Raw genomic sequence first — 288,358 nt, forward strand, 5'->3', positions numbered from 1 at the left:
AAGAATTGTTAACATTTCAATACTACCAAATGCCATCTATAGATTCAGTGCAATTCCTATCAAGCTTCCAATGGCATTTTTCACAGAAGTGGGGGAGGGGGAATCCTAAAAGTTATATGTAACCACAAAAGATCTTTTATTACTCAAAGAAATCCTGAGAAGAAAAACAAAGCAGGAGGCATTATACTTCCTGATATCAAACTGTACACTAACGCTAAAATCATCAAAACAGTGTGGTACTACCATAAAAACAGACACATGGACCAGTGGAACAGTATCAAGAGCCCAGAAATATAAACATGCATATACAGTCAACTAATAGTTGACAAGGAAGTCAAGAATACTCAATGGAGAAGAAAATTTTTTCAATAAATGGTGCTAATTGGATAATCACATGTAAAACAAACTGGGCCTGTATCTTACATCACCCATAAAAATTAACTCAAAATAGATGAATAACTTAAATGTAAGACCTGACATCATGTTTCTTGGTATGGGCCTTGGTAATGACTCTTTGGATGTGGCACATAAAGCCCAAGTACAAAAAATAAAAAATGAAAAATAAATAAAAAATTTTAAAAATGGTGCTACATCAAACTACAGTGCTTCTTCATAGCAAAAAAGACTGTGAACAAAGTGGTAAGAGGAGCTATTGAATGAGAAAAAATATTGCAAACTGTAACCTAATAAGGGCTTAACATCCAAAATATATATAGAATTCATAGAACTCAATTGAAAAAGATAAATAAATAAATAAAAGTTAAACAATTAAAAATTTTTAATATGGGCAAAGAACCTGAATAGACATTTTTCCAAAGAAGGTATATAAAAGGCCAATAGGCATATGAAAAGATGCTCAGCACATCTAGGCATTAAGGAAATGCAAATTAAAGCCACAATGAAATATCACATCACACCTGTTTTAATGTCCATAATCCAAAAGACAAGGGATAATAAGTGCTGCATGTGGGGAAAGGGAATCCTTGTGCACTGTTGGTGAGATTGTAAATTGGTATAACTAATATGGAAAACAGTATGGAACATCCTCAAAAACTTAAAAATAGAGCCGCTATATGATCCAGCAGTTTTACTTCTGGTAATATATCCAAAGGATACAGAATCACTAATGAGAAAAGATACCTGCACCCCCATGTTCATAGCAACATTATTTATAATAGCCAAGACATGGAAATAACTCGTGCCCATCAGTAAATGAATGAATAAATAATTTATGCTATATGTGTACAATGGAATATTATTCAACCATAAAAAAAATTCTACCATTTGCAACAGCATGAATGGACCTTGAAGACATTATGGTAAGTGACATAAGTCTGACAGGGAAAGACAGATATTGTATGATGTCACTTATATGTGGAAAAAAACACAAAACAAAACAAAAACAAAACAAAAACTTAGAAAAAGAGATCAGGGTTGTGATTACCAGATGCAGAGAGTTGGGGGTGAAGGGAGGGGGAATTGGAGGAACATGGTCAAAATGTACAAAGTCCAGTTATATGATAAGTAAACACCGGGCATAAAATGTACAACATGACTACAGCTAACACAGCTTTATGGTATATAGAAACCTTGAGAAAATATTTCCTAAGAGTTATCATTACAAGGAGAAAAATTTTTCCTTGTTTTGTTCTTTTTTCTTTTATATATATGAAGAGATGGCTGCTAGCTGACCTATTGTGGCAATCATTTCACAATATGTGTAATTTAAACCATCATACTGTACTCTTTAAACTCATACAGTGATATATGACAATTATTTCTCAATAAAACTGGAAAAAATATATGACTTACTTCTAGGTCAGAAGATACCAGAGAGGAGGAAGTAAATATTAATGTAAAACTCTAAAATATAAACACTGAAATGCAAACTATATGATATGATACTTTACATACCTTGATACGATACTTTACATAGCTTCTTTACCAACATAATAATTGACTTCCAATCTAGAGTTTAGTTCCCCTATTCCTTAACCAAAGAGGGGAAAGAAAACACCTTCCTCAACTCCTAACAGAATGGTTACATGATATTAGTTATCTGTACTAGGCTTTGTGAGTTTGGTGAAAGTTATATTCAGAAATAAGTGTGCAAATTCTTAAGCATTCGGATGAGTGCTTGTATGGTCTGGAACCTGTTCAGTAATTCTGGGAGCTTAAACAACTCTTGAGTGAGTCTTAGAATATAAATATTATTAATGGTTTCTACTTTGACACATTGAAGATTATAATGTTCAGTATCAAGGCTAATTCAGTAAGATAATTATGCATAGATAGTGTTGAGTAAGCATAGAAATCTCAAAATGTAGAATGAGTCTACTCAATTGTTGAAAGTATGGTTTCCTAGTAAAGACACAAACTATTCTGTCTCTTCAATCTAGACTTAGTTTGTGCAGCTGTTTTCGTTAGCTTTAATTTTCTGTTATCACTTCTCCAGCAAATTAACATCCTTCTTTTTTCTCTGTAATTGTTAGTGTTAGAGTTGACATTTATCATATTTAAAGTAGTTATTAATATAAACGTATCTTATTAAAGATGTCAGTTGAAAATTTTGAATTAATTTATGACATGCATGCATACTCCCTATATATGATAATCAAGACATAGGTTTTAGATGTATGACTCAGCTACTGTGCTCTCTTGTATATTTAGTTTAAAATAGTACCTGAGCAAATTTGGATGTGATTAAACCCAAGTGATTTTTTGGTTATATTTGTTTATATATGCTCTATCTTTTTAATGACTTTTGCTTATAAATTCCACAGTGTTACAGACTATATTCAGAATTTGATTCTCTCTTCATTGATGGATTGTCTGGCAAGTTCAAACATGGTAGCTAGCCACACAATTTTTCTACAACATACCCCAAACTCACTAATTTACTGTTAAGTTTGTCACACTTTTACTTCATAAATCATTATTAAATTATTATTACTGACTACACTTCCAGGCACAGTGGGATAATTGTGTTAGGCTTACCCTCTCATTGGAAGCAACTATAAAGCTGGGCCAAATATAAAATATGAGTTTCCAGGCAATGCACAATAGGTAGAACAGGTCTTAGAATCTTGAGACAAGAGAAGCATGTGAGCCTGGGCTTTCATCCTACATTTTTGACCACAGAGCAAGGGTGTGGAGGCCAAGTGGAGATGATTATCTTGCTGAGCTGAGCAGGTAGAAATATAAATTTAAGGGGCACCTAGGTGGCTCGGTGGGTTGAGCATCTGACCCTTGATTTTAGCTCAGGTCATGATCTCGGGTTCCTGTGATCGAGCCCTGGTGTTCGTGTTCTCTCTCTCTCTCTCTCTCTCTCTCTCTCTCTCTTTTTCAAAATAATAAATAAACATGTAGAAAAAGAAATAGAAATTTGAGGGTGCTGAATTTGTTTCAATTTGTGGATGATTATACTGGAAAAGAGGAAGTTGCACAGAAAGAGGTGTCTAAAGTCTGTATGATGCCTCTCTTAGATTTTCGGCTAAAAGCTTGGCTGTGTATAAACATGAGTTACTGTGAGTCTTAAAAATATAACAGTTGTTACAGGGATGAGTGCAAAGTAAATATGGTAGAGATTGCACAGTGCTTGAAATTCTGGACTTCCAACCTATTAGGAATAGAGAGATCTCTTTGAGATATCCGATATTCATTTGAAAAAACAAAGTCTGTACTTTAGGAGTAAAGACTTCTCTAAAGCAGGGTTGACAAAGCTTTTGTGTAAAGGACTAGGTAGTAAATATTTTAGGATTTCATGGCCATATGTTCTGGAAAACAACTACTCAACTTTGCCATCTTAGTGTAAAAAAAGCCACAGACAATACATCAAACAGATACGGGTCTTTTAAAAAAATCTTTTAAAATACCTAACAAAACATACAAAAGCAGATCATAGGATGAATTTGGCCTGTAGTTTGCCAACTTCTGCACTGGAGTATGTGTTGTATCCCAGGACTGAGGACAACTCCTAAATAGGCTTTCTTAACAAAGCCTAAAACCAAGCCTGGCATGATCGATTGCTTACTCACTCTCTGGGAGGTCACATATTTATCAAAGGAGAAAAAGTACAGTGCCACCCACCTTTTCTTTTTATTTCCCCTCCCCACACAATATCTGGAGGTGTCCCTATCTACATATAAGTTGCCTGACTGGACACACAGAGACTTACACACACACACACACACACACACACACACACACACATACACTCATGTGTGCATGAATGTACATACGTATTCACAGACTTTATTTACATGTGTGTCCATATATATGCATATGTGTCTTCATTTAGATGCATGTGGATATCCACAGACCATATGTGAGCATGTACACATACACATGTATTCATATGTACGTTCACAGATAATTGTGTTCAAGTGTACAAATTAGATGGTGTTTTATAAACCTCTGGACCTGGATTAACAGACTAATTTTGCCAGATGACCTAATATAGTCCCTTTAAACCCTTCCTCTCCAAGTAGTGTTGAGTATAGAATTGCTTGCTGACACAGTATGACTATGCTGTTTTATCTTTCTGTAATCTTGATTAAACTTTTCATTGACTTAACATATTTCTATATGTCACAGGATTTTTGTTTTGTTTTCCTATAGGCAAATTTTATGACTCTTAGATTTTTCTAAATAATTAGTCATTTTGCAGACATAGCCACAGGATGATTTCACAATTATTTACTGGAAGTATACAAACATCAAACTATGGTGTATTTTGTTAAGCATTTATATATTTTTTGTGCATAGGGTGAAATTTTTCTAGTATCTCATCAAAAAGATATCAGGAAGTTGTTTAACTGTTGGAGCATGTCAGAAGGTACTTAAGTCATTATTTGTCTGATTTCTCCTATGGAACTAGTACCATTTTTAGTACTAAAAATGTAAAAACAAGTCTCATATTCCTCAGCAGATGTACTTGAACATTCGAGATGTTTCCACATGAAATAGAGATCAATACAAGTTAATATGTACTGTAAAGAAAAAAGTTATTTTTTAAAAAAATGATAGGGGCGCCTGGGTGGCGCAGTCGGTTAAGCGTCCGACTTCAGCCAGGTCACGATCTCGCGGTCCGTGAGTTCGAGCCCCGCGTCAGGCTCTGGGCTGATGGCTCAGAGCCTGGAGCCTGTTTCCGATTCTGTGTCTCCCTCTCTCTCTGCCCCTCCCCCGTTCATGCTCTGTCTCTCTCTGTCCCAAAAATAAATAAACGTTGAAAAAAAAATTAAAAATAAAAAAATAAAAAATAAATAAATAAAAAAATGATGAGTTCCTTAGCAAGAGATGAGAGATAAGAATTACATGAAATGAAATCTATTTGAATCTGACCATTGCAAGCTGGAAATGAAGATAGTTTTCTTAATGTCTCCTTATAAATAAATAAGCCACACAATAAACTCTATGATCTTATTTTTTTAGAACTTATTAGAGAAAATTTTATTAGAGAATTTTATTTCAGAGTTTTTTTAGAGAATTTTATTAGAGAATTTAGTAGAGAAAATTATTTCATTTAATAATTGTAAATAAGAGTTAAAGCAACAGTATTCTTTGGGGTGCTTGGGCAGCTCAGTCGGTTAAGTGTCAGACTCTAGATTTCAGCACAGGTCATGATCTCACAGTTCGTGAGTTTGAGCTCCACATTGGGTTCTATGCCAGTAATGTGGAGCCTGCTTGGGGTCTCTCTCTCTGTCTCTCTCTTCCTTTCTCTCTTTCTCTCCCTCTCTCTCTCTTTCTCTCCCTCTCTCTCTCTCTCCCTGCCCCTCCCCAGTTCACTCTCTCTCTCTCTCTCTCTCTCTCTCTTTCTCTCTAAGTAAATAAATAAACTTAAAAACCAAACAAAATAAAAACAACAATAAAACCCCAACATTCTTTGGAGATGAAACACAGGGACATGTTCAAGCTAGAGTAAAAATGAGTGACCATTGATAATTTTTCTTGAGGCCAGATTTTGATAGCTGGGAAGGCTATAGGTACAAGCAGAGGGGACAGAAGAGAGGTAGGGGACCAAAAGCTGAATTACTTTTGTTTCATTTTATTGCTTAGGGCCAACATGAGAAGAGTCCTAATTTGACCTGTAGTTTTTGTTTCTCAGTGTCCTAGAGTTAGTGGGAGGATGCTAGTAAATATTAAACCATAAGAACATGGCTATCTTTTTATTCACAAAAGGGACACTAAAATATGTACGGGGAAAAATAACTCTGGGCTTGGTGTCCATGTGAAATGTGCCATCATTTGCCAGGTTCCCAAGGAGTAATTCCCACTTGGAAAATTTACACCTGGTAGCTAAATGTTACCTTAGATGGCTGTTGAATATTTAGACCGAGTTTCAGCAAAATGAATTGTAAAGAGAGTGGCCATAGAGTATTCCTTTGTGGGCTGAGTATGCATGGAAACCATATTTTGGAAGATAATATTAAAATATGCAGTAAAATCACAACGAATCCTAAATGGGAAAGGAAAAAAAATATTATAGCAAATTCTTAAAAAATGTGAATTCTCCATCATTTTCTCAATTTTTTCTGTGATTAATCTAACATCATATTTCTCTTGTGATGGACTAAATTGGATAAATTCCATAAAGTAGTAAAATGAAACTGAAAGGCATTTTATGTTGAATTATTTTATATTGATAACCTATAGAATATTACAGAGTTAGAATCACCAGAGCAACAGGGTCCCGGTGTTAAATGTTCATGTGTTCTAGTGACAAGGGGCAGAAAAATGAATTAGCAATGGACATATAGGTAGTCGCTTCTAATGACTATGCTCACAACTTTGAGCTTTTTTTTTTCTTTAGTCTAATGGAGCATGTCTATAGCCTTTTTGTCCCACTGAAATTTGGACTTTTTGTTGTTGTTCACTGAGCACCTTAGAACAATCAGAAACTAGGTTTACTGCTCTTTTCTAGTGCCAATAAACCTAGTATCTTAAGCTTTCTGTATCAATATTCTCATTTTCAAAACATTTCTTTCTTGTCACCCTTCTTCTCTTTATTGTCTCTATTCTGCTCCTTGATCTTTCTTAAAAGAGACACCAAATTAAACATAAATGTTAGTGATGAAACAACCGTGGCCACAAGTTTTGCAAAGATATGCAAATGTAGCCTGCTGTCTCCTAGTTAGCCACTTGTGAATTTATAACTGCACAGAAATTGGATTTAGTGGTCTTAGAGATCTGTTTCAAATTGAGTACACATGATGAGAGGGAGTGCTTTTCTAAAGAGAAGATGAAACTTTTGATGTAAATACCAATATAATCCAGGAAGAGATAAGGCACCCTGAAGAGCTGTCATAGGAAGTGAGTTTCCAGCTTAGAGCCTTATATACTTTTTTCTTACCTGGATGGGTCTGTGCCATTAGACAACATTCAGATTCTGACACCATACATTTGTTTAAATTATTTTAATGTTTATTTATTTTTGAGAGAGAGAGAGACAGAGCACGAGCAGGAGAGGGGCAGAGAGAGAGGGAGACACAGAATCGGAAGCAGACTCCAGGCTCTGAGCTGTCAGCACAGAGCCCCATATGGGGCTCGAACCCATGAACTCTGAGATCATGACCTGAGCCGAAGTCAGGCTTTCAACTGACTGAGCCACCCAGGCGCCCCTGACACCATGCATTTCTTAATCATAAATTGATTGCATATGGTTTTCAAAATTACTTTCTTTTTCTTCTTGACAAAATGTCAGCAATATTAAACTATTATGTGGCTTCCTGGAATAGATTTCAGTCCAGTTTAAAGAGTGCAATGCATTTCACAACCATAGTTAAATCGTCATTTGAGAACATAAATATTAAAGTTTTCTTTATAGATTATGGTGAGTGAGGAAAGGGTTAACATTAGGCACAGAAAGATAAGGGACCCTGGGAAGGCTGGCAGCAGCTGCAAGTGGGAGGCTGAAGTAGCAATGGGGTTTGTTTAAAAAAAAAAAAAAAAAAAAAAAGGAAAAACGTATTCCAGACCTGCCTAGGCTAGGTGCCAAGCGTGGAATCTCACAAACTTTACGATAAGGTCCCAATAAGAAGTCGGGGACAAAAATTCTCAGTAGCTATCGAGTCAGGACCAGGCTCACTCTTGAGAGCTTTGTACTTTACCTCAATAAACTCTATTGCTTTGCTGACACTTTGTTGGCCCTAAGATTCACTCTCTCACTCCTGACTCCTATGAGACAAGAACCAGTGTCTGTCTCACCCTCTGTAACAATGGAGTTTAAATTTCTGTAGAGAGAGGTCAATGCACTTGAGAACCTTACTGAGAAAATATGCTAAACATAATTTGGATGTTTCTTTTTGTTATAAATTTTCAGTTTTATTTTACTATTGATCATAAATTGTATCATGTGACAACTCCCATTTACTTTCTTATTCTTTCATATATTTTGAACTCAGAATTGTTTTCAAGTGGTATCCATATTATGTCTGTGGCTTAGCCTTTTCTTCGACATGCTGCTATATGTAAAAGCTGCATAGCACTCCATGGTAGTTTGCATCAGTGACACTAACTATGAAGTAGAAGCTAAAAAACTCAGGTTGTCTCCAAAGGGCACCACCCCCTGCCCCCAGCTCGAGTAATTGGTTTCTTTGCAGTATACCTGCAGGTAGAATCTCTGACCTCTAAGGAATAGGATTATGAATTTTGACTTTGTACGATTGGGTTGCTCTCCAAAGAGATTGTACAAATAGAAGCTTCTGTCAGCAATGCACAAGGATTCCCATACCTTCACCTTTTATGGATACTTGATAGTAAACAGCTGCCTAATAATTTTCATTATAGTCTGATGTAAAGAAATGTATTTGTTGGTTTGATTTGAATTCCTCTGACTGCTAATGGGTTTGAACTTCTCACTCTATGATGGTTAGCCTTTTGAATTTCGACTCTAATTTGCCTTACTGTGTCCTGTGCTCATCTGTGACAGTTTTTCTTATAGTTTTGTGTCTATAGTTAATCTATTCTAGAAACTAATGTAAATTTTGAAAATACCTTCTCTCATTTTCTCATCTTTCTGCTAATTTTTCTGTTTCCTTCATTGGATATTTTATTTCTAATTTTGAGGTAATCAAATTCACCATTTTATTTACCTTACACTCTTTGGTTTTGAAGTTTTGTTATAAAGTCCTTTATTTTCTCTACATTATAAAGATATTCTCGTATTTGTTTCTCCATAACTTCATAGTTTCAGTCTTTACATACAGGTCTTAATACACAAGTTATCTTTGGGTTCTGTTCTGATGGACGTGTCTGTCTTGCACCAATTCACACCCTTATTACCTCTCTTTTGTAGAATAATGCATTATTTTTTTAAACTTTTTATGTTTATTTTTTTTGAGAGAGAGAGAGACAGAGACAGAGAGTGAGCAGGGGAGGGGCAGAGAGAGAGGGAAATGCAAAATCTGAAGCAGGCTCCAGGCTCTGAGCTATCATCACAGAGCCCGATACAAGGGCTTGAATTCACAAACTGTGAAATCATGACCTGATCCAAAGTCAGGCATTCAACCAACTAAGCCACCCAGGTGCCCCTAGAATAATATACTATTTTAAATTTGATTTATCTCCCTCCTCAGTATTAATTCAAAAATCTTTGTTTTTTGAAAACATTAAATCAAGCAGTATGTTTAAATTTTATTAATTTCATTAATGTTTCCTGAGATTAAAAAAATCTCAACTCTGTGACTTCAGCATTTTCTCTTATAAAAAATAGATATTGTGAAGGTCTTTGGAGACAGAGGCTAAAATGTCTTGGTTGAAAACTTATTATCCATTTATGAACTGATATTAAAAAGAAGCAAACTGGTTTTTCACTTAAAACTATTCATAAATAATTACATAGTCTATTTGTCTGAATCTCTCAAACTCTCTCAAAATTGGATCATACTAAATTTATATCTGAGCACCATCACCAAAAGAACAACTGATTCGCTTTGTATTAATAATAATGAAAAAGTCCATTGTCCCCTAACAAAACTATTTCAGACAAATGTAATCAGTGTCTTCTATATGAACTTGGATGATTGGCTAATTTTTTTTCTTACTTTTTAAGTGGGTGGATTGGATTCAGTATTTAAAAAAGTAAATACTTAAATGAAAAGTCAGTATTTTTTTCTTAATTATCATGTCAGTCTTTGAATTAAATATTAATATCCCACTGACTGGCTATGACACAATAATACACTGTAATTTATTTTTACATTCTATTATTTTAAAAGTTATTTTTTGTGTAATATTAACATCTGGGTAGGATATATTTGTCATAAGCTATTCTTTTCCCTCTGGGTAATCTTACTTATAGTCGTACCTGACATTTAAACATTTCTGACAGTTGGGGCGCCTGGGTGGCTCAGTTGGTTAAGCGGCCGACTTCAGCTCAGGTCATGATCTCGCGGTCTGTGAGTTCAAGCCCCGCGTCGGGCTCTGGGCTGATGGCTCAGAGCCTGGAGCCTGTTTCAGATTCTGTGTCTCCCTCTCCCTGACCCTCCCCTGTTCATCCTCTGTCTCTCCCTGTCTCAAAAATAAATAAAATGTTAAAAAAATTAAAAAAAATAAAAATTTCTGACAGTTGAAAAGCCATGGTATAATAGAAGAATTCACAATGAAAATGAAGTACAGTGATTAAAGATGTAGAGACTGTGGCATCCTGGAAAGCAGGCAAAGAAAGTATATGATGGATGAGAGAATTGTCAGATATGTGCAGTGTTGCTGATTATCGTTCTATTATCGTCTTCATCATCATCATCATCATCATCATCATCACCATCATCACCACCATCATGATCCCACTACTATCTACCCTGTTATTCACATGATTGGTGAGTACTGGTCATTGACTTATATATTTCCTATTGCTGCTGTAACAAAGTATCACAAACTTCTGGTTCAAAACAACCTGAAGTTATTTCTTTACAGTTCTGGAGGTCAGCAGTCTGAAATCAGTTTCATTGGACTAAGATCAATGTGTCCAAACAGTGATGCTTCTAGAGACTTTAGGAAGAAATCTCTTTCTTTGCTTTTACCAGTTTCTAGAGGCCACTTGCATTACTTGTCTTATTACCCATCCTCCTATCTTCAAAACATACAATGTAACATCTTCTCTCTTCTTTGGCCACTACTTCATGCCTACATTTTCTCTGTCTGAGTCTGACACTCCTGTTTCCCTCTTATAAGGCTCTGTGTGGTTACATTGGACCCAAAAGGATATTTCAGGGCAATCTCCCTATTTTAAGACCCTTAACATAATCACATCTGCAAAGTCCTTTTTAACCATAGGAGGTAAAATATTCCCAGGTTAAAAGGATTAATGAATGAACATCTTTGGGAGCCCTTATTCAGCCTCTCACATGTTATGTGATCTGGAGATCATTGATGAGGTAGTGAAAGTTTGGGATATGGAGTAATAGAGAAACCTTCCTGGTTGGCAGTAGATTAAAAGAGAAAGCCATGAGAAAAATTATAGCCATTGAATATAGAAAACTCTTTTGAAGGATTTTGCTGGGAATGGGAGATTAATTGAGCACTCACTGGCAGTGGCATCAATATTTTTTTTTCTTTTTAAATTAAAGATGTGAGAAATAATAGCATGTTTTGTTGACAGGTATGGGCAATAGACAGTGAAAATATTGATGTATAGGAGAAGTGAATGGGTTTCTCGAATGACTCCCTTGAGGAATATTTCATTTATGGAAATACTCACTTATAGAATATTTTATTTATGGAAACAGGAAGGTATAATATAAGAGATAGGTGAGTAGGTATGAGGTGGACATTTGAGAATCATCTTTGATTGCTCAGTTCTCTCAGTAAAGTAGGATCTGAGTATTGTTGAGTGTTAAGGTTGCAGGGGCAATGTTTAAGGAGAAGGTATGAAACATTTTCTAGCAGACTGGGATAGTTAGGAAATTAGAAAACTATATAATAATTGATCAGCCACACTAAAGTTTTTCTTGAGTTTCACAGTTATAAATGTAAACTCTGTTCATTTAGAAGGGTGCTAAGTTTTTCTCCAGTCACATTTAACTGTACTGGGGTAGGAAGGAGAAACAGGGAGGTTTTGTTCTGTTTTGTTTTGTTTTGTTTTGTTTTTCTTTCTTACCATGCTATGACTTAGATGAATGAGAACTGTGACACTAGAAGGGGCAAGTGAGTTAAAGTAGTGTTCAGGTGGGTGATGGTAAGGATGGACTATGGCATTGTAACTAGGAAGGAGTGAAGGGTCAGGAGAGTATAAATCTTAGTCTCTTCACCCCTAAATATAGGTATGGAACCTAGAGAAGTTATGATCTCAGACCCAGTATTTGTAATCCCTCTTAACCCATATTAAGGGAGAGTGGTGTGAACTAATTTTATAAACTCTGATTTGAAATCTACTAATGTAATTTTGACTTCTGAGGAAAATATGTATTACTTGTGCAAATGCCTTCTTAACACTTATGATAGCATGTGCTAATTAATATTGCTGTATTAAGTGATCTGGGACCCTACTGTCTTATGCTACATTTCTAATGTGTGGGAGTTATAAGAAATGTATGGGAGGGTGGAGTTAAAACGGTAGAGACAAAAACATCCTGGTTGAAAGAATATGCGTTTCATTGTTTCTGTTTTTGGGAAATCACCCACTGTGGAGAACATCTATTTCTCATTTGTAAAATAATAATAATAATTAATAATAATTATATCTATCTTTTATAGTTTCTGTGATAACATGGTAACAACTATCATACGCTTCTATAGACCCTATTAAAAGTGACAAACTCATTAAATATTTAGCCCTTGTTACTATTTCTGCAGTTAAATTTATTTGTTTTCTATTACCTCTCTGCTGGTGGAAGAATTGGTTAGGAAAGCTTCCTACACTAATACTATATGAAAAAGTTCTCTTTCGTAGATTAAGCATAGCAGTTACATAACCAACTTCATGTAAATCCTTGATCAGAGCTGTAATACGACTTTTTCTACACATATGCCCTGGGAAGTTTTTGTTCATTAATGATTTAATCATCAGATTTATCCCACCTATGGTAGTAGTTTGGTTTATTTTCACCCAATTTCAAATCATTAATTAAAACAAATGTGAATTTTAAAATCTTAAACTCAAGTTGTAAAAACTAGAAAATTATTTTGCGGACCAAAGAAAATGATTTTCACAATAGAAAAATTATTTGTCAATAAAATATATAACATAATACATTTGGTATACAATAATAAATAAATATAAAATCAATCTAACAGAATATATTTCTTTTTAATAACTGAAAGATATTAATAGAATATTGCTACTGTGAAGAAAGTAATAAAATATGATATACCTATAAGTCTTGCCCACCTGCCAATGAACAAGAGATTAAAAATATATAACTTGCACATTTTAGAAGTATATGCAGGAGATCTATGTATTTAGATATGTATTTGTGTACATATTTGTTTCAACTCTTATATATGGGTAAGTGAAGCATAGCAGTTTTGAGGTAAGACATGTCCATGGCCATAAACATTCATGAAGTGGGCTATGTATTAGACTCAGAGGAAAGCTTATGAAGTCTTATTTTTGAGAATCTAATATGTAGGCTACATGATAAACTTTTACAGTCATGTATTGAGATATGTTTTTACTGTAATTTTCATCATATTTGCTTTATAAAGAAATGATTTATGATGGGAGTCAATTTTAAATGTAAATCTGTTTATTTGCAAAATAGCAAATAATTCCTTCTGTTAAAAAGTACATACTGGGTACAGCTTCCATAGCACAGCATGAGTCAAATGTATTTACTTTTATAGTTTTAGCCAAGGAAATTTCAAATTAAAATGAAAGTTTAAGGCAGCATGAGCAGTATGTGCATCTTCTGTCAGGAACATGTGCTACTCCACATAGTAAAAGTTAAAAATGGGGGCACCTGGGTGGCTCATTGGGTTAAGGATCTGACTTTGGCTTGGGTCATGATCTCAAGGTTTGTGGTTCCAGCCCTGCATGGGGCTCTGTGCTGACAGCTCAGACCCTAGAGTCTGCTTCAGATTCTGTGTCTCCCTCTCTCTTTCTCTGTCCCTTCCCGGCACACACTCTAACACTCTCTCTCTCTCTCTCTCTCTCTCTCTCTCTCTCTCAAAAATAAATAAACATTAAAAATAAAAATAAATAAAAGCTAGTGAACCATATTATTAATAAGAGTTCACAAATTATTCGTTTATCTACAGTAGCTTTTGAAAATAATTTTAATCAATAAATTATTTAATTTAGAATTTTCCATCATTATATAATCATTTGTGATGAGAGCATAAAGCGAGCCAACAGGCTGCCAATACCCTCCCCCCACCCCCAGGTGGGATATGTATGCTATTCCTTGGGCACTTCTGGCTGCCCAAGAACAAAGGAAAGGGGAAAAACAAAGGGTTAACTGATAGAGATCATAGTCCTGCAGGACCTGAGTCTCTATTTATTTATAAATACCTTAGTAAATCACAAGAAAAAGGCAATCTTATCAATAGCCTAATCTCCAGAAACCTATAGACTTCCTTTCCTGGAGACCCAACATCAACTCTCCATAGTGATGTGGGAAACAAAGGCAGAAGGAAATGGCAGGTAGAACTAAATTTCCTTATAACTTGCAGCCCATTGACAGATAAACTTGAGGCTGGCCAAGTAAAAAGTTTCTCCAGGAACTCCTTGCTGTCTTCATGCTAATGCTTTGCTAGAGGGAGAAACAACTAAGCCTCCAATATCCTGCGAGTCTTCTTTAGTATATGAAAATCTCATTGGAAACTTCCATTGGACTTGACCTTCTCCAACTCCCAAGTATATAAATAGTCTCTCCTCTTGGTCCCTGGGCAGCTCTTTCTGCCAACAGGTCCTGTTCCCGTGCTTTAATAAAAATCACCTTTTTGCACCAAAGACATCTTCAAGACTTCTTTCTTGGCCGTCAGCTCCAGACCCCACAAACCCCAACATCACCCCAAAAAAACTCATCAGTTTGGACCCCAGGTATTTAAACAAGTTCCACTGGTAATTGTTTAGAATGTTTTTCCCCCTAACAGTAGAGAAATATGTTAGTGGGGAAATGTTTATTTTTCTTTTTTTGGTGTATCCTTCCTTCATGTTTTAAAATAAATGATACATTTTTCTACAAAGAAGCAAATGGAACTGAACCAGAGTGGATGCTAACCAAATAGTTACAAAAGCTCCCTGATTTGTATCATTTTGTCTTATAAGAAAACAAGAAATAAAGATCCTAGACAAATTTTATTTTTACTTAAGTCATTTTTATGTTAAAAGGTGCTGTCATAAAAAATGATTTACCTAAAAATATTTTTTGTTAATTATACTGTTTTTGGAAGGACATAGGAAGTATTCTTTCTGGAAAGTCTGAACTTATCCTAAGGACAATATGAAGGCACACAGGTTTTTATTTGTTTGTTTTTTGTTTTGTTTGTTTTTTAACAATGGTGTAGGATGGACTGAGTTTTTAAAAGTTTAAAGTTTGTATGCTAGTTGAGAAATGGGAAGCGTAAATGATTACAATACCGTAAACTGATAGAATCCTTATGAAGTAATGAAACATGGGGTAGAGAGGATAATTTTTTGTGGGGTTTTTGTTTGATTTTATGCCAAAAAAAAATAAGAAGGAATTTTTCAGTGTAAAAATTCCCAGAGACCAGGAAACCAAAGATATGTCAAAATGAATGTGTTTAAGAAACCCTAATCAGAACGTTACTTGAAGATGCACAGCACTTTTTCTTTCAGGTTTTAATTTAAATTCCAGTTAGTTAACATACAGTGTAATACTAGTTTCAGGTGTAGAATTTAGTGGTTCATCCTTTACATACAACACCCAGTTGTCAATACCAATGCCCTCCTTAATACTCATCACTCATTTAACCCATCCCCCCACCCATCTCCCCTCCAGCAACCCTCAGTTTGTTTTCTGTTAAGAGTCTGTTTCCAGGTTTGCTTCCTTCCCCCACCCCAGCCCACGTTCATCTGTTTTGTTACTTAAATTCCACACATGAGTGAAATCATATGGTATTTGTCTTTCTCTGATAGACTTATTTCAAAGATGCATAGCACTTTTAGCACTGGAGTGTGGGCTACTGAGGAAGGGTGCTGTGTACACAGCCAGGCTCTGCCTCACATATGTTTCTATGTCTCAATTTATTAATGGGTAAAATGAGAATAATAATGATAACTAATCATTGTATTGTTTTGAGGATTAAATGACCCAATGTTTATGAAGCCCTAACAGCAGTACTTGGCACATTGAAACCCTTAAGCAAATGTAACCTTTTGAATACTCTGCGCCTAGATCCTTTCCTTGACAAATGTCCTCTTGTCTCGGAGTAAAGAAATAGATCATTGACAGGGAAAGTGCAAATACCATAGAACAAAAGAGCTAGAAGTTCAAAGTTCAAAGAAACAAGAAAGAACAGCAGTTCCAAAAGTGATAGATAATTAGCAGCTGCCACTTATAGAGCATATTGGCATATACTTCTTTAAAAATACTATTGGTCAAAACTTGTTGCTTCAAAGCACATTTTTAACCATTAACCAAATAGGTGTTGAGAGAATCCCAAACGTAAAAATAAGGACTCAGATCCATATCAGTAACAGGAAGAAATAATTGGATAAGCATGGATATATAAGAAAATATCAGGAGAACTTTGAGAGTACAAGGAAGAGCTAGTAATAGAACAGATACACAACATGCATATACAGGTGTATGTTTACATGTTTATGTGTGTATGTACATATATATATATGATATATATAATACTTATATACATATATAATTGATAATCTGTTTATTTTTAAAATTAAATTATTTGTTCCATTATGTAGAAGTGATTTGATATCCTTGATTCAGCTTTCTGCTACCTGCATACAATACTTAGCAAACAACTCTAATTAGTATCTCTTATGAAATAAAGTCTTAAGGGTCATATACATTCCACATGCAAACTGGCAGGTTATTATAACTAATTAATCATAAGTAAAATATTCAGAAAATTGAGAATATATTTTTAATAAAGTATAATTATCAGGTATTTAAAGACAGCATAGGGCACATCTGTTACTAACAAATCATGTTGTTTGGTCATTCTGATTCAGTGGGAATGTTAATTACTATTGTTTTATGCAGCAGATATCTGTAGATTTTAATTTTTTTTTCGTAATAGATGAAGTAATATTAGGATTTAGTGAAAAAATACTAGAGTTCCCAGATCTCAACAGTCTAAGATCATTATTTCTCAAATATGTTAAATAAGAACCTAAAAAAATATCAAGTACGTTTTTCAAGAGATCAAGAGATCATGGGGTGCCCGAGTGGCTCCGTTGGTTAAGGGTCTGACTTCAGCTAAGGTCATGATCTCACAGTTCATGACTTTGAGCTCTGGGATTGGGCTCTCTGCTGACAGTTCAGTGCCTGGAGCCTGCTTTGGATTCTGTGTCTCCCTCTGTGTCCCTCCCCCACTCATGCTGTCATTCTTTCTCTCTCTCTCTCTCTCTCTCTCTCTCAAAAATAAATAAGCATAAAAAATTTTTAAAAAGAGATCCGACTTAACTTCTAAGAATATATTAATTAGAAAACAGTACTAATGGACTCCCTGACTGACTGAACAACTGCTGGATATCCTATTGGACAGATGTCTTAGTCCCTGAGATTTGTATCTATGTCTTGTTAATTTACATTGAGTAATATCAAAGAGTTGCTGAACTCCTTTACCCATAGGTAATTAATTGCCCTCCTTACTCACATTCTATTCCCATATCTAGAAAGCCAGAACAAACTGGCCACACATGTGGTATTGCTAGGCTTTCTTTCTGCCTTATCATTATTCAAATGATGCCATGGCCTCACTGACCAGTTCCTCTGGTTTCCTTCCTTTCCATCTGTTCACCATTTGGTTTCCTGAATCTTTGAATATTTTGTACTATGACTTATTTGCCAGAATGCTTATTTGAATTCTCAAGGACTGTTTATATTACAGACAATGATAAAACAAATCAGTTGAGACTAGATAATTCTTTCTGAGTTTATAAAAGAGATTCAATTTCTTTAATAGGTACAGGGCTATTCTGTTATGATTTTCAGTGAATTTGCCTCTTCCAACTACTTTGTCAATTCTTTGAAGAAAATATATTTTTTTAATGTTTTGTAATGTGCTGTTGTTATATTCATGCTTGTAGGCTCTAGTTCTCTTCGTTCATTGTTGGGATTGATGTATGTTTTGTATCTTTTACTTGCTTTGTCTTGCTAGAGTTCTATCAAAGTTTGTAAAATTTTCAAAGAAAGAACATGTTTATACTGTCAATTTATTATATTTTAATGTTTGTTTTCTCTTTATCTTCTACTCTTCTCTATATCCCTTATTTTCCTCTTTTTTTTTTCTTTCTGGGATTGATCTGCTGTTCCTTCTAGTATATTTAGCTAGGAGCTTAGATCATTGATTTTTCTCTTTCTTCTTTCCAGTATATCCGTTAATATGTAAATTTATCCCTAGGCACAGCTTTTCCTTTTGTTGTGCCCAGAAATATTTATATGCAGAATTTCATTATCATCAGGGTATATATTTCTCCAATTTTTACTATTATTTCTTATTGTCAATGCATTTTTCTATTTACAAGTAATTGGGAGTTTTTCTCATCATGTTTGTTTTTTAATATTGACTTAAAGCCTAATTGCTCTCTAGTCTAAGAACATATTCTGATTGTTTAAAATAATATCTTTTGACATTCATTTAATTATGTCTTGCTATATAGCATACTGAATTTGTAAGTGGTCTAAATGCAAATAAAAATGATGTGTTTTCTATTTTTGCTAGCTTTCACATGTCACTCTCAAGTTGATCAGTTTTTCTGTGTGTAGCTTATTTTAATGATGCACACATTTATTAGATGAATTAATGCCCATTCTCCCTTTTACATTTTATTTCATTTAAAAAGATGATACCGGGGCACCTGGGTGGCTTGGTCGGTTAAGCGTCCGACTTTGGCTCAGGTCATGATCTTGCGGTTCGTGAGTTCTAGCCCCGTGTCAGGCTCTGCTGACAGCTCAGAGCCTGGAGCCTGCTTCGGATTCTGTGTCTCCCTCTCTCTCTGACCCTCCCCTATTCATGCTTTGTCTCTCTCTGCCTCAAAAATAAATAAACATTAAAAAAATTAAAAATAAAAAAATAATAATAATTATAAAAGATACCATTTTCAATTAGCCATACTGAAAAAATTTTTAAATATTCCTCCTCAACATCTATTTTCAAAACATTTGATTAAATTATCAAAAGACTATTAATATTTTACATGGGGATTACAGACAGGCTTTAAATTGATTTGAGATAGTGTTGATGTTTTTATAAATTTTGATATAATATCTACAGACTGTCCTGTTTCAGCTTAATCAAGTCATCATGTCATGCACATTGTTCACAAGTCTCTTTGGTAAACAAGGGAAGCTCTCAGTTTCTTACAGATTTCTGAGATGATGGAGAGGGATGAGAAGAATCTGACAGGTACAGACTCATGTTGCTATGGTCTTGAGTGAAGAAACATCTAATCAAGGTCGGATGGGGAATAAGAAAGGAAACATGAAATGGAGACCTTATTGTATCCTATATTATGTTTGTGATATAGGCACATCTCGAGGACAGTGATCTGCCCAGCAAAGGCTGAAAAATGCTAGATGAGAGATTGCTAATAAATGGGTGCTTCCTGCTGTTTTCTGTTCTTCTACTAAAGGTCACCTATCATGGTATCTATTTGTCTGCTTCTGTGCTCACAGTGGTTTAAATACCAGCCTTCAGCTGCAGCCAATATTATCAGAAAGAAGAGAAAAAGAAACAGAAACAGAAAAAGAAAAAGAAAAAAAAAGAAAGGAAAATTTGAGAAGTAAATCCTCTGACCCCTTGTCAGAGGACTACTTTGTTCAGTTGGTCAAGTTGTGAATATGTTTAGCTTCTTTCTATGTTAAGAGTGGCAGAGGAAGAGGTCTACTATTTGTAGAGGCTCTTAGAGACTAATTCTGTCATTTACAACCCTGACTTACTTAGATAAACTTCAGCTAACAAACTCTTCCCTGGGATTTGAAGGTTCATTCAAGTTAAGTGACTAGGTGTACAACATAGTAATTTGACAAGTTTATACATTATGCCGTGCTCATCACCAGGGTAGCTACCATCTGTCACCATACAGCATTATTACAGTATCATTGACTATATTCCTTACGCTCTTCCTTTTATTACCGTGACTTATTCTTTCCATAACTACATCTCCCACTCCCTTTACCTATTTGCCCGTCTCCCCACCTCCCTCTCCTCTGGCAATCATCAGTGCTCTGTATTTATAGGTCAGATTTTGCAAATGTAACATTGTATCAACTATATACTCAAATTAAAAAAAAAAAGACATAGTAGATTCCAGTAAATATTTGATATAAAATAGCTCTTCTTATGTAAATTACCTTTTCCTTTTGGTATTAATTATGGGATTAATGTTCTATGAATAAATGGACCAAAGCAAAAATGACTAGGCAGACTAATGAGAGGACAGTGGATGTGGGGAATAAAAAGTTTAAATTATGGAGATAACATTTTTTTCCCTCTTTTTCTTTTTTTTTTTTTAACATTTATTTATTTTTGAGACAGAGAGAGACAGAGCATGAACGGGGGAGGGTCAGAGAGAGGGAGACACAGAATCTGAAACAGGCTCCAGGCTCTGAGCTGTCAGCACAGAGCCCGACACGGGGCTCGAACCCACGGACCGTGAGATCATGACCTGAGCCGAAGTCGGCCGTTTAACCGACTGAGCCACCCAGGCGCCCCTTTTTCCCTCTTTTTCTATAAACCAGCATTTCTATGGCCCTGTGGCCCTATGGACTTTATTTTTGTTTTTGTTTTGACTGAGATTTTTCAGAGGACAAATTGGTAATTGGCTAACAATCTTTATTCTCTATGATCAGGCAACAAAGACAACCTGGAAAATTTCTTCATCTTCTGGAAGGAGAGGGAGGCTGAAAAATGCTAGTTATATTATATGACCACTCAGATTTTAAGAACAGAGTCCCTAGGAAAAAGTAGATATTAAATAACCGTAGAATGAAGAATGCACTTTTGATGAGAGAAATTAAATCTTTTGCAATAACACAAAAAAAATGAATAATGGAATGAATTGCATTTGTTCACCTCCCTTTGGAAGCCAGTTACCCTTGTCTCTTTCATGTCATGTGCCGGGTAGTTCTTTCAGATTCAGACTGAAGGTAACTTTTCCCCATGAATTAATTACCCTAATGTAGTGTGATATCATAATTGAAATTAATAGTTAGGTAATGGATAGGTGTTCCTACAGATCATAATACCACACTTTTACTATTTTCTCCACCTTTGTGCATATATCACTGCAGTATATTTTATGTTACAGTGATTATTTAATATTTTCCCAAATATACAGATACAGGATTCAAAATACAAAATACAAGTTTCAGACAATCTATAATGCTACTGGTTACATATATATGCAGTTTTTAAGGTAGAGCCTTTCACAATAATTTGGATTTATCATCAGTGCTTATAATTTAAATTCAACCCTCTTATTTCTATTGTTATTATGTATGTATTTATTATTGGGGGACTTTTACCATCAAGTTTTCTAATTTATTCAACTTAAACCTGGAAGCAAAGAAATTAGAGGCCTACCCTAGAGAGGGCAGTTCCTTTGTATAATAAGTGTTGTTTTATAATAGATGTTACTTTTAGAGCATATTTACTTTTAGAGCATATTCACATATGTGCATTAAGAAGGTATTTTCCATGTAGAAAGTTCCCATCTACACTAATATAGTTTCTCAAATTATTAACATTTTACATTAGGATGGTATACTTGTTACAATTAATTAACCAATACTGACTGACAGTGTTGTTATTAACTAAAGTCTATAGTTTATTCAGATTTCCTTAGTTTTTACTTGTTATGTTTTTATTCCAGGATTTTGCATTTCATTTATTTTAGCACTTCTTTACTTTCTATTACAGAAAGATGTTCTAATACAGCCTGCATATTTCTTCTCCAAGTCCTAGAACCAGTCTTTCTCCAATAGCCTTGGCTTCTTTTATTTAGAGAATCAATGATATTAAAAACTAAGATCTGGTACTAGATATGCTCACTGACACTCAGACCCTCCTACCTGGCAGAGTAATGCTATATTTGAGCATGCAAACTTACGTATTTACATATTTATATATATTTTTGTATGTTAACTACCTATATTAAGCTAAACATGAGTTCTTACTAATGTCTCAAAATATAATCTATTGATACATGAATCATTCTATCCTCCTCCCCTTGTTTATTCATAAAATTGCACTCTAGCAATGAGAAGCTGAGTTTCATCATCCTTTATCTATTTACTTAATTGCCCCTAATGGAGTTTTAAGTAAGTAGAACATTCTCTCATAATTTTAAATCTTCCTAACATCATATAACTCCTTTTTTCCTGGCCTATGTGTATCATTACATACTGTTTTTAGGCCTGTTTTCAGTCCTCATCTTCTGCCACTTTAAATTCCAGGATTCATCCTAATGCATATTCTTCAAGTCCCTCCTTTCCACGCAGTCTTCTAAAATGGTTGTGTATACATTGAGCATCAGATGATGTTTTACAGTGTATATTCCATTATTACACAACTTGGAGCAAAATGCTACAATTTAAAATGTAGCTCATGTTTGTTGTAGGTGTATATGTGAATACCTGTGTGTGTTTTATATTTGTGTCTGACGTTTGCGTATGCAAGTCTCCAAGTACTTATACTATAAACTTTATCAGATGTGTTAGCAGCCATTTGAGTTCAAAGAACAATTATAAAATACTTAATACAAGTCCCTTTAACGTACATTTACATGAAGTATGTTGAGAAGAGATAAGTAAGAGCACATTTTTCTTTGAGAAAATATTATTCTTTTTGTTGCCCACTCAATGATTTGATGTACTTTCAGGAATGCATTATATTGAAAATATTTCCAATTGATGAAGGAATGATTTAAAAGCATTGCAGATTTTATACTTGTCGGATGATTTCTTGTGTGAAGATGAAAAATCTGACCAATGTCAATAAAACATGTATTTTACTTCCTTTCCTAGTAGTATAGGAAGCATTTTATTTAGTTCCATTCACACTATGCTGACCAAGTGAGAGCAGTATGCAGTGAGTCTGAGAGCCCTGATTTTGTACCTGGCCCGTAATCTCTGGCCCCAGACTCGAGAAAAACTTACTACATCTTCAAATCATCAAATTTATTCACCTAACTCTAATACTGAACTACCTGTTTTAGTTGCAGCCTATTGTGGAGAGTTTTATGGGTACCAGTTTTATATATTTAAAATTTTAAGCCTTATTTATTTTTGATACTATTTTAAGATTTCAGAACAATTCTAACATTTGCAAGGTTAATGGAATAGAAAGATCCATGGGTGCTATTTTTTTTTCCACATTGGTGCTCATTAAAATTGTCATGGTTTCTCTAGCTGCTTATCACCAGATTGCCCTTTAATTTTTTGTATTCAGAACTGTACTTGGCCAGTTAGTTCAAAATGGAGGGTGTTTCCTTGAGGATGGGTCCATTTGTTGGTTATTCTATATGTTTTTGAATAGACTATATCTAAAGGTTATATGGAACTTATTATTTTCTCCGGTGCTAGTTTAACTATTATACGTATATTAACACATTGAATTTTCACAGGAACTCCAGGTTTTATCATTTTAATGGTGAAGACACTGAGACATACAAAATATTTGGTGACTATTTTAAGATCCCTTAAGCTAGGAAATAACAAACACAGGATTTGACCTTACTAAGCCCAGATATGAATTCTCTGCTTAATCATATTTGCTGCATAATATGACATCTATAGTCTTTCCTTTTCATTTTCTTTAAATGGTAACAGGAACTTAAAGAAACTGTGAAGTAATTAGGTATATCTAGGTTATGATTTTTTCTCTCTGGATAAAGTTGTAGTATCACTACTAAGTTACCAACAGAATTTAGGCAATTCATGTAGTTTGTGTCTTTATAAAATATTCAACTCAGTTTGCAGAACAATAGCTTTTCAAACTCAGCAGCTATACAGTAATTATTTAGATTATGCACATTAAAATATAAAATTATAGTAAAGTTTTGATGACAAACAGAACAAAACTGAGTTTTCAAACTTAACAGGTGGAAGAAGAAAGACACATCTTAGTTATGAGTTTTTCCATGTTGTAGGCTAAGCAAGTATATTTTGACAGGGTTAAACAATTTAATCAAAATAAAAAACTAACCAACATGTGCTTGAGAGAACTTCCACTGAAAATATGTGTTTGCAGTATTATGCCCCAAATACTGTTGTTTTATTTTGTTTTAAGTAAACTTTTTATTTGGAATTTATTCAGATTTCTAGAGAAGTTTGCAAAAACAGTACAGAAAGTTTCTGTATACCTTTCATCTGGTTTCTGTTTTTATTACCAACTAACATTATCATGGCGTAGTAATCAAAACTAAGAAAACTGTGTTATTATTAACTACTCCTGGGTTTACTTGGATTTTAACCACTTTCTATTACTGTCCTCTTTCTTTTCCAGGGTCCAGTCCGGGATAACACATCTGTTTAGTTGCCCAGTGTCCCAGTCTTCTTTGTTCTATGACAATTTCTTGTTCTTTTCCCTTTTTCTACTGCTTTGACTGCCTTGATGTAACCTGGCTAAATATTCTGTAAAAAATTAAAAAATATTTATAAACATAAAGATAAATAATAAAAATACTAGAAAAATAAAATTTTAGAAAATTAATAATTATGAATTTGTTTTTAAATTAGGATATTTCTCTAATTCTGGCATTTAAGTGAAATGACCCATTGATTCAAATTTCCGACTCAAAGAACTTAAACTAACATTTGACTTAAACTTACCATTTTTTTATGTAGGAAATGTACCTGGAAATGTTGTTAATTATTTTAGCTCACCTAAGCTTATCTCTTAAAATACAGTTTTGTTTAAAGGGTTTTAATTCTGTTTTAATTCCTAAATTTATTTCTGTGATGGTGTTCATTTTTCAGCCCTAATATGTGAAACATCTAGATAGGGTATAGATTGCACACACAATTTTACAGAGTAATTTATGTGATGAGTCATGGAGTTACTGAACCAGTCAGGAATCATAACACTCCTGCTAGGTTGAGAGAATCAATAAAAAAAAAGAAAAGAAGAAAGCAAAGCAATGTGAGATAAACAGAGCAGATTTGTATGACATTCTTAAAAGCATCTGTTTCAGGATACCCTGCTGGTAGAGGAAAAATTAAATTAGACTCAAATATAAGTGTGACATATTTTAGAATTCTGTCACTCTGTTGTCAGACTGGCCTATGTTACTTGTATTCACAGTAATTACATTGTTTTTTTTTTTTTTTTTTAAATTCAAGTGTAATCTAACAGAAGATTTTGTTATGGTAGATCTCTACCAATGGTAAATTTTTTAATACTGGCAAGAAAATCTTAATCTGTGGAAGATTTTTATTTTGTTGGGATGGAAAGTTTTTCTTCCGAGGGGGGAGGGGAAAGATTGTTTTACTCTAACTTTGGAGAAATTCCAGATTTAAAATGATTTTTATAATCATTTTTAACTTTGTTTACTTGCTAAGGAAAAAAATAGAAATAAACTTGGAGTTTGGAAATAAGTCTATAAAATAAAAGAAAATAACAAAGGACTGATGACTAATGAGGTACATCTGAAATGCTACATCACATTTATTTGGGAATCAAAGGATTCTAGCAGATCATCTGCAAGTTGCACATGCTATATGCAAGGTAAACTTGACCATTCGACTGTTGGCTGAATGAGAATAATTCTCTCATTCTAACATCAAATTCAAATAAATAGACTTCTAACATCATGTTCTATAATCTCACATCATTCAATTTCTGACTCAAAAGGATGTTAAAGTATATTTTGTCCCATCCTTCCTTTCACAGCTTAATGCATGTGAAAATATTGAATGACTTCATTTTAGCTTACCTAAGTATTTAGGGAGAGCAAAGTAGAAGAATGCATGAAACTATGGCACCCTACCATCATGTCTTTGGATAGACATAGATGCAGAGGTATAAATATATTTATGAACTTTACAATAGGAAAACATACTTGATTTCTAGCATAACTGCTATGTGATTGAATTAAGAATACTTCAGAGTTGGTGAATAATTTGGACTAATAAAATTTCCTTTTTACTATTTATATGGCTATATTTTCATATTTCAGGTGATATTTTCATATTTCAGGTGATAATTTTATTGGCTTGGCATTTTATAGTTGTTCAAGCTCCATAAAGGAAGAAATTAAAACAACAGAAACAACAACAAAAAGTAGTAGACTTCTACTACTATGTTTAGGTATATAATCATTAGAGCAGAAAATATGATTATAAAATAATTAGATCATATTAGACTGTATCATTGCAAGAACTGCTTCTGAACCAGCCTGGTTGACTTTGTTTCCTTCTTTTTTAACAACTCAACATATTTTCAAAACTATAGAAAATAACATGTAACATCTAATCTTCTCATTATTATGATTTTATTTAATATTTTGAGACTTCTCATTTATCCTATTAGAGTACTGAAATTTAAATACTCAGAGTGAACCTGTTCATGTCAGTAGCATTACTGCTGCTATGTAACCCTAATACCGGTAATTTTCCATCTGACTCTCATTTTTATTTTGGGAGTAATGCAGGTGTGGCACTATTGTTTTTAGAGCCTTTTACTTAGCATTTCTAATTTAATTTTGTCATTCCTCTGTACTAATGTATTTAATATAGTTTTGAAACTTTAATTTTGTAAAAGAGCCTGAAGGGCAAGTGTCTATTAAGGATGAGTTTTCAGTTGCTGATGATCATTACTAGTGCAAAGTATCCAACCGTGTCTTTGTTCACACAAGTGTGTGTGAGCACACACGCACACACTTTTAAATTGCCTCAGGAGTCAGTTATCCCTGATGTAGATGTTAATATTAATGAGTAAGTGGGTTTTTTGATATTTTAGACTTATTTATTTTTATTTTTATTTTTTTAGAGAGAGAGCGCGAGCAAGCACATGAGCTGTGCAGGGGCAGAGGGAAAAGGAGAGAGAGAAACTTAAACAGTCTTCATGCTCAGCCCAGTGCAGAGCATGCATCTCAGTTTCACCACCCTGAGATCATGACCTGAGATGAAATTAACAGTCTGACATAACCAACTAAGCCACCAGACGCCTCTGTAGACATACTTTTTTAAGGCAAAATGTTTCATTAAAACCTGTTTTAAATGAAAGTATATGATTATATTTTGAAAAGCTAGAAAGTTATAAAACATATGAAGCATATTTCTTACTGAGATATAGTTACACTTTTTTTTTAATTGGTAAGATACTCAGTGATAGATTTTTCTCATTTCCTTTCTTGGCATTAGGGCAAAATTGTACTTTTCGGTGAAACCCTGGCTTTGGCTGGACCCTGCGACCATATGTCAAATTAATTAATGTAAATTATATTGCTTTAAAAAGCCATATATTTCATTTTCTATCTTTTCAACATCTGAACACACACATTCGGAACACAGACACGGTTGGATACTTTGCACTAGTAATGATCATCAGCAACTGAAAACTCATCTTTAATAGAAAAATTCATCCTTAAACAAATTTTACTCTCATTTCTGAGATGCCTGAATGAACAGATGGAGTTGGCATCTTGCCTCAAAAGGTCAAGAAATTCAGACTGGGTAGAACTGATGAGGTGGAAGGGATGTGTATACCAGAGCTGGGAAGTGTCCTGAGAAAACACTTAGGTTATATCCTCGTCTTCAGTAATGATCTGAGATCATCAACAGAAAGTTTCCAACTAACGCCACCTTTCATGAAGATATATGATGAGAAGAAGAGCCAAAGCACACATTACAAAAGGGACTGCACTGTTGATTAAACACCTGCAACATTTATCTCCCTTAACTTTACAACTTTCTTCTTATAAAGCCAAAATAACAGATTAAAAACAGATTTGTGGAATAGTTGATAGAGTTATTTAGCAATTTTAGCTATCATGTACCATATATAAAATATTAGGTAGTTTAATTTTATCTTTGACCTGAGGAAACCATATATATATATATATATATATATATATATATATATATATATATGTATATAATTATATATATATGTGTGTATATATATGTATATATGTGTGTATACATATATATAATTAATACACACACACACACACACATACACACACACACACACACACATATATATGTTATCCATCTGGGGTTGTCTTTTCTGCCAGACATTCATGTTATTAGATATAGACATCAAGAGCAAGTAGGGAAGGAGGATTGGTTCTGAGAGTGTAAATTACAAATAAGCCTTTTCCTTCTGTTTGCTTTGTTGTCTATGATTTTTTTTCTTGTACAATTAAGAGTGAAGTTATTGGTAAGTGAAGCAGGGTTGTTTTCATGGAAAATAAAAACATTTTCCTGATAAAGCATATAGATAATGGGGATTTTTTAGAGCATTCTCATGTATTTGTTTTATTTTAGTTTTTAAGTTTTTATTTAAATTCCAGTTAGTTAACATACAGTATAATATTAGTTTCAAGCGTACCATACACTTACATACAACACCCGGTGCTCATCACAGCAAGTGCACTCCTTAATCTGCATCGCCTATTTTACCTGTCCCCCCACCTGCATTCCCTCTGATGACCATCAGTTTGTTTCCTATAGTTAAGAGTCTCATTTTAGTTTGCCTACCTCTCCCTTTTTCCCCTTTGTCTTTTGTTTTGTTTTTTAAATTTCACTTAAGAGTGAAATCATATGGTATTTGTCTTTCTCTGCCTGACTTATTTCACTTAGCATAAAACTCTCTACCTCCATCCATGTCGTAACAAATGGCAAGATTTCATTCTTTTTGATTGCCAAGTAATATTCCGTGTGTGTGTGTGTGTGTGTGTGTGTGTGTGTGTATACCACTTCTTATCTGTTCGTCAGTTAGTGGACACTTGGGCTGTTTCCATAATTTGGCTATAGTAGATAATGCTGCTATAAACATTGGGGTATGGGTATCCCCGATGGGTATGGAGTACAGGTCTTTCACCTCTTTGGTTAGGTTTATTCCTAGGTCTCTTATGGTTTTCAGTGCAGTTGTAAATGGGATTGATTCCTTGATTTTTCTTTCTGCTGCTTCATTATTGGTGTACAGAAATGCGACAGATTTCTGTATGTTGATTTTTTTATACTGTGACTTTACTGCATTTGTTTCTCGGTTGTAGCAGGGTTTTTTTTTTGGTGGAATCTTTTGGGTTTTCTATAGAGTATCATGTCATCTCTAAATAGTGAAAGTTTTACTTCATCCTTACCAATTTGCATCCCATTTATTTCTTTTTTGTTGTCTGAAGACTGAGGCTAGGACTCCCAGTATTATGTTAAATAACAGTAGTGACAGTCGACATCTCTGTATTGTTCCTGACTATTGAGGAAAGCTCTTAGCTTTTCCCCCTAGAAGATGATGCTAACTATGGGTTTTTCATTTATTTTATTTTTTTATTATTATTTTTTTTAATTTTTTTTAACATTTTTTATTTATTTTTGAGACAGGGAGAGACAAAGCATGAACAGGGGAGGGTCAGAGAGAGGGAGACACAGAATCGGAAACAGGCTCCGGGCTCTGAGCTGTCAGCACAGAGCCCGACGCGGGGCTTGAACTCACGGATCGCGAGATCATGACCTGAGCCGAAGTCGGCCGCTTAACCGACTGAGCCACCCAGGCGCCCCTCATTTATTTGTTTTAAAATAAGCTGTTGTCAAACCTCCTATCTTGCTCAAGTATCAGAATATGACTTGCATTAACACAAAAATACTCATGACTCTTTTCTTCAGTGTTTATGTCCACAACTAGTAATTGCCTTTTTAATAGGAGAAAATTGAAGAAACAATAAAACATATTTCAGAGCCTAAAATTTGTTTTGTTAATCTTTCCTAAATTGATGATTCACATCTGGTTCTATTATCTTAAACCCATAAAAAAGTTAAATAAATAAATAAATAAATGTATTTATGTATGTATGTATGTATGTATAGGCTCGTGTTTAGGAAAGTACAAACAATATTCTCAAATTCATGTTCTTTGTTATGGAGCCTGTTTCTTGAAATAAGGAAGGAATAAATCTTTCTTTTTCTTTTCTTTCCTTCTCTTCTCCTTTTCTTCTCTGTTCTTTTTTTCTTTTCTTCTTCTATTCTTCTCTTTTCTTCTCAAATTTCCATCTGGAAGTTCTCCCTTTTCCCCTAGCTTTGCTAATTACAGGATGCTATAGGAGGAGGTGGGAGAAGAAAATGGGAGTGCAATCTCAAAGGCCCTTCTTGAATAGTACCATCCTGAGGAGGTATTGGCATTCCAGCTTCAGCAGGTTTTCAAAACTGACACATTCTTTCATAAGGTGCTTTGGTTTGGTAAAGTCTGGTTTCCAGGGAGATAGCTTCTGAGATGATGATTTGAGTTCAGGGAATTTACTGAGGAGTGTTCTTGGGGCCATTACCTACAAGGGAGTGAAGGAAACAAGGTGGTGTAGAAATCAGTAAAACTGGGATATGGTCACAACAGAGGCCTCAGGTGATGCCGTAGGGGGAAACATAGAGCTGGCATGAGCTCTAAGAATTGTCCAGGATTGAGGTAGGGGGTGTTGTTCCCTCACATTTCCAGTATTGCCCAGTCATTGACAAATCCACACACGGCAATGGTGTGTAAACTTAGGTGAGGCAGCTCTGTTTTGCAGACAATAATTCCTAAGAGGCAGTCTCCTATGAACTGTCAACAGTCACACTTCTGGAAGCTGGGAAAAGAATATTCAGGTTATAAAAAGGAGATATTGGGAGGCGCAGGAAGATGGCGGCGTAGGAGGACGCTGGGCTCACCGCGCGTCCTGCTGATCACTTAGATTCCACCTACACCTGCCTAAATAACCCAGAAAACCGCCAGAGGATTAGCAGAATGGAGTCACCGACCCAAGTGCAGACGAGAGGCCCACGGAAGAGGGTAGGAAGGGCGGCGAGGCGGTGCGCGCTCCACGGACTGGCGGGAGGGAGCCGGGGCGGAGGGGCGGCTCGCCAGCCAAGCAGAGCCCTCGAGTCCGGCTTGCAAAAGCGGAGGGGCCTGACGGACTGTGTTCCAACAACAAGCGCGACTTAGCGTCTGGGAGGTCATAAGTTAACAGCTCTGCTCGGAAAGCGGGAAGGCTGGAGGACAAAGGGAGGGTGAGCTGCGGAGCCCCCGGACGACAGAGCTCAGTTTGGCGGGGAACAAAGGCGCTCGCCAGCGCCATCTCCCCTGCCCATCCCCCAGCCAAAATCCCAAAGGGAACCGGTTCCGGCCAGGGAAATTGCTCGCTCCGCGCAAACACCCAACTCTGTGCTTCTTCGGAGCCAAACCTCCGGCAGCGGATCTGACTCCCTCCAGCTGCCGCAGGGCCCCTCCTGAAGTGGATCACCTAAGGAGAAGCGAGCTAAGCCTGCCCCCCCTCCCGCCGTGCACCTTGCCTTCCCACCCCAGCTAATACGCCAGATCCCCAGCATCACAAGCCTGGCAGTGTGCAAGTAGCCCAGACGGGCCACGCCACCCCACAGTGAATCCCACCCCTAGGAGAGGGGAAGAGAAGGCACACACCAGTCTGACTGTGGCCCCAGCGGTGGGCTGGGGGCAGACATCAGGACTGACTGCGGCCCCGCCCACCAACTCCAGTTATACACCACAGCACAGGGGAAGTGCCCTGCAGGTCCTCACCACACCAGGGACTATCCAAAATGACCAAGCGGAAGAATTCCCCTCAGAAGAATCTCCAGGAAATAACAACAGCTAATGAGCTGATCAAAAAGGATTTAAATAATATAACAGAAAGTGAATTTAGAATAATAGTCATAAAATTAATCGCTGGGCTGGAAAACAGTATACAGGACAGCAGAGAATCTCTTGCTACAGAGATCAAGGGACTAAGGAACAGTCACGAGGAGCTGAAAAACGCTTTAAAGGAAATGCAAAACAAAATGCAAACCACCACAGCTCGGATGGAAGAGGCAGAGGAGAGAATAGGTGAACTAGAAGATAAAGTTATGGAAAAAGAGGAAGCTGAGAAAAAGAGAGATAAAAAAATCCAGGAGTATGAGGGGAAAATTAGAGAACTAAGTGATACACTAAGAAGAAATAATATACGCATAATTGGTATTCCAGAGGAGGAAGAGAGAGGGAAAGGTGCTGAAGGGGTACTTGAAGAAATAATAGCTGAGAACTTCCCTGAACTGGGGAAGGAAAAAGGCATTGAAATCCAAGAGGCACAGAGAACTCCCTTCAGACGTAACTTGAATCGATCTTCTGCACGACATATCATAGTGAAACTGGCAAAATACAAGGATAAAGAGAAAATTCTGAAAGCAGCAAGGGGTAAACGTGCCCTCACATATAAAGGGAGACCTATAAGACTCGTGACTGATCTCTCTTTTGAAACTTGGCAGGCCAGAAAGAATTGGCACGAGATTTTCAGGGTGCTAGACAGAAAAAATATGCAGCCGAGAATCCTTTATCCAGCAAGTCTGTCATTTAGAATAGAAGGAGAGATAAAGGTCTTCCCAAACAAACAAAAACTGAAGGAATTTGTCACCACTAAACCAGCCCTACAAGAGATCCTAAGGGGGACCCTGTGAGACAAAGTACCAGAGACATCACTACAAGCATAAAACATACAGACATCACAATGACTCTAAACCCGTATCTTTCTATAATAACACTGAATGTAAACGGATTAAATGCGCCAACCAAAAGACATAGGGTATCAGAATGGATAAAAAAACAAGACCCATCTATTTGCTGTCTACAAGAGACTCATTTTAGACCTGAGGACACCTTTAGATTCAGAGTGAGGGGATGGAGAACTATTTATCATGCTACTGGAAGCCAAAAGAAAGCTGGAGTAGCCATACTTATATCAGACAAACTAGACTTTAAATTAAAGGCTGTAACAAGAGATGAAGAAGGACATTATATAATAGTTACAGGGTCTATCCATCAGGAAGAGCTAACAATTATAAATGTCTATGCGCCGAATACCGGAGCCCCCAAGTATATAAAACAATTACTCATAAACAGAAGCAACCTTATTGATAAGAAAGTGGTAATTGCAGGGGACTTTAACACCCCACTTACAGAAATGGATAGATCATCTAGACACACGGTCAATAAAGAAACAAGGGCCCTGAATGAGACATTGGATCAGATGGACTTGACAGATATATTTAGAACTCTGCATCCCAAAGCAACAGAATATACTTTCTTCTCAAGTGCACATGGAACATTCTCCAAGATAGATCATATACTGGGTCACAAAACAGCCCTTCATAAGTTTACAAGAATTGAAATTATACCATGCATACTTTCAGACCACAATGCTATGAAGCTTGAAATCAACCACAGGAAAAAGTCTGGAAAACCTCCAAAAGCGTGGAGGTTAAAGAACACCCTACTAACGAATGAGTGGGTCAACCAGGCAATTAGAGAAGAAATCAAAAAATATATGGAAACAAACGAAAATGAAAATACAACAATCCAAACGCTTTGGGACGCAGCGAAGGCAGTCCTGAGAGGAAAATACATTGCAATCCAGGCCTATCTCCAGAAACAAGAAAAATCCCAAATACAAAATCTAACAGCACACCTAAAGGAAATAGAAGCAGAACAGCAAAGGCAGCCTAAACCCAGCAGAAGAAGAGAAATAATAAAGATCAGAGCAGAAATAAACAATATAGAATCTAAAAAAACTGTAGAGCAGATCAACGAAACCAAGAGTTGGTTTTTTGAAAAAATAAACAAAATTGACAAACCTCTAGCCAGGCTTCTCAAAAAGAAAAGGGAGATGACCCAAATAGATAAAATCATGAATGAAAATGGAATGATTACAACCAATCCCTCAGAGATACAAACAATTATCAGGGAATACTATGAAAAATTATATGCCAACAAATTGGACAACCTGGAAGAAATGGACACATTCCTGAACACCCACACTCTTCCAAAACTCAATCAGGAGGAAAGAGAAAGCTTGAACAGACCCATAACCAGCGAAGCAATTGAATCGGTTATCAAAAATCTCCCAACAAATAAGAGTCCAGGACCAGATGGCTTCCCAGGGGAGTTCTACCAGACGTTTAAAGCAGAGATAATACCTATCCTTCTCAAGCTATTCCAAGAAATAGAAAGGGAAGGAAAACTTCCAGACTCATTCTATGAACCCAGTATTACTTTGATTCCTAAACCAGACAGAGACCCAGTAAAAAAAGAGAACTACAGGCCAATATCCCTGATGAATATGGATGCAAAAATTCTCAATAAGATACTAGCAAATCGAATTCAACAGCATATAAAAAGAATGATTCACCATGATCAAGTGGGATTCATTCCTGGGATGCAGGGCTGGTTCAACATTCGCAAATCAATCAACGTGATACATCACATTAACAAAAAAAAAGAGAAGAACCATATGATCCTGTCAATCGATGCAGAAAAGGCCTTTGACAAAATCCAGCACCCTTTCTTAATAAAAACCCTTGAGAAAGTCGGGATAGAAGGAACATACTTAAAGATCATCAAAGCCATTTATGAAAAGCCCACAGCTAACATCATCCTCAACGGGGAAAAACTGAGAGCTTTTTCCCTGAGATCAGGAACACGACAGGGATGCCCACTCTCACCGCTGTTGTTTAACATAGTGCTGGAAGTTCTAGCATCAGCAATCAGACAACAAAAGGAAATCAAAGGCATCAAAATTGGCAAAGATGAAGTCAAGCTTTCGCTTTTTGCAGATGACATGATATTATACATGGAAAATCCGATAGACTCCACCAAAAGTCTGCTAGAACTGATACATGAATTCAGCAAAGTTGCAGGATACAAAATCAATGTCCAGAAATCAGTTGCATTCTTATACACTAACAATGAAGCAACAGAAAGACAAATAAAGAAAATGATCCCATTCACAATTGCACCAAGAAGCATAAAATACCTAGGAATAAATCTAACCAAAGATGTAAAGGATCTGTATGCTGAAAACTATAGAAAGCTTATGAAGGTAATTGAAGAAGACTTAAAGAAATGGAAAGACATTCCCTGCTCATGGATTGGAAAAATAAATATTGTCAAAATGTCAATACTACCCAAAGCTATCTACACATTCAATGCAATCCCAATCAAAATTGCACCAGCATTCTTCTCGAAATTAGAACAAGCAATCCTAAAATTCATATGGAACCACAAAAGGCCCCAAATAGCCAAAGGAATTTTGAAGAAGAAGACCAAAGCAGGAGGCATCACAATCCCAGACTTTAGCCTCTACTACAAAGCTGTCATCATCAAGACAGCATGGTATTGGCACAAAAACAGACACACAGACCAATGGAATAGAATAGAAACCCCAGAACTAGACCCACAAACGTATGGCCAACTCATCTTTGACAAAGCAGGAAAGAACATCCAATGGAAAAAAGACAGCCTCTTTAACAAATGGTGCTGGGAGAACTGGACAGCAACATGCAGAAGGTTGAAACTAGACCACTTTCTCACACCATTTACAAAAATAAACTCAAAATGGATAAAGGACCTAAATGTGAGACAGGAAACCATCAAAACCTTAGAGGAGAAAGCAGGAAAAGATCTCTCTGACCTCAGCCGTAGCAATCTCTTACTCGTCACATCCCCAAAGGCAAGGGAATTAAAAGCAAAAGTGAATTACTGGGACCTTATGAAGATAAAAAGCTTCTGCACAGCAAAGGAAACAACCAACAAAACTAAAAGGCAACCAACGGAATGGGAAAAGATATTTGCAAATGACATATCGGACAAAGGGCTAGTATCTAAAATCTATAAAGAGCTCACCAAACTTCACACCCGAAAAACAAATAACCCAGTGAAGAAATGGGCAGAAAACATGAATAGACACTTCTCTAAAGAAGACATCCAGATGGCCAACAGGCACATGAAAAGATGTTCAGCGTCGCTCCTTATCAGGGAAATACAAATCAAAACCACACTGAGATATCACCTCACGCCAGTCAGAGTGGCCAAAATGAACAAATCAGGAGACTATAGATGCTGGAGAGGATGTGGAGAAACAGGAACCCTCTTGCACTGTTGGTGGGAATGCAAATTGGTGCAGCCGCTCTGGAAAGCAGTGTGGAGGTTCCTCAGAAAATTAAAAATAGACCTACCCTATGACCCAGCAATAGCACTGCTAGGAATTTATCCAAGGGATACAGGAGTACTGATGCATAGGGGCACTTGTACCCCAATGTTCATAGCAGCACTCTCAACAATAGCCAAATTATGGAAAGAGCCTAAATGTCCATCAACTGATGAATGGATAAAGAAATTGTGGTTTATATACACAATGGAATACTATGTGGCAATGAGAAAAAATGAAATATGGCCCTTTGTAGCAACGTGGATGGAACTGGAGAGTGTAATGCTAAGTGAAATAAGCCATACAGAGAAAGACAGATACCATATGGTTTCACTCTTATGTGGATCCTGAGAAACTTAACAGGAACCCATGGGGGAGGGGAAGGAAAAAAAAAAAAAAGAGGTTAGAGTGGGAGAGAGCCAAAGCATAAGAGACTATTAAAAACTGAGAACAAACTGAGGGTTGATGGGGGGTGGGAGGGAGGAGAGGGTGGGTGATGGGTATTGAGGAGGGCACCTTTTGGGATGAGCACTGGGTGTTGTATGGAAACCAATTTGTCAATAAATTTCATAAAAAAAAAAAAAAGATATTTTTGACATAATGTAGCATCTGCAACAATTAATTCATTGTAGTCTTTAGCTACATTTGTTTTGTAAAGCAATGCATATGGAAAACCCTTATAAATTTTCTTTTAATACCTACTACTTTTAGTTATGTATTTATTTGATATACTAAATTTCTATTTCGTCTGCTCTCATTGTAGCTTCAGCACAGAAAAGACACAATCAAAAAATAGTTTACAGTGACAACATACAGTTTCTTAATTTGTGATAACAATCAGATGTTGATATATTATAATCAATGTATTTTATGTATTTTTGTGCCAGACATGGTCCTGTGAGAGATAGTAAAGCTGAGAGCAAAGAAATTAGGAATACTCAATGAGACAGCAGATACTCTTACTTGAAGGCAATGGGAAAATTATGATGGAGGAAGTGACTTTTGTGTTAACTAGAGAAGTGGAAAGGAATTCTAGGGAAAGGGCAGAGCACAGCTAAACACCAAAGCAGCAAAGAGAATGACTGCCTTTGGAGGATGGCAAGCAGTGTATCTTATTAATATCAGATGGTAAAGATTATAAGAAAAATTTAAAAGTTGAGAGAACACAAGTGTTTATGAAATTTAAAAAAGAGTTAAAAAGAACTAAGAACTGTTCAAATTTAAAAATGTGAAATCTCCCAGCTACTAAAAACTGTAAGAAAATATAGAGAAGAACATTCATCAGAGAAAACAGAGTGAAACGAGGTTCAAAAACTGAAAATTCAAACTGACTGTGGTTATAAGAAATTAATTATCAGTTTGTAAAATATGTTTATTTAAAAATTTATGTATTCATTATGTTTTTGTAGAGTGTGGATGGAGGGCCCACAGCTTCTCTGGTCCAGTCTCATCACCTTTCCTCCACCTCTCTTCTTATCACTGTGGAAAGAGTTTTGTTGAATGTGGTTCAGAAATCTCTTCCCCATCAAAAAAATTAAGTGTAAATATAATGTAGGTATCAGATCCTTCGCTAGGTTTGATTAAACATCTGTCTAAGATATAATATCTAACTTGCAAATAGGATTCAATCTGTTTCCAATGTTCAATAATCTTAATTAAAATAGATGAAATATGGTATTTTACCAAAGGAAAAATCATAATATTGATTGAAAATAACCTCATTATTTAGTATTATGTTTCAATTTCTGCTACTTTAAAATGAGGGTGTTTGACTAATGGATCAATATAGACTTATTCAGATTTATATAATAATTAATGCATTTTTGATATTATAAAAGTAAAACGGGTAGATTTGTAGGAGTACCAAAGTGATTTTTGAATGTTATAATTAAATTACATCTATTCACATCAATTATTTAACTTATTCTTCTTTCTTAATTAGCTAAATGTTACATGGCTCTAATTCAGTAAATTGTGGGCTAATGGAATGGCACAATGAATTACATTGTACATTCAGGTATCAGTCTGAATATTTTAATGGACAAGTCTACATTCTCCAAAGTGCTAAAATAGAAAAAAAAAAGATGTATTAAGCCTGATCTGAAAAGCTCAACATGATTCCTTTTGATATCCAAGACTATGGCATGATTTTATTGTCCAGTGAAAGCCTGAAACTTTTCTTGTTTTTTTTTTTTATTTTTTTTTTATTTTTGGAGAGTCTAAGCATAAATATATAGAATACGTCATTATCTGTCATGGAGAGACAATCAAGTATACTGGTTAAAAGCATTTTAATAATATTAAGACTCATCTGTACATCTCTCAAGTAAATATTGGCCTTTCTGACATTTCCTCTCCCTGACACACACATATTTTGATGAATCCATATTCTGTCTTCTGCACTAAAAGTAGGAAACAAATGTTCTTTTAAATCACTTCTGTATAATCTCATCAGAAGTTGTATCTCATCTTTCTGTATCCTCATTTGTGTCCTTCTCTGCTGTGACCCATGGCCCAATTTGCTCCAGTTGTCCCTGGGACAGAAGCATCTGTCTCACTTTCTGCAGAGGACAAAGAGAAAGTGATCTAAAGAAATCACATTTTCTCCACTTATCTCTACTTTTTTCTCCATCCACAATGTTACTATGCAATATCATGTGTGTGAGTCAGAAGGCTATTATAAGTCAACAGAATTAAAACTTAATCATGCAATAATTATGCCATAGTGCAAAAATATAAATACTATATCTGTTTGTTTCTTAAAACCCTGTTAAACTGCTTGATGCAACTATTCTCCAGGCTGGGATGAAATCCATGTTCAGTTGTAAAATTGGATGAAGTGTGAAAAACTTTCTAGAATCCGAGTTATAACCCCATAGGGGAGACTTTCCTTTAGTTTATCACATAAATCCCAAGTGATATGCTCATTGATCCAGGCTACCTTGAAGATGGCTTCTCTACTGCCTTTTTCCCAGCTTTAAATCCGGTAACCTTCTCAGGGCTGACTTTTAGAGCACCTTGAGCACAGCCAAGCATCAGGCAACACCGCATGGTCATCCCCAGGAACTCATGAGGGTGTGTGGTCCCCGAAAACTTCATCCTCTTCCCAGTGCCTAGTACACCCTTCCTCCTGCTTATACAAATTACCACCTAACTTTGCCTTTTATTAAGACATTAAAGTTTTTTTTAAGGACATTGCTAGGCCCTTGAGGAAAGCAGACTGAAAATCACATCTTACTCGTTACATACACCTATAGCATTAGGAACTAATCATAAATTAATTTCTCAGTAATTATCTCACTGCATATGACTTAGCTTTATTTATTGCCTTGAATGGAGGAAGAAGAAGGCAATATAGGTTGAAAGGGGATTGAATCTTACATATTATGCCATTTTCATTGAATAAAGACTTGCACGATAAGTATAAAATTGTAATAGTGATATTTATTATAAGAGAAGGAGATGAAGAAGGGTAGCAGTGCAGTATAATAAAATAAATACTGTCTTTGAAATCTCAGATGTGGATTGGAAGGCCAAATGAGACATTTTCTGAACACCTGCACTTGACAAGATGTTTTATATTTCTTATACTTGTTCATCTATAAACAAGGATATGTTAGTTTGCTATGGCTGCGACCATAAGAAAAATACCACATTACTGCAAAAAAAAAAAATACTGAAAAGAAGCAATCTCTCAATTCCTATTTTATGCACTAAAAATGTTATTTAATAATCTGAAAGGAGAAAATTAATAAATTTTGAGCATTTGAGTTTTTTTTCCATAAAAAAATACATCTAACTCCAACAGAATTTGAGAAAGCCTATTTTTTATTACAATAAATAAAAAATGTTATTTAGCCAGTAGATAATCAAAGGCACTAAAAATAAAAATATCAAATAAAAATCCTACAGCCTTTATTTGAGTTCCTTTCTCCTCATTGAATGTTTAAAAGTGATTCTTAACATTTTAAAGATAAAACTTGAGAATCTGTTTGTATAATCTTTTTATTGGAAACTTAATGAAAGATTCCAATCTGAGAAGAATTTAATTATGTGTTGCACTTGTTTAATGATAGAGTTGAAAGAGTAGGTAAAGTTGAACATCTAGGGCACTTAACTCACTCTGTGGTGTTACATTTAAACAAAGTGAAAAGGCTACTACATTCAAGATACTTTACGAAAATGGAAAACTGGATGTGCTAAGTATATAAATCTATTTTTTCTATATTTTCTGCTTTTAGGAATATATGGAAATATTAGTGTTTGTACATTTTCTGTTATATGGCCATTTATAATTAACATTATTCCTTTGATTATTTTACATAAATATAGTAACATGTCACCACTTGTTATTAGGTAACCATATGTGTTGAGTAGCAGTTTATTTCTCTGTGTTGCTTTAGTTGATTTTTCTCCTTAATGGAAGTTTTACAAATAGTAACATTTAATTTTCTCCCATCTGTTTTGTATATTCAGAACATACTAAAACCAAGTTGATTACTTCCTAAAATAATCACCACCAATCTTTGACAGTACAAGGGTTTATTAGTGTACAAAGTAATGATCTACTGGGGAATGTCAAATAAATCTTGTTACTAGTCAGATTTATGGGAGAAGAGTCAACAAGAAAATCAGTCAAGGAGTAGAAATAATGTTTTAAGTGGAGAAGAAAGATGTGAATCATTCCTTGTCTTTGGAGGTCAATAGTAAAACTGTTGGTTAACCCTGCATTCAATTTTGAGTGAAGTATAAAGCCTACCATTCACTGTGTCTCCAGTGATTCCAATTAATGGAATCTTGGAAAATGCTGTTTCAGTGATAAAAGGGGGGCGAGGGGAGCCTGGATGGCTCAGCCAGTTGAACATCCAGCTCCTGATATCTGCTCAGGCCGTGGTCTCACTGTCGTGGGATCAAGCCCTGTGTAGGGCTCTTCACTAAGCATTGAGACTGCTTGGGATTCTCTCTCTCCCTCTCTCTCTGCCCCTCTTTACTCTCCCTCTCAAAATAATAAACATAAAAAATAGGGCAAATAAAAAAACTACCAAATTTCTCTTTGAAAATAATCTCATTTATGTATGGTGATACATGAATGCACTGATTACGTGTATTTATTTTCTTACTGCTATAAGAAACACTTTTGTCCTTTAAAAAAAAACAAACATTTATTTGTTTTGAGGGAAGGATCACAAGCGGGGCAGGGGAAGAGGGAAGGGGAGGGAGAGATTCCCAAGTGAGCTCCACTCTCAGCACAAAGCCCGATATGGGGCTTGATCCCATGAACCAAATTGTGAGATCTTGATCTGAGCCAGAAGCAGGATTCAGATGCCTAACTGACTGAGCCACCCAAGTGCTCTCAGCCCTCAAAATTCTTAACGATTCTTCCATTGGTATATGTCTGTTGATGAAACCAACTAACTGATTAACTAAAACCAATAATACAGAGAATTCAATTCAGTAGAATCAGGTTAAATGCTAAAACATACAGCAGTGCAATTATTGTTAATCTGAATCTTTCCTCAAACTTATTACCCTGTTTCTCACATCTCTTATCAGAATTTTTCCAGCCATATTTATATGGCTCTGTGTATTAGGATGTTTCCTGTTTTAAACTATTCATCATCTTTTCAGCATAACTATAATACTAAAGAAAATATTTTAAATAGAAATCATTATTCAGAAAATACTACTGGATTGTCAAAACTAATTTTAACTTTAGTAATTTCATTAAAATATATCTTATTTTTATAATCCTAGTTTGCTTTTTTGCATTGTCTTTTCACTTAAGAGATCAAGAAATTTAGGGAAATTAAGACTCTCATTATAATTTACATTATATGGACACAAATATATATTTTAGTATAAAATATTTTATATTTAAAATTGGTTTCCCCATTAAGTTGTGTGATTGACTTTAAAATTTTGCAGCATGAGTAGTGCACTATGTGTGTGTGTGTGTACAAAATTGTAATATAAATGAGTAAATTTAAGGGTGACCAATTATCATTTTAAGTATCATGTTGTTATAATACCATGTTGTTGTCAAATTAGCTTAATGAATTTTCAAACAGTTTTGATTAGGATACTTGTGGTGTTTTTATACACATTTGTTTATCAGTGGTATGACAAAACCAGCTGTCTTTCCATGATGATATCTAAGAACTCAGCAAGACGGGAGTTTCTACCAAAGGTCATATCTCAAAGACCATAGTCTCTTGGTGTTGCATCTTTTCACTTCACAGAGAATCTATCACATATAATTGTCACCATGTGGCCTGTATGTTTTGATTCAAAGAACACTTTATTCATTTCTTACATGACAGAATTGTTTTATAATAATTGTGATTTCTTCTTTCAATTACATGTCTCTTAAAATACAGCTTCAGTGAATTTTTGTTGCAGAATGAATGAAAATGTTTCTATCATAAAATCACTGGGGATTATTCTAGCTTCTTCCCTATACCCCAAGGAATAACTTTTTCCAAGTCATTTAGTTGTACAGTCTAAGATTATAGCATTCACTTATTTATCAAATAATTCTTGAATTTCCACCATGTGCCAGGCATTGCTTTGAGTGCTTGAGATAAGGCAAAAAACAAAACTGACAAAAGGAAATTTTCCTATCCTAATAGAATTATATTCTAGAGGAGGAGAGATAAAATATAGAAGGTCTCTCTCTCTCTCTCTCTCTCTCTCTCTACCTATCAAATCATAATTGATTGGATATTATTAAGTTGTAAGAAGAGAAAAAGGAAATGTTATGTTCCTCAATGAGAATGTGATATTTAAGGGGGGGGGGGGAAGCTTGAGTCATGTACCTCTAAGGGAAGAGCCTTCCAGAACTGCAAATGTTAAGTCCTTTTGGATAAGTGTGGCTGGAATATTTGAAGAATGGCTAAAGCAGAGCAAGTAGTAGGACATAATGTCAGCTACAGCAGGGGTCAGGTCATGTAGGACCATATGTATATCATCATTAAAACCATGTTTTATGTTGAGGAGATTGGATGCCACTGGAGAATTCTAAGCAGAGGATAATCTAACCTGACACACATTTTTCAAAAAGATTGTTGGAAATCAAGAAAAAAATTAAGAATCTGCTCAAGAAATAAATGAACTTAATGATTATAGAGGAATAGGGACAGAAAAGAGTCGGCATTAAGCTATTAGTAAATTTACACTGCTTCCTTCTTAGTGTCAGAACTTTATACTAGCAGTTATACCTGGAATCATGGCTTTAGTGAGAAACAGAGAAGAGATTGGAACAGATGTCTGCAGATAAAATAGAGACTGTTAGTACTATTCAGGAAATTTAGAGCATAGATTTGTGATAGTTCTAATGTTTCACCTCAGGGGTGTTTATTATGGAAAAAAAAGAGAATACTTACCTTTATTTCAAATGCATGCAATTTTTCATAAGATTATCCTCTTTATATTTGAGCAGAATTGTAGCATGACTAGGCTAATGGCTTATTGTTACATTGTAATAGAGAAGCATAAAGCATTGTATCCAAATCCCTACATCTTCTTGGCCTATTTGTAGGAGAGGAGATGCTGTCAAATGGTGTACTAGAGTGATCATCTATTATACTCTCCAGTAAAGGACTACAAGAGGCTCTTGTTTCAGAAAAGATCCGGTTACCAGCTACTCTTAGAGCACTGTAGAAGGAACTACTCAATTTAAGCATTGATTCATTATTTCTCAAATAGTAGCAATTTTCTAGGAAAAATCAGTCATAGTCTTTCACTTTAGGAAGAGAGTTTTCTTAGGATTTTTTTCACCCTCCCTCCACTACGAACAGGGCCCTTAACTTCTGCATGGCCTATTTTTAGTTATCAAGCCCTAACCACATTTGGAGCCAGACCAATGTCTGAGTGGTCCTTGAAAAGGAATCTACCACACTGTCAAAATTTCTGATCCTGAAGAATCGTCTAGGAATCTTCTTAAATCCAGATTCCTATATTTCATCTTTAGAAATTTGATTTTGTAGATCTTGAGTGGTACCAAAGACTTCTATTCTAGAAAATTCTGATTAAAGAGAGCTATAAACCAGCCTTGGAAAAATGCAACCTTATAGCCTAGAATTTTGGTAAGATGAAGCCACTTCACTATAATCAAACTTCACCAATTTGATTTCTAAATTGGGCTTGTATTTTGTCATATATTGGGATAGTTCCTTCAACATTTTCTCACATCTCAGGATTAATAGTTTAAGTTTATATTTTTTCATGCCATAACTCCCCATAGTTGGCTTACAGTAGGAAGGAGTTTTAGGAGTAAGCCACTTTCTAGAAACTACAAGGCTCTAATTGGGACATTGTGTTAGAGGAAACTTGTTGAGTTCAATAAACAAGACCCTTTTTCATGGGAAGAGATAAAGTTTTCAAATTGTGAGGCTTTAAAAAGAGGATATTTATGGGGCATAGACATAAATTTATGGACAAGTGAGTCCGCTGAAGATATAGCTATGGTAAAGACATCCTAATTCCCTTTACAGAAGAGAGCCAAGAAACAGTAACACTAGAGCAGCCAAGACCACACTCTACTGTAACTCTGGTCACACACATTTCAAATCTCTTACTGTTATTTCCCCAATGACCAGTCCTCTCCTCTACCAGGTCTCTGATGTGGTCAATATTCCCCCACTCAAGGTATGACTCTATTTTGCACTGATTTTTTTTTCCCATAACCAATGCATTACTGCTACATTCTCCCTTTTTCCCTCATAATTTTCTTCTGTCACTTTCCTCTGGTGTGGTCTCTAAAGCTAGCCTGGCTGGTTTCAAAAGCTTATCATCAAATTTTAACATAAGTTTGCAAACAAATGGGCTAAATGTTTTCTAGTGATGAAAGCATAGAAAGCAATATCTTAAATATAGTAATTTTATAAATTAATTAAAAATTCTGAGAATAATCAGATTATTTATATTACTTTGTGGGCCTTTTATAGACAACATGACATATTTTAATTGATATCTAAGTTAGATCCTATAGAAATACACTATATCTCTACCCCTACCCTTAGCACTACTAATAAAAGGTAATTATAAATACAGATAATGCATTAGATACATTTTTAAGAAATTCTTAAAATTAAAATTTGCAAGTGAAGTATGCAGTATGCTAATCACATTTGGTTGATTACTAGCAAAGTAGAGATCTTTATTATAAATATAAATAATTTAGCTAGTCATATTTTGGTTATTGTGTTTTTTAGGTAATTAAAAGTGATACAATATATCTGAATCTTAAGATTTTTATGATGCAAGAAAAATTAAAATCCCATAATATTTTTTTTATTAATTTAGAAAGAGAGAAACAGAGAATGAGTAGGGGGAGAGGGGAAGAGGAAGAGTAGAGGGAGAATCCTAAGCAGGCTCCATGCTCAGCATGGAGCCCGACGTAGGGTTCCACCCCAGGACCCTGGGATCATGACTTAAATAAAAGCAAGAGTTGGCCACTTAACTGACTGAGCTACCCAGCCCCCTGCCCATTTTTAATTTAATTAATTAACTAATAAATTAACTTTTATTATTTTAATTCTACTTTTTGATTATTTGTTTAACATTTATTCTGATAGAGAGTATGCATGTGTATGAGTGGGACAGCGGCAGAGAGAGAAGGGGAGAGAATCTCAAGCTGCTCCACGCTGTCCATGCAGAGCCTGACACGGAGTTCAGTCCCACAAGCCTGAGATCATTACCTGAGCAGAAATCAAGAGTTGGACACTTACCGATGGAACCACTCAGGTGCCTTTTTTTTTTTTTTTAACTTAGAGAGAATGAGTGGAGGAGAGGGGCAGAAAAAGACATAGAATCCTGAGCAGGAAATTCCATAATAATGTAAATAGCACAATATGTAATTGTAGAAAACTGAAATCTTTAAGAGACCTAATATTTACAACATTTATGTTTTAATAGTTTTTACCCCACTGTGTAAAGTAACCTCAACATTTTTTCAAAAGTAAAGCAAGACTTCTAGTTTTAGGTCTGACATATAAAAAGCTTATCATTTGTCCTTCTTGCCTTACAAGAAAAAACTGGACAGACCAAAAAGAGAAAATATTTTACAGAAATTAGTTTACAGGGCAAATTGTCATGCTGTAATCTAGAAAGATGGACAAATTCAGAGTCCTAGCTGAGATTTGGAGCAGAGGATAGTGGAACCATAAACTGGTAGGGACACTTAAATGGTGATTTTGACAAATTACTGAAGGCTGAATGTGGACTACCATGAAATTGGAAATTTGAGTTTTAGGTAAAACCCTCTTCTGTGGGTTTTAACTCCAAGAACCCTACCAGGTTCTCAAGTAAAGTCTAAGAGAGGAGCCCTCAGAAGGACCTCCTGAGTAATCCTTATGAAAAACACACAAAACCCTTTTTATAATAAAAGTAGGAAGGGCATTCTCTAACTTCAACCCCCTCTAGCTTCCCAATATCGCTGATTTGGGAGAAAGCTATACAAGAGAAGTAACACTTGTGAAGCTCATAGGCCAGAGATACAAGCCCACCAAAGAACTGAGATTTAATTAAAACATTATAGAACACATATCCTTCCTCACACTTGACCATTATACCAACAGGGTTCCAGTATAGTGACAGTGAATTGCAGTGAATTGTGAAATACAATGGTGTATTTAACACTAAAAAAGCACTGTGCTGCCAAACAATGAAGGACACAGGTGAATCTTAAAGACAATGCTAATTGAAGGCAGTATGTATAAAGTATGTATACTTTGAAAGGCATTCTGGAGGAGGAAATCCGTAGAGATGTAAAATTATCAGTGGTGATCTTGGGTTTGATAATGGAAAAGTATTGAGTAGGTGAAACAAGAGATTTTATAGGCTGGTGAAACTATTCTGTATTATACTGTAATGGTGAATCCAAGCTATGAAACATTTGCCAAATTCCATAGAACTTTACAGCACAAAAATTAAACCTTCCCATTCGTAAATTTAAAAATTCATTGGGGAATCTCAGGGTGGAATGCAGTATGAGCAAAAAGACTCTAAATGTATTACAAACATGAGTGATTTGGGAAAAAAAAGATACTGGCCTAAGTAACCTTGGAAATGAGTGGAGATTATAAAACCAAAGGCAAAAATGATTGCACCTAGCACTGTATTCTAGTTGACAAAGTAGTTTCCCACGGGAGTTAAACAATTATGTCAGATGGCGAGAGCCAAATTTCTCACAGTTCCATTGTGAGGTTACAGACGTGCAAATGAAGAAGGCTACCATGATAGCTGTGGTAATGGATTAGGGCTGGAGATTTTGAAGGCTGATGTTCAGATTAATATAGATGGAGATGTTTACTTATAGGAATGCTTATACGTATATTTCTATACCTAGGCTATTATACATACATTCAGATTCTGTCAGTTTAGAGGGCCTAGAAGAAACGACCTTCTCTTCCATGCTTAAAGTTGTAATTAAAAGACTCTTTCTGAAATGTTTCTTATATTTAGCAATTTTTAAATTCAGCCTGGCCCCTTTTTCCAGGAATGGAGCTTCTTAATATATGATGTAATAACAGACATGCTTAACTATTTCCACATGGAATTATAGTCTATGTAGGATGATCAAATATGTTTGATAAATAATCAAATATAATTTCTAGAAATTAATAATAATAATAATAATAATAATAATAAAAGTATGCTCTCAAAATGAAGTGGGAATGGAGGTAGATAGGCAAAAAATACCCAATATTTTTTAAAGCACTGTCTACCTTGCCATTTAGAATCATGCTACTACGTTTACCTAACGAAGGGAGAATATATATTAATATTAAATACTTATTAAATATAATATAATAGTTGAAAACTGGAGTAATGTCCAGTTAGGTGCTGACATATTACCCCATCCTGAGTTTTCTTAAAGAAGAGATTCTCTCACTTCCTTCATGGGAGGTCTTTTAGAATAATATTACTATTACTGCTACTACTATAATTATTATTATTTCCTGTAAACATAATGTTCACCTCTTAGTAAGTAATAATGTTTCACTCAGAATTAGAATCTATAAATCTCATTGGGATGGTTTTTATAAGAATCTATATTCAATCTCTTGAATTAATCATGGGGATTCTAATTAAAATGACTAGTAGAGATAAGCACAATAGAATTTCTAAAAAGATTCCTAAAGGAACAAGTTCCCCTGGAGCTACAGGGTGCAATTTCAAATACTCTCTTTATATTAAAATACAAAAGAGATCATATACAATAGTGTTGCAAATTATCCACATTTTTTATCCCTTTTATTAAAGACTTAAAAAGCAAATCAGTTTTTAAAAAAAACCAAACAATAATTTTTACACTGTGTAACATAGGCTGTTTCTTGGAGATAATATTTTGATTCAATTATGTCTGCAAGCACCATAATTTCTATTGATGAACATGGATTGACATAGTTGTTTAAGCCTATAATGAACTAAATGTTATACAGAATACAATTTTCCTCTTCATTTACCTTAATTTATTCTAGTTGTAAATGTCATTGACTTCCATGATTACAGAATAAATCTCACTGTAGGATCAATTACTACAGTTTAGAATAAAACTTGAGTTGTTTTGTAATTATATCCACTGGGTATTCCATTTTAATTTAAAATAGCTTTCGCAAAAATACTGGAGCTTTAATGAATGAGGCACAGGATTAAATTTGAGCCATTTAACATGTAATTATCAAAATTATTATAAATGCTACTTTTCTTCATATTAGGTTAATTTCATCAGTGTCTAAAAGTATATACCTAAACAGATGTTTTCTTAATTTAATATATAATTTATTTATTTGAAGTTAGAAAATTTGTTTCTCAAAATTAAAATGTACATTTTTGTACTTCTGAATTTTTAATGACTTTTTCTTTTTGTGAGAAAGACTAAGAATGCCATTTAATAACTTTTATCATATTTAAATATAACTGAAATGATGGACTCTCCCAAATAAAGGTGAAGTAACATAAAAATCAAGTAAATTTTAAAGAAAGGGCATTAAATATCTCTTTTACTTAATATAAATGTGAAATTAAGAATGTGTGCTCTCTTAAATCAGTGGTTCTCAACTTTATGGTTTCCAAATACTTTTACCTTTTAGAAAAAATATTCTGGACCCAGAAAGAACTTTGGTTCATGAATTTTATATATGCGCACACACACACACACACACACACACACACACACACATATACTTCCCATGTTAGAAATTAAAACAGTTTTGAAATAAAGAAGAAAACATGCATGCATACATTTCAGTAGTTGGCAGACCAGGAACCTAATCACATTGTCGTGCAACTTGCAGAAAACTCTATTGTTCACTCATGAGAAAATCAAATTCAAAAGACTGAAGTATTCTTGCGGTTCCTATACCACAAGATGAAAACCTCTGCTTTACATTAATGTAAATAATCATGTCATTAGAATCTAATTTAATTTTAAATATGAATGCTATGTTTCTATTCATTTTGATAGATTATAATATACCTTATAATATATTTTATATTATTTAAAGTAACGCTTTTTTTATAACAGTTCTAAGAATGATCCATCACTTAAATTACTTGTTTTACTTGATTGCATGAATGTAATTGAATTAAGTTTATAGAAAACAGGTGATTAAGAAGGTGAGCAGCAGCTTTTGTGAAAAAAAGTATGGCTGTGTACTTCCTGGAAATTTTATACCTCAAGCCCATTTGCTAAACAGAGATTTTTTTTTTAATTTTTTTTTCAACATTTATTTATTTTTGGGACAGAGAGAGACAGAGCATGAATGGGGGAGGGGCAGAGAGAGAGGGAGACACAGAATCAGAAACAGGCTCCAGGCTCTGAGCCATCAGCCCAGAGCCTGACGCGGGGCTCGAACTCACGGACCGTGAGATCGTGACCTGGCTAAAGTCGGACGCTTAACCGACTGTGCCACCCAGGCGCCCCTAAACAGAGATTTTAAATGCTATCAAGATTATTGATTTCTCTTATATAGTTTCACAACTCCAGTTTTTGTCCGCAGGTATTTGTTGACAGATAATATCTATATTAATGTTTCTTTTTAGCAAATAAACAAAAAACTTCCTATTTTAAAATGTCATTAATTTTGTATTTAAAATGTATGAAATTCTGTTAATCATTACTTTACAAGATAAACTGCAAAATATCTTTGGGCTAGAGGAAAAGATAAAACAATTTAGTATAGATATAGTTTAAGATAGAAAAATTTGGAGATGTAGAAGAAGGTTGTCATATACTAACGAGGAAGAAGAAAAATTACCGTCTTCCTGCATATAACAAAAAATTTTTTTTTACCACTGATACCTTTAAATAATTGCTGCTAGTTAATACAATATACTAAGGGCTTGAGTGTTGAAAATTCAGAATTGCCACGCTTATTGATACTAAGGATTAAAAAGAAAATGCATTATAGAAAGGGAGTACAGGAATTATGACAACATTTAAAAGGGACCTAATGAATTAGTATCAGTGACAATTGGGCAGTCACAGGAAGTAATGTTTCCAATACAATCTGAGAAATGAGTAAACACTGGCCAGTACATAGGTGGAAGAGTCTGTCTGAAAGAGGAAAAAGCTGATGCCAGAGGGCATTCACCAAACCCAAGGGGTTTCATCCCTATCTCTATCTCTGTTTCTGTCTCTCTGTCTCTCTCTGCCTCCCTCTCTCTCTGTCTCTGTCTAACTCTGTGTCTTCTCTAACTGTAGCAGAACTATGTGATATTGTTCTCAAACAGGAAAAAATATGTTATATAAAAATATATATGTATATTTTTGTTTTGAATGTCAAGGAGGATATTAACAACTAATTAAAGCCATCATGGGCAAATTAGGACTACCTTATTCAACCCAACTCATAAGCCATATGACATAATATTGCTATTGTTGTTGTTATCATGATTATTATTTTTACTATGCCCATAGTCTTAATTCAACTGAAATTTACAGGGTTTTTTTTTGGGGGGGGAGGATATTTATTAGGAATTTAGGAAAGCTATAAAGAATACTAAATCTTGATAATTTCATCACTTTGCTATTTTTCCAGAAAATCCCCCCTTTCCCTTTTAAAGAGTGGACAAATTAATCTACTTTTTATTCATGAAATACCAAAATGGCATATTTTTAAAAGTTGCTTTTCCCTTTGCTTCCACTTTTGACATACACCTGTTATAAACCTGCTTAATACAATATTTATATTTGTAATTATTCAAGTTGATCTTTAAACAGAAATAGATAAAAATAAAACAGTATCCTTTCATTGGAAACACATCCTTTCATTGCCTTTGAATAAATGTCAAGTAGACCTAAACAACTACCAGGGCACTTTCCCCTTGTAAAAGTGATCATCATAGAGCTGTGACATTGTGATTCTCTTGTTCCTACTTTATATTTACTTCCTTTGTAATACATTATTGGCTGAAGTTATTTGTCAATCTTGAGCAGCCTTTCCACTAGGAAAGCAATAAAATACTTTATTCTTTCCATTAAAAAAGATGATGGAAATGTTTATCACATAAGTAAAAGAGATAAAATGAAGCAATTTAAAATATAATCCCCATGAAACATTAGTATAAGTGGTGAAGTGAGGACCCCTACAAGTTCTGTCCTTCATAAAAGCAATGATAAAACCAACAAAATAAAATGTCAAAACCAACTTATTCGGAACTCTGGAAATTAGCCAGAGGTTTACAGCAGTTAAGGGAGCATTTATTCAAATAAGGAGTGGTGGGAGGCTTAGTTTTCATAACAACAGAGAGCTTTGTGATGTCTTAATATACTTATTCCTATATAGGAATAGGCAGCCCTACAGTAGACTTAACAACCAATGGCCACAATCATGGTGAAGCCAATAGCTGGGTAGCCACCAGAGGAGACCAATTGGGATTAGAGTCCTTTCAAAGCCTCATTCCTAAAGAACTGTTATTTTTTTGACCATTCTGGTAGTTCTCTGTAAGATACCACTTCTAAGACTGTCTGTATTTTACCTGACTTGGAGTTCCTATGGAGGAATAACTTCTCCAGGGATGATTGTCAAAAATAGTTACAGGGTACTGATTAGCTTTGGTCCCTGAATTGAAAAATAAAAGTTGGTGCAAATGATAGGCAAACCAAAAAGTTTAAAAGGAAATGTTGAAAAATAAGATGTATGTAGAATATTGAAAAGCTCTAGCATATTTGTGGGAAGCTGTAAGGACAAACACGTGGATAGGCCTGTGCTTTTTCCCAGGAAAGGCTTGAGACAGCCTTAAATTCTCTTCTTGGCTTGACATTGAAGTTTTGGTCAAGCAAGAAATAAAGACAAAGGCACAATTGTTACCTGACTGGCTTAGTGTTGAAGGTGTGCCCCAACACACACACACACACACACACACACACACACACACACACAGCACCTTTCATAAGAGATTATAAAACCTACACATTTCAGGCAGTTAAGGAAATCTCTGTGCAATCATTACTGACCACTATGCTAGCTGAACAGAGACTCACGTGGCTAAACGTGGAAAGACTAGCTTTACAGAATTTACACTTTACAGAATTAACTCTGGAAAGATGTTAAACAAGCAAAGAATAACAATATGCCCTGGAGAGGATTCCGATTTTTTTCCCAGAATTGCTGCATTAAATTACTTAAAATTTTTAGGTCTCAACAATAGATTATGAGACATGCAAAGAAGTTGAAACCAGCAGTTTAGAGGAGATAATATTTATTTATTTTTAAGAGCAGTAGAATATTAAATTATATTCTGTGACCATGAGGAACTAATTTGTACTGTATTATTTTTTTCATTGTACACAACTAAAACAATAAAAGCATATATAATACAACTGTTTATAGATATTGAATTAATGGCATTACTGGATTGTTATTCATATAAGAAGGGAAGTAAATGATATATACTCCCTTATCACACTGGATTTCTGCCTGGAAGTATTATGGACAGAAGTTTAAGGAATGTTATCCTTAGGAGAACTCAGTTGTAGAGATAGTAATCAGGATAGAAGAAATTAAGGTGTCTGGAATCTGAGGAACAAAGAACTGGAGAGGAGGGTAAGAAGCACAGAAGTGTACATAAGGATTCTCATGATTCTGTGGGTGAATAATAAGCCTCACATGGAAAGAGTAAAACTCTCTACGAGTCTAGGCAAATGATGAGTCCTTAAGTGTCCACAAAATCACATCTAGGATAAGTGGATTCAACAAGGTTGCAGGATAAAAGATTAATATAGGAGCACCTGGGTGGCTCAGTTAGTGGAGCCTCTGACTGGCTCAGGTCACAATCTCGCAGCTCGTGAGTTTGAGCCCCACATTGGGCTTTCTGCTATCAGCACAGAGCCCGCTTCGGATCCTCTGTCCCTCTCTCTCTTTCTCTCCCCTGCTTGCACTGTCTCTCTCTCAAAAAGAAATAAACATTAAAAAATTAATGTAGGGGCGCCTGGGTGGCACAGTCGGTTAAGCGTCCGACTTCAGCCAGGTCACGATCTCACGGTCCGTGAGTTCAAGCCCCACGTCAGGCTCTGGGCTGATGGCTCAGAGCCTGGAGCCTGTTTCTGATTCTGTGTCTCCCTCTCTCTCTGCCCCTCCCCCATTCATGCTCTGTCTCTCTCTGTTCCAAAAATAAATAAACGTTGAAAAAAAAATTAAAAAAAAATAAAAAATTAATGTAAAAATTTATATTTATATATACTAGCAGTAAAATTGAAAAATGATATTTAAAAACATTTATAATAGAACAAAAATATGTACAATACTGGAACAATAAAAAACTATAAAATCTTGCTAAAAATATTAGGAACACCTAAGAAGTATAAAAATAGGGATGCCTGGGTGGCTTGGTGGCTTAAGTGTCTGATTCTTAATTTTGGTTCAGGTCATGATCTTATGGTTCATGAGATCAAGCCCCACGTTAGGCTCTGCACTGACAGTGGGCAGCCTGCTTGGGGTTCTCTCTCCCTCTCCCTCTGCCCTTCCCCACTCATGCACACTTGCTCTCTCAAAATAAATAAATAAAATTGAAAATAGGATAAAAAATATACTATGTTCATGGATTGGAATACTTACTAGTGATTAGTTAACTGTGCCCAAATGACTCTATAGATTGAACACACGCTTTAAAAAAATCCCCATTCACTAGTACTTTTTGTTGAAAATTGAAGGAAGAGCTGGAGCTAGAAATAAAGGTAGAGATAAATATATATGTATATACTTATAAATATACATATATATTCTATACATATAATAATACATACATTAGATACATGTGTGTAATTTAAGGATTTAGAAAAAGCCAAAAGAAAATGTTGGAAAATATCTCTATTTCATTTTAAGACCAGCTACAAAACTACTATAATCAAGATGGTGTGATATTGATATATTGATAAATGTATATATCAATGATATAGAATAGGTAATCAAGAAATAGACCCATTATTTGTCATTATACCACAATAAAGCTGAAAAAACAAAAAAGAAATAGACCCACACCTATATGGCCATTTTATTTTTAAAGCTGTGCCACAGAGGAAAATATTGAAAATTCAATATACTATGCTAGAACAGTGGATAGCCATAGGAAAAAAATAGGCCTCAATTATCATGTCATAATATACACAGAAATTAAATTATTACCTTGCTGGTTGTAATGGTACATGAGACAAAGATCATACAACACACATTTTTTTTAAACATTTTTTTAATGTTTATTTATTTTTGAGACAGAGACAGACAGAGCATGAAAAGGGGAGGGTCAGAGAGAGAAGGAGGCACAGAATCTGAAACAGGCCCCAGGCTCTGAGCTGTCAGCACAGAGCCCGACGCGGGGCTCGAACTCACAGAGTGTGAGATCGTGACCTGAGCTGAAGTTGGCCGCTTAACCGACTGAGCCACCCAGGCGCCCCACAACACACATTTTTATATGGCCAAACATATACTTGCCGTAAGACCCAACAGTTGTCCTAGGTATTTATGTTTGAGTAATGAAATATATGCCTACCAAAATATTTTTCACAAATATTACTAGTGAACTTAATAATACCCAATACTGGAAATAATATAGATATATATTTATAGATGACTTGTGATATATATACATTAGAAAACCACACAGAAATGAAAAAAAGAAAACAAAGATAACTAGAACAACTTGACTTAATCTCAAAGCATTATGCTGAGTGAAAGAAGTCAAAGATTCACATTAGTCACAACTCATTGAACCAAACCCTTAAAATGAATTAATTTTATTGTTTATAAGTTACACTTCAAAGAATGCAATAAAAGATATTTTAGGGAAAACAAATCCCATTATATTAAAGTTAAAGATAAAAGCTAAAGTTGAGGGGTGTCAGTTAAGCATCTGACTCTTAATTTCAGCTCAGGTCATGTTCTCAAGTTTGTGAGTGGAGCCCCACATTCGTGGAGCCTACTTAAGATTCTCTCTCTCCTTCTGCTCCTCTCTGCCCTCTTTCTCAAAAAACAAAATAAAACAACAACAACAAAAAAGCAAAACAAAAACCAAAAAACCTAAAGTTAAAAGTCTTTATAGTTTCACAGAAATGTTTTCACTGAAATATATTTAATTTGGTATTTTAATATTTAATATTTAATACTTAATACCAATGTATAAAGCAAAACATTATATGGGAAATTCCCAACAACCAATTTGATTGATTCAGATTTTTTTTCATGAAAAGTAAAATGTTTTTATTTCTTTCAACAAATGAAATATTTTTACCTAATAATGTAATTAGTGAAATCTGTTGTTTCCTTTATTTCCTTTACATACCAGAATGCAGTGACCATGAGATCATGACCTGAGCTGAAGTCGGACGCTTAACCGACCAAGCCACCCAGGCGCCCCGTAAAATTCAACTTTTAATTGAGGTGACATTTACTTCCCATCCCATATTACCTTTGCCTTTAACAAACACCTTAGCTGGTCATGGTTCTTTACCTGGTCAGGTAACCCAATCATTCATTCCTGAAGGGTCTGGGCCTTTAGCAGCCCTGCCTGAATTAGTGTGTTGTAGTTTTCCATTGACTTCAATCATATTATGGTATACCAAGAGCCATCCCAAGGAAATTTCTGTATCCCAGACATGGTTTTCTTGACTTCTTTTGTACAGTAGTGGCACAATTTCTCCTTAGAAATGATCATCAGTCACTCCAACCAGTACCTATTCTATGCCTATTAATTCAATCATGGAGAGCCCAAAGTGGCATAGTAATAGTCTTAACTTAAAAGAATTAATATTCTTCCTTTCTTTCTTTCTTTCTTTCTTTCTTTCTTTCTTTCTTTCTTTCTTTCTCTTTCTTTTCTAAATTCTTTAGAGTTTGTCTATTTAGAACAATGGTATATGCGAATAAGGAAATATATATGTATAGATTATCAGTTTTTATTCCTGTTTAGTACCTTTGTTTCAGTGTTGAATAGAAGTAGTGAAGACAAACTTTCACTTCTTTTCTAGACTTAATGTGAGAGTACTCAAAAATTTACCATTCAGCATTACATTGGCTCTGGGCTTTAGTACATTCCCTTTGAATTATGAATTTGACTCCTAGTTTGTAAAGAATTCTTGCTTTTAGAGACTATCAAATTTTGTCAAAATCTGTTTCTTTTTTTTTGTCAAATTCTGTTTTTAATCCATAAAGATGATTGTGCATTTTTTCTCCTGGAGTTTCTTAATGTGGTTATTTTTGCATACCTAATTTTGAACATTTTGATTACTTTTTGAATATTTAAAATAGCATTGGCTATCCTGCATTTTAATTTTTATAGTAAGAGATTTGGTTTTCCAGTTAGTTTTGAATATTTGTTTATATTTAAGAGGGATATTTGTTTATAATTATACTTTCTTGTAACATTCTTATCAAGGGTTGATAACTGGGTTATGTTGACCTCATGAAATGTGTTGAATAGTGTTTCCACCATCTCCACTTTTTGAAAAAAAATTGTGTACAACTATTATAAATTCTTAAATATTTTATTGAAATCCTATGTGAAATTATCTGGGTATGGCTGTTTCTTTTGGAGCAAGTTTTAAAGGACAAATACAATTGTTTTAACATACAGTAGGCTTTCGTATTTTCTATTTATTTTTCTGAGTTTTGATACATTGTGTGGTCAAAGATACTGTGCATTTTGTTGATTATACTCAGAGTTGTTTATAATATTCTCTCACAGTGTTAATGTCTGCAGGATATATGGAATTTCCCCTCTTTTATTCCTGGCATTGGAAATTATGTATTCTCTCTTTCTTAGGGACATTTACTAAGGGTTTATTGGTTTTACTAAATTTTTCATAGAAACATTTTTTGGTTCTAAAGATTTTCTCTATTCATGTGTAATTCTCTTTCAGAGAGTTTTTTTCTTTATTTTATATTTAGCTTATCCTTTTTTTTGTCAAGCTTGTGATAGAAAATAGATAACTTACTGTAAATCTTTCTTGTTTAATCATTGAAAGCTGTACGTTTCTTATTTACTGCTCTAGGTTTATTCCACATACTGAGTATGTTGTGCTTTATTATCCTTTCGTTCAAAGTATTTCCTAATGTTATTTGTGATTGACGGGTTCTTGACTTATGTAGTGAGTTGCCTAATTTTAAAACTCTAGGAGATTCTTGGGGAACCTGGGTGGCTCAGTCAGTTGAGCATCTGATGTTGGCTCACGTCATGATTTCACAGTCGGTGGGTTCGAATCCTACATCGGGCTTTATGCTTACATCTGGGAGCCTGGAGCCCGCTTCAGATTCTGTGTCTCCCTCTCTCTGCCCCTCCCCTGCTTGCACTCTGTCTCTCTCTGTCTCTCAAAAATAAATAAAAGTTAAAAAATTAAAAAAAAAACCTGCTTGTAGATTCTTTAGAGGTCTTATTCTCTTTTATTTATGATTTTATGCCATTTCTATTAGAAATGGACATATCTGTATCTTTTCTTCTCTTTGGTATTAATTGAGTTTTGTTGCATGGTCCAGAAACATGAGCATTCCATACACACAAAATATGGATATTCTGCAGTTTTTTGTTGCAGTGTTCTGTATGTGTCAGTTAGATTAATTTGGTGATAGTGCTATTTGAATTTTCTCGATTTAAATAATTTGTTCCTTTTTTTTTCATTACTGAGGTCAGCATTTTAAATTCTTCAAAGTCAAAGGAGCACTGTTTTACTTTTGTCTTTAGGCTTGTTATTTTTGCCTCATGTGTTTTTTAGTTACTTTATTAAATACATATACTTTTAGAACTATTATGTCTGGATGAATTTACACATTCATCATTATGAAATCCTCTTCATCTCTGGCAATATTCCTTACCTTGTAGTCTATTTTGTTTAATATTAATATAGCCATGCTATTAAATTTAGTATTCACATGGTACCTCCTTTACCAATGTATTTTGATTTGACGTATCTTTATGGTAAGTTGATGTTATCTGTTTCTTGATTTTAATCCATTCTGAGAACTTTTGCTTTCATTATCAGTGCTGGGTTATTTTACACTTAGTATAATTATTTATTAAATTGTGTTTAAATCCACATTTTGCTAATTGATTTTGATCAGATACAGTTGTGATGTGATTCATTGTTCTTTCATTCCTACAGAAGTTCATTTCCATCCTATACAAATTTGTTTCATCTTGAAGAATTTTTCTTGCTATTTCTAGTACTGTGAGGTTCTATTTTATCTTAAAATGGTTTTGTTAGATACAGAACTCTAATTAACATATTACATATTTTTAAACAACTTAAAGTTTATTTTGTCTTTTATTGTTATTAATGAGAAACCAGCCATCATTCATATCTTGCATTTATTTTAATAGTGTCCACTTTCTCTACCTGCTTTCATTATGGCATCTTAGTTTGATTTTTAATGGTTTCAGTGTGATTTGCCTATGGGGATATGTGTGTGGTACTAGTAGGCAGACAATTACAGGTGAATTGTCTTGATCTAGAGGTAGGGTTGGTTTTAGGTTTTATTTTGGTGAGTTTATTTCAGTTCTGTCTTTCGTCTTAAACTGTACCCCTTAATCCTATTATGCAACCCTTATCCTTAAGGCATGATTTCTGGATTTTCGCTGACACTAAGAGGTTTTTGCCAAGATCCTTTAACTCAGCAGGTTTTGTACTCCTAATCCTGTCTATACAGCTCTGGGTAGCTGCTTTCATCCCTTTTCAGCAATTCTAGCCTTCTTAATGTGGTTTCCTGCTGTGTTCCTGCAGGGTGCCTTCTCAGCCTCCTTTTCACAGAGAGTCAGCCATAGTTTTGAGATGAATTTGTATATTTGATGGTTCACCCTCCTGTTTCTTTTTGCTAAGGTTCTCCTGCTTCAGTGTGCAGCCACTCTGGCAAACCCAACTTCAAAATCTGATTCTGCAATCCAGTAAAATTTCTGTATGAATTGGAAAGTTTTCTCTGTTATGTTACTTGATAATATGTATATATATATATATTTTTTTTTTTTTCTCTTAGGCTTTGTTTCACTCTGGCTTTCTGCTTCCTTTTGTTTACTCATCAGTGTGTTCAAACTATTCTATTGTATTCTATTACACTCTATATAAAATGTAGCATATTGTATATAATCTGTATTACATATATGTCATAACATATATAATGTATAATGTATATTCATAGTTTACATAGCTTATTACTGTTATTTGGAGAAAGAGTAATTAGGCATAATTTATTTTCTTACTAAAGGAACTTAAATTCCTGAAAATCAATTTTTGTTTTAGATTTATTTTTTTAATACAAAATACTCAATTTTAAAATTAAAATTAAAAACTAATTAATTCCTAGCATTCTTAGTGGATTTTTAAAATACAAAATGAAAAAAACCAATAATATTAAATAAAAAGCGGTGGTTATGAAATAAATTGATTGTAACAATAACATACTGAATACTTTGTCAATATACTTATCATTTTATTTGGTCTAACTATAATCCTATAAACCAAGCACTCTAATCTCTTGTTTACAGATGACAAAAGGGATATCAAAAAAATAAAGTCAGTTACCCAAAGTTCTATTATTAGGAGGCAGAGCCTAGGCCTATGTTTGTTTTATAATAACAAATCCAATGGTGAGGTTCAAATACCACAGACTTTCTCTACAAAGATCTTTTGAAGTTCTTTAAAGAAAGGAAAGTTGATTACTCTGTTGTAATCAAAACAATGGAAGCACTAGAATGGGAAAAAAGAAAAGAGATATCATTTATGAAATCAGAATCTCCTACATTCTAGACCAGTATCAGGTAGTTTTTATAGTGTTAGTGAACAAATAAGAATTTTGCTTTTTGTGTTTTTTTTTTCAGTGTGGGAGAACAAAATTTGAAAGTGGAAATCCTGTTTTAAAACTTTTTTGTGTTTCCTATTCTTTTAAAAAATTTTTAATTCTAGTGAGTTAGTTAACATACAGTGTTATATTAGTTTCAGGTATTCAATATAGTGGTTGAATTCCATACATCACCCACTGTTCATCACAAGTGTACTCCTTAATCCCCATCACCTATTTCATGCATTCCCCCACCCACCTCTCCTCTGGTAACAATTAGTTATCTATAGTTAAGAGTCCTTTTTGGGGGGACATCTGGGTGACTCAGTTGGCTAAGCTTCCGACTTTTGATATGGGCTCATAGTTCATGAGATCCCTCTCCCACCATCAAGCCCCTCCCCCTTCATCAAACTCTGCATCGGGCTCTGCACTGATAGTGCAGAGCTTACTTGAGATTCTCTCTCTCTCTCTCTTTCAAAGAAATAAACTTTTTAAAAAAGTCTCTTTTTTGATTTGCCTCTTTCTCTTATTTTTTCCCTGTTGGTTTGTTTCTTAAGTTCCACACAAGAGTGAAATCATAGGGTATTTGTATTTCTCTGACTGATTTATTTTTACTTAGCATTTGTATTTTCTATTCATAAGCACTTGGAACTCTTGGAAAAGTTCTCACTTTTTTAAATCTAATTTTTAAAAATTCACATCCAAATTAGTTAACATAGAGTGCAATGATTTCAGGAATAGGTTCCTTAATGCCCCTCACCCATTTAGCCCATCCCCCCTCCCACAACCCCTCCAGTAACCCTCAGTTCTCTATATTTAAGAGTCTCTTAGGTTTTGTCCCCCTCCCTGTTTTTTATTACTTTTGCTTCCCTTCCCTTCTGTTCATCTCTTTTGTGTCTTAAAGCCCTTATATGAGTGAAGTCATATATTTGTCTTTCTCTGACTGACTAATCACTTTTACACCAGATGAAGTATTTCTTTTAGTGGTGGAATTTGGCACCCCTGATATTAAATCCTTCTCTTTCACCATTTTCAAGTGAAAACTAGATATCTGGGATAACCACCCTCTGTTACAATGCCTGCACAAACACACACAGTTACACACAACCTGTGTCTCCATGCAGCATCCTCAAACTTTAAATAAATGAGAATCTGTCCCTCATCTTTTTGCTTGTCAGAGAGCAAGGGTTGAAGGTAAGAGTGGGGAAAGGGAAAAGAAGTCTGAAAATCTGTCATGTCATGCCGTGCATGCTATGCTCAGAAACATACACACGTATGTACACACACACACACACACCCCACTACTTTTAGCTCTGAGAGGAATGTGCTTCAAAACAAAGCAAATTCATCAGTGTTAAAAATCTCTGTAGATAATGCTTCACCTGAATTACCTTCTTCAATAATTCAGATAATATCATGGTGAGATCTGCTGAGGTAGATTCTTCTGCAAGTTTTGTTATGCAAAGCTTTGTTCTTTTGGAGTTTTGGAAACTATCTTCACTGTCTTTTTTCCCCCCTTCCTTATTGTCTTTAAATCCAATGTGCTTTCTTCGTTGTTTCATTTTCATATAACTTGGTAAAAAGCCAAAATAACTAATTTTGGGAACTGTTCATTAATTATTTTGTAATATAAAAGCTTACATTTTGAATTTCCTCTCACATCCATATTCTGAAAATAAATCTTAATCTATAATCCTCTCATTATCTTATTTGTGTAGGATAGGATTATCTTTGTGCAGGGTTAATTTTGTTTCCCTGTTCTTGACTTATATGAAAAAAAATTAGACCAAATATTTAGGAAAAACTGTAAGTTTTAAATTTTATATGTAAATTAATATTATCATACAAAAATAGTGTCTAAAACGAGATTTGTATGCTATCTGGACTGTTTAACAAACATTTCTACAACCGTATCATTAACATGTTGAAGAGAATGGCATTTGTTGAGTCATTCAATGTTTTACTTTGCACAGGGTATAGAGATACATGTGATTAATTAATTTTATATTATATAGTAATTGGCGTGTTTTTAGGACACATGAGCTTATTGTAATAAGATATCAAAGACAGGTGTATGTTTTCAGTTTTGAGTTCTGTCATCACAGTACTCTGGATTCATTGTAGGACATGCACAAAAATTACATTAGATAGTCTCTGGATAAGGACATACTAACTAGACATGAAAACTAGACAGTAGCAACAACAATAAAGCATGAACTTGCCAAATGCTTGCATCCAGATGTCCCATATATCACTCATCTCAGCATGCTTAAAGCTTAGTTTATGACAGCTCCCCCCAAAAATGTATTATTTCTAATATATACCTGTCCATTTGCAACCTTGATGCCAAAACCAAAAATATGATTCCTATTCTTGATTCCTTCTTCTTTCTCAGATCTCATTTCAAATTGGCTAAAACCCTTGTCTTGTATTTCCTGATTATTTTTCTAAAGCAGGCTCTTCTCTCCTTCCCCACTGCTACCACCTGGGGCCAGATCCCCCTAACTGTTATGAAAACTTGTTAGTTGAGCTCTTAGACTTCAATTTTGTTAGTGTCTATTTCATTTCCACAACAACAGTAAGTTATTCTAAGGAACAGGATCTGTGGTTGTTCTAAAAGAATGCCAATATGAGACTGGTTTATATTTTCAAAACGTCTGATAACAAGAGGACTTGTATGTGAAACTGCATTTGTATTATGTTTGTAATAAAATTTCAAAAATATTAAATATTCCATCAAAGAATGGAGGAGACTATTTGAAATGGGTAAAAGAGTTTTAAATTCCCATCGGAAACCCCTTGGAGCCATAGCTGCTAAGAAACCTGTCTCACCATTTCTGCCTCTTGCTCAGATCCCTTTAGCAATGCCTCATGATTCTCATGTAGTGTGGTTTAGAAGACGCTTTGAGACCTGACATCTCCATCAACATCTCAGTTTCTTAGCACATCTCTTCCTCTACTTGCTCTGTCGGCATCAGACAAATAGAGCCACTTGCATTACTGCGAATAGGATACAACCTTTAACATTGTCTTCTGTCTAGAACACATTCCTGCACCTCCAACCTGGCTTATTCTGCAGTGATTAAAAATGACAGACTTCAGCTATACTATACTCTTTTTTTTTGAAGTTTATTTCTTTGAGACAGAGTGCAAGCAGGGAAAGGACAGAGAGAGGAGAGGGAGAATCTCAAGCAGGCTCTGCACTATCAGCACAGAGCCCAACATGGGACTCAAACTCATGAACCATGAGATGATGACCTGAGCTAGGCCAAAATCAAGAGTCGGACACTTAACCGACTGAGCCACCCAGGACCCCCTATATTATACACTCTTAACAGAACCCTAATACCTAGTAAATTGAAACTAAAAGGAATTTGTGTGTGTATACGCACATATATATTTAATATATTTTTATATTTATAATATAAACATAATATATATGTATTATCTATAATAAACATATATGTGGTGTATGTATATGTGTGTATAATGCCAACATCTATGCAACTAGTTATTTACCAAACTCTAGCTATATTTTCCAAAATTTTGTCAGAAAGAACAAAAGAAAGAAGAGTAAATTCATATGATCAATATAAGAAAATAGAACCAGAGAAAGAGACAAAAAATTTTGTTCCACTGTAGTCACAAAGCTCTGTTTGATGACCACCCTGAAGAAAAGTATTAAAGAAGGAAGCTGGGGGGCACCTGGGTGGCCGAGTTGGTTAAGCATCTGACTCTTGATATTGGCTCAGCTCATGATCTCACAGTTTGTGAGATTGAGCCCCATGTTGGGCTCTGCTCTGACAGTATGGAGCCTGCTTGGGATTCTGTCTCCCTCTCTCTCTCTGCCCCTCCCTTGTGCGAGCTTTTGCGTGATCTCTCTCTCTCTCTCTCTCTCTCTCTCTCTCTCTCTCTCTCTCAAAATAAATAAATATTTAGAAAAAGAAGGAAGATGTAGGTGCTTGGATGACTCAGTCAGTTAAGCTTCTGACTCTTGGTTTCTCCTATTCGTCTCTGTGCTGACAGGGTGGAGGTTGCTTGGGATTCTTGCTCTCCCTCTTTCTGCCCCTCTTCTTCTTGTACTCTTCCTCTCTTGCTCTCTCTCTCTCTCTCTCTCTCTCTCTCTCTCAAATAAATAAACATTAAAAAAAGAAGGAAGTGGCTCCTGGGTGGCTCAGTCGGTTGAGTGTCTGACTTTGGCTCGGGTCATGATCTCACAGTTCATGAGTTCGAGCCCCACCTTGGGCTCTCTGTTGACAGCTCAGAGCCTGGAGCCTACTGCAGATTTTGTATTTGTGTCTCTCTCTGTCCCTCCCCTGCTTGCTCTCATATTCTCTCTCTCTTTCTCTTTCTCTCAGAAATAAACATTTAAAAAATTAAAATAGATTTGGAAGGATATGTGGAGAAAAATGTCTGAGAAATTTGACTCTATCAACATTATCTAGGTGAAAGTAAGCAAGACTAAAGTTCAATAAGCTCCAAATAGCAGTTACAATGATTAACTGCACCAATGCCTAAGCAACTTGTCAAATTCTTTCTTCATAGTATTTTTCTCTGACTCTCCCTACCCCAAGGATCTCCTTTTAAACATAAAATGGATATTTCCACCTTTACCTCAGCCCATGACAACACTCTAGATATAACCACTTTAAATTATTTCATGTGAGTCCTTCTAATTATTTTTATGAATTTTTCTCATGGTTAATCTTTTGATTAGTTTATTTTTAGTGTCTTGCTTCAGTATCTAAATAAAAAGACATCATTTATGCTCACCTATCATGTGAGTCTCATGAAAACAACTAATTTTGAGAAGCAGAAAATTGTAATTCTTCTCATGCACAAAGAAGGATCACTAATGCTGGTGGGCAGTGGAATATCTTCCACAATTAGATCATTTTTTTGTTTTTTGCTAATTTTTCTTAGTTTATTCGATTACCATGGAATGATCTTCCTATCATTCTACTTTAACCATGCATACCCAGCCATTAATTAAAAACTTAATATTAAAAAATTAATATAAACTTTAAAAAAAGAAATAAAGATACATTAAACAATAATAGTACTCCAATATTCTGATATTGAAAACATAATTTTATTTTCCTAAAAATTAAATTCCAAATATGCTCTTAATCCCCTTCATGTATTTCTCCCATCTCTCCACCTACCTTCCTCTGGTAACCATCTATCTGTTCTCTATAGTTAGAAAATAAACTAACAAAAATTAGAATATTAAAACCTATTTTTGCTCAGTGTCATAAAAGCAACACATAGGACTAACCAAAATCTGTAAATAACAGACTTTTTCCCATTAGATATTTAAGAACTTTGAAAGTCATTCCATTACAGGCAATTAATTGAGGAGGCTTAAACATAATTTCATGAAAATGTGTTTAATTAATCTTGATCACTGTATTGGTTTCTTTTCAGATGATAGACAATATAGCAAAATCTTATAATGTCTTTTAGTCAGATTTCAGATTTCAAGTAGACAAAGAATAGGGATTCTGAGGTAAGCTGAAGAGTTACAAGGTTGGATTATGTTTTAGCAGCATCACTTTGGCTTCTTTCTGGAGAGCAAACTGAAGAATCACAATTTTGGGAGGGTAGAGATATGTAATGAGTTATTGTAGTAATAAAAGGGAGAAATGAAAATGAGTTGAACAAGAACGGTGTTTGCATTAGAAAATAACCAAATTCTAGGCAGACATTGAAGTTTGATTCATAAAGATTTTCAGACGGATTTGGATGAGATCAGAGAAGCCAATAATTTTCTAAGGTGTCTATTCCAATAAGAAGAATGGATTTCCATTTATTCTTATTGGTTAGAATGAAATATAATACATTTAGAAGAAGAGATTCAGGAGTAGGTGGCCATTACAGAGTTAGCTAGCAATGGAGTTCTGAGAGTAGTAAAGATAAAAAAGACACATTGAGAGGCACCAGCATAAAAACGACATTTTATCTAGAGGGTAATGAAGAAGAAGAAAATTCATAGGAAAATATCCTGAGAAGAAGATGCATTTGTAAGTCAGGAAGATGATGAGGAAACAAAAAAGAAATATTATCAAGAGAATGTTGTATACAACTTTAATCTTAATCCTTGAAGAATTGATACATGTGGAATGCTCCTACACCACTCTTTAATATTGATTTCTAATTGAACCAGTTCTTTAGTAAAAAAAAGAAATAATACTAAATTTTTTTGACATTTATTCATTTTTGAAAGACAGAGAGACACGGTGCGAGCAAGGGAGGGGCAGAGAGAGAGGGAGACACAGAATCCGACGCAGTTTCCAGGCTCTGAGCCGTCAGCACAGAGCCCAATGTGGGGCTCAAACCCACAAACTGTGAGATCATGACCTGAGCTGAAGTCAGACACTTAACTGACTGAGCCACCCAGGCGCCCCTAAATTAATATTTTACACATCTATGTCAGTTGTAGATTTGATCCCCAGTTCTCAGTGAGTGCATTAATCTCTGAACATATTTTGGATTTTAACTCCTCCTTTCACTTACCTTTCTCTGTTTTCTTTTTCCTTCCAACAACCAAAGTAGTATCTAGATGAAGAAAATTTTTAGGTTCTGAGACATTCATTGAGCAGAAAGAAACACCACCACAATACTCATAACTTGTATCTTGATTTTTGCACCAAAACTATGTCTTCTCTGACCTTAATAATAAGATACATGTTAAATAAACAATTATAAGCAAGCATTTCTCATGCATGTATTTCAATGTACATTAATAGGCATAATTCAGTGAGAATTTGTCTAAATATTCTGAATAATTTTAGTCAAATTCCAATATTTTATTGCAATATAGATAAGACCAAAATTACACAACTATTAAGATCATGACTTCAATTTTCAATGTAATTTTGAATGCATAAATACAGCTGTGATATAAAACAGATTTAATATCTGAGTGTAATGGATATGAAAATTATGTAATGTTCATTTTATACTCACAGATCAAATTTATGTCCATTTTGATGACAAAGGATTTTATTAATTTAATGATGACTTTAGATTCTACAACTTAATGGGCCTGTTTGAGAAAGTTCAAAAAGACCTATTTTTAAGGGGTTCTCTAAGAGAATATTGTCAAATTTTAACATTACAGTGAAGATTACTTTTTAGTCTAAAACATTTTAATCAGTTTTAAAAGCTTCTTTAAATCTTCAAAACATTCCATAAAATCTGAAGTTGTTGAAACGTTGAGATAAATTGCCTATCAGTTTGAAAGCAGGTGCCTGAATTACTGAGGACTAGAAAATACAAATTAAGTACAAATGTTAACTGCTCTATAAACCTGAATGTTTGGAGAAGTGGTTATACACACTCTTGTTATTGTCAAACCTGAAAAGTAAATCTAAAATGGAAATTTATACAGATTTTCTTTTAAGTCTTGGGGTGTGTGTGTGTGTGTGTGTGTGTGTGTGTACGCACGTGCGCTTACGAGTATAATTTAAATGGTAGAATTTATTCTAATTGACCTGATCCTTCAATTTTAAATTGTCTAATATCTTAGGCTCTGTATGTGACACAGAGGTCTATACAACTTTGTGCCTATGGTTAACACTGTATTATACACTTAGAAATTTGCTAAAAGGATAGATACCATATTAAGTGTTGTTATTCAAATAATAAAAATAATATTTGGAGTACTCTTGCCAACAATTATCAGATACTATCCAAAGAGAACTGGAGATGATTGGTTTCTTACTGAGTATCTTAGGTTATAGAATTCCCCGCTCACCTTGACCCAAGTCCATTGATTAGGGGAAAATATAAAACATAATTTAATTAAATGAAGTCATTGTTTTCTCCATTTTTTAAAATCTGAATATGTAAGCTTCTCTGAAAGAGATTGCAGATTTATTTTGGTAAAATTTTTCAGAATAAATATGTTATTTCGATATATACTTTCAGAAGTCACCTCTAACACTAATGTACATTATAATTTTATCTTCCCTCTCACCCTCTCAAGTCTCGGATGTCTGACTTAAACTTACCTCTATCTAAATTTTAACTACTAAGACTTCACTTGTATTTGTAATACCTATTGTATAATAAGATTTTAGTTGCATAGAATAGAATATATTCTAAGCAAATGTATTTTTCCTAAAGTGTACCAACCACATAGAACAAGTATAGCCCAATTATTTTTGAAACATATATGTGTGTGTGTGTGTACATATAATTATATAAATGTGTAAATATAGCTATGGCTTTGTGTATTCATATAATACACACACACACACACACACACACACACACACACACACACACACACTTTTTATTCCCAGGGCAGCAGTAACTCTATCTTTTTATGGGTGAAAAGAGATGAAACATTCAAAGTCTTAAAACAAAGCCTGAATATAGAAAATGCATGATTAATATGTATAGAATATCATTACAACATTTATATTAACACTTAGACATTACATCACATAGTAGTTCATAGGTAAGAAATTTTAAGCAAACATACTTGGAAAGCCAATTTAAAAAAAAAAAAAGGAGTTTTACATTTTTTTTAAGTTGAGAGAGAGAGAGAGAGAGAGAGAGAGAGAGAGAGCGAGCAGGGGAGGGGCAGAGAGAGAGGGAGAGGGAAAACCCTGAGCCGGCTTGGCACCTTTGGCACAGAGCCCAACAGGGGCTTGATCCCACGAACTGTGAGATCATGACCTGAGTCCAAATCAAGAGATGGTCACTTAACTGACTGAGCCACCCAGGTGCCCCAGTAGTTTCACTCTTTTAACTTTTCATCTAAAAGCTAGGACATTTAGCATTCTAGTTTAGTTCAGTAACAATTATTAGTGATTCTTAGAGATTCCTGAATATTCTGATGATTTTAAATCAATATGTTTACACCAACCAAAGATTACCAATGAGGATTACCTTAAAGTCATTTTCACAGAACTAAAGAATAACAAGTTTGATTAGAAAATCCGTACTTTATGGATATATAAATACAATGTAAGTATGAAGACTATGTACAAATGAATTTTTAACTGGATTATTGCTTAATTTAGAATAGAACAATTCAGTAAAATTTTTGTTTTATTTTGCTAAATGAGTTAGCTGATTATTAGAACCTTTTGAATTTCTATTGTTGGGAAACAAAATTTAACTTCTTGTCTATTCTGTGGGGAGTCTGGCACATAAACTGAAAAAAAAACACAAATAGCACCAAAGTTATTGAGATGTAACTTCTGAATACATATTTTGAAAATTAATAAATGCTTTTTACTTCATTCTTCCAATTTGGAATAACACTAGCTGTGAAACAAAGCATAACAAACTATTTAGTACTCAGAATAAATATTAATTAACCATTAACTATCCACTGGCAAATGAATTAATGACATACTAGTTTTTGAAAAGGAAAACACTAATGTTTTACAGTACCAGCTTTATAGGGGTCTTGCTACTATACTTGCTAGTGTAATATGAGAGTGTAAATCTAACCTCTGCATATTAAATGATTTGACATAAGTAAAGAGTAGATATTTTGAATTGAGAGAATTTGCGATATATTATTCATCATTGTCCTAAAATTCTGGAGACATGTCAACTAAATTGTCAAATAAAGAATAGAGTATTTGCAAAAGTAAATGTTCGTCATCTGCATGATGCAGTTGTTTCTGGACTTCAACGTCATGGCTTGTATAAAGTTTCTTGTTGAAATTTAACCTAAAAAAAAAAATATATATATATATATATATATATATATATATATATATATATATATATATATATATAGGTTGAATTCTTGCACTGACACTGTGGGTAATGTTGCTTCAATTCTGTATTTGCAAAGGGAGAGGGAGAGATGAAGGGTGAGAGAGGTAATAGCCAACAATGAGATTTAAAAGGATTGAGACATAATAAATAAAACCAACTTAATTACTGGTAGTTGGGATGATATTAATGTCTTGTTTCCTGATCTGGATGCTGGTATGTAATTGTGCTAAATTTGTGAAAATTCACGTTTATATTTCAGTTAAGAGTTTGAAAAAACTCTTGTAGGAAACAGTCTCAAACCTAAAGCAAAAATTGTGTAAATGATTTATAAAGACAAAGAATTGGATGCAGCTTCACATTTTCATATGTTTTGGAAATTGTAACAGTAATACAGGGACACTTAAATATTTTATTACCAAAGAATAGAAGGAAATCTACCACTGCTGGTGGTCATATAAACTGCAGCAATGTCTTCTCTATAGGCCTTTGTTGAAATTGCAGACTGGCCTACCAGATAGTATGTTTTTGTCACACCAGGTTTTCAAAAGTGGAGTCAATTTTAATGAAAGAATAAGGTAGGTGTTTTGACTAAAAACTTTAAGATCTCCACCAGACATAATTTTCTCTATTTTATTAATTTACATTAAAACACAATAACAAAATAACTAATTACCCAGACTTTTTTCTATTAAGGGTTTTCCTTATACACATGAGATGATGTAGAATACTAGGGTTAAGAGAACGATTTGTTGTTAGTGTTATTTGTTGCCTAACAGTTCCCATTTCACATGAATATATATGTATTCATATATACTAAATATGTATTAAAATATATAATGCATCTGAACTTGTCCCATAATATATATTCATTGAGTGCTAGTTTTATTATTATCACTATCATCATCATCATCATCATCATCATCATCATCATCCCACTTGGCATTTTGTTGACTCTTACTTATCAAAAAATGCGTAGAATATCTTAAATTGACCAGATTGGATTAAACGATTCTCTATGTTACACTAAATGAAAGAAGGAATCAGCTTTCTGCAGAGGCTACCTCCAGTTCAGATATCTTGTGACCAAGGAGGAACCAGCCTTGGGATCAAATATGTCATATCTGTCATAAGGTGGCCCAGTGAAGATAGGGAAGGTACGTCGATTGTTGATGACAACGTTGAACTGCTTAAGTAACCAACGCCGGATTATCTGCCCCCTTTTCTGATGATTTTGTTAGGTGGGATAATACCTTAACCTACTGTTTAAACTGTATAGTGTCAGAAATTATGATAATTACGTATAAAATCTTCCTGATACTGAGACTAAATTTAAATATTAGATTTTCTCTAATAAGCTGCATGACCTTGTGAAAATAACGATTTCTATTTGAGGCCTGGTTTACTCAACTGTAAAATTATTTGGTTTGACCATTCCAACACAAGATCATGTAATGTATTCTGTAGACACAATGATCAAATTTTGTTGATAAAAATCAGTATGCATAGTAGAGGCTTTTTGTGAACCACTTAAACAATTCATGATGCAAATTACAGATTTTACCTCTTCATTCCTCAGAGTCAAATATAGTATGCTCTTATAGTTCCCCAAATCTCTTATGGAGACTCCATCTGAAATGATTCAATTCTAGTTCTGTTAGCCATTTCTTTTTGGTTGAAATAACTGTAAATTAAGAAACCAGCAAACTCAAACACATGTTTCTCAGAATATCCCACCTCAATCTATAAAGCATTTGATGAGCCTACTGGATAAAAAAACTAAAGGAATCATGTTTTTCTTGATATCCAAGAACAGATGTGCATGATGGTTATCTAGGGTGAAATGTAACTATGGGTATCTATATATTACACCAGTCTTTTTTGTCCCCCCTCAAGCATTCTCAATTAGATTTTGGAGAGTGCTGTCCACAATCACAATGTCACCATCTGCTCTTTTACCCAGCTGTACCAAATTTTACTGAACTAAATGGAGCTTATATAATGGATTTTGCATTGTAATTTATTTAATTTTGTAGTTTAAATCAAAAGGAGCAAGGGTAATGAACCTGCTACTTTCATTTTTTTTTCTTATAAAGATAATTCCGCTTTTCCAGTTTTACCAGATTCCCTTATTAGCTTTGCTGTAGATTGTGAGACAATCTGTTTTAGCATTTGTTTCTCTCTTCAAGACTTACATCTGTTGACCTTTGAAGACTCCATATTCTTTGAAAAGAATCTGCTCAAGGAAAAAAAATTCATAATAAACTCACAAGATAGACACATTAGATATAAAACAACAAGCTCTATAAAATGTCAACTTCTCATAAGGACAACATACAGATAAAATGTGCTTTTGACTCTGAGATTTACTCAGAGGTGGGAAAACCAAAAGGTCATATTATAACTCACATAACTGTTATATTTACCTAAAAGCTGTATTTTTCCCTTGCTATGTAATTAATTTGGTAATAATGATGACGGTAATAACAAAACTTACATGTTCCCACGTTGCTGAGCAGAAAATATTTATAAAAAATCTTTTTAAGTAACAATTTTCCTTATAAAATTTTACTTAATCATGTGGAAAGGTAATCTATAAAGTTGAATATGAATTCCTAATATTTTGAGCCCTGCTTACATAACCTTCCATTCTTATTTTTCTTCTATATTTTGATAACCTTTTCCCCATTAAACCTCAGGCTTTTCATGATTTAGAGATAAGACAGTGCATTATCTCTTTGTTTCTCTTCTCTACCTGCCAATTTTTTTTCTTAAACTTTATCTATTTTTAGAAGACCTCTTAACTACTCAAGTTGAATTTCTGATTTTGAATCTTCAGAATTTTTTGTTGTGGCTTAAAGAGAGATTTTTAATTTAAAATTTATGTGTGTGTATGCACATCATATAAATACAATGGCCATTCAGATTAGAGGCTGTGTTATATGCATCTTTAAGTCACCTAAATCTTTGACTAATACCTGAATATATTTATAACACAACTTAATTATTTAGACTCTTATGCAAATCTAATTCATTTGAATTTTAATTTTTAAAGATGCTTGGAAATATCATTTTTCTACTCAAGTTCTGTTTCAGAAGAAACTCAGCTTATAGCGGAATTGACAGACTAGTCGGAGCTACCCAACATTCCAGAAAACAGGTTTTATTCTTGGATCTTTACCTTTGTGACCATGACTAAATCTATGTGCCATTAAATACACATCCATCAAAGTCAACCATTTGTCTTTTGGGGTATGAATGTTGGAATTTGTGTAACACATGACTGCCTTTACATACTGCTCAGAATAACCGTAAGAAAGGTTGTTGGCTATGCTGTGCACAGAATCCTGAACTTTATGACCCTGGATCTCTGCAAACTTGAATGAACTTTCCACACCTGGGCCAAGTTAACCTTCCTAAAGCATGTTGCTCTCCAACTGCCTTATTGCCCGCTATAGGATGGCAGCTTCTGAAAATCTTTAAAGAAAATAATAATAAATATTATTTTAGCACACATTTATCAAGTATGCCCTAGGTAACAGGCGTTGTTCTAAATGCTTGAGGTTGATTATCTGATAAAATACTCATAAAAAATTAAAAGATAATTGTCTCTGTACTATTATGCCCATTTTATAGAAGACAAAAATCATAGTTATGGAGGCTAAGAAACATGCAAGATCACACTGTTGTTAGGAAGAAGATAGAATTTGCACCAAGCTGTCTCAGTAGTATGCAGGAAAACTAGTTCTTAATTTTGGTGGGTGGAGAGGGAGACAGTGATTTGTAATGTTTGATCATTTCTGTAGTGTAAATAAATATCCCTGCCATTTTCAATTTCAGACTACAAAATGATATCCTTGAACAAGGACATGAGAAGAGATATATGCACTGGCTCTTGAGAGTCTTAAAGGACTTCAAAAATGAATTATGTTGATCTTTTTTTAGGTGTTAGTATTATTATTTTTAAAATGTATTTATTTAAATTAAAGTTAGTTAACATACAGTGTAGTATTGGTTTCAGGAGTAGAACCCAGTAATTCATCACTTACATATAACACCCAGTGTTCATCCCAACAAGTGCCCTCCTTGATGTCTATCACCCATTTAGCCCATCCCTTCACCCACCTTCCCTCCAGCAGCCTTCAATTTGTTCTCTATATTTAATAGTCTCATGTTTTGCTCCCTGTATTTTTATCTTATTTTTCTTATTTTATCTTATTTTTCCTTCTCTTCCCCTATTTCCATCTGTTGTGTTTCTTAAATTCCACATGAGTGAAATCATATGATACTTGTCTTTTTCTTCCTGACTTATTTCTTATTTCACTTAGCACAATACACTCTAGTTCTATCCACATTATTGCAAATGGCTAGATTTCATTCTTTTTGATCCCCAAGTAGTATTCCATTGTGGATGTGTGTGTGCATACACACACACACACACACACACACACACACCCATGCACGTACATACATATACATATATACATATATAAACATGCACACACGCACATATACATACACACACCACATCGTTTTTATCCATTTATCAATCGATGGACATTTGGGGTCTATTTTTGGCTATTGTTGATAGCAGTTCTATAAACATGTACTCCTTCAAATCAGCATTTTTGTATCCTTTGGAAAAATTGCTAGTAGTGCAATTGCTGGATCGTAGAGTAGTTCTATTTTTATATTTTTTTTTTCAACGTTTATTTATTTTTGGGACAGAGAGAGACAGAGCATGAACGGGGGAGGGGCAGAGAGAGAGGGAGACACAGAATCGGAAACAGGCTCCAGGCTCTGAGCCATCAGCCCAGAGCCCGACGCGGGGCTCGAACTCACGGACCGTGAGATCGTGACCTGGCTGAAGTCGGACGCTTAACCAACTGCACCCAGGCGCCCCCTATTTTTAATTTTTGAGGAACCTCCATACTATTTTCCAGAGTGGCTGCACTAGTTTGCATTCCCACCAACAGAGCAAAAGTTTCCCTTTCTCTTCAACCTTGCCAACATCTGTTGTTTCCTGAGTTGTTAATTTTAGCCATTCTGACACATGTGAGGTAGTAATCTCATTGTGGTTTTGATTTATATTTCCCTGATGAGGATTGATATTGAGCATTTTTTCACATGTCGGCCCATCTGGATGTCTTGTTTGGAAAAATGTCTACTCATGTCTTCTGCCCATTTCTTCACTGGATTATTTCTTTTCTGGGTGTTGAGTTTGATAAATTCGTTATAGATTTTGGATACTAACCATTTATTAAATATGTCATTTGCCAATATCTTCTTCCATTCCATAGGTTGCCTTTTAGTTTTGTTGATTGTTTCTTTTGCTCTGCAAAAGATTTTTATCTTGATGAGGTCCCAAGAGTTCAATTTTGATTTTGTTTCTCTTGCCTCCTGAGACATGCCTAGTAAAAAGTTGCTGTGGCCGAGGTCAAAGAGGTTGCTGCCTGTCTTCTTCTCTAGGATTTTGATGGTTTCCTGTCACATTTAGATCTTTCATCCATTTGAATTTATTTTTGTGTATGGTATAAGAAAGGCAGTCCAGTTTCATTCTTCTGTATGTTGTTTTCCAGTTCTCCCAGCACCATTTGCTGAAGAGACTGTATTTTTTCCATTGGATACTCTTTCCTGCTTTGTTGAAGATGAGTTACCCATACATTTATGTGTCCATTTGTGGGTTTCTATTCTGTTCCATTGCTGTATGTGTCTGTTTTTGTGACAGTACCACACTGTCTTGATGATTATAGCTTTTTAATACAGCTTAAAGTCAGGAATTGTGATACCTGCAGTTTTGGTTTTCTTTTTCAGAATTGCTTGGCTATTTGGGGTCTTTTCTCATTCCATACAAATTTTAGGATTGCTCTAGCTCTGTGAATTTGCCGGTGTTATTTTGATAGGGATTGCATTGAATGCGTAGATTGCTTTGGGTAGTATAGACATTTTAGCAGTATTTGTTCTTCCAGTCCATGTGCATGGAATGTTTTCCATTTCTTCATGTCTTTTTCAATTGCTTTCATAAGCTTTCTATAGTTTTCAGCACACAGATCTATTACCCCTTTAGTTGTGTTTATTCCTAGGTATCTCATGGTTTTTGGTGCAATTGTAAATGGGATCGATTTCTTGATTTCTCTGTATGCTGCTTAATTATTTTGATCTTCTAAGTAAATCTCATAACAACCCATCATGGAATCTTGCTCCTCTCCTTTTTTTTCAGTTTAAATATTACTATTTTTATTGCTGGGAAGCAAGGATGATTCAACATATGCAAATCAATAAATGTGATAATACCACATTAGTAGAATGAAAGGTAAAAATCATATGATAATTTTAATAGGTACAGAAAAATCATTTGACAGACATAATGGACTTTCATGATTAAAAAGTCCTCAATATATTGGGTATGGAAGGAACTTATAATAACATAATAAAAACTATACTATAATAACACAAGCACAGCTAACATCATACTCATTGGTAAAAGGTTGAAAGCTTTTTTTCTAGGATCTGGAATAAGGCAGTGTACCCACTCACCACACTTTTTCAAAAGGTACTGGATGGGGTGCCTGGGTGGCTCAGTTGGTTAAGCATCCAACTGTTAGTTTCAGCTCAAGTCATGATCCCACGGTTCATGGGTTCGAGCCCCACATGGGGCTCTGCACTGACAGTGGGGGGCCTGCTTGGTATTCTCTCTCCCTCTCCCTCTGCCCCTCCCCCACTGTCTCTCAAAATAAATAAATAAACTTTAAAAAGAAAAAAAATAGTACTGTAAATCTTAGCTAAAGCAGCCAAACAAGATGATGAAATAGAAGGAATCTAAATCAGAAACGAAGGAGTAAAATTGTCATTTTTTGCAGGTGATATGATCTTATGTACAGAGAATACTAAAGACTAAACCAAAAAATTTATTGGAACTAGTGAAGAGATTAAGTAAAGTTGTGGGATAGAAAATCAACATACAGGTATCAGTTGTATTTCTACATACTAAAAATAAATCATCTGAAAAAGAAATAAAACTATCTAATTTCACAATAGCATCAAAACACAAATATCAATACATTTATCCAAGGAAGTGAAAGATCTGTTCAATGAAAGGTACAAGGTTTTTATAAAAGAAATTGAAGAAGACACAAGTGAAAGGACACCTACATTCACAGATTGGAAGAATTAATATTGTTAGCATGGATTCCCATACTATCCAAATCCATTTACATATTCAATTCAATCACTATCAAAATTGCAATGGCATTTTTTCAAAGAAATAAAAAACAAAAAAATTTGTATGAAAACAAAAAATGCTGAATAGTAGTCAAAGCAACTCTGAAAAAGGACAAAACCAGAGGAATCACACTTCCTAATCTGAAACCATACTACAAGCTGTAGTTATCAAGCAGTATGGTTTTGGCATAAAAATAGGAGCATAAAACAAAGAAACAGGGTTGAGAGCCCAGAAATAAACTCATGTATATACAGTCAACTACTATTTGATAAGGGAGCCAAGAATACTCAATGAAGAAAAGGTAGTCTTGAGAAGTGGTGCTGGGAAAATTGGATATTTACATGTGAAAGAATACTGAAAGTAATGATTCAGATTGCATTAAACTTTGTGGGCAGCAAAGAGAAACATGTGGCAAAGTTTGAAACCATGCAGGACCATTCATATCTTAATTGTTGTGAAGAAAGAAAAGAAACTATATTGGGATTTTTGAATTATGATTTAATCTGGTCTTGGCCATTTAAAAAAAAAGCCTTCTTATCAATAAAATACTTTTTGAAAAGTTACTGTTTAATACTCACTAGTAGCATTTCTTATTTCCAATTATTTTAAGAATTATTTTTAGGGGCTCCTGGGTGGCTCAGTTGGTTAGGCGTCTGACTTCGGCTCGGGTCATGATCTCGTGGTCCGTGAGTTCGAGCCCCGCGTTGGGCTCTGTGCTGACAGCTCAGAGCTGGGAGCCTGTTTCAGATTCTGTGTCTCCCTCTCCCTCTGACCCTCCCCCGCTCATGGTCTGTCGCTCTCTGTCTCAAAAATAAATAAACGTTAAAAAAAATTTAAAAAAATTATTTTTAATTTATATTAATGCTCTAATATAATGTTTCCTTTAATGTTTTAAATAACTGTGAAGAATTAATTTTCTTTTCATGCTTCATTGAACAGCAAAGATATTTATAGGTTGTTCTTCACATATTATATGTTTGTTAGAAAATAATACAATTCACTGTGTCCAAGCTATTAAAGAGTGGATGCCTTAAGGTATTCAAATATAGACTCATCCTTCTGTGAAAGGTAAACAAGGGAGGTCGTTTAGGTGAAATTCTATTTGTAATCACTGTGAGAACATAATTAATTTCTTGATTCTGTCCCTTAAGAAGATAAATAGCCTCAATCATAAATATTGTGTTTTTCAAATTAAAATCTTTTTATTCATGTACATATATAAATATAAATTCTTTCACTGTCATTTGCAAATGCATTAATCAAAATCTTTATGTGCTACAGGGCACTGCAAAGTAATAAGTCTGATGTATTTCTTATCAAGGTAAAGTTTTGCTAATGCACCTTTGAGTGAAAAGCCTGCTTACTGCTTAGGTTCCTTTTATTTTATTTTATTTTATTTTATTTTATTTTATTTTATTTTATTTTATTTTACTTTACTTTTCTTTCCTTTTCTATTATTTTTTTTAAATAATTTACTGTCAAATTGGCTAACATACAGTGTGTACACTGTGCTCTTGGTTTTGGGGGTAGATTCCCGTGTTTCATCGCTTACATACAACACCCAGTTCTCATCCCAAGAAGTTTCCTCCTTTAATGCCCATCGCCCATTTTTCCCTCTCCCCCACTCCCCTTCAACCCTCAGTTTGTTCTCCGTATAAGAGTCTCTTAAGGTTTGCCTCCTTCCTTCTCTGTTGTAGGTTCCTTTTGCTTTAAATATGGTTTAGTGGAGTAAGTTTTAGACTACTTGGTTTAAACAAAATAAAATTTCTTACAAAGGTTATTGCATTTTGGAATTACATTTTGTTATATCTGGCTTTCTACTCCAACCACATAGTATTTGCATAGTTTCTAAATGCCTATCAATATGATATTGTCTTACTACAGTAAGATGTTACAAAGTTAAACAAAATAATCTAGGGATGGCAAATAATCTGTCATGTGAGTCACTACTTCTCCTTCTCGTCCTGGTAGTGAATATTGTTAATCAATTAGCATACTCCCTGAATGAACTGATGTGCCAGCTCTCATTCGTCATGTATACTGAAATCATTACAGTCCTACCAGTTGAAACTGTCTTTTGGGATGAAACCTACCTGCTATCTTTGAGGTGGTCTACAGGAAAACATGTCTTTAAAAGTTAATTATAAGTGTATTGCAGATATATGTTACTTGTACTATGTGGTGACATGAATATAAGAATGAATCACTTAAACACTTGTATGAGTTTCAGTATTATGTCTGTAACAATGTCAGTTATATTCCAATATAATATCTTTAGTGATAGGGTATCCTTATAGGTCATATGCATACACATGAACATCATTCATATTATGTGTGAAGATTTGGAAATACTGGACTAAAGAAGACACTTGGAGTAAGGTTCTCCATTCAGAGGCAGGAACACCCCCTCCAGATGTGCACTGATTTGACAATAGAACATTTTAGCATTTATTGAACGGATGTCATATATCACACACTCTGGCAGGTGATGTCTCACAGAAATATTTTATTCAATACTTAGAAAATCTGAGGAGGTGAAATTGGTATCCTTATTTTATACATAAAAATATGCTTAAAGGGTAGACAAAATTATCAAACATTGCAAAGCTAAGAAAGCAGATACAAGTTAAAAATTAGGCACTTTTGTTCTGTTTCTATATGTCCGTGTGTCATATATATATATAAAACATCCAGAAACACGACATTGTTTGTGCTTTCAATCAACGTGCACATATTGATGGATAAGTAACATGGAACTACTATGAAGGATTATTAATTTAACTTATGTTTTTTGGCACTATTCCATTTGGGTCCTGGTTATCCAAGGTTGTGGGGGAATGCAGAGAGAATGGTTTATTCTAGTCTATCTTATGTAAATTAGTGTCTTAAATGACACTTACCCCACATCCACACCCATACACCCACACACCCACACACCCACACACCCTACCACACACATCCCCTTACCTTTATGCCTAGCCAACCTTCCAGCTCTGATCTTGTTTAGAGAATCACGTTGCTTACACGGTAAATAACAGATAAAGCAGTATGTCTCCTCAGATCACGGCTCTTTTGATATTGGGCTTTGAAACTACAGTAGCAATATAGGGTGGAAAACAAGGAGCTGAATGAACCAGTTGGAAAACGTTGTCTAAGGAAGAGTCAAACTGCAGCTGTCTTAAGTAGGGGTGAGGATGTACACTGACAGCCCTTTTCAGTGTGTGTAAAAATGAAATAAAAAAATAAAAAAGGGACACCTGGATGGCTCAGTTGGTTAACCATCTGACTCTTGGTTTTGACTCAGGTCATGATCTCACAGTTAGTGAGTGTGAGCTCCACATCTTGCTCCATGCTGACAATGCAGAGCCTGCTTAGGATTCTCTCTCTCTCTCTGTCTCTGTCTCTGTCTGTCTCTGTCTGTCTCTCTCTCTCTCTCTCTCTCTCTCTCTCTGCCCCTCCCAGGATCATGTGCTCTGTCTGTGTCTCTCTCAAAATAAATAAATAAACTTAAAAAAATTAAATTAATAAAATCAATTAAAATTAAAAACTTCCTGAAATTTTTGTTCCACATATGTGATCTTGGTTTCTCCATTAGCCTCTATTTTAACTCCACCTGTAATAAATAAGACCAGAATCATTTCATGTTCCCATTCCACGATCTCTGTGGTTCACAAAGTGTCAGGGAATGGTACCAACCCCGGGAATTCCCTATTAACGCTTTATTCTGCTATTCGGTCTTAACATAATACTACTGTTTTCTCTTTGCTTGATCACATTTTCTTTAAATATATATTTATTCTTTATAACAACATAAAAATATTTTATTGTTCCATATTCCATAAGTGCCATAATTTGCAAGGTCTATCTCAGGCTTCAGAGTCTAGATACCTTACATAGTCACATAGATGGTAATTCATCTGTCTATTCTTCTTGCTCAACTCCCATTTGCATGGGCAGTCACTACCCTACAATGTATCTCAGTGTCTCTAGCTCAAAGGAATCAATCTATGACCCACTCCTCTTCAACTTTGTGTTATGGTCTCTCACACAGTGGTGTTCCCTACATTAAATAACTCTAGTTTTTTTGGTGTTCACCTTTTTTGGTGATAATTTGGTGATTAATATCTGTGTCTGACACATAATAGGTACTCATTAATGTTTGATGAATGGATTTTTTCTTAATGAAGTGTAATCTTAGTAATTCCAGAATGAAGAAATTGATCCTTAACTATTTCAAAGTATATTTATTTGGTTCAAAATTACATATGCCATACATAAATACTTATAATATTCTCATGATCCATAACAACCCTTTCCCCAAACTTGTATTGAACAAATCATAACAACAATCTTTAAGAAATCTCTCCTGTATAGACAGTTACTTCTGTGCACCATTGAAAGCTGCTTAGTTTAAATAAGCCTCCATTTAATGTAATTCCTTCTTCCTTGAGTTTATATTCTGCTTGAAATGGAAGGGGTAAGACACGAATGTGAAGGGATTTACAATACAACATGGTATCTGGTGAGCAATGCAGTTCTATTAAAAAAACATACACTTATTTTCTGTCATGTGCTGAGAACTATAATATGCCTTAACATATGTCTTGTCCTGGAGAACCTCACAGATATTGTAGTTTATAGGTTATTACAGAAGCTGTACATAAGAGGCTCAGGTTTTACTACAGAAAATCATAGCATGATATTATATATATATTATAATAGAGGGATAGAGAAAGTGTTATGGGAACACAAATAAGGGGGGAAATGAGAGAAAGATTAAATACTCTGAGTTCATTCACAGGCAAGAGTAATGTGGTAAATTTTTATGGAGCACAAGTAGGGGTTAGACCTCACATGGTATATAGAATTTGAATAGAAAGTGAACATTTTTCAACAGAAAGGAATATAATCTAAAAAATAGTAAGTATTAAACCATATTTCAGAGAATAGAGGAAAATGAATTTGTTGATTACAAAGGTATGAATGAAATATAGGAAGTGATATGAGAATATTAAATGGTGGTTGCCTTAATACCAGATTAAAGAGATTAAAGCTATTGTGTGCCACAAGGAGCAGTGCAGGAGATAAGCTACAGTTACCTGAGAAAGAGACAATTTTCCTATAACATTCTCTAGTCACATTTTATTATGTCATATGTTTTATATAAAATGAAAATAACTATCTTGTTATAGTCAGAGTAGTATCTGTAAATACTATATGTTTAATTAATAAACGAATATGCCATTCTGCAATGTATAAATAATCTAATACAAATTTTGAGTCATATAAGAAAACGAAAGTTAAGAACAAATTCTCAACGCCACCTCAAAGTATTTAGTGTTTAGAATGTCAAAATGCTTTTTATCACTTATCCTGAATGAAAGAAATAATATTAAAATAAATTTTTCATAAATGTTAAACTCACTTCAGTAAGTCCTTAACTCCTAGGACTTTCTGAAGATAGCTTGGAAAAACCCTTCAGGCAGAATCTGAGTTATTTTTCTATCAGCAAAATTAATATACTGTTCCTAGTAAAATCATTTTTTTGTGTTGAATTTCTTTTGCATATTTGCATAGAAATATAAAACAATCACAACTTTTTGCCATAACGAAAACTGGTATGCAGCCACAAATCCTTAATTGAGGCCAGGAGGAGGCAGCTAGGCAGGTGTGTGGGTTTGGGTGCAGATTTGGCTACAGAAAGTGCAGAAGCAGTGATGTACAACCAGGGCAGCAGTGACCTAGGAAGAAGAAAATGCAGACACATAATTTCTAGAGTTTAAATCAGAAAGAAATGATAACTAAAATGCAATTACAATAAAGTAGGTGTATGATAATATACAATTTATCAAACTTGATGGGAAGGAAACTTGTGAGTCTTCAGAATTTAAATAGCAAGCCACAGACCTGTTATCAACATCTAGAATTATGACAACATTCTTATAAGGAAATAAAACCTAGGAAATTAGATATCTAGGGACAGATACTTAGAGATCATTTATTAAAGACGAAGGTTCAAGGTCAGAGAGATGCCTGCAATACTACCGACTCAAAAGATGGGTTAGAGAATCATTGAGGTAGAACATTTTTTATTACTCATATCTGAGGTTAAACTAGTAGCTTTACTATAATGTTAATACAAAAACACCACCTTATTAATGTACCTTCTCAAAGAGAGTCACTGTTATAAACATGAGTTAATGTGCTCTGCAGTATATGGTCCTCAGGAAATATGACTGTGGGTTATAATCTGGGAAACAATGCCTCTGTTATATTGTAAAGTGTAAAGAATTTAAATCTGGGGGCTAATTTTTGAAAGAGATAGGAAAAAGTAAGAAATACAAGGCAACCCACAGATTAGCTACTGTGAAATGCCATTCTCTCCCTTGGACTAGAGGGATTATAGAAAAGGTGGTGGCAGTGGGGCACCTGGGTGGCTCAGTTGGTTAAGTGGCCGACTTCAGCTCAGGTCATGATCTCATGGTTCCTGAGCTCAAGCCTCGCATCGGACATATCTATGCTGACAGCTTGGAGCCTGGACCCTGCTTCGGATTCTGTGTCTCCCTCTCTCTCTTCCCCTCCCCAACTTGCACTCTGTCTCTCTCTCAAAAATAAATAAAGCTTTTTTAAAAAATTAAAAAAAAAAAAGAAAAGGTAATGGCCAGATAAGAAGGGGATGTTAACTGGAGCCACAAAAAAGACAAAGCTGATTCTGGAGATAGCACTCCTTGCCACCTCTTCCCACACTTCTGGCAAGAGGGACGGTTAGTGAGCGGGGTTTGGACAATAACACACAACATTTAAAATTTTCAACTTATATCCAAAATGATGTAATAGGTATGAATTTAAAGGATATAAATTAATTATTTCATTATGAAAATAATACGCAAATACTCAAAAATATAGCACAGATTAGAAGAATACCCATTTTAAATATTTTATTGAGCAAATATATTAGTCAGTTTTATTTATCTGGGTCAGAGTTAATGCATCAGCTAAGCATTAGGTTTAATAAAATTCATTTAAAAAGCAATAATTAATTAAAAATTTCAGTCTGACATTGCTTACAGCAGTATCATCAAAGTTACACTAAATTCAGCATAGAAAATAAATCCATAGAATCTATAGAAAAAAACATGAAATATAAATCTTGCCGTTACCCTACAATCTCCAACTTGCCCAAGATCTGCACATTTTATTTGATAGTATATGTGTTTGCTGGTTTTTTTTTTTATTTTTTTTTCAACGATTATTTATTTTTGGGACAGAGAGAGACAGAGCATGAACGGGGGAGGGGCAGAGAGAGAGGCAGACACAGAATCGGAAACAGGCTCCAGGCTCTGAGCCATCAGCCCAGAGCCCGACGCGGGGCTCGAACTCACGGACCGCGAGATCGTGACCTGGCTGAAGTCGGACGCTTAACCGACTGCGCCACCCAGGCGCCCCGAGTTTGCTTTTAATTTTGTTTTGCTTTTAAGAACTAAAAATAAATGTTGAATTCTAGATGAGTAATAATAGCATTCTTTTCCATTCCTTTTCCTAGGTTACATTGGGGCTTTTTGAAATCAGTCATTTAGAGATCTATAGCTTCAATTGTCATTAAATTTGTTTGCTATTTTGAATTTTGCCATAAAGGAAAGAAACTTTGTTTAGAGGTATAGGGCTTTTTATGTTGTGAATCAGATACTGTCCTGTTTTCTGGGTTTCAGTTAAGACTGTGCTGGCAAGGACAATTAACTCATTTCAGGTTTAGGGGCGCCTGAGCAGCTCAGTCCGCTGAGCGTTGAGCATCCGACTTCGGCTCAGGTCATGATCTCATGGCTCATGAGTTTGAGCTCCAGGGCTCTGTGCTGACAGCTCAGAGCCTGGAGCCTGCTTCATATTCTGGGTCTCCCTCTCTCTCTCTCTGCCCTCTCCTGCTCATGCTATCTCTCTCTGTCTCTCAAAAATAAATAAACATTTAAAAAAATTAAAAAAAATATTTCAGGTTTAGTTTGATGGAAGTTACTACTTTTTCCTTTAAAAGGACAGATGCAGAATACTTCATTTTCCCTTGCTTTATCAGATCTTTATCAGAGGAACTGCCCATTTCAGAGTTCAAAGAGCTTCAAAGGTTTCCCTACTTTAGATAATTACTTTTTCAAATACATTTTGCCCACTAATTTCCTTTGGGAATGAACCTCCTCACTTGTCATTCAGTATATACCTGGAGAGTAAGTTTGTTGTGTCTTCTGACATCCATTTCATTTGTTAACTCTGATAGGAAATGAAGATAACCTTTCCCTAGCTACTGACTTGTTCACATTTCTCCTAGAAATTTCACTTTTTAATACAATAGTATGTGGTTTTATTTATTCGGTTTTTAGCATTTACTTGTCTCATAATGACTACATTAACCTTTGCTATCCATTGAAGTTTCTGATCCATTATTTTACAACAGAAGTGAATCATTTTTACTCCAGGCAGAATCTTCTACCTTGTTTTCCTGTCCAGTAAGTTTTCCCTGTCCCTTCTTTCTCTGTGGCTTCATTTCTAGTATATCTCAGAGTTTGGGCTGTTTCTCTGCATATAGGCAAAAAATAATTACTATTTGTGTTGATAAAAATAAACCTAGAAATAATATTAGTCCCTGTACTAAAAGTAAATGATATATCAGTGATTACGCTAAAAATGTTTTTTTTTTTTCTGCTTTTTGAACTCTTCACCTTGAGAAGAGGGAATACCTTTAGGTTTGGTAATCATGTGTATATCCCACAATTGTATTTTCTCGCTTTGTCACATTAAGCTGGTGAAAGTGTGATAGATAAAATGGTGAAGGTCCTTCCGAAGGACTTTATCAGAAAAATACACTGCAATAGTAAACAGTATCAAGGATTTGGTTCACTGTTGCAAAGCAGCAGAGTCACTGCAGACTACATTTAACATTTTCCCTTCTTTCTTTCTTTTCCTTTCGTGTTTTTACTTTTGCTGTTGTTCATTTATTGCATAAGAGTCATGCAAATTCAGGTCATTTCAAATTGGAATCTCTTTCTTGATTTTTTTTTAATTCTAGAAAAATGAGTTTTTCTCACCTTAACATAAAGAAAAAAACACTAGTATCCTTTATAAATTTAAGGCATAGAATTTTTGTTTTTCCCACCAAGATTCAGTTTTAGTAACAAACACATTCATTGCCCCTATTCACTATAGAATTTTTTAAGGAATTTGTTTTTATCAGCTAAATCTTATTATTCAAACAAAACCTTATTTGAAAGTTTTGCACAGAGCATGAGGATTTTCTGCTTGAATCATGAGTATGAATTCAAAGTTCCATCAGTTTTGTGCTCCCCATGGCAGACAGAGGTCTCCTACAGCACACGGTGTTCCATGAAACAAAGATACAGGATACAGAAGTGTCTTACAGGAACTTATTCTTTTTGGCATTTGTTTTGGTTTGCAGCAGAAATAAAAGAAAGAGAGAGAGAGAGAGAGAGAGAGAGAGAGAGAGAGAGAGAGAATGAATGAGATTCTATAGTACAAGCAGCACAAACATTTTCTGCAGTTTAGCCTTCTCCTATGACAGGAAGTGGACAGTAAACATACAACCAGACAAGCTTCAATGAAACAGCCATTTGTTGTTAAGTGAACATTAGTATTCCTAGTTCTTATAACTGGAAAGATATTTGTAAATGAATTGTAAAATTTATTCAAACATAAAAGGGTTTTTAAAGCAATGCTTAACTGTTAGCAGGAACAAACACACTCTTTCTCTCTCTCTCTCCCCACTCCCCTCCCCTCTTTTTCCATTGGCATACTACTTTCCAGACACAGCTTCTGACTGGAGTGCAATATTCCAAAATACTGGCAACACCAAATACTGGCAAAGAGAATGTACAGCAACAGGTACTCTTGTTCATTGCTGGCAGGAATGCAAAATGGTACAGCCACTTTAGAAAATAGTTTCATAGTTTCTCATGAAATCACACAGACTCTTAGCAAATGATTCAGCAATTCCCCTCCTTGATATTCACCCAAATTAAAAACTTAATACACACACACACACACACACACACACACACACAACCTGCACATAGATGTTTATAGCAGCTTTATTCATAATTTACCAATTTGCAAGCAATCAAAATGCTCTTCAGTAGGTGAATGGACAAACTGTGGTAAATCTTGAGAATGAGTATTAATCAGATATAAGAAGAAATGAGCTATTAAGCCATGAGAAGACTGGAAGACACTTACATCCATATTGCTAAGTGAAAAAAGCCAGTCTGAGAAAGCTGCATATGTTTGGTTCCAACTATATGACATTCTGGAAAAATCACAACTATGGAGACAGGAAAGAGATCAGCGGTTGCCACAGGTAGGAGGGAAGAGAAAGAGAAACAGTGGATTTTTAGGATAGTGTAACTACTCTGTATCACACTACATGGCAGATCCATAGTTTTATACATTTGTCAAAACCCATAGAATGTACAATACCAAGAGTGAACCTTAATGTAAACCTATGGACTTTAGGTGATAATGATGTGTCAATGTAGTTTCACTGATTGTAAAAATATATTGCTATGGTGAGGGACATTGATAGTGGGGGAGATTGTGCATATGGGGATGCAGACAGTATATGGCAGCTTTATACATTTTGCTTAATTTTGCTGTGAACCTAAAATTTCTTTAATATGAAGTTTATTAAATAAAAAATATATATAATCCATGCTAGAGCATAGTGCTAGTTCTTGGTCAGTGGTTCTTCTTTTAATAGGGTCAGATTAAAAGAGAATGTTCAGATTTTGTACAAACATGTTGGATGTAACCGACAATTGCAGTCATACCCAGTTTTATATTCTCTTAGATTAGATAAAATATACTCATTAATAACTGATAACTAGAGAGTATTAGGCCTGCTACTTTGAGCCTATATTTACCATTGTTGTGAGACACTTCCTCCTAGTGTTTCTACATGACTTATGATAAATTTTATCTCAGACTGTCTTTTCAAGTTGAGACATATTTTCTCTTGTCTTGAGGCATATCCCTTGAGAGGGATCATTTGTTTCCTGAGTGGTATCATAACAATAATGGATCCTTCTGAGATAAAGTTTGGGTAGATTTGCTACTATCCTTATACAGTTGGGGGTTTCTTAAGCTCAGGTTTCCTTAGGTGTGGCATAGACTTCAATGTGCACAGCATTCACATGGGCTCATTCTGCATTGCCTTCATGGGCCGTGAGGGCAAGGGGGAGCTGTTGCAAAACTGAAGGTCATGCATCCTGCTGTTACATGTATACTAATCTGTCTGTTTTCATTTGGGTTTACTGTTACCTGGCCAAATCTATCAGTGTGGAGAGGGAGCAGATCTAGCAATCGCCTGCTGATCAAGAACTACCTGGCTACTTGTCAATCGTAACTTGAAACATCCATCTTTCTTCTCATTTGCCAACACACACACACACACACACACACACACACACACACACACACACTATTCAACTATAAAGCTGAATGTTCTATAAAATGCTGTCATTTTAAAAAACTAAATGACATGTTTGTATAATATTATAGTAGAAGCCTATTATACTTTGTAAAATGAAACCTCTTCCTTTTTTTTATTCTCTTTTTGAGGTTGTAGGGGGTGGCAGTTAGTATCCCAATTTTATGATGGAGAACCCTGAAAATAATTTTTATGACAATTTATTCAAATTCTGTAGATATTTAGCAAACAATTATTGAGTTACATAATTACACTGGTGATATAAAGATGAGAAACACATACCTCCAGCTCTGAACTGGCAGATAGAGCATATGACTTAAAAACAAAGTAGGGAAGACAGCTACTCTGTTGCACATTATACAAGATCAATAAATGTTAGTGACGCTGTACTGAATGTGAAGATAATAATGATTACAGTTTCTGGGGCTACAATGTAGGGAACCAGAGTTAAGTGCCACAGCAGCATAGTGCCTGGATCTAATGGAAATAGGAAAATTAACTTATTTGGAACAAATGACTGTCACTTGAATGTCAAAGCCTAAAAAATCACAGTATCCATGATGGCTACTTTATGTGCCAACTTGACTGGGCTAAGGGATGCCCAAATAACTGGTAAAATATTATTTCTAGGTGTGTCTAGGAAGGTGTTTCTAAGAGAGACTATCATTCAAATTGGTAGACTGGGGAAGGATCACCTTCAAAATAAATTAATTTGTCTATTTTAATTTTCCTGATTTTCATTATTTGGGTTAGTTGGTTAAATTTTGTCTTCTATTATTATTAACTGAGAAATAGTTTTTTTTCCCCACAGGAAAAACTGTCATCCCGAGGAAGACATCATGTGCCATAATCACTTTCAGCATCATAGAAGTATTTCCAAAGTTTGGTTCAGCTTTCTTGCTTATGTTAGTCATGGTAAGATCCATATGTTATCTCTTACTTAATGTTTCCACATTGGTACCTCAGTGCTGACAAATAATGATTCCCTTACTAGATGCTTTCATACTGAAATATAAGAAGATTGCATCAGTGATAAATCTTAAATATAGGTGAATGTGACCAAACTTCAAGGCATCCCCACGCTGACAAGTGTTCAACATTGAAGAGGGATGCTTGGTTTATTTTCTTCATATGCTAAGTATCTAAAATAATATGTTTCATGCACAGAAATCTATTCTTAATTTTTAATGCAACCATATTGACATTAGTTGACAGACATGTCAGGTATAATTATTTGAAGTCATCCCTAAAAATGTACTCTCATTCTCTTTAATTGGTGACTGTTGAACATCTTCTCAGTATGCTTTGCACAATGAATTGGTAAGAGCTATTTTCCATTACATTGCATACTGATAGATATTGAGGTTAATGGAATCAATTATCTCAATTTCAACAATATAAAGTGTCCATTAAAAGGAGGAATTACAAACCTAGTCACAATAGAGCCCTGTACACTTGTATTTGCATTGGAGTTGCACTTTGGGGGATGTATTAGTGTACTGAAAACAGTGAAAAACAATTTACCACAGTGATTTGAGCCTATAGCTTATTCAGAATTGTTCAGGAAGAAATTTGAGCATACATATGATAATAGTGACTATTACTGTATCTACCTATGATTTATTGAATATTTATAATAGTCATATTGTTTAATTATTTCATATTTTTCTCTGATCAAAGGCACTGACTCTGCAATAACTGTGGGATAAAATCCACACCCTGTGTATACAGGCATCTTTTGCTTTCCAGAGTCAAGCATGTATAACCAATTTTGTCTTTGTATAGTTAGTATAAGAGACCTGTGTCCCACAATGATTTGTTCCTGAACAAGCCAGTAATATTCTCATACTCTTTACATTTTTCTAAACAGCCACCCACTCCAGGCTGCTTAGAATGTTCTCTTTCTCTTCTTCAATGTGAATCCTATCAATCATTCATCAATATGTCAAGATCATCTTTGGAGTTAATAGAAAAGATTCTTAACCCTTTTGAGAATCAGCATGATAAGATTCAAGGTCTTGATGCCAGGACTTAAACTCTTAATATTTTATTCTTCTCACCTCCTAATCCCTTGTTGCCTTTGTAGAAGCAAGTCACCATGTTGTGTGCTGGTGTATAGGGAGGGTCACATATTAAGGAACTGAGGGCAACCTACAGTTGATTTCCAGCAAGAAACTGCGACCTTCAGTCTGAACACCTGCTGGAACTGAATGTTGTTAGCAATGGTGTGAGCCTGGGATCTTTGTCCAGTAGAGCTGAGAAAAACCCAGTTCTGGATGACATCTTGATCACAGTAGTTTAGATAATGCAGTTAAGCCATGCATAGACTCCAGATTCTAAGGAGCTATGAGTTAGAAGCTATGAAATAGTTTTAAGCCACTAAATTTATGGTAATACTGCTACTCAGCAATGCATAACTAATGTAGATATTTGCTGATTCTGCTAGATACTAAGTATGTCTACTCTAATTGTGTATTCTAGAATGGGAAAAATAAGTACAAGGTAGGTTTGGGGACTTGCTGAGCCCTCTATGAAGTAGACTTGAACTAAAAATGGACTTGATTTCCTGACCTCTTTGCTCTGAATGTTGCACCAAAGTGGCATTTTGGTTGTCCAAAAATTTGTGTCAATTGGGAGTTTAGTAATATAATAAAACCTAATGCACAGTGATCCTGGTAAATTTTCTCCAGAAGGTTATGAGAAAGATTGAAACTATAATTTTTGATATTATAGCAGAGACCTTACTCAAGGGGACCGAGCTTACATTTTATTCAGCGGGATCTAGATATGTAAACTGACTCAAGCCTGGAAATTGGTTGAGGGACTAGGACTTCCCGTTGTAGGGGCTCAAGTCAGACTTTTGTTCACTGGACCTAGAGCGTTTCTATTTGTGCAGATCCAATAAGAAGTTAGTAATCTGCTTATCTACTTTATAGCTAGGAACACTGTGACCAAACACCCAGTACCGTAGGTCAGAATATTCTGGCTCTTGTAGTAAACTTGTCTTGCCTTGGTGACTTAGGTTCCTTTACTTAGTTCCTGCCACTCCCTGGTCCCATAACCCCCTTTATGTTTGTTTCTTTACCTTTTTTTAATGTTTCTTTATTTATTTTTGAGAGAGAGAGAGAGACAGAGCACAACCAGGGAGGGGCAGAGAGAGAGGGGACAGAGGATCCAAAGTGTGCTCTGCACTGACAGCAGAGAGCCCTATGCAGCGCTCAAACCCATGAACCATGGGATCATGACCTGTGCCAAAGTTGGATGCTTAACCAACTGAGCCACTCCAGTTCACTAGTAGTATTTCCCTCTATAATTTCTGACCTAAATTGAAGAAGTACAATATAGTCCTTCAAGAGTCCTGGGGCTCCCATCACAGCTGTGATGAAAGGTGTGTCCTCTGGCACCTGTCTGGTAGGTGAGCAAGTCTTACAGGATAATTTCTTTCTAATATTTCAGTTTCCCTAAGCCTTAAAATACTACATATATTCTATTATAAACATAGAAGTTATCTATTGCTGTATAATAACATTACCACGGTTTTAGTAGATCAAAACAACACATATTTGTTATCTTATAATTTTTGCAGGTCAGGAGCTTGGTCTTTGGCAAGGCTATAAGCAAGATGTTGAGTATGGTTGTGGTCTTAACTGAGGCTCACCTGGAAAAAGATCCACTTCCTTACTCTGTCATTCTTTATAAAATAGTGACCATTATCTTTATTCATCTCATCTTATTGGTTCTTTGACCTGACAACCTGGAGCTCTTCCCCCTATAGTTCAGATTTTTCCCCTTGATATTTAGATTTGCCCTGTTGTATGCAGTACTTTATTTCTGTGTTCTTCATAGAATTTATTTCTGGAAGTCTTCTCTTAAATACCACTCTTAGCTTATAAAATTCTGATATCATATGTACAACCACTGTAAAAGTAGGACTATGGGGTGCCTCAGTGGCTCAGTCGGTTAAGTGTCTGACTTTGGCTCAGGTCATTATCCCACGGTTCATGGCTTTGAACCCTGCGTCAGCTCTGTACAGACAGCTCAGAGCCTGGAACCTGCTTTCAGATTCTGTGTCTCCCTTTCTCCCTGCCCCTTCCCCACTCGTGCTCTCTCTCTGTCTCTCAGACATAAATTTTAAAAAATGAAAAAAAAAAAGTAGGACTCTTTCATGTCAAGTGACAAAAACACAAATCAAAGTAGATGAGCCAAAATAGAGACTAATTGGCTAACAAAACTGGAAATACTGGGAAGGGACTGGTTTAAGGCAAGGCAAAATTTGGAGACATAAATATCATTGACTGTTTGTATGTGTGTGTGTTGGGGGGTGGGAATGGGTGTGTCACAGCTGGAAGAGAGATACGGGTATCTAGTGAGTAGAGTCCAGGACTGCTGCTAAATCTACAACATATAGGACAGGTCTTCACAACAAAGAATTATCTAGCAAAGAATAGTGCTGAGACTGAGAAAGAAATTACACAAAGGGATTACACACTTTACACTTTCCGTGCAGCTTCCATTAAGTCCAATACATTATAAACTCCCAAGCAAAGTCATGACCATCCATACACTCTGCAAAGATATAAAACAAAGTGTTCAGTAGAATCCTACTTGTAGCTATTACAGATGACATTAAATCAATATCTGATATTTGACTCCTCCTCCTCCATTAGTTATTTCAGATCTTTCTCACCTTTACCTACCTCTATTTCAGCTGTTACAAGTTGCTTAGGTGGTGGAGTAACCAGAAATCTTTGAGAGTTTCTGCATCTTAGTTGTCTTCCCCATGTCATACTAGTGATTGTGAAGGTACAAATTAAGAAAACTTGATTTTGAATACCCTACATATCTTACTTTGTATATTAGAAATAAAATTGCTACTGCAGTGACCCAGGCTATACTTGTACAAGTATCACTTAAAGCCTATGATTAACACTGACATCAAGTACAGTAGATGGCACTTGGTCAAAACAATCAATGGCAATACTAAAACATGACAGATTGGTATTTTATTTGCAATAAGTCTGAGAGAACTTTTCTTCTTAACATTTAAGTTCAGTTGTGGTGAGACATTAAAAAAAAAGGTTCTTTGGTCAATTTAGGAATATTACCCTTGCATAATGTTAGAAATAAGGAAAAATTTCAAGGTCAATACAAAAGACAATCATCCCTCAGGAAACAATTGTAAACTTCACCCACCGGAGATTATTAGTGTGATCAAACCCATTTATGTTTTGTAACATGACTTAAAATCTTTCCCAAAGATTTGAGTTTATGCTAAAACATTGTAACACCTTACTGACAAATACAGTAATAACTCTTAATTTTTTTTACTTTAAATCAGCTGGTATCTGTCTTATAAATTAAATGAGAAGTTATATTATGGGTAATGAATTATGAGTGTAACCTCACTTATCCTGTGAGTTTTGCGTATACAGTATATTGAGGATATGTTGCCTCTCTTCTGCCTAAGTGAGAAGATATTAAAAAACAAACAAACAAACAAACAAAAAACAAAACAAAAAAAAAAAACCCTGCCTGGGAATATGACCTGGCCTAACCTAGAGAAAAATATATGCACGCATTGGGCTAATTTAGGTACTAAAAACATCCAACTGCAGGCAGTCTGTGTCCTTCAGAAAGTTATACTGTTGAAGAACATAATGTCTTTCAATACATCGAATATCACATTTTTTTCTTCATTGTTGGGACAGATTGTTACTCTGTGGCTGAGCACCAGAAAGGCAGTTGGCTTCATTTTAGAACCCATGTCCTAAGAACAACTTATTTAAATATTAATCTAAATATTTGCTCTCCATGTTCTGACAAGCCCCCACTTAGGAGAAGGTTGTGGGAACTGAAACCTGCTGAAGGAACAGTACATTCATTTCTTCCATCTCACATGCACTCTGGAGCATATGCTCATTTATTGAAATAATAGGAAGGGTAGCATTTGGTATATAAAAATGTTCTCTCTCTTTCTTCTCCCTCTGGCATATTAATCAATTGTACTTATGATGTTTTCCAATGTTACATAAATGTTCCTCGTTGGTTTTGTGTATTTTTTATTTAAAACTTTTTTCTGTAAGTTTCTGGAAGCTAAATTTAGACCAGTAGTTCTCAATCCTGTTGATACACGAGAATATACATGGGAAGCTGAAAGAGATTTCTGATGCTTAGGTCCCCCCTCAGATATTCTTTTCATGTAGTAAGCCTACCCCATATGTCGTGGAGAGTGTCTCTATTCTCAGTCCTTTTTCCAGTTTTGCATTTTGTTCATTCTAATGAGCAGGCAATATCAAGAACCACTGGTGCAGTTAAAGCTGTATGCAGTGTGGGCGGGAAGCATATTTTGAATTGACCCTGCTCAACATAATATTGTAAACCTAGATCTGTTGTAGACAGCAGGCTATCCAGTTCTGTTCATTTCAAGGGTCATTTTTCTATATTCAACACTAGAATATCTAGGTTCAATTTTCTCTCAAAATGAATACCCTCTCCTCTTAGGGAAGTGATCTCATTTAGTATTTATGTACTGGGTTACCAGAGGAATGCTTCATTCTGATTCTCACACTAGTGGGGAGATTTCAGAAGGGACTGTCATTGTTTTTTCATTTAAGTTTTCCTATTGTGTCAGTCTCAGCTTAATGACTCAAGACTCTAAGGAGTAATGCATCATATGGATCATTTGTTAGGCTGAGAGATGAACCGAAGGTTAAGACCAAATCCAGGGGGAGGGAAATAGTTTCCTTAAAGAGCTAAAGAGATTTGCACTTTGTGGTTTTAAAGCAAGAAACTACTTCTCTTTGGCAAATGGTCCTGAGCAGATACAAGTAAGAGCAGGTACTTTATTATCTTTGAGATTTGCTTCTGTTGAAAGCTTAACATCTCTTGTTATTTTTACATTGGATTAAAAGGACCCTCAAAAATAAAGTAGTTTTCAACTGTTCTTCCTTCTCTAAAAGAGAAAAAAAAAGAATTTCTTTTGGTAACTCCTATTCCTTTATTAAGAGTGTAATATTACCTTTCAAACACAGAATGGCAATGTTGTAAACAAAGGAATCATAAAAGAAGTATGTCCTGTACCACTTTATTTTCACTGACAGTGTTCTTGTCATGTAAATGGCATCCTATCAAGGGAAGAAAGTTTGTAGCTGTGATGAGAAAAAATTGAGAAAAGTAAGAGTGTGTTCATCAGAGTTCTTCAGAAAAGCAGAATAAGACATGTATCTATATTTATCTATAGATATATAAAGAGAAAAAGAGAGAATTTTATTATAAGGAATTGGCTGAAATGATTATGGAGGCTGACCAATTCATAGATCCTTATACAAACTGCAGCTTCAGCAGAACTAATGGTGTAGTTCCAGTGTGGAGGCTGGCAGGCTTGAGACCCAGGAAGAGGAGGTATTTCTGTTCAAGTCAGAAGACAAGAAAAAACTGATATCCTAGCTCTAGAAAGTCAGGTAGGAGTTGCCTACTACTCATGGGAAGGTCAGCCTTTTTTTCTACTTTGGCCTTCCACTGATTGAATCAGGTCCATCCACATTAGGAAGAGTAATGGGCTGTATTCAGTCTTCTGATTTAAATGTTAATCTCATCCAAAAACGTCCTTACAGATATATCCAGAATAACGTTTGACCAAATGTTTGGGCATCTCATGGCTCAGTCAAGTTAACATATAAAGTTAGCCATACTAGGGAATATCAGAAAGAAATAATCTATAGAAGAGTAACTGCCAAGTTGTAAATGTGAGAGAAATACTATGTTCTAGAGGTACACATGCATAGTGACACGTGGGTCATAGAAATTGAGAATTGTTACATATTTTACAGGAAAATATCCTTCTCAAGGTAGGGGGTATGTAGTATTTTTTGAAAGAACCACATTTCTATTTCATCAAGTTTGAAAGGCACTAACAAACACTCTCATCAAAGATAAATGCAAATGAATATTTTCCTTGGAGATGCTTGTTTTCTATTGCCTTAATATTTAAATAAGAAAAAAATCAGAAGTCAGGTAATCATAATCTTCCATTTTGACCCTTTTTGAATCTTGAATTATTTAAATTATTTGATTTAATTCTACTTCACTCTTTTTTTGAATGTTTATTTATTTTTGAGACAGAGAGAGACAGAGAATGAACAGGGGAGGAGCAGAGAGAGAGAGGAAAACACAGAATCCAAAGCAGGCTCCAGGCTCTGAGCTGTCAGCACAGAGCCCGACGTGGGGCTCGAACTCACGGGCCATGAGATCGTGACCTGAGCCGAAGTCGGACGCTCAACCGACTGAGCCACCCAGGGGCCCCAATTCTACTTCACTCTTAAGTAATACTGCTACATGCAAGAGCAGATGACCAACTTATTTCAGCTAGCTATAAATGTGAACAAGAGGAAAGAACAAAATGTCTAGAGAGGAACTGAAGAGATGGTGTGTGTGTACAACCACTTCATCATTACTAATCCGACTAGTTCTATTTATCCAAAGTAATCTGTTAAGATGATTAATTATCAGTGCTGTTTGATTCTGGTGTAAATCACTGCCGTGTACTTGCATATAATTTCTAACCCCAATTTAGTTTTCCTTCATATTGAGATTTTTGTCTAATTAGAGTTCTCTTGAGCTGCTATGGTGCAATCTCTAAGAAATACCTGAGGTACATAATATATAATGAAATCATCATTACTTTTTAATAATAAAAATTTAAGTGATTTTAAAAAATTCAAAGTGTTTCAGGCTTCTGGGTGGATCAGTCAGTTAAGCATCTGACCTCGGCTCAGGTCATGATCTCACGGTTTGTGAGTTCGAGCCCCACATCAGGCTCTGCACTCTGAATGTAGATCCTGATTAGATCCTGGTCTCCCTCTCTCTCTGATCCTCCCTTGCTCATTCTCTCTCTCTCTCTCTCTCTCTCTCTCTCAAAAATAAATGAACTTAAAAATAAAAAATTCCAAATAATTCAAAAAATGTAGAAACTATTTCTAGTTCAGTGATAAACCTGGAAACAAATTCTCGATTTCTCTCAATTGGGAGATGCATTTTGTGTCATTTATAGACATGTTGGCCCCTAATGGATGTTTCTCCCTTGCTCTTTGACTGATAGTGATCAATACTGAAGAGTGATGGCAGAGAAGATGGATAGGCTGCAGTGTCAGAATTAGTTTCCACTTACAACTAGACTCATCAGATTTTGCTGCTGGTTATCTAATTTACATCTCACTCTATTTTTTGGCTTCACTTCTACTCACTGCTTGGCTTTAATGCAATATTCAACCTGCATTCTCAGATCTGAATTTTCTTATTTCATGTGCCTGATTTCAGCCAACTTAATCCCTACTGGCACAGTATCTCTAAGCGCTGTTTCAGACCCCACATGACAATGTCTCATTCCCCACATCTTAAAGTTTATGCCACTATTGTGGCAATCAGTATGACTTGTAAAGTTCTGGGTTGAGAAAAGCCAGCTAGGTTGTACTCATTTTTAAAGAAAACAATTTCTGTTTCCCCTTCAGGTAACCCCACATATTTTGCAGTCTTCAAGACTGAGCTGGCATAGTGATTGCATGACCCTGTGTCTGACAGGAAGAATTGACCTAGCAATGGGAAAGATACACCTGCACAGAGACTGTAACCTTCACCTAGAACTCCCCCCCCCAAAAAAAAAGAAAGCATCTAAAGAGAATAATGGTGATTTTCCCTTCAGAAATTGTGAATAATCCCAACTCTTAAGGACATGTGTATCTGGAAGTATGGTGAGATTTTTCTTGAACAATATAAAGCACTTAGAATTTGGCACAGTGGCATTCAATAAAATATCATTATTCTTTTATTATTTTCCCAGAACTGCACATACAACTAGAATGAAAGAGATGTGCCAATTTATGTTGTATATTAATTAGTATACATTAATTGGTTCAGAGTTGGACTTCATAGGTACACCATATGAATACCTCTGTTAGAAGATAGAGCAAAAGACTGAATAGAACAAAGAATCACATTCTTGGCACGTGGCTCTGAAAATGTGCTCATTCATCCATTTATCTGTTCCTTTGTGCCCTACTCCATCAACTCAGTAGATACTTAATGAGCACTTTTATTTTAGAAATACTTAAGTGAAGAAGAAAGATGTGACCTCTTTTCTCTTCATTTTATACTACAGGAGAAAACATACTACTTTCAGTTGACTATTGAAGAAGGTGATTTTTGTCTTAAAAATGGAAACAACCATTAACAATTTTTTCTCATTATCCAGTCTATCTGAATAAGTAGGAATCAACTAGCAACTAAGTAAGAGAGGTATAAAAAGCATTCCAGGAAGAAAAAAACTACGTGTTTAAAGGCCTTGAGCTGAAAAAGAGTATGATATTGTTGAGAAATGGAAAAAAAGAAGGGTGAGAGAGGAGGAGGAGGGGAAGGCACACAAAGAAGAAAGGGTAGAGCAGCATGAAATGAAGTGAGTTGAAGAGGCAGGTGCCACATCCTGCGTGTTCCGATAGGCCATACTTGGGACTAGAAGATAGATCATTGAAAAATGAAAACACGAGATTGATATCACCATATTTCTTTCAAATAATTCCATCTTTTCCATTTCATTCTGTCTCTCACACACAAACTCAGCCTTTCACTGTTTTGCTCAAAAATTTCCATTAAGACTCAGACCTACAGGTGGCAGTGCACCAGTGGCAATGAACATTTGTAATGCTGAATAGGTGCTGGAAGTTTCCAGTGAACCATTGACAAGAGAAGGGAAGTGAGGAAACTGGTATAGATAAGAGAGAAGTGGATAGCTGGCTTATGTGGCAAGAAACAGGAGCGAGAGATTGGTTGATTACATAGCCTCAGTGAGAAAGGAAGTGTAACATATCAGTTCCTACTCCTCTTTGCACAACATAGGACTTGGCCACATTCATTTATTGACATTTAATTTGTTTTATTGTTGAGACCTATTTTACTTCATCTTCCTCTTTTTATATGTCAATTTAGTTGAAGTTCTTTTCTTGCAACCAAAAGATCTCTCACTTAAAAAAAATCAAATGGATTTATTTTTATCACCAGAATTTTTCATTTTTAAAGTCAAATGTTGTATTTCCAATTTTTCCATTATTTCTGTAAGATTTTTGCTAATATTCTTTACTCTTCATTTTCAGGACAATATAGAGGGGATATTAGAGACCAGGTCTTGTATATAATTCTCCTTTAAGACAGGAATATTTTTCTATTTGTAAATGAAAATGGTGGGATTGAAAAAATTGGATATGGTCTGATAACATAGCAGAATACTATTTCTGATTTTATAGTAACCTTTAAATCACGTGAAGATGTTATTTAAATGGGAAAAAAAGAGGCAAATATGGTGAAAGATCCAAGTTTTCATACAGAATAAAAATAAGATTGAATATTAAATGCATTTATTTTAAGAGCTACTTAGAGACACACATGTTAGATAATTTTAAATAGTACAGTGCAGCCATTCTAAACCTGGTGAGCATGCCAAAATTGTCAATTTTTTTTTCTAGTCTGTATGAAAAGCACATATTTGAATTTGATCCCGAAAGTACTTAGACTCTTTGGGGATTTGATACAGTAGTGATATTGCATGCAGCCATTGAGAATAGAGCAGAAAGAGTAACAGATGAATGATTTAAAAATCTCAAAATTCACAGTGAATAATTATGTGACCACAGGAATATTCCCAATCACACAGGACCACAATTCCCACAACTGTGCAATAAGGAGAGCAGTTTGTGACAGGGAAAGATCTTTAGCCTTCTTCCTCAACCTTCCCTGCATCTTTAAAACCTATCTTACTGAATTGTATCATTTCCCAGGTATTTAAGAAAAATACAAAATCAAAACCTTAGATGTCATCTTTAATTCTTCCTTCTCTTACATTTTTGTTGCACATATTTGTGTTATATAATACATACTATGAGATATAAGGAGATGTGGTATTAAAATGTCAATATTGTGCAATTAAAAAAAGTTTCTCTAACATTTTTATTCATTTTTGAGAGACAGAGAGAGACAGAGTACTAGCAGGGAAGGGGCAGAGAGAGAGGGAGACACAGAATCTGAAGCAGGCTCCAAGCTCAGAGCTGTCAGCACAGAGCCTGATGTGGGGCTCAAACCCATGAACTGTGAGATCATGACATGAGCTAAAGTCAGGTGCTTAACTGACTGAGCCACCCAGGTACAGCAATATTGTGCAATTTTAAATTGCCTACTAAAAACAACAGCAACAACAACAACGATAACAACAAATAATCCTGGAAATTGATGCTTATTGATTTAACCTCAGAAGACCAAATTTCTAGGCTCAGAAAACCCTTACAGGGGAGCCTGGGTTGCTCAGTCGGTTGTGTCTGACTTGGGCTCAGGTCATGATCTCACTGTCTGTGAGTTAGAACCCTGAGTCGGGTTTTGTGCTGACAGCTCAGAGCCTGGAGCCTGCTTCAGATTCTGTGTCTCCCTCTCTCTCTGTCCCTCCTACGGTGTGCTCTCTCTCTCTCAAAAACAAATAAACATTTAAAACAATTAAAAGAAAGAAACTCTCAGGGTATAAGGAGAAACAGACTTAGGTGATCAATTAGAGATTTTCAATAGGTATACATTTATTTGATTAAGGGATAGAAATTACCTAAGTCTCCAAGTACATTCCCTACGATGGCCAAACATGACAAACATGAACTCAAGTCAGGATTACAAAGGGAAGATTAGAAGGAAATTTAATTTTAATCCATTTTGTGGCTGTTCATAAAACGAAATATAATACATTGTTTTGACCGAAAACTGTGTCATTTAATGATCATTTATACAGTCTCTCATCCTATGTACTGCCATGTTCATAATACATCAAACAGAGGTTTTAGTATGTTTTTATTCTTCTACATGATGTTTTAGGTGTAGGTAGATAGATCTGCTATGAAAATTTGGTATGCAAAAGAAACAAATGGTCACTTGAATAAATTTGAAGGAATATCAATATATCATTGTAATCGAAAGAAACAAATATTCTATAAAAATTGTAGAATGAAAGTAATACTAAAAGATACCAAAATGTAAGAGAGTCAGGAAATTGTATTGTTTTTACACCACACCTTCCATTTTTTAAACTGAACTTGATTGTGAAATGATTTTCTTAAAATTCACACATTTTAAGTGAATAAGTCAATGACTCTGATGAATGTACACACCCATATAACTGTCACCCCGATCAATATTAAGAATATTTTTAGCTCTTTAGTCCCCTTGGGGCCCTGTTAAGTCAATAGCTTTAACCTACCCACAACCAACCCCAGGCAACAGATAAACTTATTTTTATCATTGTAAAAGACTTCTGCCATTTCTAGAATTTCAAATAAATAGAAGCATACAGAATATATCATTCTGGGACCATTTTGTTATTTCTCTCTGCAAAAGTTTGTAGCATTCATTTGTGCTATGACCTGTATCAGTAGTTTGTTTCTTTTTATTTTTCAGTAGTGTTTTTTTTAATGAATATAATACAATTAGATTTGTTTATTCTTCTTGTTCATAGAAATGCCCATCATTCCCAAGTTAGGGCCATTATGAACTTTAAAGAAGCCCAAAACAATTTGCAAGGATTTTTATGATAGTACTTTCTCTCTTCGATAAACACTTAGGAATAAATCATGTAGGTGAATTTTTAGTTTTATAAGATTGCCAAACTTGGCTTCCAAGTTTGACCAACAATGTGTTCCACATACTCGCCTAGCACTTGGTATTGTGAGGCTCTTAAATTTTAGCAATTCTAAAGGCTTTAATTTTCATTTCTTAGTATTCTAATGATGTTGAATACATTTTTTAGTAAACACTTAATTTTAGAACAATTTTACATTTATAAAAAAATTGTGAAGATTCGTGTAGGGTTGTCTCATATACTGCACACTGTTTCTCCCATTATCCAGCATTAATGTGATAGTTGGTATAGTACACAAATGGATATTGACACATCACTAAAGTCCATATGTCATTCATATTTTCTTAGTTTTTTCCTAACATCCTTTTTCTTTTCCAGGATCCCTATTAGGATATCACATTTTATTTAGTTGTCATGTCTCATTAGACTCCTCTTGACTGTGACAGTTTCTCAGACTTACTTTGTTTTCGATGACCTTATCCATTTTGAGGAGCAGTGGTCTGGCATGCTGTAGGATGCCCATTACTGGAATTTATCTGATATTATGGTGAGACTGGGAATATGAGTTATTGGAATAAAGATCACAGAGGCAGTGCCATTTTCATTACATCATATGAAAGGCAAGATCTATCAACATAATTTATGACTTGATTTTGACGTCGAGCACCTGGTTTAGATAGTACATCTCAGATTTCTCCACTGTAAAGATATTCTTCCCTCTCCCTCTCCTTTGCTCTCCTCTTTGGATACAAATTGATAAATTCAGCCAACCCAGAAGGAATGGGGAGTTAAGCTGTCAGTCCTTCAGGAGGTAATCTGTGCCTAAATTATTTAAAATCTCAGCCTGGGAGATTTGCATTTTCATCCCATTTATTAATTTATTCAGTCAATTATTCATGTCAGTATAAACTCATGGACATTTATTTTAGACTTTAGGTTACAATCTTATACTAATTTTTTTTTTGCCCTAATTGTTTCAGCTTTAGTTACTGGGAGTTCTTTCAGTTGGTTCTTATGTACTTATGGTATCTTTGATGGATTTGTTTTTTTTTATATAGTTGACACATAATGTTACATTATTTTCAGGTATACAAACACACCTTTGTATTGTATACAATACAACACCTTTTATTCCCATGACTGATTCATTCCATAACTGGAAGCCTGTGTCTCCCACTCCCCTTTGCCCATTTTGCCTTTACCTCCTCATCATTCCCCTTACCTTTCCTAAAGCCATAGTGCACAACTTGTTATTTTTGCTTCAAATATTTGAATGGAAAACCTCATATCATGATTTTTTTCTTTTGCAAAACACCTGTTTTCACCTTGTTCAAATGTAAATGTTCCCTTATGCTTTTGAAATAAATTTCCTTTTGTAATTAAAAAGAATATGGCTTGATAGCTCATATCTTTTTATCATTGAGTAATATTCCTTTGTATAGGTAGAGCACAGTTTTTTAATTCACCTATTGGAAAAACATATTTGTTATTTTCAGTTTTGGCAATTGTGAATAAATCTTTTATAAATATTCATGTTCAGGTATTTTGCATAAACATAAATTTTCAAGTAAATTGGAATATACCTAGAAGTGTAATTGTTTGGATTGTATGCTAAAACTGTGGCTTCATAAGAAGCTGCCAAATTAGGTTCTAATTTGGCTGCTGTGTATATTTGCATTTTCATCAGCAGTGAATGAGAGTCCTGGTACTCAGCCTTTTTGGCAGTATTTTGAATTTCCGGGTTTTCATTTTTTTTTTTTTTAATTTTAGCCATGCTAGTAGGAATGTAGTATTATCTCATTATTTTGATTTCCAGTTACCTGATGACATGATGTTGGTCATCATTTCATGTGGTTATTTGCTATCTTTATATCTTCCTTCATGAGTTGTTCACATATTTTCCCCATTTTTTAATTGGGCTATTGAGTTTTAAGAATTCTCTCGATAGTTTGGATATGCTTCCATTCAGATGAGTGTTTTACATATATTTTCTCCCACTCTGTGCCTTGGTTTTCATTCTGTTAAATGTGTCTTTCATACATTAGGTAGATTATTAAACTTTTACTGAAGTCTAATTTATCAGTTATTTCTTTCATGGATCGTATTTTTGTTATTTTATCCAAACACTTATCCCTTAACCCAAATTTACATAGATTCCCCTTCCTTTTTTTCACTGGACATTTTATACACTAAATTTATATTTAATTTAATGATTCCTTTGAGCTACTTTTTATGAAATATATATATATATATATATATATATTTGCATTTAGATAACTAATTATTCTACTTCTGCTTATTTAAAAAAAATATATCCTTTGTTCATTAAATGGTTCTTGCGCCTTTTCCAAAGATTAGTTGTGTGGGTCTATTTCTGGCCTTAGTATTCTTTTGAGCAAATTAAGCTACATGTCTCTATTTTTGCCAATACTATTCTGTCTTGATATGTTATATTTTTGTAGTAAGTCTTACAGTAGGGTAAAATCTGTCCTCAGCTTTGTTGTTGTTGTTTCTCTTCTTTTCCTTCCCCCTTCCTTTTCTTCCTCCTCTTCTCCTTCTGCTCCTTCCCTTTCTCCTTCTTTTTCTTCTCCTCCTCTCCCCATAGTGCCTGACAATTACCATTCTATTCTGTGCTTCAATGAGCTGGTCTACTTTAGATACCTATGTAAATGGAATCATGCAGTGTTTGTCTTTCTAGAACTGACTTATTTCATTTAGCATAATGTCCTCCATGTTCACCCATGTTATTGCAGGTGGCAGGATTTCCTTCTTTTTTCCAGCTGAATGATATCTCCTTGTTTGCATATACCATATTTTCTTTACTCATTCATCTGCTGATGAACTATAATAATGGATTTAATTATGTCTCTTTGTAAGTCTGTAAGTTTTGCCTCACATTTTGATGTATTGTCATTGAGTGGAAACACCTTATGGATCTTTACGTATTTGAGAAATGACCCCTTTATTGATATGTATATCACTCTTTAACACTGATAGTCTTCCTTGTTCTAAAGGCTGCTTTGTCTGAAATTACTATACCTACTCCAGCTTTCTTTCCATAGTCTTAGCGTGATATGTCTTTCTCTGTCCCATCTTTAAATTGTGTTTAGTATTGTCTTTTAGCATGGCACAATTCTTTTTTGAAAGTCAGATATGATGTATGAAGAAATGGGAGCTTATCAAAGTAAATAAGGTATTTTAATATGAAGCTTTTTGTTAACCTGGCTAGGAAAAATCCTCCTTATATATAATTTGGGCTTTGGATATCTTTCCACAGTGAGCCACTGCTCGTATTCTGGAGCTCTATTAATGTGGTGGTAATGTGTAGGTGGAGGCACAATGTTCCATGATCCTCTGATTAAGTCTCAAATCTTTTAATGAACTGTGTCCCTGATCTATGACATGTAATAAGTGTTTCTCGGCTTCCTCCTCACCCCTTTAGATGCGGCAGGAAGACTAGAGGTGGTAGAGTTTAGTAATTTTCATTCTATGAGGTTGGATGAGACTCTGCCTAAGCCTGTCTTTTCCACCCCTAAGGAAGCAATCACTATAGAGTGCACCCTAGGCATATTTAAAAATGGTTAATTTCCCTCTCCCTCTGACAGAAATAAGAGTTTTTCCCTTTGCTTCTTCACAGGAGAACCTGGTGTTGTTCTTGAAGTTGTGCTTTCCTAAGAATAGGACCCTAAGAGTTTCTCAGTCTTCAACAGTCAACACTGCCTCCAGTAATTCATCAAAGTTACCATTTACTGTATGGCTCTAGTGGTTGGCTCCAGGTAAGATCTTAGGTGGGACTTTCTTTTTGTACTCATCCGTCTTTCCAAATTTGTTGTAATCATGAAAGTGACAGTCTCCAATTCTTTATATTTCAAAGCTGAATCTGGAACTCCTTACTGAACACACTTGCATGGACTAATTGAACATTCATATGTTTACTTTTGTCAGTGTGCAAGTATTTTGCATATTCTAGTAGTTTTTATCTTTCTCATTTTCAGTTGCGTTTTTACATAATCTGTATGCACTTTCTTTGCAGATATGTGTGCTGTGAATAATGTCTCCAAGCATATGGCTTATGTGTTCATTTTCTGAACAGTGTCTTTTACTGAAAGTTCTAATTTTATGTAGTCCATATTATTAAACTTTTTTATTTGTTTTTATTATTTTTTTAGCTTAAGAAATCTTGCCTATTCGCAGTTGATACAATTCTCTCCTATATTTTATTCTAGAATTATGACAGTGTTATGTTTTACACTTAAGTCTATGATATACTTCAAATCAGTTTTATGTAAAATGTGATGGTGAGGAAAGCATTGGGGTTCATTTTGTTTCCATAATATACCCCGTACTTTAAGCACAGCTTCTGTCAAAAGTCAGTTGATCATATAAGTATTAAAAACATATTAGTAATTTTTTCACTGTTTTTGTCAAGAATGAAAACAAAATCAGTAAAAATTTTACTTATTACTACTCATTTTCACATAACAAATTTCACAACCTATTATATATCATCTTACAGGGTTAGATCTCCTTGCTTAAAACATTTGGAATCTGGCTTTTGCCACCTACATTTTACTGAACTTGGATTTAAAATGCTTATCATCTAACAGTAGGAAATTCTGGTTTTCTCATGAGTGTTTAATCTTTGTACCTGTTTTTAGCCTGTTGTTTATCTGTCTTTTAAAGACTTGTTCTTCCTTAATTTTGGTTACCATGCTCTTCTTTCTTATTTCTTTATCTGTGAATTTTCTCTGGTTCCAGTTATTGCAGATCTCAGAATACAAACCTTCTTCAACAGTGTGTGGGCAGTTCTCTAGCCTTCTATTCCTATGCAATCAATCCTTATTTTTGTGTTGTCTTATCTCTGCAGTTCTTATTGCTAATATGCACTTTTATGAAGACATTTTCAAACCTGTGACACTAATTTTCTCAAATCCAGGTCTTCACCTAAAATGAATTCCTGGATATTTATACTTGATCCTTCCATACCCAAAATTAGAATAAGGATTCACACCAAATGATACATAATATTTCAAACTCTTTAATGCAATTAATTTCAGTTATAGTTCTACATTTTTTACTCTCCTTTTTTTATGTTTATTTATTTTTGAGAGAGAGAAAGAGAGAGAGAGAGGAGAATGGTGGGGGAGGGGCAGAGAGAGAGGTGGACAGAGGATCTGAAATGAGCTTTGCACTGACAGCAGAGAGCCTGATGTGGGGCTTGAACTCAGGAACTGTGAGATCACTACCTGAGCTGAAGTTGGATGCTCAACCCACTGAGCGACCCAGGTGCCCCTTTGCTCTCCTTTTCTAAGAATATGAAATGTAGTACAAATCTGCTAACTATATCAATAGATATTGTTTTACTTTTTTATGAAAAATTTAAATTCACAGTTACGAAGATAGTATAATAATCTTCTCTATATCTATTATTACAGTTTCATCATTTATCAACATTCTTTCATTATTTACAATCTGTACCTTCACACCTCCACTCTTATTATTATTAATAATATAATTATTAATCTACATACCTGAAATACATGAATTGTATATATATTTGACAAATGTATGATTCTAGAAAACTACCCCTATCATGACCTAGAATATTTACATCTCTCCAAAGTTTCTCATTTGTCACTTCTTATCCTTCAAATCCACTATTCTGGTTTTCTTTTTAATGTTACATTGCTGTTGCTATTCCATAAATTGAATACAAATTGAATCAAATGTATGTACTCTATTGTGCTTTTTTTCCAACAAAATGTCCGTGAGATTTATCCATGTTGTGTGTATCAGTGGCTTTTTCTATTTCATTGCCATCATATTCTGTTATATGAATATATCACAACTTATGTATCTATTATCCTGATAGTAGACAATCGATTTTTTGTCTGTTTGGGGATATCCTGAATAAAGCTGCCATGAAAATTCTTACAGACCTCCTCTTTTGAACATACTTTCAAAAAACTTTCTCTTGGATAAAGAATAAATAAGGAAATCACCGGATCAAAGAGTAGTTCCCTGCTTAACTGTGTAAGAAACTGACATGTATTTTTTATCAAAAAGACTGAATCAGGATTACATGAAAGTTGTATTTATTCCACATCTTTACAGTGTTGTTGTTAGCATTTTTACATTTTTATTTTAGCCATTCCAGAGGTTATGTAATGGTATCTCATTGTCAATATACTTTATACTCCCTGATGACTAATGATTTGTAGCACTGTTTATGAGCGTATTGACCATTGGCATATCTTCCCTTCTAATGTATATTTTCACGTGATTTCTCCCATTTTCAATTAGTTTGCATCTTTATATTATTGAGTTTTATACCATATAATTCCCTCTTTAAAGATATTGTTTGGAGAGTACTTTCTCCCAGTGTGTGACTATCCTATTAACTTTGTTAAAGGTGTCTTCTGATGGACAGACCTTTCAAATTTTAATGAAATCTAATTTCCCTTTTTTTTCTTTTGTGAATGTTTTAAATTTAGTTATTGTGAGAAAGAGAGAGAGAGAGAGTATGAGCAGGGGAGGGGCAGAGAGAGAGGGAGGGAGAGTATTTCAAACAGGCTCCAGGCTGCCAGCATAGAGCCTGACATGGGGTTTGAACTCAACAAACCATGAAATCATGACCTGAGTCAAAACCAAGAAACAGATGCTTAACAGACTGAGCCACCTAGGCACCCCTCTTTTGTGAAATTTTTAATGCATTCTACTAAAGAAATCCTCACCTATCTCTTGGTCATGATGATATTCTTTAATGTTTTTTTTAAATTTATAATTTTAGATTTACTTTTATGCCCCGATTAATTTTGGATTTCCTTTTGGAAGGCTGAGGCTTTTTGCTGTCAGAGTCTTATGCAAATTGAGAGGTTCCAAAGACATAAAGTGTTACACTTGTACTTTAAGAGTAGATTCCCCTCTCCTTTCTATCTGCTTTTAGTTACTCTCTAATGCCTTTGAATGATTAAAATTTAATATTTTTCATATTATGTACTGGTTTTAGGTGAGTAGGCTAGTGCAAGCAAGTGACTTCATTATTACTGGCAGCCAGATTCTATAACATTTTGATATGTATTATTTTCAAACTTTTATAACAAACATTGGATATGTAGACTTCATGTAGACATGGAAAAAACCTGGATTACAATGTTCTATACAAGCCTTATTCTCTCCTTGATGATAGTTAGCAGAAGAGTGTAATGAACCACGTATCCATAGCCCAGCTTCGGAAGTTATCAACCGATTTGGTCACTTCCATACTAACAAGTGTACACTTGATTCTGCATTTGTATTTCTAGTATCTTTGTCCAGATTCTTTTGCATGCAGAAAATCATGTCAGAAATGTTCTTCCAGCCTGTACCGATGTCAAGATCTTGCAATCCTGGTACCTCTGCTTCTGCCTAGGACTATTGTTTCATTGCTATCTGCATTTTTTAGCATATTATTCCACTCCTTTTCCATTATTTTTGTGTCTTATTTATAAGACTTTCTGAGGTAAACAGACATTTTTACATTTCCCAATCTTTTCACCAGGTTGGTCTTGCCTAGAATCTTGCTTTCTATCTCAAATGGAAGTTTGTAATTATTGCATTTTTCATTGATATCAATGGCCCAGTCTGTTACGATAATAGCTTTTAGTATTTGGGCCACTTCTATCTCTTCTCTTTCATTTATTGATGGTTTGGGCACTGGCTTATAGTCTTCCTCTTTTCATTCAAATATTTTAATTTAATTATCCTACATACATTCGGAGTCCATACCTGTGATTTATCCAGTAACCCAGGCTCTTAGATTGTTGACCTCTTTGGTGTCCAAGACCTCAGATATTGAGTTGTTTATTGCTATTATGTCTAATTCATATTAACACTGAAATTATTACTCCCCTGAAATTATAAATTTATTTCAAAATGTAACCATACCTATTTTTTAGAGTGCTTACAACTCACTTATTCACAATAGAAACCTTAACACAACTTTGGTAGTCCCATTGGGTGCTTCTTCTTCCTACTACTCTGCTTACTTTACGTGATACATCATTTAAACCATTATTTCCTCAAAAACTTTAAATCCCTAATCTCAAACCTAGGTTAATCCACATGTCTTCCTTACTTTGTTAATACCCAGGTTGCTAAGCATTAGAAAAACACTTAACAATTTTTATTAGTGTCACTAAAGATTCATGATCTCCATACAGACCTAGCTTTTTCTTGTGACTATTAAGCAAGTCTTCTTCACTGTCCTCATTTACAACTTTTTTCCAGTGTCTTCAACTTCTACTTTACCAGTGCTCCTTTGAAGCTTAGCATTGGATCTTGTTTTATTTTTTTAATTTATTTATTTTTAAATTTTTTAACGTTTATTTATTTTTGAGACAGAGAGAGACAGAGCATGAACGGGGGAGGGTCAGAGAGAGAGGGAGACACAGACTCTGAAACAGGCTCCAGGCTCTGAGCGGTCAGCACAGAGCCCGACGCAGGGCTCGAACTCACGGACTATGAGATCGTGACCTGAGCCGAAGTCGGCCGTTTAACCGACTGAGCCACCCAGGCGCCCCTGGATCTTGTTTTAAAATGGAGGCCTTCACATAGGAAATTTCCTTCTTTACACTAGGACTTTCAAAATACCTGCATCTATACCTTTCTGGGTCAGAGATCAAGTGTGTTATTACTTACTATCTTTTTTTCCTACTATGTATGCTTTACTGATAGATCCTTGATTTTGAAGATGTGGAGGAAGGGGCGCCTGGGTGGCTCAGTCGGTTAAGCATCCGACTTCAGCTCAGGTCACGATCTCGCGGTCTGTGAGTTTGAGCCCCGCGTCGGGTTCTGGGCTGATGGCTCAGAGCCTGGAGCCTGCTTCCGATTCTGTGTCTCCCTTTCTCTCTGCCCCTCCCCCGTTCATGCTCTGTCTCTCTCTGTCTCAAAAATAAATAAACATTAAAAAAAATTAAAAAAAGAAAAAAAGAAGATGTGGAGGAAGATATAACAGTGTGCCAGCTAACAGTTGTCAGTGTACCTTACAGTCAGGAGTGATAATGTGTCACAGATTTTTTTCCAAATGGATGTAAGAGTGACTTATTGTATGGTTATTCAAATGTCAGTATCTACTCATATGCTTTATTGGTCTTCTTTCATCAGTCTGGTATACAGATGTGGTGTTGAAGGCCCAGATATCTTGTCATCTCAAGACAATATGCTCAAGCCAAAGGATGGTGGAGTCAAAAACTAGATGTTTAGTTATTTAAATCTACAGGTTTTTCAGCCAATCCATTTTTCTCTTTCTCTTCCCATTTCTTCATTCATTCTGTTTTCATTGGTCATCTTAATTCCTCTATTAATTATTTCCTATATGACCTTTTCTCTCTATCCCCCATAATCTCTTCTTCTCTTCACCTAACCAGTACCCTATCCTTTCTTCTTCTTCTCTTCTCCTCTTCCCATTTTCCTCCACATAACCTAGTACATTAGGCAGATACCAAGCTCTAAAAATACATTTATTGAAAAAAAATGAATGAATTTATTTAGGATTCTAGATTAAGTCCAAAGCCCCAAATTGAATATAAACCTCAAAAACATGGGTTATAATTCAAACATATGTATGCAAGATTTATGCTTTATTTTATATACAACTCCTTTTATTGCTCAAGTATTTTAATTATTGATCAATTATTGATCAAAGTATCTCAATGTGTACTACTAAATAACTTTCAAGATGATATCCAAATATTTGGGGCGCCTGGGTGGCTCAGTCAGTTGAGCTTCTGACTTTGGCTCAGGTCATGATCTCGTGGTCTGTGAGTTCGAGCTCCACGTCAGGCTCTGTCTGACAGCTCAGAGCCTGGAGCCTGTTTCAGATTCTGTGTCTCCCTGGAGCCTGTTTCAGATTCTGTGTCTCCCTCTCTGTCTGCCCCTCCCCCACTCATGCTCTGTCTCTCTCTCTCTCTCTCTCTATCAAAAATAAATTTAAAAAAGATGATATCCAAATATTAGCAATCATGAAACTCTCAATTATACTTATATTTATGAACTTATTTGTATTTTTTAACTCTAAATAGAATATGAACATTATTATATTGATTTTGAGTAAGTTTAGCACTAATGTCAAGCATTTCTAGTTATGGTATTTTAAGCTTTACATTATTTATAACAAGAGAAGGTAATTTAGACCTTTTACTTAACATTTAGAGTTAAATAAAACATGAAACTGATTTATGATTCTTAGATTCAATTCCTTCTGTGTCCACTAATCTAATTAGTGGCATCGAGTAAGTTTATGTATTTTTTTAACAACTCTTCATTTCAGATTGTTAAGTATTTCTTTGTAACTTTAATGTAAAAGATACACATAATGATACTTGATTATAACTTGGACTTTGAATTCCAAATTACACCTGAATGAAATAAAATTACATAAAAATGATAGCTTTTCAAAAGCAAGAATGTATCCCTTTCTATATATTAGGTAATAAAAAGATTATGAATAAAACACAAGAAACAAATTCATTACTATCTTGATCCATAACCACACTGTGGTAGCACAGATAAGTTTCACTTTATTTTTTTTGAATTTAAGATAAATAAAACTTTTTTTTTATTATGAAAATTCCCCATACGATATTTGTGATACTTACACTACTTTTTTGTTGTTGTTTTTCTGTTTTTGTTTGTTTGTTTCAATTTTTTAAATTTAAGTTATAGTTAACATGTAGTGTAATATTGGTTTCAGGAGTAGAGTTCAGTGATTCATCACTTATATATAACACCCAGTGCTCATCACAAGTGCCCTCCTTAATGCCCATCAGCCATTTATCCCATCCTCCTGCCCACCTCCCCTCCAGCAACCCTGAGTTTGTTTTCTACAGTTAATAGTATCTTAATTGTTTGCTTCCTTCTCTTTTTTTTTCTGCCTTCCCTTATGTTCATCTGTTTTGTTTCTTAAATTACACATATGAGTGAAATCATAGGGTAATTTTCTTTCTATGATTGACTTATTCTGCTTAGCATAATACACTCTAGCTCCATTCATGTCATTGCCAATGGAAAGTTTTCATTCTTTTTGATGGCTGAGTAATATTCCATTTTATATATATACACCACATCTTCTTAGTCCATTCACCAGTCGAAGGACATTTGGTCTCTTTCCATAACTTGGTTTTGTTGATAATGCTGCTACTTTATAACATAATTAAAGATACTGAGAGTGGGAAGAATTCTAAGCTAAACCCAAGATTCCTGCTCCTGTATATATACACCCTGTATAATCCTTGATAATTGTGATAGCCTAGTCACTCAGTAACTATATCACATTATATGGCACAGGTGACTTTTAAAAAACAGATTACCCTTTGTGGATCTTACCTGACCAGGTTAATCCTTAAAAATGGTGAAGATATTCACAATGAAAGATATTCTAAGTTGCAAGAGGAATTCAGCATAAAGATTTTCCATTGTTGTCTTTAAAAATGAAAAAGTCTTGTGGCAAGGAATGTGGGTGGCCTTTCAGAGTTAAGAGGATCCCCTCCCTACTGCCAACAAGAAAATGGGGACCTTAGTCTAATAACCATAAGAAAATGAATTTGGCCCAAATCAATAAACGTGGAAGACCTTGAACTCTTATTAAGTGTGTAGCCTGGTTGATGCCTTGATGTTAGCCTTTTGAGATCCTGAAAAGAGAGAATCTAGTGATGTTGTGCCCAGACTTGTTTTGACTTACACAACTGTGAACTCTAATATATGTAAGCTGTTTAAACTCTAATATATGTAAGTTAATTTTGTGGCAATTTGTTACACAGCAGAAATCAAATACAGACATAGACTATTTATATTATCTAGAATAATCTTTGAAAGTGTATATGAATAATAAAACCATATAAATATTTAGGGATAGAGCTCCACACCTGGAGCTGTGTTATGGACCCTGTGCTATATAACACTTGTATTGGCCAACAAATGATATAATTTTCACAAAAAACTATTATCATGAAATCATGCCAAATTAAATATTCAAACTATATAGATATAGATAGATATAAATATATATATGTGTGTATATATATGAGAAACAATAGATATTTTATTTACACATTTTTTTTTGTATGTTGATATGTATAAAGGCCATAGTTAGCTAATGCTTGGAGGAAATTCAGATGATCTCTAAAGGGATGATGCATAATTAGAAACCAAACACCATTTCCAGGGGAACGAAAGAAATCTGCATTATTAAGCAATATTCAGAATTTCTAAGGTTTTTTATCCAGGGAAAATATCCGCTATTTAAAAGAAAATGGTAGCTGAAAAATTGCCCCTATATATCCATTCTCTTACTTTGTCTATTTCAATGATTATCACTGTACTCTCCCTTCCAAATGTGGAGAGAACAATATATAAATAAGTAAGTAAGTTAAATACAACAACAACAACAAACCTACCCTTTTAATCCAACTAGCCCAATTAGAAGAGTTTGGAAAAATTTAGAATATAGTAATAGCTGGAAACAATCCACTAAAGCAAAGAATTATGTCTATTTTGTTTATTGATGCATTTACATTTTCTACAATAGAATCTTGCATATAAGAGAACTGAGTATTTGCTTCATAATTGAATCACTAAATGCAGAAGAAAATAGAACTCTAATATAAAGAATGTTAAAAATGCAGATATTATATCACATCTAATTGTTTCCTGGGTTTGTAATGTCTGTCTCTCCCATGTGTTGCCCAAGATATCTTCAGCCAGTTTTTCAGCATGTTAGCACAACCATGCAAATACATTTCATATGCGTATTTTCCCTATAGCTTGGCTTTTCTTCTTTTTTTTAATCTTTATTTATATTTGAGAGAGAGAGAAAGAGAGTGAGCATGAGCTGGGAGGGGCAGAGAGAGAGGAAGACAGAATCTGGAGCAGGCTCTAGGCTCTGAGCTGTCAACAGAGCCTGACACAGGGCTCGAACTCATGAGCAGTGAGATCATGAACTGAGCCATAGTCGGATGCTTAAAGGAGTGAGGCACCCAGGTGCTCCTCTTGGCTTTTCTTCTAATGTAAATTACCATTCTAGCATCTAGACTGTATTACATACCTTCTACACTGCGTTGACATTTTCAGTCAAGAAGAAAGGAGAATGATTTTCTCTGAGCATCACATCTAGACCTTCTCATCCAGATACCTTTCTGGTCTGAAGAACATGACTTCTCTTGAGATGAATTGCAAATACAAGAACCAGTATTTTATGTTTATTTGTTAGCTTACTTCTTACATATTCATTAGTAAAATATTATTTTAATACAGTATAAAAATTATAGCATTCATGTAGTTAAATAACATATAGCAAAATGAAGTCATTGAGAAAATCATTGGAAGTGAATGGAAGATATCTTTCTTATGAAGATAGAAAGTCAGGAACTATTTCTTCTTCCAGAAATATTGGGTCTCTTCCTATGATTCCTCAATTAACCTGAAACCTCAAAATTATTTCCTAGTAAAAATGATGTTCAGAAAAATCAACAACCTCCAAGTACCACAGATTGCTTTAGGATGTTTTTAGTACCTACAGAGAACTCTGACGATAAAATTAAACAACAATGATAAGATCCTTTTTAAATATTGAAAGCATCACAGAAACATAAGTGACTGGTATTTAATTTGCTTTGTATGACAGACCTGAACCCACATATCCTGTCAGTAACAGCAAACAAGCCAGACTGTGAATTCTTGCAGTGGTAATTTCAACACTAAGCGATCATGCACATGACTCATAAATCATTTCCAAACTCCACTGCATGCAGAAACACGGAAAGCATGATGAGAAATCCTAACCTTAAACTAACCATACTGTCAATATCTCTCCCCACATGCTGTTCCTATACATATGCATGCAAGTATGTGCCTCAGGAAATACAACAAGAGCATTAAGTACTCTAATGAACACAGCAAGCTATCATTTCTACTCAGTCTTAGTTGGGCTTAAGTTTCAGGGATAACTGCAACATTTATATTAGCTTGGAAAATGAACTTAATAGAAATTCCACTGAGTAAATACAAATTAACATTTATTTTTTCCAAGAAAGAGAATTTTATTTTAATATAATTAGATAATATTTAAATTAAGAATTGAGAAGTATTATGCTATTTTTTATTATAACAGCTTTATTTAGAATATGAAATTTTTCCTGCCTGATAATGTTGAATAAAGTTTGTCCATCGTTTTTCATCATTGTGTTTTAATCTCTGAAAGTTGTCACAGTTATAACAGATAATCACCTTCGAGCAACATAGTTTTTCTATAGCCCTGGGTAGTTTCAGTGTAACTGTTGTGTTTGTCTTTTCTCCTCCCACTTGTCTCCTGTAACCATCTGACATTATAATGTCAGTTATGAAAATCTGTTATCATATGAAAAGCACAGTATTGACATGGAGGGTAAAGCATAAGTATAATGAGAAATCTCACTGTAGCAATCCAAACACTGTTTAATTTTTGCTTACTCCGTTGGGATGCTTCAGAATAATCTCATGAGTCTAAATATCCAGGACTACAGTCTGACAGACATGATTTTTGCCTTTTCATTTAATATTCATCTCATGTGAAATGTGGAGAACCATCTGGATAATCAGAGAATTTGCTTTTGCCAGGCAGAAAGAACATGAAAAATGAAAATGGTGTTCTAAATCTAGAATCATTTCTCTGCTATATGGAGGATTCATGTCTCTACTATATTTTATTGACAGAAATATATTCTCTAAGAGATATTTCTAATATATAATACTGTCTTTACAGTTTGATTTCTACTAGTGTTAATATGTGCATTCAATAAACAATATCTTGGTATTGGTAATGAAATAACTAACTCTGATTCTTACTATATGCCAGTTTTAAGTGCTTATGCCTTATTTCCAGCCATGAAAAATCAAATTACACCAATCATATTTCTAGTGTCAGTCAAGTGAAGACATTTTGAATTGCCGTTTAATTAGAGATCAGCCTGTCTGGTCACTTGAGGACTTGCCATTAGTGGACTTATGTCTATAATATAGATCTTTACAACTTAGCCCACAAAAAGATATAATAATATAATTAATACCAACATGAAACCATTTACATTGTGATATTTTTCATGGATTAAGGATAAAGACAAAGAAGGCAGTTAAACAGAAATGTTCAAAATAATTAGAGGGACAAGTAATTCATAAACTAGTGAAAGGAAGAAAAACTAGGCAATATGAACATGGATTGGGGGGAAGAGGCAAAGGCTAGGTTTTTGCACATACACAAATGTATGACGATTGATTTGGGAGAGGATGGTGATGATCAGAGGAGATTTGATATAAACTACTGGATTTTGTGAAACCAGCAGTTGTTTGAATGTAAGTGGTCCTTTTGAATCAAGCCACTGGTTAAATATATTTAATAGTTATAATAATGAATTTGTCTTTTAAATGACACCAATTCCCAATTAATATATTAATTTTGTGTTCTAATTTATTTTGTGAATTATGTCAGAATTAAAGACTGCCCAGTGGGTAGCCTTTTTGAGCAATCTCAGTCAAACCTTTAGTTAGCTTCTCCTTCTAGAGAAAACAAAAACAAAAAACAAAACAAAATACTTGTTTCTTGAGTCTCTGCCAGACCTGATTAAAAGTGAGGATGGTAACATACTATGAACACATTTTTGTTCTATCAAAGAACTGTGTTTTTCTGTATGGACCTGCCCTCACCCATGTTTATATCTTTTGCCTTAGTCACTGGGCTGTGAGTTTCTCAAATGCACAAGCCATTTATCTTTGATTCTAAAGTCAAGTACAGTGATCGGCATAGGTAGGTATATTAAAATTTATTTTTTAATTAAACTGAATTTCAAGAGATAATAATAAGTTACAGTTAGGGGCACTTGGGTGGCTCAGTCGGTTAAGCGTCTGACTTCGGCTCAGGTCATGATCTCGCAGTCCATGAGTACAATCCCACACATAGGGCTCTGTGCTGACAGGTCGGAGCCTGGAACCTGCTTTGGATTCTGTGTCCCCATCTCTCTCTGCTCCTCCCATGTTTACCTTCTGTCTTGCTCTCTCTCTCTCTCTCTCTCTCTCTCTCAAACATAAATAAACATCAAAAAAAGAAATAAGTTACAGTTAGAGGAAATAATAGGTAAGAATAATAAACAGAAACTATCCATGCCCAAGATTTTCAAATCATGAACTTACTTTTTTCTGTGCATTAACTGTAATCTAGAGCATTTCCTAAACATTTCTTGATGAAGGGTTAAATAAAATGGTACATTTTAATATTTTATCATTTTATTGGCACAAATTTTTTATAACAAAGTTCACTGTTTTGATTATTTGACAATGGATTGAACTCAGTGTGTTTTAGTATACTGATAATGCTTTACAGTGATTACCACTATCTATATCAGAATACTTCCATTACCCCAAAAAGAAACCCCATACCCTTATTTCCTCCTGCCGCAACCTTGAGTGACAACTAGTCTACATTCTGTCTCAGTGTATTACCTATTCTTGACATTTCATATAAATGTCATTATATGGTATATGGCCTTTTGAGTCTGGCTTCTGTCTTTTTTTTTAACATGTATTTATTTTTGAGACAGAGAGAGACAGAGCATGAACGGGGAGGGTCGAGAGAGGGAAACACAGAATCCGAAACAGGCTCCAGGCTCTGAGCAGTCAGCACAGAGCCTGACACGGGGCCCGAACTCACGGACCGCGAGATCATGACCTGGTCCGCCGCTTAACCGACTGAACCACCCAGGCGCCCAGAGTCTGGCTTCTTTCATTTATCATAATGCTTTCAAGATTCATCTGTGTTGTAGCTTGTATCAGTACTCATTCATTTTTTTGTGGCTGAATAATTAATCAGTTATATGACTATTCCACATTGTTGATCCATTCATCAAATGATAGACATTTGGATTTTTCAACTTTTGGCAAATATGAATAATACTGCTATGAATATTTGTGTACAAGCTCTTTTGTGTGAATGTGTAGTTTCAATTAGCTTATGCATTTACTAGGGGTAGAAATGCTGTGTCACAAGGTAATTCAACATTTACGTCTTTGAGGAACAAACTATTTTCCAAAATTTCACCAGTTTGCCTTCCCACCAGTAATGTTTGAGGATTCCAACTTCTACAAATTTTTACCAACACTGTTTCCATTTTGCTTTTCATTATAACTCTCCTAGTGGATATAAAGTAGTATCTGATTGTGGTTTTGATTTGCATTTCCTTAATGACTAATGATATTGAGGTTCTTTCCATGTGTTTATTGACTTTTTGTCTATTAGCTAATAAACCTTTGCCATTATTTGAACTGAGTTGTTTGCAATTTTGTTTTTGAGTTAAATTTTAATATTTTATTAAAAAAATTTTAGACCTCTTGGTACTAATTGATAAAGTATAATAGGATGAATGATTATAGGAATAAGATACACACTGAGTATTCTTTATAATCTTCCTCATAGTCTACCATTGACTGTAAGACTTCGTGTGAGAAAATGTCCTGGAGAGCTTATAAAACTCTTAAATTAATCAATCTCTTGGGTCATCAGGGAATTTTTTTAACCCTAAGAACAGGACAGCAAAATTCTTTAGAGCTCGCTGCTGTAAGGAAGCAAAAATCTTTTAAAATAATGTATGATTTGTTAACAGTCTCTCTCCAAATGGGAGCTCTTTCTCTCTGATGCTAGGCTTCATGTACCTAAAGCCATATTGCATTCCACATTTAGTTCTAGATCAAGGAATGATTGTAGAACACTTCAGAACAGTGCATTATACCTATTAGGATGTCTATGACCATTAGTTCCCTTCATCATCACTATTTCATTATAGTATAGAGTGTTCTCTTTTTATAATAATATTTTTGTGAGTTGCTCTATTAAATATTCAAACAGAATTTGGATCTTGGCCTTCATAGTAAATACTCTGGATTTCAGACTCATGCCCTGCATACACAGTTTCACTCTTTTTTTTTTTTTAATTTTTTAACGTTTTATTTATTTTTTTTAAATGATTTTTTTTTCAACGTTTATTTATTTTTGGGACAGAGAGAGACAGAGCATGAACGGGGGAGGGGCAGAGAGAGGGAGACACAGAATCGGAAACAGGCTCCAGGCTCCGAGCCATCAGCCCAGAGCCCGACGCGGGGCTCGAACTCCCGGACCGCGAGATCGTGACCTGGCCGAAGTCGGACGCTTAACCGACTGCGCCACCCAGGCGCCCCACACAGTTTCACTCTTTAATCCCTCAGTTTCTTCATAAGTTTCTTCATTTCTGCTGAGCACCCCCACCAACATTCAAAGAGCGTTAATATTGTTTATCTTCAAAATGAGGTTCTTTTAATCCCATGTTCTGCTCAATACTGTTTTCTTTCTCTGCTTCTCATCAGAGTAACATATCTGTGAAGAGTTACCTAAGGATGTTATCTCTACTTTCTAGCCTCATGCTTTCCACTTACCCACTCTACTTGGGCTCTTATTCCCTTCATTCAAAAATTATTTCCCAAAGTCACTAACGGTCTCCCCCTTTTTAAGTCCTATAGCCAATTACATGTTTACCTGGTGTATGAAACATGTTACATAGTTGACCATTCCCCTAAGAGATTCTTTTTTATGTGTCTGTAAAAACTCACCGTCCTAACTTTTTATCCTTCCTCCCAGGCCAGTCAGTCCTTGTAAGCAAGCATTCTCCATCGATTCCTCCTTTAAACTAATGTCTTGCTTCTTCATAGCACTTGAATATATATATTATATATATATATATATAATATATCTATATATAAAAATCAATATTATATATATATTAATACAATATAATAATATATATATACTATCTTATATCTTTACTAATATATTCTCTACCACCTACTATATATTATCTTATCTCTCTATCTATATTATCTCTCCTTCCTTTCATATATCTTACTTTAATTTCTATTTAATATATCTGTCTATATAGAGAGAGATATATAATTCAAGTGTGGGTAACATATGGTGTTATATTCATTTCAGGTATACAATATAGTGATCCAGCAATTGTATATATTACTCAGTGTTCCTCATAGTATACTTTTCATCCTCTTCACGTGTTTCACTCATCCTCCTACTCACCTCTCCTCTTCATAGCACTTTTATTGGAAATTATTTTCTCTATATTAATTGTTCATTATGTCTCCATGTTGGCTTTCACTAATGATTTAGGAGGATATATACACATTTTCTGTACAGTTTGTTTATATTCTTCAATGACAGCACTGTGGATGTCATCACTCAGTAATCCTTTCCATAATCAGCACAAAATCACTAGACTTAGATAAAGTCTCAAAATGACACTGAATCTAAATTTCTAAGAATTAGATCAGAAACTGTCAAGTGACTGAATTTAACCTACTTGCAAGCTAATGAGCTAGCCTGCTATCATTTTATATAATCATACTGACAGAAGACACCATTCTCTGGGTCAGAGACACAGACCATTTCTTACTCATGGCACAGACAGCAGTCAAAGTAGTATGTTAGTGCTGTTTCCCTCCATACTTAGTCCCTACAGGGCAACTCAAATAAATACAATAGGTTGCCTCACCATGTGATTCCAAATGTTAGGAGAATCCAAGCTTTTATAGACTGCTGACACATATGCTTATTCTCCCTACTAGTGACTAAGACAGATGACTCACTAAGCACATTTCCTCTGGAAGAGAGCAGAAATGGATCTCTTGGTTTACTACCTTGGCATGCACACACAAGTCTCCAGGAAGGGGAAGAAGAGAATTTTTTGTTTTCAAATCTTTTCAGAGGTGTCTAACTTTACAGAAACACTCTTTCAGTCTTCTAAGGCATGTTTACTGTTCACATATGCCTTTCTTCAAAGATCTGAACCAGGCAGAAAACTGCAAATATTCAAAGTAAATTGTCTCTCAAAAGATTCATTCATGTTTTCCACACCGTTCAAATCTTTGGTAAATTTTCCATGCAAATACTATTCAATCAGATTCTCAGAAATATCTAATATTGGTTAGTATAAAATTCATTTGTTTGTTTGTATAGTAATTAAAGCTACAGTCATCAGGAGTCCTGGTATCTGAATGAAGCCAAGTTCCAGTGATGACCTAGGCCATGACCCACAGGGTCCTGGAGGTAGCCAGCTGAAAAAATTCTATAAAACATTAAAAAGTCAGGTGTCTTTTTACTTAATTTTCTATGTTAACTCTTCCATTTTTTTTCATGCATTATTTCAGATACAACATCATGTAATAGTACAGATTCTGTCTTAGCCTGCAAGAAGGAAGTCTGTTGGAATTCTGTCTGTGGAAGTCTATGGAAATTCTGAAGCTAACTTGAATGCCTTCTGGTGCCTATATAATGTTATTAATCACTTCAGGTAAAGTTACATATATACTTTATACCACTTTTTTTTAAATTAAATAACTAAAATGGTAGTAGAGATGCCCATATAGTATGCCTAAATAGTGAGTTAGTCACCTGTCTGGGAAGGTCATCTGAGTAGCTGAAGGAAACCTCATTTTGGAGAAAGCTCTGCAGTCATCTGAGTGACATATGAATTACCAGTGGTGTTTCTTTAAGTATTCATAACCATCACTAAGGTGCAAGTCCTCATGTTTTTAAGAGGAAGGAAAGATAATGCCTGGCATTGAAATGAGGTGTAATCCTAAGGGTCATATATGTTGTCTCTAAAAACAAGTGTTGTTTATAATGTTTAGACCCCTATTTGGGACATATATCAATAAGGGATATAGTTTGACAGTGCCTCCATTGTATCATCTCATGGGGTTTCTCATGGGGCCTCCCATCCAGTTAATAAGTCTTAGGGTTCCTAGTTCCTAGTTCAGTGTGAGTCATGAGTCCAGTGCTTGTTTTGAGGAACTTCCTGATTGAAGTCAGTCCAGTTGGTTCCGTTTGTCTACATTATCACTGAGGTGACATTCTTCATCTTTACGAAATCAATATGGGGAAGCATCTAGAAGTGTTCTACTGAGGACTTTCAGGAGCTGGGGTCATCCACGGTGGTCTCAGGGTCATAGCTGACTCAGCAGTCAGTAACACTCAAAGGCATTTATGATAGTTTGAGAAAGCTGCACTAAGACTTGGTCAGAGAAGATTTTAATACTGGTCAATATGATTCCTGTAATCTCCTAACTTTTCATTTTGGTCATTATTCTGTAAGAAGCTTAGATGAGGTAATCCCTTTCAGGGAACATCTGCATTTAATAACAGAACTCCCTTATTTAGGTGTGTGTCCCTGGAAAAGGTAAGTGAAGTAGAGTCAGATTATTAGTCTATTATTGAGGAGCTTTTGCCATATAAAACAGATGGTTTCAAAAGCTGAACATATAACAAGGAATTGTCTCAGGAGCCTCAATGGTATGGCCAGTGTGAGCTGATCAATAATCTGAAGAAGTCAAAAGTAAATACTGATGAAGCATCATAGATAGATAGCCTCAAAATGGGGGTAAAGGTCTGATGTAGTCAATATGTCAGAGTAAGCAAGGGACCACACTCAGTATGATATAGACTGTCTCACCAAGGGTTAAACAGTTTTTTTTCCCAAGAGTCACAAGTTCAGGATCTAGTCGTATCCTTTGTATCAGAAATACAGAGTCCTTTACCTTGTTCCCAGTCAATAATGGTGAAAGTGCATTGCCATGTCCAGTACAGAGATGGGTCCATACAACCATTGTGGCAATTTGGATACTGCAAGCTTGATTCCTTTCAGTCTCATCGGAGAGGAGGCCTTACTATGAGCATCTGAACAAATAATCCAAATAGTTTGACCAGTAACTGCAATCTGTTAACACAGTTCTTGGTCCTAAACTGTATTTCCTCTTTAATATGGAAGTCTAAAATTTTGGGTTTTCTCCACTGAGTATAGCAGCCTATCAAATTTTGTTTTTGCACAGCTGCTTATGTTCAGGCTGAACAGTCACAGCAGACATCATCAGTTTTCAGCATAGCTGAACTGTCTGTAAAAAAGCCTAGGGATTTAGGGGAGACTCTGAACCTGGGACCCTAAAAAATCAGTGGCTCTAATTTGATTTAGGCAGCACAATGGGAGATTATATTTTCCTCTTTAGGGACAGCTGTCACCTTTTCATTTAAAGTCAGCATCCTGCTGGAGCCAGGCTGGCTGCATTCTTCAAAATAATATATTCATTTTATGAGGAAGACATTTAAGGCTCATCTCACTGTGTCAAACAGTGCAAGTTGGCCAACCTCAAAAATGGGCTTATCAGGCTGAAAAATCCCTAGACTTCTATGAATCAGGCATTCAGTTTCAATAAAAATTCAGGGGCACCTGGGTGGCTCAGTCTGTTAAGTGCCCAACCCAGCTCAGGTCATGATCTCACAGCTCGAGAGTTCGACTCCTGTGTCAGGCTCTGTGCTGACAGCTCAAAGCCTGGATCCTGCTTCGGATTCTGTGTCTCCCCTTCTCTCTCTACCCATCATCTACTCATACTCTGTCTCTCTCTGTCTCAAAAATAAATAACCATTAAAAAATTAAAATAAATCAGTATGAAGCTGAGCTGGATAAATCAAAAGTGATATATCTAGAGGCCATGCCCAAACCCCAAGTCCTAAACTCCCAAGTGGTGCATCCAGGTGAAAAATGCCTTACTTTGCTGCCTTCTTTTCCTAAAGACTTTAAGAGGAAAATAATACTATCTTCAGAGTCTTGCTCTGTGTCCGGTTACCAAAAATTCAGTATAGTGAGAAGCACTCATGCTAAGTCATGACTCATTCACTGGGAAAAAGCAGCAGGGGGATTTTTCTTAGTGACATACTTCTGTATTTGTGGTCTTCCCCCAGTCAGGATGGTCATTCCCTATGGCACTTATGAAATGGAAAGTACAACATATAGCACATTTCAATTCTTAAATACATTCAGATGTAGAAACAATAAAAAATAAGAAATAGATTCAAAGGCTTCCAAAGGCCCATATAGGCTCAAAGTCATTCTAGCTTTTTTTTTCTTTTTCGGTATAAATTTTTAGGGTCCACTTACTCCAATGTACACTCCCTAGCATCTAATAAGTATCTGGATTGGACTATTCTTTGTTTCTTTATGTCCTTTTATATACTACTGTGGCTCCAGTCTGTATTCCTGGATTCCTTCTTAATGACAGGGTCCTCATCTGTATGTATTTGAATGCCTACCTTAGTGATAGAGGGGGCTCAGTATGCACAAGTTGGATATCAGTGTTTAAATGAATTGATATTAGATAAACTTATGTTAAATAATAAATATAGAAACACATAATATTATAAATAATAGTATCTAAAAAATGAAATATAACCCCACATAAAATTTTAGACCCATCAAACTCTATACGCTAAGCAATTAGCCAGGAACAAATAGTCATTGCAAAGCAATTTATTCATTATTAATATAACAAATGCTATCTAATGTATGGTGTTTGGAATTAAGATTGATAGTGTTTATAAGTTGTAATTCATAAAGAAATTTGTGTTATAGTTATTTCAATGGCAGTCTTCCAAATGAAATGATCTTTCTTTAGGCATTATCACTGTGTAAAACCTTTATACTGTGTATAAAATTTGCCAACTTCAGTATATGCTGATGTATCCTTTACACACACACAATCTAGCCAAATGAGAAAAATCTGTTTAAATTTATGAAATAATTAACATTATTTTTTAATTCAATAATTGAATTAATATGAGTTAATTTAAAGAGGGATCCCATTGTGGGATGAATATATTATTACAGATTCCATAGGGCATTATATACTGCAATGCTGCAAATGACCTGTCTCAACCTTCACTCTGAGCTTCTCATAACATTTACTTAAGAGCCTGTGTTTAGTATGATGACTTTTTAAAAACATGTGACAAACTCTACATTCTCAGATGTCCCTAACTGAAATTGCTGTCTTTGCAGACAAATAATGAAATTTCTACCATGTTGGGAAAGACTTTCATAGTTTTTAACAGGCACTTTTTTCAGACATTTGGCACGTAGTAGGTAGGCTCACTCAAACACAAATGAGCTTGCTCCATAAGTACTTGCCATGTAAAATGAAAACCTCAGGGTGATGGTTGAGCTCTGCAATGAGCTAGCCAATGACCTACAGACCAAGTATCTACTGTCATCTGCCAAGATCATCTCTCCAGATATTGACTGTTTAAACTCACGCTGAACTCAAATCTTGTGGGTGACATTATCATGAACACATAGTGAAGGTGGATTATTGTATGCCACATACAGTTAACAGAACAAAAGACGAAGAGCAAAGGGAAAAGCACATTATCTGCAGTTAAACTTTAGAGAGAGATGGGAATTACTTGTTTGTATCATAATAAGTGTCTGTTTTAAAATGGGTATATATTACTTGATCAGGATCATATTTATACAAATGTTAGTACTTAGCAAAGAACTGAGAAAGATAAAACATAATTTTGTCTAGATTTTGTTTTTCATTATACACAATGGAGAATACCTAATACTTCCAGAATGGAATTGATCTAATAATATTTTTAATGAAGTGTACTGTCTTAGACCTCAACTGCTATATGAATTACCTAAAGTCCATGGAAGATATACTACTTTGCTGATATTTTCATGTCCTATGATTTCTTCTTTGAAAAGTTCCATTTCTCCCATTTAAAACTTAGAAACAGATTATATGCATTGTTCTACCATGTTATTTCAGTTTTTATGCATATATGACTTAAATTTTCTGTTCAGTAAGGTAGACTGTTCTTCAACAAAACACTAATATTTAAAATCCTAAGAAATAATGTCATGTACTGAAACCACTCATCTGAAATATAAATGAAAATGATATGTTACAAGATAATGGGCCTAATGGAATACACCACAGCATGTAAGTTAACATGAAAAGAAGTACTACATCTAGAAAAATTTATTACGAATTGTCAAAACAAGACTATAAATAGAATTCTATTGCATGAAATACATTTCAGTTTAGTTAGTAGAAACTATACTGTAAGAAGTGGATCTGCAAATATCACCACAGAAATTCAAACACTTGCAATGAAATTCTAATTTCTAAACAGCCAAAGGTTTTAGGCTTTGAAGTGACTTTTTTTTTTTCATTATAAGAACATAGGATGTTCATTATAAGAACATACATTAGGGTGCCTGAGTGGCTCAGTCGGTTGAGCGGTTGAGTGTCTGACTTTGGCCCAGGTCATGATCTCAAAGTCTGTGGGTTTGAGACCCGCTTAAGGCTGTCCACACTCAGTGAGGAGCCTACTTCAGATCCTCTGTTTCCCTCTTTCTCTGCCCCTCCCCCACTTGCATGTGCTCTCTCTCTCTCTCTCTCTCACTCTTTCAAAAAATAAACATTAAAAAAATATACAATATTTAAGAAAATGGAATGACCGTTTTAAAGTATGTATATGTTTTTAAAATATAGTATACAAATCTGGCAAATATAATTTCACTTGGTAAAATTTTTGGATAAACATCTCTTACGATTTTAAATGTTACATGATACTAGGAATAAACTTTTACTTATATGAATAAGTGAAATCCTTTCTTCTATTTATTTTTAAATTCTTCATATTTAATTTGTATGATTATATAAATGTGTTAAATCTCCAATACCTTGACATATAGTTTGAGATTTTGATTTCAAAAACGTGTTGCTGGGGAGGTTGTGAGAACTGACTCTTTAGTGCCTACTAGTCTATGAATCCAAACAAGTTCAGTAGGGTTTCAGAGCATCATTTGTTAGGTCCCATTCAACTGCCCTTTCTCCAGTGCAATTTCAGAAATATTTGATTTGGATGTAAAAATGTTCCTAATAAAATTCATTTTGCTCAGTTATCATTTACATTCAATTTCTATTCAGATATTCATTTTTATGATCTTCAGCTAAGATGCCATTGTTATGTGAATATGGCAATTTAATCTAATTTTAATAGTAATGCATCATAATTTAGTATATGGTAGTTTTATGAAGCACCCAAAAATAGGGAATGAGAGTGAATGTTTGCATTGATTATGAATGTTAATGTTATAAGAGTATTATTATTCAAAATTAATTTTACCTGGACCCTTTAACTAATTTTTAAAAAGCTCCTGTTAAACTTCTTGGAAATTGTTATCTACCAATATAATTCATGGTATATTAGGTGCTTTAGAACTAAGAATTCACATAAAAGCTTCTGAACCATTTGAATAGCTGAATTGAGTAAAATAACTGTTTTTTTCCATATGCATGATGAGAAAAATATTTTAAGTGCATTTGAGATTTTCAGCAAGCAGTTTGTGCATAATATAGATACATTAAAAATAGCAACCCAAAGATTATAACATGATCTTGGCTAAACACAATGTTAAGCGTTATTCAATAAAGCATAAATATGAAAAACAACAACACAGTAATATTTTCGTATGTATCTAATTTTTCATTTATTTTTCTCATGGTCTCTGCAGTTGATTAGTAGTAATTACAGATGACTTTTTGGATATTTTCAATTCACTAGAATTTTTCTCTTTGAAATATACCTTTTTGTTGTTGGCGGTGATCTTTAGTCACTGTTCTCACCTTGTGATACTTTTCAAGGAGGCTTTAAATTTGTGGCTTATTTTGTGGCTTAAGGCATTCAGATTGAATAATAACTTCATGTCAAGAATGGAAGGAAGCACACGTACACAATGTAAAAATCAGTACTTCCTCAGATCTCACTTTCAGAGCTTATCACCATGTCATATTTGCTTTCTGCCTCTAAGAAAGAATAGTATTTCCGTTTTCAACTCAGCCACTCATTTCTCATTTTCTACACTGCAGCTCAGCCAACCAACTTGTGACCCTGTTTGTTGTTGACGGCTGAGTTACATCGCCAGAGAATTTATTTCACTGTGTTTGAAACTTTACTTTTATCTAACCTGCTGATTTTAGTTAAACATGAAAAATTGTAAATGGAAATCTGATGCCAAATGCTCAGATGTCAGCATTTAAGAATTCACTTCTAATTCTTTTCCATTTGACACACAGATTTATCACCATCTCCTTTTTTTTTGTTTTTTTGTTTTTTGTTTTGTAGAAATTGAAAGAAATATCAAAAGCATTTTGTATCATGGAACCTGTAGTCTTTTGATTCAGACCTCATAAGATTATGAACTTAAGTGAAAAATAAAGCTAAAATGCATGATTTGAAATTTTAAAGAAAGTCAAATGTGAGGCAAAATAATCCTTAAATCATGCAGTTGTTAATAATCATTATTAAGAATAAAAATGTTTGTATAAAACATTTTAAAATATATGGAAGAATTTGGTGCTCATAACTGGCTATTTTTACTCAACTTTTTAGTTCATATATTTCTCCTATATTCTGTTTTACTGGTCAATAATTCAGTTCTGACAATTAGATTGATATAGAAAAGGAAATGTTATAATGTTGCCAATATCATAATTTCAGATAAATTAAGCTGGGATTAGGTGAAAAAGTGTCACCACCACAGTGACACAAAAGTTCATGAAATGAAACCATTCTCCATGTTCATGACTTTCTCCCAGTGACCAAAGCCAGAACATGGTCAATCACTCATTCCAGTCACTTATGCCTACTGTTTCTTTTTGCCAACTGTGTATTTTTTTTAGCTATTCTATCTATAATTCTTTTGACTAGAAATTTGTTGGGTAATCATACTGATTGTATCACTTAAGGTATTTCTATTCTAGGGACTAGAAGTTCATCTTCTCTCCACTGATGAGCTAGAACTTTATCTTCAGTTAGTTTGTAATTACTTTAAAAGGAGATGCTTTTTGAAATGTTTTTGTCTTTTTAGTTACAAAGCATACTATCATATATTCATAATTTTTAAAACCAATGATAGGTACTATTTGGATATATAGACATTTTTCAAAAGGGGGAATCTATGCTCCATTTTTCTGGGTAGGAAACACAACAAGAAGTGAGATTCTAATTTTACCTACACAAAACAAGAAATTATGATGAAATAGAATCTGTCCATCTGTGTACATGGTTTCTGATCATATTCCCTATGAGACTAAGAATGTTCCAAAAGTCTTCTCTGTACTGCACCAAAAAATTACTGATTATATATATACATATATATATGTGTGTGTATATATATTAATTTTATTAATATTAATATATATTAATATATATATTAATTTTACTAAGTGTCAGTCACTGATAGTGAATAAAATAATCACAATCTCATCACCACTCTCAAGGAGCTGATGAAATAGTAGTAGATGGGAAACTGTAGTGGCACAAAACTGTCGTTTTATATAAATGTGAATGTGACATCCTTGGACTTGAATGGCGGAATGTATATACTAACAAAACTGGCTACAGGAAGGGGAGGTCTGTAAAACTCAATTGAGGGGTTGATCTTTTAGTTGTATATTGATGAATAATGAAAGGTGCATTCATCATGAATGGCCATTTAGAAGAGAAAATGTTAGGCATTCTTGTCAGATTTGTTTCTGAGATGTACGTGGTGAGATGAGCAAGATTCAGATTATAGGGACTTATATACTATGCTAAGAAGTTTGAAAAAGCGCCTATAATGAAGCGAACCATTGAACAATTCTAAGTAAATAGTGTCATTATCAAATCTTAATTTTTTGAAGTTGTACATAATGGCAGGTAAAAATCAATGTGTGTCTGTCAACTTCTGCACTAAAGACAGGGAAGACCATTGCTAGAGTCCAGAATATAACAGTAATGATGACATCTAGTTTTTTGGTTCGGGCATCTGGGTGAGTAGTGATTTTTACTGAGATAATGAAACTTTGAGATGAATAAGTATGCAAGAAAAGTAATGAATTTGAGGTAAATGTGAAATACCCCCATATAGTCAATGCATAATTATGATGTGTTAATGTTGAATTTAGGGAAGAATACAGGGCTAGAGATAAAGAATTAGGCATCATAATGACAAAGTCACATTTGAATTGACGGAAGTTGATATATATATCATATACACGGAATATATATATATATATATATATACACACACACATACATACATACATACATACATGGATGTATAAATATATATATATCATATACAATGGAAATTTATATATATGTGTATATATATATGTATATATATATACACAGACACACACATATATACACACATATGCATATATACATATATGTATGTATGCATATATGTATTATTTAAGATAATATAAAATGATAAGACTCTATGAGAGACACCAGAACTTAAGTTATGATCAAAGGATAAAATATCTCAAGGAAATTAGGAAAAAATGCTCAGGAAAATAAAAGTAGAATCACAAACTAGGAGAAAAATATCATGGTAGTTATTTAAAGAAAGCTGTAATCATTTATTTGAAAATTTGCAGAAAAGGTAGTTAATGTGACCACTGAACTTGTTAATTATTTTTAACAGGAGACTGCTAATATATTTTGTGTTTGTGATCCCAGTGTTCTGAGAAGCAACCTTTGGTACAGTTATATAAATAATTGTGGGGAGTAATTGAAAATACAAGTGTAGACTGTTCTATCAATTTACTTGTTTGTGCATGGAGACAAAAGTCATAGCTAAGTGGAAATATAATGTAAGGAAATGAAAGAATATTTTTACCACAAAAATATGTGAATATATTTTATGGATGTAGAAAAGAGTCTTTTGAAAGACAGATTTTTTTCATTAGAGGGAAAATAGGTAATGGGCAAATTGAATTTTTGATGAAATGACAGGGGCAACAGTGCAGTAGTAGGCATTACTTGGTTTGCCTTAAATGATGAAGAAAAATGCCTTTCTCTGAGATTGTGGTAAAGAAATAGGATGGATAGTGATATTGTAGGGAAGGGGGAGGAAGATGATGAAGGAATTCATCACCAACTTCGTCCTAAATTCACTGGCAAATTTTACTACCTGTTCCACTTACAGAAAGGATAATGGAGTAAAATAAAATACTTGAGAGTAGTGGTCAAAGTTTAAAAGAGCTACTGTGAAAAATTGGAAAGCGTTTTGAACAAAACATGGTAAATATTTCCTATATGAATCTGAAGATCTCTCTGTGTATACGGATCTCAATTTTTTAGAAGCAACTATTCTTATATTTGTGTCATTTTCTCCTACAATTATCAGCAGACATTAGTGCTAGAGTGGGGACAGCATATGATCACTGCTTTTGTGAATAGGAAAGGGGAGAAAATAATGAAATCAGAATGTTATCAATACCTTTAAATGGGTAACTGAGAAGATGTGTTATGTGATGTACTCTGGATAAATAAGAAAAAAGTCAGGGAAACGTGGTGATATACTAGGAGTAGACAAAAACTTAGAAATTGGGGTATTATTAAAATGAAAATAAGATAAATGAGAACAAGAAGCATGTTAGAGGCAAATAGTAGAGTGTTGGGATTTATAATTTTGAGGTTGGTATACTTTCAACTATGGGCCAAGTTTCAACATTTAATATTGGAATTGAATAGCAGAAATGGAATAGAAATGAAAAACAGTGGGAGATAAAATTGGTGTAAGTACCAAACAATCACAGTTTTTAATACTTTAATTTATAATTAGCATGGCTCTTGAAATTGCCTCGGATGGTGGTGGAGGGAGAAGTGTAGATACTAGCTATGAGACACATACAAAAGTTTTCAATTAAAGATGTAACATGCATGGACAGATATTAGATAATAGCTACATGGCAAAAACAAAAGAAAAAACACACAATAAGGGATTAATTAGGTCACAGAAATCATGAGAATCAGATTGTCTTGACTGTAACATTACTTTCACCACAAGGTCGTATAAAATCTTAGATGACAAAATCTTGGAAAAATGGCAATCTCTGCATTATCAAAGTATCTTCATCCATCTGCAAACTCAAGATAATTGCTAAACAAACAAAATTTCTTTTGTTGTTGTTGTTGTTTTCTTATATAAAGGATGAAAAATGATGACAGAGAAACTCAGATTATAAAATTTCAGTTTCCGATATCCTTTTTAAATGTAGTCCCACGGATATGTATAAAATCTGGAAAAAAAAAACAGTATCACTGAATTGTGTGCAGTGGCAATTCACATTTCTGGAATGACCAATAATAAAATTGGAACAACTAAAACATTTTTGTTAGGATATTCTCATTAGGACAATTTGGCCTTAAAATTTAAGTCATCCTGTTAATTTAAGGTTTATTGATTGCCTCAAATTTGAAATACAAAGTTCAAGAGGCTTTCCACTTATAATAGTGAAACAGTTCTTTGTAGTAAAACTAACATCCTCACTGAAAATAAATCCAAAGAAAGTAGAAGGAAAGTAAGAAAGAAACAAGATAGTACCAGAAAGTAAGAAATAAAATAATAGTAATTGTGTATCAGAGAAAATAAAAGCACAAGTTTGTTCATTAAGCTGATTCATCCTATATAAATGATAGTTAAAATTCCATGTTAAAAAAGTTGAAAAATTTGGGGCGCCTGGGTGGTGCAGTCGGTTAAGCGTCCAACTTCAGCCAGGTCACGATCTCGCAGTCCGTGAGTTCGAGCCCCGCGTCGGGCTCTGGGCTGATGGCTCAGAGCCTGGAGCCTGTTTCCGATTCTGTGTCTCCCTCTCTCTCTCTGCCCCTCCCCCGTTCATGCTCTGTCTCTCTCTGTTCCAAAAATAAATAAACGTTGAAAAAAAAAATTTTTTTTTTAAAAAAGTTGAAAAATTAAATGTGTGCCTAATTTGGTACAGAAGAAGCCTTTTGTATAATTTAGTGTAGAGTAATAATAATAATTCCACAAAATAATAATAGAATAGAGCTTCCTTAAGCTGATGAAAAACATCTGCAATATTTAAGAATTTCAGCAAATACAACAGTTGATTTGAAATATTGCAGTATTTGTTCTTATGATTGGGCATAATGTAAATTGCAAAATCATCACCTCTGCTATTCATCAATATTTCAGCTATCCTAGTGCATACATAATAAATGAAAATGGTAATTATTGGAAATGGAGAAATACAGATATTTATTATTTTCAGACCACATTATCATGAATTTATAATATCACAGTAATCTAGAAAATGAATTATTAGTACTAATAATATAGTATAATATTACTACTAATAATATAAAATATTACTGTTAACATAGAAAGTTTATTGGGCAGAAGGCAATATACAAAGTAGCTTTCTACATATACACACCAGATTATTAGAATACTAGCACACACATTTTGGCAAGGATCTGTCAGGAGCATCCATCTACCTTTGCCAACATAGAGTGTGACTTCACATCACTAAAATTTAAATGCCTAATAAATACCTAGAGTTGGCTTCTTCCTAAGGAAACATTTGCTCTTACTGCTATTTACCTTGCTTGTGTAACTATAAAGGACTTCACTCAAATAGCATTTTTGTTGTGAACTTTTGTGAAGATAGGTTATTAGGTGCATAGATGAGAACACGGAAATTTTCTGATAATGAATCTTACCAGGAGCATTAGAAAAAAAAAACAAACAGCAACAAATAAACAAGCTGCTTACACTACAAATGATTCTTCTGTTCTATACCCGATACCTGGACATCTTCTGAGAGGCAGACGAGCATACTTAATAGGGGCCAATGTATAATGCTCATTGCTTGCATTTTTATGTGTCGTAGGGAATGAGTGAAGGGCTATAATAATATCCTCACTACCTCCTGAAATTTTTGTATTGATATTCAATTACAGTAATGTTTTAAAAGTTAAATGCATAAAATATAAAGCTCAAAAAAGTCTGAGAGCAGAAATCTTTTTTAAGCTTAAATTCTGTTTCTGCTTTGTTTTTGTGATATCTTTTGTTTGCGTCCCGCTTCTTTCATCTGGTAAGTGGAGGAAAAATAATAAAACCAGTGCACAGGGTCACTGGCTGAATTTTTATGTTCATAAAAAGTGCCTTGTGAAGTAACTGGTATTTAAGGTGGTTTCAAAAGAAAAAAAATAGTCTTTGTAGTACTAGTAGTAAATGTAGAAGTAGTAGTCATTATTATTATGAAGACCCTTAATTTCCATATACCATTGCATGACATGGAGAATTAAGATCGCTCTGTCTGACTCAAAACTGGATTCAGTAAATTAAGGAGTAACAAATAGAAACAGTGTGCTTACAGACTTACTTGTTTGCTAGGATATTTTTGTGCTGCATTGTTTTATGTTTCTATTTTAGTTTTATTTTCTACTAGCTGTTTTGGCATTTTAAAGTAGAAACCAAATGTCAGTGAAGTTGTATATAAAAAAAACCAACTCACTTTAATATGGGTTTAATCCTTTTTAAAAAATTGCTTAGCTGTCTACATGTTATCATTGCAAATAGAGATGGCCTATATTCTGTGGTCTCACAAAGCACTATTCTCCCCAAAACTGTAGTTTTCAATTTGCTCATTTTAGATGAAGGATTTTTTTGAAAAGTAATTTTCAAGATTCATTTCTAAAATTATGTCTGTATGTGATAGACAATCTTTAAACTGTGACAATTGATTAGAGATGAAAAATATATTTTAAAAAGAATATAGAAAAAAAGTGAAAAGGAATTCAGGAAAAGTAATAAGTATTACTTTCATTAAATAATATTGTTATAGTGAGCTTCTATCCAAAATAGTTGTAGAAATCCTAGCCAGAACAATTAAACACAAATAAATAAATAAAGTATTCCAAATCAGAAAGGAAAAAGTAAAATTATCTCTTTTGCATATGACATAACAGCATATGCAGAAAACCGTCAAGATAACCCCCCAAAAAGCTGTTAGAAATAATCAATGAACTCAGTAAAGTTGCAGAATACAAAATCACCATAACAAAAATCAATTTCATTTGTTTTTTAATGTTTTTATTTACTTTTGAGAGAGAGAGAGAGAAGGAGAGAGTACATGAGTGGGGGAGGGCAGAGAGAGAGATGGGGACAGAGGAGCCAAAGCCGGCTCCAAAGTCAGATGTTTAACTGACTGAGACAGCCAGGTGCCCAACAATTGCATTTCTATACACTAAAAACAAACTATACAAAAAGGAGATTAAGAAAGAAATCCCAGAATGAATAAGTGACATGGATAAAAGGTACAACATAGGGAATATAACAATGGTAATATAATAGTGTTATATGGTGACAGATGGTAACTACACTTGTGGTGAGCATAGCTGAAAATATAAACTCATCAAATCACTATATTGTACACCTGAAACTAATGTAACATTGTATGTCAACTATACTTCAATAAAAAAGAATAATATCTATATAAAATATTTTTAAAAAGCAAATAATCCCATTTATAATAATTTCAAAAAGAATGAAATATTAGGAATTAACTTAGCCAAAGAAATGAAAGACTTGTATACTGAAATTATAAAACAAAACATTCTGAAAAAAGAAAATTTAAAATGACACAGATAAAGGGAAAGACATTCTGTGCTCATGATTTGGAAGAGTTAATATTGTTAAAATGCCCATAATGCCCAAAGTGATCTACAGATTCAATGCAATTCCTCTTGAAATCTCAAAGTGTTCTTTACAAAGATAGAAAATCATTCCTAAAGCTCATATAGAAATATGAAAGACCCTGAATAGCCAAAACAATCTTGGGTGAAAAGAACAAAACTGGAAATATCTACATCCTGATTTCAAAATATATTACAGAGCTGAAGTAGTCTAAACAATATAGTACTGGCAGAAATACAAACATAGAGACAGGTGGAACAGCCTAGAGAGCCGAGAAATCCACACATTTATGATCTGACAAGTGTGCCAAGAACACAGAATTGGGAAAGGGTCAACAAACGATGTTGGGAAAACTAGAAATCCACATACAAAAGAACGAGATTGGACCTTTATCTCACTTCATATACAAAAATCTATTCAAGGGGCGCCTGGGTGGCTCAGTCGGTTAAGTGGCCGACTTCGGCTCAGGTCATGATCTCACAGCTGGTGAGTTCGAGCCCCGCGCTGGGCTCTGTGCTGACAGCTCAGAGCCTGGAGCCTGTTTCAGATTCTGTGTCTCCCTCTCTCTGACCCTACCCCGTTCATGCTCTGTCTCAAAAATAAACAAACGTTAAAAAAAAATTAAAAAAAAAACTACTCAAAATGGATTAAAGACTTAAAGCTAAGACCTGAAAACATAAAACTAAAAGAAAACAAAGGAAAAATTTTTATCATGTTGATCTTGACAATGTGTTTTTGGATATGACATCAAAAGCACAGGCAACAAAAGCAAAATTAGGTAAGTGATATATCAAATTAAAAGGAATCTGTATAACAAGAGAAGCAATCAATAGAGTGAAAGGCAACCTATAAGATGGGAGAAAATATTTGCAAACTACATATCTGATAAGGAGTTAATAACCAACAAAATATACAAGGAACTAGAATACAGTGATTTAAAAAATGAGTATTGGACCTGAAGAGACATTTCTTAAAAGAAGATAAACAAGTATATTATATATCAACAGGTATATGAAAATATTCTCAACTTCACTAATTATAAAATTGGAAATTAAAATCAAAATGATATATCACTTCAGACTTACTGGAATGGCTATTACCAAAAAGACAAAAATAAGTGTTGGCAAGAATGTAGAATAAAGGGAAAACTTGTTCCGTATTGGTGGGAATGTAGATTGCTATAGTAATTATGGAAAAGAGTTTGGAGCTTCCCCCAAAATTAAAAATAGAACTACAGTATGATCTAGCCATCTCACTTCTGGATATGTATTTCAAAGAAATGAAATCATTATCTTAAAGAGATGTCTGCATTCCCTTGTTCACTGCAACATTGTTCATAATAGCCAAGATATGGAAACAACTTAAATGTTTGTTGATGAATGAAAAGAAAATGTGAGATACAGACACACACACACACACACACAGAGGAATACTGTTCAGCCTTAGAGAGGAAATCCTTCCATTTGCAACAAAATGGATGTATTTGGAGAACATGCTAAATGAAGTAAGCTCAACACAAAAAGAGAAATATTGCATAATTTCCCTTATATGTTGGATCTAAAATAGTCAAATTTATAAAAGCAGGGAGGAGAATGGTAGTTGCCATGAGCTAGGGTCGAGGGAAGTGGAGAGATATTGGTCAAAGTGTACAAAGTTTCAGTTATACAGATGTATGAATTTTAGAGATCTAATGTACAGTATGGTAGCAGTAGCTAACAATACTATATTGTATACTTGAACTTTGCTAAGAGGGTAGGTCTTATTAAGTGTTTTCAGCAGAAAGAAAAAGAGGGAGAAAAGGAAGTTGGATAGGGAGGGACAAGGAGAGTAAAAGAAAAAGGAAGTAAGTAAGAAAGAAAATGGTAACTATGTGAGGTTGTAGATATGTTAATTCACTTGATTGTGGCAATCATCTCCAATGTGTGTGTGTGTGTGTGTGTGTGTGTGTGTGTGTATCAAGATGTCATTTTAAATATGTACTTTTTTATCTTTTAATTATTCCTGAATAAAGCTGGAAAAGAATGCAATAGAGTATAGACTCTTACAAAAGAAATTATAAAGTCTTTACTTTTTAATTAATTAATTTTCAAATTTATATCCAAGTTAGTTAGCATATAGTGCAATAATTATTTCAGGAGTAGAATTCAGAGATTTATCACCTACATATAACACCCAGTGCTCATAGCAACAAGTGTCTTACTTAATAATGCCCCTTGCCCATTCCCCCACCCACAACCCCTTCAGCAACCCTCAGTTTGTTCCTATATTTGAGTGTCTTATGTTTTGTCTCTGTTTTTACTGTTTACTCCCTGTTTTTATATTATTTTTGCTTCCCTTCTCTTATGTTCATCTGTTTTGTATGTTAAATTCCATATATGAGTGAAGTCATATGATATTTGTCCTTCTCTGCCTAATTTCATTTATCATAATATACTCTAGTTCCATCCACATTGTTGCAAATGGCAGGATCTCATTCTTTTTTGTTACTGAGTAATGCTCCATTGTGTGTGTGTGTGTGTGTGTGTGTGTGTGTGTGTATGTGTGTACGTGTGTGTGTATATACATGTATATACACACACACGTACACACTGCATCTTCTTTATTCATCTGTCAGTGGATATTTGTCATCTGTTGATGGATATTGGGCTCTTTCCATACTTTGGCTATTGTTGATACCACTGCTATAAACATTGGGGTACATGTGCCACTTCAAAACAGCACACCTGTATCCTTTGGATTAAAAACCTAGTAGGGCAATTGCTGGGTCATAGGGTAGTTCTATTTTTAACTTTTTGAGGAACCTTCATACTGTTTTCCAGAGTGGCTGCACTAGTTTGCATTACCACCAGCAGTACAAAAGGGTTTCTCTTTCTCCGCATGCTTGCCAACATCTGTTATTGCCTGAGTTGTTAATTTTAGCCATTCTGACTGGGGTGAGGTGATATCTCATTGTGGTTTTGATTTGTATGTCCCTGATGATGAGTGATGTTGAGCATTTTTTCATGTGTCTGTTAGCCATCAGGATGTCTTCTTTGGAAAAGTGTTTATTCATGGCTTTTGCCCATTTCTTCATTGGATTATTTGTTTTTTGGGTGTTGAGTTTGATAAGTTCTCTATAGATTTTGTATACTAACCCTTTATCTAATATGTCATTTGCAAATATCTTCTCCCATTCTGTCTGTTGCCTTTTAGTTTTACCAGTTGTTTCTTTTGCAGTGCAAAAGCTTTTTATCTTGATGAGGTCCCAATAGTTCCTTTCTTCCTTCTGTTTCCTTTGCCTCCAGAGACATGTTGAGTAAGAAGTTGCTGTGGCAGAGGTCAAAGAGGTTTTTACCTGCTTTCTCCTCTGGATTTTGATGGCCTCTGTCATAGACTCTGAGTCTAAAGTTTTCTCTTGGCCAGCAAGAGAGCAGGATGCAGGATCAAAAGCAAGAGATGTCCACAAGCTAATGTCAAAAGCTAATGTCCACAAAAAGACAAGAGCCCCAAATAAGGGTCCTTGCCCCTTTTTTATTAGGATCAGAAGACTTACAAACATGGTGACGGGTGTGCACAAAGAGACAATGAAACTGTGAACATTAATTTGGGGACGTGAGGGAAGGGGGTCTTGAAGATATTCAGAGTTAGGGGTTTGGGTTAATACAAAACACAATCCTGGTGCTGGGCAGTTGGGAGGAAGGTTGTTTACAGTGGACATGAGGCACCACCTCTGTTTATCTTAGGTAGCCTAGGGGATGAGACAGATAGGACACGTGACCTCAGGGTTAATAAGGCACCTTTTCTTTTGTAAATCAGCTCTACTCTGGGCAGCATCACCCGCAGTGCAGTGGTCTATAGCCCTATTTACCTGTTTACCTACCTTGGTCCTTCCCTCCTGAGAAAGCAACTTTCTGCTATAGTACAAAATTGACATGCATTTTCACTCTGAATGTCTCATCTTGCTTACCTCATATACCTTTGTATTGGGAGATTTTGCCCCCTCCCTATTCTGGGTGCCTTTGCACCACCTGACTATTCTGGGTGACTTTACTCCCCCACCCCATCCTGGGTGTCTTTGCACCTCCCTGCTCTATCTTAGGGTACTGATCTTGTATACCCAAACTTGGGTATAAGCATCCTATGGCTTTGTACTTCTTTATGCCTTGTTAACCCATTGGTGTTAGCCCAGGGGATTCCTAAGCTTATTCCCCACAGGCTTGCTGTCTTACGTTTAGGTCTTTCATCCATTTTGAGTTTATTTTTATATATGGTGTAAGAAAGTGGTCCAGGTTCTTTCTTCTGAACGTTGCTGTCCAATTTTTCCATCATCATTTGCTGAAGAGATTCTCTTTGTTCCATTGGTATTATTTTCTGTTTTATCAAAGATTAGTTGGCCATACATTTATGGGCCCATTTCTGGGTTCTCTATTCTGTTTTGTTGACCTAAGTGTCTGTTTTTGTGCCAGTACCATACTGTCTTGATGATTATAGCTTTGTAATGCATCTTGAAGTCTGGAATTGTGATGCTTCCAGCTTTGGTGTTCTTTTTCAGGATTGCTTTGGCTATTCGGCATCTTTTCTGGTTCCATACAAATTTTAGGATTGTTTGTTTTAGCTCGGTGATGAATGCTGGTGTTACTTATAGGGATTGCATTGAACATGTAGATCGCTTTGGGTAGTATCAACATTTTAACAATATTTGTTCTTCCAATCCATAAGTATGGAATATTTTTCCATTTTTTTTGTGTCTTCTCCAATTTCTTTCATAAGTTTTCTATAGTCTTTCAGTGTATAGATTTTTCACCTCTTTGGTTAGGCTTATTCCTAGACATTTTATGTTTTTTGGTGCAGTTGTAAATGAGATCAAAGACATTTAACAAAATACAGCATCCTTTCTTGATTAAAACCCCTTGAGAAAGTAGGGACAGAAGGATCATACCTCAGGATCATAAAGCTATTTATGAAAGACCCACCACTAATATCATCCTCAATGGAAAAAAACTGAGAGCTTTCCCCCTAAGGTCAAGAACACAACAAGGATGTCCACTATCACCACTGTTATTCAGCCTGATATTGGGGGACCTAACCTCAGCAATCAGACAACACAAAGAACTAATGGCATCCAAATCAACAAGAAGGAAGTAAAACTTTCATTCTTCACAGACGACATGATAGTATCTATGGAAAACCCAAAATATTCCACCAAAAAATGCTAGAGCTGATCCATGAATTCAAAGTTGCAGGATATAAAATCAATGCATGGAAACTGGTTGTATTTCCATACACCAATAAAGAAGCAGCAGAGAGAGAAGTCTCTACTTTTTGATAACCTGTTTCCTTTAAGTAGTATAAATATAATTAGCCAATTAAGTTCTCAAATAAAACCGTTACTACATAAGTTTTCCATATCCGCTTAAATTCATGGCTGCAAAACTCTCATCAAATAGTAACTTTCTCAATAGAACTGTTCACTTGGGAGAAAGGTTTTACTTATCCTTTTAGAGTTATACTGTGATTTGTGCTTGAGAAGAGTATGTTCTATAAATATTCAATCTCAGATTTTCTCCTAATCATTTATATACAAGCAGAGAAAATTCAACTCCTTCAATTCATTTTATTTAATGATGTAAATATATATTCTCTGGCGGCAGCAATTTTTTTTGGATTTTTACAACATGATTTTTTTTCTGTAGAATTTTACTTGATCCCTCATCCAAACATTTTCCTTTCTCTGAATGAGAACTGACAAGTAGGAGAAAACAGATGAGCTTAACAAGTTACTTTTGCTTTTAAGTTTTTTGTTAACAAAGGACTTTAAATAAAACCATAAAGGAAGTTTCTATAGTTTTCTTTGCAGAAAGGAATTTACTCTATTCTGAGTAAATAGGCTAATGGTTAATTTGCCTTACATGTAATAACATGAATGAGATGTTATACTACTTCTCTGTATTATCTGAAATGCCACAGTGAATTGGGGATGGAAAATAAATATAACTTATGAAATCTTCACTTTTCTATTGGGTTGGACACACAAGTTGCTTTGAACAATGGAAATATCAGACATGACACAGGAGAAGACTTGAACAGAGTTTGCTCCTTGGGACTTGAATTCTCTTGCTGTGCTTGGAGCCCTAAGACTGTGCTGTGACTAACCTAAACAAGACCTCTGGAAGACTTAGAGTCAAATAGAGGAGAACCAAGCAATTCCTGCTAGGGAATATGTAACTACCTGCTAGTTAGGCTGTCCTATATCACATAGTCACTTGCCCATCTTTCAGTTGACAGCAAACACAAGGGAGAATCCTACATTAGCTCATCTTGCAAGACGAAACCCACCTATAGACTTATGGACTGGTTTAAAAAGGTTATATTGCTTAAAATTACATTGTATTGCACAATAAAAAGTGAGTGATACATTCACTAATGTAAGTTAGGTGAAAAAAAAATGATTTTTAAAGAAGACGAGCCAAATAATCTACAACTATGAAATACGTAATTTGCAAGGGGGCACTTCTGCCCATGGGTTAAAAAATCTAGACAGTTTCTGTATCAGGGAAAAAAAATCTACTTAGTCCTATAGAAAGTTTTTTTTTTTTTTAATGTTCATTTATTTTTGAGAGAGACAGAGACAGAGCACAAGCAGGGGAGGGAAAGAGAGAGAGGGAGACACAGATCCAAAGCAGGCTCCAGGATCTGAGAGAGATGTCAGCACAGAGCCCAACATGGGGCTCAAACTCACAAACCATGAGATCATCATGATCTCATGATCTCATGACATCACCTCAGCCTAAATCAAATACTTAACCAACTGAGCCACCCAGGTGCCCCATAGAAAGTTTAAACCAAAATAGCAAGTTTAATGTCTTGTCCAAAATAACTTCATTATATTATGTAACCAGGAAATTTAACTTAAATCAAGCTAACTAGCAAATTCAGTTTTTTTGTCACTGTTGAAATCATGAGGGATGATGCTAAGAATCACTGCAATCTATTACAAAATAGAAACATTTTAGAATATTTGTGTTTACTAAATGCTTACATTTTTTCCAGCTTTATTGCATTATAATTGATATAAAACATTGTATAAACTTTAGGTGTACAGTGCATTGATTTGATACATATATATATATTGCAATATGAATACCACCATATGTTACCTAATAGTATCATCACATCATGTAATTACCTTTGTGTGTGTTGTGAGAACATTCACGTTTTTTAAAAAAAATTAATGTTTTTATTTCTGAGAGAGAGAGAGAGGACACAGAGCGAGTGGGGGAGGGGCAGAGAGAGAGGGAGACACAGAATTCGAAGGAGGCTGCAGCCCCCGAGCTGTCAGTACAGACCCCAACGTGGTGTCCGAACTCACCAGCAGTGAGATCATGACCTGAGTTGAAGTCGGACCCTTAACCGGCTGAGCCACACAGACACCCCTGAACATTCACATTTTAAATATACCTCAGAGTGGCTCTACTTTATACAGTAAATTATATACAATATACTGTATCTTTTCTCATCTGCATTTTCTTTCATTGTTTTTAAAAAAAATCACCTTATTTCTAACCTTATACTAGTAATTATGATTTAGGAACAAAAACAACAAAAATTACAAGAATTATTAAATTGTAATTGACTTGTTAAAATAATTTTATTTAACATAATGTTTCCTTCACAATGTTGTATCATTGTTTCTTGGATGACCTTATACTTTTTGCCTCAACAAAAGGGAGAAAACTGACAGAAAATTCTAGATGTCTATAAATTTTTGTACAAGCTAAGGGAATAAACTTTTGTATCCAATTTAGCATCTGTTAAAAGATCCATTTTTTATTTTTCTTTTAACTTCTTGTCTTAGAATAAAATAGGTTAGGTGAGTAGAACATTTATTGATAATAACATGCAATTAATGATTTTTTTGCCCCATACTTTAACTAAATTCTACTTAAGTCTCTTCTTTAGGCAAGGAAATCATGAAGAGATTTTTACCATATCTTCAAATTTATATTTCATAGAATGGACTTAACGTTATTTTCATTCCCTGTGAAAATGAAAGAAACAGTGATTTTTGAATTCTTGCAACACTCACTGTTCTTGACCATATTCTATAACCTTAGGTGCCCTTCCTCCATCAGCCAACCAACTTGAGCCTGACTACCTTCTTTATTTTACATGTGGCTCACCCAAAAAATCAAAACCTGGAAGAACAAGCTATATTCACCCATATATTCATTCTCTTCCATGCCACTGAAAGCTGATTAAGCCAACCCACCTTTTCTGAATTTTCTAGCAGACAATTAGACATTTAAGCTTCCTAAATTCCAAGGACGTGTGCTACTTTATATTAATAATTCTCTTGTGCCCCACTCAAGAAGCAGCCTGGAGTTAATATAAGAGTTTCTGAAGCTTATCAATCATTGACCCAGGGTCAGTATTCAGATCTTCTGTCTTGGAGATTACTACTCCTGCTATCTCAAAGAGTTCTTTTGGGGCTATCTGAGTTGGATTGGAGGTAGAGTTGAGTGCAGGAATGGAGAGAGAAAGAAAAATGCTTAGCATTCTCAATTCATATAAATCAATGGATAGAACTCTTGTTAGATCTTTAGCTTTTTCTGGGCTACATGTGGGTGATTATTGCTTAGCCAATTTACATACCTTTTAATAAATCTTGGATAAGTGTGAATTGCAAATTCCTGTTGGTTAAACTACAAAAATTTCCACTTAGTATTTTTTAGTGAAATTGCTAGCTCGCATTAAATGTTCAATAAATGTAGATGCAATGATCATATTATTAGCAGTTGGAACTAAAAAAGTAAATATGTGTATTGGAAAGAAGACATAATTTAAATTAGAATTACTGATTTCTGCTTATGGATCTAGATTCTTGATCTTGGTCAAGTCAACAAACTTCTTGTCTCATTTGATAGATATAAATATATACATATCATATATTAACTCTGTTTCCTTCCACTTATAATTACCTATAATTCTACATACTATTTAGTCAATATAAAATAACTTTTGAATTTAATTAACTATATGCTCAAACAGAAATGTAAAAATAGCTTTATTTTGACTTTCGTCATCAAAAATGGGGATATAATCACCACAGATGAATGCAGATTTAAATCTCATGAAGACAGTAATATACTCTCAAGGGAATTTCAAGCATATCCATTCATCTTCTTTAGGTCTGAGTTTGTTGGGCATAGAAAACCCACTTGGATACATACCAAAGAACAATTTACTTAACCCTGATTACATATCAAGCCTTAAATGTTTTATTCTACAGCTGGGTATTGATATTTGAGGTACCACAGTTAGAATGCCATGTTAGGAATTGAGACCAAGAAAAATAAATAAATACATGAGATAAGCCACATTTCCATCTTTGTCTCATTTAAATTAAAGGGATTTCATATATCTTCTAACAATATTTCATATTCAATAAACCTTGACAATAGTTGTGCTTCTGCAGCCTTTGAAGTCAGAGGTAAAGCTGAAAGCAGAAATCCATTAAGTTAAGCCTATTGCATTTCCGAAAATTGACACAATTAGAATTTTCCTAGGGTGGCTGATCAAATGGAACCATTGTTGAATCTGTCAGACAGACCTGAACAGGTCAGATGCTATGTTTATAGATATTGACTTTCAATATAACCTGAAGGGAAATGTCCATATCTTCTTCACATGACTCAGTATCACTTCTGAAAAAGTCATCAGTCTTCCTATTTTTTTAATGTTTATTTATTTTTGAGAGAGAGAGAGGGAATGAGAGAGAGAGAGAGAGAGAGAGAGCAAGAGCGGAGGAGGGACAGGGAGAGAGGGAGACACAGAATCCGAAGCAGGCTCCAGTTTCCAAGCTGTCAGCACAGAGCCCAATGTGGGGCTTGAACCCACAAGCCGTGAGATCATGACCTGAGCCAAAGTCGGATGCTCAACCCACTGAGCCACCCAGGTGCCCCTCATTTGTCCTCTTATTGTGCATATAAATTTAGAGCATTATCAAGAAATATCAGATTTTCTTTAATTAATATGGAATACTTTCCAAAAGTAAGATAGTGACTAAAATAGATTTTAAGAAATGCATCTGGGGGTGCCTGGTGGCTCAGTCAGTTAAGCGTCTGACTCTAGATTTTGGCTCAGGTCATGATCTCATGGTTTGTAGGTTTGAGCCTGACATTGGACTCCTCACTGACAGTATGGAGCCTACTTGGGATTGTCTCTCTCCTTCTCTCTGTACCACTCCCCTGCTCTCTCTCTCTCTTAAAGTAAATAAACTTAAAAAAAAAAAAAAGAAGTTGGCCCCTTAAAAGAAAAAAAAAAAGAAAGAATGCATCTGTGTAAGAAATGTAAAGACCCACATTCTATTAAAACAAAAAACATCTCTGGTCCATTTCAGTGATCTGTTCAAAAGGAAAAAGAGAGAGAGAGAGGGAAACCAAGAAACAGACTCTTAACTATAGAGAACAAACTGATGGTTTGTGAAGAGAATATGTGAAGGGAATTAAGAATATACTTACCAGGGGAGCCTGGATGGCTTGGTCAGTTAAGTGTTCAACTTCAACTCAGGTCTTGATTTCATGGTTTGTGAGTTTGAGCCATGCATTAAAGCTCAGTGTTGAAGGCTCAGAGCCTGGAGCCTGCTTTGGATTCTGTGTCTCCCTCTCTCTCTCTGCCCTGCCCTGCTCACACTCTGTCTCTGTCTCTCAAAAAGTGAATAAACATTAAAATATGTTAAAATAAAGTATATTTATCATGATGAGCACTGAGTAATATATAGAATTGTGAAATTACTGTACGGTACACCTGAAACTAATATAACACTGTTCATTAATGACACTGGAGTTAACATAAACAACTTAATAAAATTTTAAAAATAAAAGTAAAAAAAATTAAAAAAATTATTGTTAAAAAGTAATAGGGGCGCCTGGGTGGCGCAGTCGGTTGAGCGTCCGACTTCAGCCAGGTCACGATCTCGCGGTCCGTGAGTTCGAGCCCCGCATCGGGCTCTGGGCTGATGGCTCGGAGCCTGGAGCCTGTTTCCGATTCTGTGTCTCCCTCTCTCTCTGCCCCTCCCCCGTTCATGCTCTGTCTCTCTCTGTCACAAAAATAAATAAACGTTGAAAAAAAAAAAGTAATAAACTGTGGTACAGCTACACAACGGTATTCCAACAAACACAGAATAACAAACTATGGTATATACAATAACTCGGATAAGTCTCAAAAGTATTATACTAAGTACAAAGTTCCAGCCTTACAAGGTTACATACTTTATAATTCCATGTATGTAATGTTCTCCAATAAAAAAACAAAACTTACCTGAGGGAGAACAGATTGATAGTTGCCAGGGTTAGATGGGCAGGTGCCAGTATAAAGGGATAACATGAGGTAATTTGGGGGATGTTGGAACTTACACTGTATCATGACTGCTGGTGGTCACTTGAATCTATACATATTTTAATATTCACGGACCTGTATGCAAAAAAGAGCTAATTTTGCCATATGAGAATTTAAAAATAAACAGCATTTCTAAGAAAAAATATTGAGCAGTGTATCCAAGTAAAAGTCAGACTTCTTACACTGTTTTATAAAAATTCTCTCCAAACAAAAATCAAAATACCATGAAATACACTTCTTATTAAAATTTAATATAAAATTCCAGACAAGCCATTCTTATTTTTATTCAGGGTGTCATAATGTCATCATAGGAATTGAATTTGAGACACAGTTTGAACATTAAAAAAAGTCTTAGCTTTCAAAAGTCCTAGGAGAAGAAGGCCGTGTGGGTGACCTCATTATTCAGTTTTAAATTTAGCAAAGGAGATACTGACAGAGGAACAAGGACTATGGGCAGAAGTGGCAGCAGGTGGAAGGCAGAAGCTTTTGGAAAGAATAGACTGTCATCACAGTGAAGAGCTCAAAATTAGAGGGCCATAGTGAACATTTGAGTACTCTAGAGGTTTTTGTGTATTTTTTCTGAATAACAGTGTCTACAGTCTTTCTCCTGCGTTCCATAGAAAGCATTTAAAAAAAAATATCCAACTTATACTTCCCAATTACAGTGAAACTAGAGCGATTTGTTAAAAGAATTAAAAGACACATTTTAAAAACAAAATCTAGCTTTGATTTATGTCATTACTATACTTGCAAAATTTTATTCATGTATTAAAATTTTAAAAATACAATATATGAAACATCCAGATGATATGAAAAATAATAAATAAAATGACTTTGATCTTTTTGTAACAACCCAAATTGATATACTATCATCTTGTTTAAATACTTTATTTTTTTTTATTTTATTCCCCACCTCCAAATTGCTTTTGGAAGAGTATAATGCATACTATTCCATTTTGCCAATGTAAAGCCTAACACTAAGAATTTAAATGATTTCAGAAAAAAAAAGAAATTCTGGACAAAGACCACACAACTAGACTGTTCTTACAGATCTTATTCATTCTAATAGACATCATCATCTTCTCATATGGATTTATTCAATATGGCATTAAAGTTAAATATTTATAGTTATATGTCTGAACACAAATGGCTTCTTGGGCTGCATTAAAATTTAGACTCTCCTTTCACAGTTTGCATTAAAATTGAAACTGATCTCCAATTATATGTAAGAACTTTAGGTAGAAAATGGATATACATTAGAACTTCATAACATACAATGTGATATGTATATTTAATGCAAACTATTACAGTTTTCTGGAAGTTAGGTGTTTGTGCACCACATTTTGTTTTGACTGTAGACATACATCCAGGGGAAGTGGTTATTTGTGAGTATGCCCCCTGAGCATAGCACTGTGTTGGTACACAGTATATATCTAATAATACTGCTGGATGAAATAAACATGTGAATAGAAGAAAGAAATGATTTGCCAGTTAACAGGCATTTTAGTGTTTTCTGCACACACAATCAGGAGGAATAAAAGGAGAAATGTTTCAAAATAAGACTGTAACCATCCAAATGAGTGGCAACCAACATCTGGAACTGAGTTCATATGAAAGTGTTCATGAAGTGGTTAAATAGAAATATCAGAAGTTTAGTAACCAATAGGAACATTGCATCCTGTGAAATGTAATGAAAAAATTTACATCAATGTGATGAAGAAATTTAGATTCTTTATATCAGTGAAATGAAGAAATTTACATTCTTGTAAACAGGCAAGGCTTTTTCAGGTTTCAGATAATCTAGAAGCAGCTTGTTTCCTGATAACATCACCGACCCACCCCAAAACAAATCAGAAAGATAATATGAAAAGTAAGAGATTTAAAAAGGGGGGGGGGGGCGAGTGAGCATATTGTATTATAGCAGCAGCTCTTATTAAGTCGATGTAGCTCTTGCCATTTTGCCAAAAAGTTTTTTTTTTTTTGAAAACAAGATTCTTTAAATTTAGCATTTCATAGATCTGTGCAAATTGAAATAGCAATATATAGATAAAAAAAGAATTACAGGGGTGCCGGGTGGCTCAGTCAGTTAAACGTCAGACTCTTGACTTCCCGTCAGGTCATGATCTCACAGTTCGTGGGTTCGAGCCCCGTGTCGGGCTCTGTGCTGATGGCTCAGAGCCTGGAGCCTGCTTTGGATTCTGTCTCCCCCTCTCTCTACCCCTGCCCCACTCATGCTCTGTCTCTGTCTCTGTGTCTCTCAAAAATGAATACATGTTAAATTTTTTTTAATTACAGAGTATTCTGTAGACATGGAAATTAAAAATTCCTTGAAAGTGGTATTATAAGTCTAGATATGAAAATAGATCATCACAACATAGTTTCTTACAACATCTTCAGAAAGAATAAGTGAAAACCAGGAAAAATAAATTTATCTGGCTAAGACACTTACAAGTTCCAAACCTGAGGAGTAATGGTAAATTACCACCACCACCATGAGAGACGCTGGGATTACTGAAATCAAAAGAGCGTAAGTGACTTCCAGAATGATTGATTTAGCAAATCCTGTCCCAAAAGAACAATGGCAACTGGACAGAATCATTCAAACAACCATTTAAAGACTTGGGAAATTGAAAAAGGTCATAAGACAGATGACTTACTTAAGAAAATGTACTGATCAACAGGAAGAAAAGTGGAAGTGTATGGTGTTTTTATCTGGCCTACTCCCAATACTTCTATCCCTGGATCTTCAATACAGACGTTTTAGTAGGGTGGGGCAGTCAGAGAGGACTGGTAGCATAAGGAAATGGCTTTAATGGGATCAAAGTGTGAAAAATTTTATTTCCAGAAGTATTATCAAAAAGGATAACAACTCCAATGGCAAATAATCAGGGTACATTAACATAATAACTATACCAATATTTCTTTACCAATTGGGGCAAAAAATAGAATCACAAATCATGAATCTGGGAGGGAAATCAGGATAAAGAGAGCCAAATACTGTCTGAAGATTCAACCTATCCCTGTTTGTATGGAAAGCTAGTGCATGCATAAAGTTAAACTCATGCCCAAGAGGGACCATTAAGCAATATATCTGTGGGTAATTGTATATCCTTGGTGAACAAAGTAAATAGTGCTTGCAAAACATTTCTAAAGTCCCTTTTAATTTTTCACACATTCCCTAACTTATACACAGCTCTGCTGGCCAATGGTGAAACACTGGCTCAAGATGTTAAAACAAGATTCCTGTTGAATCATTGGCTGACAGCTGAGAAACACTGATCAAGCAACAACCCTAAGGAAGACTGGTTAGAATATAATATGATTGAGGGGCGCCTGGGTGGCGCAGTCGGTTAAGCGTCCGACTTCAGCCAGGTCACGATCTCGCGGTCCGTGAGTTCGAGCCCCGCGTCAGGCTCTGGGCTGATGGCTCAGAGCCTGGAGCCTGTTTCCGATTCTGTGTCTCCCTCTCTCTCTGCCCCTCCCCCGTTCATGCTCTGTCTCTCTCTGTCCCAAAAATAAATAAACGTTGAAAAAAAAATTTTTTTAAAAGAATATAATATGATTGAAAGGACAAAACATTAACAGAGGCAAACTGTGAGGGTAGTAGACTATACACAATTGGGCAAGGCAAGTCACTAAGGAAACAAACAACTATAAAAAGACCAACAACAAGCACCACCCTGGAATGGAAAATCAGAGTCAATATTTGTTTTGATATGTTCTCTCAAATGCCCAGTTTTCAATAATAACAATAACAAAGATTAGATGTACAAAAGGAGAAACAGGAAATTTTAACCCATGGACAGGAAAAAAAAAAAGAAATCAATGAAAAATTGTCTGAGGGGGTCTCATATGTTGAACTTAGGAGGGAGTTATAAATATCTTCAAAGAACTAAAATAAACCATGATTAAATAAAGAAGCATGTACAACAATGATTACTCAATCAAATAGAAAATAATCAATACAGATAAACATTTTAAAAACAAAGCCAAATGGATACTCTGGGTTAAACAATTACAATGACTGAAAATATAAATTTACTAGAGAAGATTTGAGATGGCAGAAGAATGACTCAATGAGCTTGAGTATAGAGACTATCCTATATGAAGAAAAGAAAGGAAAAAAGAATGGAGGATAGTGAGTGGGAAATCATAGACCTAAAAGATATCAATGAATACACCAGCATACACCTAATGAAGAGAAAGATGGAAGAAGAAGTGGAAGCAGAAAATTCCCAAATTTGATGAAAATAATTTATCTGTACTTCCAATAAGCCCAACAAACTTCAGGTAGTGTAAAAAGATTTCCAAGTAGACTCATCACAGTCATGTGGTAAGGCAAAAAATAGGAGCAAAAGAAAATTAAAATCCTTACAAGCAAGAAGAACACAAGATTAATAGCTGCTCAGAAATAACAATGGAAACCAGGAGACAGTGACATGGAATATTCCAAGTGATGAAAAAAGGGAAAACATACCAACCAATATTTCCATAACTAGTGTAACTATCCTTCAAACGTGAAATAAAGGCATCCCTAGATAAGCAGAGTGAGAGAATTCTTTCATGATGGACTATTCTGGAAGAAATGCTATCAGAAATTTTTCCAGATAAAATAAAATGACACTGGATGGCAAATCAAATCCTCTCAAAGAAAGAAAGATCACTTATAAATGTAATTATGTAGACAATTATGAGGCAATATATTATTTTCTTTTAACAATTTAAAAGAAAATTGCATAAAGGAAAATTGCATAAAAATAATTATAAAATTATATTTTGGGCTTATAAAGAAAATACTGCCCGACAGCAGTAACTCATAACCACAAGAAGAAAAGAAGACTACTGGAAATAGTAATTATGTACAGTTCTATAAATGATGATAAGTGTATTTTCTCCTTTCTGAAATCATTTCATATCTGAACTAATAGAGTCATAAAAACATATGTGTGTGTATATATATATGTGTGTATACATATATACACACACACATACACACACACACACACACACACACACAAACATATGTAGTGACCACCCTCCTAGGACTATCATTTTCAAATACATTACTTCCATACGTATTATAGACATTATAGTCATGTACATGCATAGTTTATATTTATAGAACATATTTTATAGGGCCCTAAAGCAAACACCAAAGAAAGCAATTCAAAACTAGAGTAAAAAAAAAAAAAAACTGAAACATAAAAACCATTAATGATACACTAAAAATACCCACTTAGTGTAAAAAAACTGGGAATCTGGCATAAAAGAGAAGACATGAGATTATGTTATGTATGATATGTACGTAATGTAACTTATATATGCATAATGTATATATATTTCTTAATATGTAATGTATATATTTTTATTAATAAAATAGCAGGCATTATCCAACCATATCAGTCACAACATTAAATGTAAATAGAATAATATGGGGCACCTGGGTGACACAGTAGGTTAAGCATCTGACTTCATTCAGCTCAGGTCATGATCTCACAGTTTGTGAGTTTGAGCCCCACGTGGAACTCTGTGCTGACAGTTCAGACCCTGGAGCCTGCTTCAGATTCTGTGTCTCCCTCTCTCTCTGTCCCTCCCCTCCTTGCGCTCTGTCTCTCTCTGCCTTTCAAAAATAAATAAACATTATAAAAATAAATAAATGTGAATGGAGTAACACTCCAAATTAAATGCATAGTTGCCTGACTGAATAGAAGGCAAGATATAACTGCATACTGTTTAAAAGAAGCACACAGTTCACATATTTGATGACAAATAAATTGACAGTGAAAATATAGGAAAAATATAAAACAGTAACCATAAAAGACCTTCAGTGACTGCATTAATATCTGAAAAAAATAACTATACTTTAGACAAAAAACAATTACTGAAAATCAAAGACATTTTATAATGTCTGTATCAAGTTTAAACATATATATATATCAAGTTTATATATATACTTGTTTATATATATATCAAGTTTATACCAAATGTTTAAACATTTTATAATGTTTATAATGTCAGTTTATATCAAGCAGATATAAAAGTTATAAATATGTGTGCACCTAACAAAAGAGACCCCAAATACATGAAGCAAAACCTGATAGAATAGATTAGATATATAGGCAATTTAACAATAATACAAAAACATAAATGACTCTCTACTAAAGAGTAAAACAAGTAGAAAAAAACGGTATTATATAGAAGACTTGAAAACATTATGAACTAAACAGACCTATAGAGCACTCTACCCAACAGTAGGAGAAAGCATACTCTTCTAAAGCTGATAAAGAACAGTCCCAATATAGAACATATGGTAAGCTGTAAAACAAGCCTCAATAAGTGTAAAATCATTGAAATCATATGAAGTATGCTCTCTGAGCAAATCAGAGTTAAATTAGAAAGCCACAAAATAAGGAAGTTAGGGAATCCACATGTAAAAAATGGAAATTAACCAACACACATAAAAGTAATTTGGGGTTAAGGAGGAAACCACAGGGAATTTAGAAAATGTTGTGAGCTAAATGAAAACAAAGCCACAACATATCACAACAAATGGGGTGCAGCTAAAGGGATGCTATAGGAAAAATATGTAGCTCAGTATCAGTGTGTAAGGCTGCTACACAAAATACCACAGGATGGTGGTTTAAATGCCAGAAGCTTATTTCCTCACAATTCTGGAGGCTGGAGATCCAGGATCACCAAATGTTGGCAGATATGGTTTCTCCTGTGCCCTCTCTCATTGGCTTGCATATGCTTGTTTATTTGCTATTGTCATAGGGCCTTTCCTCTGTGTGTGCACATCTTCGGTGCACAGCCTTTTCTTAAAGGGACACAGTCCTTTTGGATTAGATCTCCCTCCTTATAATCTCATTTACTTTTAATGACCTCTTTAAAGATATCTCCAAATACAGACACACTAAGTATTAGGTCTTCAACATATGAATTTTGGGGGAGATATAATTCAGTTCATAACAAGTTTTAAATACCTATAGTAAAAGAAAAGAAGTAACTCAAATAAAAAAATCTCAATTGCAATCTTGAGAAATTAGTAAAAGAAGAGCTAAACCTAGTATAAGCAGGAAACCAAATATTGCAGATAAATGTGAAAATCAATAAAATCAAAGAGTGAAAACCAATTAAGAAGAGTTACTACTTTTTAAAGATCAGCAAAGTTGAAAAACCTTAGACTGACAAAGTGAAAAGGAGAGAAGAAAAAAATACTAAAATCAAAATTTAAAAAGTAGGTATTACAATGAATGATAAAGGAATTAAAAAGCATTATAACAGAATACTGTGAACCACTCTGTCAACAAATAAGACAACTTAGATGAATTGAACATATTTCTAAAAAAAGATACAAATTACTGAAACTTTTTTTCAAGAAAGAATATTGTAATACAGTCATAGAAGAAAAGATTCAATTCAATAACATCAAAAGGAATAAAAGGTTCTGGAATAAACTTAAAAGGAATGTACACTGAAAACTACAAAACAATGATGGCAGAAATTGATTCTAAGTTAATGAAGTTCTAAGTTAAAAATTAAAATCACTGCACAACCTATTAATTTCCACTCCTGGGATTCTACCTAAGTTAAATGAAAATGCATTTCCATAAGAAGATGTGTATATCTCCAGAATCCGAATAGGAACTGAGATTTTCATTAAGTATGAGACCCAGGACCAGGCAATGCTGTTGAATTATAGCTCTGTTGTATAGTGTTAGGTTTTTGGTCTTGTCAGATTCATTAACTTTATCCATGTATGGTCACTGGAACCCAGAAAATCTTTCAGAACAACCATATTATCTTAAATATCTGTCATTGCCTTAATGAAATTATCCTAAAACTCTATATGCTAAATAATTCTTTTATGTGAACATATTTTAATCCTTTAATACTTTGTCAGTAGCCATCTCTAAAATTTACATTTTTGATTAGTGTGTTTCAAATACTAACATCTGTTAAATAAATCAGGGAGGTCATTAGACTGAGGTGGCTCTAATACCATGGTGACCTACCTAAGTAAACCAAAATCTAAGGATGTAAATGCTTCAAGGTTACAAAGTTAAAGCTGAGGAACAACCAATCTCAAATAGCCAACTAGGATTTAAGCTTAATACCCGATAAAATACTTTCCTTTCTTTGCATCCACACCTTCTATAATTATATAAGCCATTCCCCTATCTTCTGTGGGTAAAGTGCTTCTATCCACTTCTGGTTTGGCATTGCCGAATTCAAGTTGATTTTTGCTGAAATCAGCTCTTCAAATTGTTAATATGCTTCAGCTTATTTTTAACACTTATTTTATAAGTTAATATTATACACACATACATCATACTCCTTACCTGAAACTTTTCAGAGTCGATTATCATATAGGAAAATTTAAGAGCATGCACTATTAAAGGATCTCATATTTATAAACGAGTTTTTAAAGATATTTAATTTGATAATTCAGAAACCAAAACAAAACATCCTCTGCCTCCTGATTCTCTTTACCAGGACAAATTCCATTATCAATCTTGTGCTTGACTTTGATGAAAGTGTGGCCTTGAAGACTCTTCAAAATGTATCATAAGGTGTATCAGATATGAAAGACTGAGGCAGAAAACATTTCAAATTCAGAACCACAATCAATAATTCATATTCTTACTCTTTTTCTTTCTCACATTCTCTCTCTCTCTCTCTCTGCCTCTGTCTGTTTGACCTGCACACCCACACACACAGTATATCATTACTAGGTCAGTGGCTCACTAAAATGAGCTTCTACTTAATCCTCACAATATTAAATGTTGTTAGATTGTATCCTTAGAATTATATCCCTTCTCAAAGCCACCAGTAAAGGTTTCTAAAATGCCTTTTTTTCAATGCCAAAGAAATTACTACCACAGTAAGTTGTATTTCTAAGCATGAAAGGAAATTTCATTTAAAAGTCCAAGAAATATTGTTATAGCTGATATTCTAGGTAGGAACATTTCTATGACTAAACATAGTAATGGCATGCAACAATTTAAAATAGAAGACTATCACGTAATAAAATTAAATATATAATATACACACTGAATATATATATACACTGAATATATATATACACTGAATATATATATACACTGAATATATATATATGTATATATATACATATATGTATATATTCAGTATAAAAACCTAACAAAAAAATGCTGTCACAGAACTCCCAGTAATTTTTCCTGGCCTATGTTATAACTAAAAATTGGAAATCATGATAATAGTTGTATAAATCCTTGATTACATAAAATGTATATTTATCCTATAAAAAAGATTTAAAACCATGAACGGTGTTTGAAATAAGTCCAATTATGTTTAATTATTCATTATTTAGTTCAGTCAACATTAGTCTTCAACAAGACTCACAAGTGATATTGAATAGTAGCAGAGGAGCTATTTTGAGACAAACTTTGCTCTTTGAAGATCATGCCCTTGTACATAACCCACTTCCTGAGGGAAAAGGTGATAGTAGCAAATAAGCAGAAATGGAAATGACAATGATGTGACACAGCAAATGATGAAGTGCTTTCAGGAAAGACTGAAAATCTACTCAAAAAACTATGAAGAGAGAAAATAGTAGAATGTTTATGTGACATTGATTTGCAAAACATTGTGAAATTCCAGTAGATTTTCAGTGATACAAAACCATAAAGTTTTACTTTAAAATTTTTTTTCAATGTTTATTTATTTTTGGGACAGAGAGAGACAGAGCATGAACGGGGGAGGGGCAGAGAGAGAGGGAGACACAGAATCGGAAGCAGGCTCCAGGCTCTGAGCTATCAGCCCAGAGCCTGACGCAGGGCTCGAACTCACGGACCGCGAGATCGTGACCTGGCTGAAGTCGGACGCTTAACCGACTGCGCCACCCAGGCGCCCCCATAAAGTTTTACTTTAAAAGAAGTATAAATTTGGTTGAAAAAACTGCTATTAAAAATAGATAAATTAGAAACCATAAAGGAACCTAGTCAAAAATCGGTGCTTTAAAAGACACGTAATATAAAGGAGTGTTTTTACCCATTAGATTTTTAAAACTTGCTATTTTAAGGTACAAAAGAATTTCATAAAAAGTTACTGCAATACAATCCCTGTTTGTATTTAAATATACTTTGCATTATATTTGTATTTAGGTTGGGATGGTATTTGTGAGGGACTGAGAAAGATAATGACAGTGAAATAAATTAAGAAAGTAGATAAAAATCTTGAAAAGAATATATAATTTGTCAAACATTGGGATTACACAAGGAAATTAAATGTTGGGTGCTGAGGCAAAAGACAGAGAGTCAAAGATGGAATGGCCTCATCATTTCCATGAGAATTTTGAGGTTATCTAATAATAAATTGGGCACTTAGATCATTTGTTTTTTGTTTGTTCTTTCTTGATATAAATATATTCTTAAGTGTATTACCTTTCCTCTAAATATTAATTACACTTAATTGCAAAATTTTGTATTAATTTTAATTATTTTAGTTGTGAGTATATTGTAATTGCCATTATAATTTCTTCATTGACCCCAAAATTAGAGATTTCATCTTAGTTACATATTTTTGTTATCTCTTTGTTGTGGATATTAACATTTTGTCAATGTAATTAGAGATTAGTTCTCTAATATGTTATTGTCCATATTTTTTGAAATTATCAAGAACTCGGTCATGTTCATAAATATTTTATAATTCAGGTATTTGAATTAAATCTAATGGGCACTGTACTCAAAACTGGATAATGCACTTGACATTTTGATCAAGTTATATTTTTGTCATTAAAGCATTCCATGTAAGGTTAACTCTTTTTTTTTAACGTTAATTATTTCTGAGAGAGAGAGACCGAGACAGAGACAGAGACAGAGAGAGAGTGGGACAGGGACAGAGAGAGAGGGAGACACAGAATCCGAAGCAGGCTCCAGGCTCTGAGCTGTCAACACAGAGCCCAAAGCGGGGCTCAAGATCATGACCTGAGCTGAAGTCAGACACTTAACTGACTGAGCCGCCCGGGGACCCCTAAGGTTGACTCCTGAACAATGCAGGAATTAGGGGCACCAGCATTTGTGCTGTTAAAAAACCTACATGTAACTTTCGACTGCCCAAAAAGTTAACTACTAATAGACTACTGTTGACCTAAAGCCTCACTGTTAGCATAAGCAGTCAATTATACATATTGTGTATGTTATATGTATTATATACTGTATTCTTACAATAAAGTAAGCTAGAAAAAAGAAAATTATTAAGAAAATCATAAGGAAAAGAACATACATTTAACAGTATTTTACTGTATTTATTGAAAAAAACCCTCGTTAAGGTGGACCTGTGCAGTTCAAACTCATGTTGTTCAAGGATGAACTATACTTTTTTTGTTGTTGAAGTATAATTGATGTACAATATTGTATTAGGTCAGGTGTACAACATAGTGATCCAACATTTATATACATTGCAAAATGATTACCATGCTAAATCTAGTTATCATCTATAGTCATACAAAGTTTTTACACTATTATTGACTATATTCCCTTACTGTACATTGCATCCCCTTCCATGTCTCATTTATTTTATAGTTATAAGATTGTACCTCCTAATTCCTTTCACCTATTTTGTGTTCTTTATGTTCTTATACTATTAATTACTGATGTTTTGATTTAGATACATAGCATGTTTAAAAATCTTTTGTCTTCCCAATTTAATCACTTCTCAAATATATGCAATCATTACCCTTTACTTTCAATCCTGAGTTCTTATGTCAACTCTGTTTTGTCCAATAGTAATATATTGACTTCATATTCTTGATTTTGCCTCATTGATCTTCTTCCTATTAATTTACTTTGACTTTTCTGAACTTTATGTTTTAGGTGCACTGGCACATTTTAAAATAATGCATCTGATTTTCAATATTTATCTTCAATTTTTCTACACAAGTTATTATTTATGGTATTTATGGATTTATATCTTAAATGTGTTTTTAATTGTTTTCTTTTATTTTCATTTTAATTTGATTGAGTTGCTTTTACAGATTTATATGCTATTGTTTAGGATTTATTTTTATTGTACTTCTTGATTTTGACATATAAACCTACCAAAAGAGAAAATTGTTTTTGAAATTATACTACATTCTTTATGCTGTCTGAAAATATCCTAGTTTTACCTTCATTTATAAAAACAATTTCACTTATATAAAAAACTAATAAAGAGGATGGGAAGAAACTTAAGGAGGTGATGGATGTATTTGTGGCATAGATTGTGATGATGGTTTCGCAGATGTGTACTTATCTCCAAACTTACCAAGTTGTATACATTAAGTACGTACAGATTTTTGCAGATCAGTTGTAGCTCAATAAAGTGGTTTAAGAAGTAAATTCAAATTTAAGAATGCTATCCTTGATTAATAACTTTTTTCTAGAAAATTTTACTTACATTTTTATTTTAATACATTGGTTTTATTACCATTAATGTGAGTGTGGAGATCTTTTTATTATTAAGAATTGGGAGTAATATGGCTTTTTAAAACTGAAAGCAAATACCTTTTATTTCTAAAATAAAACCAAACTCTTATCTCACCAATATTTTTTCTAACCAATTATCTCTCATCACTTCAAAAAATTAGGTATGTATAATGTCTTCTCACTCAGTCTTCCATGACTCACAATCTGTTTTATGAATTCTTCTCTTTGTGCTACATTTTTGAATCTTATTTGATTTGTGACTTTACTTATTTTCTCCTCAGTTATATCTAACCTGTCATATGTATATACACGTACACACATCAAACACATCTATACACATACATATATATGTTGTGGTATGTGTATGTGTATGCTTGTGTTTTACATTGTTCATTTGCAAATCTTCCTGAGAAACTTTTAGTATTCCATTTTGGAAATAAAATCCTGTAACAATGTAAGGATCTGCACTTTTGAGCAATCTACACAGAAACTTTCCATATTGCATATTTTGTTTTAATTTCTTATATCTTCAAATCTATAGCACCATTTTGTTGAAACTCCAGCAATATTTGGTAACAAAGGAATTTATTTTTATCTGTCTCCATACTCTGTATGTGTGCACACGTGTGTGCACGTGTGCGTGTATGTGATTGTGGTTGTTTTTTACTCTGACAGAAATACAACTGCTTCTCAAGAAATATCTCACCTCTTCATGATTACATTGAATATCTGAAAAGGAGTAGGCTTAACAAAATTTTGTAACATATGAAATTGTAAATCATGAGTCTTAAAATCCTGGAAAAAATGCTGGGGGATTCTACATATTTTCTGAATGTTTATATATAAATGGCTTTCACTTTTTAATTGCTTAATATTATATAAATGTAAGATTAGTTTCCTCATAAATAATAGTGGATATGAAACCATATTTCTAATTATCTTGAAAACATTGCAAGTTCATTGTCTCTTTGCCATATGTAATTAGATCCAAATTTGCCTGGATATTGGTTCATATTAGTTTCTTATTGGTACTGCAGCAAATTACCCCAAATTTGGTGACTTGAAACAAGAAGTTAATTCTCCCACAGTTTTTGAAACCAGAGTCCAAAATTGGTGTCATAGGGTTGAAATCAAAGTGTTAGCATGCCTCCCATCTTTTGAGAGACTAAAGGGAGGATTCATTTCATGCCTTTTTCAGTTGCAGGTGGTTGCCAGCATTCCTTGGCTTCACTCCAGTCTTCAAAGTCAGCACCTTCAAATCTCTCTGCTCCATTTTCACATTGTCTTCTACTCTGTGTGTTGTCAAATCTTCTTATCCCTGCAAGGAAGCATGTGATAGTAATTAGAGGCCACTCTGATAATCAAAGATTATCTCTCGACCATAAACTATTTAATTTAATCATTTCTACAAAGACTTTATTATGTAAAGTAATATTCACTGTTTCCAAGTATTAGGATGTAGATGTTTTTAGGAGGACCCTGTTTTAACCTACCTACCACACGGACCATATGGAAATAAGTTTTTACACCCAAAGTGAAGCTTCTCCTTCCTGGGCTGCCACATCAGCAAAGAGCAACTTTTGTGTCTCTGTAAATGCTCCACGTGACCAGAAACATAGCATATCCAGTCAGCCACCTCTGGGTTCTGTGATTATTTCCTTGTTCCTCCTCACAGTTGGCTATGTGGGCCCAGCAAATCAGATATTTTCTATTTTTCTCTTCCTTGGTTTTTATTCTTTATCCTACAAAACCTTCTTGCCTTACAGTTCTCCAAAAGGAGCCTACCCACTTCATGAAGTGTTCAAGTTTGTATCACAATAATTGTTTTCTTTAACCATTTTTAACAGCGTTTGGTGATGAGTATGGAATCTGAAGGTGACTGCTCAAGGTCTGCAGGAAGGAGGTGCACGCAGAAAGCATCCACTGACCTTTCTGAGTTCACTGTTCCTCTCATCATCACCAATGGTCATGGGTAAGTCAGTCTCGGATTTGAGCTCCCTTGTGTGCAGCTCTCCGATCCAAACAAACTTCATTGAAAAGTTGTTGTTCCCATCCAAGTACTAATCAGGCCCGTCCCTGCTTAGCTTCCGAGATCAGATAAGATTGGGTGCATTCAGGGTGGTATGTTCCCAGAAAGGTTCTGAGGTAGTTTACATGGGGAGTCTGAAATGGTACCAAACATTAGGGTACATACAGAATCTCAAGGTAAGTCCACAGCATAAACACCTGGGGAACTTGAGAAAATAAAGACAAGAAATCTGAAGTGTTTTGATCATCATATTCAAAATCAAAGTAGGTGCAAATTGGACTAGTAAAAGCCATTGAGGCATCAGCCACTATATAGAAATCTCTAGTGATTAAGTATACTATATGTATGACTAATGAGAATCTCAGAAGCCAGAGTTGCAAAATTTCTGTGCATGGGTTGAGCACATAAATGCTATTAGAATGCTTGCCACCTACTGTAAGACTCCGATTCTGTCATAAGTTGGCCACAGAATGGGATATATTGACACTAGCTTAACTACCAAACTCAAGAAAATTTCTATGCAATGAGGTAATACCGTAAATACCACAAACTTCCCAGCCCAGTGACACATCCATCTTAGATATTAATATGGCTCTGAAATACCCCAGTTCAGCTGAAAACATGGGATCCTCAGTTTCAAAGAAATGACAGTGTCACCTTTTGGAATACGTGTTTATTTTGTGTCCAAGAACTGTCATCCTAGAAGCAGTGGACACTTACAAAAATGGTAAAATCTTACTAAGACTACCTAGAATTAACAGTGGTCATTGTGGGGATCATTCGTGTTAGATAACATTGTTCCCTTGTGAAGTCCTCTTGAAAACAGGGTCCCCGAAATTAAACAAACAGAATAGCATACTGATTTTATTTGGCATGCAGAAAGCTCCAAAAGACTTCAGTATTCCAAAATACTTTCATTGAAAGATTTATTTGAAAATTGTTTGAAAAATTAAAGACACAAGAGGTACTTCAAACAAACTGTATGACTGATGTGATTCTTACTATTCCCCTCTATACTCCTTTACTTGAGTACTCAGTCTACTAATCTCAAAGAGTCTACTAATCTCAAAGAGATATTGAAGAGACCACAAGACTGTAAATTAATATGCTCCCAAGTTAGTGGCCTAACAAATGCAACAGCTCCTAGGTCAGAAACTTAAAGCAAAACCAGAGTCTTCCCTGTTACACCCTCCTGGGGAGTTCATCATCAAAACACTGGCCCAAAACTTGTGGTCTTATTCCCAGTCAATTAAGACACTGGAAAAGAGATTGTCTCCCAAGGTTTTGTACAAATCCTTTGACACTGACTCAGATGCCCCCATATCTATTCTCAAAGGAGGACCTTCATATGGCGCCCCCCCCCCAGGGTAGATGGAACCCCAAGGGATTCTCCAGTAAACTCCCAACAATTATTCCCTTAAATAGCCAAGAGAAAACAAAAATTTAAATTAATGGAAAACCTTGCCAAATTCTGGTAGATACGCTGGGACTACACTCTACTTTAAACCCTACTCACTTGGAAGCCTGTGGTTTGTCTCACTTTGTGTTTTGAGAACTTTGGCTTTCTGCCTGAATGAGGCTTTCAGGTTTTCTGTTGTGTCATATATGCAGACAGCTCAACTGTCAGGTTGGAGGTATGGAAGTATGGCTGGACAAAAATGTATGTTGCACTTCATTTGTGTCTCGGGCTCTATGGACTTGCCAGCTCTCAGGAGAATTGTCTAGGTCTTTTTTTCTCCCCCTTTTGGGCTCTTTTTAGCAGTGGCACTGGATATTGGTAAGATAGCTATCTTTGTATCTTTTGTGATTTCTGTTACACAATTTGTCAGCAAGAAGGATAACTTAAGAATGTAATTAGCTATTTGATTTCTCATGAAACTTTCTAATGGCAGCATAAGTGTTAACAACAAGTAAATAGGTATTAGTAAGAGAAAAGTTTATAAATGAACTTATTAATAAGAATTATACTCCATGGTATGTCTAGTTAAAAATAGTTTCCAGGGATGCCTGGGTGGCACAGTGGGTTAAACGCCCAGCTCTTGATTCTGGCTCAGGTCATGATCCTAGCTAGGGTTGTGGGTCGGAACCCTGCATCCAGCTCCATGCTGCGGGTGGAGCCTGCTTGAGATTCTCATTCTTTCTCCCTCTGCCCCTCTCCCCACCCCACTCATGTGGGCTCTCTCTCTCTTTGTCTCTCTCTAAATAAAAATAAAATAAAGAAAACAAAATAACCATATTAAAAATAGTCTCCAGTATCATTTTGGTAACTTGAAACTTTAATTTCAAAATTACAAGATTAAGGTAAATTGAATGATGGATAGTCATTGAATATCCAGATTATTTCCAAATAAGATAAAATACTGAAATATCAATACTGAACATAGATTTAGCCACTGTTGACTTCCTTTTACAGAAGGATTAAAGATATGTGGGTCTGTTACTAAATATGTATTGTGCCACATTGATAAAAATTACTGTGAGGAAAAATATACTTCTAGAAATTATGAAATTTATTTATAATTTTGCCAATTCACAGAATGCTAGTGTAACCATCAATCTACAATTGCTTACTGCTCAGTTTCACTAGGAATAATGGATCTAAACATTAAGAATTCTAATCAATATGTGATTAAAACTATTTTGAAATACTAATGGTGAAAAGAAGAACTGTGTATGAAAATAAAATGAGTGCTTGTTCAAAAATGAGAAAAACAAGACAAAATTTGAATGGATACAAAACATTTGTAATTGGCTTGTAGAAAAAGAATCTAGGAAGCAAATTTTATGTGTCATCAACCTGGCTGAGATTGGAATGGAGTTAAGGAGTTTTTTAAAAATAAGTTTTAATATCAAAAGTACAGTGGTGCAAAATTAGAATTTGTTTTTTTTCTCTGTAAAAAAGGACAGTTTTCTTAGGTTATTGCTCTTCTCTAAATAAGAAATTTTAATCAAAGGTTTTTCTTTACCTTTTTAGTAATCTGCCTGGGAAGCAAAGATTTTATGTTTTACCAAAATAATCAAAATAATTTACTATGTTTCATGTCTTTCTCAGGTCTTTGATTACTTAAAAAAAAAGGAAGTAAGAAAGAAACATAGTGTCAGTCTTCTCAGTATTAAAATAGCTAAGTTTTGGGGCACTTGGGTGGCTCAGTCAGTTAAGCAACCGACTTCAGCTCAGGTTATGATCTCACAGTCTGTGAGTTCAAGCCCAAGTCGGGCTCTGTGCTGACAGCTCAGAGCCTAGAGCCTGCTTCACATTCTGTGTCTCCCTCTCTGCCCCTCTCCAGCTCGTGCTCAGTCTTTCTCTCTCTCAAAAATAAAATAATAATAATAATAATAATAATAATGGTGATGATGATGGTGATAAATTTAAAAGGTAAAATAAAAGAGCTAAGTTTTGTTCACAACTATGTAACTTTCTGTGTTTGCCTTCAAAATTTTTGTCACTTTGGTTATATGGATATTTTTGACAAACTTTAAACAAATTCTAAATGACATCTTTTGAACCTTGAACTAACTTTGTGATATGTTCTGGAGGTCCCTGGAATATCTCAAAGGATTTGTCTCTCACTTTGTTGGTGTTTATCTGGTATGTTACGTTATGTGGGAAGCACTGTCAAATCAGAAATGATGATAAACATTCTTAAGTTATATGCATATGGATATGTGTTTCTAATACAGGTATTCCAGAAATTGTTTAAAGGTTTTAGGAATTTGTCAATACTCCCATTGTTTAAATATTATCCTAAATTATTGCCTGCCACAGAAATAGCTATATTTCCTTATTAAATGAACTCTCATCCATGGACATTTTTAAGTCTTTTGTCACTCATAAGCAGTTATTGTTTCACTCGGATGGTTTTTAAAAGTGAGATTCATGGAAAGAATCCTGTCGAACTTTTGACCACTGACTCCACTGCCAAATTACAAGGTGCTGAACATTGAGTACACATTTCACAACTGAAGAAGACTCCACCTGTTGTTTTGTATCTCCACCTTATAAATGCAGGAGACCTCAAAATCAAATGGAATAGGAAGAGAGGTAGCCAACATTGGGGTAGACTGCTTCTTCCCAAGATGGCAGATCAAGAATGTTTCTTCCTTTCTACTGCACCTTCCCTCTTTGACCATTATTTTCCTAATTCTTACATTATGAAGATCCTTATCATTCTTTTGTTTCACCTTTTGCCTTTCCCTACCCTGGAAAGATAATGCATTGTTTGCATATCTCAGGGCATTGCAAAGAGGGTAATCCGCTTCCAAATGACTATTGGATTTGATACGATGCTGATGATCCTGTAGTTCTTTCTGCCCATCACAAACTTCTCCTTGATTTGTACTCCTCAGTTTCTCTGGAACAAATTTTCTAAATGAATACTTATTGAGAAGTGGAGACACAGTTACATGAAGTACATAAAAAGGCCAAATGGGTTAAAGAAATATTCTCTTCTTTGGGTTTTTTTTTTTTCTTGATTTATTTGATTCTAGATGGTTTGTGCCATGGGGACCCTGATTTGAGAGTCCTCTCCAAACCATGAGCATTATTTTGTTGCTAGTAACTATTGTCTCCCTAATACTCTGTGTTCTCTCAAAAGTGTTAAATGCATATGGGCAGCCATGGATCAGCCAAGGGGTGGTCTGTCTTTAACTAGAATGACAAAAACAAACAAACAAACAAACAAACAACAACAATAACAACAAAACTAGAAGACTGTAACCAGCTCTAAGAGTAGGCACCTGAGATCATCTTTTGTGAATGCTACACTGGGACCTGAAAGAAACAATGGTAACTAAAAGTCATGCTAAGACTGATATTTTTTATCATTGTCTTGAATGGTCAAGAGGATGATCAAAAGGAGTGCTGTATAAATAACTCTCTAGTCCAAGATGGAGCCACTCTTTTCTAGGATGCCACATTAGCAAACAGAAACTTAAATAACTTTCATGCCCCTGTAAATTTTCTACGTAACCAAAAAGACATATATCACGTCAGCTAGTCCCCAAATACCAAGCCAACTCTGGACTCTATACTTATTTCTTTGTCCATTCTTACCCAAAACAAAGATGACTGTCTGCCCTTAGCCAATCAGAAATTTTCTACTTTCCTCTTCCTTGTTCTTTAGTCTTTATCCTATTAAAGCATCGTGCTTTCCACCCCATTTTACAGTTTTCTGAAAGGAGACTGTCCATTTCATGAAGTGATAAAGTCTGTTTGTATCACCTAAATTATTTTCTTCAATTGTTTTTTAACAGTCAGTATACAGAGTAGAGTTAACTTTCCTATTAGTGGTAATTCAAATTTTCAAATATTTATTTTTATTGTTAGAAAATTATTCTCTAAATGCAATGAAAATTGCAATATTGTGATTTATGAGAAAATTATGTTTGATTAAGATGACCAAATATAATTTTCATATATGTTTGGTCTTTATCCATGATTCCTGGCTCACATTTCCCAAAACCCTGAAGAGATAAGAGCATTGGGAAAATCTTTTGGCTTCATGTTTGGTCTCCTGCCCTCAGTTCTGAAATCTCTTCAGAGCCACAAAGTGAAATGGGTATCTTGTTATTCATAACAAACCCCTTTCCACCACAGCTGGGTGACTTTTGAAAAGCATGTAAGGATGTGAGCTGGTTGCTAGGGGAACCAAATGTGAACAAAGGGTTGGAACATTTGGTCAAATCCCTAATTTCTTGGGGTGAGAGGGGGGGATAGAAGTGGAATCAATCAGCACTAGTCAATGATTTGATCAACGATGCCTATGAAATGAAGCCTCCATAAAACAACAGGGTACAGATTTCTTCCAGGTTGGTGAACACATAGAGATTCAGAAAGAGTGGTAAACTAGAACTGGGTATGGAACTTTTCATTATTTTCCTTGACCTATTGAAGTCTCTTCCATCTGGCTATTTCTGAGTCATATTCCTTTATAATAAATTGGTAATCTAGTAAGTAAAATGCTTCTCTGAGTTCTATGAGCCACTTTAGCAAATTAATTGAATCCAAGCAGGGAGTGGTGGGAACTTCTGATTTGGGAATCCAAGCAGGGAGTGGTGGGAACCAACTTCAGTTGGTCAGAAATACATATAACGACCTATGCTAGTGGCTGGAGTCTGAAGTGGAGAGCAGTCTTGTGGGGCTCAGCCCTTACCCTGTGCTATCTGGTATTATCTCTGCATAGACAGTGTCAGAGTTTAGTTGAATTGCAGGACACTCAGCTAGTGTCAGATTTGCTAGTTGTTGGGGAAATCCCTGCTATCTCACACGGGAAGTTGGTGCTAGACCCTGTTACAAATATATTATTCTTGCATCCTTGTTGATCACCTTGCATGCACTGAGGAATTTTGCTAAAATGGTTTCTATTTAAGTGAAGGGAGAGTACACAGTTAAAAAGCGTAATATATTAGTGATATTTCTTAATAGGTTCTTTTTAAATTGCATGTGGTAACAATAAAGATAATAAATATGCAAATAGCATTTCCAGAATTAGAAATATACAGAAATAGCATTTCCAGAAATAGCATATACAGAATTTTGTAAAATAAGTTTCTAAAATCTTGAGAATCAATATGTTATTTATCAATTCTGCATTGAACTTTTACTTCTTTAATCTCCCTGTCAGGTAAAATATAATAGTATTTATATTTTACTCAAATCTGGATTTTAATATCTAGCTCTTATAATGATCAATCTTTATTCTACCTAACTGCTATAGTTGATCTTTTAAAGATACATTTGAAAATATTTCAGTAACTTTTGAAGTTAGCATAATAAAGAATAAGAAGCCAATAAAAATAGCATTTTCTCTTTGGTTTTACAGTAGCACTTTCAGTTAATTCTTTTCACTTTTGATCTTTGTAAGGTTCAATTCAGGATATTTATGGGAGAAAAACTATTGTGTTTTATTTCTCTTTTCAAACTCAGTTAAGCCTTATCTGTGGTTGAGTAAACACTGCAAACTAGGTTCTGGGCTGAAATAGCCCCAGAGCTCTATTCTTGGCTGCATGTTTGGTCATTGAAATGAGAAAAAATGCCCTTGGGAGTGCTAATGGAGTATATTTAGCTTAGATTTTTTTTTTTTACTTTTTATTTTTATGATTTGTCTAGGCCCAAAATCTTTATGATCACAAAATATATAAATGACTGGGTCTCATTTTGCTAAGCAGGTTTGCTTTAGAGATCAGTTCATTAATAGGTGATTGAAGCAGATTTAATACAGAAGGTAAACTGTAATCATATCCCCCCAAAAAGAAACTTTTACGGTATAAGGCTGCACCACCAACATTGGGTCATGATACTGATGTATAAAAGTCTGAAGAATACAAATGCACACTCATTACTCTCACTTGGAAAACAAAACCCAGAGTGATGTACCGTCTTCACCTTCAAATATGAAACAAAATCAAAACAACAGTATTATTCAAACATTCCTCAATGTGGTGTTACTGTGGAAGACAAAATGACTTCTATATTGAATATCATACTGAAAGTATTGAAAACAGTATAAAGTTTTTAGCATACAACTCATTCACCTTCTTGGTTGAATTTATTCTTAGGTATTTTGTTCTTTTAGATGCTATTATTGATGGAATTGCTTTCTTAATTGTTTTTGAATTATTCACTGCATTTTCATAGAAACATAATTTCTTTTTGTGCGTTGATCTCATGCCCATCTATTATGCTGTATTTGTTTATTAATTCTAGTGGCTTTCTTTTGCATTCTTTGGAACTATGTGTGTGTGTGTGTGTGTGTGTGTATACACATATATATATATATATATATATATATGTATATATATATATGGAAATATATATACACATATACACACACACATATATATATGTGTGTGTGTGTATATATATATGTGTACACACATACACACACACACACACACATATATATATTTATATATTTATTCACATCTTCTGTGAATAAAGGTGACTTTACTTCTTCCTTTCCAGTTTTGATGCTTTCTACTTTTTTTTCTTCTTTTTCTCATGTTCTGGCTGGAACATTATACACACATATATATGTATATGTGTGTGTGTGTGTATATATATGTGTACACACACACATATACACACACACACGCACATATATATATTTATATATTTATTCACATCTTCTGTGAATAAAGGTGACTTTACTTCTTCCTTTCCAGTTTTGATGCTTTCTACTTTTTTTTTTCTTCTTCTAATGTTCTGGCTGGAAGTTCCTATACAACTTTGAATAGCAGTCGTTCAAGAGGCATCTTTGTGTAGTTTCTTTGTGTAGTTTCTAACTCCCTTATTATACCTAAGAATAGAGGTCACTTACAAAATTATATAAATATGGTCAATTAAATTGAAAAATGCAAATATGTGATTGGTGTAGGGGAAAATACATAAGATAGAAAATATCAGTAATAAGAGCAGGATGTTGATATGGACATTACAAGTATTCTAAAATATGGTTGCCAATCTGGTTCTGTACTTTTCTGGTATCCAAAGGGAAATGGGGAAAATCTCAGTTCCATTACTTGAAAAAAAAAAAAAAAAAGCAGGAAAGATATTTAGACAAAAAAAAAAAAAAAGAAAAGAAAGAAAAGACAAGACTTTCCTGATATCTCAGTCTATAAGCCTTTTTATTATATGAATTATTATAAAGGGGGCTCTAAATAATGTGGTGGGTCATATTCTCAAACAATATGCTTTAAAATAATTCAGTAGCAAAGTTGTAGTAGCTTTTTATAGGAAATTTTAATGTAGGATAAAGACACAAACCATTAAAAGAAGTAGGAGGAATAGATACAGAACAAGGTAAAGTAGCTTTAACAAACAGAGCATATCTTTGTGAGGATACTCTGATGAGAAAGAGAAAGGAGTGAGCAGGCATAGAACTGGACTACAGCTAGATCAGGTCATCTGCTTTCAACTGAGAACAGCCGGTTATTGTCTAACTACCAATACAGTCCAGTGAGGAGGGAGATGAAGGAGAGGCATAAAGGCTTCCATTTGTAAAACATGCTCTACTTTGGTAATCAAAACTTGGCGAGTGTAAAAACTTGGTAAGATGTATCAATTTTTAAAAATGGATTAGTCATTACATGTTGCTGATTTTGAGATGACAAACCATTATTCACTTTTATATGCAATTTTGGTTGTTTTATGTTTTGCTTGGTTTTAGCAATGACATTTGCCATTGTGCCTGAAAACCCAAATATGCAGACTGTTACCACTTCAAATTCTCAGTAAAGAAGCATGTTTTTAGGATACTGTATCATCACCTCTAAGGCAAAATTATGTGAATAAATGAAAACATCAGTTAAACATTTCAGTTTTCTCTGAAGCATGGACTGAAATATCAATAGTAAATATTAACTTCAGTAGTGTGTAGATTATTAACAGTTTTTATTTTTAAAAGTAGTTACAATGATAATTCTGATGCTTATCTACTGTTTCCTGTTTGGCTTTTGCTGCTGACTTAGGACATTTATGTAATAACTTCTAGACAAATCAAGATAGAGTCACATGTTCTTGTCTAAATGCAGGGCCTAAAGATAATTAAAGAAGAACAAATAGAAATTATGTGACAAGGTTAACAAAATGTGGTATTTTATCTTCACATTTATTTAGCTACATTTTTATAGGAATCTAGATGGTGGGAGGAGGACAGTGTGTACAATTTTATGACAAATCTATGTGTTCTTTAAGCAAATGAAAAGCTCTGGAATGAGGTAGAGATGACTGGGATGGGAGATGATAGTTTTAGCAGACATCTTTTGTTGACTAAAGAGATTTAAAGTATTGGTTAATATTGGCTCTGTTTATTTATGTTTTAGTTACATACTCAGTTAAAGTATTTAATGATTCTTACATATCAAAGATCTCAGGTATTATTAACTCTGTGGTTTATTTCACTACTTACTTCACAAAAGCAAAACTAATGTATCAGTCATTTTTGTCTGTGTGTATCTTGATATATTTCAATACATTGCAACTTATTGAATATTCTCAGCCCAAAGCCTCTAGAGAGTATGCAGATAATTTGGGGGAGCAAAGCAAGAACATATCAAGGGATGATAAACTATTGTCCTATAAGCAGGTTTCTTCTCCATTCAGTCTTAGGTATATTGTACTACAACCTTTGGTATAGCATCCTCTCCAACCTCTTTCTGTCAACAAGGTTACAACTGGAATCCTGAGATATTTCTATTTATGCTCCTACCACAGGAAACTTGGTTCCTAAAATTCAAGGGTAAGGTATACTGCCATAGCCACAGTCATTTTTTTACCATTTTGACTGAATCAGTGTCAGCAATATAGACAGCATTGGATAGGATACACATGACTAAGGCACACACTAGACCTACCCAATTAAATCTCTTGGAGCAAAGTTATAGCATGTGCATGTTGAAAAGAAGTTCTTCAGATAATTTGAAATGATTAAGAAACCCCTAAAGCTGGTAATATTCCCAGGAAAGGAAATAGGACCGGAAGGTGCAATAATACATAGAAGTGGGGATAGTTAATTAAACAAAGCAAGTACGTAAAAAAGAATATATGTTATAGAATATATAAAGGTAGAAAAATATCAGGCTGCCTGGGTGGCTCAGTCAGTTAAGTGTCTGACTTAGCTCAGGTCATGATCTCACAGTTCAATGCTATGAGCCCCATGTTGAGCTCCGTGCTGATGGTGTGTAGCCTGCTTGGGACTCTGTCTCTCTCTCTCTCCTTGCCTCTCTCTCTGTGCCTCCCCACTCACACTTTCTCTCTCTCAAACAAAATAATTAAAAAAAAAATAGAAGAATGTAAAAAATAAAGGAAGAATCACCACATGAAAATGAAAGTAATATGCAATCCAAAAGTGACTGGATTGACCAGAAGTAAAACTGGTGAGAAAAACATGGAACTAGATTTAAATCTAAAGGTGGGCAAAGGATTTATCTTAGTGAAACTTCTTGAGGTCAGGATTCATGTCTGTAGTTAATTTTTAACCAGCACAGTTCTCCACGTATTTACTGCTCAATACGTATTTCCAGGATGGACAAACGCTGTCTAACTAGTAAAGCACAAGTAAATTCAGGCAGAAGTGGCAAAAGCACTGATTGTCCTGGCACCACTGTTCCAGGTATACATGGGGCCCATCTGCTGTACCAGATGCCTGGTGGTTGATTGGACAACAAGCCTGTGGGAGGCAAAAGGCATCTCTTTCCAAAAAAGACACCAGGAAAGAGGCCAATGCAACTGTGCCAGGGCTACCCCTCACCTCTGTCAATAGCTCAGTCAGATTGAGTTCCCTAATTTAACCACAGTGCTTCTGCAAATGTGTGGAGTGATAATTGGACTGCATCTTACAGTTTAAAACTAACAACCCTTGGACATTTTTGAATAAAAATTAATTTACATGATGCCCTTTAATCAAACACTCTATGTTTACTATGCCTTTCTTTAAACATATTTAGTATCAGTAGTTTCTGTAAATACATCCATATGCAATATGTCTAAATTAACCCTCAATGTTCAAGTACTTAATATGAGTAATATATACATTCTCGAGTTTAAAAAAATTCAGTTAGCTATAGTTATCAAAACCTAGGGATTAGAGAATAAAAATATAATGAATTAATTTTCTGTTTCAGATTGTCAGTCTCTCACCTGTAGGAACAAGCTTCTGGAGGGGAAAAAATACAGACAATCAAATTAATTTTAGTCTTATTTTCTCCAGATTGTCCATCATAAACCAATGACATCATTGTATAATTTTTTCTTTGATAAACACTTGTCTGTTATCTAACCCCCATTTATAAATAAGACTTTTAGGATTTTCCTTCCTTGGACTTTCTTTGACCTTCCTTGTTCTTTCCCTTCTGTATTTCCAGTCTCCTTTCTCCGCTCTTCCTTCTTCTCTCATTTCTCCTTCTCCTCTTCCTCCCCCTCCTCTCCTTCCTTCTCCTCCTTCTCCTCCCTGTCTCAGGCATGCAAGTATGCACACCTACTCACACATATATATACACAGTCACACATTCATAAGCACACAAAATCATTGTGTCACTAATACAGTAAAGAGAACATGTGTGAGGATACTGGATTTTATAAGGTAGTGAAGCAAGATAAAGGAAACCCTAAACATCCTCACAATCTAATTGATAGTACCAGTAATACTAAGGATATGGTATCTGGAAGGTATCATATTAGCATATCAGCTTACTTGATCTACCTCAGGTCTGCCAAAAACAAAACAAACAAAACAAAACAAAACAAAACCCTCCTGGTGTCTGTGTGCACTGGGGAAGGGGGTTGGCAGGCATTTTGTTGTATAGATAAAAACAAGAACATTTTAACCCAATGAAGTTCAAAGCCGTTACACTTAGAGCTATAAATGACCCAGACTGACATTGAATTCAAAATCTTTCAGACTTGAAAGCCCATGCTCATTCCCATGACCTGACTCCCTTTTCTTTCGATAGAGTGAATTTTTATAAGGCAAGAGGAGGAGTGGCTGGTTTTGTCTAGATCTGGCATTTTTCAAATGTGCCTCTCCATTGTGGACCCTATCCAACCCTACCTAAAACACAACAGCATATTAAAATTGACTTACAGAAGTTGACAGATACATTTATAAGAAAATAAAATACTATAAATGTTTTTCTGTGTCCTATTATTATAAATCAAATGTACAAATTGGAGCCTACTTAAGATTAACACTGATTTTTCATAAAAGAAAATAAATCAGGTCCTTGAAGCTAATAATATTACTATATCTAATGTTTATTCAAATATAAACACTTTTAGCCCATAGGATATCATTATATTGTAGTTTTCTTAGTATAACACATTTAATCAGCTAGGTATTAAATCACCTTGTTGTTAAAATGATGTAAATAAAGGGTAAATAGCTTAGTGATGAAGCATTATTTCTGAATGAGAGAGAGGGAATATGTAAACTCTCCAGGGTTGGATAGATGTAGATTTGTATATCCAACTCCTTGTTCTCTGACTAAAAATTTCCGAGGAAGTTGGCTTATCTGTAAATATGGAGAGAATTTCAATAATCTTAATTAATTTTAACATGAATCAAATAGGATGACACTTGAATTTATTTAGCACTCTTCCAGCCACAGATATCATTCACTGGCATGCAGTATTTACAGAACTTATAGTAAATTATTACAGTTATGTTTTACCTTAGTTATTCTGTTTCGAAGAAGGTCTTTATTTGTTTCTTAGTTATATGGTTTTAGCTCTACAAATATTCAAGATAATAAAAATGATGCAGTTTAAAAATTCTGAATAGTCAAGCCCCATCTTGGTATCTAAAGGATTGAACATCTTTAATATCTCATACCTGGTTCAACAGCTAGTCTCTCTTCCTTACCCTCTACTCCACTTGATGCTTTGCCTTGCAGCACAGGCTCCAACATCCAGATGGCTCAGTGACTTTCTTTGAAGTGTCTTCCACAGTTTGGGGAAGTGGAATTTTTTGCTGTCAATTGGCAGCTTTCTAATGAGGTGTAATGTTGGGAAGAATTTGAAGATTTTAACTTGAATAGGTATTTTAATTTGTCAGGCAAACATTTTCATAGGGACTGATTGTTTACAGTAAAGGATCGTATCATATATAGATAGATATAGTTATATATATATATATATATATATAGATATACAGATATACAGATACATAGATACATAGATATATAGATACAGATATAGAAAGGGGATTAGTTCCAAATGTCTCTCAGGTCACAGTGTATTGTCTCTTCCTCATGCAGTTGTGAATGTGAATGTCGCAATATTGATAAAGTAGGAAAAACCATCTATATTCTAAATGGACGCTTAGTTTATAGAGTATGCTAGGCAGCACTATCCCTAGAAACTTGCTGTACAATGAGGATATTTAGGTTTTCTTCTTTTCATTTTACTCCAGTAAAAACCTAGTATTCCATCTGTTTTCTAGTAGTAAGCCAGAGGCAGGATAAAATTTAGTTTTTAAGAGGTATTTGATTTTTATGGGTATTTTATTAAGTATTTCAGAAGTTATCCTACACAGTATTGAGGTTTTAAGAAAGTTAAGGAGTGGTTGGAAACTAAATGAGGCATATCAATCAACAATCTTGCTTTTCCATAAAGTACTGGCTTACAAGGGGCAGTTACAGAAATATGCTATTTGAAGTTCTTGTTCTGGAGAATACTGACCTATTGTTTCTCACAATAAGAAAGAAAAGCAGTTAAATTGCATTTTAACTGAAACAGTATCAGAATAATTTTCTAAAAACAGTTATTAAGTGTCTAGAGATATTTTAAAAAGATAGTATTTTACTGTGAATGGTTTAGAGATAACTAACTAAAGGTTTTTGAAAGATGTAACTGAACTTTGTGACATTTTTTAGTATTAGTTTTTTAAATAAATGTTTTCTTTTTACTACTAAAATTAACATATAGCATTATATTACATAAAACTTTAAAAAATAAATCTAGGGGCCCCTGGGTGGCTTAGTCAGTTAACCATCAGACTCTTAATTTCAGCCTGAGCCATGATCCTGGCGTTGTGAGATGGAGCCTCACATCGGCCTACATGCTAAGATTCTTAGCATAAGAACTCTTTCTCTCCCTCTCCTTCTGCTCCACCCCTACTTACAGGTTCTCTCGTGCTCTCTCTCTCTCAAAAAATAAAAAAAATAAATCTAGAAAAAATAGCAATAGTAGCTATATATATATATGTATATATATGTGTATATATATATATATATATATGTATATATGTGTATATATATATATATATATATATATATATACATATATATATTTTCTTGAATTCTTTTTGCTTGATTCCATTTATCTTGGGGAAAGTGTGTGTAGGGTACTGGTAGAGGCGCCATTGTTAGGTCAGTCACATGGACATTGAAGTACATAGATCTCAGTTCAAATCTTGTCTCCTCCTAATGTATGACCTTCATTACCACACCTCATGCATTAAAGGCTCAGTCTCCTCACCAGTGACTCAGAGTTGATATAACCAAAGTTGTTTTGATGATGATGATGATGATGATGATGATGATGATGATAATAATAATAATAATAAAGCTACAAAGTACATTAACCCATCTGGAGCTAAATAATTGTTATTCTGGGTGCAAATCTGTTTATATCTATTTTTTTCTTCAACTTTACTGAGATATAATTCACATAATATTGTGGAAGTTTAAGGTGTACAATGTGATGGTTTGATACACATGTATGTTATAAAATGATATCCATACAGATTACACAGCCTTCACCTCATGTAATTACCACTTTGTTTTGTTATGGTGAAAACATTAAAGCTCTATGCTCATAGAGTCTTTCAAATAGACAATACAATATTGTTAACTATAGCCACCATTATGTGCATTAGATCTTGGAACTTATTCATCTTATAACTGAAAGTGTATATACTTTGATCAGTAGCTCTCATTTCCTCCATGCCCAGCCCCTGGGAACCACCATTATACTCTCTGTTTCTGTGAGTTTAATGTTTTTAGATTCCACATATAAGTGAGATTATACAGTATTTATTTTACTCTATCTGACTAATTTACTTAACATAATGTCCTCAATCTATGTTGTTATACATGGTAGGATTTCCTACCTTTTTTATGAATGTAGTATATATATTATAATACATATATAATACATACATATAAAACATGTGTCACATTAATATGTATTATATATTTTTCTATATATAATATAGATATATATAATGAATTTAGATAGATAGATAGATAGATAGATAGATAGATATAATGTATATCTATATGTATATTGTATTCCAAGTGGTAAGAATCTTAGGGCCCATCTTAGAATTCTGCCAACAATAGAGACATTTAAATTCACTTGTTGGTAAATGGGACATTTCAATTCAGAAAAGAATCTATTATTTCCAAAACTCATTTATTTGTGGTGATAAATATGATTATAAACTTGTGGCCTTTGAGATTAATATTTATCCTTACATTGATAGGCTGTTTATATCATCCAGCTCTAAAACTAGCTCTAGAGGTGAAATTGCATGTAAATAAATATAGCTATCTGGTATCATTAGAAACAACTATTTTGAAGTTGGGAAGAATCATTATTTTTTATCTGTAGATATTTTGATGGATCACATAATACCTCATATTTTGACATAGTAATATCACTACACCATTTATAAAATAGTAAATGTTCTTTTTTCTTAATGTTTATTTTGAGAGAGAGAGAGAGAGCGCGCAACCATAAGCCAGGGACAGGCAGAGAGAGGGAGAGAGAGAGAATCCCAAGCAGGCTGCACACTTAGCACAGAGCCCAATGTGGAGTTCGATCTACAAACTGTGAGATCATGACCTGAGCTGAAATCAGCAGTCAGAAGTTTAGTAGACTGAGCCACCCAGGTGCCCATAAAATAGTAAATGTTCTTGAGTAAGAAGATATTATATACTCTTTGTACTATAATACACCTCTATGGCAGGAACAGAAGTGAGAATCCAAAATTATGACAGAGAGATAAGGATTTTGAACTAAACAGCATTATTAAATTCTATTTTGCATGCTAAAAGAAAATCAAAGTCACACCTACATGTCAGTATATGGAATCTAATGCAACAGAGGACAAACTTTAACTTCATAGTGTATATCCCTTCCCAAATTTCTGAAAATTAGAATTGAATGGAATTTAATATTTAACTTTAAAACTTCATAAGAACCCAAGAAACGACTTTTGAAATTTAAGTTTACCCATTTTAATACTGGGTTTCTGATAGCATCACTGTTATGTGGAAAACAAGGTAATTTCCCTCAAGAAGCTAAACAAAGTTTAAACATACTCTCCCAAGTATTTCTTGTTTATTTTTTATGTAACATTTTTAGCACTTTCCCTATTCGAGGCACTGGGCCAAGCACTTTAAATGAATTAACTCATCTAATCCTCATGACAAGCCTATGAAGCTATCCACATTTTCCTATGTTAAACTGAATGGTTACCTACAAGTGATTTTTCTTCTTACTATTAAATAAAATAAGTGACATTTTAAAATTTTTTGCTTGAAAATAATTGTAATATGCTAAAAGTCTTTCCTTATTAAAAGTTCTGATTAGATTTTATGGAAGTTAAGTAACCTGCTGGTGCTTACGTAGTAACTAACACTATGTGAGCAATTGGAATTTTCTTCACATCCTTCTCATTTATTTCCTCTTCTTCTTTCACTTCTTCACTGCAAGGTCAATTTCCCCAAAACAGAAGGTAGAAATAGAGAGTGGAAAACCCAGCCTAAATAATATGTAGCTTTTTGTGCATTACACAAGCTGCTTTTCTATGTCTTTGACTGTGTCCACTTTACGGGTTTATAATCCTGTTTGGGCTCCTGCCCCCAAAATAAACAAAACGTTTCTCTATGTGACAGTATTCCACTCATGTACCCTTTAAAATAACTTTGACAGTGTAATTTCCCTTTTACATTGCAGTTGACTTCTATAATTTCCCATTATTAATTTAAAGTTAAAAGGTTATAAATTAGGCATATTGTAATTAATGATATGTTAAATATAAAAATCACCACATTTCTTTTTAAAATTACATAATGGGGGGCTCAGTCAGTTAGGCATCCGACTCTGGATTTTGGCTCAAGTCATTATCTCACGTTTCATGGGATTGAGCCCCGCATCAGGCTCTGTGCTGACAATGAAGAACCAGCTTGGGATTCTCTCTCTCCCTCTCTCTCTGCCCCTCCCCTGCTCGTGTGTGCACGCTCTCTCTCTCTCTCTCTCTCTCTCTCTCTCTCTCAAAATAAATATTTTTGAAAATTAAAAAGTAAATAATAAAATTACATAATGGTATTAGTAGACCTGGGGACAATTATATGGTGTTAAGTATTTTATTTTGGAAAGCTTTAGGGAAGCATGGTAAAGGACAGGGAAAGTGAGGCAGGGGAGCGAGGGAAACAATAGAGTTTACTAGTGAGTGTGTTACTGTTGTGGGCAACAGTAGCAGTAACTTTCACATTCTACTGAAACATTTGGGGAAACTAATATATGTACTATAATTATCTCATTGAAAGGCAAGAAATATTGCTTACTTATCTACCTCCTTGCCTTATTGGTGTAGGTTTTCTCCTGGAGACCTTAGTCCAAGGGACTTCCTTGCCTTCCCAGATTTGGGTCAAGAAAGGCTTTATAACCACAGGAAGTTCTAAGGCAGAGAGAAGGACGTCCTAATGCAAGAAGCTGTCACTGTGTGGGAGGCATGTCCCCCAAACTACAAAAGACCTTGAGGTGGGCCACGGGCCAAAGGCCAGACACTGATAGTGTTAGCAGCTAATTCCCACTAAATTTTGATTAAATAAGTTATTTTCTCTGATTATAAAAATCTAAATTTTATAGTAAAATTTTAGAATTCAACTAAAACCATATTTTATCAGTATAGAAATAACAAAAACTTTAAAATCATTATTAATTATAGGAAAGGTAAGAAATTTTATTGCAAATGCATCTCCCTCTCTGTCTGTCTCTCTTTCTCCTCTCTCTCTTTTCTTTTAAAAGTAACTTTATTTGATAGTGAAGCCAAAAGGGTACATACAAAAGGAAATCCATGGCTAACCTTCGGGGTTTAGTCTAAATCGACACCCATGGCCACACGCTCAGATTTCACAAATGCATCTCTTAATCAAATAAATGTAATTCTTTTTCAATAAATTATAAACCATGCCTAAATATGGCATTCTTGCCAAAAAGAACCATGTTTCAACATTATTCTTATTCTTACTTTTCAATTTCATAGATGTAAATCTATGATCTGTATAGAGGAGAATCTGTTGTAACAATGCCATTCAATTATTAAAACTTCTTTTGAGTTATAGAACAAAACACACCTATTGCTATTACCAAAAGTTATTTTAATGAGCTATCATCTGATTGCTTTATTGCATCCCTTCAATTTTATTGACATCAAATAATTGAAAATTATTCAACCTACAAAATATTACATTGTTCCTACAGTCATTCACTGTCTTAATTTCTTATTAAGTATTATACAAAATGTTTTTGTAAAAGTTGAGTGTGGAATAGTAATGTTGTTACTCTCATTGATGCCACTCTTCTAACTCAATATAGTCTTAAATGCCTTCTTTTTTTTTTTTTTAATTTTTTTTTCAACGTTTATTTATTTTTGGGACAGAGAGAGACAGAGCATGAACGGGGGAGGGGCAGAGAGAGAGGGAGACACAGAATCGGAAACAGGCTCCAGGCTCCGGGCCATCAGCCCGGAGCCTGACGCGGGGCTCGAACTCACGGACTGTGAGATCGTGACCTGGCTGAAGTCGGACGCTTAACCGACTGCGCCACCCAGGCGCCCCTTAAATGCCTTCTTAACAAATACTGAAAAAGTGAAAATATTTTACCAGGGAAAAGTCAAAAGACCCAGGGAAATTATTCAGATTATTTATATCAACTTAAATCAACATCACTAAACTATATCTCCTTGCCTTTCAAATCTTTTTTTTTTCAGCTAATGACATGGTCTAGAAATGAGTATTGCAAATTGCAGAAAAGTATTGCTTGCTTTTAAAACTGTGAACACGCATGTGTGCATCTGTGTGTGCATGTGTGTATGTGTGTGTCTGTACATTAGCATGTTTTATTGATGTTCTCTCTGCTTTGTCTCACAGGCTTCCCTCTTAAGAGGTTTGTTTTTGTATCCCCAAATGGAAGGTGTGAAGTTGTTAAAAGAAAATTACCCTTGCTTGCACACTCCTCTGCTGCCTCATGTCTGAGCTCAGAGCAAGATCATTTCTGTCTTCAGGCTTTGCCCTTAACAGACATTGGTAAACTGATGGAAAAAATAGATGTATGTTAATTATTCATTAAAAGTAGTATCTTTTATTTAATTCCCTGTAGGTCTTTACACCTTAGGGAAATATATCTTGTTCTGTTTGGGGTAGGGACGTTTAATAAAAAGAGTACTCTCTGGGTGTTTGACTGCTAATGGATTTCAAGCCCCACCACTCACTCTTCCCTCCATACAGCATCTGGACGAACTGATATCAGGTGTGTGTGCTCCCTCTTTTGTCCCGGTAGGAAGTTCAAACCACACACATTCTGGCTCCCATACATATGAGCCTCTAACCACAATAAAAGCTAAGTTAGTCTCTTTCCTTAGTCTCTCCAGTGATTCCGGATCTGCTTGGGAGCCTGCCCGTCTCTCTGCAGAAAGCCTCATAATGTGAATAATTAACTTTTTCATATACTCTTTGCTTAACAGTCAAATGTCTTTTGAGCTCTGCGTGCCCAAAACATAGTTGTTATCAGCATTGATAAACTTTTACAAAGACGTGGAGATGAAATGACTGTAATGAGGCAGATGTAGATTCATTTAACATATGAGGAGAAATGCTATTTGGCATCAAGATACTTAGGTTTTTCTTTGATGCTTGGGAGGGGTAATTCACAACATTGTACCTACAGCCGTTGAAGGACTACTGGCTGAGGACAGTTAAGTCATCATGTTGCTATTTGAAAAGCAGAAACGTTCCACCAGTGTGATATTCCCTAAATTGAATGGAATGTAATACAGATTTCTCCCACTATCTGAAAGTAGCATGTTTACGTGAAAACCCTAATAAGCCAAAATGGGGTGAAGTGAAGAAGCAATTACCATGAATTCATATAGAAAAAAATTAGCATTCCCAGACCCCAGGAAATAACCTCTTTTAGGCTTTTCTGGTCTTAGGGCATATCTAACTGCACAAAATAAATGAAGATAAAATGCTGACAGACGTAATTCAGAGCTATGGCAGTTTAGATGCTTGAGTGTAGTTCCTGGGGAAAGACCCTGGCTGTTCCACTTTCACTGCTTGTGGGGACCTGCTGTTTCTGTGACAGCTCACTGCAAAACAGTGAATGCTGTTTTTGCTTTAACCTTTTTGTGTAAAAATAAAAATCCTCTTTAGATTTCTTCTGGTGATCAAAAACAGGTACTAATATATGTCTTTCTTAAAGGCAAAGTGGTGTAACACGAATGTTTGAAAAGTGGGTGACACAGGTCTCTAAAACTGTATCTTGGATTTCTGTTAGTCAAAACACAGATGGTTTAAATAGCTCATTTAAATACTATGGGTTAACTATTTATAAGAATGAAAAAAAATAGAAAATGATCTGAAGAGATTCAGTAATGACATGTTTTGCCTCTTTTTTAATATCCTTAGTCAAAATGAACAGAGATAAAAAATGAGATGGAACTCATTTTTAATTCTGTTACAGAATGGAAGTAATATAGATAACATTGCTCATATGAATACCAAAAATTTATACCTATACCAGGATTTTGTATCTGATAGAGAAAAAAATACGTCAGTAAATAATATCTGAAGTCATTGCCTTCACTGGATCTTTGGAGATTTTGCCTAAAGTCCCTTACCTCTTGGGACTTCAGTTGTCTCATCTATAAGATAGTGAAAATAATTTATTTGTTAAAATAATACTTCACTGTTCCTTCCCTACCTAAAATGTAAGATTCTGTGATATGTTTTATACATGAAAGTTTAATGAACTTCTTTGACCTAAGCCATTACCTAGGGCGTGTGTGTGTGTGTGTGTGTGTGTGTGCATGTGCGTTTACAAATTATAAACTTACAAAGTACTAGGCTAATGTTAGCATGCTGAATGCTATCCAATGACCCAAGGAGTCCTAGAATTTCTAATGCTTTTTGCTAGACTCTTTTTTAATGATAATAATACCTGTATTGGCTTTGGTGAATTGGTCTTTGGAACAAACTTACAGATGTCCTCTTTAATTGACATCTTCATCTAGTTTCCTCTCAAAGATATAGGAGCCACCTGTCATTTTTTGTTCTATAGGGAATGTGAACTAACCTCTAACTCTGATTCCTTTATAACACAGAAGCAAAGAAAAGGTCCTGTTCATGTGAGCTCTGATTGACTCATTGGTTAGCTCCTTCATTACTCAGACAGCAGCAGCTTCATTAAATGAACAGAGAGACCCAGAGATTTGCATTGACTGGGGAAATTCACTGGACTCATCAATTGAGTCCTCAGGAATGATTTTTTGATCATCATTGTTTCATGCTTTCTCTGTCAGAGTTCAGATGTTGTTTCAGAATCTTTACTTGTAAGACCTAAAAGCTATCTTAAATACTCATCTGAAGGTGGAATTAAGCAAAATCTCATATTCTGTAGCTTTTGATGTGATCATATTTTTCTTTTGTGCCATTTTTCAATGATTATTTTCTGCCCTACGCATATTTCAGCTTTTAAGTCAGGGATGTTTCTGCTATAACTAATCCCAAATGCATTCCCTTTCTTTTTGACAGAAGCACCTATACTCCATAAATGAATGGTCAGGATGAGATATGTTCTGGTTATTGAGGATCAGCTGAGTACACGATACTAGACACATGATATGACATTTCCTTTTAGTACATCTTCTATTTATTATATAGAATATTAAATGGAACACATTATTCTTAGAAGACTGGTCAGAGCAAAAAGTCACTATGATGTGAAGACTTATAAAACCCTGTTCAGCCTATAGTTAGTTTTTTGTTTTTTGTTTTTTTTTTTTTCTCAGCAGTTTTGGTGATATAGCTCTGCTCTCCTATTTTGCCTTTGGATTTTCATCAGTCATTCCTTTGGAACAAAAATACAAAAGAAAATGTAAAGTAGCAATAAAAATAATAATTCTTCTATTTGTGGCAATGTGTGGCCTATCAGGCAAGGTCTAATCATTTTGCATGTATTCTGATTTTTTTTGGTTTGTTTTGAGAAATAAAAAAAAATCTGCACATTAGATTGAATTCACTGTTAGGTTGATTTTGCAAATGAAGAGAAATAAGCTGAGGCTAGATCCTCTCCTGGCCACAGTGTGGTGGCTGCCCCTGTGCACGTTGCACCTGCCTGCATCCAAATATCACTGTGTGTTTGCTGCTTCCTTGTATGTAAGTTCCCTCATAGCCATTAATATTCCTGGTGTTGGTGGCATGTGTATTTGGGTCCAATTTGCATGACATCATCAGAATGTAAATAGATTGATAGAAAGACCAATAGGCTGGCAGAAAGATAGAAGAAGAAACTGTCTTTGGAACTCCTTCTTTCTTTCCCCAAATTCCTTTCTGATTTGGTCATCCTTGCAATTTCTCTTCAGTAATGAAAGTCACCCTAAAATAACTGCAGAAAAGTGAGGACCATGGGAGCAGATTTTGACACGTGGTCCGTCACCAAATAGATAATTATGAAGCAGCTCTAGAAGATGTCTTCATTTTTCCTTCCAACTAATCAAATTTAGAAACCTTGATTCTTTATCTTAGAATAAGGTGTCCTTATTTTCGTTTAGCATCTGTCTGTAATAAAACAGCTGGACTCATCCATAGGTTAAAGCCAAAACATTTATTTTCATGTAAGACAAAGAAGACACAAATTTACGTCTTTTTGTGGTAATGAAAGTCATAAGGGTGTTGTTTTATGGCAAAATTTTCTTTGAGAATACTGAAGTCTCATTGACATGAAGAAGAGTGGATGATATGGGGAACAATTTAGGAGTTAGACTGAGTGAGCTTAATTCTTGTTCCATCACACCCCAGCTGTGTGCTCTTTGACAAGTTATCATCAGTGTTTCATCTTATCCTAGAAATGGGGGAGACAGCAGTGCCCAGCTTATAATGACCGCATGTAGATTATAAGAAATAATATATGTTAAGTTCTTCAAAGAGAGCCTGGCACATGGTAAACATCTAAGAAATGTTAACTATCATTTTTATTTTCTGAATGACTTAAAATGTTAAGCATAATGGGATTATGATTACTCAAGATATTTTTTAGCCTTTGGGGTAAAAACAAATCTGTGATTTTATAAATCAAGCATTGTAATAAGACATTTTTTCCTTACACATGAATAAAAGCATTTTTGAATGCTGTCAATTTTTCTATGAAACACACACAGACACACTATATATATAATTGTTGTACAGTGAATCTTTCTCCACCTAATTTAATTATGCCTTATTAGAGTTGTTCACTTACTGCGTTTTGCCTTTGCCCTTAAATGATAAAGCCCTTTCTGAAATAACTGATTAAAAGAAACAAGACAAAAACAGAATGAATAAATGAAAGGAGGGATGTTACACCTTGGCCTGACCCGGAGACTGTCTGGGAAAGAGCCATCACCTGGATTGGTGCCAGAATGCTGATTGCGAAGAGCAAACAGAGCTGCACAGGGAACTTCTCTGAGCTCTGCAGTGTGGTTAGGCTATGGACTGTGGTGGCTGCTGTTTGCCATTTGCAGCTCAGTTGTCACTTGTGACTATGGAGCTAGCTTACTCTGGGATTTGCTTCAAACACATGAGGTTCACAGGACTGCTGTTACTACCATTGGTTTGGGCACAGAGAGTCTCAAATTCTATTTTTCATTATTCATGTAATAAAACCCTTGAGCCTCAGGCAGCATCCAGAAACCTTGTCCTCAGCAACATGTATAAACAATTACAGCTGTTTTTTTTTTTTTTTCAGGGATATGGAACACTGAATATAAAGGGGGAAGGTGCCATGAGTATTAAATATGGATTGCCTCCTTTTTATGTTCTGGTTTTGTTTTGTTTCTTCCTGTTTTATGTTTTTAACTTAACCTGAAAATATCAAATCCATTATTCAATAACAGTTCTTATTTTTCTTATTTGAAGCAATTTTAGTTTCTGAAGAGTTGAAAGATAATTAAAAAATCTAATTTTACCCTTCATCTGTTTTCCCTCAGATTGATATCTCACACATCGATAGTACAATTACCATAACTAAAAAATTAGTATTATACCAGTAACTAAACTGCACATTTTACTTGAATTTGACAATTTTACCCACTAATTTCCTTTTTCTGTTACAGGATTCGATGGCTAAATTTTTTGTTTTATGTTCTTTTTTGTTTTGTTTTTTTTTTATCAGGTGTACATGATTACATGTAACTCAGCATCTTCATATACTACAAAGTGATTACCCCCCAAATTTACCACTAATTATTATAAAATTGACCCCCTTCATCCTTTTCTCTCATCCCCCCAAAATCTTCCCCTCTGGTAACCACTGATGTCTTCTCTATATCTATGAGTTAGTTTTCGTTTGTATTGTTTTGTTTACATTTTACATATGACAAGGAAATCAAGGTAATATTTTTTGCTGTCAGTTATGCCTTATCCATTCTGCTGACAGCTGAGTATTCCATTTATGGGCACACTATGATTTATTTTAGAAGGGGAAAATTGATAGCCAGTTTTTTGTTATTTTAATTTTTGTCAAAGCCATAAATTTTATGATGACAGATTAGGCAAGGGATTTTGGAAAATCTGTGAAGTGAATTCCTAGTATAGAAACAGTTGGGAAAATGGTAAGTACATTTAATTTTAATAGCTTCCAGCTAATTGTCCTTCAAAAGTGATTCCAGGAAAATTATACTATGACCAAAGACATTTGGAAGTACCTGTCTCCCACAGTCTTTCCAACAATGTGTACTAATAATCTTCAAAAAATTATATTTACCAATTAGGTTGTTGAAAAAAGGACCATGATTTTGTTTTGATTTACATTATTTTGATTATGAGGTGGAATGTCTAGTCAGAGCTTACTGACCATTTGCATTCCTTGTCATAAAAACTATGTTTGTGATTTCTCTCTACCAAGTTTTGATACTCTATTTCTTATTGATTGTTAAATTGAAGATATCAGCCCATTGTCTCATAAGTGCTCCAAATCTCTCCTCAATTTTTTTAAAGCTTATCTATTTATTTTGAGGGATAGAGCAAGAGAGAGACAGAGAGAGAGAGAGAGAGAGAGAGAAAGAGAGAGAGAGAGAGAGAGAGAGAATCCCAAGCAGGCTTCTCACTGTCAGGGCAGAGCCTGATATGGGGCTCTAAATCACCAACCATGAGATCATGACCTGAGCCAAAATCAAGAGTAGGACCCTTAACCAACTAAGTCACCCAGATGCTCCTCCCCAATTTTTTATTTCAATTTAACTTTATATGTGGAATAGTTTTCATTTAGAAGAATTTGTTTTTATTTTGGTTATTATTTTTGGCTGTTAAAATTATTAGTCATTTTGATTCTACTTTCTGGACTTTTGGTCAGGCTTAAAGAAATTTTTCTCCAAGATTTCATAAAGTAAATTTAACAAGCGTTGCATGCATGTGTGTGAGTATCCGGATATTTAGCAGCTTTACTGCAGTATATTGAAGTATTGTTCACATGCTATAAAAATCACTCATTTCAATGTGTACAATTCAATACCGCAATCCAATAAAAGATCATATTTAGCACCAGTAAAAGATGCCTTGAGTTCTTTGCAGTCAGTTCTAATTCCCATCCTACTGTCTGAATAGATTTGTTTTCTTCTGGATATTTCATATTAATAGAACCACACAATATGAGTCTTTGGTGTCAGGTTTCTTCCGCATAGTGTAACGTTTTGGGGATTCATCTATGTGCCAGAATGTATTAAGTCTTCCAATCCATGAATATATATGCATATATATTTATTTAGATTTACATTTTTTCTCAGCAATATTTTGTAGTTCTTCTCAGTGTACAAGTTTTGCACTCCTTTTATTAAATTTAATCTTAAGTATTTTATTTTTTATGATATCATGAATGAAAAGTATTTTATTTTCCAATTTGCATTGCTATGTAGAAATGTAGTTTTTAAAATATATTCTGACCCTGTTGTTATCTATTTAAAATGTTCTACTAGATGAAGATGGTTCTGTATTGGAAAGTGCACTGAGCTGTCAGTCGCGATAATATATATGTATACACACACACACACGCACATGCACACACACACCCTTTTTGCAATAAAATGTGTGGTTTAGGTTTAGATAATTCTGATAGGTTTTTGATGTTTATAAATGTTAGCTGTGTTATTCAAAGCTCTATAGGTTACATAGCATTCCATGGCTGGGCTTTGTAGGATATCTGGTGTCACTGTTCTGACAAACCAAATTTTAATAGCATCCTTTCACCAGTCATTATGACAACCACAAAAGACTCTATTTGCACATAAAGGGCCTGTTGACTTTATTTTACAGTTTGACTTAAAATATCTTTTATGGGGTGCCTGGGTGGTTCTGTTGGGTTAAGCATCCAACTTTGGCTCAGGTCATGATTGCACTCTTCGTGTTGACAGCTCAGAGCCTGGAGCCTGTTTCGGATTCTGTGTCTCCTTTCTCTCTCTCTCTCTCTCTCTCTCTCTCTCCCTCCCTCCCTCCCTCCCTCTCTCAAAAATGAATAAATGTTAAAAATTGTGTAAATATCTTTTATTTGGTGGAGATCAAGGATATTATTTAGTTTAATTGGCCAGTGAGAAAACAAATCCCTTCCGTGGTGTCACATGGCTAGTTTGACTGCTTAAAAACCTCCACTGATGTAATTAATTTACTTACTAGATATGAATACTTGAGAAAACATTTTTTGTTTTGTTGGGAGCCTGTAAATATTAAATAGTGAATTTAAATATGTCTTTCTAAACCTAATTGTATTTAGTCATATGTTTGCCCTCTGGAAGAGTATAATTTGCTCCCGATATTGAAATAATAGCTTGTTACATATTCAAACTCAGCTGTAATGTTTCCCTTTGGCATTCTCTGCTCCAGGAACAATAAAACATATATCTTAAACTTCCTTGATTTAGTTTTATTTTCAGTCCCCAATCAGTCTGGTTATCTTCTAAACTGTTTGATTCCTCAATAGTTTCTTAAAATGTGGTTCTCAAAATTAAATGTAATATTTTAAATGTTTTTCTAGTGAAACTCATGGAGTCCTTTTTCAAAGCAGTAATGATGTTATTTTGTAGATGTTTATTTATTTATATTTCCTTGTGATTAGGAACTCCTTGTTAATGAATATTTTATCTTATTCTCTGCGCGATGAGTTGAACTAAAAATATTGAACTGTGTTATCTTTACATACTAAGATTATGGTTATGTATATAAGTATGGTTACATATTTCCCTATTTATTATAATGTTAAGATTACTGGGGCACCTGGGTGGCTCAGTCGGTTGAGTGTCCGACTTGGGCTTAGGTCATGATCTCGTGGTTTGTGAGTTCAAGCCCCGCGACAGACTCTGTGGTCACAGCTCAGAGCCTGGAGCCTGCTTCAGATTCTTCAGAATCTGCTCCTCCCCTTTCTCTGCTCCTCCCCTGCTCATGTTCTGTTTCTCAATTAATAAATAAATATTAAAAATTAAAAAAAAAGATTACTGAAGATGAGATATTGATACCCTTTTTAAGAAGTCTGGCTGAAATTACTTCTGCCATATCTTTTATAATTTTGAATGTGCATATCTTTATAATACAATTTGGTATGGAATCACCTAATTCTGGATATAACGAATATTGTTCTGTTAAGCCTTCCTTAAGTGGAAAGCATAAGTAGAGAAGATAACTTTTCCTAGAAGACTCAATCTTTGCAAACTTAAGATAACTTTTTTAAATCATAGTTTTCTCTTTTCTGAACATCCCTTGAAAACACTATTTGTTGAAATTCTCCAGAACATTTGGTTTTGCAGAAAAAACATTAAAAAAAATAAGTGAAAATATCAGTATATATTAGATACCATCAAATTTTGTGTTGTCCATATTTTATTTATTGCCATTGATTGGCTTTCATTCCTTGTAGGTCCAGAGGCCTTCTTCTTTGGAAACGTAAGAGACTTTCCTCTTTGTGCCCACTGTGCAAACTGTTTCCTTAAAAATATGTCCATTATTTTTATTTTTATTTTTTTTTTAAATTTTTTTTCAACGTTTTTTATTTATTTTGGGACAGAGAGAGACAGAGCATGAACGGGGAGGGGCAGAGAGAAGGGGAGACACAGAATCGGAAACAGGCTCCAGGCTCCGAGCCATCAGCCCAGAGCCTGACGCGGGGCTCGAACTCACGGACCGCGAGATCGCGACCTGGCTGAAGTTGGACGCTCAACCAACTGCGCCACCCAGGCGCCCCTGTCCATTATTTTTAAAGTTTTACTATTTTTCCTTAAGTAACTGCCTTTTTGTATTTTTTACCTCTAGCAATGGTACTTACTCCAGAATTTAGTATTTTGTTACTCTAGGGTTTTTGGCATGTTTTTTTTTTTCTTTTTTTCTTTTCATTTTTCTTTCTCCCCCCCCACCCCCATTGCCTTCTCTTTACTTAGTGTTTCATATTGCTTTCCCAGAGCACCAGTTAACTCATCCAGCATAAGTAAATGTTATCTCCGTTAGTCAACACTAGTTGTCACGATCAGGGCAAAGCTACTACATTTGTGTGCAGGGCCTGGGGATCCTAACACCTTATAAAGCCCAAGACGGTCTCAACCCAAAGGAGAGCTGTTCTGTAACAAGCTGATGATTTCATTTAATTGTTTACATGACTTGGTAAGCTCATTTTTTTAAAACTAATGAGGTAATGACATCTTTATTTTGAGGAGTTTTGAATGTTAAAAAAAATGAGAAAAAGGACTTTCACTGTTGGTGGGAGTGCAAAATAGTACAGCTATTTTGGAAGACAAGTTTGGTGTTTTTTTTGCCAAATTGAACATACACTTGCCATACGATGCAGCAATTGCAGTCCTTGGTATTTACCCAAAGAAGTTAAAAGTTTATGTTCACATAAAAACTTGCACACAGATGTATACAACTTTATTTACAATTGCTAGAAGTTGGAAGGAATTAGGATATCTTTCAGTCTTTCTTTCTTTCAGAATAAACTGTGGTACATCCAGGCAACAGAATATTATTCAATGCTAAACAAGATGAGCTATCAAACTATGAAGAAACATTGAGGAGATTTAAATACATGTTACTAAGTGAAGGAAGCCATCTGAAAAGCCCACCTACTGCATGATTACAATGATACGACATTCTGAAAAAGACAAAACTATAGAGTCAGTAAAAAGAGATCAGTGGTCACGATGGGTTTGAGTTAGAGGAGACTTAAACAGGCAGAGCATAGAAAAATTTTAGTGTGGTGAAAATACTCTATGTGGTACTGTAATTATGAGTGCTTGTCATTATAAATTTGTCCAAAAACCAAGAGTGAACTGTAAGGTAAACTATGAAAGTAGGGTGATTATGGAATGTCAGTATGGGTTCATCGGTTGTGACAAATACAGTACTCTGGTGTGAGATGTTGATAATGGATGAGGCTATGCCTATGTGTCAGCAGACGATATATGAGGAAGAAATTTCTATGGTTTCTTCACAGTTTTGCTGTGAAACAAAAACTGCTCTAAAAATACTCTTAAAAGTAAAAACACAATGAAATATCACTTCACATCCACTCAAATGGCTATGCTTAAACCCATAGGTGATCAAAAAGTGTTGGTGAGGATGTAGAGAAATTATAACATTGATGATTGGGATTATTAAATGGTGGAATTATAAAATGGTGCAGTCTGGCAGTTCTTACAAGTTAAACATAGAGTTTATATATGTATGTATTCAGCTCCTAGGTATGTACCTATGAGAAATGAAAACTCATGAAAAGCTTCCATATAAATGTTCAGAGTTCCTGTTAGGAATCATTTTTACTAAGAGCCAAAAGGTGGAAACAACCCCAATATCCATCTCTTTGTGTATGAATACTTATGATGTGATAAATAAAGTATGTTATATCCAGACAACAAAAAAAGGTATTCAGGATAGAAAGGAATGAATTATCGATAACATGCTAGAAACATGGATGCACCTTGAAAACATTATGCTACATAAAGAAGTCAGTCACATATGACTGAATATTAAGGATTCCATTTATATGAAGCGTTCAGTATAGGCAAATCCATAGAAATTGAAAGTAGATTAGTGTTATATGCAGCTGGGCTGACAAAGGCTAATGGGGGAATGACTGCTAATGGACCACAGGACTTCCTTTGGGGATGATGAAAATGTTCTAAAATGTGGTCATGGTTTCACAATTCTTGAACATCGTAAATTTATTTAACTCCACATTTTAGATGGGTGGATTATATGGCATATGAATTATATGTCAATAAAACTTTTTTTAAAGTAGATAATACATAAGGTCTATAAAAAAATTTTGTAGCTGGTAAGTAATATCCAAATAGCACCTTATTTTTTTTTTCCTTGTTGGAAGCAAATTTTGTGCACTTGTGAAAAGTTACTTTTTGAACACCCCTAGTAGTCTACATTTAACCTGCCATCACATCATTTCCTGGTCACATCTTTTACTCCTATTCTTGCTGCTACCATTCCTCCATGGGAATGGGAAATTAATGCTATTTTCTCTCATTCTCTTTCCCTATATTTTTTTCTTTTCTTTTTATTTTTTAGAACTGTGAAAAGTTTATTAGGGAACAATAGGAAGGACCAAGTGAAGGGGACAGGGGGGCAGGGGAACCATTCAAACCGATAGGCAGAACAGACACCTTAATGCTGTACTCTTTAATTCCTCCAAGTCACTTACCCATAAAAATCATTTAATAACAGAACCAAATATTTTAAGGTGTTTTTTTTTTGAGAGTTTATTTTTCTGACTAAAACATTTTGATTTTCTTTTAAAAAAATAATTACAATGATAGTAATAAAAATAAATAATTTATAAATTGTAGAAAACTAATTTGAATCGCAAATTACAAACACTAAACACTAGCTTAATATATATAGATTTTTACTACATTAAGTCCCAGTTAATATAATAGGAAATAGTGCTTAGGGAATAACCATAAAGAGTGTCATTTATTTGGCATTTTCCCCAGTGATCTAGAAGACAAGTATCCCAGGAACTAAATATTAAGTTGATAATCAGTAAATTAAATATATCCATTAACATAGAAAAAAACATAATACCAAGGGTCAACATAAACTAAATATTTTTAAAATGGTATAATTATGAAATTAAATTATATAACCATTTATATAAACATTTTAGGAAAATCAAATCTAAATTTGAGAAATTTAGAAGGTAGGGATGGGACACTTAGGGAACCTTTTTGCAAAATACCTTGCATTTAGAAGACCATGAAACTTAACAATATAAGCCTCAGGCACTCTCAGTGTTGACTTTCTGATGGAGTAGATGAGAAATTTATGAATTAAATAAACCATTTGTTTTCACCTGGAATAGGTTTCTTTGGAAAAGGCACTATTTTAATTTCAGAGAAATTCTGCTACAATCTTTTTTGTCTTCTCTGTCTCTTTTCCTTTGTGGACCATATGGTTTCTATGTATAGGCATAGGCATTCTTGTTTGAGTTAGTTTGGTTTGTATTTCCTCTTTTCTGTCAGTAAATGCATGGGTCCCTGTTACAGTCTTTTCCTGAAAAAAAAAAAAAAAAAGACCAATGATGAAAAGTCAGGGGAAAATGTACAAATTGATCCAATAAATGGGATTATGTGGCAAAGTACAAAGTAAGAGGGCAAGTGAAATTTATCAGGTTAAACTTTATATCTATTTTAAAGCCAAGAAAATATAGTGACAGTTTAAGTAGTTCCTGAGGCAATGTTTTGATTATATGAACTTTATTCATATTAATATCAGTATAATTTATAGCAGTTGAAGTCAGCATGAATGAGGATGAGTATGGGTCCCTGATGTTCAAGGAGTCATTCATCTAGGATTAAAATTTATGTGACAAAAAAATCATCTCAGCTTTCCATAGTCATGCTACTAATAAGAAATAAGCTTGCTTTTCCTTAACACATGTTTGCCTATCTTATTATTAGCATTAATGACCAGTTATAACTGAGAAAAATAAAAATCTAGCATTAAGAAATGGCAAAGACTTTTGTTTTTTTCTTTGTTATTGCTATTGTTGTTTTGTTTTTGTGTTGTTTTGTTTTTTGGGTTTTTGTTTTTTTTTTTTTTTTGCCAAACTCTGACATTGGCTCATTTTTTTTTAATGGCAAAGTTCACAAGAAAGAGAACAAATAGAGAGTTAATAATCTTTTTAAAGAGATGGTAACTATGTCATCAAAGAGATAATTAAATATGATGAACACCAAAAAGTATACTGTACACTGTGGATTGATCTAATCTTACCAGGGGGAGTTTGACAACCTCCATCAGATGACCGTAATTTTTAGTATTTTCTTTAGATTGCGGTTTACTCTTAAATTTATTCCCAGGTCTATGTAAGATACCAATATATATAACAATTTTAGTTGTTAATTGAGATTGTTAACATAGTGGTAGGGAATACTATAATGGGTCTAATCTTATTTTCTTTCAAGTCATTTCTTACTTTTATCATATTTGATTGGGAACATCTTTTCAAACATTTATACTTCTTATTTGTGTACATTATTATTAGCAACTGTGGTGTGATTTATGCATTTGGAAAAATCTTTAATTTAGAAATACATATAAAATGGGGTGCATGGGTGGCTCAGTCAATTAAGCGTTTGACTCTTGATTTCACCTCAGGTCATGATCTCACAGTTCATGAGTTTGATCCCCACATCAGGCTCCATGCTGTCAGTGCTGAGCCTGCTTGGGATTCTCTCTCCCTCTCTCTGCCCCTCCCCTGTTCTATCTCTCAAAATAAATAAACTGAGAGAAATTAAAAAAAGCAATACATATAAAGTTGTTTAAATGCAACTTGAAAATACTACATATTTCTTAAGTAGGCCTATCTTGTAAAAATACAAACAAATTTTGGAGAACATACCTGTCTATTGCTCTGTTTTGTACTGCTTTTCAGAGAAGTTGTTCTTTGAGATATTAGTATTTTTTAATCCCCATGGGTAAATCTCTGAGGGTATTCCTGCAGCTACAAAACCCAAATATGGTTTTCATCAAAGAATGGAATCCAAACCTCTGAGAGGAAAATTTCATCTAGTCAATTTCTCGCATGATTTGTATTTAGCTTACTCAGGAGGTTTTAAGTGGCACAAGAAACCACTGAAACAGTAATTCCTCGGAGAAAAAATGCATTATGCATTATTTGTTCTGCCCTCAATAAGTGACTTTATTCAGTACAATATTTGGGAAGCCAGTTTTATTTTTTTAGTGGTTCTTCTTACTTTATAATACCTTAGGGAAAAGAAAAGATAGTAGACTTTTAAAAGTGAAGAAACAAATATAAAGTCCAACCATATAAAAATGGAGAAACTATGTTTATACATTCAAGGAGCAATGGAACTACAAACTCATTTTAGCTCTATCATTTACCAAAATTAAGCAAAGTGGAAAGTTGTGGGGTTTTTTTGTTTGTTGTTTTGTTTTTGTTTCTGTTTTTTAAGATATTTCAATGTTTATTTTTTTTTGAGAGAGAGAGAGTGTGTGAGCAGGAGAGGGGCAGAGAGAGAGGGAGACACAGAATCTGAAGCACGTTCCAGGCTCCAAGTATCATCACAGAGCCCTAGGGTTAGAACTCACGAACTACGAGATCATGACCTGAGCCGAAGTCAGATGCTCAACCAACTGAGCCACCCAGGTGCCCCAGTTTTGTTTTTTGTTTTTTTTTTTTGTTTTGTTTTTAGATTCTATTCAAGTGAGTTTAATTACAATATCACAAGTAGACCATGAAGAGACATTTCAAATAAGACTTTCATTGGGTTACAACAGAAATAAGAATATAATGTAGGCCACATGTGTAGTTCTAAATTTTATAGTAGCTATATTTAAAAAGGTAACAAGAAAAAGATGGTTTAAAAGTGTAAACCAATGTATCTAATATAATGCCATTCAATATGTAATTGATATTTTAATTTATTTTGATGAAATTATTTTTAATTAGATCTTCACCATCCATTGAGCAGTGGAGGATTAGAATTTAGAAGATGGTAGATTCAAATCCTATGTTCACCATGTCCAATGGATACAACCAGAAAATCCACATCAGTGTAAATAATACAGAACACAACCTGGAAACTGGCATAACAGACTCTTTACAGCTAATGTAGAGAACAGGCCACATTGAAGTGGGTAGGAATGATGGAGACACAGTTGGGAGCCAAAAGGAACTGTGGGACTGTCTCTGGGAGGGAGGGACACCACAGGTGATGAGAAGGAAGAGTACCAGACTTCCATATCAGGTACCCCAGGCACAAGGATCCACATGGGGAACATGAATCTCCATAACATTTGGCTTTGAAAACCAGAGGGGCATAACAATCAGTAGGGCTTAACGTCTAGAACTTTAAAAGTCGGTGGGCTCAGCTCTGGGAGAGCCAAGAGGGCAATAGGAAACTGAGTCCTTGCCCTTAAAGATACAGCACAAGAAACAGCCCCAAAGAGATACAGCATGGAGGAAGCAGTTTGAAAAACACCTGGGGTATATGGGAAAATTTATTTACTAACCTCAGAGTGATTGCTTGAGGGGCAAGTATCTTTGGGAAGCTTCACCAAGAAAAGAAGAGCTGGCAGTCTTTATTTCCCTCCCATGCTCTTTAGCGTAAATACACAGACATTTACAAGGAACCAACGTATTGCCAAAACACTCCACCTAGTTTGCTAACAGTGTATCTCATCCTTGTGTTCTCCTGTGGACCTGTCCTTTCCAGCCCCCTCAGGACTCCACAATTCTTCCAGGAGGCTACAAGTCCATTATTGCCATGGACCAGTGCAGAACTTATTGGTACCATGAGCCTCACCCAACATTCTGTGGACCTATCCCCTCTAATATGCCCTTGGCCAGACCCCATCCAAAATGGTTCCCAAGCCAGGCAGTATGCAAGTAGCCCCAACAGGGGCCATAACCACTCCAAAATGACTCTTGTCCCAGAGAGAGGAAGAGATAAACACACAGTCACAACAGTCCACCTGCAGCCCTAGGAGGGGGCTGGGGACAGACATTGGGTATGGCTACAAGGCCTGCCCACCAATGAAAGCCTCTCAAGAGACAATGTAGAGAAAGCACTCTGAAATTCAGTGATACCACATTTCTGGCAAATGACTTATCTAACCCAACTGAAGTCCAACCAAGACAGCTTTAGACTGGTCCACTAACAACACAGACACCAAACCTGCCCATAACAAGCAAAGGGAGTCATTGTAGATGATTGGATTGAAGACAGTCACAACTCAGCCATAAAAGGAGAGCACACAATACACATAGGAGACACCCTGAAGCCCCACATTCTGGTGAATATGGGACATTACACTGCAGGATGCTACAAGACTTCTTCTTCATAAGACTATTTCTCTAATTTTTTTTAAAAAATGTTAACGTTTTATTTATTTTTGAGAGAGAGAGAGACAGAGTATGAGTAGGGGAGGGGCAGAGAGAGAGGGAGACACAGAATCTGAAGCAGGCTCCAGGCTCTGAGCTGTCAGCATAGAGCCTGACGCAGGGGCTCAAACTTGTGAACCATGAGATCATGACCTGAGCTGAAGCCAGATGCTTAACCAACTGAGTCACCCAGGCACCCCCTTTATTTATTTATTTTTTAATTCAAGTTACTTAGCATATAGCATAGTATTGTTTTCAGGAGTAGAATTTAGTGATACATCGGTTAAATATAATACCCAGTGCTCATCCCAACAAGTGCCCTCCTTAATGCCCATCCCCCATTTAGCCCATCCCCTACCCACCTCCCCTCCAGCAACCCTGTTTGTTCTCTGTATTTAAGAGTCTCTTATGGTTTGCCTCCATCTCTGTTTTTATCTTATTTTACTTTTTTCTTCCCTTACCCTATATTCATCTGTTTTGTTTCTTAAATTCCACATATGAGTGAAGTCATATGATATTTGATAAGACCATTACTTTAAAGATCAGAATATTTAGCTGACTTTACAAACACATAGAAACAGACACAGAGCCACAAAAAATGAGGAGACAGAGGAATGTGTCCCAGATGAAAGAGTAGAGCAAAATCACAGTAAGAGAGCTAATCGAAATGAAGATAAGTAATACACTGCCTGATAGAGAATTTAATGTAATGGTCATAAAGATACTCACTGAACTTTAAAAAAGAGTGGGGGACTTCAGTGAAAGCCTCAATAATGACATACAAAATATAAGAAATAACCAATCAGAGATGAAGAACTCAATAACTGAAATTAAAATACACTAATCTTGATAAAAAAGTAGACAAGAGGAAGCAGAAGAATGGATAAGTGACCTGGAAGACAAAGTAATGGAAAGCACTCAAGCTGAACAGGAGAGAGAAAAATAATAATAAAATGAAAATAGACTTAGGGAGTGCAGTGACAGCATCAAGTGTAAAAACATCCACATTATGGGGAGCCCGGAAGGAGAAGAGAGAGAAGAGTGAGCAGGATATTTATTTGGAGACTAATAGCTGAAAAAGTCCCAGGTCTGGGGAAGGAAACAGAAATCCAGATCCAGGATACACAGCCCCCAAGAAAATCAACCCAAAGAGGTCCACACCAAGACACATAGTATTAAAATGACACACACAAAAAAAGTACTAATAAATAAAGAACTTTGAAAGTGGCAAGAAAAAAGAAAATAATTACCTTCTACAGAAACCTCTGTAGGTTTCTGGAGCCTATTAGCTGATTTTTCAGCAGAAACTTTGCAGGCCAGAATAGAATGGCATGGTATATTCAAAGTGCCAAAAGGAAAGGAAATTAAAAAAGTAAATAAAAAAAAGGACATCCAACCAAGAATACTGTATTCAGCAAGGCTATGATTCAGAATAGAAGGAGAAATAAAGAATTTCCCAGTTAAATAGAAGTTAGAGGAATCCATGACTACTAAACCAGCGCTACAAGAAATGTTAAGGGGGAATAAATAGGAGTAAGAAAAGTAGGAAGCACAAAGGCAGGGTGGTAAAATTAACTATGTCTATAAAAGTCTGTTAAGTGATTCACAAAATAAAAGTATGTATCATATGACATGATATACATAAATGTGGCAGGGAGAGGAGTAAAGAGTGGATTCAAACTTTAGTGACTACTGACTTAATGTAGACTGCTATATGCATAAGATGTTATATATAAACCTAATGGTAACCACAAATCAAAAACTGGTAATAAATATGCAAAAAATAAAGAGAAAGGAATCCAAGTATATCACTACAGAAAGTCAACAAACCATGAGAGAAGAGAGCAATGAAGAAAAGGACAAAGAACTAAAAAGACAATCAACCATAAGTAACAAAATGGCAATTAGTACACACCTGTCAATAATTACTTTATGGGATAAACACTCTGAAAAAAGATATAGGATGATGGAATGGATTAAAAAAAAAGCAAGACCTATCTATATGATGCCTATAAAACACACACTTCAAACCTAAAGACTCATGCAGATTTAAAATGAAGGGATGGAGAAACATTTATCATGCCCTGGAAGTGAAAAGAAAGCTGGGTTAACAATACTTACATTGGACAAAAGATTTTAAAATAAAGACTGTAACAAGAGACAAAGAAGGACACTATATAATCATAAAGGGAACAATCTAATAAGAAGATATAGCAGTTGTAAATACTTATGCACCCAACATGAAAGCACCCAAATATTTTTTTTAACATTTTATTTATTTTTGAGACAGAGAGAGACAGAGCATGAACGGGGCAGGGGCAGAGAGAGAGGGAGACACAGAACCGGAAGCAGGCCCCAGGCTCCGAGCCATCAGCCCAGAGCCCGACGCGGGGCTCGAACTCACGGACCGCGAGATTGTGACCTGAGCTGAAGTTGGACGCTCAACCGACTGAGCCACCCAGGCGCCCCTGAAAGCACCCAAATAGATAAAGCAGCTCATAACAAACATAAAAGAAATGATAGTAATATCGTAATAGTAGGGGACTTAACCTCCCCCCACTTACATAAGTGGACAGACACATCATTCTAACAAGGAAACTGTGGCTTTGAATGATTCATTGGACCAGATGGATCTAAAAGATATATTCAGAACACTCCATGCTAAAAGAATACACATTTTTTTCCAAGTGCACATTGAACAATCTCCAGAATAGATCATATATTAGGCCACAAAACAAGTCACAACAAATTCAAAAAGATTGAAGTCCTACCATACATCTTTTCTAACCACAACACTATGAAAATAGAAATCAACCACAAGAAAACATCTGGAAAGAACACAAATTTATGGAAGTAAAATAGCATGCTACTAAACAATGAAGAGGTCAACTGAGAAATAAAAGACGGAATAAAAAAATACCAGGAGGCAAATGAAAATGAAACCACCACAGTCCAAAATCTTTGGGATGCAGCAAAAGCTGTTCTAAGAGGGAAGTTTACAGTGAAGACAGGTCTACCTCAAGAAGCAAGAAAAATTTCAAACAAACACCCTAACCTTACACCTAAAGGAGCTAGAAAAAGAACAAACAAAACACCAAACCAACAGAAGGAAGGAAATAATAAAAATTAGAGCAGAAATAAACAAAATAGAAACCAAAAAAAAAAAAAAAAAAAAAAGTAGAACAGATCAATGAAGCCAGGAGCTGGTACTTTGAAAAGATCAGCAAAATTGGTAGAACTTTTGGCCAGACTCATAGTAAAAGAAGAGAGAGGACTCAAATAAACAAAATCAAAAATGAAAGAGGGGAAATACAACTGAAACCACAGAAATACAAAGGATTATAAGAGAATATTATGAAAAGCTATAGGCTAACAAATTAGACAACCTGGAGGAAATAGATAAATTCCTAGAAACATACAACTTCCCAAAACTGACTCAAGGAGAAATATAAAATTTGAACAAACTGATTACTAGCAGTAAATTTGAATCAATGATAAAAAACTCCCAACAAACAAAAGTCAGGACCAGATAGCTTCATAGGTGAATGAAGGAGGAGGAAGAAGTGGAGGAGGAGGAGGGAGGAGGGAGGAGAGCTTCCAAATTTATTCTATGAAGCCAGTATCACCCCAAAACAAGATAAAGGCACTACAAAAAAAGATAATTGTAAGACAATGTCTCTGATGAACAGAGATGTAAAAATATTCAAGAAAATATTAGCAAACTGAATCCAACAATATATTTTAAAGAAAATTATTCACCATGATCAAGTGGGATTTATTCTGAGATAAAAGGGTAGCTACGTATTTGCAAATCAATCAACATGATGTCACATCAACAAGAGAAAGGAAAAACACCATATGATCATTTCAATAGATGCAGAAAAAGCATTTGACAAACTACACTATTCATGATAAAAACTTTCAACAAAGCAAGTTTAGAGGAAATATACCTCAACATAATAAAAGTCATAGATAAAAAACAAAAAATGAAAAACACAGCTAACATTATAATCAATGGTGAAAAACGGAACTTTTTCCTAAGATCAGGAGCAAGACAAAGATTTCCATTCTCACTACTGTAATTAAACCTGGTATTGGAAGTCCTAACCACAGGAATCAGATTAAATAAATAAATAAATAAATAAATAAATAAATATCTAGCATCCAAACTGGTAAGGAAAAAATAAAACTTTTTGCAGTAGACATGACACCATGTATAGAAAACCCTAAAGACTACACCAAAAACAAAAACAAAAGAAAAAGGAAAAGAAAAAGAAAAAAAAAACCACACTTCTGGATCTGATAAATGAATTTAGTAAGGTCACATGATACAAAATCAATATACATAAATCCACTGCATTTCTATATACTAATAATTAAGTAGCAGAAAGAGAAATTAAGAAAACAATCCCATTATAATTACACCAAAACCAATAAAATATCTAAGAATAAACTGAACCAAGGAGGTGAAATACCAATACTCTGAAAACTAAAACATTGATGATGAAAGAAATTGAAGAGGATACAAACAAATGGAAAGATATCCCATGCGGGTTGGAAGTACGAATATTGTTGAAATGTCTATACTATCCAAAGCAATCTACAGATTTAGTATAATCCCTACCAAAATAACATCTGCATTTACCACAGAACTAGAACAAATAATCTTAAAATTTGTATGGAACCACAAGACCCCAAATAGACAAAGCAACCTTGAAAAAGAAAAACAAGGCTGAAGGTATCACAATCCCAGATACCAAGATATACTACAAAGCTATAATGATCAAAAGAGTATGATAGTGGCAGAAAATAGGCATGTAGTTCATTGGAGTAGAATAAAGTTCACTGCGGTGCCTGGGTGGCTCAGTTGGTTAAGTGTCTGACTTCAGCTCAGGTCATGATCTCACAATTTATGGGTTCGAGCCCCGTGTCAGGCTCTGTGCTGACAGCTCAGGCCTGGACCCTGTTTCAGGTTCTGTGTCTCCCTCTCTCTCTGCCCCTCCCTTGTTCACGCTCTGTCGCTGTCTCAAGAAAAAATAAACATTAAAAAAAAATTTAGAATAAAGTTCAGGAATAAGTCCACAATTATATGGTCACAATTAATCTTCAACAAAGGCGAAAAGAAAATGATTTTTTAGTTGACCCATTCATTATTTAGTAGCCTGTTACTTAACGTGCGTATATTTGTGTTTTTTTCTTTATGTTTTCTTGTGGTTGATTTCTGGTTTCATAGTGTTGTGGTTGGAAAAGATACATGTTATGAGTTCAGTCTTCTTAAAAATTTTTTGTGGCCTAATATATAATCTATTTGGAGACTTTTTTCCTGTGAATTTGAAAAGAATGTGTATTCTACTGTTTTAGGATGGAACATTCTGACTATATCTGTTAGATCCATCTGATCCAATGTGTCATCCAACGCCACTGTTTCCTTGTGGATTTTCTGTTTGGATGTTGTTTCTGTTTATGTAAGTGAGTGTTAAAATTTCCTACTGTGACTATTATTACTGTCAATTCCATTATGCTTGTTATTAGCTGGTTTATGTATTTCTCTTCAACAAATGGTGCTGGGAAAACTGGACAGCAATAGGTAAAAGAATGAAACCAGACCACTTTCTCACACCATACACAAAAACAAACTTAAAATGGATTAAAAACCTAAATGTGAGACCTGAAACCATAAAAATCCTAGAAGAGAGTACAAGCAGTAATCTCTCTGACATCAGCTCTAGCAACATTTTTCTAGAGGTCTCTTGAGGCAAGTAAAAGTAAACTATTGTAGAATAAATCAAAATAAAAAAGCTTCTGCACAGCAAACAACCAACAATTGAAAAATAACCTAGTGAATTGCAAATGACCCATCTGATAAAGGGTTAGTATTTAAACTATATAAAATAAGTTACACAATTCAACACCCCCCCAAAAAAATAATCCAATTAAAAATGGGCAGACACATGAACAGACATATCTCCAAAGACAACATACAGATGACCAACAGAAATATGGAAAGATGGCCAACATCATTAATCATCAGGAGGATGCAAACCAAAACCACAATGAGATGTCGCCTCACACATGTCAGAATGGCTAAATCAAAAACACAGAAAACAAGTGTTGGTGAGCATGTGGAGAAAAAGGAAACTTTGTGCTCTGTTGGTGTGAATACAAACTGGTGCAGCCACTGCAGAAACCAGTATGGAGGTTTCACAATAAATTAGAAATAGAATTACCATACAGTCTAGTAATTCCACTGCTAGGTATTTACCCAAAGGATACAAAACACTGATTCAAAAGATATTTGCACCCCTGTGTTTACTACAGCATTATTTAAAATAGCCAAATTCTGAAAGCAACTCAAGTGTCCACCGATAGAGGAATGGATAAAGAAGATGTGGTACACACACACACACACACACACACACACACACACACACACACATTGGACTATTACTCAGCCATAAAAAAGAATGAAATCTTGCCATTTGCAACAACATGGATACATATAAAGGGTGTATTGTTAAGTAAAATAAGTTCAGTCATAGAAAGACAAATACCATATGATTTCACACATATGTGGAATTTAAGAAACTGAACCAATGAACAGAGTAAAAAGACAAACCAAGAAAAAAAGCTCTTAACTGTGGATAACACACTGATGCTTACCAGAGGGGATATGAGTGTGGGATGGGTGAAGTAGATGAAGATATTAAGAATACACTTATTATGATGAGCAGTGAGTAATGTACAGACTTGTGGAACCACTCTGTTTTACACCTAAAACTAATGTATCACTGTATGTTAACTATTCTGAACTCAAGCAAATAAGTAGAAAAAAGTAAAATAAAATATAAGTGGAATAGGAAAGTTTGAAAATATATAAATAATTTAAATTTTTAAGAGTTATGGTTTTCTATTTTTTTAAGTATTTTTTTTTGAGAGAAACAGAAAGTGAAAGAGAGAGAGCACGAGTTGGGGAGAGGAAGACAGAGAGGGAGAGAGTGAGAATCCCAAGCAGGCTCCGCACTGTCAGCACAGAGCCTTATGCAGGGCTTGATCTCACAAACCGTGAGATCATGACCTGAGCTGAATCAAGAGTCATGCACTTAACCAACTGAGCCAGGCACCCAGATAATTCTAGATTTCTAATAAGGTAATTACTTGCCATAACAATACTGGAAAGAATTTTTCCCTGTGGATGGAAGCAAAGAGTTTGCCCTTCTAATAAAATCTTTCAGAACTGCACAGAGATTTTTGAATGGATATATTATCATGCACTCCCAAATTTTTAGGAAGAACCATTTGAGGGGCAGAAGTTATTTAGGAGTAACGTCACTAACTTTCACCGTGTCCAAGTTCTAATTTTTTGGAAATTACTGACATACAGAATTGAGTTTATTGATGGAAGGACACAGTATACTTTAGGTAATTATTGTGCAAAATTCATGAGAACAAATAATCTAGTAGAAAAACTGAACTGACATTGTGTAAAGTACATGAACAAAGAAACTCATGGTATTTAGTTGGGGAGCACTACAATTAAGAAAGCATAGTGAGAAAAAAGAATTTAGATAGAATCCAGAAATTTTATTTGCATTTCTTGATAGGACAAAAATACATAGTGTATACAAAATCTTAATAACATTTATTTTGCTCTTTCCTAACTGTCTAGCTCCCCAAATTCCCTCTTCTCCCAGAGATTCCCACTACCCAAATATGGAAATATCAGGATTTGGACTTACGTAGGAGTTCACAAACCCATGGTTTCTTTCCTTTTTTTTTTTTTTTTTTTTTTTTTTTTTTTTTGTCTATATATCTTCCTGATCAGTCTTGGTATACCTGTATGAGATAACTGATACCTGTTGTTCCCAATTCTCTTCTTCTCTTTCATTTCTTTAACTTCACTTTTAGTTCTAAACTTTCTCTGTCTATTTCATTGAGCACGTAAGTAATTCATTTTTTTTTCCCTGAAGGCATTTCCTTGGTGGAGGGGGCCTTTCTGGAAATCTTGGGTCTAGGACATGGGAAATTCTTGGAGGAAAAGACAGTTCACAGTGACATTTAATTCCCTCTTCCTACTGTAAATGGAGCCATCCCCCTCCCCATTATAATATATGAACATTTAAGAGAATAATGTCTTAAGAACCAAAATGCCCTCTTTTATGGACCATGCTGTTACACTGAAGGTATGTTAAGGACTCCCATCTCCAACTTTCCCTGGATCTGGGGTCTCCTGACCAAATTCATGCCTCTTTTTCCCTCCACTTACTTGACCTCTTTAACTGCAAGGCTCTGTCAGGGAAGGAGCTATGATGCAGCATTCGTGTGAGTGACAGTTTCTTGGGTGTCTTAGTACAGTACTAGCTGATTTGGTTCCTAATGGCAAATCATCCTTTCTCTCTTCAATCCAAATAATGTCCAGAAACATCAAGAATTATTCATTTCTGAATTTATGTTAACCTTATGGCCGGTGTAGTTCCTGGTCTCCCAACTGTGCCCTCCAACCCTGGTGGCACATTGTGATTGTCTTCTTTCATTAAAATACAAAGGCCCAACTCTCTTCACTATGTCAATAATGCTCTTTATAAATTGTGGTCACATAACTCTCAGTTTTCTTTGTGAAGACAAAAAAACATGTAGAAGCCATTTATGAAAAAAAGAGGAAAGCAAACAAATGAAAGCTCATTTTTCTCTCCTTTTTTTGTTTCTGTTTCTGGTTTGTTTGTTTTTTTTGTTTTGTTTTGTTTTTTTTGTTTTTTTTGTTTTTTTTTTGAGAAAGAGCGAGAGACTGAGTGAGGGAAGTGCAGAGATAAAGGGAGAGAGAATCCCAAGCAGATCCCACACTCACTGCAGAGCCTGACAGGGCGGCTCAAACTCATGAACCATGAGTTCATGACTGAGCTGAAATCAAGATTCTGACCTTAACCAACTGAGCCACCCAGGCACCTCTCTCTCTCTGCTCTTCTTGAAACATTTTTCTTCCTTCTTCCTTGACAATCTTCAGGTACAACATAATCCCTTCCCTGAGAAACCCTTAGAAAATATAATGTAAACTTTCCCTTTTCCACATTTTTCTCATATGAAACACTCCATGGGGATCTTATCTTTTCCATATTTCCTCCTTCCTCTTCTGGCCCCAGGATAGTGGTGATGAGGTAAAGCATGTGGGGACTGTACTCAGTCTTGTTGCTCCCACCATTATGTATAAACCTTTCTTCTGGATCTAAAGCCAGAGGTGCTGATTTGAGAAATTTCCCAACTCTTAAAGGAAGTCTTCCACTAAGAAGCATGGCCTGGATGGGTTTGAAGTCCTAATACTTCTTTAGGTGTGTTCCTATTATGATTTGGATATTATGTGTCATTCCAAAACTCATAGGTTGAAGTCCTAATGCCCAGTACCTCAGGAGATGACTTTATTTGGAAATAGGGTAGCTGAAGATGCAGTTAGCTAGTTAAGATTAGTTCATACAGAAGTAAGATATTTGCTTCAGATTTTATTGTTTTTTTTTTTTTTTTAAGAAAGGAAATATTACAAATACAAATAATACCAGTTGGTCTCCCAACTGTGCCCTCCAACCCTGGTAGCACATTGTGGTTGTCTTCTTTATTTTATTTTATTTTTTTTTAATGCTTATTTATTTTTTTTTTCAACGTTTTTATTTATTTTTGGGACAGAGACAGAGCATGAACGGGGGAGGGGCAGAGAGAGAGGGAGACACAGAATCGGAAACAGGCTCCAGGCTCCGAGCCATCAGCCCAGAGCCTGACACGGGGCTCGAACTCACAGACCGTGAGATCGTGACCTGGCTGAAGTCGGACGCTTAACCGACTGCGCCACCCAGGCGCCCCAATGCTTATTTATTTTTGAGACAGAGACAGACAGAGCATGAACAGGGGAGGGTTAGAGAGAAGGAGGCACAGAATCTGAAACAGGCTCCAGGCTCCGAGCTGTCAGCACAGAGACCAACGCGGGGCTCGAACTCACGGACTGTGAGATCATGACCTGAGCTGAAGTCGGCCGCTCAACCGACTGAGCCACCCAGGCGCCCCTGTGGTTGTCTTCTTTAATTAAAATACAAAGGCCCAACTCTTTTCACTATGTCATTAATGCTCTTTATAAGTTGTGGTCACATAACTCAGTTTTCTTTGTGAAGACAAAAAAAAATGTAGAAACAATTTATGAAAAAAAGAGGAAAACAAATAAATGAAAGAGCAAGAGAGTGAGTGGGGGAGGTGCAGAGAGAGAGAGGGAGAACCCCAAGCAGGCCCCACACTCAGTCCAGTGTAATAGCAGATACAAATAAAACTTTGTTGCTATTAATTTTTTCTATTTTATTCTGGAAAAGTAGCCACAATCTTAAAGTTGGCATATATTGTTTATGTTCATATTTTTTTTAATATAACAACCATCAAATCAGTATCTATTGAGTTGTACCACATGCCAGAAATTGCTGTAATTATCTTGTATTATCTACATGCCAGAAATGTTTTAAATATCTTACATTATCATGTAAATTCAATAAACTGGCAAATATAGTATCCCCATCTTACAATAGGAGTGAACAACATTCTTAAGAGAGCAAGCAGCTATCTGAAGTCACATAGACAGTAAGGACTGGAGTAGAATTTGATCCTAGGCATTTTGCCTCCAAAAATCATGTATTTTAAACACTGTCTTACATAGTCTGACACATAGGATATATGTATATACCTGTAAACCACTCATGATGCTTTTTTAAGTTTTAAACACTTATATGTGATAATATTTTGCAACCATTTTCTTCAACCTGCTTTTCAGTCAACATTATGATTTAGAGATTTATGCATATTCATACAAATAGCTCTATTTTATCTGCTTCTTAACATAGACACCAATGTTTCTCAGTGTTTTGGGAGTTTTCTGCACCCTGGAAAAATGCCTCATATGACTTAGAATGGGTAAGTTAAGGATAAATATGAAAAGATAAATAAAAAGAGGTGGGAACAGAGACCCTGTAGGACATCAGATTCATTTTCAGAATAGTAAGAGAAGACTACATACAGGGTGCCTGGGTGGCTCAGTCGGTTAAGCATCTAACTTCGGCTCAGGTCATGATCTCGCGGTTTGTGAGTTCTAGCCCCACATTGAGCTCTGTGCTGACAGCTCAGAGCCTGGAGCCTGCTTCACATTCTCTGTCTCCCTCTCTCTCTGTCCCTCCCCTGCACTCTCTCTCTCTCTCTCTCAAAAATAAATAAACATTAAAAAAATAGTACACGTAACAGTTGAGGATCTAGACATTGTGCCATTAAAAATGACTATGTCTGCATACATATCTCTTGGAAAGTCTTTGCACATCATCAGATGCCTGAATCATATTTTGAAGAAAACTGCTATAGATGATTGATAATCTTCAGCATTATCCAAGATTTTTGTTCTTTTTTAAATAGATTTTTTTAATGCTTATTTTTGAGAGAAAGAGAGAGACAGAGACAGACAGAGTATGGGTGGAGGAGGGGCAGAGAGAGAGGGAGACACAGATACCAAAGCAGGCTCCAGGCTCTGAGCTATCAGCACAGAGCCCAACGTGAGGCTCAAACCCACAAACTGCGAGATCATGACCTGAGCCGATATCAGACGCTTAACCAACTAAGCCACTCAAGTGCCCCCAAGATATTTTTTTTCAACAAAAATCTATCTATAAAACTTCAACTAGATATGTGAAGATATTTATAGGAATGGCTTGTATGAAAAATCCGTATGTAGTTCTAATGAATTTGGATTTAGTTATCTAGCCAGTGAGTAAGCAAAATTCAATGTTATCTCTATTTTCTTACATTTGTTTTGATTCATTATTTTTCAACCATATTTGTGGTATATGTCAGTAATACATGCAAAATCTTATTTTAGATGGAGGATGCTTTTGTCGAGAAAAGAAACCAGAGGGAAAAAGAACCAATGTGAATGCTAGGATGTAACTCAGGCAAAGTAATATTAGGTATACACACCTGGGTAGTAGTGTTTGAAACTGGAAGGTTTGAAAAATGTTTAAAAATACACAAAGAGTTTGACCAGTTTTTTATGGTGTGAGTGCAGGAAGGAATCATTAATGATTCTTAACCTTACTGAAGAATTGCATGTGTGAATCAAGTTTATAATGCTTTAAAGATGAGTCGTAGGAGTCCAAAGAGAAAGATATATGGTATCATATTGAAGGGGTTAGGGAAAGATTCATTGCAATGAAATTTACTTTCAAGATAGATACGGGTATATTTGTATTAAAGATTATTGTTGAACCTATTTTCCTTATCAACAGGAATCATGTATAATCTTATGTAAATTATATCCATTGTATAAAGCTTGGAAAGTATGTAAAAATATACAGAAGGAAATAGAAAGTACTGGTATGCTCTAGAGATACATGTACATATGCACACGTGTGAGTGCACACACACACACACACGAGAATACAGTGGAATCAGAAGTAAGCATAAGAAAGGCACAGAGGAACTAAAAATAAATCTAAAGCACATTTAAGCAGTCTAATTTCCCTTGTACACAGAGATTCTAAAAACTGAGAGTAGTTAAGCTGGAAAGAAAAACTGACATCATGATGACAGGTGATGGAATTTCTTCCCCACTTTGTTATAAATATGAAACCACAGCAATTGTTGAAATATACAGAGTAAATGAACATTCACTTTGGAGAGATATAAAGTAAGAAGGGATAAAGGCTTAAAAAATGAGGCCAATTAGGAGAACATTAAATGATCAAGGAAATAGGCATGAGGACTTGAAGTAGAATGCTATATTTGAAAGAAGAGAGAAAGAATTGGAAAAGATTAGCCTTGATGAGAGAAAACCTGATAGGATCATAGTTAGGTAGATAAAAGAGAGGGGAGGGTATTAATGATCAATGTTTCTATCCTGGGTAACTTGGTGAATTTTACTAAGCTTTTGGAGAAGAATCATATTTCATGAGATAAAATGAAGTATTCGGTTTTGGTTGCAATTTTCTGCTGCTTGTGAGCAAACGGTAGATATGCTGAAGGATGAGTGAAACATAAGCTCAGAAGAATCATTAGAAATAGGCATAGACACTCATTCAAAAGGAGATAATGGTAATATAAATTATAAACTTGGAAAATGTGAGATTTCAAATTTTTTGGAGTGTAGAGAGAAGACTATGTTATCAATACTGAAACTTAACAGCCCATAAGGTTTAGGGAGTAAAAAGAATTAATTGTGGTAGAAGGAATAGTCACAGAGGTAAGTAATTTAAACAGTTCTTATATTTTAAGATGAAGTTGTTGGTCAACCACAAGTATTGTTAGGAGGTTATGGGAGAAGAAGGTCATTTGATCTAGCCATCATATTTATGGTATATTTTGCATTCAGCAAGATTTTCATGATCAAATCATAGAATAGTCAAACAGCAAAGGGCTGACACACATGTGATCCTAATGAGACTTTTCTTCAGTGATACAACCAACATTAGATCCATTTGGGAAGTGGTACTCCAAGTGCAGAAGTTGCCGTATTTCCATTTTGGCCCATTAATTAATGTCCCACATGTTGGGAGTTTTCTAGAAAAAGACCAGTTGTCACAAATATTAATATGCCCTTTGAATAGGCATATGAAAATAAAATGTAGTTTTGAAAGACTGGCTGTCACATCAACGTTGCTAAATTTGTTTTGCATAAGAAGATCTGACTGTTACTTTATTTCAAGTTGAACATTATTCTAAAAGAAAGTTTTCTGAATTCCAGCTTTAATATAGTTACTCTAATTATTCAAAAGATTTAGGTTTAATTTATAATACTTTAATATTGTAATTAATTAGAATTTTTGAAGTACATATTAATCATTTAAATGAGAAAATTACTGAACACATTCATTTAAAAAATATTTCAACTTACTACTAGTTTGTTATTTATTATTATCTGAAGTCTCCACTATTAAGATACAAGTCCAAATACTGTGAAGTCAACTTGACTAAGTGGAAAATATTTAGGATAAATTGCTGAATTTTTCTAGAACATAGATTTTCATAGTAGATTAAAATATGGTACCAGTATTAGGAAATTCAGTTGTTGAGCAGGTACAGTCATAATACAATATTAAATTTACTTTTGCAGTGCAACCACTCTACAAGTGGTTTGGCAGATTCATATAAATTTAAGCAACATTTATATACAACCCAGCAATCCCTTTTTTAGGTATTTATCCAACATAAATGAAACTTAATGTTCAAGCAAAAATCTTCCCAGAAAATTTATAGTAGTTAGACTCATTATTGCCAAATTATGGAAGGAAAAAGTAAATGAATAAGCAAATGTGATATATCCATATAATGAAGTATTTATTCAGCAATGATAAAGAACAACACCTTGATAGATGCAACAGCATAAATTTCAAATGCATTATGCTAGTGAAAAGCCATATTAAACAGGCTACCTTTAACATGATTTCAACTATATGATATTCTGGAAAAGGAAAAACAGTATGAACAACAACAAAAACACATAAAAACAGATCAGTGATTATTAGTAGTTAGAGGTGGGTGTAGGGATTGAAACACAGAGAGGCAGGCTGCAATATTTTGGAGTGATGGAAGGGTTCTGTATCTTCATTGAAGTGATAACTACACTTCTGAGTACTTTTACCAAGACTTACAGAGCTACCTCAAAAGTAATGAGTTTTACTTATATAAATTATACTCCAGGAAAAGAATATTGTCTTTTTCTAAAATTATCCTAATTGCCAAAATTTTCCTTTAAGAAAAAAATGCTACACTTGAAATATCTACATAATATATCAGTGTATATTTAAATGCCTTATTATTTTAACAAATTCAATTTAATATGTTATCAGATATTATACATTTTTTCTGATATGTAAAGATTTTAAAACCAATGAGTACATGTTTGTGGTCATTATATAAAAAGTAGTTACTATTGTCTAAGAGACCATGGGGTGGCACAGTGAGAAGAGCAGAATGTTTATAGTTAGAGACAAATGATTTAAGTCCCAATTCTGAGACATATTTGCTGTATAGCATTGAAAGAACCATTTTGCCTTTCTGAGACTCAGTTTCCCTTAAAAGGAGTTAAAATACTCACATTGATTTTTATAATAATTAAGCAAGATAATATAATCTAAGACTCAATAAAAATGTTTCCCCAAAACCACTTGCCCCCTTTTCTTTAAAATTGTTTTCTGAAGAGATTTTAAAATTCTATGAGTTTATAAGTTATTGGAAATGCTTCTGTATATCTTTTAAAAAGGCCTGGAATTATGGACAAACATAATAATATTTACTATGAAAGAGTCATTTGTAGCATAGTTTTTTCAAATAAAATATTAACCTTGACAAAATTTATTTTAGCTAACTGGTTTATCTTGGTAGGCTAATATAATTTAGCAGCTTTTGACTGCAAGGTGGTAACTGTAAAGTCTAAGTTTAGTAATGGAAATTTAAATATATGCTTTAAATAACTATCCACAATTGTAAGTGAACAGAGATTTCTGATGTCGATATTTTTTTTCTGAAACTACATTTTAAATTTTCTGTTACTTATTAAGAGAAAAAAGAGTCCCTAAAAATGACTAAATATTCACAATGTTTTAAGTGGAACTATAATATACTTTCTACAAGAATCTCACAAACTCTTTCTCCATTTCCGTTGCCTTGAGGAAAAGCTTTGAAGAAACAGGCAGCAAACTCAATGTAATACCTCTAGGACTGCATCCAGGGAATGTGAAATGCTAAAGAAGAAGAGAAGTGGTAGGAGGTAAAGTCAGGGAGATAGGAGAGAGAAAGGCTATATAGAGAGAGAACATGTTGGATTTTGGTGGTCATTTTAAATAATTTGGCTTTATCTCTTAGAGATACAAGAAGCCATTATATTGGAAGCATTTCAACAAAGGAGGGACACTGTTTATCATCTTGGCGGCTGTCATGTTAAGAATAGACTCTAGGGGAACAAATCAGAAAGACCTGTTAGGAAGCTATTAAAATAATTTAGGTGAGAGAGGGTGGTGCCTTGACCAGGAAGATTTACAAGATTAATCAATTACTGAGGGGAAACTACATGGAATAACTAATGAAAGGTTTTTTTAATGATCATATAAGGAAGTAGATGATGTGGGAGAATACATTCATAGGGGGAATCAAGAGGCTAGAGAAATATAAGACATGTAAATATAGGAATCATCATTAAATACTAGATGCTTCTATGCAGGTAAGTAACAAAAAGAAAAAAATAAGACAAAAATATGCAGAACATATTTCACAATGAGTGTCACTTCAGGAAACTTGCCTACCATAATTAAAAAGTGACACTCTTACCCACTAACATGGCTTCAGTCAGGTCAAGCTGTCCAAATGGCATGGCTCCCATCAATATTGCCAGATTCATGGGCTATGGGGGCCAATCCAAGATAGTTTTGAGGATTATTCTGAGGATAGAGAAAGTTATCAGGAAACAGTAGCAAAGTATGTTTTTCCCTGAAGATTTCCAGAGTGACTTTTGCAAAAACTTTCGAATGTCTGCGAAAATATACTGAACCATGTTCTGTTCTGTTTCTGAACAGTTTAAACCCCTTGAGACCTGTAGGAATTGCTAACAAGCTCTTAGCTGTCTCCATTGCACCATATCATTTTTAGAAAGACCAATTTGTTGCATCTCTGGGCAATGTACTCTACACAAATATCTCTATTTTATGTTTCGTTCTAATTTGTCTCAGCATAGCCTGTGAACTATTGAAGTTCTTTGGCCTCTATCAGGTAGAAATAGGAAAGTCAAGATGCTCTATTTCAAAAACATGATTTTCCTATTAGTTTCGAGCTGTTTCATATTCTGTTTTAGGAAGTTTTCTAGTGAAAGGTGAAGACTATTTATAGCTATTAAACTGCACAATTGTTGCAGCTGTTCATGGTTAATCTAGAGATTTAAAACAAGTGAGCTTTTTAATGTTTGTAATGTATTATAATTGTATGTAAACTATATCTCCGTTATTTCTGTAACTTTTCTATTTTTTAAACTCTTTAATGAAAAGTAAAATATGATCTAAAATTAATTATTTTTCCAAAAATTAATGAGGATGGAGGCATTCTATAACATAATATATGAACATCTTAAACCCTTTCATTAATATTAAAAGTGTAAGTGAATGAAATTCCTAGATCAAAAATAGTATTATGATAGAAAAACAAGAGAAACAAAAGAGCAAAAGAGTCAAGAATGAAGCAAAAATTTAAAAATGTAGAAAAGAAAAGAAAAGAAAAAATCAACAATGTAGAGATAAGACAGCTGATATAAAATTACTAGATAAAAATTATATTTTTTAGAAAATTTTCACAAAAAATACCAATAACTAGATAAAGAAAACATAAGTAATCAGAAAGGATAAGAGGGGAGTAATAATGAAAATTGAATACATATTTTTAAAAATCTTAACATTTTTCTGCAAAATATTTGAAAGATGAAATGGGAACTTTCTAGGAAACTATGATTTCAAAATTGACCCTACTCTAGGTGCAGGCACTGTGGAAAACTGTATGGAAAACTGTGGAAAACTGTAATTCTCTGATTCATAGGGGCACATGTACTCCAATGTTTATAGCAGCACTATCAATGATTTATTACAGTAAGAGGATAGAAAGAAAATCAGCAAAGGAGAAAGGCATATGAAAAAAACTCTAGATGAAAACAGGTACAAGTTTCCAAGAGTTCTCTTGCAGTGGACTCACACAGGCCATACTTAATTCCCTCAGCAACAAGTTTTGACAATGTTTGTGAAATCTTGTCGATCAGGAAAGCTCATCAGGGACTTAGTATCCAGGGTTTCCTAGACAGGCTGGTTACACATGTGCATTCTGCCCAGCATTTATCAAAATTCTAGACTCCTAGATGAAAATAAAGGAGTTAATGTAAACCCCATTGCTTGTGCAGAGAATTTAGGCAGTGAACCACTCATCCATTAAATCAATGGTGATCCTCCCAAAATCCAAGTTCCTAGATGCCAGCAAGGGTCACATTTATAGGCAGGTTTTTCAAAGAATAGCAATTTGGTCTGCTATGTTAACTCTTTTTACACACTATATTAACAGATAAGGAGAGAATTATCTAGTTGTTTCCAGAGATGATGGAAAGACATTTGCTCAATTTATAACTGTTCCTGGTGGAGGAAAAAAAAAACCTCAAGAAAATAATATTTGATATTTAATTTTTAACATAACCCACGTAATTATGTAATTTATATAATCTTAACCCTAAAACCAGAATCTTGCTAAATGCAGTAACATGAGTGATATTTCCAATAACATTGAAAAAAAAGGAAAAGTAAAGGGTATCCTACTCTTCACATTAATATTCAACACATTGTTGACTGTTAGCCAATTCAAAAGTCCAAAACAGAAAGCACTGGATCCAGATTGTTTCATTAGTGAATTCTACCAAAAAATTAAGGAATTATACTAATTCTCTACAATCTCTTTCAGGAAATAGAAGCAGAGGGACTACATGGATCTCATTGTTTGAGGCTAACATTACTCTGATACCAAAAGCAGACAAAAACACATTATAATAAAACTCTAGGTCAATATCTGTCATGAACAAGGATGTAAAAATTCTCAACAAAATATTAACAAATGGAATCCAACAATATGTAAAAAGAATTTTACACCATTACCAAATGGAACTTATCCTAGATATGTAAGGCTGGTTCGATATCTGAAAATCCATAACTGCGATCCTTAACATCAACTAAATGAAAAGAAAAATCACATGATCATATCAACATATGCAGAAGAATTATTTGACAGAACTAACAGCTGTTCATGAACATTACTCTCAGTAAACAAGGAAGAGAGGCATACCTTCCTCAATCTGATAAAGTTTATCTACAAAAAACCTATAGCTAACATCATAATTAATGCTAAGAAATTCAGTGTTCCTGCTAGTGCAATAAGACAAGAAAAGGAAACAAATGGTGTACTGATTTAACAGGAAGACATAAAACTGTCTTTGTAGTGACATGATTGTCTATGTAGAAATATGAAAAAAATGACAAAAAAACCTCAAGTTAGTAGGCTATTACAGTAAGGTTTCAGTACACAAAGTTAATATGCAAAATATTTTTCTATAGTGGGTGTCTGGGCGGCTCAGTCAGTTAAGCAATTGACTCAATTTCAGCTCAGGTCATGATCTCACAGTCATAAAATTGAGTCCTGCATCAGGTTCCACACTGAGTGTGGGACCTGCTTCAGGTTCTTTCTCTCCCTCTCTCTCTGCCCCTCCTCCACTCATGATTTTTTCTCTCTCTATCTCAAAAATAAAGAAATATTTAAAAATATATTTTTCTATATGCCATCAATGAACAAGTGCAATTTGAAATTAAAAGCAACACCATTTGCACCAAAAATGATATACTTATGAATAAGTCTAACAAAATATATATAAAATCAATATAAGGAAAACCCAAAAAGCTCTGATGAAGGAAATCAAAGAACTATAGAGATATAGTGCATGTTCATGGATAAGCATACACAATAATGTCAAGATGCCGGTTTTTCCAAACTTGATCTATAAATTTAATGCAATCCCAGTCAGAATATCAGAAAATTGTTTTGTGGATATAAAAAAAATGATTCTAAAGATTGTATGGAGAAGCAAAGGAACCAAAATAGCCAACATGATATTGAAGGAGAAGAACAGATAGAGGACTACGGTAAGGGGCTCCTGGGTAGCTCAGTTGGTTAAGCATCCAACTTCGGCTCAGGTCACGATCTCGCTGTTCATGAGTTTAAGCCCTGTGTCGGGCTCTGTGCTGACAGCTCAGAGCCTGGAGTCTGCTTCAGAATCTCTCTTTCCCTCTGTCTCTGCGCCTTCCCCACCCATTCTCTGTCTCTCTCTGTCTCTCGAAAATAAATAAATGTAAAAAAAAATTTTTTTAAAGCTACAGTAATCAAGAGAGTGTGGTATGTGTGGAAGAACAGATAAATAAAATTAGAACAGATTTTAGAGCTTAGAAAAAGAGCACCATAAATATAGTTAACTACTGTTTCACAAAGAAGCAAAGACAATACAGTGGATCAAAGGTATTTTTCCTTTCAATTTTGTGAACAAAAACTATTTAAAAAATAAAGTCTTAAAAAAATCTCCAAAAAGTAGGCAAAAACATAAACAAATTTATAAAAAATGCAGAGAGGGCCTTGCATACATGAAAAGTTATTTAATTTTTCATATATAAGGGAAATGTAAAATTTACACCGAGATATTTTTCACTTACAAGACTGGCAAAATTTAGATAAACTATGAGATATATAGGTAGATCAATAGATAGGTAGACAGATGATAGATACATACATACATACATACATACATACATACATACATAGAGATATTACAGCTCACTCTGTGGTAAGGCTGTGTGAGAAAAAAAGCACTCCTATGAATTACTGAGGCATGCCACATGCCTAAGGAAGGGAATTTGGTAATATCCAACTAATCAATGTATTTCCTTTGAACCCAGTAATCTCACGTCCACAAATTTAAATAGGAGATACAACTTTATAAAGTTGTATCTTTATTATAGTGCACAATTAAAAAAAATAAGCATACTTCATTTTCCTTCATCAGAGACTAATTAAAAAAATAAACATAAAAACTATTTTATGAATTTGAGCAAATATTTCAAATAAAAATTTAAATGAAATTGGACTATAAGAAAAGCACTTAAATATGATAAACTTTACCAAAATTTAATTGTACACATCATAATAAAAGCGAAGCACTAGTCACGAATATCAAAACCAGGAGTAAGATATTGGTACCTCTACTTAACACAATATTTTTAGCGTATTCTAAATATTCTAGCCAGTTTAGTAAGAATAGAAAATTGAATTAGTAATATAGATACCATATAAAAAGATAAGTTATTATTTTGAATAGCAGATACTTAGAGAACCTAAGCAACTGGATACAAATCAGACCTCAGATCACACAAATTTCTCTGTGCCTCCAACTACCCTGTCTGCTATTCTGAGGATACCAAAATATCTTCAAGGGATTTCTTATAACCTTCAGCAGTATTAATTAAATACACAAGATTGATGGAAATAAGGAGAAATCTCTGAACATGTGAAACAGGTGATAACGCTATGCCTAAAATCAAGAGTGGTCATTTGTTTTTCAAAACTAATAATAATTCCAAAATATTGTTTCAGTATAGCTACAACTGCATTTAAAGCTAAATCTTAAAAAAAAATTAAAATATTAGGTAATTAAAAATGCAACTTTTGTCTCAGTTTTCTGAATTTTTCAAAGAAGATTTTTAAAATAAATGTAGATTTCACATTGTAAAAATAATGAACTCTTCAGTTATAAATAAAATATGTATATTATTTTCACTGCAATATTTCTTAAATTAGATAACTTAAAAAAATTATGCTTTAGATAGCATAAAATAATAGGTCAAGTTTGTGCTAATTTGCACGTTTTATTATTAATGGTGAATAAGCAGCAATGTTCTTTACTTTCGTATCCTTTGGGATTGCGAATTATTTTTTAAGTTGTTTATTGTTATAGGTAGACAAATTAAATGCCAAATTACATTGCTCTAGTTATTTAAGTGTATTCATCCAAAATCAGTTGTACTTTCCTGGACAAATGAATTATGAAACCAAAGATTTGAATAGGCAAAATGACTTGCCTATTGTTCTACCTAATGATCAATATTATGTAAAATATATTTTATTTTGTTCATTGGGCACTTTTTGAATTTTTACCTCTTAGCTGTAGAGCATAAAAATGTTTCCTATTATATTAAAGTATGCAGATCTCTTTGGAATTAGATTCTTTAAACAATATGACATTTTAATGAGTATGACATATGAGCCCTTACAAGCCTGAATTTCAACAGATCAAGTTAAATTAAATAACAGAGACAGGTACCGTATGGTAAGCTACCTAGGAGAAATTACAGTATACTGCTATTCATATTGTAATGATTTTTTTTTTATGCTCACTGTTACAAGAAAAGAAGACAGAATAAGGAATCATTATGAACAAAGAAAAAAGCATGGTAGAGGACATTTTTAGATTCAACTAAATCTACCTCCTTTTGTGTTCTTTTAAGCATTTGTGAAAGGCTAATATGGCTAGAATATGGTAAAATCATAGTGAATATAAGAATCTTCTTGGTCTTTGTACCTCCAGTATTTCTTCTCATTACTGCCAGAATTATTTTATAAGATAGAAATCTACTTTAAAAATGCAGAAGACCTTTGTCTTGTTTTTAAGTAACCTTTCCTACCTCAATTGGTATGAATCTCTTCCTCAGCCCTTCTTATACCAGAATATGGACTCAAAACACTCCACACCCCCCTCATTTTCTGAAAAGGTCATGACTCAAGTCTTTGATTTTGCAGATTCTTCTTCTTAAGATGGCCTTTCCCATCTGCATTAGTTTCCAATTGCTGCTTTAACAAACTACCACCATAAATTTAATGGCTGAAAACAACACAAATTATTGTCTTAAAATTGCAGAGAAGGCTGAAATGGTTTGGTGGGGCTGTGAAACACTGGCACCTTCTGAGACTGTTACCTTGGACTTGTCTTTTCTTCTTTCATTCTCTTTTCCAAAGGTATAACCTTTCCTTTACCCCAAACCCTGGCCATGAACTTCTTGCTTGAGGACATTGAAAACTAACTGATTTGAAAATGGAAAACCAAGAACCAATTCTCAATATACCAAACAGGCTTTTATTTCAAAGGAGTTCATTTCAGAGGGAAAATGGGTCAAGCTTGAAAAGGCAATGGACGTGGATCCTACTGGTAAATGTAGAACTTGGGAACTGTAAAAAGTACAACCAGAAAAAGGGCAGTTGAATGATGGTATGGCAGTTATCTCACCCCTGAAAAGAACTTGTGATGAGTGCCTCATTCTGGGGAAACAGTTCTGACTGCCCATAGGAGGCTAATGCCTAGAATTACCCCCCAGTTCTCTTGGATGATCATGAAAACCCAGAATCAGCTACTCTTCTGGAGTTTGAGGATGAAACTGGCTGTGAAGCTGATGTTTTTCAATATTCTCCAGCTCTCTGTATGGATCCAGGTATGTCAAATTGTACACGCACTTCATCACAGTGACTTAATGGAGGTGATGCTGAAAATGTAAGACTCAAAGCAAATCCAGAGATGAAGAATTTGTGTAAGTGATGTCTTTGAAATGATCTGCTTAAGAGACTTGACACTCTGGTAGCTGAAGAACTTCTGACAGTGGATGCCAGAGTCAATCCCTATGTTCTGGTGCTGACACATGCAAACACAAAGCCATTTAAGGTATCCTTTTTGACATTTTAAGGCCAAGGAACAGTGGCCATGTTTTTGTAAACAAAATCACCAGACCACCTTCATTAAGAATTTTCATTCAGCTTAAGTTTAATATATATTTGAAATTATTTTTTTCACAAAATTAAAGCAGTGGAGAATGAAAAAAAAATCCACAAGTGGAGTGGTATCTGAAACAATGACAGACCATAAATATTAATTAGATCCTGGGAAAAAGCCAATAAAAGGTGAGGTCATGTTCAAGGACAAAGATTATTTGTCAAATCTGATTCAGTGCTAAGCTAGCATTGAGAACAGAACAGTTATGGGAAGTATTTTCGATGCTAGTAGACAAGGAGGTATATAGGCTCTGAAGTGAAAGGGAAGTTAATGTGAATGAGAGGCACCTGTGTCATTCTAGGATTATTGCCTAAAATTAAAGTTGATGAAGAATGGGAACAGGGCCCTATCATCAGCTTGGGTATAGGAAGGATACGCAGAAACTCATTTATTAAGACAGAGAGGTATTTTGCAGCTTGAGAGAATGGAAGAAGTCACAAGCATCTTCGGAAGGTATATAATAGTAAACGCATATTCCAAGCCTTCTCTTATGCATGGAAGCTGGCAACAATCTCAGGAAACATTAACCTATAATAGGAAGCCTTGAAGACAATTTAGACCTTTGAGATCCTAATTCATAAAAACAAACAAAACAAACAAAAACTACTTGATATGTATGACATCTGGAATTACCTCTTAGATTTAACACTTTTTTCTACTGATTTGTTCATTTAACACAGTATACCAGCTTACCATTCTTAGATGATTATTGACCACCAGACTTCATTTTTGAACGATTGAATCTCCCCTTCTAGGCATATTTGAACTTCACGGTAATTCACAGTTCCTACAATTGACTATAAATGGGCCAAGCCTCTACTGTTACTTAAATTCTAGTGTCAAATTCAGGCTCCTTCAGGGAGATTGAAACCAGTCAGGGTATCCTAGACAGCAATCCGAAAATAGTTGAAAAAAGATCTTTTTAACACTCTTCCTTATGTCAAAACTAGTGTTTTACCCCATGCAGTTCTAACACCTGTTTTGCACCTAAGACTACTTATTTGTGGTCATCTTTTCTGCCCCAGCATTTATAATTCCAGCGGGCCTCTTATTTTTTCAAGGAAAAAGCAGAAGTGGTCTAGGGATGTTTTTATGTTCTGTGGACAATGGATCAGACAAATAATTGACCAATATAGAATAAATAAAACTCTAGAATCAAACATTTACCGGGTAGAGTTCTCTTAAAATTTAATTGAAACAGATGTTTTGTCTGACCAAGCAGATCAGAAGCAAAATAAGGCATCTCTCAATTTCAGTCTCCCTTTGCATACAAGGTATCACCCTTACACAAAATAATTTGTGTTCTAATTCACCTCCTTATAAGTCTGTGGACTATTAATAGAGACTTCTGAGTAATAGAAATAATGATTTTACTTAGGTAAGCAGATTATATAAAATTAATAGTAATTCTTTGAACTACAGTTGAAATAACTTACAGATTCTGTGTCTCCCTCTCTCTCTGCCCCTCCCCTGCTCATGCTCTGTCTCTCTCACTCTCCAAAATGAATAACTGTTTAAAAAAATTAAAAAAAAAACTCCTAGAAGAAAACATAGGCAGTGATTTCTTTGACATCAGCCATAGAAACATTTTTCTAGATGTATCTTCTCAAGCAGAAATAAACTATTGGGACTATACCAAAATAAAAATATTTTTCACAGTGAGAAAAACCATCAACAAAAAGACAAAGGAACCTGTTGAATGGGAGAAGATATTTGCAAAGAATATATCCAATAATGGGTTAATATCTAAAATATATAAGTAATTTATATAACTCAACACCAAGCACAAATAATCTGGTTAAAAATGGGGCAAAGGATCTGAATAGACATTTTTCAAAGAAGACATACAAGTGGCCAACAGACACATGAAAAGTTCCTTACCATCACTTATCATCAGGGAAATGCAAACCAAACCCACAATGAGATATCACCCCACATGTGTCGTAATGACTAAGATAAAAAAGACAAGAAATAACAACTGTTGGCAAAGATGTATAGATAAAGGAACACTTGTGCACTGTTGGTGGGAATGCAGATTGGTGCAGCCACTGTGTAAAACAGTATGGAGTTTCATCAACAAATGAAAGGATAGGGTGTGTGTGTATATATTATATATATTAATATATATGTGTATGTGTATATATCTCAGTCTTCTTATTTATTTTAATTTTTTTACATTTATTTATTTTTGAGAGACAGAGACAGAGCATGAGTGGGGGAGGGACAGAGACAGAAGGAGACACAGAATCTGAAGCAGGCTCCAGGCTCTGAGCTGTCAGCACAGAGCCAGAGGGCAACATGGGGCTTGAACCCAAGAACAGTGAGATGATGACCCAACCAGAAGTCAGACTCTTAACTGACTGAGCCACCCAGGAGCCCCTATCTTAGTCTTTTTAAATGATCAATGTATTGCTTATAACAACAGAGCAATAGGTACAACTCTTTCTTTTGGGAGATATAGGTTGATTTTATAATTCTATACTAAATAATTCAATGAACTAAGAAGATGGAAATATTCAGGTTTTCAAAGACTAAGAAAGCTTTTTAACTGTGAATACTCCTGAAAAAAAAATATACAGAGGTACTTCAATGCAACAAAATGAATTTAAGAAAATGAAAATAGAAAATTATAAAAGAAGTAAACAGAGGAGAAGAAATCAAAACTTATAATTCATTCCAAGTAGTTGCTAGTAATTCTTGTTAAAAAATTACGGGCACGTGGGTGGCTCAGTCGGATAAAGCATCCAACTCTTGATTTCAGCTCAGTTTACAACCTCATGGGTGGTGAGATCCAGCCCTGTGTTGAGCCCTGCACCAGTAGTGTGGAGCCTGCTTGGGATTCTCTTTCTGCCTGTTTCTCCACCCCCCTCCCAAAACTTAGAAACAAAATGGTCCTTTAAATTTGCAGTAATTTCATGGATGTGGTTGTATAACTGATTTTTCCTTTCATTTGTTAATATGGTGAAGGATGCTGATAGATATCCTTCTTAATCCTTTCATGTTAATTTCTTACCTAGTAAAGTGACAATTTAAAGCAGTGAATTTTCCATTAAATGATTTAGTGTGATTTCATAGGTCCTACTACGTAGTTGTTTTATTATCATTGTTCTCTGTGTATATTCATGTCAATTTTTAGTTCTTCAAGGATTAAGAGAGGAGTTTTATTTTTTATAGGATTTTAACTCATTTTCATTTATACTCAGTTAAATAGTATTTTATTTATAATATTATTGATTCTGCATCTTCTCCATTGTTTTTCTCTCATGGAGAATCTAGACTGCCCTTTTCCTTTTGTGTCCCATTCTAGTAATTTGGAAGCTGTATAGTATTTCAAGTTACTTTTAAAATATTTATACTGCTTACTATAATTTCATTTAGCCTTAGTTCTAAATATAGAGCTTAATTCTGACTACCATTGGAGTTATCGTTTAGACTTGGTTGGGTGAATTTATTCTTTGAGTAGTATTCTATTTCATTTTTTATGTTTTCTTTTTTAATTTTTATTTGAGAGAAAGAGAGAGTGAGAGAGAGTGAGACAGAGAGAGAGAATCTTAAGCCCTGAGGCAAGGTTCAGTCCCACAACCCTGGGATCATGACCTGAGACAAAATCAAAAGTGGGACACTCAACCAAGTGAACCATCCAGGAGCCCCTATTTCTTTTTTAATGAATGGCTTAAGTATGACAAATTATTCAAATATGTGGATGTCAAACATCTGTCACTTCATAAAACAACTTTTCACAGTATATAATTTTTTTTCTCTTTTGAATGTTTCTTTCTCCCCTCTCTAGATAGCAAACTATTAAATAGTAAAGACTATTTTGTCTTAGTTTACAAAGGACTTGACCTAGAATTAAACACAGTTCTGTCAGAAATTTGTGAAATGAAAAAAGGCTGATAAAATAAAGAAGTAAACTGATGCTAGGTAGATTTTTCCAGAAAACAAAACAGGTAATTACAAAAGTTTAGCATGTATATGCAGAAAAATCACAAGTTTAAAATATGCACACAAATGTAAGAGACTCTATGCTATACACATAAATGCTTTGGTTAGGAAAAATAATCTCATTTCTCTTCCCTATTTTTTAAAAGTAAAATTATGCTGAGTACCCATTGAATGTGTAACCTAGATGTTGAAAATCTTATTCATAACAACTTTTTATTAGCAAATAAAACAACCAGAACATTAGGATGATTTATTTCTTTTATATTTTCAAATAAAAACTTTGGAGATAAAAATACAGTAAATAATTTAAAATTTATGTTGAGGGGCGCCTGGGTGGCTCAGTCGGTTAAGCGTCCGACTTCAGCTCAGGTCACGATCTCGCAGTTCGTGGGTTCGAGCCCCGCGTCGGGCTCTGTGCTGACAGCTCAGAGCCTGGAGCCTGTTTCAGATTCTGTGTCTCCCTCTCTCTCTGACCCTCCCCAATTCATGCTCTATCTCTCTCTGTCTCAAAAATAAATAAACGTTTAAAAAATAAAAGAAAAAAAGAAAATTTATGTTGAAATCAAACACTGTTATGATGTTTCTGTATTTTAGAAATTTATGTATTATAAATTTTGAATGAATAATACTTCATCTTACATTTTTTATGGCATACAAGATTGAGTTTTTCTATTTTCTGATATTTTGTTACTTAGTTACTACAGTTGTATATAATAATTTATTTTGAAATAGTACATATTAAATCATAGTAACAATTATTAATGTTTTATTTATGGCTATTCCTATATAATCAATACACTCTTGGGGAGTAAGATCTGTTATAAAATTCATGTGACTGAATAGTTAATTTAAGACCTTATCATCTTACTTTGCTTGAACATGTTACTTGATACTAATGTAGCTTTTTCCACTTTTTTTTCCTAAGTCCAAAGTCATTGACCTGGGTTTAGTTTTTTTCAGGAAATGTTTTACAGCTGTTTTCAAATACTCAATTTTATTGAGTTTTGAAATGTTTTGCTTCCTCAGCGTTAGTGATTCTTTATTAACATGATTTTAATATGGTTCCTCATTTCCTAAGTTGTTTGACCACCATCCCTATCATCCCTCTTTGAATCAGGGAGAAGAAGAATTTGTTTTAGCATCTACCATTAACATTCATGAATCTTTATCTCTCATGCCACTGATGAAGTCCTGGCAGAGTCAGAATGTTTCCAGATCATACTATTCTTTAGGTGCCATCAACTTTGTTTAAACCAAAATGAATTGAGATTGATTTTTTTTCCTTGAATAAGACAGACATGCATTTTCTGAAAGAAAATTCTGATATATTGGATTTAATTTGAATTTTGAACACTTGTTTGGTATAAACCCAAGAAATTATACTACTAATAATAAACACTTCACCTTATATTTTACTACTCAGGAATACTGAAAATCCGTTAAACCTATGATTAATAACGTCACTATTTATTCAGTTTTATCTTTTAAAATGAGAAAGGATCAATGGAGCAGAGGGGGAAAATTATTCTTACTCCAGTGTTTTTGGAAGCAGTGTGGCAACAGGAACCTGGTGCAAGCAGATGGAATAGTTTGCCAATGGCCAGATCATTTTAGAACCTGGACTTTGGCCATGGAAAGCAGTATCTTTCATTTGCTTATTTGCAATCCATGTATCTTCTTTCATGAAGTTGTCTGTTTAAATCTTTACATTGCATTTTGCTAACTCTTTATATATTCCATATGTAAGTCCTTCATCAATTGTGTATTTTGAAAATATATTTTCTTCTAATCTGTGGCTTATCTTTTTATTTTCTTGTTATTTTCTTTATTTCTTTATTTCTTTATTTTCTTTTTATTTTCTTTTATTTTCTTTTGAAGAGCTGAAGTTTTTAATTTTGATAGTCCAGCTTTTCTTTTTATTTTTCATTGTGCTTTTTGAATTATACCTAAGAAATCTTTGTCTAAGCCAAGATCACATATTTTCCTATCTTTTCATATGAAAGATGTATGATTTTAAGTTCATATTTAGGTTTATAATCATTTTGTTATTTTTTTATATGATGTGAGGCATTTGCAATGTTCACTGTGTGTGTGTGTGTGTGTGTGTGTGTGTGTGTGTGTGTGTAGTCAAGATGTTCCAGGGCAATTTGTTGAAAAGTCTATACTTTCTCCATTCAGTTTACTTCACAACTTCTTTGAAAATCAATTGACAATATATGTAGTCATATAGTTTTGGACTATAATTTTTTCCATTGATTGTTGTACCCTTCCTTTTGTCAATATCCCATTATCTTGTTTATGGTAGCTTCTGGCAACTCTTGAAATTAAATCATGAGAATCCTCCAAATAATTTCTTCTGTTTCAAAATTGTGTTGACTAATTTAGTTCCTCTGTTTTAATTTTGAGATCAGTTCAGTTTTCTTTGTTGGCTGCGTGGGGGGGGTGGTGGGCAGAGCCTCTTGGATTTTTACTGGGATTGAATAAAACTGATGGATTGATTTAGGAAGAAAATGGCCTTTTAATTGATAATTTATTCCATGAAAAGAGGGTACATCTTAGTTTATGTAGGCATTCTTTGATTCTTCTTGTCAGTGTATTAAATATTTTTTTGCATATAGATCTTGAATATATTCTGTTATATTTGTACCTAAGCATTTCATGTTTTCTGGTGCTGTGTTTCTTTGTTTTTCTTTTAATGGCAATCGAAACTATAGAAGTCCACCTTCCCCCTTAATTCCTAATATTGTCATTTTTCTCTTTTCTCTGTTTTCCTTGATCAGTCTTATCTTTCTGATCTCAGAGCACTAGGTTTGGTTTCATTAATTTTATCTGTGGCATTTATGTTTTGTTTTCTTATTTCATTGGTTTTAATTTTTATCTTCTGCTAGTTTATATATATGTGTCGGTATGTGTTATTGAATCAGACTAGTCAGGGGCTTTTGTTTCATTATACTGTGTTATTTCCAGTGCACAGCCACCTTTAAATATTTTTAGCATAACATTGTGCTTATTTTAGAAGCTGCAATGCTAGAAGATTTATCTCCATGCTTACTGTTCCACTGTCCCCCGTGCTAGGTTCTGACCTTACCAATTTAAATGGTGTTACATTAAATATGTAAGATACAGGATGGTTAACAGTAAAATTGTTGATTTTAAATAGTAATAATGAACATATAGGGAATACCGTATTGATATAAAGACATTTCTTTCAATGAAACCAGGAAGCAACTGTTCCCATTACCATGAATTTAAAGTGTCACTTATTTTACAACAGCCCAGCAAAGGTTACACAGATGGCACAGGCAGAATAAAGGTAACCATTTCCACATGTCACTTATTTAACTTGAGTAATACTTGCGAAGCAGATATTAAGATTTTGTATTGAGTACTTTCATCTGTGTATATACAGGTCATACTTTACACACACTCTATGTACCCCACACACGTGCATGTATACATATATCGAGGCTAGATAGATAGTAGGTGGTATCCTTTAGTGAACATAAGTGTGATTTGTAATCATCACAATGATCAAATATTTCAGTCTCTGCTCACATTACAATTAACATGAGAGGTCAATCACACTGACATTAAAACCATTTCAAATAATTTGAGGAACATAAATAGAGCTACAAGTATCATACAAGTAGAATTCGAATTTTGGTTCATTAGTACTAAGACTTAGGCTTAAAATGTCTAGAGCTTTTTTCTTTCTTCACATTTAGAAGTAACCATTTTCTAGCAAGCTACGAGAGCAACATTTGTAAACAGAGAGGTATGGCGTGAATGGAGAGTTGGAAGAAAACAGAATTGAGTAGAAAGAGAACTAATTTGTGGTGCTGCTTTGAGAACATTTCAGTCCAGCTCTAGGAACCCGAGAGCAAGGAATACCCTCTAAAGAAGTTCCACATGGAGGGGCACCTGGGTGGCTCAGTCGGTTGAGCGTCTGACTTCGGCTCAGGTCATGATCTCTCAGTTTCTGAGTTTGAGCCCCGCTTCAAGGCTCTGTGCTGACAGCTCAGAGCCTGGAGCGTACTTCAGATTCTGTGTCTCCCTCTCTGTCTGCCCCTTCCCCACTCATGCTGTGTCTATCAAAAATGAATAAAGTTAAAAATAAAGATAAAAAAATAAGTTCTACATGGATATGAATATTCCAGATGTAGTACCTGACTCTTCTTAGTCCTTACTCTGGAAAGAGTCTGGGGAGGGCACATCTGAATATGAGTGCTATGACAGATACCAAGGCTGCAGGATGTCTGCTAACTAACTCCTCATAACAGGTTCTTTTGATGGAAGACTTGAGGGGTACACCCTCATTTTGGCCATTGCAAATAATAGAGAAACACTAGAAAATTAATAGAATGATCTTAGAAAATCCTGTGCCTTTGTTGAATTCTTGTTGTGAGCCAGAAAAAAATTGGTTAGCCATACTACATTAATGCTACTTCATTAAAGTGATACATGGACCAAAGTTTGTTTGTTTGTTTGTTTGTTTGTTTGTTTGTTTAAATTCAAGTTAGTTAGCATTCAGTGTAGTACTGGTTTCTGGAGTACAACCCAGTGTTTAATCAGTTACATGTAACACCAGTGTTCATTCCAACCATTGCCCTCCTCAGTGCCCATCCCTCTCTGTTTTTATTTTATTTTCCTTCCCTTCCCTTATGTTTATGTTTTGTTTCTTAAATCCCACATATGAGGGAAATCATATGATATTTATCTTTCTCTCACTGACTTATTTCACGTAACATAATCACTCTAATTCCAATGTTGTTGTTCAAATGGCATGATTTCATTCTTGTGGATTGCCACGTAATATTCCATTGTGTGTGTGTGTGTGTGTGTGTGTGTGTGTGTGTGTGTCACATCTTCTTTATCCATTCATCAGTTGTTGGACATTTGGACTCTTTCCATAATTTGGCTTTTGTTGATAGTGCTGCTGTAAACTTTGGGATGCATATGCCCCCTTCAAATCAGCATTTTAGTGTCCTTTGGATAAATATTTAGTAGGGCAGTTGCTGGGTTGTAGGGTAGTTCTATTTTTAACTTTTTGAGGAATATCCATGCTGTTTTCCAGAGTGGCTATACCAGTTTGCACTCCCACCAACAGTGCAAAAGTGTTCCCCTTTCTCCACATCCTTGCCAATATCTATAATTTCCTGAGTTGTTAATTTTAGCCATTCTGACAGGTATGAGGTGGTATCTCATTGTGGCTTAGATTTATGTTTCTCTGATGATAAGTAATGTTGAACCAAAGTTTCATTTAGAACATGGAGACATTTAAAACAGCCTCTTTAGGGGTGCCTGGGTGGCTCAGTCAGTTAAGCCTTCAACTTCAGCTCAGGTCGTGATCTTGCAGTTTGTGAGTTCAAGTCCTGTGTCAGACTCTGTGTTGACATGTCAAAGCCTGGAGCCTGCTTTGGATTCTGTGTCTCCCTCTCTCTGCTGTTCCCTCACTTGTTCTCTGTCTCTCTCTGTCTCTCAAAAATAAATAAATGTTAAAAAAATTAAACAGCTTCCTTGAATGCTCCTGACTCTTGGGGAAGTCAACTTTCACTATCCCTAAGTTCTTAAAAAGTTTCTGACTTTTTTTTTTCCTCTAGAAATTCCTTTAACCTTGGCTGAAGAGTAACTACTTTGGGTGGCCTTTTCAGGCTCTTTCTGTGACCCCTGCACATTAAGGATCACATTTCCAGACTCTTACTCTGAATTCTTTTTGTCCACCTCCACCAATTCCATGACCCTATCTCATTGCATCCACATCTGGTGCATAGGAAATGTTCACTTCTCCTTTGCCCTTTCCCTGACAAACTCTGGGTGACCAGGCCAATTCCAGAAAAGCAACAACCCTCACTCTCTGGCTTTACTTCAAAGAGCCCTTCTTTTGTCTTCTAGAAGTTCCTAGTTTTCTGGCTACTTTGATTTTCACAGTTATGAGATACTAACTTAGGTGTGTCTGAAAGACAGGGAACACTTCAGGTATGTTGAAGGTCTTCCTGCTCCTTCCATACATTTCATTAGCTTTAGAATTATAGGGAGTACCTTCTCTTTGCTCATAAAAAGTGGGGTGGGGTAGGGATTCTAATTAGGGTAGGGATTCTCTCCAAATAAAATTATTTACCAATCACTCTACTTTCACTTTATCTGACTTCATAAATCTATGATAATGCCCTGGGGTCCATGAAGCATAGAAAAAGTCTCTAGAAAACTTAGTAATTTTTCATTTAAGGATGGGATTTCAACTCACACTCATCTTGGTATGATAACATGTATACTGTTGTGGACTTAATCAAAAATGAGGAAAAAACACTGTGTTCCTCTCTTTCACTAATAATAAGTTTCAATCATGGAATAATCCTAACATTTTGGGTGCATAGAAGAGAGACAATTTAATTTTCCTAAAGGTAGAGCACAGGTTTTAATAGTCTGAAGAACTTTCAGAAAAAAAAATCTGTGATCTTTAAGTTATAGATAGATAGATAGATAGATATAGATGATATAGATATAGATAGATATAGATATATGATATATAGATATACATGTGGGGGGTGAGAGAGAGATTATTGGTATACTAATCATCAGAATTCTTCCATGTTTTTGACTTTCATATATATTGGTACTAGTATACCTGTGACCTGAACTAACTTTAAAACACATTATAATTGACCTCCAACAGTCAAGCCACGTTGACCATAGCCATACTTTCTAGTTTTGTATTATATTCCATTAACTCAAAAATAATTTATCCATAGATTATTATGTACACGGTGGTTTACTGCTTAAGTATGGTTCTACCTAATCAATAATTCACAATCCAGATTAATTTTAATCGGAATGATCTCCACACACAGCTGCTACATGCTTCAGTTATCCTTATTTAATCTACACCGGTGAATTTACTACAGTTAGATTTGTGTTGGTGAAATTAATGACTAGTTAGCTAATGAAAATTAGCAATTGGCTTTCTTAAGAATTTAGTACATTGTGTGTGTGTGTGTGTGTGTGTGTGTGTGTGTGTGTGTCCCACCTAAGATATTTGAGAGATACCCTCACTTTTCCCTAGCATGGGGAAATGGGCCTAAGAATCTAGTTGGCCTTATATGTAATATATTCAGGCATCAATCTCCAGTTAGGTTGTTAAAGGACTTAGTCCACAGAGTTTTGGTTTCCAAAACCTGCCCCCAAAATGTAGTCACATTTGCCTTATGTAATTTTTCATTAACAGTGTTTTGAAAAACCCCAATGCCAAGATACCCTAAGCCCACACAATAGTTTGTATTAGGTTTGGTTCCTACTTGCTAATAAATGTATGTGTGACAATATTTGGTCAAAGATGCTATTTGCCTGCCACCTTTCAAGGTTTTAGAGATTGTCTTGCTATCACCTCTTTCCAGTTATTAGAGATCTACCCAAACTCTAGTTCAAAACAGTAAGGGGAGGGAAGTATAAAGGAGTTGTGGGAAGGGTTCACAGAGAAGATGGTATTTTAACTAAGAATAAAAAAACTGAGTAAGATTTTGCCAGACCGACTGGGGTATATGAGGAGACACAATCAGCATGTAGAATTATTCTTGGAAAGAATGGTTTATAGAATGTGCAGGAAACTATGGCTGAAATTTAAGATTTTAGAATAGAAGTACAGGCAGGGTCAGAATTATAAAGCCATTTATGTGGTAACTTGAGTGTTTTCAAACTTTTTTAAATACCACTTGTGGAAAATACAGATTTTATTATATGACCTCTTACACACACATACACACACATATTCAAAATAATACTTACATTTCACTAATTTCTATGTACCCTAACATTTTATTTACTCTTTCTTCCTGATATATTCTATTTTATTTTACTGAAATGCTGTCATTAAAACCGGTGAAATTATTTCTTGTCATACCAATCAACCATAATTCACAGATTGACAGCCATCCTCTAGAAGACCCAACCAATTTCAGGGATGTCTAACCAGTGCAGTAAGAAGAGGTAACCCAGTAGCTGGTGGGTAGCAGCTGAGCTGAGTCATGAGGGTCTGCATTTCTCTTTGCCCAGCAGTGCCCTTGCACAACACTTGTATATGCTGAAGGAAGTGCAATATTAAATAGCAACTAAGGAAATCCATAACAAGTTGAGAGAGAGGCCATGGAAGAAAAGAAGTTTTAGTACCTTTAAGAGCACTTTTTTTTGTCCTTTTTGAGCAAGATGTACTACATTTGTGACTTTTACTTGGTCCCAAAATCCTGTTATCATTTGTGCAAAAAAATACTGTCCAATAGAAATATTACATAAGACACATATGCAATTTTAAATTTTCTAGTGGAAACATTAAAAAGTAGGTGAAATTATTGTAATAATATGCTTATTTAAACTGATATATACAGAATATTAGCAAATCAATAATCAAAATACAAAATAAAAGGCATTTTTACTTTTTTATTTCTACAAAGTGTTAGAAATGTGGGATAGATTTTATAGTCACAGATATTCTTAATTTGGGCTAGCCCAGTTTTGAGTACTCTGTAGTCATATGTGATTTGGCATTACCATATTGGACAGTGTGACTCTACAAAATGAGGAATGCTGGAAGTTTTATGCTAGTGTTTGTGAGGTCCAATTTGACTTTTAGATTTATCTCTGTCTGTCTTAATAGTAGAGAGAATGAAGTAGATTGTAAGATTGGAGGCAGGAGGAACTGAACATTAGTTGTTTGGTTTGGGGGCAGATTTTAGTGGTAATGGTAGAATTGTCAGGAGTTGGACACTGATTACCTGTGAGTGTTTAGTGGTAATAGGGAAAGAGGAAAGAGTCAAAGGAAAAAGATTGGAATGATTCCCAGGTTTATGGACTTTGTGAATTTGTGGATGGTGGTACCATCTATCAAAATAGTGTATCCAGGTTAAGCACCACTGTACACTTTCATTCCTTTTTGTAAAGTCAATTTATTATATTTTCTTGTCATCAAAGTGACCTGAGATACTCCTTGATTTAGTAATCCTAATACAACTTATCTTAGTAAATATACTGGTAATTTACAATTGGAAAGAACTTTATAAGTTGTTTGATCCCATAGATTCTGCCCAAGATAAACTCCAGGAGTTGAACTTGGGGCCAGTTTTATGAGTAGAACATGATTGTCACTGGAACAGACCAGTTTTTTAATGAACATATGAGAAAACTGACCTAGTAAGATTGGGTGACTTCCTCAAATCCCCTCTGTTTAGACATAAGCCAGAACTAAACTCCACCCTAATGTGCTTTTCCTTTCTCTGGGACTCTCCTCAAAACTCTATTCTCTGCTCTTGGCTTCACCTTGTACTTTTAAAGTAAGATTTATTTTCTAAAAATTCCCTTCATTTCACTTTAAAATCTCTCCACACTTTCACCTTTCTAGTCTTCCTTCAATTGTCTCTGCAAGATGTGCTCTATTCTTTGTGAAGAAGAGTACCTCGCCCATTATCTGGCCCCCCCCTGCTTTTTGTTCTTCCTAGATCAATGTGTTGTTCCATTTACTTTTGGAGATCAATATTTTGAGAAGCCAGCATGTGCCCTGTAAAAACTCCACTTGATTATATTGCACCATATCTTTGTTTAAAGGCTGCATTTCTATATTGACTTGGTCAAAGTAGAAAAAGGAATAACGAATGATATAATTTTAAAGGAGACAGAGTATTTCATTTCATTTTAAGTTTATTTATCTATTTAGAGAGAGAGAGAGAGAGAGAGAGAGAGAGAGAGAGAATCATTGGGGGAGGGGCAGAGAGAGAGGAGAAGGAGAGAGTATCCCAAGCAGGCTTCATACTGTCAGAGCAGAACTCAATGTGGGGCTCAAACTCATGAACCGTGACATCATGACCTGAGCCGCAGTTGAACGCTCCACCCACTGAGCCACCCAGGAGCCCCTAAAATGATCTTTAACTTTCGGTAAAATGGATCTGAACCTGTCCTGAATAATTCAGTTTTTTTCTACGTCAAAAATACATCTGTCCCAGTGAATTAATCAATAGTAGAGATCTAGTATGAAATAACAACTTAAAACACTATAAAGAAGTAGTACTGACAATTATATTTGTTACAGAGAATATTTGTTCATGCGTACACAAGCTGTATGTGTGATAGTGTGTGTATGTATTTATGTGTGAATGCATTTCTTTGTGTTATTTAACTCTATTTAATGTGATAGAGAAAATATAGATTAAAACATGAGTAAGAATATCACAAATATTGGCATTTGAGAATGTCTATCTGATGTACATTTTTGCAATAAGTGAATTTAGATTGGAACAAGGACCAATATGGAAACTCAATATAGTCTTTCAGGCATGCTGATCCCTTGAAAATCTGAAAATATTTTTATCTTGTTAACCTACTCTATCATTTAGCATAGAATTATAGGCTTGACTTAATTTTTCCAAAACTCTTTGTAGCCATTGCTCTGTTGTCATCAACTAAAAAAAAATGTCTCCAATTAAACTTAATTTTTCAGTAGCAGTGAAGGGAGAAATGATGATCTAGAGAATAAGAGGAAACCTGAGAATCGAAAAGAATAGCGAACCTTTCCAGTCTCATATTCCTGTTTCAGGAAATCAACTCTACTGAAGACTAAACAAACAACAAAAATAAAACAAAATAATCAAGTAGCTTCTAACTCACACACTTTCATTATTTTTTATACCCATTTGCAAGGTCTAAGCAGATAGGTCTTTTTGATAATGAAAGGTAGGTTGAGTGGAGAGAATGCAAAGAGTTCCATTATAACAAGTAAGACCTCAGAGTAGACATTTTGTCTGCCTCCAATTTATTTATTAAAGAGATTTAATATAATTATTTCTAATATTTCTTTCAACTCTGATGTTCTATGAGTCAGTATTTTGAAGTCTTTGAACGTCTAGGATATCTTCATATACACACAAGTCATAAGGAAACTTGGAGGAGATAGATACGGGTTGAATCTTTGCTTTATCCTTTACTACCCAAATGACTGGGAAAAGTCACATGATTTCTCAAAAGCTTTGGCTTCTCTTCTGTAAATAAAAGTCACATTTTACAGAGGACTTAAGAAATTTATGGATTTTCAGGAAGAAATTCTGAGGACCATAGTAGTAATACATTAGGTACTATAAAAAGGTGATGTTTATAAGTAACTATTTGGGCAGAGTTAATGTTTAGGCCTTTATGTCTCAAAACCTTAATTTCTTATTCAATATATTATTGAAAATATTTTTATGAAAAAATTGTATTTTATGCCTTCCATGAACAGAGCAACATAATATATCAGCTTTCTACCCTGAGTCTGAAGGATGTTGGCTTCATTAGGGTTGTCTCAGAGATCATAAGCAAAGGGAAAGGAAGAAGTTGCATGGGTATCCCTACTTAAATCCATAAAATTTATGTGTATATCTATGTATACATCAAACTTTCTATAGGATTTTTGAGGAAATTGAGTTTTGCTGTTTAAAAACAAACCAAAAATACAGTGTACATATTTTTACATGTTTATTTAAACATAAAGAACACATATTTAAAATGTACCATCTTGATAAATTATGACATATGTTTACACTATGAAAGCATCACCATAATGTAGATAATGAAGAATTTATGCAACACCTGCAACGTCTATTAAAGGGAAAACTGAAGTAATTAATTGGTATATGAAATAGTTGTTCATATTAAGGATCATTTTCCTCAAGATCTTGCTCTTTGTGTAATGTAGATTTTCTATCTCTGACAGCCTGAACAAAATAAGTTTCCAGATGATCTGCTTTTCTCTAAGGTTTGCTAACATTGAAAAAGTAAATACGATGTGAATCAAACTATTTCTATTGAAGAAAAAGTGAAGGTTTATTTTAATGTATCCTTACCTGAGCAAGCTCATGCAACATTAAACCCTTTGTAAAGCTTCCTGGAATTGGCTTGGCAATGCAAATCTATTTACTGAGAGAAATTGGAATCAGACATCCTTTCCATTTATGGGATTAGCAGTCTCACTAATGACTAGTCACTTGTTGAGGTAAGTGCAAATTTAAACCAAGAATGATTGCTTAGGTGCACAGCTCAATTTCTGGCTTACATTCTCAGTTGGAAAAAGCACTATGTATTAATTCTACCACTCCTCCAAGCAATATATGTTTGTGCTTATGTGCTTGTCTACTATATCAGCCCTGGAGAACAAAAATATCCTTGCGATCCCAGTATACATATTTATTGTACTTCTTACTATTGCGTCTGCCAAGTAGCAAGAGTGTATTTATCTATCATGTAAATAATTATATCTGATTAGGCACTCAAATGGTATATTTACAAGCATTCACTCTTAAATTAAAACACTTGGATAATTTCAACCCATGAGGACACAAAAGTACGTGGCTCAACTTGTTCCTTAATCTGACCAGAGATGATTTAAAACATTAAGATCTGATTACACCCCATTAGACTTCAGAATACAATTTTAATAAGTGCAAACCTTGAATTAATGTACTGTGATTTTTAAAATAACTATTTTATTCCTTTTATCATCAAACATTACACATACACACAGGAATCATCATAATCACAAAATAGGACTTTTTTATATTCTTACTCCATAGATGTTCTTAGACATACATCTCAAATAAATATACAAAAAAAAAGGCATGGAAGGTTCTACTTTTTTATGTAGAGAGAGATCTTTTTTCCTGTTCCATAGAATCTCTGAGGAAAATGCAAATTCTGTAAATATATGTAGTGTATAGTGTGATGTGGTAAAAATAAAAATAAAAATAAACAAACTGATTTAGGATCCTTACCCCAAAAGACTGAATAACTACCTAATACCACATCTGCAGTATTTTGGTTTTACAAACCTGTTGTTTTGTCTTTTGTGTATGTGTTTACAAACCCAGTTTTGTGCTGTGCATGGTCAGTCCAGAGGAAAATCTTACAAATACATTCTCTGTGACTGCTCATTTATCTGATTTTAAATAAATAGTTTTTATTATTAAAATTATAAAATCAAAACCAAATATAATGAATTGTAATCTTTAAGTAATATCCTGGACTATACATGAGCTTAAGAAGAGAATATGATGACGAAGGAAAAGGAGAAGAGGAAGGAAGAAAGAAAAATGAAAGGAGGGTCTGAGATGTATTGGCCCTGTGTACTATTGGCTTATCTTTTAGTGAGATATGATTAAAATTCATTATGTGCCGCTGTTTACCTGAGTTGAAACATAAATGCTTAAGAACATATGAGACAACAGGCCTCTGGTATTTTGTTGTGGAATGTAGATAAGAACAGTTTATTTAGAGGGTGATTGGACAAATAATCATCCTTTTCAAGATACATATATATATATTCCTTGTCTCATCAATTTGTCTTGTAAAAATATGCCCTAAAGATAAATTTGCACAAGTCCATCAAGATATGTGAACAAGACTGCTTATTATAGCATTATTTAATACATTTAAAAAAACCGGGAATAAGTTCATTCATAAAGATCTAATTATGTTAATTTCTGTAGAATGGAACACTAAAAAACTGTTTAAAAAATAAGGTAGAATGATGCATATTAATGTGAGAATGTCAATTTATACACAATTAAATGGAAAAAAGGTCATTTATTAGTTGTATAGAATAATCATTTAATACCTACTTGAAAAATTTGGCATCGTAGATTTGTTTGATATATATACAAAATTTGTAAAGATACACAAGAAAGATTTAATGCCATTACCTCAAGCATAAGGTATTTGAAGCGTTTTATATGAGATCTAGATCTTTATGTGTCGCTTCATAAACTTTTATAAAGTCCAGTATCAACTTATTGTCTAAATAAATATCTCATAGCATATAATAAACGTAATTGGTAAAAGGGTGTTTTATTGTTAACATCATTTTGTTTTTATGGTTGTTAATTATTCTCCTCTTCCTAAATTTGGAGATGAGCAAGATACCCTTGGATTTAGTTGTCAAATTGTATCATGTAATTAAAATAATGAAGATCCATTTTTGGAAATTAGAATACAGAGTGAAACCAAGAAGTAAAGGGCTGTGTTCTTCTGCTATGAAATGAAGATTGCATCAAATATTCTGGGAACTTCTTAATGACGCCAATGAAAGATTGGTAGAGTAGAGGTATTTTGGGGTTATAATGTACAGAATGAACAATGATGTAAATACAGCACACTTCTAAAATTTAATTCACTACTAAATGATGCCTGATGAAACTGAATTCAGTGAGAATAAACATAAACAGAAAGACATTAGGTAAGTGTAGAAGAAACCTATGAAAAGGAGCACATGACCAGGGTATCCTCATAATTCCTCAAAGGACTGGGGCCTCTCCAAAATTCCACCAAAGATGACACTCTTAAATGTTTAAAAATAAATGAAATTAATTAACTTGCAGCACTCTGATATCCTGGCTCAGAGTGCTGGTGAATTAGGATAATAAGTGGCCCTGGAAGTGTAAGGAGATGTCAGTTTTCTAGACAGAATTATTCCTAGTTTTGAAAAGACAGTTCACAGTGCTGTCATGAATAATCTTTTTTTTTTTTTTTTTGGCTAAAAATGATGCTCACAGGTCTTGCAATTTAGATACCTCCTTGAACGTATTCACTGGGAGAAATTATAAATAGAATATATCTTTCTATATATAAGTTTCTTACTAATACATTGATTTTCTAATTTTAAATTAGTTAATTTAAGCATGAACTCAGTACCTTTAGATGAATAATGGTGATATTCTGAATTTAACAAACCTGAAGACCAGTATTATGCTTAGAATACTTTAATAAGATTGAAACACCAGATGAGACCTGGTCTGAGCAGCTGGTCAAACAGCCTCTCTATTACTGTCACCTTATTAACAGAAGAATCCCAGGCATGGTCCTAGTTGAGTGTTATTTCAGATCCACTCAAACTGTATGTAGCTTTTTTGAGGAAAAAAAAAGTTTCCATTCATACTGCTCTATCATTAGATAAAATGAAGTAGGTTTGTATTGGATAAAAATAAGGCTATATTCTACTCCTCAAGTATTGATACACATAGTTATGAAAAAATAATTTAAAAACTAACAGAAAAGATTATTACAAATTATCTTCCACTTTAGCGAGGCAACATGTCCAATGGATATTTTAAAACTTACTTAAAATCATATTAAATTTAAATTATACTTTAAACATTTTTCCTTTCCAAAATGTCAAGAATAACCAATCCTTGTGGGATAAGTTTGCCCCAGATATCATGTCAGTGAACAAGGGAAAATTTTAAGATGTGATATGTGCCCAGTAACACTGTCAAATCCACATCCCAGTTAGTATTTGCAGCTCCCACTTTTCTTATATTTTATACTCTGAGAAAAAATTCCCTAAATATGGCAGTTTCCAGATATCCTTCTGATTGGATGGTAGAAGTTATTTTTAATATGTAATGATTTGAAACCTTAAGGCTTTTCTACAACTAGAACACTCTAATATTCACTCTATGTGTAATCTTGAACACTTTCCAGCTGGTGTATCCTAATTAATCCAAGGAATGTATTATTGCCTGGATGGGTAAATCTTTACAATTGTAGGTTTTCAAGGAGCAGTCATCTAAATAGTGCTGCCATTTTTCGCCCATCATGTTCTACCATCACAAATTGCAAATTTAGACTTCTTAGGCCAATATTCATCATAAAGACCAGGTGCCTTTCAGGCATGGCTATTCCACAAATAATGATTGTTATTTTCTCAGCCTGGTAGGAGCATCATTAAGGAATGACGTTAACCTCTAATTTTATTTTATTCTATGAATCAGAACTTGTTATGAATTATGTGAGTATTTAGCATTGAATTGTATGAATCCATACTGCAATCAAGTTAGAGATATGAATAACAGCTCATATTTTTACTACAAAGGCCAGCATTGGTGCTAATTAAATATAAGTGAAAATAATAGACTGAAGAGTGTATAATATAAATATGCTTTGTTCCTTAATCTTGCAGGTTTTTAAAATTATACTGTTTGAACCAGGTCATTAAATAATTTGATAAGGGATAGACTAAATACATGTATCAAAACTATCGAGACTAGAAATGTAAGGAATTTGTTCTTACTGCTAATGCTATAATTTTATTATTAAACACTGGAGATGGTCAAACCAGATCCTCAACACTACACTTAATTATTTCTAGAAAGACTTGCTTAACATAAACTATTCTGAAACTGTATGCATTCACTTGGGTATGTCTTCCAAACCTAATTAACCCGATTCCAAACACTTTATATAGCATGCCAGGTAATTAAGTTCCTTAGAGTTACAACTGCAGTTTAGTTGTCACTTGAGACCTTCTGAGGCACACATCAGAGCAGTTACTGACCATGTTCTGGCACAAGGCCTTCCTGCACTGGCCTTGGGCATGGACAAGATGGAGTTCACCAAGACTGAGAGCAACATGAACAACCTGGTGTCTGAGTATTAGCAGCACATGGATGCCACAGCTGAGGAGGAGGGCAGGTTTGAAATCGAGGTGACCTACACATGTCTGGTACCCAGTAAATCATGGAAGCTGTCTGAACTTTATTCATTCACAACCTGTTCTCTGAAAGCCATGTTTCACTGTGTACGCTTGCTTTTCTTCCTGTCTTCACATCACATGTTGTACAGACACCAACCATTAAAGCATTTTAAAAATGAAAGAAAAACTTTTTTTCCACTTTCATGAATAGGTTTAGTTTGCATTTTTTGGATGACATCAGAATTGTACCATAAGACACTGGTGTGAAGAATTAATAATTTCTAAGAGTAAGACACATAAGTAATCATGTCTGTAATTACATGTGTAACTATTCTTTATCATAATGTCAAGTTTAATATGCCAAATATACAAGCTGAATTTGGGGACAGTTTTTTGCCTAGGTGCTATGCAGTAAATGGAAGTTTTTTTAAATGATTGATTGGTAGGGTTAGAAATGGATTCTGTCGCTGGCCAGGTGGGTGGAATTAGGGTGTGGAGGCAGACAGGAGAGGCCTCAGTTGCAGGGGACTGGTAAGGATCCAAGAGCATGTGTTCCCAGATGACACCCCCTCTGAGTGAGGACCCAAGCAACACAGACAAGCTGGTTGTCACAAACTCCTCAGCATCTTCCTCCTGGTACAACTTGCTCCTAATGTGCACACTATCAGAGAAATGGAAGATGTTCCTACCCTACCTCCCAAGTAGCTCCCTAACAAGGGTTCTAAATTCTAAGGACACTAGCCTTCCTCCCTTGCCTCAATTTGGACAACTCTGATGGGCCATCCCAGCTCCATCACTCTTGCTGAGATAAGCTTAAGTCTTTCTTATGAATGAGTTACACTTCACTGTCTCCATCTACCCACTCCTGTTTCTTTCTTCTCTTTATAGGTAATAATATTGCTGAGAAATACACTTAAACTTAATTTCTGCAAATCTCTTTCAGAATCAAGTTCCCAAGAAACCCAATATAAGAACTTCTCTACAAGTTATATATTCTTACTTCATAGATGTTCTTAGACATACATCTCAAATAAATATATTTAAAAAGTGTGGAAGGTTCTACTTTTTTATGTAGAGAGATATCCTTTTTCCTGTTCCTTAGAATCTCTAAGGAAAATGTGAATTCTATAAATATATGTAGTGTATAGTGTGATATGGTAAAAAATAAATAAAAATAAAAATAAAAATAAAAATGAACTGATTTAGGATCCTTACCCCCAAAAGACTGAATAACTGCCTAATACAACATCTGCAGTATTTTGGTTTTACAAACATGCTGTTTTATGTTTTGGTCCTAAAATACAAAAATCTTGATAACTTATTTTAGGAATCATAAATAATTTTTGATAAAAATTCTAGGTTGTCTGGTCTACAACTGCTGAGCTCACTTCATGAAAACAAGGTGTTTTCTTGCCCTTTTTATATATAAAATATAATTATTCAAAACACTTTATACAATTGCACTGAACTTAGTAGTTATACGTTTGCCTAAAATAAAATTATATTTGTCACCAAAATGAGGAAATTTAGTAGAAATACTGCTATATTTATAAAAAGTATGATGCATGTTAATTATAGTCAGGGAATTCCTGTTCAATTTCTTGGCATTGCTAGACATTTGTTAATGTTGTTTAGTCACTCTTAGTTTTGATGGTCTTTCTCTTGGAACACATGAAATAAGGGAATTAGACGTTGGGTGTCTCTTATTTTGAGAATAAATAAACCTCAGTTATCTTAAAACGTTAATATAGCTTGTTTCTGACTCCTTCATAATTTATGAATTACACAGCCCTTCCATTTAGGATAGCTGCTAAACCTCAGTGGCTAGATGGCAACAGCATGGGTTGAAATTTTTCTTTACTTGTGAAGAAGGCTGGACTTCAGAAGTGAATCCAGAGATTTTATGTAAGAAAAAACAAAATCTTTATCAGAAACTTTTTTTTAACATTTATTTATTTTTGAGAGAGAGACACACACACAGTACGAGCAGGAGAGAGACAGAGAGAGAGGGAGACACAGAATCCAAAGCAGGCTCCATGCTGTGAACTGTGAGCACAGAGCCTGCTGTGGGACTCGAACCCATGAACCGTGAGATATGACTTGAACTGAAGTCAGAGGCTTAACCGACTGAGCCACCCAGGTGCCCCTCTTTATTAGAAACTATTAATGATTCATGTAATCAATAAATTATATGAGTTACTAGGCTCCTGTGTTTTACAACCCAGAGTTATAGAAACATGGGCTGGGTTGAGTTTCCTGGGAGATAGACTGAGAGAGGTAAACATTGTGTGATGAGCTTTCATTTAAGTCTCAGAAGGGGGTGCAGAAGTATCTAATCAATCAGAGAATTTCTGGGGGGCAGGGGAATTACAACTTCCTGACATACAAGGAATTAAAAAGAGAGTAGTGTTGGATATAATAAGCAGTCTCAAGCATTTTCTTTGCAGAAACAAACCCAGATTGGACCTAGTGGCATTGCACTAAAGTCTCAAGCATTGGAAAACATTCAAAATATACTTACAACATGGAAGGGAAGAAATATGAGTTGTTTTCATGGGAACAAGTAATATAGATCATATTGTATGTGGGCTTTAATCCCGGAAAGACGATTTTTTAGCTTTAACCTGGATAACATCATTTCTCATTTGCAAATTATACACAGCAATAGTACTTACCTGTTAGGTTCTTAAAAAGTCTTAAAGTGATCATTACGAACTATTTTTATAGCATAGTGTCTGACATTCAGTAAACCTTCAATAAATATGAAATCTTACTCATAGTGCTAAGGCAAGCCTCAGATCATGACCAGTGGCCATTTGGAGGATACATTTTTTATTGGCCTTCTTAGTTTTATTACCCCAAAATGACTAACAGTTCTGTTGTGTGTAAAATATATATCAGGAATAATATGAGGTGTATGTGTCAGACTATTCTGTGCCTCCTTAGGGCTTATGCTGGAGGGATGGGAGCATATGCAATAGGTTTCTTAGTGCAGTGAAATGTTACTTTTTATGTAAGTGAATCTAAGTGATACAAGAAGACATGGATGGGCATGTTTCATTATAAGAGATGAGGAAGAGCTTCACAGAGGATGTGAGGTAGAAGCTGAGTCTTGAAGAATGAATAGTGTTATCCAGGTTAGCAGAAGGACCACGAATATTGTTTCTAGTTTAGAAAATACCACTGGCAAATACCTAGATATGAATGAGAATGTGGCGAGAAAACAGAAGGTGAGTGAGGAATTCATTGGTGAGAAAAGACTATGGATAGGGAAACAGGGGCTAGGTCTTTAAGAAACTTGTAATTCATGTGGTTAAAATCCATGTTTAGGGCAAAAGTACACTTCTATACAGTTTTAAACACACTTACCACATGATCATGTGTTACGCGGGATATCATGTGATTAATTCACTCAACTTCAATCATGTGGGGTTGTGGTATAATTGAAAACAGGGAGACCAGTTAGGAAGTGGTATATGCAAAAGATGTTAGAAGGCTAAATTAAGGAATTAGGTATGGGGATGGGGATGGGGAGAATGAAATGGTTCAAGGAATGAGCAGAAAGTATAATCGGTAGAATTTGGTGGTTAGTTGGAATTTGAGATGAGAATAGAAAAGCAGCTAAAAATCACAGGTTTCAAAAAATAAAGAAATTCCATTCATTAGTATAAAAATACCACAGTTTGGAGAAGATGACTATCAGATCAGTTTTGGTTTTGTTAAATCATCAATGAGATTTTTCAAAAACAGGATGATCTAGCAGAGATGCAAACTGGTGACCTACTTCTAATCATTATTCAACATGGTGTGGAATGCATCCTTAGTATTTACACAAGATTATTTGGTCTTTGGCCTGTTTCTCTTACTATCTACTTAACCTATGTATTCTACCTGCAACCTGTGTTGAACCAGTGCGACTTACGATGAATCAAAATCCAATACTACTTTTTTATTCTGTAGACTTTTTAAGTTCCGTTTAATGTTAGTCATCTTCCTTATCCCTACATTAAAATCCTTGCCTTTGCTTTCTCTGCTTATTCTCAAGTACTACAATAGTCCTAACTGTCTCAAAGTTGCTAATGGATGCAAATGTCTAGTCCTCTGTACTAATCATAATCTACAACTTAGCTCTGGGTTAAATCTTCTTTTTTCTTTCAGCTTTAGTCACTTTAAGGATAGAGGACTCAGGTTTCAGTGCAGAGATGATCTGCTCTCTACTCTCCTCTGGCACAACACTAACCAAATTGCAGGTTTGATTTTAGTTCTACTTTCCTACAGGAGAAGTAGGGAGGGATAGGGCAATTCTAATTTGGCTTATGGCACTATAAATGTTTATCCCAAAATTCTCTATTGTTCTCCTGTCTCCTCAGCTCTAATGATCTTGGTAGAGGACTTGTATGACTCTTTTCAATGTATGCAAAACTCTCTTCTTTCTCTTGTGTATCCCATTTCTTCCAGGCATTTCTGTCAGGCAGGACAAGATATGACCACACTCATCTCTCCTTCATTGCCATTTCTTGCCCATGGTAAACTTACCCCATGCCTCAAGAATCTCTTGAATCCCAGGTTACTACCAAAATGGCAGTACTCTTTCAGTTTCCCTGCCCTCAGGCATTTAACCAACTCAACCCTTCTTTTACCATCTAGCTTTCCATGGAAGGTAGATCTCAGAGATGTGCTTTAAATTTCAGTCATGAGTCAGGCACCAATATGTTCTCTCCACAGTGGAGGGAAGATATTTCATAAATCTCCAAGTGATTCTCTTGAAACTTGTCTCAGAACATTGGATTTTAGAAGACACCATTGTCCCAGTCATATGTCCTCCACTGTGGGTATGTGATGCAGGACAACAGTTCTACAAATAGATTTCTAAAACAGTCTTTTCTCATTTCTCCAGTTTTTCTATAAATGCTCAACATCTCTGAAGGATTCCAAAGGCAAGGAACAATTTATATGAATCATTTGTCAATTTTGTATGTATATTAGAGGTGTGCCTTTCACACGTTCACATGGATATTTTGTGTATAAGGTATGAATTGTGGCATTCAAACAGTATTTTATATTGCTGTGTTTTATATTCCCAAATCCTTTGTGGAAAAACATCTATACTGCATTCATGAATTAGAATCTGGAACTACAAAGCCCATTAAAACATGAGTAATTTCTGTCCTTGGAGTCTGAAAGATAGGTCTATGAAAAAGAGCTATACATGCTATAAAAGAGAGATGGGCAATGCATTATGGAAGTAGAGAGGAAGAAATAGCAAATTCTTAAATGAAGGTAGTTAGAAAAAAATTCAGAAGTTGCAAAGGATAGAGCTACAAACCCTATTAAAACATGACTAATTTCTGTCCTTGACATCAGGAAAATACATGTATGAGGAGTTATAAGTTCTGTGAAAGGGACATGCACAGTGTGTCATGGAAGTAGAGATGAAATAGAAAATTCCTAAAAGAAATTAAATAACATTTAAAGCTGAAGATAATATTTGAATTGAACCTTAAAGAATATATTAGGATTTCATTAGTGCAGTTTGTTTCCCCAATTATTGGAAACATGGTTCCTCCTTACATTTCATAATCACCCATTTCTGATTAGAACCTACTTACTGCAATAATTCCGGATAAATCAATGAGAGTTTTAAGATAAAACAATCCTTGTGACTACTTATTTTCAATTATACTTTTAAGGATATTTTATAATGAAAGTATAATGTTGGTAGGTGAAAAAATAAAAAAGGCAGGCCCCACTGTGACTTAATTATTATGAAATAAGCCACTACATAATAATACCTTCCCAATAATATATCCTTTGGTCTATTTAATTACTACTTACCATTACATAAAAATCTGTATTCACTCCTACAATGGTTGTCATATTTCCTGATCTTTTAAAATGCTGACATTGAATATCTGTGACCTAAATATTAGCTAAAATAAAAAATTCTCCTGAGGTTACCAAGTCAAATATATTTATTATATTTATTAGGGATATATATGAAAACAGAGATAAATATATATGTAAATAATACCTCTTTGTAGAGATAGAGAGGGGTTATTATATATATTAGAGATGTGCTTGTTATCCCTAAGATAAGAGTGTTCTTGTATTTTTATTACTTTTTCTAACTTATATCTCTGCCTAATATGTGTGTGGTTAGGAAGGAAGGCAACAATAACTAATCTGTCTCTCCCCCTGTGTGTGTGTATGTGTGCGTGTGTGTGTGTGTGTGTCTTTCTCATCGGTGTAACATCGTTCATATAATCTTTTCCTATTCCTATTCCAAAGTAATACTTACACTGAAGTAAGTATTGACTAAATATTTAAAGGCTATCAATTTGAAAGACATCAAACTATCAGCCTGCTCAGGGCAGCTGTATGTTTAGGTCCATCTCTTTGGGGCAAGACAGTACGCATCCATGTTACACACTACTGAAAATAACACTCAAAGTTGGTAATTAGTAAATTACTACCAAGAATGAAGAGAGGTCATGACAGTTTACTTACTGCAAAAGACAGAAACAAACTCTGCAAATTCAAGAAACCCTTCTTGATAGGAGAGATGATTTTAAAACAGTTTTTGAAGTTCAATAGAAGTAACTGTGTATGTGAACAAATGTGTATACATTTATTCTGATATTTCAATAACTACAGTTAAGCTTCATTTTGCCATTAATTACTTCTGCAATGGAGAGCTGGCTTACTGTGTTTTAACAGAAATAAATCAGTTAAAGTCTATTACCAATACTCAGTAGTTTTTCTCACAGGGTAGATAGAATGCAAACTATCATAGGAGTTGGCCCTATCACAGTAAAACAAAAATGGTCTGTACTAACATAAATATAGGTAAAAAAGAAAATTAATAGACAAGGGGAATCAAAAATGTCAATGTCTGCTGTCAGCTCTCTCTGCAGTGGTTAAAGTTTGTCCAGCTTATTTGAAATCTATGATTGATTATCATTTACTTGGAAGAATTTTATTATACCCAAAGGGAGAGTTAAAGGATTACTGCTCTTATCACAATCAAAACACCAGGAATGAAAATCCCACTGGGGAAACAAATATTTTAATAATCTATTATATATCCACAGCAGTAACACTGCAGTAAAATGTCATGGATAACCGAGCTATTTCAACCTTTAATTTTCACACTGCTTAGGCTAGCATTCTAAATCAGACAATCAAAGGATCCCTGGAACCCTGTGGTATTAAAACCAAATTTATTTCCAGAAACTACGTTGCTATAGTTTTACTATTCAAAAAAAAAAAAACCACTTTAGACAGAGTTGGACAGTATTGACATAGGTTTTATGGTTTCTTCTCTCTTTTACATGTTCTGTAAGGATAGTAAGCTATGAATATGACTGCACAGACTGATTTTAGCATAAATTTTTAAATCCTCTACCAAAGCAATTGTTGAATTGGTAAGTCAGTTGCACTAACATAAGCATGTTTATGTGCCAGTACCAATTAAAAAGAAAAGATAAAATAATAGATTCATGTATTTTCCTAGGAGTAACAAAATAAAAGACTATAAAAATCAGATGGAAGAAGCCAATAAATAAGGGTCTGTTGGAAGATTTAGAAAACCTGAAATAAAAGCATGGGACTTAAAATATTGTCAGTAATTCCTTAAAGGTCATATTTAACATCAGTAAACTCATAGCTTTCAAGAAATCTGTTCTAGAGAATTAGGAGCTTAAATAAAGTTGATATTGGCCTGAGCAATGGCTTTTACTGTCCTCAGCAGATCATCTCCAAATGTTATTTTAATAGGGAAGATCAAAGTCCGCCATCTTATTTTGCCACCCATCATTGCAAAACAGTGAAACTCTAACTTTTGCACGAAAGAAAGACCAATAGTGCAAACACAAGGGATCCTGGCCAAGTAATTAGATTAGGTTGGCACAGGCCAGCAGCTGACCACAGTATTTTGGAAATACTTTTCTTGTTACTGAAACTGTACAGAAATGAGCTAGAGTGTGAAATGTGCAACTTTTAACCAGGTCATTTCAAGAGCAAAAATACTGAAATTTAAGAGCAAAAATGTGTGTACCTCTGCTGGTATTGATATTGTTAAGCATTCTCTATATTTGAATGAAGCCACACACACACACACACAAAAAAAAAAAGTCAGTCCCCTAAATCTTTTTTTCTCCAATAGTGAACACTCAGTTGAACCTGAAATACATTATTTACACATTAATGTAGTTTTATTTTCATATTTTAATTTTTTAATTCTATTTTGTGTATAGAAATATTGCTTTAGGATCTATAGTGGTGTGGAGAAATGCTATGACACATTGGGGAATTAAAGGGTGATAGCTGTAATCTAGATTATTAAGGCCTTAATCAAAGAGGTAGTAGAAGAAAATAAAAGGAAAATAGACACACACACACACACACACAGTACTCAGAATGTATTATTTAAGTAAACAAAAGTCTAGACAAAATTTTTGAGAGATTTATATAGTTTGATAATATTTTTACATTAAAGGAAGGCTTTTTTGTTACAAGGAAATCTTATACTTATTGCCCAAACTGTGAGATTAATGAGGTATGAATATATTACATTTCTAACAATTTTTTGGAGAACCAATTACAGTTTTGTGACATTGAAAATACAGAAGTATACATGAATCCTTACACACAAACACATTTTCATACACACTCATACAAAAGTTGCAAATGTAAGAAAATACAGAAATAAAACTAAAACTAAAAATTAGTTAAATATGAATATGGAATCATATTTAAGTGGGTCATGTTTGCAAAATGTAAAAGGTATATGCATGGAACATGTTTATAATTAGCATGTAGTAATTATTATATTCTGACATCATGTGAACTAATGTATCTCCAAGTCTACTACTGATAAAATGATTTACCTTAGGATTCCTGTACAAAATCTAAAAAGAGATAGGCATACTATTATTTTTATTATTTTTTAATTTTTATTTATTTTTTTTGTTTTTAATTTTTTTCAATATATGAAGTTTATTGTCAAATTGGTTTCCATACAACACCCAGTGCTCATCCCAAAAGGTGCCCTCCTCAATACCCATCACCCACCACCCCCCTCACCCGCCATCAGCCCTCAGTTTGTTGTGAGACAGGAAACCATCAAAACCCTAGAGGAGAAAGCAGGAAAAGACCTCTCTGACCTCAGCCGTAGCAATTTCTTACTTGACACATCCCCAAAGGCAAGGGAATTACAAGCAAAAATGAACTACTGGGACCTTATGAAGATAAAAAGCTTCTGCACAGCAAAGGAAACAACCAACAAAACTAAAAGGCAACCAACGGAATGGGAAAAGACATTTGCAAATGACATATCAGACAAAGGGCTAGTATCCAAAATCTATAAAGAGCTATTTATGTAATCCAATGTGAGCAGATTTTTTTTTTCACGTTTATTTATTTTTGTGACAGAGAGAGACAGAGCATGAACGGGGGAGGGGCAGAGAGAGAGGGAGACACAGAATCGGAAACAGGCTCCAGGCTCCGAGCCATCAGCCCAGAGCCTGACGCGGGGCTCGAACTCCCGGACCGCGAGATCGTGACCTGGATGAAGTCGGACGCTTAACCGACTGCGCCACCCAGGCGCCCCGCAGATTTTTAATAGTATGTTCTGTCCCATTCATCTTATGGTGTATCCTCAGCCTGGACTTCATTATGATGTGCCACCTTCCAATTTAGGTGCTGTATTCAATGCTTCAAATACTGAATTAATGAATAAGATATGGTGTGAATTCTTTAGGATCTTACCAAAGAGTGCACGAGGCCTGGGCGGGGGAGGGGGGTTGGTATGGGATACAGAGCAAGCCCCGTGTCCAAACTCACAAACCAACCTGAAAGCCATTTGAATGTTCAATAGATGGCCAGGGTGGCGCAAGACTATTTCATTAATCAGAACTTTTACTGACTGAGGTTGTTTCCAATTGGAATAGTGGCAGCAAGAACATCTCTATGGTCTTGAAATCTTTCCTCCTGCAAGTTAAGCCAATTTCAGGCTTTTTTTTGTATTTGAGAGCTCTGTTGTGTGGCTCTTTTTAGAATATAGCATGAAGCTAATTAGGTCAAAATAAAGTGCAGATGTACCTTGTACATTTAAAAATAGTTCTCTCTAATGATGGCAGACTTTCTTTAGCCAAATTCCTATTTTGATTGGTTCAAAGCTTCAGCATTAGTCACGATGATAAACTCCAGAAAAGATGGATGATTTGGTATATCCATCTAGTCCACATTACTGGGAAATATTCAGACCATGTAAATCCTAAATTGTATGTTCCTTGAGATAAGATTCATGTCTTTTAATCTTTGCATGACCTAACACATGCTTATAGAAGACGCTTCTTGAACGAAAATAAAAAAAAAAAGAAAAAAAAATTTAAAAAGAAAAAAAGGCCTGTAATAATATCTACAAATATGAACATGACATTTATTTCATACAGCCTGACTAGTTTCTGTGTATTAATTTAATATTTTTACTATAAATATTTAAATGCAATTTTGTTGCACAATCTATACTTAGGAAATAACTAGATACTCTTCCATTATTATCAGCAATTATTTCAGGGCAGTGTTCTATAAGTAAAGATGATTTGTTTTTTAGTTGGGCTTAACTTGGATTAGCTTCTTAAGATATGATACAGATTTATCTATGCCAAGTGAAGTTTGCAAAATATAAGGTATTTCTTTCCCTTCTGAGATTTCTGACTCCATGTTGAAACTGTAAGATTCCAATTTCTGCAAGTCCTCCAAGGCATCTGGACTGAGAATGCAGAAGTCAGGAATAAGTATTTACATATCCAAGTATAACTAGTATCCAAGTATAATTTCTGTAGTTCCAAGAGTCTCACTATACACTGTGCTATTGTCTCCAGTTGATTTCCTTTGTTTCCTTTCTGTGTTTGCCGTTATTAATGTTTTGGTTCACACATGGAATTTATGCTTGAAATGCCATTATTTGAGGGAGTTCAAGGCAATACTGGCTTCTGTACATGAAATTTGAGCATGTGAATTGTTCCCTTCGGCTTCCTGCAAAGAAGTCATGTCACAGTGCTGCTCTGAACAAGAATTTGACTCTCGGTAATGTGCCTTCATTGTTTATTGAATATTTCATTATGTATGAGGACATGTTCTAACTTTGTTTACCAGTCTGCTTCCTTTGCTAAATTTCACAATCTTAAAAGGTCTCAGGAGTTGGAAACAACTGAACACTCTGTTGAGATTTGTGACTGTCATCCGTCTGGTTAGAATTACTCATAGATCTTGCAAGAGTAGCAGAGATGCATCCATTATAACCGTCAGTCCGGATGGTCATTAAGTACTTTCTGCAGTCGAGATTGCTGTGCCAGATGGTACTTCAGGAACAATAGACTGTGCACTCCAAACTGCCAAGCATTTGTTCTCTGCCACTTTAACTTAGGGTTGGCAGAAGAATAAAATAAAGCAAAAGTACCTGTGAGATTAAAACATCCTAGAGGTGGCTTTCTAGCCCCAGGCTCTTTCATTTAGGTACGAGGACAAATCAGTACTTGTATTTGGAAATGTATATTGTCTAATAATATATACTCATCTGTAGAGATCATTAGTTAGTTTACTAAAACGTGTTTGTCTTTATGCTACTATACCCCACTATTTTTCTTGAAGTGTCATTTCATAGTTTAATGAAAAGATCTTTTTGGAGCAACCTGAGATTTACTTGCGTTGTAATAATAAAGTACCCATGATAGTGCTCCCATAGTAAGTGATAAATACTGAATGATACACAGTGTTGGAATAGTGTTATTTGCCCTTCAAAACTTCACTTATGTCTTTGGATATTCTGGGACACACAGATAGCCATAAAGACATAAACTATCTGTGTGTCCCAGAATATCCAGAATCTCTGGACAAGTTCATAGGAGTCCAATGGATCTGATTGCATGCGGTCAGACCTGGTTTTTCACCTGATCATGGCAGTCCTCTGGCCCTGTGGTTCTAATTCATAGAAATTACCTTACTTTATTACATTCCTCAGTTTATTCTACCAACTCAATCACAGGGTCCGGTCAATATCTCCACTGTTGTACAGACAGTCCTAATGAGCGTTAATCACCTTCTGTGTCCCTGAGGTGGTTTGCTAGTTTTATTATGTTTTCCAAATATGCTATATATTTATTAAATCCCACATTGAGGTCCTTCTTTTCAGTGAAGGCTCCTCAATCCCCTGTCCAACTGGATCTTTTACCCAGACCTATTCATTCCTTTTGTAACACTTTTGAGACACCTTACCCACGAACATTGTGAAATAGAAAATAATTATTTTTTGAAAAGTTAAAAACCAAAGAGAAAAGAGAATGAAAGTGTGTTCTGATAGACGTCAGTTCAATGCTGTGCAGCTGGCATGAAGTCTTTCAGTGACTTTTCTGGTTGTACCTGCACTCTTCCTTCAGAGTCCTTCTTCTATTATCCAAGCTCCGATCATGGCCACCAGGTGAGAAGCACCTTCCTCTTTCACAGCCTGGCAGTGGCTGCTAGTACAAGGCAATGTGACATCCAAGTTGGGCAAAAGGCCTTCCCTGGAATGGTTCCCTCTCTCCCTCTTCCATTCTCTTGCTCTCTTTCTCTCTCTCCTAAATTTTTGTATAGGAAAGAAAATTCTCCCTTTTAAGTATTTAGGGATATAAGCCTGGAACTAACAGTGGCCAAGCGTTCACAATATAGAGAAGATAGCCTGGAAAATAAGGTTGATGCACTAGAGCCAGAAATTAGCATATGGGGGATTCATGCCATTCGAACTCTAGTGCTTAACATCCAAAGGATGATTGATTCTTCCCTTCCATTGGCTAGAGTAAGCTGCTTTGAATTTGGTTCTGACCTTTGGATTTTAAAACCCCTGTTTAATACCCACCACAAAAGTCAACATGATTTCTATAAATAGTACTTGGAAAACATTTCCTCAATTATGGAAAATGTGTTTTGGAAACTAGAAAACATAGCTTCTGTGGGCAACAAACCTTGCTCTAACTAAAGGAAAAAAATCACTTGAATTAATATAGGACACACTGTATGATATTGGGGATAACACAATCATTATTAGAAAGTAATATAGTAAGAGATTTCAAATACCTATTTGTTTAATGAAGATAAATAATCACCAAGTTAATAAATGAAAATGTATTTAGGACAATTTAGCTAATGTGGCATTTGATCTGCATCACACACACATGCACACACACACACACACACAGGTAGTTTCCTCTACTCCACAGAACAACTACTGCTAGAACCAGTAGATATGGAAACAATGTGATACAAGTCCCTCATTGGATATGCAGTTTGTAAATATCTTCTCCCCTTCTATGTGTTGTCTTTTCACTTTGCTAGTCATGTTCTTTGAAGCACAAAGCTTTTAATTTTAACAAATTCCAATTTAACTATTTTTTCCTAGTCACTTATGACTAATCTCTGTATTTAGGTGACTTGCATGTATTCATTTTAATAGGTATACTAATTTAATATATCTACTATCTGTGGCTTCTACTAGTATAAATATTTTTAAATGAAATCAAACCAGGAGTTCATTTATGCTCTCACCTCCTCTACAAACATAATCTTCAAAAATATTCTTACAAGGGGCACCTGGGTGGCTCAGTCAGTTGAGCATCCGACTTCGGCTCAGGTCATGATCTCATAGCTCCTGAGTTCGAGCCCCGCATCGGGCTCTGTGCTAACAGCTCAGAGCCTGGAGCCTGATTCAGATTCTGTGCCTCCCTCTCTCTTTCCCCCAACCCACTTGCACTATGTCTCTCTCTCTCTCTCAAAAATAAATAAACATTAAAAAAATTTTTTTAAATATTCTTACAAAACAGCAGGCTGAAGCCTTGAGGTGATGCTTATATAGACTTAGAAATTTTTAGGACTGTCCCTGGGAAGTTGGCCACATAAAGGGACTGGAATCAAAAAGGAATACATATTTTACATAGTTTGACGATAGCTGGTAGATGGTTTAAGTGTTTCTTAAGAGAAATAAAACCTGAGGGCTAGAGAGATAGGAATGCCAAATGGTGACGATTTTCTTGGATAGCTTCTGAAAATCTTTTGAAACACATGAAAAAGTCTAAATTAAAAGTAAAAGAGGGATGTTATGTGGCTCAGTCACTTAAGCATCCAACTCTTGATTTCAGCTCAGATCATGACCTCACAGTTGTGAGATTGAGCCCTGTGTTGGGCTCCACACCGGGTGTGGAGCCTGCCTAAAATTCTCTTGCTCCCACTCCCTGTGCCCCTCCCCTACTCATGTTATCACTCTTTCAAAAAAAATAAATCAATAAAAAATAAATTAATTAAAAAATTAAAGATTTATTTGTAAAATAAATGAATAAATGCATTCATAACCCTTAGCTTGCTTTCCCCATTTACCTCTAAAATAACTTCAAACACTAAAAAAAAGAAATAGAGACAGAGACAGAAACAGAGACAGAGACAGACAGAGAAAGAGAAGTTCATTTAGAGTTTATATGTGTGATAATTTTCTAACCCCTGAAGGGTTAGTGTAGTAAGGTCAAAAGACAACCACCAACTCCCCTTATTAGCTCCAGGACAACTGTTTCCTTTCTTGTGCTATTTTTATCAGATTGATTTCAGGAATATGCTCCATTCATAAAATCTATTTAAAACCTCTCTACCATTGTTTTGTTTTGTTTTGTTTTGTCTTGCATTTGAGGACACCTTTTTATGTTTTAGTGTGATAAAACTTTTGTCCCTGCTGTGCACCCCCAGTGTCACTACTGTGGTTATGTTAGGTTACATGACAAAAGAAACTGAGTCTATAACTAAAGTTACTAACCAACTGGCCTTAAAACAGATTATCCTGGATTATTACTTAGCTCAGTCCTTAAAGGAAAAGGAGAAAGTCAGAAAAAGAAATGGGGGAGATGTGACAGAAGGGGGAGTCGGCGAGATTCTAAACATGAAAAGGATCCACTGTTGCTTACTTGAAGATGGAGAGGGACACATAGAATATGTGAGAAAGGAATGAATTCTGCTGATAAGCAGTGATGGTGGAATAGGAGCAGAGCCCCAGATGACGACCCAGCTGATAGCTTGATTTCAAACTTATCAGATCTTGAGCAAGTAACAAAACCATGCTGTGCTGGACTTTTATTTCACAGGAACTGAGATACTAATAAATAAGTCTCATGAAGATGCTAAATCTGTGGTAATTGTTATGGACCAATAGAAAACCAATTGAAATGACAACAATTGGAAATGGATTTTTAATTCTCGTGCAGAGAGCTTTGTGACAACTCACCTAATGGTATAGATGTCATGAGGAAATGGGATCTTTGCTTGAGAATTAAGAAGGAAATGTTGTTGACCGAGATAAAAGTCAATAACATCTCTGTACTCATTAAATACCAACCAGCTAGTGAAGTATCCACCCATCCCTATAACGAGATTATTTTATCCCTATGCGTGAGCCCAAGTAGCTCAAGATGATTGTATTTGTACAATTACATGATAATCTATTACCCTGGTCACAGTAGGTAGAACTGGGGAGAGCATTCACTCAGCTTGAACCAAAGTGCCACTAGGAAAATTGGCAAATTATCATTCATTCCAGATTTGGAATGATGGAAATGTAAAATCTCAAGAACTGAGATTTATCCTACTTTACCTTGGGTGGATTGGTAAGCAGGAGAGAACATTGCTTGTAATTCCTATGGTTTTTTTTAACTTATGTTCAAATCCACTTCTTTTTTTAAAGATTTTATTTTTGGGGTGCCTGAGTGGCTCAGTAAATTGAGTGTCCAACACTTGTTTGCAGCTCAGGTCATGATCTCACGGTTCATGAGGTCAAGCCCTACACTTTGCACTGTGTCAGGCTCTGCACTGACAGTGCAGATGCTGCTGGATTCTTACTCTGTCTCTCTCCCTCTCTGCTGTCTCTCTCCCTCTCAAAATGAATAAATGAACTTTTAAAGATATTTTATTTTTAGGTAATCTCCACACCCAATGTGGGACTCCAATTTATAACCCCAGTAAGATTCACATGCTCTACTGACTGAGCCATTCAGGCACCCCTCAAGTACATTTCTAAAGCCTGACATAGAATATATAAGCATTCTATATTCTGATGTGATTAATGGGACAGTGCACTTTTGTATGTGGAGAAATTCCATAGAGACTGTTCAGTAACACTGAAGGGAAGTAGAGGTATACAGATGAGTCAAATTTCAGTTATGCGCACAAATAGGAAAGGACTTAGGTCAAGAGCTTGAGCATATAAGGGGTTCTAGAGAATACAGTTAGGAGAGCTCAAAAAGAGGAAAACAGTGGAAATTCATCAGGGATAGAAGTCTCAGAGCAGCATTGGGTTTAGGTGCTGTATTCGACAAATGAACAGAGAGGTTACAGTTTTGCCAGGTGGTGAATGTAGGACGTAAGTTACTACTGGGCTTCATAGTCTATGGGGGGAATTCTGAGGGGAGGGTGGCATATACAGAATGGTGATTCAGAGCCCAGGCCCCTGGGTAAAACAGACTACAGAATGTAGGTTCTGTCACTCACTAACTGTGTGTCTTTGGTAAAGCTCTTTAACCCTTTTTACTACAACTTTGGAACTTGTAAAATGGCAAAAAATGATAAAATACTTTCCTGAGGTTTGTTGTGAGAAGAACAAAGATGTACAGACTCTCACAAAATGACAAGCTAAGAATTGATTATTATAATACATATGTGAAAATACTTTAACTTTGTGATGCTCACAAAAAAAGAAGTGTTAATATGAAGTATATAAAGAGGATCATGAATACAATACATACATTTTAGCTATTACTTAACAATAAATGCAAAAAGAAGACTGATAGATCCAAATAATGAGTCATATATTAAAATTTTCATCAAAATATCAATTTGCTGCTCTACAATTCATTAAATATAAAAATATTCACAATGTTTTAGTTAAAGGTTAATTGCAAAGAAAATCAATGCCTACTATCTTAATAACTTTTTCCTACACTTTAACTGTGGAAATAATTAGGAAAAATTATCTGTATTTAAGGTGACTATAAATTTATCATCCAGGGGCACTGGGGTGGCTGTCGGTTAAGCATTCAACTCTTGATTTCAGCTCAGGTCATGATCTCATGGTTCATGGAATCGAGCTCCATGTTGGGCTCTGCATGGATAGCCCAGCGCCTGCTTGGGATTTTCTCTTTCCCTCTCCCCCTCTCTCTGTTCCTCCCCCATCTCTCTCTCTCAAAATAAATAGTAAAAAGTTGGAATATTTGGTTAAATAAGCATCCTATCTACAGAATCTTGACAGTTTATAATTGCTTGATAAAGATAAGAAAAAGTAAAATGGGACTGGTCTGACTTGGAGCTTTCTTGTTCTTCAGATTGTTTCAGTACTACCCCCATTCTCAAGCGCCTTCCACCTTCATTGAAAAATCATAGGCTGGGATTATAGTCAGGTTTCACAGAAAATTCTTTTGTTTTTTAAGTAAATTGAATGCAGAGGGAGTAAGGAGAGGATTCTGTGAAGGTGGCAACTCAAGTATTTCTTCTCTTTATTTTTAACTCCCAAGAAAGCAGCCTTTGACCCCAGCACAGCAGTGTGCTAGACTTAGAATGTATGAGTGAGACCTCAGAACTTACTGAAATCTAACAGGGAGAAAAAGTGCAGACATTCCCCTCCCGTCCCCCGCTCCTGTATGAAAAAAAAAAAAAAAATTGAGTGTCAGTTAAAGCTGGAGCATATCAGAAAGGAACAAATCATTATTTAAACCATGCCCACAGAAATAAATTTTTCTTAATGTCCTTGGTCTCCTGGCATACTGGAATAGAGAAGAAGCTCAACAAATTAATCTATTCTCCTCCCTGCCTCTAGAGCTGGGAGATGGCATGGAGACCAGCAGGAGAGAACCCTCCTTCTTGTGTCTGGACAGGCACTGGCCCCCTGCTTGTTGAACAAAGCCAGCCATAGATCATTGTCCAGTGCACTTTCCAGCTACAACAAAACACAATAGAAGTCACTTGACATCAAGACCTAATTTCTAAGTAGCAAGCTAACTAAAATAAAATACATTTTTTAAATGAATAAACATAAATCCTTTCTTTTTTTTATTTTTTTATTTTTATTTTTTTTGTTCTGCCTAGTCTGCTGCTGGGGCTTGGGGTAGTCACAATTAATATCACAACTGTATTCCATCTGAGGTTTAAATCAATGGAGATTGACAAGAAGTACCAACAGGGACAAGAGTATCACTTATTTTACTAAAAATGCTGATTGATAATAAAGAATGAAGTTTAGCTGGACAGCAAAAGTAGGCATGCTCCTGCTGAATCTGGTCAATGTCAAGTTTCTCTTCATGAGAGTCTGTCTCTTCAACTAGGGGTTGACTTGATTTATCCTTTCTGTATGTACCAAACTCTCAAAAGGAAGGAGGATGGAGAGAGTTGAGTTACACGTACTAATTATTTCCATTATTCTGTGATAAGGAATTCACTTTACCTGAATAATGAAAGGATAATGGATGAGGCAGTGAGTGAAGGGTGCTTAGGGAAAATTCATCCTACGAATGTGGAAGACATATTCTCCCAGCAACCCACTACCAGTGTAGTTCAACATTTAATATTTAGCCATCTAGAAACTGAGATAATAAAATATTATATTCAAAAATGCCCAAAGTGACTAAGAATATATTTAATAAGAAAATCATAATGCTTATAAATTCTACTGAAAGACAAATACTTAATTTGAATAATACTAAGACATAACTTGAATAGCATAGTTTTTATTGTAATGTAACAAATTCAAGTATAGCAGTTTAAAACCATATCCAAGGAGTACCTGGGTGGCTCAGTTGGTTAAGCGTCTAACCCTTGATCTCGGATCAGGTCATGATCTCCTGGTTCATGAGTTCGAGCACCACATCAGGCTCTGCACTGAAAGTGTAGAGCCTGCTTGGGATTCTCTCTCTCCCTCTCTCTCTGACTCTCTCCAACTTGCACATTCTCACTCTTTCAAAATAAATAAATAAATAAATAAATAAATAAATAAATAAATAAATAAAAATAATGATAATGATAATAATATAAAACCATATCCATTTATTATCTCACAGTTTCCCCCTGTGGGAAACCTCCTAGCCCCACTCATGATAGCATTATAATTTTGGAGATGGTGAGAGACTGGGAGACTGTATTATGGCTTTAAGAGATAGAAAGGTTGAGAGCTCCAGGAAGGGATTAGGGTCCCTATAGTGCATATCTTATTTACTCAGATAACATACTCAGACCCAAGTTCTTCCTGAGATTTATCCATTAAGATAAAGTCAACCAATTAAAACTTAGAGCCCAAATCAGGTAAACACATTCCACAAAAGAAGGCATTAATATCAATTATATCTTCTGCACAATCATACTGATATAGAACAATTACATTCTGAACATCTTTCACAAGGGCATAGATGGAAGTTAGGAGAAAGAGAAACTGGTGACATCTGTGCCTTTACTTTCACTATACTCAATAAAAAGCCCCCTCCCCATGTTATAGCATGGGAAACACACACACACACACACACACACATGTATACATATATATATGTACACATACATATATAAATTAGGTTGAACTATATATATAATATATATATATAATATATAGGTTGAACCATGAAGGTGATATAGAAATAAAACATACCTTCTGTGAATTAAGTTAGCTCACTTAAACTAATATCCCAACAAGCATGCTTACATGGACCAGTCAGTATTTAATAAATTACTCAATATTTTTATTAATAACAGGTTTTGTACAATATAAATTTGGAATAGAGAAGATCTTGGATCAAATTTGAATCTATCTCTTAAAATGCAATGTTGTGTAAATTACTAGAGTCTTAAGAAACTCATTTTTTTTTTAAAAAGCAAGATAATATGGAAGAGTTTTCGATTTACAGAAAAATTGGGAAGATTTTCCAGAGAGTTCCCATAAACCCCTCACTCAGTTTCCTCTATTGTTAGTATCTGTTAAAAAATAAACTGAGACATGTTAAACATTTTAAGAGTTCATTTCAGTAAAAATCTGTTAGTCTCAGGGAGCACTAAGCCTGAAGTGGTTAGAATTCTACCAACAGGACCTGTGGAGAGACTTTTATATAGGAAAGACAAAAGCAAAGTAAGGAAATTACTGACTGGCTGTAACTTAAAGCCAAGTTGACTATTTGTGATTGGTTGTCCTTAGATTTCAGTTTTGTGCTTTGAGGCATTTATGGGCTTAAATGGTGGTCTGTTTACATAAACCACCATTGCATTAGAGCCACCTCAATCTAATGATCTTCTTATTTAATTAATTTAACACTTCCTACATTAATATTGTATGTTTGCCACAACAAATCATCTGGTATCAGTAGATTATTAAAGTCCATATTTTATCCATATTCCCTTAGTTTTTCCCTAATGTGTTATTTCTGTTCCAAGATCCTATTCAGAACAGCCCATTACATTTAGTAATTATGTCTCTATAGATTCCTCCAGATTGTGTTTCTCAGACTTTCTTTGATTTTGATGACCTTGATAGGTTTGAGGAGTACAGGTCAGATTTTTTTTAGACTGTTCCTCAGTTGGAGTTTTTTGATGTTTATTTCATGGTTATCCTGGGGTTATGGATTTTGGAAGGAAAGACCACAGAGAGAAGGTTACATTCTCATCACATCATATCAAGTACACATGCTATCAAAATGATTTAGCACTGTTGATGTTAAACTTGATCACCAGACTAAGGTAGTATTCATCAGGTTTTTTCACAGGTAAGAAGATTCTTCTGTATTGTACTCTTTGGAAGGAAGTCACTATGGGCAGATAACACATGAAGAATAGGAATTCTGCTACATCTCATTGAAGGAAGAGTATCTATATAAAGTATTTGGAATTTTTCTGAAAAAAAATACTTGTTTCTCTCCCCCATTTACTTACTTATTCAGTCATTTATCTCTATCAATATGGGCTCACTGATATTTATTTTATACTTTGGATTATAATCCAGTACTGCAGTATTTATTTTTTTACTCATTTTTTTTTCCAGCTTTGGTTACTGGGGACTCTTTCGGTGGGCTCCCATGTTTCTTGACATAACTTCATAATAGTGCTTTTGTTTCTCAGTACTTATTTATTTTTGGGCACTACAAGATTCTCCAGGACCATCTTTTATGCTCTTTACTCATTTCCAAAGTTACTTAGGTCATTCACCATTTCAGCCTATACACTCAAATGAAATTATGTAAATTTTTTGTAGTACAACTGGATTCATTTGTCATAGTCTGCATTCTATGCTGGGATCCCCCTATCTTCTAGATGACTTTTAAAAATTTGCACACACTATAATTCAAGTCTGTGTGCCATACAGTTCTATGGATTTTGACAAATGTATAGTGTCGAATATCCATTATTACAGTATCATGCAAAAGAGTTTTACCATCCAAAAAGAATAAACAGTTTGTGCTTCCTCTATTCAACTTTTACAACATTCCATACCTCTGGAAATCACTAATCTGTTAACAGTCTTTAGTTTTGCCTTTTCTATAAACACATATAAATGGAATTATATAACATGTAGCCTTTTCAGACTGACTGCTTATCAATCACAACTAAGATTCCACCATAATAATTTTGTGTAGCTTGACAGCTATTTTTAAGTAATTTCTTACTGATAACTGTTAAAATGCTCTAATAGTTGATTTTATCAATATTCATTTTTACTGAGGTATAATTGACATATAATGTTATATTAGTTTCAAGTGGGCAGTATAATAATTCAGTATTTCTGTATGTTGATAAATGATTACAAGTTTAGTGCTAATTTTTATTGCTGAATATTATCATCTTGTTATGTTACACAGTTTACATGGACACTAAAAAGCCATTTCAGTTTCTTGCAGTTGTTGGTGATTACAGATATGTCTACTATGAACATTCATGCATAGGTCCTTTGTGTGGGCATATGTTTTTTTTTTTTTAATATTCTTATTTATTTTTGAGAGAGAGAGAGAGGGACAGAGAGCAAGCAAAGGAGGGGCAGAAGAGAGGGAGACACAGAATTCGAAGTAGGCTCCAGGCTCCCAGCTGTCAGCACAGAGCCCAACATGAACTCATGAATCATGAGATCATGACCTGAGCCTAAGTCTGATGCTTAGCCCACTGAGCCTCCTAGGTGCCCCAAGTGTGGGCATATGTTTTAAAATCAGTTGGGTAAATATGGAAGACCGTGATTTTTGTATCTTATAATAGCTGTGTTTTCCTGTTGCTTCACACTATCAATTGATATTGTAAAGTTTATTTTTATATTTTAGCCATTCTAATAGGTGTCTATTAATAACTAATTATTTGAATTTGCACTTCTCTAAAGCCAAATTATGTTACATACATTTTCATATGCTTATTTGTTACCCATATATCTTTCCTGTGGTGTCTGTGCAGGTATGTTAACATTATGTATGTTATGTTATGTTATGTTATGTTATGTTATGTTATGTTATGTTATGATGTTATGTTATTGTGTTATTTACTTATGGTTTCAGTTTCAAGATTTCATATATTTTGGATACGAGTTCAGTGAGTAATTTCCAAATATTTCTCCCAGTAATGGCTTATCTTTTCATTCTCTTATAAAGGGGTTTTCACAGAGCAAAGGATTTGAATTTTAATAAAGTCCAATTTTCAGTTTTTTTGTTCATGAATTGTGCTTTTGTTATTGTATCTAAATACTCATCACCATGCTCAAGGTCCTAACTGTTACCTAAGTTTTCTTTTAAAAGTTTTAAAGTGTTCATCTTATTTTTAACTGTTCCATATTGAGAATTTTTATGTAAGATATAACCTATGTTAATATTTTTTTTTATTTTTGCATGTGGATGTCCAAGTATTTCATTATCATTTATGACTTTTTTTTCTCTATTGAATTTCCTTTTTGCCTCTGTCAAAAATCAATTGACTATATTTTTGTGTGTTTTTTGGGGGGCGGTCTCCATTTTGTTCAATTTATCTATTTCTATTATTTCCACAATAAAATGGTATGTTGATTATTGTAGCTCTATTAAATCTTATAATGCCAGGAATCTTGAAACTTTGTTCTTTTTTCCTCCATACTATTCTGGCTATTCTAAATCTTTGTTTCCTTGCCATATAAATTTTAGAAACAGTTTATCAATATCTACAAAATCAGGTGCTGAAATTTTGATTGATACTGCATTGGATCTATAGATCAAGTTGAGAAGAATTGACATCTTACTATTATTGACTCATATAATTTATAAACATGACATCTCTTAATTATTTAGTTCCTTTATTTTTTGCAGTATTTTATGGCTTTTTCTTATCTATATTCTGTATGGACTTTGTTAGATTTATACCTCAGTATTAGGTATAAAAAAGACATTTAAAAATAATTTTCTATCTCTCAGATTTTGTTTGGAAATAATTATTTTCATGTCTAACCATCTGAAGATACAACCAACCTGGAATAATCTGTTTTACTCAGTGGTTCTTTACCTCACTTCGTGATAACTGGTTGACATGCGCAGCATAGTTGCTTCATTCGAGAAGAGCTGACTCTTGCTGGCCCATTTTCCTTACTGAAGGTCTATCAGTCTGATAAAGGTGACTCACAAGAGTGTCATGCATTTTTATTTTAATAACCATAGTGTTTAAGACACAATAATAGTGAGGTAAAAAGAATAACTCTTAGTTTATTTTTAATTATTTTTATAGTTGATTAACTGTTTCAGAATGTTTCAGTTCAGTTCAGTTACTTCTTGCTCTTTCATTAAACCTGAATACATCATTAAGTCTATATTTATTAAAATACTTAGAAGGCAGTAATTCATAAAGAGGGAAGGAAGGAAGGAAGGAAGGAAGGAAGGAAGGAAGGAAGGAAGAAAAGGAAATTCTCTTTCAGAAAACTAATCCAACTTTTTCATATGTATGTATGTCCACGTGTGTATGTATGTATGTATGTCACTTGTTGTGACTTTTCTAATAATGTTTAACTTCAGTTTTGTCAATATTCTTGGAGGCTTGAGAAAATCTAAGTACCCAAAGATATCTCAGGCTCTCATTTCCACATATTAAAAAATACTAATGATGCAAAGAGATGATCAAAGTTATGTGTGAACCAGAAATCAAAGGAAAATAAAAATTCAGTTTCCAAAAATTTTGTCTCACCTTCTTGTAATTCAAATAAGACATTTGCTGCTCTTGAAATGACTTCATTGATAGCTGAAAACGGGAAAAAAGAAGAAGAGTTTGGTTTTCATTATGCAGTGTTTGTTTCTGCTCTGATAATTGGGTGCAGAGATGAAAGGTTTTTACCCCTATTCATTTACTATGTGAGATGAATAATAACAAAAGTATAATATAAACTTAAAGCCTAGCAATGGTTCGGTATATTCTCTGTTGATAGGCAAAAGTTTTCATTTTATAAATATTTTCATAGACCTGTAATTCATCAGATAGAATGCAGCAATGCAAGATGGAGTTTAGGCAACATGGATGGAGGATAGCCATTAGGAAGTAGTCAAGAGCCATTCCACTTATGTATTGTGATTCTTTGAGGATTTTATTTTCCTTCCTAACACTTTTGTTCAAGTCTTCTTTGAACTTTATACCTGCTTAAAGAATGTTTCACTCCATCTTTGGAACAACTAATCTATTTTTCTTTCCTTGATGAAAACTGCTACTGAGGGAAATGAAAGCGTCCATTAACAAATAAATGCAATTGTGGTCTCACTTCTCAATCTATGAGTTGCATTGAACTGTTTTGTTTTGTTCAGCCCAGATTAGAACAGATGAATATAAAATTATTTATCATGACAATGATGACTGAAATTGAATTATATAGAATTGCAATAATATTGTTTATTTCTCAAAATTCGTGTCTCAAAAGTCTATTAAAAAAACAATATTTGTAAAACAAAACAAAAAACTTAATACTTGTAAAACCTTACTTTTAAGATGAATGGTTTTGATATTAAAAAAAGGCAAATAAAGCAAAGAGGAAAAGCGAAATAACTCATGAGCCTGAAAATGACATATGCTTTTCTTTCTTTCAGACTTGGCACCAAAATCAAAATGCAGAAATGTAAAGATCTCAGGCCGAGTATTCTAAAAATCTTTGGGGAATTAATTCATAGGAGTTAGGTGCCTCCACAGTAAGCTAATTTGAAATGTTTACCTTTAGCTATTATAGCGAGTGTTTGTAATACCAAGGCATTGAGTTTTTTGGCTAAAAAAATATTAGGAGCTAAAACTCTTTTTCATACATTTTTCTGATTCACTGAAACATGATTCAGACTACCTACAGATATTAATTTAATAAACCAGTAGCAAACCACATAATTGAATGAGAATCTTACAATAATGTGGTAACTGCATGATTCCCTTATGAGTATTTAGAGGAGATGGAACACTACCAAAAATATATCCATCTTAGAGATGTAGCAATTGCTTGATAATGAACCTACAGAGCACTGAAGCAGAAGAAAGTGACCCTGGTGGTAATAGTGATGGTGTGTTTAATCACTTCAATTGAGTGGCTTTTAGAGAAGATAAACACATTGGGAAATGGGTTTTAAAATGTACCAAGGAGACATTTTAGTTTACTGAATATAGAACTTAATTTTATAGGATTTTTGAATTCATGTTTATAAAGATAAAATAGATAATTATAACTAGATTTTCCCCAGAACAGGATTCCCAGAGGGGCAACATTTATTGATAGTAGATTTTAATTTCTTTCAGAGGTATTATCTGCAATGTTGCCTAGCAAAATGTGGGTGCAGAGGTCTTTTCATACTCATTTTCATGTTGATATTAAATATAATTAGCATCAAGAAAATTGTGGTCAGTGTCTTGAAGTCTAAACTAAAACACAAGAATTGAATAAATTTGGATTTAAACGTTCAGCTAGAAGGAAAAGATATTTCTAAAGAAGAACATTCTACGCACTTAAACTACTAGGAACGTCAAAAGTGACTGGTGCATTGATATCCTTTATTAGTTTGAGAACATTTCCTTCTGATCCCAGTTTGCATAGAGGTGCTTTTGTTTTTGCTTTTGTTTTTGTTTTTTGTTGTTGTTGTTGTTCTGTTTTTTATCATGGGTAGTGTTAATTTTGGAAGTACATTTTCAGTAGCTATTGAGAAAAAATATATGATACTTCTTCCCTATTTTCTACAATATGGTTATTTACATTGATTGCTTTTCATATTCTATCCAATCTTGCATTCTTAGTGTGAAACTCACTAGCATGAGTTATTTCCCTTTTCATTAATTGGCATACAAAATATATATGTATATACACACACACACACACACACACACACACACGTGTATATATTAGATAAAAGCAGATTTTGAGCTTGAATAAAAATAAATTGGTGTTGCTTCACTTCTAAAACTATATTGAGAATATATGTCTGTGTTTATCAAATATGTTGTTTGGCAATTGTCTTTCTCGTAAATTTGGGGAGTTTGCAGCCATGGTTCTGGTGGCATCTGAAAATAGGTCTGGGTTTGTTTTCTCTTCTAGTATTTTCTGAAAGAGTTTAGACAGTATTATTGTTTCCTTCTTAAATATTTGATTGGGCTCATAAAGTCAGTAAGGTCTAGAGTTGTATTTTATGGAAGCTTTTTTTTTTGGTTTAAATTTAATTGTATTGATATGAAGTTATTTAAATTCTCTAGTCTCCCTATGTCTCTTTTGATAAATTTTGTTTTTCAAGTTTTTGCCCATTTTAACTCAGCTCCCAAATTTGCTGTCATAAATTAGTTCTAATTTTCCTTTTATTCATTTAATATCTGTAGAATCTCTTGTGATAGGTCTCCTTCCATTTTTAGTACTGGTAATTTGTATTTTTCAATCCTTTTTTCTTGATCTGTACTGAGAAGAGTTCATCAATTTTACTTCTATTTTCAAATAACTTGTTTTAGCTTCATTAGTTTTCTTTATAGTTTTGTTGCTTTCATTTATATCATGTTTGTCATTCTGACCTTAATTTTTTTCCTTTTTTCTATTTACTTTTGGTTTAATTTGCTCTTCCTTTTATAGTTCTTTAACATGGAAGTTAATATAATTGATTTTACACTTTTAATTTTTATTTTTTTTCTAAGATGGGCATTTGAGGCTAGGACATCATTAAATAAATTCCCAAATTTACATACTTCCTTTATTTAATTTATATTACAATATTTTCTATTTATCTTGTCACTGTAAATATAAATCATACTATATTCATAAGTCAGTTCCATAATTTCAACATGTTGAAATTGGTTTTATTTCCCAGTTTAATGCCATTGTGCTCAAAGACCATGCTTTGCATGGTTTTGATCCTTTGAAATTTATTGAGACTCATTCTATGACTCAATATAACATCTGTTTGGCAAATATTTCATGAGTACATCTAATGGGTTTGAAAACTACTATTGCGGACTATAATATTCTTTAAATATCAGTTAGGTGTTGTTGACAGTGCTATTAAAATCTTATTTATTCATATACTTTTTTCTTGTTTTTCTATTAGTTATTGTTAAGTGATTGTTAAAATCTGCAACTATTAGCATGGATTTTCCTGTTACTCTTTTCAGTTCTATTAGTTTTGTTTTATATAACTTAAAAGTATTTATTAAGTGCATATTCATTTATGATTGGTATATCTTCTTGATGTATTGTAATATAATGTCCCTTGCAAAGATTCCTCATGCTGGAATCTACCTTGTCTGATATGAAAATATTTATACTTACTATATTATGCTTAGTGTTTGCATATTATGTATGTTTTACATTTATGTCTTAATTTAAAGTTTTTTTTTTTCCAACGTTTATTTATTTTTGGGACAGAGAGAGACAGAGCATGAACGGGGGAGGGGCAGAGAGAGAGGGAGACACAGAATCGGAAACAGGCTCCAGGCTCTGAGCCATCAGCCCAGAGCCCGACGCGGGGCTCGAACTCCCGGACCGCGAGATCGTGACCTGGCTGAAGTCGGACGCTTAACTGACTGCGCCACCCAGACGCCCCTATTTATGTCTTAATTTAAAAAGTATTGCTTGCAGACACATTGTGTGTGCTTTACTATGCAGAAAAACCACTTCTGTATTTGAATTGTAGAATCTAGCAACTTATATTCCATATAAATAATATTATGGTAAGATTCAAGTCTAACATCAAAGCATTTGCTTTTTAGTTTCTCACCTTTTTAACTTTTTATTCCTCTTGAATTGTAATTATTTAATTTTCTTCTTTATTGGCATTCTAGATATACCTTTTCTGGTCATTATTAGCATTTGCTCTAGAGAATAAAATATGCATCTTTAGTTTATCATAGTCTTTTCACATATTATATTACACTGTAAGAACCTTCTAGCAAAGAGTAAAATTCCATTTATTCCTTGCATGAAATTTATGTTTTTGTTTTCCTGTCTTTTACATCTGTGTATGTTATAAATCCCATAAATTCATGGTAGTTTAAGTATTTATTTTTAATTTTTTATTATTTTATGCAAATAGTTGATAGCATTTAAAATAATATTAATGTGTTTGAAAATAAATTAAATATGTATTTTTAATTTTAAAAAATATTTATATTTAATCCTTCTAGTGCATTTCATTTTCTTCTTGGGATCCCAGCTCATATAAGAAATTTATGTTTACAATTTTACTTAATTCTATATTAAGCCATGTTTTCTAAATCTGCTAAATTAAAGTAGTAGTGTCAATACTCAAATCTTAAGTATCGCTTTTCTATTACAAAAAAAAATGTTTAGTAAAAAAAATCTTCATGGGGCGCCTGGGTGGCTCAGTCCGTTGAACGTCCGACTTCAGCTCACGTCATGATCTCACAGTTCGTGGGTTTGAGCCCCGCATTGGGCTCTGTGCTGGCCGCTTGCTCAGAGCCTGGAGCCTGCTTCAGATTCTGTCTCCTTCTGTCTCTGCTTCTCTCCCCCACTCATGCTTTATCTCACTCTGTTTCTCAAAAATAAATAAATGTAATAAAAAATTTAAGAAAAATCTTCATAAAGTGAAAATGGGGAAACATCGCTACATTCTTGGAGACTCACCAAGGCTTAAGTGTCTGAGAAGTGTGGGAAGACACACACATGTCTATGAGTATGCCTTTTCTAGCAATTTTGTAATTCTAGCTTGTATTTTGTACCAGTTAGGGAGTTGAATTCCTGAACATAATGCAACCATACGGAAAACGTACAGGTGGTGTCTGAGTATGGAGCTGAGTGGAAAGAATATTAAATCTATCTGATAAATAAAGGAAAAATCACTTAAATAAACCAGTTCTGTATTGAGAACATGGAAAACGAGCAGGTGGCTGAAGTTTGGTTCTTGATGCTGGTGCAGCAAACAGTCTAGTGTCTGGGACCCCAACTAAGCTGTCTGTCTGTCATTGCTGTGTACAGCCTAGTCTAGACAAGGTAATAGAGTCTCCTGTCGAGATAGAATATGGAGAAAATCTGACGACACTGAAATTATGTTTAGCAGCTCTCAAACATGAAGGAAAGAAGCTGACTCAGATGAGAAATTGTTCCAAATGAAAGCCATCATCTGCAGAGTCCCTAAATCCTACCACAAAGCGCTTCTAGGGTTAAGCCAATATGATCTGGGATCCTCACCTGTGAAAAACAGACACTCTTTGAAGTTGAGAGTAGAAAGACTTATGTATTAATTAGGAAAAGTGCTGGGTATTCCATATCACCTCTCCACCTTTCTCCACTCCACTATAAGTATCAGGAGTCTGATCTTCTTGGTTTGTTTCAACTCAGCTATTTTGCCCCCTGACTGCTACTTGAGTAAAGTCTATGCTAGCAAGAGATCAGAATGAAAAGGTGAAGAAGTAGGGGTATTTATTTCCATACTGTCTCCCCAGGGCCTCAGGCAGGTAGTGGTTTGGGGCCTTTACCTCAGGCTGCTCTTCTTTCTAAGAGTCTACCATTCTGTCTACTATTATGTCTGGATTCTTGTAACCATGCCCTCTCTTTGCTCTTGCAAAGAACTTTTAAACTTAAACTTGAACACTAAATAGCCTGTCATAAAGTACACTCACATGGATGCCGAGGGAAATAAAGGAGTAATTGAGAATTTTAGTCAAAACATTAAAGGATTTTATTTTTATAAATTGTCTTTCATTTATATTTTTCTCTAATTATGTAAGATATTTTCTAAGTTATGAGTTTAAAAAGAAAAAAAAACAATTTTCAAGTATACACCTATTAGGAGGTTAAGCATTACTTCTCATTTTACCATAAATATATTGTACTCATAAAAAAAAAAAAGGAAATCACCTGAGGTCTTATATTTATAAAACTAACTGTAAGATATTTTTACTAAAACCTAGGGGTGCCTTTGTGGTTCAGTTAGTTAACCTTCAGATTCTTGTTTTCAGCTCAGGTCATGATCTCCTGATATATGAAATCAAGCCCCCCATCAGGTTCCATGCATGGAGCTTGCTTGAGATTCTCTCTCTCTGCCCCTCCCTCGCTCATGTGTGCACTTTCTCTCTCTCAAAAATAAATAAAATTAATTAATAAAAGATATTTGTACTAAAATTTAGAAAAGGAACCCTATCATTAACACCATCTCATAAGTGTTGTGCCCAAGTGATTGTGTCTAATCAGGAACTAAAGATGTGCACTTTTCCAGTAGGAAAAAGAAAATTCTGCATTTTCTTCATTATCTTACAATAATGGGAGCAATTGGGGTAAGAAACACATTTCTAAAGATTATGTAACTTTTGCCCCAGACAAATTTTAGGAGAACATCAACCAGGAAGAAGGAAGCACCTATAATGTCCCTTTCATGAGAAGAAGGATTCTCTCTCAAGAAACTGCCAAAGAAAAATTAAAAAAAAAAGACTCTATAAAAGACAATGAAGATCCATATAATAAAGAATGACAAGGAAAATAATAAGAAACATTTTTAAAAATTAGAATATGTGCAGCGTGCCTGGGTGGTTCAGTCAGTTGAGCATCTGACTTTGTCTCAGGCCGTGATCTCTCAGTGTGTGTTCGAGCCCTACATGGGGCTCACTGCTGTCAGCACGGGACCTGTTTCAGATCCTCTGTCCCCTCTCTCTCTGCCCCTCCCTTACTTATGCTCTGTCTCTCAAAAACAAAATAAAACACGTTTTTAAAAATTGGAATACGTGCTGTCATCTACGTGCTGATTTGGTTATCAATTCACACACCAATTATAGATACTAATCAGTATCAAAATTTACTAAATAATTTTAAGAATAGGATGATCGATATTCTCTGACAAAGCAAAGGGAAGTCTGGAACATCCAGGGACTCCCCAGGTTCTTCCTTCAACCATTAGATATGAATCTCTGGCCCAGAATAGATGGGGCCTCTAATTGAGGTTTGTGGAGTTCATCACATATTGGGGAACATTTACATTATAAAGCATCTCAATTTTACATGGGTAGAACTACACATCTCAAGTGAGATTTTCCAGGGAGCCATGCCTCATTGAGTCATAGGTCATGAGTCTTATTTACTTGATATCATTCTTAAGCCAGTGATATTTAATTAACAGCATTTTACAGATAGAGTATTTTTCTGTCAGCAAATATGTTTATGCTATTTATTTGGAAGTCCAATTGACAGAAGGATTAGACCAGGTGCTATGCTTTCTTATTTTATTTCTCTGGTCACATTCCTCTGGTAGAAGGAATAAATGGATTCCTGTTCAGCTGTTTTACTCCCCCTTCCTAGAACATAAAAGAAAACATATTAAGAATTAAAAGATTATTCTTTGACTAGAAAAAAAGAATTAATTGCATAGGATACCAACTTTATGTATCCAGTATTAGAGAATAGCATCTATCAGATATAACATTATAATAATATGTGATTTTTATTGCAGGTTTAGCAATAAACCTGTACACAAAGCTTGACACACTTCATCAGAATTATAAAACAGTATTTAATTCTATAAATATTTAAAATAAAAATAATTAAAGTATTTAAAATATAAATATCAGAGTTCCAGATCCAGTTAAGATAAACACATACCTCCTTTTATCTCCCACTAAACTTGATTGAAAAAACCTGGAAGAACACAGGGACAGCTGAAAAATACAAATATGAGAAGTCAGATCAAGGGAAAAAAATGAGAATTTGAAGTACCACCAAAACAGTTTTCAGTTTACCATTTGTATCCCTCTGGCATCCTCTGGCCTGAACTCAATACAACCCAAAACCCAAAAGTGGGCACTTTCTGGTGGATGAAGTGCGTCCAGCAGAAGCTCTCTAAGACCTGGCTTGAGGAGTAATCAAATAAACTCTATAAGAGCTATCTTTCTAGCTCTTTATAACTGCCTTACTTTACCGTATCATTATATTCACACTGGGAGACAAGACAGAGCTGCTTGAAAAACAACAGTTACAAAACCAACCAAACAAAAACAATAAAAAACAACTTGTAGAAGTCAATCCAACAGAAGAAATATGACTGTACGTGGATACAGACCACTTTAGGCAAATATCCAAATTACATATATTTTCTCTACTAAATACTGAACTGGAAAATCAAAACATAAATGCAAGGTGGGGCTCTCACTGCAAGGCTCTGAAAAAGCAAATGTAGGCAATGATAAGTTGTGTATGTATCTGGGTAAACGTGTGTTTCTAGGTAGGTGTTTATATATTGGGGAAATGAGAAGAAAACAAAATATTTGTCATATTTGAACAACAAAACAACAACAGATTTTTTCTCTGTAATGAAAATATACATAACACACGTTGATGATCACCATCATATTTTACCCTAAGGTTCTAGGTAGAAGCTGAAATTAAAAATATGTGCTTTTAAATATTAGTGTACATTTTCCTTTCAACTTCTACTTAGGATGCAGCAAGTTGGAAAGTCACAGCATGCTATGGACTGAATCATGACCTCCCCCACCATTAAATTCATAAACTGAAGCTGCAACCTCCAATAAGATGGTATTTGGAGATGGAGCCTTTGAAAGATAATTAAATTTAGTGGAGGTTGTGGGAGTGGGGACCTTGTGATGAGATTCGTGCCTTTATAAAAAGAGACATCAGAGAGTTTTCCCTGTGTCCTGTCATGTGAGGACACACCAAGAAGGCAACCAGTTACGAGCCAGGAAGAGAGTTCTTATCAGAAACCCACCATGCTAGCACTTTAATCTTGGACTTCTATCCTCTAGAACTGTGAGAAAATAAATTTTTGTTGTTTAAGCCACCTAGTCTATGGCATTTCATAATGACAATTCCAACTAAGACACAGCACAACCAATTAACTGAAATTTAAGGAAAGAGAGACACCACCAAAGAGAGATGCAAATGTGAACTCTTGTTACCTAAGGCACACAGTGAGAGTGAGTGTCATACAAACTGGTAAGAATAATTCAGCTAAAATATTTAATGAATTTCTCAGAGCTGAGCATGGAATAACCTGAGAGAATAGAAATCTTGGACCATAATGAACAAGGGGAATCTACACACAATTAACTATAGGATCTTAATATTGGTTACAGGACAAAAGACTAGAGAAAGCCTCCCACACAATGCAGACTTAGGAGCATCAAGGAACAGTTGCTGTGGATGACTCAAAGTTCCAACTCCCTATTGTTTCTATAGAACAGAAGCCTTAAATGACTGGATCCAGCATGGTAAACCCTGCCATACTCAGGGACTAAGTGAAGCCAATCGCAACAAGAGGAAAAGAACAGAAAAGAAAAAAACTTCACCTTTTGGGGCCCCTACTGTCATATAATGCTGCCCCTGGCAGAGATGAGATCCCTGATTCGTCCTCATCACCAACACCAAAGGAAGTACCACATGACCAACACTAAGTCTGAGCCAGCAAAATAAAATTCCAAATAACAAAAAACTGCATTCAACAGTTAGGGAAGGGGCAGGAGCATGAAGAGAAAACATCTTTGAGGTGCAAGATTACAGGGAGCACTTAAAGCTGCTGTAGAAGAGAAACATTGAGAAAATGGGTCAAGGCAACCCAGCCGTCATCCAAAACACAAGGTAACATTAGAAGAACTTGAGAGATAGGATGACACATAACACCCACAAAATTGAAAACAAGCTCAAGTACTGACTAGATTGGCTCAACCCCTCACATGGAAGGCCAACCAAAAGAAAAAAAATTAATCACACAAGAAATTAAGACTAACTAAGCTTAACATGTTAAACGCTCTTAGATGATACACATGGACGCATCTGCATCCAAAATCCAATGGGGTGGATTGAATGGAACAAAAGGTCTGTACTAATGTTGTGTAATACATTTTGTGATGATGAAAATATTCCATAAATCTTCCATGTCCCATATGGTGGCCACTAGGCATTGTGGCTTATTGAAACTTTGAATATGGCTAATGCTATTGAGTAATTAAAATTCAAATTTTTGTAATTCAAATAGCCACATATGTCTAATAGCCACAATATTGGACAAGCCAAGATACTGTTTTCTTTTGAAAAATCACAGCTCCTTCCATTAAACATTGCCTAGGTAAAGGACCTACAGGAATGAATTGTGTCCAATTATATTGTTCTCAGAAGTTAAAAGAAAAACTGAAAATTCACCTTTATCACTGTAGGCTCCAAGAAGTATGTATTGTTTTTACTTTTTACTGTGCAATAATTTTTCTATTCCACATGAATTTAAATAGGAGTTTGCAGAATAGATTGTAGAACATTTGGAATATTCACTAGTTCTTTAAAATCAATAGAAACACAATTTGCTGGAAAACATGACTGTTTTACTATTTTCCCCCCATGGAATAAACACAACATAGATCACTGCCACAGCAATATATCTGCTTTACATTCTGAAGATTTCATCAGTTTTACTTCTCTGCTGTTTCATCCCTCCTTCCTTCCTTCCTTCTTCTACCAAAGCAAGTGATAGCTAAATACTTTATATTGAAAAACAAAACTTATGTTTCCTTTACTTTTTGAATAAAATTTATATAAATAGTAGTTAGTAAAAATGCAAAATGAAACAGGAAACTCTTCTTATAGGAAATGATTTTTTGGTAGGATATCATGTCAATTTCATCTAGACAATTTTAAAAAATTTTTAATTATATATATTTTATTGACTAGAACAAAAGGAGAATGGTTTTACCAAAGAATTATATTAGCATATACAAAGACATTAGGGAAAATCTTGTTTTTCTAAGAGCAAGGAACATTATTTTTTTTTCTTTTTTAATTATCCAGTACTGTTTCAGCTTTCACTACCAATACATTTTGTGTATTTTATCAGAGCTGTGTGTGTGAGTATGTGTGTGTGTATTGTATAGCAAAGGCAAGGAGTATGTGCATAGATATATCCATGGCTACATTTTTTTTAAGTTTTATCTACTTTTTTTTTTGAGAGAGAAAGAGAGAGTGCAAGCAGAGACAGAGACAGAGGGGGCAGAGACAGAAGGAGAGAGAGAGAAGTCAAGCAGGCACCATATTGTCAGCACAGAGCCCGATGTGGGCTTTAACCTAGAAACCGTGAGATCATGACCTGAGTTGAAATCCAGAGTCAACACTCAACCAACTGAGCCAGCAGACATTCCCGTGGCTATGTTCCTAAACAAGCGATGTTTCTATGTACACAATGAATATTGGACGTGTATGTTCATTCCTGACCCTACCTCATTGAAGATATTTATAATTTAATAACGATTGGAATTTCATTTTCAAACGTATAAAATACATCTTTTTTCTTTAGACCTTAAAGTTCTTAATGAGATCAAATAACATGAAGTGTCTCATTTGTGTTTCTCTTCTTACCTAGAATGCTATATCAGTCTTAAATTTAGTACATAAAGAACAGTCTATGTTGAGACAGGAGTTTGCAAAATTTTAGTCTCAAAAAAGACTTTGGTATTGCACCTGGGTAGCTCGTTCAGTTAAGCTCCAATTCAATTTCAGTTGAGGTCATGATCTCATAGTTCATGGAATCAAGCCTCATGTGGGGCTCTGCACTGACTGTGTGGAGCCTGTTTGGGATTCTCTTCTCTCCCTCTCTTTCTGCCCCTTACTTTTTCACACATACAAGCACACTCCCCCACCCCCTCAAAATAAATAATAAACTTAAAAAAAAGTCTTTGGAGACAATGTTGTTCATATGTCTGCCATCAACATAAACTACTTTTACGTTGGTAGATGATTATTTGAGCTCATATATATGTCTACTAAAAAAAAATCAGTATTCTCTATTTTTCCAACTTGTCCCTCTTCACTTCTATTCTCCATGTATAAGCCATAAGTAATATATAGATAGCTTTTCACTTCCTATGAATAAATCAAATAAATATAGAAGAGTGATATTGAGAATATTTAATAGCAATAATGGTACACACACAATCTTGTCAAAGGCACTAAATAACCAAATGATGCCAGGCATAAATATACTGAACGTACTTCTACATTGGTATATTCCAGCTAGATATCAGCCATGAAAACATACAAATTAATCAGAAAAAAAAATGGAAAGTAGAAGTTTAAAAAATGTGTCAAATGTTGTACAAAATCATATTTGATTTTCACAATATATTGTAAAGGAAATATTAATCTCTCTGTTATCTGTATTAGGGCACTTAGGTTTGATGAAATCCATTTACTTTCAAGAGAGTAACTTTAGAAGATGGAATTAGAATGTAAATCATGAATTAAAGCTCAGTCTATCACATCCAACACACGAACTGGATAAGAAGTGAAAGAATTAAGTTAATCCCATAATAGTTAAAAGCCACACATCATTCTTTTTTTTTTCTTTCTTTTCTTCCATTGTGATTTTATTTCAAGAACATTTGGAACTGATTCTGGATTAAGAAAATTTGTTATAAACATATGTGTGCACTTTTTTTCTTGGAGTGGAGTGTATTAAGGGAAGGAACATCTTTCATGTAAATGGATGATCAATGATTACATCTGAAAGTGCAGATGAAGCAAATGTGGTGGGTGGGAGGACAGTCCTGCAGATCTGGAAATGTTACACTGCACCTGGCCAGGCTCTGTCATCACACTTGTCTTCATTCTTTGCAGCCAGCCTTCATGTTGATCCTTGTCTCTAGCAAGGTGTCTGGTGTAAGGATAGACTCCTCTCTAATCTCACTTCCACAGAGCCATAGTCCCCATTATGCTTCTCACCAATGCTCACAGTAACCTAGCTCATTATTCCCAATCCCTTCTCAACATGTATTTTATAAATATATCTTAACTAATGTTACTCAGTTATTTCCTCCCACTGTGTCTCCACACTTTTTTTAAATTTTTTTAACATTTATTTATTTTTTTGAAAGACAGAAACAGAGCACTAGTGGGGGAGGAAAAGAGAGAGAGAGGGAGACAGAGAATCTGAAGCAGGCTCCAGGCTCTGAGTTGTCAGCACTGAGCCAGATGTGGGGCTGGAACCCACAAACCGTGAGATCATGACCTGAGCCAAAATCAGACACTTAGCCCACCTGAGCCACCCAGGCACCCATCCACACTTTTTAACCTTTCAGAACTTTAATCAAAATATATTGCCATGTTTATACATGTATAATTGTACTTTAGACATTAAAGTTCAATCAACTTTCTAAATATAAACACTAACAGCCTAAAAACTATGTTTTATGGAACCACAAAAGGCCCCGAATAGCCAAAGGAATTTTGAAGAAGACCAAAGCAGGAAGCATCACAATCCCAGACTTTAGCCTCTACTACAAAGCTGTAATCATCAAGACAGCATGGTATTGGCACAAAAACAGACACACAGACCAGTGGAATAGAATAGAAACCCCAGAACTAGACCCACAAATGTATGGCCAACTCATCTTTGACAAAGCAGGAAAGAACATCCAATGGAAAAAAGACAGCCTCTTTAACAAATGGTGCTGGGAGAACTGGACAGCAACATGCAGAAGGTTGAAACTAGACCACTTTCTCACACCATTTACAAAAATAAACTCAAAATGGATAAAGGACCTAAATGTGAGACAGGAAACCATCAAAACCTTAGAGGAGAAAGCAGGAAAAGACCTCTCTGACCTCAGCCGTAGCAATCTCTTACTCGACACATCCCCAAAGGCAAGGGAAGTAAAAGCAAAAGTGAATTACTGGGACCTTATGAAGATAAAAAGCTTCTGCACAGCAAAGGAAACAACCAACAAAACTAAAAGGCAACCAACGGAATGGGAAAAGATATTTGCAAATGACATATCGGACAAAGGGCTAGTATCTAAAATCTATAAAGAGCTCACCAAACTCCACACCCGAAAAACAAATAACCCAGTGAAGAAATGGGCAGAAAACATGAATAGACACTTCTCGAAAGAAGACATCCAGATGGCCAACAGGCACATGAAAAGATGTTCAGCGTCGCTCCTTATCAGGGAAATACAAATCAAAACCACACTCAGGTATCACCTCACGCCAGTCAGAGTGGCCAAAATGAACAAATCAGGAGACTATAGATGCTGGAGAGGATGTGGAGAAACGGGAACCCTCTTGCACTGTTGGTGGGAATGCAAATTGGTGCAGCCGCTCTGGAAAGCAGTGTGGAGGTTCCTCAGAAAATTAAAAATAGACCTACCCTATGACCCAGCAATAGCACTGCTAGGAATTTATCCAAGGGATACAGGAGTACTGATGCATAGGGGCACTTGTACCCCAATGTTCATAGCAGCACTCTCAACAATAGCCAAATTATGGAAAGAGCCTAAATGTCCATCAACTGATGAATGGATAAAGAAATTGTGGTTTATATACACAATGGAATACTATGTGGCAATGAGAAAAAATGAAATATGGCCTTTTGTAGCAACGTGGATGGAACTGGAGAGTGTAATGCTAAGTGAAATAAGCCATACAGAGAAAGACAGATACCATATGGTTTCACTCTTATGTGGATCCTGAGAAACTTAATAGGAACCCATGGGGGAGGGGAAGGAAAAAAAAAAGAGGTTAGAGTGGGAGAGAGCCAAAGCATAAGAGACTGTTAAAAACTGAGAACAAACAGGGTTGATGGGGGGTGGGAGGGAGGGGAGGGTGGGTGATGGGTATTGAGGAGGGCACCTTTTGGGATGAGCACTGGGTGTTGTATGGAAACCAATTTGTCAATAAGTTTCATATATATATATATAAAAAAACAAAAACAAAAAAAACTATGTTTTAATGTTAAAATATAAAATACACTTAAGAATTTGTAAGATTAGCAGTACTTAAATAAGCTTTCAAAATAGGGCTAAACCTATTAAAAGTACAATTTTTAACTATAATTTTATGCTGATATTATGGTGTATGCAAGTTCCCAAATTATTGATTTGATTCATCTTTAGAAATCATGTTTACTTTATAAAAACAGCTTCAGAACTCACTGTAATTTTAGTTCATTTGGAGCTCTCTAGATCTTGTTAAGGAGCTGCACAGGTAGACAAAATACGAGCATACATGGGTGCCAATAAAAACATTCCTGAGAAAAGCTACAAATGCTTAAGTATTAAAAAAAAATATTTAAGCACTGGGAATTTTATAAGAGTTTGGGGTTGAATGCATTTCCTTTATTGAAACATGCATTTGTATAGTACAGTAATCATGTTAGAACAATTATATAAGGAACACCCATGTATATTTTTATTAAGGTTTTCAATTTTTTGGAGCTCAGAAGAGAATGAGTTACACAGAACTTCTACAAGACTGATTAAATTTAAGTTAGTGGCAAACCTACAAAATAACAAGCTAGAGCCCCCAAATTGAAGCCTCATAAAGCATATCTGTATGTGTTTACAAATTATACAAAATGCAATTATACCCAAGAGTTTTGGACTAAGTAACCAACCCAAAAGCTCTCCAAAACTTATTGTTGAAAAGATTTTATACAGCTCAATCTCCAGCCCCCTCTCCCTTTTCCAATAGAGTTTGGTAGATAAGGTTCAAAGATCCCACTTTCTCATCACTTGGTCTTCTTGTGACCAGCCCCATCTAGAAGCTATCTAGGAACCTCATCCTAAGTCACCCTATTAACATAAGTTCATAATGGTTAGAAGGGCTTGTTATTCATAAATAACAAAAGACACTCCTGTGACTCAGAAAATTCCAAGGGTTACAGGAGCTCTGTGCTAGGAATCAGAGATACAGACCAAATATATTTCTTATTATACTGAATGGCCCCTACTAAATCTCTCAAATGCTTGTTGGGATCATACACTAAGCCTGAAAGAGTACTATCACAGCCTGATATTTGATATGAAAAGTCGGTTATTTATCATAATATTTGTTATCTCCATACAGCCCCATATTTCCACCCCTTGCACAAACAAGTTCACACAGGAACATGTATTTACCTTTCCATGCACACACACACACACACACATACACACACACTATTTGGAAGTGATGGAAGTTGGGCTTTCAGGCACTATGGCCATTTGACCTTTGTTTTGTGCATTGTTATGTATGGAAGTGTTGAAATACTATATTGTACACTTGAAACTAACATTACATTGTAAGTTAACTAACTTGAATTTAAATAAATAAAAACTTGAAAAAAGATAAGGACATTTAGGGCTGTTAAAATGAAGGAAACAGAAACAAAAACAATTCTATATGTGTCTTTAGCAGGTATTACATATATAAAGAATTGGATCATTAGCGTCTGTAGCTAAGGAAAACATTCTTCCTCCTGAAATTAATATATCTCTTTTCCTATAAAAGGAAGTTTGCAGTGAGTAATATTTACAGATTTCTTATTAAAAAATTCATTAATATGAACTTGTTAGATTTTATGATATCTATAGTTGAGCAGGTATATATTTCATGTATGCACAGTATCCTTATTAAATGTTAAAAAATAATTATTGCATAATAAAATAGCAAGTCATTTGTTGTATATTTTTGGAAGACCTGGATTGGAAATATTGGAAATAATTTCAAAATTTGCTTCTACATTTTCTTACATGGAGTAGTTAATGAGATATCTTCTACAACTAGCCTGATAATCTGAATGAGAGACCAAAAAATGTGGGAGAAATTTCTTGATGATTGCCATTACAGAGTGCATCTGTGAATAAAAGTGCAAAGTAGACAATTAGGGTGAGCAGTTACAGTTCAATTACAATACAATTGTGTCGAAAGGACCTTTCTTTGAAATAATTAAACTATTGATGATCTGGCCCCAGAAAAGGTGCTGGCTGAAGCTATTTAGAGTTATTTCCTAAACTTTAAGATTACAGTTATATAACCACGAATTGACTCACTTCAACTCACTCACTCACTCTCTCAAATTGGAGCAAGTCGGAGGCGCAGGAAGATGGCGGCGTAGGAGGACGCTGGGCTCACCGCGCGTCCTGCTGATCACTTAGATTCCACCTACACCTGCCTAAATAACCCAGAAAACCGCCAGAGGATTAGCAGAACGGAGTCACCGGACCCAAGTGCAGACGAGAGGCCCACGGAAGAGGGTAGGAAGGGCGGCGAGGCGGTGCGCGCTCCACGGACTGGCGGGAGGGAGCCGGGGCGGAGGGGCGGCTCGCCAGCCAAGCAGAGCCCCCGAGTCCGGCTTGCAAAAGCGGAGGGGCCTGACGGACTGTGTTCCGACAGCAAGCGCGACTTAGCGTCTGGGAGGTCATAAGTTAACAGCTCTGCTCGGAAAGCGGGAAGGCTGGAGGACAAAGGGAGGGTGAGCTGCGGAGCCCCCGGACGACAGAGCTCAGTTTGGCGGGGAACAAAGGCGCTCGCCAGCGCCATCTTCCCCGCCCATCCCCCAGCCAAAATCCCAAAGGGAACCGGTTCCGGCCAGGGAAATTGCTCGCTCCGCGCAAACACCCAACTCTGTGCTTCTGCGGAGCCAAACCTCCGGTAGCGGATCTGACTCCCTCCAGCTGCCACAGGGCCCCTCCTGAAGTGGATCACCTAAGGAGAAGCGAGCTAAGCCTGCCCCCCCTCCCGCCGTGCACCTTGCCTTCCCACCCCAGCTAATACGCCAGATCCCCAGCATCACAAGCCTGGCAGTGTGCAAGTAGCCCAGACGGGCCACGCCACCCCACAGTGAATCCCGCCCCTAGGAGAGGGGAAGAGAAGGCACACACCAGTCTGACTGTGGCCCCAGCGGTGGGCTGGGGGCAGACATCAGGACTGACTGCGGCCCCGCCCACCAACTCCAGTTATACACCACAGCACAGGGGAAGTGCCCTGCAGGTCCTCACCACACCAGGGACTATCCAAAATGACCAAGCGGAAGAATTCCCCTCAGAAGAATCTCCAGGAAATAACAACAGCTAATGAGCTGATCAAAAAGGATTTAAATAATATAACAGAAAGTGAATTTAGAATAATAGTCATAAAATTAATCGCTGGGCTGGAAAACAGTATACAGGACAGCAGAGAATCTCTTGCTACAGAGATCAAGGGACTAAGGAACAGTCACGAGGAGCTGAAAAACGCTTTAAAGGAAATGCAAAACAAAATGCAAACCACCACAGCTCGGATGGAAGAGGCAGAGGAGAGAATAGGTGAACTAGAAGATAAAGTTATGGAAAAAGAGGAAGCTGAGAAAAAGAGAGATAAAAAAATCCAGGAGTATGAGGGGAAAATTAGAGAACTAAGTGATACACTAAAAAGAAATAATATACGCATAATTGGTATTCCAGAGGAGGAAGAGAGAGGGAAAGGTGCTGAAGGGGTACTTGAAGAAATAATAGCTGAGAACTTCCCTGAACTGGTGAAGGAAGAAGGCATTGAAATCCAAGAGGCACAGAGAACTCCCTTCAGACGTAACTTGAATCGATCTTCTGCACAACATATCATAGTGAAACTGGCAAAATACAAGGATAAAGAGAAAATTCTGAAAGCAGCAAGGGGTAAACGTGCCCTCACATATAAAGGGAGACCTATAAGACTCGTGACTGATCTCTCTTTTGAAACTTGGCAGGCCAGAAAGAATTGGCACGAGATTTTCAGGGTGCTAGACAGCAAAAATATGCAGCCGAGAATCCTTTATCCAGCAAGTCTGTCATTTAGAATAGAAGGAGAGATAAAGGTCTTCCCAAACAAACAAAAACTGAAGGAATTTGTCACCACTAAACCAACCCTACAAGAGATCCTAAGGGGGACCCTGTGAGACAAAGTACCAGAGACATCACTACAAGCATAAAACATACAGACATCACAATGACTCTAAACCCGTATCTTTCTATAATAACACTGAATGTAAATGGATTAAATGCGCCAACCAAAAGACATAGGGTATCAGAATGGATAAAAAAACAAGACCCATCTATTTGCTGTCTACAAGAGACTCATTTTAGACCTGAGGACACCTTTAGATTTAGAGTGAGGGGATGGAGAACTATTTATCATGCTACTGGAAGCCAAAAAAAAGCTGGAGTAGCCATACTTATATCAGACAAACTAGACTTTAAATTAAAGGCTGTAACAAGAGATGAAGAAGGACATTATATAATAGTTACAGGGTCTATCCATCAGGAAGAGCTAACAATTATAAATGTCTATGCGCCGAATACCGGAGCCCCCAAGTATATAAAACAATTACTCATAAACAGAAGCAACCTTATTGATAAGAATGTGGTAATTGCAGGGGACTTTAACACCCCACTTACAGAAATGGATAGATCATCTAGACACACAGTCAATAAAGAAACAAGGGCCCTGAATGAGACATTGGATCAGATGGACTTGACAGATATATTTAGAACTCTGCATCCCAAAGCAACAGAATATACTTTCTTCTCGAGTGCACATGGAACATTCTCCAAGATAGATCATATACTGGGTCACAAAACAGCCCTTCATAAGTTTACAAGAATTGAAATTATACCATGCATACTTTCAGACCACAATGCTATGAAGCTTGAAATCAACCACAGGAAAAAGTCTGGAAAACCTCCAAAAGCGTGGAGGTTAAAGAACACCCTACTAACGAATGAGTGGGTCAACCAGGCAATTAGAGAAGAAATCAAAAAATATATGGAAACAAACGAAAATGAAAATACAACAATCCAAACGCTTTGGGACGCAGCAAAGGCAGTCCTGAGAGGAAAATACATTGCAATCCAGGCCTATCTCAAGAAACAAGAAAAATCCCAAATACAAAATCTAACAGCACACCTAAAGGAAATAGAAGCAGAACAGCAAAGGCAGCCTAAACCCAGCAGAAGAAGAGAAATAATAAAGATCAGAGCAGAAATAAACAATATAGAATCTAAAAAAACTGTAGAGCAGATCAACGAAACCAAGAGTTGGTTTTTTGAAAAAATAAACAAAATCGACAAACCTCTAGCCAGGCTTCTCAAAAAGAAAAGGGAGATGACCCAAATAGATAAAATCATGAATGAAAATGGAATTATTACAACCAATCCCTCAGAGATACAAACAATTATCAGGGAATACTATGAAAAATTATATGCCAACAAATTGGACAACCTGGAAGAAATGGACACATTCCTGAACACCCACACTCTTCCAAAACTCAATCAGGAGGAAATAGAAAGCTTGAACAGACCCATAACCAGAGAAGAAATTGAATCGGTTATCAAAAATCTCCCAACAAATAAGAGTCCAGGACCAGATGGCTTCCCAGGGGAGTTCTACCAGACATTTAAAGCAGAGATAATACCTATCCTTCTCAAGCTATTCCAAGAAATAGAAAGGGAAGGAAAACTTCCAGACTCATTCTATGAAGCCAGTATTACTTTGATTCCTAAACCAGACAGAGACCCAGTAAAAAAAGAGAACTACAGGCCAATATCCCTGATGAATATGGATGCAAAAATTCTCAATAAGATACTAGCAAATCGAATTCAACAGCATATAAAAAGAATGATTCACCATGATCAAGTGGGATTCATTCCTGGGATGCAGGGCTGGTTCAACATTCGCAAATCAATCAACGTGATACATCACATTAACAAAAAAAAAGAGAAGAACCATATGATCCTGTCAATCGATGCAGAAAAGGCCTTTGACAAAATCCAGCACCCTTTCTTAATAAAAACCCTTGAGAAAGTCGGGATAGAAGGAACATACTTAAAGATCATAAAAGCCATTTATGAAAAGCCCACAGCTAACATCATCCTCAACGGGGAAAAACTGAGAGCTTTTTCCCTGAGATCAGGAACACGACAGGGATGCCCACTCTCACCGCTGTTGTTTAACATAGTGCTGGAAGTTCTAGCATCAGCAATCAGACAACAAAAGGAAATCAAAGGCATCAAAATTGGCAAAGATGAAGTCAAGCTTTCGCTTTTTGCAGATGACATGATATTATACATGGAAAATCCGATAGACTCCACCAAAAGTCTGCTAGAACTGATACAGGAATTCAGCAAAGTTGCAGGATACAAAATCAATGTCCAGAAATCAGTTGCATTCTTATACACTAACAATGAAGCAACAGAAAGACAAATAAAGAAAATGATCC

At 34.8% G+C, this 288,358-nt stretch overlaps 1 pseudogene; it reads left to right on the forward strand.

Moving 5' to 3' along the window:
- Positions 1-44,848: 44,848 nt before the first annotated feature.
- Positions 44,849-222,400, forward strand: LOC115501838 (annotated as a pseudogene).
- The last annotated feature ends 65,958 nt before the right edge of the window (positions 222,401-288,358 follow it).

The sequence above is a fragment of the Lynx canadensis genome, chromosome A2, assembly GCF_007474595.2.
Source record: "Lynx canadensis isolate LIC74 chromosome A2, mLynCan4.pri.v2, whole genome shotgun sequence".
Taxonomy (NCBI): domain Eukaryota; kingdom Metazoa; phylum Chordata; class Mammalia; order Carnivora; family Felidae; genus Lynx; species Lynx canadensis.